This window comes from Felis catus, chromosome F2, assembly GCF_018350175.1.
Source record: "Felis catus isolate Fca126 chromosome F2, F.catus_Fca126_mat1.0, whole genome shotgun sequence".
In the NCBI taxonomy this organism is placed as follows: domain Eukaryota; kingdom Metazoa; phylum Chordata; class Mammalia; order Carnivora; family Felidae; genus Felis; species Felis catus.
This window is the reverse complement of record NC_058385.1, coordinates 78067530-78311322: the sequence shown is the minus strand read 5'-3', so window position 1 is coordinate 78311322 and position 243793 is coordinate 78067530. Positions and strand designations below refer to the sequence as shown.

The following is a 243793-nucleotide window of genomic DNA, read 5'->3' as shown; positions in this document are numbered from 1 at the left end:
TGTGTGTGTGTGTGTAGGAAGTTCTCACACACCTTCTGGGTATAAATTCAGCTTGAGGGAACTTTCCAAAGTGGACAAAACTGGCATTTGGGATCTAACCACCCAATAGATGCCAATCTAGAAACAGTATGATGTTTGGCAGACTCTTTAAATTTAACTGATGCAACCCCACTCGCATTTGGCCCCCAGAAGTAGGTATGACCCTACCATAAATATCAAATATGGGGACTCAGTGACCTGGACTGGGCCATCCCTTTGATTAACATGCAAGCCCTCCTTTGACTGGAGACCTGTTGAGCGCCACGGTGCATGTGCTTCCCATTATCCAAATCTTTCTTCTTTCCCCAGGCAGCAAACCCTTTCCCAGCACCCAGAAGGACAGGCGGTGGGTAGGACAGAACACGTTTCTTTTTTCCTGCAGTTCTCTATCAAAATGTACCCTTTCTCCAGTAAGGATGCAGAGAAAAGCCACGTGGTCATGTACAGTCTCCTTTGAAGCACCTTTTAATCCTAAAGAATAAGCCTGTTATAACAAACCAGCCTCTACCGTAGGAGACACAGTTTCTGTCTTCAAGCGCCTTGAGGGCTATCACATGGAAAAGGGCAAAGGGAAAAGGTGCATTCTGCATGGCCTCATGGGACAGAGATCGTATGGATGGATGGAGTGAGGTGTGTGTGTTTTCTAACTTCCTTACAGACAGCAGGATGCACGTGCGGATTGGGACTCTGGTGGGGACCGTGGCATGCTGGTGGCAGGGTGCCTGCCACAAGACGAAGGGGTTGCGGACCTCAGGCATCTGCAGACGGGGGACTCCTCTGTGGTCCCTGCAATTCTCCTTATTCTTTTTCAGAGAAGAGAGGGAGATGACCCAGGGGCAACTGGCGACAAAGATTTCCCGGGAGAAAAGAAATCTGAAAGACTAGCTGAGATTCTGTGCTTGCTTAGCTCAAATGAGCCGGTCAAAGTTGCAGGAAGGACAGATTTCAGATTGTCCGCAATCTAGGCAGCCCACGTAGACATACTGGCCCAGTAAAGTGAGGTTCACGCCCTGCGGGTGGTCTGACACTTGCTGCTACACCCAGTCTCCCACCTCCCCCTCCAGGTCTCCTCCTTAATGCTTCCCGGGGCCAGCAGCTCTCAGGTGGGACTCCTTACCCGGCTCTGCAGGTGTTGGCAAGCCTGGGGGGGGGGGGGTGTGACATATGGCTCACTTAATTGACAGGGATACAGGAGACAGCAAGCAGACCCGGGCCGGCTTCAGGGACAAGCGATCTGGAGAACGTGGTTCCCTGTCAGGGACCCCAGGGGCTCACCAACACTGTGAGCCACCACACCCCTGCACTGCTCCTCCCCACCCCTGCTGCTGAGGGAGGTCATGGGGAGGCGGTGACCTCAGGTTGACCCTTGAACTGGCCTCCAGTAATGGGCGGCTCCTCCCCCCTCCTTCCCGTTTGGAACATGCGCTCTCACCCCATGATGCTCCCGCAGTGGGAGCATTTCCAAGGCTGCAGCCCTGAGAGGCAGTGATCTCACGCGCTAAGGCCTCTCTGGAAACTCTGAAGATCCTTCCGGCAGGTGGGAGACTCCAGGTCCTGTGGCCAAGACAAGCCTGAGTAAGTCTCGCTGTTTCTCTAAACTTCCGCCGGCTTCTGGAATGCCTGCCGCCTGCCCTTCCTTCCTCTCTCCTTGTCCTCTCTGCACCTGCCAACAATGGGGCAGTCAGCCAGGCGGCCGGGGCCTGGGTCCTGGGTCCTGGGACAGGGGCATCCTGAAGACCAGCTCTTTGCGCAGAGTGGTGGCCAGTGGGTCTGGCACTTAGGGACTGGGAACAGGCCAGGGCCTAGCGGACGGCATAGCAGGGGTGCAGGTTGGGTGCTGCCTGTAGGGCGGGCACATGGGCCGCTGGTGCCCAAGCAGCAGCGGGGGCAGGGATGGGGGCCAGAGGGGGCGCTGGGGCTGGAGGGGGAGGAGGGGGGCCTGGGGTCAGGGGCAGGGGGCGGGGGCCGGGGGAGGGGGCCAGTGGGGGGCGCTGGAGCCAGGGGCGGAGGGGGGGGAACTGGGGCCAGGAGGAGGGGCCGGGGGCGTTGGGGCCCGGGCTGGGGCTGGGGGTTGGGGGCAGGGAGCAGGGGCCAGGGGAAGTGCTGGGGCCATGGGCGGGGGGGGGGGGGGCAGGGGCCGGGGGAGGGGTCATGTGCAGGAAGAGCCACCACTCTGCTGCCTCCGGGGCTGGCGGACCAGGAGGGAGACCAGGATAGGCCAGTGGGGACCTTGGCTGTCCTTGGGCGAAGCCAGGAGCTTGCAGGCTGCCGGAACTAAGTCGTGGCCCTGTAACAGAGCCTGATGGGGACACGAAGGAGTGGAATCCCTGGGAAAGCAAGAGAGGAGGAGGGTGTAGTGGTGACAGGGAGTGAAGGGGAGGAAGCCCCCTGCCTTCTGACCCCAGATTCATTTTACACCCTAATTAGCCTGGACTTCTGATAACAGCGAATGCACCCGAAAACCCCTCCTGGAAAACTTGCATTCTTTCCCAGTTTCTTGAAAATGCACAGCTTACCATGTCTTTGACGTGTGCACATCAGTGACACCAAACTCTGTCTTGATCGACCGACAGTGAAGAGGAAAGGGTAGGGCGTAGTTCATTCAAACCCAGACTGCCAGGGAAGCTTCCGTCCCAAATCTAGTCCACAGCCAGCCTGAGGCATGGGGTTGTACCTCTCTCAGGCACGCTTTACCTGAGGCCCCCGAGCAGCGTCACTAGGAAGGACAGTCCCCGAGGAGCGTGGAGACCCTCGTCCTGCCCCACAACTTGCAGGGTGGCCTTCTGTCTGTCGTGGGAGCACGTCGTGCTCGGTTGCCCATCTACGTGGAAAGCGCACTGACAGGATGAAGTGCATTGGCCTTTGGGGAAGTTTCTGGGGCTGAGCCAGCAGATGAGGAAGTGGGCGGTGACCAGGGTAATTCTCGGCGGCATTCACGGAGCCCCCCTCTATAGACGCGCAAAGCCCTTGCACCTGCGTGCTCCCATTTGCTCCCATAGCGGCCCCGTGAAGGAGCTGTCCTTACGTGCCACAAACAGGGGTGGAGGCTATGGTGCAGAGAGCTCGTTCATGGTGTCCAAGGCCACTGAGCCAGTGCTTGGTAAACCGCTGAACGGAACTGAGTTCTTGGAGGTCCCTCCCCGTGTGTGCTCCAGTGTCATTAGCATGTGTCACGTTGTAGTTCTCCCTGGCCACTCCAGGACTCTGTCCTGAAAGGAAAAACAGAGCGTGTTGGCTGATGGTCTACACTGCTTTCCCCAAACCGGACTCTGCAAAGCGCCGTGCACGCTTCTTCTCCTCCTGGCTGCCTGGGTTGTGAGGCATCATTGTGCCCATTTCACTGGTGAAGCAACTGTGACAAAGAGAATACAAAACCCCTGGATAGAGTAGTAGTAAGAATTGGTTCAGGAGAGATTTGATATCATTTCTTCCTCAAACGTTTGGTAGAACTGACCAGTGAACCATCTGGTCTGGGGTCTTTAATAAATGCACCCCTACTCAGATCGTTTCTCTCTTTTTGTGTGGGTTTAGAAGATTTTGTCTCACAAGGAATCGGTTTACTTCATCTAGGTTATCGAGTTTATGGGCATAAAGTTGTCCGTAGAATCCCTTCATTCTTGTTGTCCAGGGGACATGCAGTGATGTCCCCTCTGTCATTTCTGATATTAGTGATTTGTGTCCTCTGTCTCTCTCTTTTGTAATTAGCCTGTCTAGAGACTCATGAGTTTTGTTGATTTTTTTCAATGAACCGGCTTGGCGTTCATTGATTTTCTGTATCGATTTCATTCAGTATACATTTCATTGATTTCTGCTCTCATTTTGTTATTTCTTCTGCTTACTTTGGATTTCATCTGCCCCTTCTTTTTACTTTCCTATGTAAAGTTCTAGAGGGTTCATTTGAGAGTTTTCTTGATTTGTAATGTATACATTCAATGCTATACATTTCCCTCCAAGCACTGCTTTCGCTGCATCCCAGAAAGTTTGAAAAAATTGGGCTTCGGTTTTCATTTAGTTTAAAATATTTTAAAATTTCTCTTGGGATTTCTTCTGTGACACACGTGGTATTTAGAAGTGTGCTGGTTAGGGGCGCCTGGGTGGCTCACTGGGTTGAGTGTCTGACCTCAGCTCAGGTCATGATCTCACTCATTGTGAGTTGGAGCCCCAAGTCAGGCTCTGTGCTGACAGCTCAGAGCTTGGAGCCAGCTTCACATTCTGTGTCTCCCTCTCTCTCTCTGCCCCTCCCTGCTCAGAGGCTCTGTCTCTTTCTCTCTCTCAAAAATAAATAAACATTAGGAAAAAAAAAAAAAAAGAGAAGTGTGCTGTTTATTCTCCAGGAATTGGGGAATTTCCCAGTTATCTTTGTGTTGTTAATTTCTAGTTTCACGCCAGGGCTAAGAGCAGACATTGTGTGATTTCTAATCTTTTAAATGTGTGCTTACGGCCCAGAACGTGTCCTATTTTACTGAATGCTCCATGTGAGCTGGAGAAGATGTTGTTGTTAAATTAAGTAGCCCTCAGATGTCCATTACCTCCAGTTGATTCTTGCTGTTGTTGATTTCAAACATGTCCTCACTGCTTTCTGCTGCTGGATGTGTCAGTTTCTGACGGGGGGGGGGGGGGGGGGGGTGAGGAGCCTCAACCATAATAGTGGGTGCACCTTTCTCCTTGTGGCTCCATTAGCTTGGGCCTCCCAAACTTGACGCTCTGTTGTCAGGCACATACATGTTGAGGACTGGTACATCTTCTTGGAGAACATACATTGCTTTTTGTTGTTGCTGACAACTTTATTTGCTTTGAAGCCCGTGCTGTCTGAAATTAACGTAACTACTCTACTTTCTTTTTTTTTTGATTAGCCTAAACGTGTGTTTTCCTCCACTGACCTTTAATCGCAATGTCTTTACATTTTAAGTGGGTTTCTTACAGCCAACATATAGTTGGATCTTGTCTTTTAAATCTACTGAAAATATCTTTTAATTGTTGCATTTAGCCCACTGGTGTTCCAAGTGATTATGGATATAGCTGGGTTAATATCTACTATATTTGTAACTATTTTCTCTTCATTGCCCTTGTTCTTTGTTCCTGTTTTTGTCGTCCTCTCTTTTTCTTCCTTTTGTGGCTTTAACTGAACATTTAATGATTCAGTTTTCTCAACTTTCTTAGCATATCACTGATATTTATTTTTTAACCCTTTTTAGTTGTTGTCCTAGGGTTTGTAATATACATTTATGACTAATCCAAGTCGACTTTCAAATAACACTTCGTCATTTCACGAGTAGTGTGAGTGCCTTATAATAAGAAAATAATCCTAATTCCCCCTTCCCATTCCCAGTGGTCTTGCTCTATTTCATTGCACTTAGGGGTAAGCAAATGCAAGTAGGTGTGTGCGTGTGTGTGCACACTCACAAAATCAATACATTGTTGCTATTATTACTTGGAACAAGAACAAAGTTTTGTCTGTTAGCTCAATTAAAAATAAGAATTTACTTTACTTTTACCCTTTCTCCTTTGATGTAGATCTGAGTTTCTGATCTATGTTATGGTCCATCTCTGGGAAGAACTTCTTTTAATATTTCTTATAAGGCACGTCTACTGAAAATAGCTTCCCTCAATTTTTGGTTGTCAGAGAAAATCTTTATTCTTTACTTTTTGAAGGATGATTTTGCGGGGCACTGAATTCTAGGTTGGCATTTCCTTTCTTTTCCAACACTGAATATTTCACTCCCCTCCCTTCTTGCTTTCTGGTTTTTGAGGGGAAAATCAATGACTCTTTGCTCCTCTGCAGATAGGTGGCCCTCACCCCCAGCTTGCTTTTTGGTATGTATATGGCTTAATGTTCTGTGGGATTCCTGTATCCGTGGTATGCATCTGAAATTAATTCAGGGGAAGTCTCAGTCATTACTGTTTCAAATATTTGTTCTGTTCCTTTATTTCTCTTCTGAGACTCCCATTATGAGTGTGTTATACTTCTTGTTTATGTTTATTTTTGAGAGAGAGAGAGAAGGAGAGAGAGAGAGAAGACAGAGGATCTGAAGCACGCTCTGTGCTGACAGCAGAGAGCCTGTTGCAGGGCACGAACCCGTGAACCGTGAGATGATGACCTAAGCTGAAGCCAGATGCTCCACTGACTGAGCCACCCACGTGCCCTGTGGTGCCTCTTGTAGTTGTCCCACACGCCTCGGATACTCTGTTCTGTTTTGGTCATTGTTCTCTTTGCTTTCCAGTTTTAGAGGTTTCTGTGGGTATATCCTCAAGCTCGGCGATCCCTTCCAGCCTACTATTATGCTTATCGATGGCTTTCTTCGTGTCTGTTGCAGTGGCTTTAATCTCTAGCTTTTTTTGGTTGTTGTTGTTGGTTCTTTCTTAGAATTTCCATCTCTGCTTCCACTGCCCATCTCCTCTTGCATGCCGTCTGCTTCTTCCAGGAGAGCCCTTAGCCTGTGTACATCAGGGTTGTTTTAGATTCTTGGTCTGATGGTGGCAACATCCCTGCAGGTCTGGTTCTGATGATTGCTCTGTCTCTTCAAATAGTGGTGTGTGTTTGGTTTTCGTTTTTGTTTTTGTTTTTTTGCTTTTAGCACAGCTTGTAATTTTTTCTCGATAGCTGGACATACTGTACTGGGTAAAAGAAACTGCTATAAATAGGCCTTTAGTTCTGTGGTGGGGTGGGGTGGGGGGGGCAGAAGTGCTCTATATCCTACGATTAGGTGTCAGTCTTTTAGGGGAGTCCGTGCCTCTGGTCATGAACGTCTCCAGTGTTTCTTGTCATTTTTCTTCTGGAATGATCTGGAGTTGGGTATTTCCCTTCTGCCAGGTCAATCAGGCTCTACGGTACCCAAGGCAGCTAGGCTCTGTTTAGCTAGTTTCTTCTGAGGGCAGGCCTTGTGAAGAAGAGCGCCGTGCCCTGGTATGTTTGAAGATGGTTCTCCCCACCCCCGCCAGAAGCATTGGGGTAGTTTTTTCTGATTTGAACTGTGGGAACCTGGCCAAACTCCTGGAGGTAAGTCTCACAACACTGCCCCTCCTCCCACAAATGATGGGGTCCTCTTGGAGATTGTAACTCTCAGAGCTGTCCCCACTGAGTCTCCAGCAATTTGTAATTTTGTTAAAATTTATTTATTTGGAGAGAGAGAGAGAGAGAGAGGGGGAGAGGGAGCACGAGCAGGGGAGGGGCAGAGAGAAGGAGAGACAGAATCCCAAGCACGTTCCACACCGTGAGCACAGAGCCCAATGTGGGGCTCGAACTCACGAACTGTGAGATCATGACCTGAGCTGAAATCAAGAATCGGACACTTAACCCACTGAGCCACGCAGGCGCTCCCAGCAATTTGTCATTCATAATTCAGGTTCCCTGGCTCCAGCCCCGGTTCCCACTGTGGTTTCCAGTGACGAGTATCTGCTCTGTATTCTCCTGGTATCTGTCTGTTCTTGGAGGGAGCTGGTTGTCCAGAGTCCTCCCCTCGCTTCAGGATCCAAGAAGAGTTGTGGATTTTTCGATGTCTTCAGCTTTTTATGTGTTGTTAGGACAGAGTGGTGACCTCCAGGCTGTATATAAATGTATATACCTGTTTCGTTTTTGCCAGAACAATTGTAAATCTTATCATGTGTCTTAACTTTGCTTTCCATGTTTGCTTTACTAGCATAAAGATATTAAATTGATTTTTATATGTTGATATTGTGTCCTCCGACCTTGTTGAACTCATCTGTAAACGAGGACAGTTTTTATTTCGTCCTTTCCCATCTGTGTTTTTTCTTTCCTTTTTTTTAAAAATTTATTTATTTAGTTTTGAGAGAGAGAGAGAGAGAAAGAGAATCCCAAGCAGGCTCCTCACTGTCAGCGTGGAGCCTGACGCAGGGCTTGAAGTCATGAACCATGAGATGGTGACCTGAGCTGAAATCAAGAGTCAGACGCTTGACTGACTGAGCCACCCGGGCAACCCTGATTTTCTTTCCTTATTCGTCCTTTTCTCAGTGGCTAGAGCTTCCAGTCATGTTGCATATAAGTTGTGGGAATGGATGACCTTGCTTTGTTTGGAATATTAGTGGAACCGATTCAATCTTTTACTGTTAAGAATTACGCCAGATGTACATTTTTGCATATTCTCTGTATTGAGTTCAGGCGATCCACCTCTGTTCCTAACTTGCTGATGGATTTTATCATAAAGACGTGTTGGATCTTGTCCGATGCCTTTCTGTGTCAATTTGAATCATCATGACATTTTTTTCCTTTAGCCTGTTGATATGGTGGGTCATGCGGAGTTTTGCATGTGAGACCACTCTTACATATCTGGAGTAAATCCCACGGAGGCATCTTATAGGATTCTTTTTGTATATCGTTAGATTAATTAACACTCAATTGGTTTAATTGTGGTAGGACTATTAAGATTATATATTTCATCTCGGTTGAATTTTTGTTTGTGGTTTATGAGAAATTATCCCATTTCTTCTAAGTGTCAAAGGTGAAAGCGTAAACTTGTTCATAATTATATTCGTTTCCCAGATCTGATGTAAGAAATGACCACAAACGTGATGACTTAAAACAACAGAAATTGATTCTCTAATAGTTCTGGGGGCCAGAAACCCAAAGCCGGGGTGTCAGAAAGGTTGGTTCCTTTGGGGGCTTGAGGAAATGTGTGTTCCATCCTCTTTCCTAAAATCAGGGCCACAGGCAATGTTGGCGCTTATCGGCGTGTGGTTGTGTAACCGCAGTCCTTGCCTTTGTCAGCATGTGGCTTACCTCCTGCACTTCTCTGTGTCTCAGATCCCACCCCCTGTTCTCTTATGAGCACGCCAGTATTCGGCTTTAGGACCCACCCCAAATGCAGGGTGAACTCATTTGGAGATCCTTAACTTAATTACACCTGCAAAGATCCTATTTCCAATGAAGGTTGTACAGTAAAACCTTGGGTGGAGAGCAACTTGTTCTACAAATGTTCTGTAAGACGTGCAGACGTTTCTAATAAATTTTAACTTCATAAACGAGCGATGTCTTGCAATACGAGCAATACGTGATGCTGAATATCACATGATCACAAATGAGCCAATGGTTTTTCTCTCCCCACCCCTTCTCCCTGTGGGATCTTGGGTGATCATTTCCCATGCTTGAATGCTCAGTCCCAGGCCACAGCATTTGACAAAAGTCAGTGATTTTCTGGAACGTTGGAAGGTGCCCACAACTGGAACCAGTGTATTTTTTTTTTTTTTTGCCACTTCAGAGAACCTCTGGACAGTCCTTTGCTTTCCTGTACAAGAGTGAGCTTAGGAATGCTTTGCTTCCTTCTAGGTCAGGCTGCCTGCAGATGTAGACCCTTTCCTCTGCTGTCTTATTGCCAGTTACATTAAATACAGTATATGACCAGAGTTTATTAACATGGTACTGTAGTCAAGATCCATGCGAGTGGATACAACAGCCCCTGTGCAGAAAAAGGTTGAAAAGAAAGGTGGTAAGAAGGAGATGATTACGGTGGAAGTCAAGAAGGAAATCATCGAGAAGTACGAACAAGGTATGCGAGTAGCCGAAATCACAAGATTTTCTGAGAAGTCTGTGTCTGCATCTCGTCTGCAGAGGAGGAGGAGAAAAAGGCAGTGGAATCCCTCGCTTCAGATGAGGTTAGGGAGATGTGTCAAATGTGGGAAACGGTGCAAAATTTTGTAGTAAAACACCATCCGAATAAGGCTATAGCAGTGTGAGTGATGAATCCGGTTAACGACAATGCAGTGTCACGTTTCTGTGAAATCCTCAAAAGGAGGCAAAAGCATCATTGGATAGGTTTCTTGTTAAAGTTGCACAGGAAAAAAAAAAGAGTCCATTGAGCCAATAGATGGCAGTGATTCTCTTAGCGATGGTGAAAGTGGTCCTACACAGTAACCCTCCTCTCTCTTGTCTCCCTCACACCAGCCAAGGAAGTTTTCAAAGATAAGTGCAGGTTAATTTGTTAATTTTTCTTTCTATTTTGTATTGTCTTTATTATTTTGTATTATCTTCCAGCATTGTAATCTTTTTTACAGGAGTAATTTGGGGTTGTGGAACACATCCTCTGAGGTCCCTTATTTCTTACGAGGCAATTCATTTTGATATACAAGTGCTTTGGATTACAAGCATGTTTCCGGAAATGAATTATACTCACAAACCAATATTTTACCGTATTTATAAGAACGCGGGGTTAGGACTTGGACATATACCTCCTGGGGGACGCTATTCAACCCACTACCACGGTATTCCATTATCTCCTGCGAGCTGAGAATGGGACGTGCTGTGCCCTGTTTCATTGGCGATTTGTGTCTTTTCCCTTTATTTTTGTCAATCTTAACTGAGGTCTATCAACCGTGTGTGATTTTTGGAAGAGCTGGCTTTCTGTTTCATTGTCTTTTTGGAGTCTTACACTGGTTCGTCTCCCGCTTGCCACCTTCCATGATTGTCCCTTGGTTGCCTCTTACATGAAGTCCAGGGGCTGTAGTCGTGATAAGCAGGGGGACCAGGGAACATGGTGTCTATGCTACCCTTGTCGGCCTGGAGAGAAAGTAGTTCTCATTTTAAGGATGAAAAACTGGGTTCGGTGCGTTAATCCCCTTCTCCCCAGATGTTAAGTGGAGGACGAGACTTGGTCGGGTTCTTCTGTCTCTGAGACTTCTTTCTCTTCTCCGTTGCTGCACGCATTCTCCCCACGGCCACAAAGGAACACGCCCTCCTCACCCCAACCTGTAGTGTTCACACTCAGTGTTTCCAAAGCTTCCCAGGAAGGAGGCAGACCAGCTGGAGAGACAGCCAGCGTTATCACTGAGACCTGGATATGGGCGACCTCACATAAGACCCTGGTTTCCCAAGGGTGAGCACTGGCAGCTCCAATGGTATCTGAGAAGTGCCTTTCTTAAAGACTCGTAGGGGGAGGACCCACTGCCCTTGTTAGCAGTGAAAGTAGTGCCGTGATTAGCACCGCTTTTTAAGTTTATTTATTTTGAGAGAGACAGAGATGGTGCAAGTTGGGGAGGGGCAGAGAGAGAGGGAGAGAATCCCAAGCAGGCTCTGCACTGTCAGCGCAAAGCCCGACGTGGGGCCCGGACCCACAAAGCTGTGAGATCGTGACCTGAGCCAAAACCAAGAGTCGGATGTTTAGCTGACTGAGCCACCCAGGTGCCCCCATCAGCATCATTTCAGTGAAATGCAGTGGTTGTATAAGCGACCCGTGCTGCTTGGTCTCTGGCGTCCCAGTCCCTTCAGTGTAGACTTCCCCCTGGTGGTTCTGGAACTGTCTGCTGCTCTGTCCTCTCCTTCCGCCACATTAGCCATGACATAACACAGCTCTGTTTTTGCCACTGGAAATTTGCTTCGTTTGGTTGGTTATTATTTTTCCTATTCTCTATACAATAATTTGACCTCTGGAAATACATTCAAGGGAATGTACTGTTAATGAAACAGGAAGAAAGATGGCAAGATGTTCCTGAGCGTGGAGGCTGTGCAGATGGAGAGACCTGACTTCACCTCCTGTCCCTGCGTCCTCCTGCTGTGGGGTACCCTGAGAGGAACCACGCCTCTGAGCCCAGTTTCCCAGTTTCCCTCTGAGCCCACACCTGTTTCCCAGTTTCATGAAATGGGGATAATCAGCAGATTCTTCTTCTCATGGGTCGTCTTTTCTAAAAATGTTTTAAATGTTTTATTAATTTTTGGGAGAGAGAGAGAGACAGAGTGGACGTGGGGGGAGGGGCAGAGAGAGGGAGACGCAAAACCCGAAGCAGGCTCCAGGCTCCAGGCTCCGAGCTGTCCGCGCAGAGCCCGACATGGGCCCGAACCCACGAACCGCGAGATCATGACCTGAGCCGGAGTCAGACGCTTAACTGACTGAGCCACCCAGGCGCCCCTCTTTATGGGTCTTCTCCAAGTTTGTTTGAGAGTCCGTTACGGCCACAGTGGTGGTTTTACAGGAAACTGAGCCTCAGAGATAAGAAGTGGTTCTTTATAGTCTGTCTTCTGTCTTCTTGTGTCCTTTCCTGGATAGAATTCATTCCTCCTTCCCCTTTCTCGTCTCCCTTAGCTTCTGCCTTGCTGTCACTGCACATCTGGCTCAGGCTTCTTCCTGTTTGCTTTCTCTGCTACCCATTCCTCCTCCCTCCTCTCCCTCCATCCCCTTCTCTCTCCCTCCATCCCCTTCTCTCTCCCTCCATCCCCTTCTCTCTCCCTCCATCCCCTTCTCTCTCCCTCCATCCCCTTCTCTCTCCCTCCATCCCCTTCTCTCTCCCTCCATCCCCTTCTCTCTCCCTCCATCCCCTTCTCTCCTTCCTCCTCCCTCCTTCCTCCCTCCCTCCCTCCCTCCCTCCCTTCCTTCTTCTTTCTCCTCCTTCTCCTTTACTTCCTCCTCCTCCCTGCTTCTCTCCCTTTCCTCCTGCTTCTCCAACTCCTCTGACTCCCCAGCCTCTAACACCACTGAATGTTTACTGTGACCATGTCCATAACCTGAGCTGGAACAGAAGTCCCAGCGTGAACTCACTGCCAGGTGCCTTCTTTTGTGCTGAAGATAGCCTGGTGATCTAAAGTATCTCCGGGGAAGAAAGAAGGTACATCAACACCCTTCTTCCAGATTTATTTTCATCACTTTCTTAGGGCCATCAAACACGAATTTCCCTCAAGGTCCTTGGCAAGATTCTGTGCTTTACTGGGTGACAACATCGACTGAAAGGTGTGGTGTTAGTCGATGCGGGACAGATGAAGTCACAGGTCAGCCCCCCTGCAGAGCCCCCATCCTGCACTTCGGTCTGAAATACAGGCTGTGGACTTGGTAGGGGTAACCAAGGAGGGCCTCTGACAGCAGAGAGCTGCTCCTGGGGAACAGAACAAAACAAAACTTTCACATTTGTTGAGAAAATGCTATATTAAATCATCCGAATGCTCCTATTCACTCATCTTTCAGCACTTATCCACTGAATGCCAGTTGTCTGCTGGATATACCTGTAGGCGCAGAGATTGTGGCTGTTAGTAAAATTAAGATCCCTGCCCATGTGGGGCTCACATTCTAGTTGAGAAGACACGGCAAAGAAAAAGTGGACAGATACGCAAGAGATCAGGATATGAGGGAGTGCTAAGTGCCAGGAGAGGAAAAAGCCAACGAAAGGGGTGAAGAGTACGCCTAGATGCCCTTCAAGGCGGGGGGGGGGGGTGGGGTGCAGCTGGAGTATGGGCGAGCCCCGGGATGATGTCGGGAGGGAGGCACAAAAGCATCAGGAAGAAGAGTATTATGGGCTCAGGATAAAGCGGATGCAGACTCCAGTGGCCAGGAGGGACAGGAAAGGAGGAATGGCTGAGGGGGAAATTAGTAGGAAGTGAAGTGAGAAATTAAGTAGCAAGGGTCCAGATGATATTGGTCTTTGAGGTCCGTGGGAAGGATTTTGAATTTTAATCCAATTAGGAAAAGAAGTCAATGGCAGATTTCAATCAGAGAAGGAGGGGCGGAGGGGGGGACTGACCTACATTATTATTGGATCCACTCTGAGTCCCTAGTGGGGCTCAGACAGCCAGACAGCCAGATGTGTATCAAGGCAGTGTGTGGGGGGGGTGCTTTACAAGTTCCTATAATGCTGGCTGGGAACAATGGTGATTTGGACCGTTCATCTGGGGTGGATTTGGGATTTATTTTGAATGTACGAAATGGCAGGATTTGATGGTTGCTTTTGTTTAAAAAAATTTTTTTAATGTTTATTTATTTTTGAGAGAGAGCATGTGGGCATGTGCAAGCAAGGGAGGGGCAGACAGGAAACGGAATCCCAAGTAGGCTCTGTGCTGACAGCAGAGAGCCTGATGCGGGGCTTGAACTCACGAACTGTGAGATCGTGACCCGAGCTGAAGTTGGATGTTTAACCAACTGAGCCACCCAGGCACCCGGTTGCTTTAGTTCTATATCTCAGAAAGAAGTCAGTCAGAGATTAAACTAAATGTTTTGACCCGAGTCCTGGAAAATGGTGTTAGCACTCGTGAAGAATTCGAGGAGTGAATCACAAATATCAGGGAAGGAAGATTCAGAGATATGTTTAGTCCAGGTCGGAGCTGAGAGGCTCATGAAATATTCAGACAGACTTCCAATTAGATGTCGTATGAAGAATTTAAGGAAAAGATCATACCTATGAATTTATATGTAGCTATCGCAAGCGGTAAGAAATCCTTCAGTAAAACAAACCCCTTTATCCAGTTTTAGCCCAGCGTTTTCCAAAGCAATTTGACTAAGAAACCTTTTTTTTCTTCGGACGCTTATACGTGTTCTGGGAAGGGGGTGTCGCACAGAACACGTTTTGAGATAACGCTGGTGTGTGAAGCCCAGCCTGGAGACCTCATAATTATATGTCTTGAAAGTTCACTGCTGAATTAAAAAGAAGAAGAAGAAAATTGTCCTTGTTCATGCATGGAGGTAGCTTTGTAGAATCACTGCTTGTGCAGCGTGTCTCCTCATTGCGATCCTCACGCTGAAATGAGTGAAAAATCTTTGTTGGAGGGAAAAGATGCTTAAATCCATTGGAGGCTGGGTAGCAGTTTTCTCCTGCCACCTTATAAATATGTCAAAACTCTCAAGGTCTGAAGCAATTTATTCTGAAAGTAGGAGGGGAATATCAGGAGAACACTTGGCAGGTTGATTGCAATCTGTCACGGTGAAGGAGGTTCATAAAGCATGTGGGCATTGCGTTTAGGGCGAGTTTTCAAACTATGAATAAAAAGTCATTAGTGTTTAGTATATAGTGAAATGTATTTAGGTTTGAAACACTGTTTTTAATTCAACATACTAGAATGCTCTGATGTGGAAAGAAATGGAATGGAATGGATTAAAATATGAAGAAGCAATATCAGAGAGCATCCCAGGGAGAGGATGAAATATTATTTCCTCTATCTTTGTTTCAAATGTGTGTGTGCGTGTGTGTGCACATGTGTGTAAGCTCACATAGCGTGGACCGGATTGGGCTGGTGCACAATATATTCTTCAAGAGGGCGGTGATAAATCAGTTGGAAGGCTAAGACGATAGATGGATGACTTCATCCATGACTTAACAGATAGAGAAGAAGATTAAAGAAAGCCTAATTCGAGAGTCTGTCAGTAGTGTTTATATCAGGAGCTCACATTGGATAACTAGTCAATTTCTGCCCACTGTCCATTTGAGTGTCCTTTGAATCGTGTCCCTTGCCTGTCACCCTGCAGCCTCCTCTGGTCCCAGAGACCTCCTGTTCTGAGCCTCACACTTGCTTGAAACAAACTATCATGACAGTCACCTGGCTGGCCTTCCATTCTTGCATCCTCCAATTCGTTCTCCATGTAGCTCTGAAAATATAAATGCGATCAAGTCTCTCTCTCACCCCTGGACTGGCTTGTCATCCCCTTCATGATAGGATTCAAAATACATAATCTAATATAAAGATGCCTGGGTTCTGCCTCCTATTTGGGTTCGTTTAGGTTCAGTGTCAACTATGTCAATCCTGCACATCTCACAATCCATCTGGGTCTTCCTTGCCTCTAACTAAGCTTTATTGTTCCTTATATTTCTGTCAATCTGTGTCTTTTAATCTTCTGATCTTTGAATGCTAAGGTGATTATTGACATGGAGGGTTGGAATCTGCCATTTTATTATTTGTTTCAGTCTTCTGTCTCCCTCATTCCTCTGTTGTCCCTTCTTGCCTTTCCATGGGTTACCCAAACAACTTTTTTACATCTTGACTTCCTGGTAGTATTTTTTGGATGTATCACTTGGTATAGTTTCTTCGTGTGTACTCCTCACAGACTGCTGATATGTTGGTGTTTTACCACTTTGGGTGTAGAACCTCCTTCCTTCCTTCCTTCCTTCCTTCCTTCCTTCCTTCCTTCCTTCCTTCCTTCCTTCCTTCCTTCCTTTTCTGTCTTCTTTCTCTCTTTCTTTTTTTTAAGAACCCACTTTCATCTGGGACCTTTTACACTCCCAGTCATTACAGTATGACCATGTTAAGTATTTTCCCTCTATGTGTCATGCACCATATTGAACGATGGTGTAAGTTTAGCTTCAACCCCAGATATGATTTAAGAACCTCAGGAAGGCAATGATGGTCAATTATATTTATATGTATTTTTACTCATTCCGAAGTTCTTTCTTTAGTTCCAACCTTCTTCTCTGAACATGTCCTTTATGTTTAGGGAACTTGTCCTAGAATTAGAAGCTGTTGATGTTTGCACAACGCTGTGGATATACTAAAAACCATTGGGTTATAATCTTTAAACTGGTGAGCTATATGGCTAATGGATTGTACTCAGTAATCCTGTTTGAGAGTAATATGTGTGGCACCCCTTGAGGGCTATGCTGATTGTGGTTTTGTTCAGTCTTTCTATATCCTTGCCAGTTTCCTGTCTACTAAATTTTCGATTACTCAGATAAGAGGGATTAAATCTCCAACTATAATTTTATATATTTTTTGTTTCCCTTTCAGTTTGCGTGATTTGCTTAATGTATTTGAAGCCCTGTCCTTAAGTTTATACACCTTAGATTGTTGTGTCTTCATTGTGTCTTGACCAGGTAATCATTTGGTGATGTCCCTTACTGTCCCTAATAATCTGTTTTGCTATGCAGTCTCCTTTTACCTGAGGTTAATATAACCACTCCAGATTTGTTTTACTAGTGTCTTCATGGCATATCTTTTTCTATATTTTAAATTTTATTTATTTAAAAATATTTTTGTAATGTTTTTATTTTATTTTTGAGACAGAGAAACAGAGCATGAGCAGGGGAGAGGCAGAGAGAGAAGGAGACACAGAATCTGAAGTAGACTCCGGGCTCTGAGCTGTCAGCACAGAGCCTAATGCAGGGCTCAAACTCATGAACCATGAGATCATGACCTGAGCCAAAGTTGGACACTTAACCAAGTGAGCCACCCAGGCACCCCTTTCCTGCCGTTCTTTAGGGTACTTTACTTAAGAAAAAAAAAAGAATTCTGTTTTGGTTTCTCCAAAATGTTTTTGAGTATATATCTATATTTGTATCTATCGGTTGTTGCTCTAGGGATTACATACACATATTTACAGTTATTTACAATTAAATTACAATTTTATCACAGTCTGCTCATATCAACATTTTACCACTTTAAGTACGGTGTAGAGATCTTACCACAATTTAAGTCACTTTATCCACCCGCCCATGTGCTATATGACCTTACATATCACGTCTATTATTAATATGATATTAACATAGTATTTGTTAGTTGCTTATTGTGAGTCAGCTGTTGCTGAATGTTTTACCCAAATATTTTTATATCCATTCCATGATATACTTATCAATATTGTTATGCTCTTTTTATAGATAGTCAATAACACTTTTTTTCAGCATTATCCTGCAGAAACTCAGATTTAGAGACGTTAAGTTACTCCACTGAGGGGCTGGGTCAAGATGCCGCTCAGGTTCTACACGGGTGTGTCCTCTTCATTCTGGATTATCGCCTGTTTCAGGATGAAATTGCTCACGGATGCTACCAAGCTGGGAAGTGGGGTGAGAGGAAATCCTCGGGGGCTGGGAGGTCCAGCCTGGCTCCGCCACAAACAGCTCCGAATTTGGGCAGGTCCTTAAACCAGTCGGCCACTCGTTCCTTCTCCACAAAAGCAAATGTTTACATTCAACAGCCTCTCGCTTCTGTGCCGCTCAGGCCCTCTGAGCTAGAGATTGGCCAGTACATTTGGTTATGAGTGCTTTAGTTTTAATATTACATAGGGGCATTTGTGTTACGGATGAAACCTAGCCTTTTACCTTAGTTCAGGGCTAAGTGTGACTCCAGCTCGATCTAGAAAATATTAACCCAACAAGATGCTGTGAACAGGATCGGAGGTCTTGATGTCAGTGTGTTTGGGAGGGCAACTTCCTTTATCCCCCTTTGGGGATTCATAATGTGCTTTCACCCCCAGCATCCTGGAACTCATGATCCACTTCAATTTCTGTTAATCCAGCATTTTTCAAGCTGGACTCCATTTCACAACATACCCTTTTAACCGTCATTGAGAAAACTTGGATTTCTCTGGCTTGAGTGCAGGCTGAGACCTGACTTCTCAAACCACCCCTCTCGGAAGGTTCCTCAAGGTAGACCTAAATGGAAAGGCTGTTGGATGGCTATTTTATTTTTTCCCTATTCGTTTGACAGGCGTAGAGAGTCTGTGATTTGTATAACGGATGATCATCAATTAGGGACCCTTTCTGACTCTTCATCATTTTATTTTGACAACTGACAAATGAGAACCCACTCTGTACGCCTACTGTGTGTGGGGCTTATGTGTTAATGCAAGAGTGAGAGAGAAAACAGTAAATGCGTGAATTAATCAAATCGTCGCAGTCAGACTGGCCTTCTTTCCACCCTCAGAACCCAAGCTTTTGTCAGCCGGGTTCCAGGAACTAATTAGGAGCGGGCACACTTACACAAGTGTGACGCGTTCACTGAAACTAATAGCTGCCGTCTGCAGCTCTGAGTCACTGATGGGATTCGTAAGGATACAGCTATCTTGGCCTCGTACACATCTCTGCAAACCTCCACTCGTTTGTAAAAAATAATGTCTCATTTCCAATGACCTCAGTTTCATACTTTAAGATGCTTGGAAATGATATCTAAAGTGTAGACAAGCGGTTTTAGGAATTTCTTCAATTTTCTGTCAACAGGGCTGTGGGTAGGCTATGTGGCCAAGACAGAGAGACTCATCATTCTGTCCCCGGCAGTGGCGACATGACTGTGTGCCTGTGAGCTTGCTGGCCTGAGGCATCCTGGGAGAGACCTGCGGCAGGGGACTTGCTCAGTGTGTCCCACGTTCCATGGTTCCGTGTGTGCCACGCGACCAGCCTAGCACCCCTCCTTGCTACTGACAAAGACATCAACCCTGCCCTTTGTTCCAAACCTTGCTCGGCCACCTCCTCTTCTCCAGAGCATCCCAGATCGCTGCAGGCTATGTGACTCATCTTCCTCATTCTCCCAGAGCGCAGGATCTGAACCTCATTTATGTCGGCAGCACTTTCTTTCCAGGTTGCATTCTGCTCTTTAAGGAGCACGCCTCCTTTCCCCTCCTAGACCCTGAGGCCACCGCGACCTGGCCCCGCAGGGAGGACCCTCGAAGCTTCTCATCATGAACCCACATGCGGCTGCCAGTGACAGAGCTGTGTGCACCTGTAGGGCTGACGCCTTGGAGGGACCAGAGCAGGCAGCGGCGACGGCTCTTTGAGGGCTTTCCCAGGGGAGAGACCCTTGAGGCTGAGTCATGGCTAGGAATGTGGCAGGCCAGTGATGATGGAAAGGCATTGTAGGGTGACAAAGGGTGATATAGGAAGGGCCCCTTAGAAGTCAGGTGTGGAATAGGGTTGCAAAGGACAAGTGCTGGTAAGCGAAGGCGGAGGCAGATGCCAAACCACTCAGAACCGTCCTACAGCCCACGGCCACGTGCGTGGCAAACGCTTACTAAGCAGTTAATACCAGGCACACGTCACTCCAGGCTTTGTGGATATGCTGGGAAGAGTGAAGTGTCTGCTCTTGGGCTTATGTTCTTGTTGGTAAGATAGGCACTTAAAATCCACGATGCAAAGTCATTTTCAGAAATGAGTGCTCTCAAGTATGCAACACGGGGTGATGTGATAGTCAAGGAAGGAAGGGAGGTAAGGGCTGCTTTAGGTTAAGTAGTGAGGGACAGCCTTCCAGAATGGGAATCGGAACGCTAAGCCAAGCACTAAGGGGAAGATCCCCGGGGAGCACGTTCTGGAGATTGGGAAGAGCTAAGGCTCAGCAAAAGGCTCGGCAGATGAGCAATGACTCCAGCAGAATAAGGGCAGGGAGTGAGAAGGACGAGAGCAGGGACGTGGGCAGGAAGCGGCGTCAGACTCTAAGTAGGGGAGGGCCATTCTGCACTCCCCATGGCCCTGGAAGGAGAATGGGTTATAGTCAGGGGAGGTACAAGGGTTGAAGGACACATTAGTAGGAGGGAGAGGACAGTAGCTTGGAGCAGGTGATGAGGGAGGTGGGGAGAATGAACTTGACCACTCCTGACCACCGTCAGCCACATAACCGAGTCCCAGGCCCCGCTGAGCCTCACCGGGATGGCTGAGTTAGCCACTTCCCTGGCCCCTGTCTCATTTCTCTGCCATCTCCCTGTACAGGACCTCCAGGAATATTGCCTTTTTAAACTTTCATTAGCATAGAACCTATGCAGAAAAGAGCACATATATGAGCACATGGTTTGATGAACTTTTACAAACTGAATGCTCCGGATAACTGGCCATCCTCAAGCTGCCCCTGCTGCCCGCCAGTCACTGTCTACTCTCAAGCACCCTCAACCTCCGTCCTGACTGCATAGACGGGTATGACCCACATTTCCACTTAGTACGAATGGAATATAGTGTGTGTTCTTCTGTGCCACGCTTCTCCCCTCTACACTGTGGGACTTGTGTGTATGATTATACGTGAAATAATTTTTTAAAAGGTTTTATTTATTTTGAGAGCGAGAAAGAGAGCTAGAGATCTGGGGAGGGGCAGGGAGAGAGGGGGAGAATCCTGATGTGGGGCGCAAACTCACGAACTGAGAGATCATGACCTGAGCTGAGATCAAGAGTCGGGCACTTAACCAGCGGGGTGCCCCCATGTGAAATCCTTTTGAAAACCTAAGTCACAGCATGTCACTCCTCTGCCCGACCTCTGATGGCTTTCTGTCACATTCAGAATAAGGCCCTTACATTGGTGCACAAGTGGCTACCTATTCTGACTCCCCTGCCTCTCCCTGCTTCTTCTTCTGAACCCGCCCCCACTGCTGTTCCTGGAAGCCACCAAGATATTCCCTATGTCAGAAAGCCCCTGTGTGAGGCTGGCATTATGATGCCCAGTTTATAAGGGTGACTTACCCTATGTCACAGAACTCAGACAATGAAGAGCCTACATGCAACCTTGAATATCCTTTTCGGTGTCCAGGGCTCTCTCCTCCCTGATGGCCTGACCTTCGACACAATGAACACAGGCCTCCTGCTGTCCCCCGCACCCTCCTCTTGGGACACAGTGACACAACCACCCTTCCTCTCAGTTGCCCTTCACTTCGGAGCCATGCACTTTCCATATTCCTTCCTCCCCCTGGAATGTTCACTCACCCTGATCCCAGCCCCCCCCACCCCGCCCCGCCTCACCTGCTTGCTATTACAACTTGGTTTATAAATATCCTGTCCGTTGGCCGTGGCTTAGTTGAACAAAAGGCATTTTCTTGATATGGAAGCTGGGAATCTGGAGTCGGGGAATGTGGACTGCAGCCCGTCTCAGCCGCTGCCTCTCTCTGACTTAAACTGCAGGCGACTGACTGGTAGCTAGTAGTAACCAGCAGTCATCGCTGAGTAGTTAAGAACTTGCATTCAGACCTCCTGGGGTTGGAGAGCAGCTTTCCTGCGGTGCTCAGTGTTTGGGAAGGTTAAATGAGTTGGTACACGTAGAGCATCTACAAGAGCACGCAGCCCAGGTGTGTTCAATGGATGGCACCCGTGGCTCGTTCTTCTCCTCTGAGAAGGCTCTGCCTTCTCCTCCAGGAGTCCTCTCCAGGTACTCCCCGAGGCTCCTTCTCCCTGCTCCCCGGGGAACACAGCCTGGGATCTCGCCGGGCAGGCTAAATGGACTTCTCCTTTTCCTTTTCTTAGTTGTGGCCATGCACATGTCCTCAGCTAGGCATTTTGCTTATTTTTAAGTAAAATCAGGAAAGTGTTTTAGGTCTTTGTAGGCTGTGTGTCTGGCAGAGATGAGGTGTTTGCTGCATTTTCTAGTTGGGCAAAAGAAAAGGAAAGTCCACAGTTTCCCACGAGATGGCGCTGTGAGTCCACAATCACTGTGAACAGGGATTCGGGAAAGGGAGAGAAACAGACTAAGACCCTGTACAAACTGGCGTCAGGCCCATCCCTTTGGGGGCCAGGGCCACTGATCCTTGGAATTTGCACAGCACAAATACAAGCCTTTTCTTAGACAACACGTGTTTCATCAAGCTTTCTTTTCCGATGTTAGGGGAAAGTCTATAAAGGGCCAGGTGAGAAACCTTTTATGGAATATTGGCTGTAGGACATTCCGTGCATATGTATAATTTCATTTCATAGTTTACTGAGTGAATCAATCCTTAGAGTCACTTTGCAAAGCGTGCACTATTATCCCTGTTTCATAACGAGCAAACTGAGGTTTCCACAGGTCAAGTTCCTGGCCAAGGCTCGCTTCCAGCTCTCTCCTGTGGTGCCAGGTCAAGATCCAAATACTCCTTCCAAATTTCAAGCCTCTGTTCTTTTCCGTTCCAGTTCTCTGCCTTTGCAGAGAATGATGGCATGAGCTGCATGGATAACTCATCCGTACGTTGGGCATAGTTTTCCTCTCCACAGAAAGGGGCTCTGTCCCCACGGGGAGTGCAGGATGAAATCACACGATGGAGGGGCCATCTGTAAGTTCATCAACAGCTTCTGCACATGGTCATGCACCTTTTCTTGCATTAGGTTGCTGTGCTCAAAGTACTAGTTTATGCTCTAAGAGTCTGGGCTATGGGCCTCCCTTCTGCCTCTATAGTGGATTTTCCAGTTCTTACTGCAGGCTGATACAATGCAGATGGCAAAGGGTCAAGAATTGTGCCCCTGGTCTCTTTTTCTCCCTAGTTTACTAGATGACCCCAGGCAAATCATGCACCTTTTCAGAATTCTAATTTGTTGACTTCCGAGACCAGATAGGCTAGTGAGAAAACCTCCCTTTTTCTGCTCATCATATGATAAAGATCTAAGACTTTTATGCTCCCCTTATTGTAGGTCTCTTGTAGTGTCCAAATTGCTTTCATTCACGAAGATACATTTCTCTATGCCTATCGGCACTGAACAAGGCAGAGAGGTGGGTGAGATCCCTGCCCCATGTCCTTAATCGGATGGCCCCACCCCACGTTCAGTCTGCTGTCTGAAGAGAGAAGCATCTGGACACAGTGCAATAATTCTTAGCTTGGAATTGGTGGTCTGAGGCACACCAGGGGCTTGTCCTGAGCCTAATAGCCCAGAAAGTGCCTGCTCAAGCAGGTTATTCCATCCCTCCAGCACTGAGAAGGGCTTCCTTGACTCTTTATTACTGTCCTGTATCAGTTTTCTATTTTGTGCCATAGCAAATAATTTTAAAATGACACGGACATATTACCCGGCTGCTGTTTAGAAGTCTGACATGGGTCTCAGTGACCTGGTGTCAGGAAGACTGTATTCCTTTCTGAAGGCTCTAGGAGAGGATACATCTTTTTGCCTTTTGGGGTTTCTAGAGGCCGCCTGCATTCCTTCATGCACGTCCCCCTTTTCCATCTTCAGAGCCAGCCACATTGCTGTCTTCTGGTCACATCCAAGAAAGGTTATTTGCTTTGAAGGAGTGTTGTGACTACATCAAGCCCATCTGGATATTCCAGGATAGTCTCTCCATCTCAAGGTCCTTAACGTTAATCACATCCACAGAGTCCCTTTTGTGATGTAAGGTAACATATTCATGGGCTCTGCGGATTAGGATGTGGACATCTCTGGGGCACCATAATTCCACCTTCCCAGGGTGGGAATTGTGGGTTCATGGAGAAATCCTTCTTCTACTTACTTGTGCCTTATTTGGAATCAAAGAGCAAATTTCTTTATACAAAAAGATGTACTTCAAAGAAATTAAAAAAATAGAACAGTACTCCTTTTTCCTTCATTCAGATATGCAGACATTTTATGGGAAAGATCCTTGTGAATTTGGTCTGCCTTGCTTGAGATTAGTGATCTTTATTAATATCCTCTCTTCCCTTAAGAAGGAGGGAAAAACATCACATGACAGGAACCCAGGCCTTTGGGTACATTTGGAGAAAAGTCACCAAAATGGTGTTTTTCTCAGGTGGCTTCTGGCCTCCAAAGAGTATCTCTCTGTTCTTAGGACCTCAGGCACACTGTATATAGGTAATAATAGTAACAGTCCTAGTTAAATAGAAGGTTATAGCTGGAGATCTTTCGACAGTCCCTGGGATGCTCAAGCTTTTACACATTCTTCTGTGTGGGAATTTATAGGAAATTTGAGTCTTCTATTAGAAAAGGGAAAGAGAGAGAGAGACGATGAGCCTTATTTATTGTTTCTGCGTGCATCCAACAGATAGTCCTTGAATGTCTTCTCGAGACAGACAATGTGCTAGAAATGAAGGATACAGAGAAGAATACATACCATTTCTATTCTTGGAGAGCTTACAGTCTAGCATGGAAGAAGGAACACTGGAGGAGTAACCCACACTCTAGTAGAGGTTCGGTGAGGCTGTTGAGCAAGGAAGTGCAGGAAGCTATGGAGACATGACTCTTAGAGGATGAGGAAGTGGGCTGGTGCCGTGGGAAGGGCACTGGAGGGCATAGGGGGCTGAGATCTGGTTCAGAACCCACCACAGATATACTGAGCCAGCCAATCATCCTACATAACTTCAATTCTAATGAACTTTAGTGGGTCCTCTCCCCCTCCTTGGGCACCTTCTCTGTTCCTGAGAGGGTCAGACAATATAACCCTGAAGTCATCCGGCCTCGGAAGTGGGGGTTCTCAAGTATGGGGAAAAGAAGGCTCTGAGATGTGGCCTGGTGGCCTCAGTTGGGCGCAGCTCTCTTTTGTGACAGACATCTTTTCAGCCAGTGATGGCAAACTCTACTTCCATGGCCACTTGTTGGAAATGATGAAGTCACTTCCCGTGAAGCATACGTGATTCATTTTTCTCATCTGTACCTCGTGGAATCGTAATTCATTCTGAGTTTTATGGCTGAAAGAAAGAAAGAAAAAAGAAAGGAAGGAAGGAAGGAATAAAGAAAGAAAGAAAAATAAAGAGCAACTCTGTCTCTTTCCCTCACTCACCATCCTTAACCTGGAAATGGAACCTCTAAGGCAGGGGGAAAAATGAATTTGGGGGTAAATGGATATGTCAGAAAACTAGACTTGGGTAAATAAGATACTGTTAAAATAATCACTGACGATATATTTAGGGAAAAAAAAGACTACCATTCTCTCCATGAACACCTATAAAAATAACCAGAGCATCAGCATCTGAGAACATTCCACAGGAGGTATTGAGATTGTTACAGAAGGTGAGGGGAACAGAAATGGGTGGGGCGTGGTCTCCGCTGTCACAGAGCTTACAATGAGGCTAGAGAAGCAGACAAGCCTATGAAGAAGGTGCATAATCACTGTGGTGAGAAAAAACATGAGACTATGCCAAGTGTCATTTGAATGAAAGAAGCCAGTGAGTGCCTTGCTGCAGGCCGGTGGGGAGGTTTGGCTGATGTTGGGAATGAGTTTTGAAGGACAAGTGGGGAGACTACATGTGGGACGGAAAGAGAAGGGCAGCCCGGGCAGTGAGGACAGCGTGTGAGGACGGGAGGAGCATGAGGGAGCCAGGCGTGCTTGGGGTGGGCAGTGGTGAGCCGTGTGTGGCCGGGTTGTAGAAGCAGGTGGGGTTCAGGGACTATGTGATGTGCTCAGGGCTCACACGAGCACAAAGGACTGCCATAGCCCTAAAAGCTTGAGATCTCGCTGGGGAGAAGGAACTTGAGAGCCCCACCTGTTTAACTACTGATTCAGAGAGGCAGAGGGAGGGCTAAAGTGATGGACGATCACGCTCATGCCTTTCACCCAAAACCATTTGTGTGGTGCCATCGGAGTGATAGCCCCTTTCTAGAAGCTAGGGACCCATGGGCCAAGGCGGGAGACAGAGTCCCTGACATGATGGAGCTTACGTTCAGGGGAGAAATAAAAATATTAAAGAAGTTAAAATAAATAAATAAGGTATCAATTAATGAGTGTTGGGCAGGAAATTAAAATAGGATATCGAATAGGAAGTAACTGGTGGCTGTTTTAGATAAGAGGTCAGGGAGTGCTCCCAGAGGAGATAACATTTCAGCTCAGTTCTGGTTAACAAGTAGGAGCTGGGCACACAAAGATCAGAGGGGGAAATATTTCTGGAAGGAGGATGGCTAGAACAAATACACCAGCACATGCTGAGTAAGAGTTTTTAGCGTTTAAGCAGACAAATCACCTCTAATGTGTCTGGGTCATGGCGGAGGGTGAGCCGTTGGAGAGGAGGTCTTGGATGTATATTTGGGGAGCTCCCGTCAGTTAGGGCTGGTAGCTACAGAGCAAAGGCCCCCTGAAGGGCTGTGAGCCAGGAGATGATGTAATAAACCCATGTGTTTGTTGAAATCACTCTGGCTGCTCCATGGAGATTGCAGAAGTGGAAATGGTGAGGGGCTGTCGCAGTAGTCCAGAGAAGGGAATGATGGCTTGGACGAGGTTGTACAAGGGGCAACAAAGAGATACCGGACAGTACAGGATGAACTTCGGATGAGGAATGAGATGTCGTGGCGTTGCTGGTCGAACTAAGGTAAAGAAGATGGGCAGAGTTTGCCACGACGGGGAGACTGCAGAGAAGCATGTCTTCAGGAAGAAAGGAAGAGCTTCCTTTTGTCCGTATTTTGTGTCTGGGGTGCATTTCATGTAAAAATCTGTAAGTCTGGATGTTTCAGACTGTAGTTCTACAACTGAGAGCCTTTATCAATGACAAATCGCGATTGGCTATTAGTGACAAAGATGAACGTAACAATTTAAACAAAAGGGAGGCTTACACTGTTCGCCCACATTGAAAAATGCCCAAGGGTAGGAACTTAGAGCTGGTTTAGTGGCTCAGTTCATCAAGGCCCCAAACTCCTCCTTTCTTCTCCATAAATCTTATTAAGGAGTTTCAGCCACTAAGCTGGTGTTCTGTTCGGAGATGCTTTCCGGAGATCCAGCCGTCTTACTGTGTCCCAGATGGGAAGTGTGCTGGGGAAGAAGGACAAGAGGGATAACGGGGGTTTTCTGGAAGCTCATTCCCATCTCCAAAGGAGGCTCAGAAACAGGTTAAAATTCGAGTATATTGCCAATCTGAATAAAATCAGGATTCCGTTGTAAATAAGAGGATGGGCTGGGTACGCAGGAGACAGCCGGCTGTTTCTATCACCCAGAAGTTTGCAAATAGATGACATGGAAAGCCAGGGGAGTCCATGGAAGAATCTCCAGAGAGCGTGTGGGCTGAGAGGACGGGGACCTAGGCTGAGCCTCCTGCCACCAGCATGTGACGCAGAAAAGAGACCTGGCAGTGACAGTAGAATGAAGTTGACGAGGTCCTGATGGTCGGCATCACGACAGGGAAATGTGTGTTTAGGAGAGCACAGGAGGCTTCGGGGGAGTTGCACCAGCCTCACTGTAGACTTCTGTGCCAGGACTAGTTTCTACAGGTGAACACACAACCACAGAAAAAAGTTAATGATGCTTTATTTTTATTTATTTATTTGTTTTTGAGAGAGAGAGTGTATGTGTGTGCATGTATGCGTGGAGGAGGGGCAGAGGAGAGAGAGAGAGAGGGAGAGAAATGGCGAGTCCTGAGCAGTCTCCATGCCCAGCATGGATGCCAGGCTTGATCTCATGACCGTGAGATCATGAGCTGAGCCAAAATCAAGAGTCAAACACTTAACTGACTGAGCCACCCCAGTGCCCATGGTTTTTAAATATAAGGAAAAGAAAGGAGACATTTGATAAATACCTCTTTTGAGTCCAACAATTTTATGTGTGTAATTTCATGTAATATTTGTAACAGTGATGTTGTCTCTGATTTTCCTCCTATAGAAACTGAGGGTCATGGAAGAGAAATCCCATTTTCAAAGTCACGCATCAACTGAGTGGTAGATGTGAGATCTAATTCGGGGATGTCTTAGCCCAGGGTTGGCATTCATTCAGCTGTCTGATTTGTGTTGTAGCACGACGTTCCCCAGCCTCAGTACTGTGGACGTTTGGGCGGGACAAGTCTTTGTTGTGCAGCGTGGGATGTTTTGCAGCATCCTCGGCTCTACCTACTAGATGTAATAGCACTCCGTTCAGATGAAACATCTCTGGACATTGCCTGATGTCCCCTGAAGGGCAGAATTGCTCCTTGTTGAGAGTTGAGAACACTGTTCTGGAGGGAACATCGATCAATCAATCTCTATTTCTTGATACACGTACACGTGCGTGCATGTGCACACATGCAGACACACACACACACACACACACACACACACACACACACACACACGCTTTCCACCCATCTGCAGAACAAAATCTTTAGGTCTGAAAGTTCCCCAGGCACTCATACTCTTCCCCCTCTACACTGTCTCCTCGTGTGTAAGAGATTTTGCAAGATACCATTGTTCATCCATCACCAAAACAGAAACTTGGGAGTCATTCCAGACTCCTGCTTTATTTTTCTCTCCACAAGATGGGTCTGCTGCTTCTGAAACATCTCCCAGATTGGTCTTCCTCCCTGAAGTCCTAGTGTCCCCGCCCCCCGGTCCAGGCTTATTCGTATCTTCCCTGCCCCCTGACAGTGCTTCAGCCCCTAACGGTCCTGCTGTCCTATTCCCTCTTCCCTCCATGCTGCCAGCATTGCAAACTTTCTAAACTGAAAATAAAATGCCAGGGACTGACCCTTATATCATGATCCCTGCATGCCTTATTTTGTGCGGTGCCCCCGCCAGACAGTCCCTTTAACCACACCCCCAAAGCTCTGATTGAACTTGCTCATCTTTGTTCCTACTACTACTAATAAGCCTTTTGAGGACAGAGACGTCGGCTTCTTTGTTTTTCAACCTCAATACTTATTCCAGAACCCTGCAAATAGAAAATAGTTACTGAATGTTAACTGAGTGGGTTCCAGTGGATAGTGATTTAGAGGAAAAGGGAAGGACTAGCCGCATTTTAATGCTTGTGTAATGGAAAGCTTAGTGATATATTTGATATTCTTGATGAGATGTCTTGAGGGTAATCCCATACTCTGGCGGGGCAACTCGTTCCAGACAAATGGATTAGTTAAGATAGATTTGAGTCAATGGATATCACTGTCACTCTAAATAAAAGACGCAGGGCGCCTGGGTGGCTCAGTCGGTTAAGCGTCCGACTTTGGCTCAGGTCATGATCTCACGGTCCGTGAGTTCGAGCCCCGCGTCGGGCTCTGTGCTGACAGCTCGGAGCCTGGAGCCCGTTTCAGATTCTGTGTCTCCCTCTCTCTCTCTGCCCCTCCCCTGCTCATGGTCTGTTTCTCTCTGTCTCAAAAATAAATAAACGTTAAAAAAAATTAAAAAAAAAGATGCCAAGATGCCTTTCTGACATTGTTTCCTGAAGATAGACCGAAGTCAGTGTGTGTTAGTAGCCGTCTTGAATCTGCTGACTCTGAGGTTAAATATGGAGATAGGGTCTGCGATGGTAGCCTCATGTGGCTTTTGCTGCCTAAATTTCAGTTAGTTAAAATTTCAATTGAAGAGCTAGTGGTTTCTGTCCCGGGGCTGTGCGGTTAGAGCATTTCCACCATCCCAGTGTTCTACTGGACAGAGCTAGTCTAGAGCGTGGGGCGTGAAGGCCCCATGATGCCTTCTACGGCATCATAAGAAATAGGAAGCAGAATAGGAGAGAAAAAGAATGTCTTGTTCCTTCCAACTGTGCTTAGGGAAATTTTATTTATACTTCAGCCACCAGTTTCCATGGGGAAGCCTTCTCTGGCCCTAAACTGGTCTAGATTGGCTCTTTTATTATGATTTATTCTAAGATAGTATCTCTTTTACAGTTTGTGTGTGTGTGTGTGTGTGTGTGTGTGTGTGTGTGTGTGTGTGTTGATTTAATTAGCGTCTGTCTCTTCCTCACTTCTATGACCCAGTGAGGTCATGACCTGGGTCTGCATTTCTTTAATATTTCACATTTCCTGGCTCAAAGTATACACTTCATAAGTATTTGTTGAATAATTTAATAAAATGCTAAACATTTACAATCATAAGACACCATGGTAGATACCTTATTAAAGTTATTTTCTATTAATTAATTTTCTGTTTTCACTCCAATATTCTTTTTTATGCTTATTTATTTTTGAGAGAGAGAGAGAGAGAGAGAGAGAGAGCAAGCACAGGGTGGGGTCAGAGAGAGAGGGAGACAGAGGATCTGAAGTGGGCTGCACACTGACAGCAGAGAGCCTGATGCGGGGTTTGAGCTCACGAACTGTGAGATCATGACCTCAGCGGAAGTTGGACGCTTAACTGACTGAGCCACCCACGCACCCCTTCACTACAATATTGAGTGACATTTGTGAGTTCGTTTCAGAGATGAGGAAACTGGAATTCATGACTTGACTCCCTGTTGGTAGATGACAGAGAGCAAGATTAGGAACACACTGATTCCAAGTGAGGCATATAGGATCCAAACAACAGACACTTGATAGACTGAAAGCGGAAGAGAGAATATACAAGAATGAAACAAAAATGTCCTCAGAGAGCTTGCGGTGGGCTGAGGTGAAAAGGAAAGCAATAAACGCTCTGCCCGGGGAAAGTGTCAAGCCATGCAGCCAGCACAGTGACAGAGGAATCTAGATGGGACTGTGTGAGTAGAGTGCCTTTTTTGCCTGGGAAGTATGAGACGGGCATCTTCCCCAAGGTAATTCTTTTGTTGTTTTGAAGGATGAGCTGAGATTTGCCAGATAGATAATTGCCGTGTGAGCATCCCTGTCAAGGAATCAACTTAGACACGTGTCAAGGGGCCTGCTGCCCTGTAGGGATGTCCTGTGTTATGTGTGATGTGTATATAAGCAACAGGATGAAGGTGAGGCTGAGAAGGTAGGCCGACCCCTGCTTAGGGGGGATCTTTAGGCCATGATGCTGACTGTCTTGTTGGCACTGAGAAGCCACTGATATGTTTTTCAGCGCTGGGATTTGTGTATGAATGGAGGGAACAGAATGAGTGAGTAATAGGAAGATCCTGTGGTGAATATCAGCCCAAAGTGAACCAATGTAGGGGAAGGGGAAGGGATTTGGGTATTCAGATGTCAGGTTAAGTCTTGAACATACTAAGAATGATGTGGCCTTAGTGTATCTGCAGGGAGATGTCCAGATCTCAGTTGTATCCAAGCTTTAATGGAATCAAGTGACAGATGACAGGAAAGTGAGACCCCGACCGATCCAGTGCTCTGTGTTAGGACGAGCTCTCCTGTCTCACATTGCTCCCCTTACGCCATATTAGTACAGCTATTCAATTGCTGAACTCACAAGGGGTAAGATTCACTCTTCTCAAGCTGCCCTTGAGTCCCTGGAAATGCGCCCCCCCCTCCAGTTCACCACGTGGACAGTGTTTTTAATTCCGAAATTACACATGGAGAGAGGCTGTCCTTCAATTTCATTTGACTCAATCTATATTTACCAAAGGTCATCCACATTAATGCAGTCAAGATAGCAGTTTCCTCAGAGAAGAAAACCGAAATGGTTGAGGTTTCTGGCTTCCAATATTTTATCGTTAGTTGGAGCCCAAAACAGTGGAGACAATGCAGAGAATATAGTGTTTAGTAGAATGTATTGACAATCCATGAGACGTATTTAAACGAATACCATGTTTTATTTTATGAATTCAAAACATCCCAGCAAATCTCTATCAAGTAGATCATGTTTTACTATGGGTTTCCATTATAAAATGACAGACACGTACATTTGGGGAGAGGTTCTTGTTGGACTGAGTTAGAAACTTACAGAAATATGGAAATGGAGATATTATTGTTTGCTTTGTCCTCTTGGAGACAGTCATCTTTTTCAGAAGTTTTTCCCCAGCTTCCTCCAGGGACTCTCTGGGACTCTGATGGATTTTTGCCATGTGACCTGCTCCTCTGTGGGCTACAGAAGCTTGAGATGTAGTCACAGTGATTTTGGCATGAGCAGAGCTCTGAAGAATGGAGATTGTCCCATGGGCATGGGGCCAAATTAAGCATCCTTTGTCTTGGCCTGTCAGGGCATTCATGTCAAAACCAACTATTTACATATCCAAGGTCCTAGGATGATTTCTCTGTTTATGTTTTCCCTGGAGAGGGAAGGAGCTCTGATGTTTCCTTCTGAGGAATGTGCCTTGTCATCTAGAATACCAAAGGTCAATGTGTGAATGCCAAGTGAGACAGGCAGAACCTGGGTCAGGGGTTACCAGTGTCTGAGTTGGGGATGGGCAAAACTGACATTCCAGGGGCATCAGCAAGGAGGGCCCTATGCCCCAAAAGGCCAGATGCACTTCTCCCTCTGCTGATGAGGGATAATCTTCCACGGCAAGTAGAGTGTGGGACCATTGTAATTATTCCCGCTGTGAGTTGTTCTGCAGTGGAGCACAGCAGGGAATGGAAGGTGGTCCTCCACCCACTCCAAATGAATGAGATAGAACTGTCAGGGACAGCACAGCCTCACTGCAGAGGGTAGAATGCCTTCCCATCAAATGTCAGTACTGTATGTTTCCGATGATGACCTGTGGTTGATCACAGAGACCACAGATTGGGCAGTTGCATGGATTGACCAGGATGACTTTGTCTTATTTATTTAGTGAGTTGTGAATAGAGATGACTTCTTTGAATTGAGAAAGCACCCATTGAGTCCTTGGGCCTGAGGAGGAGACCTGCAGAGAACATGTTCCTTGTAACCATCTATGGGATTGAGACTCAGATCTTTTTTCAAAATAAAAATGAAAACATAGTGTTATTATAACTGCATCAGAAACTACTTATGGTAACTAAAATAGTTACACTTACAACTTTGCTTCAATCAAATCATGTTATTTGGGTCACATCCACTGATTCTGGGAATAAAATGAAAAGTGTATCTCTCCCAGGATCAACCTAACAGGATGGTTATCGCCTCGCCGATAAGGACCACGGACAGCGACAGATCCAGGCCTGCTTCTTCCCTCACTGTCAGATCTTATTTTCACTCTTAGGGGTTGTTCTTGTTGATTAGTTTAACATATCCTAGACTCTATCCGGCATTGCCTGCAAGCAATGCATACCTGTAGGAAGGACCAGGTATCAGCGGTAGTACACCTAATCCCTCTTTGTCTCTCTAACCTTGCCTTAGGAAAACCAGAGTCACATTGTACTTGGAAAATCCAGGTGAACTTTTCAGTTAGATCAGATGCTGGTACTCAGTAGAATGCTGGCTGAAAAGAGTATATCAACCACCACTCTACATTTGGGGAAGAAAACTCTCATGTCTAGAAGGGTAGATGCTTTTCCCCCAGCATGATCAATTAAGAATGAAAATAAAGCCCAAATTCCGTATGATGCTATGTGAAATAGTTGATAGAATGTTCTTTCAAAAATTGTATTAAATCCCAAGCATCTGAGAATCTTTTAAAAGTGTGTGTGTGTGTGTGTGTGTGTGTGTGTGTGTGTAAAAAGGAGCTTTTATTGGTGATACACTAAAATATTTGATATTTGCAAACACATTTGCTTGAATTCACCTGGGCAAATAGGTTCTGTTGCAACGGGGGATCTCCATGTCCCCATTTTTGCAGCACTCGTTTCTATCTCCTGATTATCTGGATCAAAATTATGTTAAGTCTTTGTCTCGTTTTTTAAAAATCAGGAACTCATTTAGATTTTGAAGGAAAAAAATAGATTTGGAGGCAGGGAATGGCAAGAAATGCAGACAAATAAAACTATCAGAGATAGTAACACAATTGTGTTAGTTGTGTCCTACGTACTCCATTGGTGAGGGAGGGATCCCCATCCCAGAGATACGGGACATCTGATACTGGACAGATGAGATCAAGGGCGGCTTATTAATCACACGTACTCGCAGCCTAGGGGGGAGAATATCACATGTATGCAAGACACATCACAAACCACGAAGATTACGTTTGATAAGGGAGCAAACGACCAGGGGCTGTGCGAAGCAGCCTTTGTAGTATCGAGAGGGTGAGGTGTCCCCTGGACTGTGTGGGAGAATGTCCTTGGCTTGTTTGAATCCTTTGGAAGGCTGGTAGGGAACTGGGACGTCCTACTCAGGTATAGGCAGGAGCTGCCTCTGGGCCCTTTGATAGGGAGGGTTATCCATGGAAGCAAGGCGGAAAGCAGCAGGCCATTTGAGGCTTTCTTGGTTTCACTGGGTGTCAGTGCAGTTCATAACATGGAGCCTTCATTTTAGATCATGCACGAAGAGAGAGATTCTGTGTACCCACACCTTGTCTATTGTTGATATCTTTCTCCCATAACAAACGGCAGCTACTTTTTTTAAAAATTCAAGGCTTTTTCTTTGTACCTATTTCTGACCCAAGTTTGATTTCTTACAGGGCCCTCCACATCAGTAGCTCTCATTAAATATTTTTAAGGGTCAGACATCTTATTTCCTATAAAATCAGTGAGCCTAGACCCAGGATCTCCTGTCTGGCTCTAGGCAGGTACATGCTGGTTAAACTGCATATGGATGGGTAACCCCATCTACCTTCTTTAGAAAGCTCTCAAATCCCACTCACTGGACAGTGGCATTGGTATTGACGTTATTAATAGATACCGTCTCTAACCATATCATGAAAGGAGAATAGTATATCAATCCATCAGGTGATGAAGGGGAATCCCAAAGAGGTCAATTAACTTGTCCAAGGCCACATTGCTGGTGATAGTGGGATGAAGGGCATGTCACATGATACTTGTAACTGTGAATGCAAAGTGTATCGTATTAATTGTTTACACCCTCTCTCCTTCACTTGTGGCATGCTTCCTGGTGACAGGGACCATATCAGATTCCTCTTTGTGTTTACTGCAGTAGCCTCATGGTGGTGGCAAATAAGTGTCCAACCTCCTGATCGTGGCAAAATAAATGTTCAAAAGAAATTGTTTTTTGTTGTAATAAGACTGGAAAGGGTTGCTTTTTAAGGAAGAGTGGGGAAAGAATGACTTACTGAATTATGGAATGGTGGCATGAAGGGGATTCTGAGGTTCTCTGTAGGGTCCCTTTGGGCTGGCTAGGTGGCTTACCTATCCTCTACCACCTGTATAGAAGTTGTACGTTGGGTGATGTTCAATGACTCAGTCTCCCTTCATCCCATGAGTCTTAAACCAGTTGCAGACTGACTGAAGGAATCAGATCAAAAGAGAAATAATTACATTTATTCAGTAATAAATTGATAATTTATGTCATTAGTAATAAATTAATAAATTGATCATTATATATAAATAATTATATGTACACACTTTAAATATAAGTAATTATACATGAACAAATTAATAAATTAACAATGTAATAAGCTACGTTTATTAACGATACGGCTGTGTTGGAGTTTGAAACAAGGCCTCCTATGACCTTCAGCGAGCCTAAACTTTGCAGAGACTTGGGTCCATAGTCAGACACTTAGCTCCTGTGGGGCAGGCTGCCCCCAGCTTCACATTTGGCCACCAGAAGAACTGAGAACAAGAGAAGCAAAATCCTGGGATGCAGTGTCTTCCCAGTGCAGGGAAATGTGGAGCCACGGACTCTCCAAGTGCCTGATGCAAACGATCCCACTAAATCCTCGTGACAGCTCCAGGAGAAAATGACTCTTCTTCTCTTCAGTTTACTTTCCACTGGTCACACGTGGATTTGGGGGCTGGAGCCCTTGCCTTACTGCAAAACCTTCAATAGGGAGCCTCTGAGAACCAAATGGATGTTCATGCATTGGAAGCCTGCACACTGATGATACTCCTCTTCCGGCTCTGGGATCTTCTGTCAAGGCTGAGGCCCTCCCACCTTCCCTCACTTCCGCTTCCCAAGTCCGTGAGCACGCGGAGATGCCAAATGCTGGGTTGTCAAAGGATTGCCCACTAGAAGACATTTGTCAGGTACATCTCTCCTTCTGACAATTTAATTGGGGCAAATTTGAGGAATTTCAGAAAGATTACCGAAGAGGTTTTAAATGTCTCACAAAAAAGCCCATAATAGCTTTCCCAAATGGCAGGGAAATGAGCAAGCAAGGTGGTCTTTCCAAAGATGACACATTTGGAGCTCCTTCCTCCCTGCCACTTACCACCCTTTGCATTTTAACAGAAATGACAGACGTCAGCTTCAAAGCTAGACATTTAAACACAGCCTTCTCTAGAAAGGATGGGCCCCAAGTTCTCCCAACTGGCAGGAACTTTCCATTCTGCTTTTTAACTGCTTATATTGTTTCCTGTTTGAGGTTCACAGTTTATTTCATTGTTGAAAGTTGCATTATGCCCACAGTAAGAGACTGCTTCAAGCTGACAGACGGTGGGGCACCTGGGTGGCTCAATTGGGTTAAGGGTCTGACTTTTGATCTCAGCTCAGGTCGTGATTTCATGGTTTGTGAGATCAAGCCCCTTGTTGGGCTCTACACTGACAGCACAGAGCCTGCTTGGGATTCTCTCTCTCCCTCTCTCTATGCTCCCCCTCCCCCACTGTTGCTCTCTCTCTCTCAAAATAAATAAGCATTTTTAAAAAAAGAATAGAGTAGTTCTATGGGGAAAAAAAAGAAATGGAGTTTCTCTTTAAGCCAAATAGCAGAGGAACAAAATATGAGCTGGAGTTGTGGACTACCTTCCTACATCTGGAATTTCCCCCAGGGAAAAGGCACATTAATTCTCCCTCCACCCATCCCCCGGTGTGGGGGGGGTGGTGGAAGCAAGAGTTGTTGTAAGTTTTCCCCAAATTAAGAATATCCCCTCTCTTGGAGGCTAAATCATGCTCTGATGATTTTAATTAAATGAGATGGAAGTTTCAGAACTTCCAGGGACAAAAACTGGTCAAAATGTTTTATTTTCTAGAAAACAAAATGTTCCATAGAGAAGCAAGCTACTCACACCCCACTTCCCACGTTACCCACACTCACCCTGGCTGATGGCTTTCTGCCCAAACTTGGGCTTCTCAGTCGTTCCAACAGCCCTGAGGTGCAGACACAGTGCTTCTTTGGGGATTGGGGGGGTGGATGAGGGACAGTTTCACCCCCAGGCTTAAGGTCAAGCTTCCACAGGTGCCTTCAGGTATACATTTCAGCAAACAGAGGGTGGTTTTGTCTCCTTTGATTCTTTCATAGGACAGAAACCATGGTCTGTGTTGATTTCCACTCAGAGCCCTCCTGTGTCATGTTTATGATCTATGTTTCTACCATATCAATGGGACACACATGTCTAAAAATACAGACAACTAGAATTTCATATTTAAAAAAAATTAGTGCCTGGTTGTTGGGATGGGAAGACTGACAGTTTTAGCAGAGCATTTGGAGGTGATGTGAGCTCTTCCTTTTGCAAGGGACACAGGGGCTGTGTCCACCTAACAGGGACAGTGGGTCCAGTCTGTAAGTCCCATCTATTCCTATGAAAAAAGGAAAATATCATTTTTTGGCTATACCATGTTGCACTTGGGGATTTTCCACTGGCACTCATAATAAGACGGGGGCTGTTTTTAAAATTAATATTTTCACATGATGGCTTCGTTTACCTCTCTTCTGAGAGATGGACAGATTATCTACAATGTCAGTGGATTCTCGTTTCTAAGACAGGGATTGCCTTCATTTGTGTCACACTTGGCTGGGGACCAGCACAAGGACAAAGGGAAATGTGGCTTGGCCACTGGATATAAAGACTCTGACAGTTGGCATCCTCATTTCTCAGTTTCTATTTTGGAATCTGCTTGGGAACCTCTGAGGACACCTATATATTAAAAATCTATTTTTTTTTAAACATTTTTTTCAACGTTTTTTATTTATTTTTTTGGGACAGAGAGAGACAGAGCATGAACGGGGGAGGGGCAGAGAGAGAGGGAGACACAGAATCAGAAACAGGCTCCAGGCTCCGAGCCATCAGCCCAGAGCCTGATGCGGGGCTCAAACTCACGGACCGCGAGATCGTGACCTGGCTGAAGTCGGACACTTAACCGACTGCGCCACCCAGGCGCCCCTTAAAAATCTATTTTTAAATAAAAAAAATCCTCAGTTCTCGTTCCCATTTTAAGCACAAAATTGGGATCGATCTGTACAGCTCAGGAGGTAGGCAGGGCCAAGAAACAAAACTATGGCAGTCGTAGTGGTTATGAAAGAGTCCGCTTTGGAAGGAATGAAATATTCCATCAAAAGCAGCTTGCTGTCAGTTTGAGCATCTGGTTCTTTTTTAAAAAAAATTCTTTAATGGTTATTCGTTTTTGAGAGACAGAGAAAGACACAGCTTGAGTGGGGGAGGGGCAGAGAAAGAGAGGGAGACACAGAATCCGAAACAGGCTCCAGGCTCCGAGCTGTCAGCACAGAGCCCGACGCGGGGCTCGAACTCAGGAACATCGAGATCATGACCTGAGCTGAAGTCGGATGCTTACCCAACTGAGCCCCCCCCAGGCACCGTGAGATTCTGGTTCTTTATTCTCATTTTTCCAGTATAGAACTTTAAATTATGATTTTGTAGGCTCTCGAGGGCAGTGGGACAAAGAAGAGAGAGGTGAGTACCAGATCTCCTCACTCCAATATAGACTCAATGGAGAAGTATGGTTTCTTAAGAGATTCACTCACAGGACCCTTGGTGGCAGGGCCTGGCTTATTTCCTAGATAGTAGAGGCTGGGCTGTGAAGGAGCTGCTACTAAGTCAACCGAAAAGTTACCGTGTCCAGGAGCCCTCCGGCGAGCTTATACTTTCCATTGCTGTCGAATCACTAATAGTTGGTGAATGAGCAAGCCACACTCCTTTCTCCAGGAGGGCTCCCGAGGCTGGGTCAGGGAGCTCTGCCTGTCCAGCTCGTCGCGCTGCCCCCCCAGAGCAGCCCCCTTGCTTTGTGGTGGCTTGAGTTGTAGAATTCCATCTTCTTTGCCGGTCAGTACATTTTGGCGGGGAAGGGCTGGTATCCGTATTTATAGCTTTTGCACCCTCGGTGACAGGCACCTGACCTGACCTACAGCAAGCACTTGATACATTTGTTGAGTAGATATATCATGCTTTCCATTTTATTGATGAAGAAACTGATTCCCAGACAAGTTGAGCCTCTTGATCCCAAGCCCGTGGCCGGTAATGGACAGAGCCAGGATAGAAGACCTTTGATACTCCAGTCAAGGCCTGTGCTGTCTACCCTACATCATAGTGTCCTGGTTCTGTTAAATGTACTCTGGCCTTTCTTTCTTTCTGAACATAGAACAAGCAATGGAGCAGATGCATGTACGTGAATGAGGGTAATGGATATGTGACCGTATCCACGTGTACAAATATGGGAAAGAAGCAAGGCTCTCAGGGGTGTGGACGTCTAGTTCTTAGCCTGCCAACTGGGAGGACACTTTTGCTGCAACAGGGACAGGGATTCTCTGGGAGTTTCACGGATGGCACAGCAGGCCTTTCTTCACAGAGGCGCCACACACAGCTTTGAACTCTGGGTAGTGTGGCTTTCTGTTTTTTCTAATGTCAGGTGGCATTCTGCCTGTGACAAAGGGAAAGAAGCGTGCAGATGACTGTGTCCCCCACAGGCTGCGTGTCAGCCGTGGGGTCTGGCAAGCAGGGAGCCGAGACACCAAATCCTTGTGTGATGTTTGGCAAAGTCACATAACCAGTCTCGCTGGGGTTTCGGATCTGTGAAGACGAACACACTGGCTTCTGTAATTTTACGTACATGCAGAACACAGCCCTCGGGGGAGAAGTGAATTGCCTCCTGGCCCCCCTCCGGAGTGATACGTGGAAACCAGCAGCATTAGCTGTCCTAAAAGACAGAAACGTGTATCGCTCGGTGGGAAAGGAATTGACTTTTCATGATATATCCTTTGAAATTGAGTTTGCTTGTAACGTTATCTGTTATGGATGAATAATATACATAAATACTAAATTCATGTAAATTGTCTCGAGAGAAGTTGGCAAATGTGTGTGAAAGTGGTGCTTGGCACTTGGGAAGTTCTCAGAATCTGTCAGCAGCCTTTGTCCAAGGTGGTGCCTGGATCCCCCAAGGACAAGGTCTCCTACGCACTTGGAGATCCGGACTCCACGGAGGAGCCTCACTGTGGGCTTTTGTTAATATGGCACTTGACACGGTACTCTGGCCATATTGATGTGACTCTTTGGCAGTCACTTTCATACCTCTCCCTATACTCCAGTTGGCTGGTGTCGACCTCTTCTATATAAATTATCTATTGCCTTAGAAATGCTATATAACAACCTCAGATCTTCAGGTCGTACAGCACTCAGCGTTTTCTGCTCATGAGTTTGGGTCAGTTGCGTATGGCTAGGAGGTGGTGTTGATTTTGATGGGACTTATGTGCATGTGCAGGGTCGGCTAGCCGTGTTCTGAGCTTGGCTGCCCTTGACTGAGCCAACTGGCCCGACTCAACCAATCTGCCCCTTTCATCACTTACCCTCCATCAGGCTACCTCCAACATGTCCTCATGGCAATGACCGTGACCTGACTCAAATCCCTTTGGCCAAAGCTCATCACACGGTTAAACCCAAGGGCCAGCAATTAAACTCTGCAGAGGTTTGCCTAGGTGTCAGATACCAGAAAGGATTCACCAGACTCCACAGAGCCATCTCACGTGAGGTTTTTATTTGAAGGCAGAGGGTATGATGTAGCAAAAGACAAAGAGCTTGCAGTCAAGTGGAGCGTGGGAGTCAGAGTCCAGCCCTGCACACTCAGTGGGTCTGGGGGGGGGGTGAGGTATCTCTGTTCTGCAAGCCCACAGGTTATTCCCGTGCTGCCAGTACATGGAGCTGTGGGCTGCAGGCTAACTGATCGATCACTGAACTAGGAAAGTCAGTTCCAAAGGTACCCGAGGTGCAGGATGAGGACCCAGGCTGGGGCAGAGTGAGAACACCACAAAGGTCCCTAGTGCCCGATTCCTAAGGATGACAGTGTTTCTTCACTCTTTGGGAACACGGGCTTCTTTAAGAAATTTATGAAATCTTTGAACTCCCCCCCCCCCCCATAAAAATGTAGGTATTCACGCAAACATAGAATTTTGAATACAGCTTTTAAATTTTCTGGCATCTTGATATGCCAATCCATAGACTCCCTGTGGAACCCCCACATCTCAGATTCGGGAAGGGGCTGCAGTTCGGAGAACGGGGGACGGGGGAGACATTGTCTTGGATAGGAAGTCTGGAAGTCGACTGGAGGCTGTTTTCTTTAGGTTAGAATCAAGACACATGCCTTTCTTCCTTCTCCAGATGCTGCAAGCCACACTGGAAAACCTTGGGTATAGCATCAGAGGGTTCCAACCATAGGTTTATTTATTTTTTTCTCACCCAGGCATCAGAATCACTTCTATTCATGCACAAATTTACCCCTGCTGTTCTCCCCTTCTATCTCTTACAAGAGGAAGAATGAGTTTTGTTTTCATTTTACATCTGATTTGTAAGAAAAAAAAATCCCTTTCTCACCTCACAGTGTGAGCTCCAAATTGGTTATGATTACCAGCCCAACCCTAGAGCATCTGTGCCAAATTACACAAGGCCCCATGTACCAGCCTGGCACATCTCCTGCCACGTTCCCATCTTACTAAAACTACTCATTTCCTTTTGTTCATCGTACCTACTGTCATACGGTACATTCCATACGGTACATTCCATACGGTACATTCCATCCTTGGTGGTCTGCAATGGTCTGCAATGGTCCACGGAAATAGAACAAAAACTGCTGTATGGCTGAGGCAGGAAGGGTATCTGTGGTGCCTCATTGTGGCCAAAAAGGCAGTTGTCTGTTTTCAGGAAAGAAATATGGCGGCAAACTCAATGGTGAGTCTCAGGAAATTAGTTAAGTTGCTCATAAAGTGGGTTTTGCTCCATAATGTCTGAAGATAAAAAATTAAAAAAAAAAAGGGGGTCTCCTGGGTGGCTCAGTCGATTAGGCATCCGAGTTTGGCTCAGATCATAATCTCACAGTCTCTGAGTTTGAGCCATGTTGGGCTCTGTGCTGACAGCTGAGAGCCTGGAGCCTGCTTTGGATCCTGTGTGTGTGTCTCTCTCTGCCCCTTCCTCGATCATGCTCTGTCTCTCAAAAATAAGTCAACGTTAAAAAGTTTTTAATTTTATAATGTCTGAGGATAAAGCTACTGATCTTTTATCCCCTAAAGCAGCATCACCCTGGTGATGTTCTTGAAAATTGTCCCAAAGATTCTTGTTCTTATGCCTTCCTTTTAAAGCCTGTTTTGGTTCCTGATTTTTGGCTTTTTGTCTCAGTCATGACCGTGTTCCAGCTTTTAGGTCTTACCCTTCACGCACATTATATACTTCCTCTGCTTGAACCCTGCTTTCCTCCTTGAGGAATTGGGCAAAACTGAGCCATACCCACCTCAGATGCACATAACATAAGGGAAGCTGAACCCAGGCCATGCCGAATTTTGTTGACTTCCCAAAGAGAATGGACATGTGATCCCATGCGGACAAGGGTTGAATCTCAGCTTAGCCAGCCCTTTGCCGTTTGCATATGGACAAATCACTCAGCCTCTCCAAACCCAGTTTTCTTGTCTGAAAAGTTGTTCTTACTAACTCTTTCTCCAACCTTGAGCAAACTGTTCAACCTCCCTGACCATCAGTGTCTTCATGTGTAAAATGGAGATGCTAACCATCTTGACTATGCCCATTTTGTAGATTTGATGTGACGATTAAATTAATTAATACATACAAAGTACTTAGGGGTCTGCCCCGGATAAGAAGTGCTTAGCTTGGGTTAGCCATTAGCTATAATCACCTTTAAGTGCTAGACCTGAGGCTCTTTCATTCACTTCTCAAAACTGGCCGGAGATCACGTGACACCTGACATTTAAACACTACTTTAAAAATGGCTCAGGGATTTTAAGAAGGGGAGAATTGTGTGTAGAGTGTCCCAAGGGCCTAGAAAATGTAGCCTATTTAGGGTAGTTTGATCTGTGATCAAGATGGCAGCTTGGGCTTGCGAGGACCCGGGAAGCAGAGGCCCCTGGGGTATATCTCCCCCTCCCGGCACTCATCTCTGTTCCCTGTCGTCTCCCTAACCCACTCGCAGGGAGAGGTCCATTCTAGATCCCCAGATATCTAGGTCTGAGAAGGGAGATTTCTGGATTCATTTGGTGGATTTAATAATAGATTGGATTTGGGGGTACAGAGAGTGGGGTGGATTCAAGAAGGGTCTGTCAGATCCTGGTTTATGCTACTTGGATATCTGGTAGTTCCAGTTAGTGGGATGAATGTACCAGAGGCATAGATTTGATGGGTAAGGCTGGTCCCGGGGCAGGGGCTCTCCATGGATGGCAGGGGATAACTTTTCCATCTCAAAAAGATAGGAGGAAGGAACAGATCAGATGTAAGCTGGTTTATTGGGTTTGTGTCAGGAAGTTGATGCATCTTACACAGATAAAGGTGAAGGGATGCGCTCATAGTGAAGAGTGTGTAGAAGGGGTAAGAAGGATGATAAAAGGCAGAAAACAGGGCCCCATCTGGCTGCTGAAAATACCCAAGATGACGGGTGAGTCAGAGCTAGAGATCTGATCTGGGTCTCGCACCGCTGGTGGATCAGAGGGAGAGTTCCTTTACTGGGCAGGCCACTACCTCAAAGTAGCAGCGTCTTTGGGGGTGTCTGCTGGGTGGGGCCACAACCACCCACAAGTTCCTGGGACAGGTATTCTCCACTGCTGCCTCTGCGGGGGCTGCCTGGCCAACACTAGCTCCGTGGTCCCTAGCTCCATGGTCCCAAGCTCTGTGGTCCTGTTTTAAGGGTCACTAAAGTATGTCCTTATAGTTTGTGTCTGGACCTCCCAACTTCAGGTCACCCCCCTTAAACTGACCCTCTCAAAAGAAGGTGGGGGCAGGAGTTCAGAGCAGTTGCTTTGGCAAGGCTTGGGTTCTGGGGATCCAAGACAGGGGCTGGTAGCCCAAGCACTAGCTGGGCTGAGAGAGAGAGCAGGTTGGCACCAAAGGAGAGACTGGCCTCCGCTATGAGGGCAGCGTCTGGGCAGGAACAGTCATCCTGAGGGAGGCTCCAGAAGGGGTTGGGGTTCTCATCCCAGCATTGCTGCTGTTTGTGACCCTGGGGTGAAAAGATTACCCTCCTGAGCCACATTGCTTCCAGGATCCCTCCAGTTGTAAAGTTCCTCCTTTCGAGGGGAGCACTGTCATGAGAAGAATTTCCACCTTTGAATCTGGATTCACACTTCATCATCACCATTCATAACTTTGAGATTTCCAGCAAGTTCCTCAACAGCTCTAGGTGGGTCGTCTCATCTGTACAACAAGAGTAATCAGTCTCTCACATTTATTCGGATGATTAAATGAGTTAAAATGGGGAGATCAAGTAACTGAAATTCACAGAAAGTGCTAGATTGGCCTTCTTTGCCTTCCCGTGTGTGGCTTATGGCTATAGGTGATGGACTAATTAGGATTAAGCATACTTTGTCCCAAGAGTCTTCTTTGCTATGCATGGTCCAACCACATGTGCACCTAGACAGGGTTATTAACAGGATTATAAATTAACATGAGTATCAGATAGCTCCAATCCCTCTGTCCCAAAATATTTCTACCAACTCCCTACACAGATGATTGAATTCCACCCTTAGGGACAGTTTTCAGGTCTGTAGCAGTCTTCTTTAATGCAAATATCCTAGTGTGGGGAACATGTTGAGCGAGACCACCATTCACCACATTTGGGATGAGTTTGTAAAGGAAGCAGCGATGGCAAGTGAGGGCCCCCTTCTTGGGGGTGATCTGGATGTCGGGGGGAAGGAGCCCTTGACTGAAGAGCCCCAGTGAAGCCATTGACTAGAGCTGGTGAGTTAGGTGGCCAGCTGCTCTGTAAACCCTGGTGTTGGATTAAAATACATGATGGAAACCATTTTAACTGGGACTTCTGTGCCATGATGGATTCTGGATAGCCTCAAGGAAATGGCAGGTCAGAACCAAGAGAGGAGGGAGGACGAAGTCTATCCAAGGGGAGGATATCAGAAAGCACAGGGCCACAAAGACCATCATGGAGTAGCTCAGAGACAGTAGTATGTGAGTTTCCTCTCTTAAACAAGAGAGACAGTCAGACTGTTGTCATGGAATAAAGCAGGGGGCTTTATAATAGAAAAGGAGGGAAGGTGCAGGGGCAGTGAGTTTGTTTTCTCTCTTGGAAAGCACCAACTCACTGGCAGTGAACCAGAGGCCACTCTCTGCCCCAGGACCTGTTGAGAAAGATGGCAGTAGGTCCTCTCAGTTCCTTGGGACTTTATCTGAGTAACATTACACAGGGCAGGCCAGCTCTGCGTGATGCCTAACACTGTTTGTCCACAGCACCTTAGTTAACTTAGGGCTTCACCTGCAGTCCTGCTTCAGTATTTCTCAACAGTAATGTGATCCACCAGAAGGAGTCACTAACATGCCACCAGGAACGTCAGTCATCATGCAGAGTGAGAAAGAAAGAGAAGAAGGGGCAGGGGTCCCCTATTCCTGACCTCCTGACTGTGACTAGTGACCTCCCTTTCCCTGGCCTCGGTGTTAGGTGCCCTTCATTCCTCCCGTGCAGCAAGAAGGCTGTTTGAGGTTGGTTCATATTTGAGATCATGGATATCTGAGCAATGGTGGATTTGCTGAAGGGGTTGGGAAGCTAAGAAATTGCAAATATACATGCTGTGGCTGGGTCCATTCCATGCAAAAGATATAGGGAACATCAGTGTCTAAAAGTTACCATAAGCAAATCAGCTGTGGCCAAAATGATCCTGGATTACCTAGACCTCTGGTTGATATAGCTAACAATGACAGCTGACCCAAAGGGACAATAGTAAAGACAAAAAAGCCAGACACAATGAACACATTTCTGGTCCATCCTGAGAATCAGGAATACCTGTCCCCAAATCCTTTCCCCAGTCTTTACCCCCTGTTGTCCATGAATATGTGTAAAAGAACCTTAATCTTTTGGTCCCTTGGGTAACCCATGTAGGATATGGAAATAATACCTAACTCAGAAGACTATCCGTAATCAATACGTGAAACAATCCATCAGAACAATTGGCAACACCATTTGCTTTGGGTTCTTCTTTGTTTATTTACCAGAAAGAGAAGGAAAGTGATAACTGTAAATATAACCATTGTTTACTTTAGTAATTAAGCATGTGCTGGCCAAGAGTTACCAACTACTCACTCAAGAAAGCTGGAAATTTTTTTTTATTCAAAGCTTACCTGAGTTGTAGTGTCTAGAGGCTGCTTCCTTAGAAAGGGATGAGGAAAATGACAGAGTCTCAGGGCCAATCATTGAGCCAGACAGCCAGCAGGCTCAGGGACCAGAGCTAAGATATTCTGAGTATTACATCTTGAAATCTCTGCACACCACCATCGTAGAGCCTCATACTGGGTCAGCTGCCTTAGACAACTGGTGGGAACAATTGCAAAACCAAACCACAGGGAAGAAAAGAACGCAGAGGGATGGAGGGAGAGAGGGAGAAAAGAAAAACAAAACTGAAAAAAAAAATCTGTTCAAAACAAGCTTGCAAAACAGGATTCCAGGACACAGAAAATCCAACGTTAAGTCAGGCTGAAATAATCAACACTCAGATCACAAATGTATTCTAGGCTGACAAAGTGTGTTTAAGATGTTCAGAAACCAATAAGGCATAGCTCCCATTAAAAAAAGAGAAAAGGCACAAAATCAGACAAAAGTGAAATATGAGAGCATAGACATAAAAACATAATTGTAGACTAAAAAAATGAAATAAAATATGTCACAGATAAACCGTGGACTTCCAAGACAAAGCTGAAAAGTAGTGAACTGGCAAAGAGCACTGATAAAGTAATTGAGAGACAATAAGATAGAAATTTAAAATACCAGCTAAATGAATGGAAAGATAGTTTCAGAGGCTGAAATAGGCATCAGATATTTTCCGAGGAGAACTGTAGAGAAGAGATAATGGCTGAAACATTGCCAGAAATTAACACGGAAAGGAAGTCATTGGACATGAGAAGTGAGGCCCACAGACATTGATAAATGATCAGGAAAACAAACCCAGTATTGAATTAAGGACACAAGACAACTACAAGTGTGTATGTCATGACCAAACAGGACGCATCCCAGCAAGGCCAGGAGAGATCAACATTATAGAAGGGCGTTAATGTAGCTCACCATATCAAATTTAAAATTATATATTATCTCAACAGATTTTAGAGAAATAATTTGAGAAAAGTTAGTTCCCATCCATCACTTAAATAATAGGTGTTGGAAATTTAAAACAATTTTATTTGTAGTAAGAAACAAGAATGGCCATTCTCACCATTTGTACTCCACAGTGTTGAGGAGTCCAAGCAATGAAATAAGAAACAATTAAAAAAAATTGAAAAGAGACTAAAATTTATCTTTAATGATTAATTTTTTAGCAAAAATTTTAAAAATCTAGAAATAATTACAATTCACAACAAAATTTAATAAGCCTTCTGAATACATAATTTATGTACCAAAAATCCAGCATGTTTGAACAAATTAGTTAGAAAATGCAAAGGGGTGAAATGGAGAGTGTCTGCTTACAATAGGATCAGGAATTGTAACATTGAAAGAAACCTAAGAAGAGATGTCAAGGGTGGGGGAGGGGATGACTGGGAGTAACTGCTTAACAGGGTAATGGGTATATATATTTTTTTAAGTAAATATTTTGGAACTTGTTAGAGGTGGTGTTTTGCGCAATATTGTGCATTTACTGAATATCGCTGAATTGTATGCTTTAAAATAGATAATTTTGTCATGTAAATTTCATCTTAGTTAAGATGAAATAAAACTACCAATTAGTTTACCAGCAAATATGGGTTTATTCGGGAAGAACAAAGAATTGCAAGCTCTGAACGCTTGAGCCACGGCAAACTGTGGCCAGTCTGCAGAACGAAGAAGAACGGTCATTTATAGAGGAAAGGGGGAGTTGTGAGGCCTGTTGTAAACTCAAAGTCCTTTGGAGTAAAGAGGGAGAATGAAGTGTAGTGGTTTTTCATTGGCTGGGTTGTGACAGTCTCTCATTGGCTGGGCTGTTAGGGCGGGAGAGACCTCCCCCTGCTGGGGTGGTAGATTACTGGCCTCTTCCCCTTGGCAGTGCAATTGACGGTGGGTGATAGGGTGTGAGAGCTCCCCCTGCTGGCTCCCAAGCTCCACCCTGGTGAGGTTTCCATATATGTATAAAGAGGGTGCTGGTGTGGAGATCAAGCAGGAGATGACATAGACATGTCAAGGAAGACCTCTCTTAGGAGATGGCATTTAAACAGAGATGGGGATGATTAGAAGGGTCCAATCACTTGAAGATCTGGGGAAAGAGCTATCAAAGCAGAGGAAGTGATCATTGGTCCTTAGGGAGGAGAAGTGAAAAGCCCAGTGTGTCTGGAGCCAACTTGGTTTGCATATCAAAGGCTCTCAGTGGAGTCCTTTGCTTTGTCTAGGATTTAGCTAGCTCTGGGAGGGGCTGTCTCTCCAGGATCCAGGCCCCAAATGCCAGAGCATTTTCTTATTTTCTGTATCTTGATGCTCTGGCATTTGGGGCCTCGACCATGTATTATAAGGAGAGAGTGGCCAAGTATTTTAGAAGGAAGTTGGAGACCTGGGGTTTGCAGAGACCAAGATCTCAATCCCACCGCTTTCGCTTATTTTCTGTGAGACTTGAGACACTGAATTGTGTACTCCCTCCCCTCTCCCCAATTCACATTTTAAAGCCCTAATCACCAAGATAACTGTTTTTGGATAAAGGGCCTTTTAACTGCAGTTAACTGAGGTCATAAAGGTCATACCAGGCCCTGACCTGGTAAGAGAAGAAGACACAGTGGAGAGAGTGCTCTCCCTCCGTCCACACACAGAGAAAAGTCTGGCTGAGGACATAGCAAGAAGGTGTCTGTTTGTAAGCTGGGAAGAGAGGCTTTACCATACACCAACTAGCTGGCACCGTGATCTCAGATGGCTAGCCCCAAGATCCGTGAGAAGGTAATGCTAGTTGTTTAAATCCCCCAGTCTGATACTTTGTTATGGAAGCTCCGGCCAACTGACATACATCTGTGGCCCCGTTTCCTACCCCAGACATGAAAAAGCAAGAGTCACCCAAAGGTTCCTTGAGTTACCCCTTCAGAGGCTAGGGAACACTTAATTCATACTCATTAAATCCATGAGTGTATTATCGCTTAAGCTAAGTCAATATGGTATTTTCAGTACCCTTTCCATTCTGCGTCCAAGCCAAAAGGAAAAATGGATTTACTGAACACTGAGACACGTCATGGTTCTTTTACATTTGTGGTTTTGATTCTCATCTTAACCCTGAATGTTTGGTAAAAATGATCTCCATTTTGCAAGTTTAGCTACTGAGGTTTAGAGAAGTTAAGTCACTTGCCTGGTGGTCCCTGACTCCAAGTCGAGACAGTATCTGCCCCACCCCTTCTGGAACATACTTTCTCCTGAGGGCTGGGATCACACTCAGTGTTTATCTCTCAGGCACATAATGAGGACAAATAAAGGGGGACCAATGTCCTCAATGGTTCCATGATGTCCTACTGCTCAGTGATATTCTTTATTTCTGTCCCACCTCGCCCCACTTCTGTTCTCCCAAAAATTAATGATCTGCTCATGGAAAATTTTCAAGTAGCATTAAATTCTTAATGCTGGACTTCTGAAACATTAAACAATTACTTTTCTCATTGTAAATCCAACAACGCATAGATATGGCTCTATTAAGGACAATTCCACCCTATTGTAGAATAAGAATAACAAAGACTAAGCAAACCTTGCACACTGGTCTATGATACTTAATTATTAATGCATTAATAGGTATATAGTATACATATTTATAAATATGTATAGGATACTGGTAGGATGCATGTTAAAAATGATTATAATCAGCATATTTAAGGTTTAATCCTGACTCTGCTACTAAAGAACTCTATTTGCATAAATTTATGGATGTGTCTTTCTATGTCTGTGTCTATAATTCCTGACATATATTTCACGTTAATAATGTCCGTTTGGAACCGAGTTTTTAATCTGCACCATGGGAATGGTGAGGGCTGCAAAGTTTTGAGGGATTAAAGTAAGACAACGTGTGCAACAGATAAACTGCTTCAACTCAAAGGGATGTTTATTATTGCTGTCCTGAAATAGGTTGTGTAATTAAAATTAAATAGGAAGAAGTAAAAATCTCATGGAAAATTTTCCCTACCGGGTATTGGAAGATGGGGCTCCAGAACTCAAAGTCATTGCTGCATAAGGGACAAGACCCATTGTGAAGGGAACCTCAATGAACATTGGACTAAAAGGTGCTAACATTAGCCATGTTACCACCCATTCATATTTAGCATTCACGATTTCTTTTTTGAGGGTAAACTTTGCAGGTGTCTTTTAGGGCCACTGCCAGTTGGTTTCTGGGTGGATTGTGGAACAGCAGGTTGGTGAGCTGGGCTGGGGTCAGGCAGTGGGAGACTTTAGGTACCATGCTAAAGAGTTCTGAGGGAGGCTGTTGGTAAAGGGGGACTAATGGGAACTTTCATGCGGAGGTGCAAGAACCTATTTAGGTGTCTAAAAGGAAGGAGACGACTTCTCAAAAAAGTCCAAGGGCACCTGGGGTGGCTCAGTCGGTAAAGCGTCCGGCTCTTGACTTCGGCACAGGTCATGATCTCATGGTTCCTGAGATTGAGCCCCGAATCGGGCTCTGTGCTGACAGCATGGAGCCTGCTTGGGATTCTCTCTCTCTCTTTCCCTCTTTCTCTCTGCCCCTCCCCCCATGCTCGCTCTCTCTCTCTCGAAAAATAAAAAATAAATAAAAAATGAAAATGTCCACATATCAGACTCCATTTCAAACAATGCAGAGAGTGTAAGAAGGGAGAATGTAAAATGTAAGGTGTTCTGATGAGAACCTCCTCAGTCTGATGGAGCAGACTGAGGCACCAAAGTCCTGGGGCAAGGAGAGTGGGCTCCAGAGTGAGGGGCCACCGGGAGAAGAGTGGGAAGACACTCTCTCTCCAGGAGGTGGCATCCTAAGAAGATGTGTCAACACAATATGGCTGCCTTCAATGGAATGGTTATCATGTGTCTTCTAAAGATGTTAGCTAGTACTTGAGTCATATTTGGATCAGGGCTTCTGTGGGCTCTTCAGAATCAAGTCGGGAGTCACTACAGCATTGCAAAATGTCCTTCAACGTGCAGAATGCACTTTCTTATTTTTGAGGCACTGTGAGCTGTTGCACATAATTTTGAGGCATTGCGGGATGTTGCCTGCTGGTGATGTGCAAACATTTTACTTCAAGGTCACTCTCAAAATCCATCCATCTTGCATGATCCCAGGTGGCTCTGGGCAGTAGGATGGATATGCCCAGCAGTACAGAGCTAGGCTGAATGATGGGATTAATGTGATGTGACCAGCGCCAGGAGAACCAATGGGATGCATCCAGATGGACGGCGGGGGCAGCTCCACCATGGCTCCGGCGACTGGTACAGTGTTAAGCTACAAATGGGCCAGGTGTACCCAGCTCACTGAGAACATCCCTTTCAACCATTAAAGGACACCAGACAGAGGAAGTCTTTGCTCCTGTCCAAATGAGCTCCACTGCCCGTAGGTGGGCATCAAATGATAGTTCTTCACCAATAATTGACTGGATTAAAAGAATATTTCACAACATGGCAGAATGCTCACATCAAGCATGAAAAAAGTAGTGTCCACCTCTTCCTGTTAATATAAAGCTTTTCGATGTCCGACGCTTTGAAAATGAACCAATGCTCTATAAAAGCCTCTGCTGAACTGCTCAGTCGTTTAAACACAAGATAGCACTGTGTCTATATACCATGAGTTGAGGTGAGTTCTGTGTAATCTATCAGTTTTAGCATATGGTTTCTGAGCATTTAGGATAAGCTTTTACTCATTTTTGTGTCTCAGACTGTTTTCCTCATGGTGAGACCTCAATTCACTGATAACCAACATCTTGGCAACCATTGTTTCCCATGTCTTATCTGAACTTCCCCGTTCACATGGAGGACGCAGCCTGTACCTGTCACCCCACCTGGGTTGGAAGCAGAAGTTTTCCCAAATTATTCTTGCTCCTTTTAGTTACAAGGTTGTGTTGTGCCTTTTCTAGTGCGGTGGTCCCCATCACCCTCCTGCCTTCTCAAGGTTAATAAAATACCGTTATTCCTTGTATTTCTTTCTCTTTGTTGTGTTTGTAACTTCTCTCTTAAGTCAGTCCTTACCTCCACACTTAAATGTGCTCGGGTGTCTGTTGCTCTTAAAGGGTGGTAGGGGCTCCTCACCCATTCCAAACGATAGCTACAGTGCTCCCCCGCGAACACGTATTTACACTTATCTCAATTTATTATTACCTCCCACTTTCTCTTGCGTGCACTCCCTGTGGGGCTTCCAGAGAACAGCACCTCTCCTGTAAAGTCAGCAATGACCTTTTCATTATTAAATCTAAACAGCCCTTTTGAATGTTCCTCTTCCTTAACCTGTCTCAGTTGATTGCTGTCTCCTATGTGAATACTTCCTCCCTTGGCTTTCATGACTCAGTCTTCTCATGCATGGTTTTCTTCCCACATCTGATCGTTCTGGTCTCCATTGTAGATTCATTCTCTTGAAGTCCAACCAAGGCTCACTGCCTCTTCCAAAGTCTCTGCTGAGGGATCCTGAGGCTGATCATGGCTTCTGCACTCTGTCTGTGCAGAGGACACTTTAACTTCTCTCTCTCTCGAAGTGCTATTCTCACCTAGAACCCCACATTCATCCGCCTTCCTACATCTCCACTGACCTGTTTTCAGAGACACCTGCAATTAACCATACGGAATTAGGAACACCCAGCTCTCCTATACCAACCCAGTCTGCTTTCGGGACTTCACGTGCGGTCACCAGAGATGTATTTACCAAAGTGACCACTTTACCAAGTCTACTAATACATGTTTCATTTAACTCTATAAAATTTACAGTAAATCTATTGGATGGGCTGTTTGTAGAATAGTAAGACTTCTGCAGGTTTTATTTCGGCATCTTTTAGTTTTTTTTCTTCATAACAGTATTTTAAAGATAGACAAGGACAAAGAGCTTTTTAAAGTAAACAGAGAAGTCAGAAGTTTGATAAAAGTATTCACAGATACGTACATTTCAACCAGGCAACTGGAGGAAATCTACAGGTGCCTTTTTGCTTGTTTGCCATTACCACCTGTAGTATTTTTTTTATTTCTTCTGAATAATTGGGGCAGTTACCCGAAGTCCAGCTGTGCCGGTACTGGACAAAGCTAGCTTTTTAATTATCTGCATCTCTGTTCCTAATAACGACACTGTGCAGAAAAGGCAACGAATGTAGTGAGTGGATTTAAAGCAAGAACTTAAAACCTGAGGATTTAGGACAACTTGAGCTTTTACGACAATAGTTGAGCAGTCAAAAGTCCAATGTGTCTCTGAAAAATCCTAAAGGAACCGTGAAGAATTTGAAATAATATTTCCGTATCGCATTCAAATTTAGTGGCGTTAGAATTTATTAATAGTGGTTAAAAATAGGCTTTCATAAACAACCTTAAGAGAACTAACCCATGTCTGATGCACAGTTACCATCTACACCCCTCCCAGGGCTGCTATCATGAATCACCACAAACTTAGGAGGCTTTAAAACTACAGATATTTATTATCTCACAGTTTGGAGGCCAGCAGTCTGAAATCAGTTTTATTGGGCCACCATCAAAGTGTTAAGTACTTAAAGTACTTATATTTGGGAAAAAATAGAAAATCATTTTTGAAAGCATGCCAAGAAATCAGAAGTATGTAAACAATTCAGTAGTGGATGAAACGCTTGAATCTGGTTCTCACAGGGATGTTGGGGTAGGACGGTTTTGTCACTGACTACAGAACAAACTATACATGTAGGGGAAAACTGTTCAAAGGGATAGGAAGGCAGTGAGCAGGCCCAGAAGGGGTTACTATAATGGGCCATGTGGTTATTGGTAATCTGATTTTAAATACATTAATCGTACATGAGCATTTGCAATAGTTCAAAAATAAGTTTAAATATAATTCATAAAAAAAGCAAAAGTGGGAAATTTAATATGCACAAGGCAGCCTAGCAACCATACAATATATTAAATGTAGAAACTAATAGACACAAATTAGTGTTGATAGGCTCTTTCAGAAATCCAAGAATCCTGGAGTGCCTGGGTGGCTCAGAGAATTAAGCATCTCACTCTAGATTTCGGCTCAGGTCAAGATCTCACAGTTAGTGGGATTGAGTCCCTCCATGGGTTCTGTGCTGCAGCGTGGAGCTTGCTTGGGATTCTCTCTCCCCTTCTCCCTCTCTCTCCTCCCCTCCCCTGCTCTCTCTTAAAATAAATACACAAACTTAAAAAAAACAGAAAGTGGCATAATATAGGATTACAATCATCAATATAAAGTAAAAGATTCCCATGTTAAAAATAGACTTACTAATTAAGTTGTAAGTTTTTGAATAATAAAAATATCTATAAACAGACCAAACCAGTCATTAATCTTAGGCTCTGGCAAAGAGAATGTTCCTAGGAGTGCCATGAAGACACGATGAAAATCAGTCCTTAAGATATTTGCAGAAATTTTCCAAAACTATTTAAACCACCCATTGGATACCATATTCTGTGAAATCGAGAAGAGTCTGCTAAAACGACCAGGTGTTTGGGAATTTAGCACATGTGGCCAACTGAGCCACTTACCTCTTGTAGGATTTCTCACTGTAGTAAATAACAGCACCCAGAAGTCACGATGGTCAGGCCATTTTCTGGTCTCCTGTCCCCAGAATCCCTCACCACGCCCTGTGTGCCTTACCCGCTAAACACAGCTCTTCGGTTCCTACCCTTGTCTTCCCCAGCAGTGCCCCATCTGAGTTACCACGTCCTCTTGCCTCCTGGACAGACAGGTGCACACTTCCCTGCTGCTCTTCAACACATTTTCCACCTTTGTGGGAGACATTAGGGAAGGGGGGGCATGTACAAGTAGCAAATTAAAAATATTATCCGTGATATCAGTCCTTCTCCTTCAAAGAACTTTTCTCTGGTTACCCAGTAGGTTAAACAGAGAAGTACTATAAGCCAGTAGAGACTGTGTGGCCAACACCTGGTCTGTCCCCTCCAGCTCTTTGCTTGGATTGTGCTTCTTTTCTTTCTGTTTTGCAGACTTCTACATATCTCCCAGACCTCACGTGAACGATTGAAGAAACCTTCCTTTTGTAGCTTTATCAAAAGTTAAAAAATAACGGATCATGCTTTAAACTCTCCTTTCCCCCCTTCCTTTCTTCTCATGAATGTGTCTGAGGATGGCTTTATTTCCATTGTAGCCTCCTTGGTCACATCTCCCAGGTTCTGATGTATACGGTGCCCGCTGGTCACTCGTTTCTCATGGTTTATGATTTGTTTGGATTTCTTCTTCATTCTAAGTTATATGAGCAGGTTTAAATTTGTCTGTGGATAGATATATGTTCTGAGCATTAATTTCTGGTTTTATTGCTCTGTGGTCTATCCTAGTTACTTTCTAAATGGCTTTTCCCAATTTCCATGCTATAGTAATACATGGCCGCGAGGGCCCTGTTTCTCCATCAGTGGGTAGGCAAAAGGGGGAATAAAGTGATGTCTTTGTAAAGTGGATAGACTTATGAATATATTTTGAAGCTTCCACTTCTAAGGTGTGAAAACCATTTCTCAATATACTGAGTATCCTGATTTGTGTTATTATTATTTTTTAATTTTTTAATGTTTATTTTTTGTTTTTGAGAGAGAGAGACACAGAGTGTAAGTGGGGGAGGGGCAGAGAGAGAGAATGAGACACAGAACCCGAAGCAGGCTCCAGGCTCTGAACTGTTAGCCCAGAGCCTGACGCGGGGCTGGAACCCATAAGCTGTGAGATCATGACCTGAGCCGAAGTCAGACGCTTAACTGACTGAGCCACCCAGGTGCCCCATGATTTATGTTATTATTAAAGTTGGCTAACATGTTTAATAAATATATATCTTCCACCTTTACAAAGTTGGTATTCATGCTTTTGTCCATTTGTCCGCTGGAGACTTGGTGTCATTTTATATATTAATGCTTGAGCTTTTGTATAATAAAGTTCATAACCCTTGGGAAATTATTTACTGCACATACTAGGACATGTTTGCCTTTTTAATTTAGGTTGCTTTTCTATTGAAAGCAGTTTAACTTTTATATATTCAGGTTTGTTTTTCTTTGTGATTTTTTTTTGTCTTCTAGAAATTAAACAGCCAACCTTTTTCCAACCTTTTCCCCAGAGATTAGGTAGAATTTAAGTTTTATTTTCTTTGTTTTCCTGTGAATACCATTTAAAATTTTACCTCCGATTGTTAAGGGATTGGCTGTGATGCATGTTGGGAGGTGAAACTCCAGAGTAATTATGCTTCCTCTAAATAGCTAATTATTTTTTCCAATCACTTCCTTGGAATTATTTCTTGCTTTGTCACATCAAATTCTTCTCTGTGGCAGAGTCATTGCCTAGTTTATTTCCTGATTCTACCTCTTATTTTAATGGGATTTCCTTTTCCTTTATAATTTCATTTTCTTTTTTGAAAAATGTTTATTTATTTGAAAGAAAGGGAGAGAGAGGGGGAGAGAGAGAGAGAGAGAGCAAGGGAGGGGCAGAGAAAGAGAGAGAGAGAGAATCCCAAGTAGGCTCCATGCTGTCAGCACAGAGCTCAATCTCATGACCTCGAGATCATGACCTAAGCTGATATCAAGAGTTGGATGCTTAACTGGCTGAGCCACCCAGGTGCACCTACAACTTAATTTGGTAAAAGATCTCAGAACTCACCAGAAAATGCAAAACTGTCATCAGTTTCCTGGGAGACCCTCCACAGCTTACGGTTTACAAAATGCACTCCTGTAATATGTCTAATCAGGCTGCAATTAGTAAGCCTTAAACACCGATGACCCAGATCGCCAATGCGTGATCTGTCCCTCCATAAGCAAAGCGATTTTACAATGAAGGCGAAATGTCAGTGTTTAAGGTGCTTAAAGATAGGTCTGGGCTGAACCAACTTGCCTTCTGGAGGAATCTCAGATCTTTCACTGGTTACTGTGTGACTTCGATAAATCACTTTAACTTCCTTGTGGTTTGGTTTTTGCCATCTGTAAAATGAGTATCACAAGAAGTAGTTATCTCACTGGATGGGGTTAAGGATTCCGTGAATGGCCAAATTAAAACAGGGAAAGGCTCTGAGCCCTCTGAGATAGCAACATTTAAACTCAAATGTAATTGTCAAGTTTTAAAATCAAACCAAATATTGTAGCTACAGGGGATCCAATGAAATCGGATTGGTTGAATGCAGACGGGTCAGAGGAGATGGTTCAAGACCACGATTTGGTCAAAATGAAAAACTATCAAGTATTCTCAAACACTGTTTACAAATGGGGGTGATTCTGACGTGCCATAGCTAGGGCCGAAACCTGTGAGGGACACTTACGTGTCTGCTCACCATTTAGAGTCCCTTCCTCCCCACCTTTCCAGGATTATCTCCACTTTCCACTTTCTATTTACGCAAATTTCGCTACCCGACTTCAGGTGAATTACCCACCTTTTCCACACACTAGCCCTAGTTACCTTTTGAAGGTAGGTGAAATCTGAGTACCCAAAGCTTTGGGGAAGGGGCGGGGGGCGGGGCTGGGCATCTGCTGGAATGTGACCAACTCGTTCTGGCTTAGCTCTACTGTCCCTGTTGTATCACTGACCCGTGGCTTGTCTGGTACCACCCCACTCAGTCCCAGGCAGTCCGCACAGCCGGCCATGCTGGCACCTGGGTTCTTCCCCTTCACCCACACGTATCCCGGCATAAACTTGGTAAAGATGGGACAACCAGAGCTCCGGAAATTTACACATCAGAACCAAGGTGCGCACACAGGCTCCTTTATGCGCCGTCCTGCATCTGTGCCTGCAAACTGAGAGCTTCCTGTAGGGAATCCCCACCAGCCTCCTCTATCCCATGCTAGAGTTTTCCACAGGCTCCAGTGTCATCTGTGCTCCTGCCCCAGGTGAGGGCCTGCACTGAAGACCCTCCCCACCTGCTCTCCTCCATCAGAGATGGCTGCCCTTACAGCCCAGGAACTGTAGGCACCCAGCTTCCCACCCGCCCCCCCAGAGAAGCTTCCTGGGGTCTGAGTCCCCAAACCAGATGTTCTGCCACCTTCTCTAAACTCAGGGAGCTCCCCAGAGAGACAGACCCTTTGGAGCATCAGCAGCTCCCCTAAGGAGCATATACCGTCCTAACCTTCCGGCCAGGAAATGTCTGCAAACCCACATCTCACTGGGTGAGGACAAAAGTCCCCTCCAACTGATGCCTCATTGGCTCAAGCCCAAGTTGCCCTGCCAGATTTTGTTTAAAGAAGCTTCACTGAGGTATAATTTATGTAGAAAAAAAAATCACCTATTTAAGGTGTATGGTTAGATGGATTTTAGTGAATGTAACCATCAACACAATCACATTTTAGGACATGTCCTTCACCCCGAAATGTTCTCTCATGTACACTTTGTACTCAGTTCCCATCCCGTGCTTAGCATTACACGGATCTGCTGGCTCTCATTCTGGTTGTGCCTTAGGCTCCGTTTGAACCCAGTTCCTAGAATAACTTTCTGGTTGGCTGATTTTCCTTCCCCTCCCCTCCCCTCTCCTTCCTTTTCCTTCTCTTCCTTCTCTTTCCATTTTTCCTTCTTTTGCTCCAAGCTGAGGAGAAACCTGACTGCCTCTGGCCCCTGGACTTGTTGAAGAGACTCAAGCCCGAAAGCTTCGGGAAGTTTTCTGGCTTGTAAATTTGATTGCAGTCTCTGGTGTCTTAGGTGTTATAGTTATGGGGGGATAGAGGCACTTAGCTATCCAACATCTGTCTCTCTGTCTGACTATGTACCTATTTGTGGGGAATTTTTGAAGCATAGGTATTGGTATTTCCAATCATGGGGAAGCCTATCATAGGGAAGATGGTACTTAGAAACCAGAAATTGGCGAGGGGGGGTGCCAGCTTTGTGTGTACCCCTGGTCTGTGCTCCAAATTCTAAAAAAAGCTTTCAGATTTTCCAAGCCTTTCATTACAACAATAAATTGCTTGGGTTATAGAGAGTGGGAAGTAGGCTGGGAGCTGAAAACGAATCATGGGAAAGTTCCTAAGAACTTTTCCCATTCCTTTGGAATTGGAAGACTGTTTCCTTAGGATGTGGGGTGCTAGAAGTACCTGCTCCCACAACTCATGTCAGCAGAGCAGTTATTTTGGTAAATGTACACCTATATTGGGTCAGGCCCAGTGCCAAATGTTGTCAGTAGTATGTGCTTAGTTATTCCCCATGTTAGCCTTTTCTGGGATTAGCTCAGTTTATGGCTCAGAATTGTCACCTATGAATAGACTTGCCCAAGTTCACATGCTATCAGGTCCTAGGGCTGAAATTGGAACCCAATTTCTGCGCTCAACCTGCTGTCACGTTCTCCTGCCTCTGACACAATAAATCTGGGGCCCCCACTCCAGAACCCCAAGAACTAGAGCTTTCCATGATGCCTGCCTATATGTGTTCCTTTGCCTAGTTCTCTTTTGGTTTTCAGGTGATGCTTGTTACTTTAAAAAAAAAAATCCACTGTCTCTTAGCCGTACCAAGGAGAGCCAAGGGAAGAGAATTTTTGTTCAGCCAAAGCCCCAAGGGCATTCTGTCACAAATACAAAATCCTGTAACTCTGCTTTGGGTGTGAAGCAAAGGCCAACTAATGTTACGGAATATGTGTAGGAAAACCAATCCTCTGCCAGAGAGATCAAAGGACTTTCATCTTTTATAACAGAACTGCCAGAAAGCTAGAGTTCCTGAAGCCCTGTTTTAACTGTCAGACACTACAGTAGTCAAGAAAAGTACCCAGGAAGTTCATGGTAGAAGGAATTAAATATTTCCTGGAGGCAGAGAAAGTACAAAATCAAGCAACATTCCTGCTGGATCGTAAAGGTGGAGTGGGGATTTTAGGACAGGGATAGGGAAAGATTTTTCATCTTTTAAAATTTCATTTCAGAGAGAGAGAGAGAGAGAGAGAGAGAGAACAAGCCAGGGAGAGGGGTACAGGGAGAGAGAGAGAGAGGATCTCAAGCAAGGTCCGTACTCAGGGCGGAGCCCAGTGTGGGGCTCGATCCTACAATCCTGGCATCATGACCTGACCTGAAATTAAGAGCCAGATGCTCAACCAACTGAGCCATCCAGGCGCCCCAGGACAGGGAAAGATTTTTGAGGTGCAGAAAAGTGAGTACAAAAACATCAGATGAGAATGGGGATGGCGGGTTTATAGAGTATGAAGAAATCCGTGTGGTTACGCTCGTGACACATGAGGTCTCAAGCCCGAGAGCCTGGAGTTTGCCACTTAGTTGTAGAAAACTAACCACGGCTTTTATATCAGGCTCTAGAGCCCGTTATATTTATTAAATGTTTTACTTTGCACCCGGGCGCTATTTTAAGCAATCTACATGTATTAATCCATTTGATTCTCAGGACAATCGTGTGGGATAGATGCCACTATTATCTGTGTTTCCTTATTGTTGAAGAAACTAATGCACAGAGCAATTCAATAACCCACCTCCTGTAAAGTTTCGCAGTGCGAAGTAGAAGATACAGGATTTGGACCCCAAGAATGGCTGAAGAGTCACTCACGCTTTGTGACTGTGTCCTTCTTCCTCACTGGCGTCAGTGGCCCTCATGCTTTAGCTGGTTTAGGGAACAGGAGGATGTGTGGTGGGGGCAGCACAAAGGATCACGTTGTAGCAGCCACAGTGGCTCCAAACTGGGCTGAGTTGCGGTGACGGAGAATGTAGCCTGCGTCCACTCAGGCTCCAGAGCACGTCAGTCAGGCGGCCCGGGACAGGTGCAGTTGGACAAAAGCTCATTTCTTCCAGATAGTTCGTTTTCCTTCCCCATCTTTCCTACAAGTCCTCCTGGTGTGCTTTGGGAAACTGCTCGTCCAATGGTAAATAGCGTTTGTCTAAGAGAGTTGGGTATGTCCTGTCTGTCACCTGAGATTGCTGTCACACCCAGGGTTACAGCGATCCATAAAGACAGGCCAAGTTTGGCAATGGTAACTCCGGCCTGCTGTTTTGGCCAATTTGTGGAAAATTGCCAGGCAGAGAGGCTCTGGAGGGCTGGGAAGAGTAATGCACAGTGCAACCCAGACAAGAACATCTGCTCTGCAGATGGAGTGTTGGTGGTGGTTTTCTGGTTTCCCGTCCGTGTCTATCTAGATCAGCACTTCACAGTCTCTCACGGTCTACTGCTTCTGCCGTTTGCTTAGGTTCTGGAAATCACAAAGAACTTTCTGTGTATCTTTGCAGAATCATATCCCTGTTTTCTGCCTCTCACTAGACGTTGTTGTGCCCATCGCTTGTTATCTGTGGGTTTTTATGTTCCGTGAAGACAGAGCCCGAGTTGAAACCCGGAGATGGCAAACCCTTGAGGAAAATCTTCTGGCTTCTATGGTCCATGGTGTACGAATGGTTTTCACACTTTCATTAATTTTATTTTATTTTTTAAAATGTTTATTCATCTATTTTGAGAGAGTGGGGGAGAGATGGCAGGAAGAGAGAGAGAGAGAGTGGAGGGGGGGCAAAGAGAGAGAGAGAGAGAGAAAGAGAGAGAGAGAATCCCAAGAAGCCTCTGCACCACCATCACAGAGCCTGACATGGGGCTCGAACTCACAAACCGTGAGATCGTGACCTGAGCCAAAATCATGAGTCAGATGCTCAACCGACTGAGCCACCCATGCGCCCCGACACTTTTTAAATGATCGGAAGAAAATCAAAGCATGCGATTTTAGGATATGGGAAAACTATGTAACATTCAAATTTCAGTGTCAACAAATAAAGTTTTATTGTGCGGCCACATGCTTTCGTTTATGTATTGTTTATGCCTGCCTTCCTGATGCAGGGGTGGAGCTGAGTAGTTGACAGAGACCATACAGCTCATGATGCCTCAGATATTTGCTATCTGATGCTTTATGGGAAAAAAGTATACCCACCTTGGCCCAAGTCACTATTTTGCCTTTTAAGATTCCCAGTGCCAAATGGCAGAAGAAGGTGTGGTGCCCGGTCTCTTTTTGTTGAGCCTTGGTTCACAGGCTTAGATGCCCCTTCTCCGTGCCCAGGACTTGCCCCTTAGTCCTTACGGAATAGCCCCGGGCTCACTGTCCTTATCTCACAGTGGGGTTCGCGTCCATGTAGATAGATGGCCCCTCTGACCCTGTGGCTCAGGCACTTGCTGTCTCTGGTCACCTGCCTCATGCCAGCCAGCCACTCTCGTCGCCCAGCTTCACAGAGACTGGAAGGAAGGTCCCAGAAGGGACGGGGCGCCCTGCTTCCTGTCTGTTTTCTGCTTGCTTTTGCTTCCCGTCCCAGCGACACACCCCTGGCTGTGCTCGTTCAGGCAGCGGTGGCTCCAGACCGCACACGCAGACCCAGCTGTTGGCTTGGTCGTGTCTCCTCAGAGACGCCGGCCCCAGCCGGTCACTGTCCCATCTTTGGAATCCAGAACCCAGCTCCATGGAGCCCCTCCTTTGAGGGTGGAGATACCTCCACCGGCCCCGTAGTGTCCCCTCCCAGCATGCCTGAGTTTCAGTGCCCTGGGTCTCCTCCAACAAACATCTACGTTGATTAATTCCTGGCTCTCTGGGCTGGCAGCAGCTTCCTGAGGTTCTGACTTTCCAGACACCTTAGTGTTTCCCTTTTTCGTCTTCAGTTCTGAAATCTCATTAATGATTCTCTTTTTAAAGTTTTCTTTGTTTGAGAGAGAGAGAGAGAGAGAGAGAGCGAGCGAGCAGGAGTGGGGAAGGGGCAGAGAGAGAGGGAGAGAGAGAATCCCAAGAAGTCTCCACACTGTCAGCACAGAGCCTGATGTGGGGCTCCAACTTGTGAACTGTGAGATCACGACCTGAGCCTAGACCAACAATTGGATGCTTAACCAACTGAGCCACCCAGGTGCCCTCATTAATGACTATTTCATATCAGATTTTCCCTGATTATTTTTTAAAAAATGTTTTAATGTTTATTTTTGAGAGAGACAGACAGAGAGAGAGAGAGAGGAGAGAGAGAGAGAGAGAGAGACAGAGACAGAGACAGACAGACAGACAGACAGACAGACAGACTGGCCATGGGCAGGGAAGGGGCAGAGAGGGAGACAGAGAATCCGAAGCAGGCTCCAGGCTCTGAGCTGTCAGCGCAGAGCCCGAACTCATGATCCATGAGATCATGACCTGAGGTGAAATTGGACACTTAACTGAATGAGCCACCCAGGCGCCCCTTCCCTGTTTAAATAATTAGTGGACTGTCTGTCTTGTCCCTGGATCATGAATGATACCATCATTGGGCAATATAATTAGTCCTTCTATGCCAGAGGCTATCAGCTTGGTGTCCACGGCACCACAGGGCTATTCCATGTCTATTTTATCTTAGTCGTTTTTTCTGGAACCTCCTTGTCCCCCTCAGCCACTAAGCCTTGGTGTGTCACAGAACTCACATCTCCATTTATTTCTCTTTTCCTTCTCCTTCACCCGTTGGTGACTTCATCCAATGTCATGGCTTTAAATACCAGCTAGAGGCTTATCAGCCAACACTGCTGTCTCAGACTGGACCTCACCTCCGAGTTCCAGACTCACATCTAACTGCCTACTTGGATGTATGGGTGTTTGATAGAAATATCCAACTTCACATGTCCAATTAGTCTCCTGAGAGTTCCTCCCAAACCCATCCCTCCTGTGCCCTCATATCAGTGCCCTCATCGCTGCAACATTCTCCTTGTGATGACCTGGTAGGGTGAGATCCACTGGGTACAGGGTGCGTGTGTCCTGGGAGACTTCCTTTGCTGCAGGTTACACTCGGGGCCATATCACTCTTGTCTTTCCTTTGCCCTCCTTGCTCTGTGCCTCTTTTGGGGGATGGTCAGGACTGAGAGGGGCCGCTATTTGAGTGAGGACCCTGGAGACAGAGGCCAAGCAGATTACCCTACATAAAGCCAGAGTCAGGGGGATCCTGCATAGTAGAAACGCGCATAGCAGTAAAGTGAGTGATGTCCGTTTTCCCCGGTCCTAGACAGGGCAGCTGGTTTGCACAGTTATTGCCACTGGTTACCGCAGGGTTTCCCTTTGCTTATCTGGTCTTTTTAAGATTGTGTTTATTTTTTATTTTTATTTGTTTGTTTTTTTAAGTGGGCTCCATGCCCAGTGTGGGGCTCAAACTCATGACCCCGAGACCGAGAATCACACACGTTACCAACTGAGCCAGCCAGGTACCCTGCTTCTCTGGTTTCTTTACACGTATTTAACAAATTTCCGATAGAAAATGACGTCTACTAAAATTGCTAATGTGATTTCAGTTTGCTTGCCTGGACGCTGATGATTCAGCTGGGTGTAGGACTCAGGTCTTCTGAACCTGATCGTTCAGGAATGTTCTTCCTGTGTGTCCTCCACCTGCTACAGTGTGATTTCCCTGAAGGCTGACACCAAATTTATGTTTTTGCCCTGTGTCTCACAGTGTCGCTCAAGTACTGTTTGACTGACTTAACGTGAAGGAAACGTGATACGGCTCAAAAAAATGTGTTCTGTTAATGAACTGCTGTAACCAAGTGCCAGGTCTCTTCAAGTGCTGGTGCGTGTGTGGTTGTGTGTGTGTGTGTGTGTATGTGTGTGAAGTGTGTGTCTTGTATGTGTGTGTGTGTGTATGTGCTGCCTGTTATGTGTGTATATGAGTTGTGTGTGCGTGTGTGTATGTGTGTGTACTTGTACATGTGTGCGTATGTGATGGCTGCGTGTGTGTGATGTGTGTGTGGGGGGTGTGACCATACCGGCACCGAGGTAGGCACCAAAGAGTAGAGGACAGAAGCCGCTTTGACGTGGCCCTGAAATTTCAGCTTTCGTTACTCCCTCTCTCCAGGTTTGCAGTAAAATATGGGCTGGGCTGGGCGGTAGGAATTGAGATACTATTTCTAAATGCGTAACTGAAGTGAAGCATATTGTTTACTGAGACTAATGGGGTACCGGGGTGGCTCAGAGCAGGGTGTGATTGTGGCGTGTGCAGGGGGAGGGGAGCCGGCAAGCGGAAAACGGAGGAGACCGGGGATGGTGGCAGGTGCAGCCAATGTAGGGTGAATAATGAAACAATAGACCATATAATTGGATGATGTGCTGCTCTCGCTGCTGTGGGTTATTGCTGCCGGCCCGACACTGCACCGAGCTGAGCCTGCCTGCTGAGTAAGGAGAACAGGCAGCCGGCAGCGTGGGGTGCTTTTAGGGATACTGAGAAGACCTTTCCCTTCTCTCCAAATGTATCTGATACCGTCTTACTGCTCTTGCCGGTAATGGGTTTCTTACAATCTTGCTGACATTTTTAAAAAAGATTGTGAAAGGGAGAGGCATTCTTGATCTGAAAGTACTCTAAGGGGTGGATGAGTCTATTGGTTACAACTTGTAGTTTTGAGTGTAGAACATAACATGAACCAACTAACACCAAAAAGAGACTCGTTAGAGTCTTCAGGGTCTGCGTGGGACCCTGGATGGGAATGCAAATAGGTTTCAAGAGTCAGCTGGAGCTGGGCCTCGAACCCCCACACACATTTGCTTTCCTCTCCTCTTCTCCTCTCCTTACATCTTCTTGGTAGTCTCTCCCCCGAACAGCTTCCTTCAAGTTTCATATCAGTGTTGGGTAAGCGTGGCCACACAATGTACCTGTGTTCTACACATTATAGGTCCGGGAGCCCAGTTCACGAGTCCTGCTCAGTTTTAGTTTCAGGGTTACAAAGAAAGGAGAACTAGAAGACGCTGTTGCATCACGTACACACCCCTGGGCAAATCAAGGGTGGCCCGATTGGGCCGTGTTGAAGGACAGGAGCTTACACAGCAGCCATGTGACCAGCGGTGTGGGAGCAGTTTCAAGGAAGGTCCTAGGAAGACAGACATTAGCTGTCCATCGAAGTGACGTATCGGAATCCTTTTGTACGTTATGCTGTGAATGGCGGTTGGTAGACATCTCAGTGGGTTATCATGCCCTTGATAGTTGGTAGCAGATAATTCACTCAGTGATCAATCGTGCAATGCCTTCCCCAGGCTGACATTGCTGGCTGCTGAGGGTCTGTGGAGACTTAAAAGGAGGATGCTCTCCCTCCAGGAAGCTTGTCATTGGGTAGGGAAACTGTGCCAAGCCTAACACTGCGAAACAAGAATCTCCTTCATAAGTCTGAGTTTTCTCATCTGTCGCATCGCGTGGTTCTAATGCCGTCCTCTGCCTATCTTGCAGAGTGTTTTCCCTTTAATCTGTTAATACTCCTGCTTTCAAACCATAACTTATCAGAAATCAATATACTAGACCTGCGTGTGTTGTAACAGGTATTGCTAAGACAGTAGCAGTAGACTTGACATTGTCCAAACCTGGGGCAGGTGGCTGATCACATACGGACATTTCCGGGAATGAAAATGAAGTGCAAATTGAGATTAGAAAGATGGGCTTCAGGGCTATACAGGGTCAGGGAGCAGGTGGTCAAAGGGTATCAGGCAGGAAAGAATAAATCATGGCTCAGGGCAATCCAGAAGTGTGCACCAGCTAGGAGGCATGGAATCAGTGGATAGTGGAGAGGGATGGAACCAAGAGGGCGTGCAAATGCAAGGGCCCAGAAGGTATCTGCGGGAAAGTCAAGTGCTCCTTCAACTGTGGTTTATCTCTGCCTATTTCACGTTTGAATAACTCCAAGCTCTCTGGCCTGAGGCAAAATCCTCTGTTTGGGGACCAGCTCGTGCTTTAAAGAAGAGGTCTACAGAAGTAAAGAAATGAGTTACTAGCATGGGATATAACGGTTGGTGTTTTATCCATTCCCAGGCCAACACTTAGAGAATGTGGAAGGAAAATATCCCATAAAGGATGTAAGGTCCACAGTCCACGGCTCACATCGAGGACGGAGCACACTCACGTACTCTGTCCGTTAATTAACGAATTCATTCATCTGAGACCTCCTGTTGTGCATCTAGCACAGTTAAGTCCTTGCTAGGTTTGTGGATATATTTTCAAACTGGTCCTGGGAGGACCTGTGGATTACAAGGCGGGCATTGAGTAAAGGATCTCGAATACCACAAAGCCATGGCTCGCAGCAGCACCAAGGTTTAGTAAGGCTGTGATCGGGGAGAACAGAGCAGTTCGTTTGGGTTAGAGATTTATAAAACCACTTGTCTGGCTGGGCAGATATGAAAGGGGCCCTCAGGATCCCACTTCCTGAGATTCATGCCTGTGTCTAATCCCTTCCCAGAAAGTGAGTCTGGTAACTTGCTTCTAACCAATAGGTTGTGTAAAGATGACATATGACACTGTCATGTTATGTGAAACTCTGACTTAGCAGACTCTCTCGTGTCTTCTCGCCAGCCAGTGGAAGACAGCTGTCGTGAGTCTGCCAGCTGCAGAGAAATGAATTCTGCCGATAAACTGAGCCAGCACGGAATCAGGTCGCTCCTTAGTTGAGTGTCTGGGGGACCCAGAGCAGAGGACCCGGCTAGCCCTGCCTGGACCCCGATCACGCGAGTTATTTTAAGCTGCAAAGTGGGTGGCAATCTGTAATGCCAGGATAGAAAACAGATGCATGTAACAATGCTGGATGTCTAACTCCGTGCTAGGCACTGCCCTAGGGCCCAGGAACCAGAAGGAAAGAATCCCTGCCCCCCATAGCCCAGTCCCGCCTGCTTTAAGCCTCCACGGCCAGCCAGTGGGGGCCATTTGCCTGTCAATGCGGTGGCAAAACCTTGGGAGAAGCCGCTGTGGTTTTAAGGTAACTCAGAGAAGGAAGCTTCAGGCCTGCTTTGGAGACTTTGGGTGGGTGCCTGCTGTGGAAAACATGGGAGCTAAACCTTCCAGAGTGCGGAAATGTGGATCCCCAGAGACACCAGGACAGGGAGGGCATCCGGCATACCGCACAGCATGTGCAAAGGCTCGGAGTTGTTAGGGACCGGACATGTCATCAGGCCTTCTCCACTTTTTTTTCTAAAAAAATTATTTATGTTTAGTTTTGAAGGAGAGAGAGGGCAAGCATGAGTGGGGGAGGGGCAGAGAGAGAGAGAGAGAGAGAGAGAGAGAGAGAGAGAGAGAGAGGCACAGAATCTGAAGCAGGCCTCAGGCTCTGAGCTGTCAGCACAGAGCCCGACGCGGGGCTCGAATTCAAAAGCCACAAGATCATGACCTGAGCCGAAGTTGGACACTTACCAGACTGAGCCACCCAGGCGCCCCCTTCTCCACCTTTTTCAAGTGAGAAGAACCCCTAGAGATGACTGAGAAGAAAGAGAAAACGCACAGCGTCTCTTGATTGAATGGCTGCGTGTATTAAAAACAAATAGACCTACTTGATTATTCGCCATTCCAGTCTCTCCCCTCCCTGAGTTACACACCTTTTGCCAATTTATGACGGCGTCGACAGAGTTATTATCTAGCTAAAATCACTACCACCTACAATGGGAATTTCTGCCGTTATAAAACAAAAGCAAATGCCAAAAGGGGGAAAAAGAGCTTGCGTGCGAGAAGGCCTTCGGAGTCTCTTTCCCCGCAATGTTCTTTTTATGCTAATATCTCCTAGTTTCCTACCTTAATGGCCCCATTAACTGCCATGAGAGTATTTGCAAGAGAAACGTGGTACCTGGAGATGAAGATCTAAAGTTACTAAGTGCGTTTTGAGGAGCAGAGACAATTTCTCAGTAAAGGAGTTAATGTTCCAAAGAAAGCTTTGTTTATCCGGCAGACTTTACGACCGTGCTGCTTTCTTCACTCAGCACCTTAATTCTCCACCGCCATAAGGCTGTCCAGATGTTTAAAATAAAAAGCCCATTTGGGTATTATCAGAGATTACTGGGAAGAGATCGACAGACATGATGTTTAGCTATGCAACATAAATTGCCTGAGCCTTGGGCCATCCACCACCCTCTATATTCTCGCCCTGCTGAAAGACCGAACTGGTAAATCATAAAAACGAGACACGGGGCCCGAGCACAACTTACCTCCAGCCAGCTGCCGTCGCTGGAAGGAAGGACGGAGGTGAGCGGTGCTGTCCCCCCTTCCCCGAAGGCCTGCTGAACGGGGCTCTCCCCTCTATCTCTTTGAGAACCTCCTTCCTTCCGCCTGACCTTCCTTCCGGCTTCGCACCATCCTCCTCGGACGCATATGCTGTTCCAGTCAACCTTGTCAGCTTGTCAGTACCTTGCCCGCTGCCTTTTCTTCTTCTTACGCCTTGATTGATTTCATTCCCGGCGCCCGCTGTGCCCGTGCCCGTTTACCTCTGCCGGCTACCATTCTACTTACCCTTCAGGGTCCTGCTGGAGGCCGCCCCCTTCCTGAAGCCCTCCCACACCGGTGGGAATCTCACCGGACTTCTCCGGCTCTGTGGTCTGAGTCACCTGCAAAGCGCTGCCGACACCCTGCTCCTTTGTGTGTGGGCATCACTGCTTGACTCCTCTGCGAGATTAAGTGTCTTGAGAACGAGACGCTCGTGTCTTACTCTGTGTGGTTTCCGTGAGGGTGGCACCCATCCTTTATACCTGTGCCTGGCACAGATTCTGCCCTGGAGTCCATTCACGTATTTGCCATGTGGGTGAATTTGCGGATGGTTTGTGGCACTGTCATTATGAGGTTGGTTTTGTTTTCCAGTTAGGGGCTGAAAGCAGCACACAGGTAAGTGTTTTCCTCGAGGTCACACAGCTAGGGGACGGCAGAGCAGAGACCAAATCCAAGGCACGGCTCTATAAACATTGCCTGGTGGCACCTTCCCGGACCTCGCTCAGTGCCTGGCACGCGGCAGGTGATAAAAGGCAGTTGTGGAAATGAATGAGAGCAGTGCAGGCATGAGTGAATATGTACATGGAAACTTCATTTCCATACTTCCGGGGTGGTGCAGCTCACTGTCAGTGGTCCTGCCATCCGCTGGCTTTATCACTGCCTGGGCTCCTTGTTCTTGCCGACGAGCGAGTGTCCCCACTGACCATACCCCTTGTTTGGATTCTGGTTCTATTCCCGCTTTGGGCAAGTCACCTGGACTCCTTTGGGTCTCCCTTTTGCCAATCGGTAAAATTGGGGCACCCGCCTGCTTATGTGATGATGAAAGCACGTCGATACCCATGATAATGGCAGTGGCATGGAACATGACTGAACACTGTCAAGAGGGGAAAATGAAAGAGAGAGATGCTCTTGATGTTCGTTTAAGAGAAGCGTTGTTTCTTGTCAGACAAGAACAGCAGGACCGATTGTCAGTTGCAGGCTGGTGTCCTCCAGAAACACACGGTGATGAGTCTAGTCTCCTTGGTCCTTGGTTGACGTGCTGGTGAAGTCGGCCGTTCACTCACCTGTAGTCGCTTCTCGAGTACGCCCGGTGGACAGAGATTGGTTTGGATACTGGGGAAGAATGGTTCTAGAAAGAAAAAGAAATTTCCAACAAAGTGGGTAGTAAAAGGGGGTTCCAACCCAAGTCTAGTTCTACTAGCTCTGTGACCTCTTAATCTCGAAGCCACCACCTCTTCAAGCGGTGAGGAGTTCTCCTTCCAGCACTAATATTCCGTGTGTGCAGACACTTGCTGCAGGCATTCGTGGGGACTCTTCTCTTGCTACTTCTTTATAAACAGATGGCCAATGATGAGAATGTTCCTGTCCCTTACCTGTAATTCCTAATTATACAGCATAAATACAAATTTAGCTTTAATTCAATTAAGTGGTAATGAGGTGAGGAAGTAATACTTGAACATATTACTGCAGTTCGGTTGGTAAGCAACGGGCGATAATATTTGTGTTCCGTTAGACGCTATGTGGTGTTTTCAAAATCTTTAAAAATGCCCTCAAAACACTCTGGCTGTAATAGCCCATCAGAAGTGGAGATAAGTATTCAGAGAAGAACAAATATGTGCATCTTAGAGGGACCTAAATTTAAGTCAGTCCAACAATTTTTTGAGCCCCTATTGAGAGCAAGGGACCAAAGAATATGTTTACATATATTATACATAGGTTGTATTATCTAAAATATAAGATATGCTATATAAATATACATTTATACCTTATATATAAAATATATTTGTTGTCATATATATATAATAAATGTTATAGTACATAAAAATATACATATAGTCCAAAATCTTCACAACACATGATTTCTGTGTGCGTGTATTTGCTTATTTATATTACAAGATATATTATTTAATATTAAGTCTCTCTCTCTCTAGATATATATATATATATATATATATATATATATATATACATCTATATATCTAGATAGATAGATAGATAGATAGATAGATATAGCCAATCAGTAAAATATGGTGATGCCCCTATTTTCACTTCTCCAAGGCTCATATTCTTTGTCTATAAAATAAATACAATAAAATCTACCTTTTGGGATATTTGTCTTTTTGTATCATGAACAAGTGTCTAACTTCATTTTCTGTGACAGGCTTTGTGTCCCGTATAAAATCCCAGGACACAGCTCTGATTGACCTAACCCTTGGTGAATGTCTACCTTTGGTCCAATGGCTGTTGTCTGAATGGAGCCATGTGGATGCTGCCCCCTCCAGGGTGTTTGTGTTGCCATCTGAGTTGAAATGAAAGTTGGATTTGTCTGGGAAACTTACCTGGCATAGTCATCACAACCTCCATTAAATACTTACTGTTTAGGTGAATGATGTGATCATGTGTAACTCACCTTTAAGTGACTGCCTGGCCAAACCCCATGCCCCATGCCTTGAACAAAGTTAAGAAAAGAGGAGGAGACAAGGAGGCTACATGTGCGTGGGCAAAAGCCAGATGAGGGCGCAGTGAGAAGGTCTCAGGAGGACCAAATCGCTGACACTTGATCTTGGACTGCTGGTCTCCATATGTATAAGAAAATAATTTCTTACTGTGGAAGCCACACAATCTGTGGTATCTTGTCACAGCAGCCCTAGCAAAGTAATATGCTGGGCAAAGGACAGGGCTAAATATGTTGTATTAACACAATCTGATCAGGTTAAATGAGAAGAAAAGAAAGAAGAAATATCAGCATAACATTCAAAAGCTTGCTTAATGATGGGACACTTGGGTGGCTCTGTTGGTCAAGCATCCAACTTCAGCTCAGGTCATGATCTCACAGTTCGTGGGTTTGAGCCCCTCGTTGGGCTCTGTGCTGACAGCTCAGAACCTGGAGCCTGCTTCCGATTCTGTGTCTCCCTCTCTCTCTCTGCTCCTCCCGCACTCACACTCTGTCTCTCAAAGGTAAATAAACGTTAAAAAAAATTAAAAAATAAATAAATAAATGAACGTTAAAAAAATTTTTTTAAAAGCTTGCTCAATGACTCAATTTAAATACAGAAGCAAAAATAGGTATCTAAAATATGATAAATATCTATATTAGTTTATCCAAGGAATCATCACTGAGCACCTATGCACAAAGTGCTGGGTAAGTAAGCCTCCCATGGAATGGTGTAGACCATAGATACAGCTGCCCAATTTTGCAACTATTCCCCACCCCCTAGTGCCTTCTAGAGGCCCCACCCTTGACTGACGGCTCTTTTTCACATCCACACCCCACGTGGCATCAGGGCCCATGTGGGCCACACAGCCTATGTCCCCTCTTCTGATATTCTCTATCTGAATCCCCTTTTGTCTTTTATTCCTGTACTCATTCTATATTATTTATCTCTTTACCTGTTTTAATCTCCTGACCTAGGAGAATGTAAACTTGTGAAATAATAGGAAAAATGTGGTAGAATTTTGGTGCATGTTTACTGAATGGATGAGAGAGTAAGAGAAGGGGGAGGGGAGAGGGAGCTAGAAGGAGGGAGGGAGGGAGAAAAGGAGGAAGCAACCCTCTCTCTTGTAGATGAGGATGCTTAGGGCCAGACAGATGGAATGACTTACTTCCAGGACAGAAAACAGATACATGGTTTTGTTGGTGCTTCCGCGTGACCTGGGTGTTTGAGAAAGGAGATCTTTAGACAACTTCTGTTGGCCCAATAGCTCAGGTGAGAGTATGGGAGCGTCTCTGCCAGATGTGGGTTATTTCTGCAGACCCTGCCCCTTGCCCACCGCCAGTCTGGGCCAGAGCACGCACCAAGGCAAGGAAGTCACTCCTGGCTCTACCAGTGTGGGGTGTGGCTGTCCTCTAGCTCCACCTTCCTCCCCACACCGTGCACGTTGTCTGCTTTTCTGCCATCATGCTGTGAAATGTCTCGCTTCTATTCTGCCACCCATCTTTCCCTGCGTGAATTACCTAAGGGCCGACTCTTTCCTTGGCAACACCATGAAAAGCCCAGGGTGGACATGTTCATGCATTTGGCACAGAAGCCCAGCCGTGTTCTAGATGCTGAGATACGGAGTCGTCCAGACAGCGGGATCTCCAACCTCATGTTGTCTCCAGTTTCTGTCTTCTCCACCCAGGTGGAATGCCTCAGGAATGTTCTCTTTTTCTATAGCATTGGGCTTAAAACAATGAATCTAAGTAGGCAGCTCACTGCCTTACAAAGTTAGCTCCAGGAGCTATTAGTGTCGCCATATGTCAAGACAGAGGGATTGTTTGTGCAGGGTTGCCATTGAGTTTGTTGTCACTGGAATAAATCACCATTGACCTTTCCACTTTTAAGAGTTTAATGAACTTAGGAATGGAAATTACCCCCAGAAGTAACAACTGTAACCATGGCTTCTATCATGAAAGCCCATTGTCATTAATGTTCACTCTTTGACATGCCAGGGGTCGCTGCTATTAATACTAATGGATCAGACCAAGGTAGAAAATCTGGTGACAGAAAATCCAACTGGCCCCAATTTGAAGTCAAACAATGGATTCTAAATGAAAATTCTTTGTAGATAGGAAATACAGAGAGACAGAATGGCATGGAATCGTATCAGACTTGTGGGTAGTGAACTAACATTTATTTACAACTGCGTTTTTTTAAGACACTGTATATACTGCATGTAAACTACCTTGATCAGTTATATGTCAGTGAATGAAGTCAATATCTCTATGTCAAAGATGAGGAGACTGGCATTCAGAAGGAAAAATTAATGTGCCTAGAAAAATTTATTTATGCAACAGTACTTTCTCCTGTACTAAAGGCCTATAATATTCTAGGAGCCAAAGACACTGTGATACCCAAGACAGATTTACTGCTTTGTCATTTTAGAGAAATAACACACAAACTGTTGATGTAAGGCTTAGACTTTGCCTAATGCATGTTCAGCTAACGAAGTCTTTATCCTTAAAACCGGAAAGCTGGGGTTTCCAAATTCTGCCACTTGGTATCTGTTACCTTGCAAGGACGTTGGTAGCTTGAGAGGTTCTGATGGAAGGAGTATTAATATGCAGTACGGTGGGCTCTTTTAGTTTCCAAAGATGCCTAAGTGGCTTACGACAGACTAGGACTACCCTCCGATCCAGCAATTGCCCTACTAGGTATTTACCCAAAGGATAAAAAAAATACTGATGCAAAGAGATACATGGCCCCAAGGTTTAGAGCAGCATTATCAAAGAGCCCAAGTGTCTATTGGCTGATGAATGGATAAAGAAGATGTGGCATATAGGCACAATGGAATATTACTCAACCATAAAAAAAGAATGAATCTTGCCATTTGTAACAACAGAAATGGAGCTCAAGAGTATTATGCTAATTGAAATAAGTCAGTCAGAGAAAGAAAAATGCCATATTATCTCACTTATATGTGGAATTTGAGAAACACAACAGATGAGCATAGGGGAAAAAGAGAGAGGCAAACCATAAAACAGACTCTTAACTATAGAGAACAAACAGGAGGGGAAGTGGGCAGGGGGATGGGTTAAATGGGTGATGGGGATTAAGGAAGGCACTTGTGGTGAGCACTGGCTGTTACATGTAAGTGATGAATCACTAAATTCTACTCCTGAAACCAATATTACACCATATGTTAACTAACTAAATTTAAATAAAAACTTGAAACTACAAAAAAAAAACCCACAACAGACTAGGCAGACTGCGGAATCATTGTAAGTTTGAATAAGTCATGAAATAATACAGTAAGCTAAAATAATAAAAGTGAAACGCGGGTCATATGTGTTTAGTGTATGGACTGTTTTCTGTTTCCTATTGGAAAAGACTAAAGATCCACATATCCCTGAGAGCTGCTACCTTCATGGTCCCAGAGAGCTGTTGGAATCTTTCACCTTACCAGAAAAAATCCCAAGAGCACCTCTTGGTGGATCAATTTGGTTACCCTAATTCAGTCTCTGTATCCAAGGTCGTTGAACACACCAATTGGTTAACCTATGTCATACGTTCTGCCCCTGGAAACAGAGATAGTAATTTTACCCAGAATTCTATGGATCCCCAAATGGAAGTCAGTGGCATTTGGGATTGAAGAAGTCAGAATTCATTCTGAAAAGACAACTAACTCGTGACTACTCAAATATGAATGTTTTTTTGTAATCTACAAGTATTAGCAATATGGTCCATTGCTGGCTTTATTTTTGCTATTATTATGAATATGATTCAGTTATAATTTTTCATCTTACAAGCTACTGAATAGATACCGAGGTAAGTTCAATGACTTACCTCTGTTTACATGGCCAGGTTTTTAAAAAATATTTGTATTATTTTCTCCACTTTAATACAAATTTTTGTGTGTGTGCATTAATCACATGCCAGGAATTGTGCTAGGCATTGATGTCACAGTTAACTGGACTCATTCTTTTTTCTTTTTGAATTAAAAACCACCAATGGTATTGTTTACTTTAAAGTTTGAAAGGCAGGGCTGGGTCTAGTTTCATGAAGTCCTCTGCCAAACCTGCAAGGGCAATTGTTGGATAGTATCCAGTTTTTCCTAAAAGTAAAGCACAAGGAAATAAGTAGGACCATTTAATTTGTAGGACTGTGACAGGTTGTATTTTCCTAATAATGGTTTTATTCTCTCCCATCTTGCTGGCTCTTTAGCACCATGGCCTCACTGTCTCCCTCAAAAGTGGGGGTCTCTTTACTATTGGGACAGTTGAGGTTGGAGATCTCACTGAGGTTGAGACATGAGGTTGGGACAGTTGACGTTGGAGATCTCACTGCGGTTGAGACATGAGGTCAACATGAGGTTGGAGATCTCACTGTCTCCCTCAAAAGTGGGGGTCTCTCTACTGCTAGCCTTGTAACTGCTCTGGCTGATAGAATGTTCTGGAAGGGATGCCGTGTCAGTTCTAGGGATAGTTCTTTTTTTTTTAATTTTTTAAATGTTTTATTTATTTTTGAGAGAGAGAGAGTACGAGGAGGGGAGAGGCAGAGAGAGCAGGAGACAGAATCCACAAAGCAGGCTCCAGGCTCCTAGCTGTCAACACAGAGCCCTACATGGGGCTCGAACCCGTGAACCATGGGATCATGACCTGAGCCGAAGTCGGATGCTTAACCGACTGAGCCACCCAGGCGCTAGTTCTAGGGACAGTTCTTGACTGAGCCTGGCAAATTCCACTTCTCACTTCTTGGAAGGCAGCCACGGTGGTGCCGATGTTACACGTGCTACGAATTTTCATGAATGAATGCGACCTGTACGCACCACTATCGTAGCCAATGAGGGTTTTACCACCCTGAGAACTTCTGTGTTCAACTTAGTCCTCCCTTCCTACCCATAACCCATGGTAAACACTGATCCTTTTACTCCATAGTTTTGCTTTCTCCAGAATGCCATCTGGTTGGAACTGTAGCCTTTTCAGACTGGCTTCGGTCACCCAGTGATGTGCATTTGAGGTTACACCGTGTCTTTTTACGGCTTGATAACTCATTCTTTTTTAGAGGTGAATGATATTACATTGTCGGGGTGGACCACAGCTTGTTTATCCTTTCACCTACTGAAGAAAATCTTGATTGCTTCCATGTTTTGGCAGTCACGAATGAAACCGCTGTCAACACCTGTGTGCAGGTTTTGGTGTGGATCTAAGTGTTCAGCTCCTTTGGGTAAATAAATACCAAGGAGCTCACACTCTGGATTATACGGTCAGACGATGTTTCATTTTGTAATAAATTGGCGGTCTGACTTCCAGAGCGTCTGCAGCGTTCTTCACCCCCACCAGCACTGAGAATTCCTGTTACTCTACATTCTCACCAGCGTTTGGTGTCATGGGTATTTGGGATTTTGGCCATTCTGGTAGGTGTCTAATGATATCTCCTTCGTGATTTAATAGTCCCCCATTCTTAAACTGGAGATAATGATTGTTTTTATCTCCATGTTTCGATAGGAGGATCTAGTGCGACAAATCACACACATCACTTAGGAGAGCACTCGACACTCTGTGACTGTTTCATGAATGTTAGTATAGATGATGTATCACATGGGAACTTCGTAACTCTCTCCGTGCCTGCAAGTCCAAATCCTTCGTGATCTGACTCTGTGCCCTTTCACCGTCACCTCCTGGCACTGTTTGCACCTGTTACCGTTATTAGCCCTCTGCTGCCTTTGCTGAAGCTCGCCCCTCTGCCTGCAATGTCCCTTCTTCTGTTTGTTTCGCTGTTTCCCTTCTTTAGGTCCCAACAGAGTATATCCTCCAGAAAGAAATCTTGACTGACTCCCACTCTCTGGGCTGTGGTAGGAGGCTGCCTCTCCCCACCACCGGCCATCTTCTTACTATTATTATCCCTATGAAATTGCACCACAGATGCCTACCCACCTGTCCTCATTTTCCCTTCATAGCGTGGGACCATCAGGAGAGGGCAGGAACTCTTGTCCTGTCTGCAGCATTTGCTAAAGATTTACAGGGTGGGTGCCCAGTACTACTTGAGATATTCAGGCTTGTGTTCAGGAAGGATGTGAGGAAAGGAGGAAAGAAACCGAGAAGAGTACGGATAAAGGAGAAAAGGAACATACACAGAAGGAATTTACAAATAAGGAGATGAGAAGACACCAAGGAGAACAAATATCTTGGAGGAAAGTGGATTGTCTCACATAGCCACAGAAGCTCCCTAAGTGGAGAAGTGTCATGTCAGGGTCTGTTAAAGGTTGACGAGAAAGAGGGGTAGCCGGCCGCATGCCTACGTGTGAACGTGAGGTGTTATTGAAGGTCTTGGGGTTGTGGAGACAAGCCACACTTTCTCCCCCTTTCCTAAGAGCCCACAGACTCTATGAGAAACAAAAAGAAAAGCCATGGGTTTCATTTCATTCGGTTCAGGCTTCTAGGACAGAATATCATGGAATGACTGACTCATAAACAATAGATTTTTTTTTCCCTCCGGAGGCTGAGAAGGTCAAGATCAGGGCATGGGCAGAACCAGTGTCTGGTGTCTGGGGACAGCCCACTCTCTGGCTGGCTATTGGCACTGTGTCCTCACAGGACAAGAGACAAGAGAGCTCTCTGGGGTCTCTTAATAGGGGTTCTAATCCCATTCGTGAAGGCTCCACTCCTGACCTCATCACTTCCAAAAGATTCCACCTCTGAATCCCATCCCCGGGGTTCAGTTTCAATCTATCAATCTGGGGGGACACAAACATCCAGTCTATAGCAGCTTTGATTCAGCATTATATGCCATATGGCCAAATATCAGCATTATTGATATGTGGAGAAGGCAGCACAAAAAGGGGGTATTTCGCTGAACCCAGAGCACTAGGGGGGAGGGGTGCCTTCAGATTAGGGTTAACAACTTGGAAAGGCTGAGGAGGAGTGAATTAAGTCAAGAACCGGGTATAGTGACCTGTCAGAGAAGCGAACAGTGCAGCAAGTATGACATCAAGTGACTTCTGGGGAAGTAGAAAAGCCTGCATGACTGAAGGGGGGGTTAGCCAGACCCCAAACATGTCTTGCCAAGGGGGGTCTTGTCCTGAAGGGAAGGGGGAGTCACTAAATTTGAGACAGAAGGTGTCATTGTTGTGTTTATGTTTTAGAACAACCACTCTGATAATATTTCGAGGGACAGAATCAGGAGGACAGAAAATGGGAACTTCTTAGGAGGCTTTAAATAATCAGATAAGGAATAGTGAGGGCCTAAGACAGTGAGGGGGGTGAATGAGACCAATGTCTGATACATAGAGAACTCAGTTTTACTTTAGTTTCTTTTTTTTTTTAATTTTATAATGTTTATTTATTTTTGGGAAAGAGCACAGGGGAGGGGCAGAGAGACAGAGAGAGACAGAGAGAGAGAGAGGGAGGGAGGGAGACAGTGGATCTGAAGCAGGCTTTGTGCAGATAGCACAGAGCCTGACGTGGGGCTTGAGCTCACAAACCGTGAGATCATGACCTGAGCTGAAGTCAGACGCTTAACCGACTGAGCCACCCAGGCGCCCCTCCTTTAGTTTCTTTTAAATGACAAGAAACACACATTCTGGAATTGCTACCACGATCAGAAAGCAGTGAGTCCTCATACAAGGTCGCTGATCAGAATATCTCACGTAAGACATCTCAGGTAGGGAGGGCTGCACACAGTAGATCCCATGAACTGTCATTGACTATTCCAGTGTTTCAGAGCATGGGCTCTCCAATCAGACGTACCTGCTTCCTCCTGCTTCCACATCCTAACACCACAACCTCAAGAAAGATCCTTGGCTTCCCTGGTGACAATTTTGTCACCATAGAGTGAAGATAAGAATAGCATCTACCTCATTGCACTCTGGTGGGGATTAAATAATTTACCATATGCAAGGTATTTAGCACAATGCCTAGCAGATGGTAAATATTCCATAAATTTTAGCTATTTTTATAATAAATGGATGAATTTATGAATTAATAATTCTGGCAGGAGCTGCAAACACATAGCGAAGTGTCTGTGTTACAGAGTATTTTGAGATAAATTTGAACAGTGGAGGCTAGTAGAATGAGGAAGGTCTGTATGTCCCTTGGGATAAATTGCCCAGAATGGACGAAGAGTATCTATCTGAGCAGTGATTGTTCAAGGGGTCTCAGTGATTTTGGAGACAGACATTAACACATACCCACCCCTAGACGATGGCTCCCTTCCAAATGCAGAGGGACGAATCACTGGTCTTTAAAGCTGAGACACTGCAGGTAAGTTGTCCATTCCTTTTGTCGATTTCTGGGATTAGATCTGTGTATCAGGTATGAAGAAACAGGCTGTGGGTGTCCAATGAGCTGATTAAGGTGAACAGAGTCCTGTTCTCCAGCAAGATTTTGGCTCAAAGTCTGGAGCTTGGAGCAGAGGAACTGGCATTATATCATTGCAAACACAGGTACACCACCTTGGTAATGAACAGGGGCTGAATTCTCCAGGGAATGTTTGCTGGTGACTCCCTTTCACTACTGGCAAAGCATGGTTTTACTCAACACACATTTCTGAGCATCTCCTGTGGGGCCCGTAGCGTGCTCCATGTTAAGTCATAATATAAATGAGCTATGTAATTTCTGCCCTTTGGGAACTCATAAGCTAGCAGTGGAGGCAAAATCAAATTCAGCTGGCTTCAAGGCTTGGGAGAAATGCCTAAAAGAAGTGTAAACATGTAATAGGGAAGACGAAAGGAAGAAGTCTGCTGTCTGTCTGACAAAAGTGGTTTACAGGTTTTAAAACTCTGTTGCTGAGGGTCTGGGCCGTGATACATCTCATATCCTGCTGGTGGGACGGGAAATGGGCAGATTTCAGAGTGCTTTGGTAGCAAGCATCATGATATTCAAATGTACATGCGGTTTGACCCTGGCAGTTCTAAGTATTGATCCAGAATGTGCATGTGTGTGCGTGCACACACACACACACACACACACACACACACACACACACACGTACACAGGGATATGCCAGCTATTTGTCTACAAAGAACTTCATTCCAGTAATTTTTATAATGAAAACTGCAAGGCATTATATGCTCAACATCAGGTGTTTATGATTGCATTGTAGTGCAGGTCAAGATGATAGGTCATGTAGCAATTAAAAATGCTGCCATAGAGTCATTGATGACCTCAGAAATGTTTCACTTTATGGTATTAAAGTGATAAAAGGGATATTACGAAGCAGTGGGTAACATGTGATGCCAACGTTGCAGACGTCTATATTTATATATCTATATCTGCATTTATATTTGTATGTGTATCTATATCTATCTGTCTGTCTGTATTCTGGAAGCAAAGATACCAAAATGTTCTTAAGGGCGGAAGGAAGGACACTGGGGACATTGTTATGCTTCACTAGGATTTTGACGAGTAGGCAGGAGCAGATAAGCTAAAGTATTGGCAGAGTGGGGACGAATGGCCCTGATTTCCAACACCACATCCCAGAGTGTTTAGTTGCATTAGGGGGATGGCTTGGGAATCAGGCAAAAGTAAGCTCAAGTCCTGGCCATGGTCTTTGATGGCTGCATCACTGGACACATGATATTCATCTTATATGCTTGGTGTGGGCATTAGATGTCAAGGGAATAGAGTACCTCGCACAATTCCTGCAGAAAAGCTGGTTAATGAACTGCGATAGTTACTACCACAGGGCGGCTGGGACTTGAATGCCTGGTTCGGTTTCTGACTTTTGCTATTTATTAACTCTGTGATCTTGGGCCAGTCACCTCGCCTGTTTCTTTGTCTGTAAAATGGGGGTAATAAACACTATCTACCTTATTTGGTTGTTCAAGGATAAAGTAAGATGATGTCTGTAAATGCCCAGAACCTACCACTAATGAATTCTCAGTCACTGTTAGCTATGGCTGTTCTCACAAGTTTCTTTTCACTGAGCTCTGACAAATAAATTGATGCATGGTTTTATGGGAATGACAAGACAGCAGAATTAGGAAAGCCCTGGACCTCTGATGCGGGCAAGCTACTGGAGAATGTATCATCCATGGGGTGCCCTCTCTGCTCTCTTGCCGGGCTTTTCCATTCATCAACCACATTCACTTAGCAAACACTCACGAAGCACCTATTAATTACTGTTATGCACGGTGGTGCTGGGTGGTCCTTGGGATGCTGTGTGTTCCCCAGCTTCCTGGAGATGTTGTAGCTTCCTGGAGACAAACCTGTATCAGTAAACTCACACGAGGGTTACGTGCAAATTCTCGGGAGCCTGGTGAGGGACGATCGTTGCACCTGTACGACTGTGGGTGATTAATCCAGGGAAGCCTATGCACAGTCTTCATCAGGGGACTGCAGGGTCCCTGAGTGTTGAAATGATTTGCAGGAGGACTTACAGTTCCTCTGTTCAACCTCTCTCTCGGCACGGAAGCCTTCTGCAGGATTACTGATAAAGCTTTCTTCCAGGATGGGGTGATGTCCCCAGCAGCATGACATCTACTCCTTAGTTGACTCCTTGATTGGACAGACAGTTCTGACTTTCAGAAAGTTTCCTTTAGTTTGGTCCAAAAGATGCATCCCGAGAATTATTTGTCTCTGTTTTATTTCTCTAAAGTTTATCAGAAAAAGACTTATGCCTTCTGTACAAAATCACCCTTCAACTGCAACTCCCTCTAGCCACACTCCTGCTAGCAAAATATTTTTCCTGTCGGCTAAAATTATGCATATGCCTTTATTCCGTGGAGAACGTGTTTCCTGAGCCCAGTCGAAATTGGTGGCGAAAAGAGTGGTCTCCAGAGCCCGACTGCCTGTTCTCCAATCCTGGCCCTGGTCCTTCTGAGTGGTACTTGTTCCCTATGTGTACTGTGGGGATTGTAGCATCACCCAATCTGGAGGGAGATGTGGAGGACATATTAAACGACCCACTGGAAGCCCCTGGAGTGGCTCCTGGCATACGGTGCTGGATGAATGTAGCTGTTCTTTTACTATGTGCCTACCTCTATCGCATGGAAGGTGTATTTAGGCAAGTCAGACTGAGTTTCTGTTCAAGCACTCAGTTCCATGGAGCAGAAAGTGAAATGTTGGATACGCACTGGATGGCTGAGTGTTTCAGAGCAGGGACAGGGCACCAGAATGGACAGGAAGAGGCTCATTTTCCCCACAGAGCATAAGATGGGTGGACCAATTATTGAGGATGGAACTTTCTCGTGATTGCCCAGTCGCTTTTTCAAAACATACTTTCCCCGTGTCATGCTAGAACTGGTAATTTCTGCTACCAAATTTCCCCTCTCATGCCACATACTTCAAATTAAGCGAGATAGTAAGGACAGGAGGGGAGAAAAGTGGGTTAGTGGCAGATAATGATAATAAATAAGATGATTGGATATATACATGGTGAAATGCTCAGAATGACACATTGTTACCTGACGTTTGCAAAAAATCTTTCCTTTCCAAGGAAAGATGTAAGATCCCAGTGGGAGGATGGTTGAGAGAGGAGAAAGGATGATGTTAGTCTCATTTTGTGCCTTAGGTACCTGTGTTCATTTCAAAGTAGGGTGATGTTGGGCAGTGATGGCTGGCTTTGAGCTGCCCTTTTCCCCACCTCCCATCGTGGTGGGGGGTGGGCATCGAAAGACACTGGGTCCTTCAGATGGAGGTGGCTCATTATAGTTGAGGCATGGCCAGCAAAGGTGGTGTTGGGGGCAGAAAAAGGACAGGGGTATCAGGCCAGGACACAGGTCATGCTAACGAGGTGTTAGTACCGCAAACAGGTACCTACTGCCAGGCTCGGCGGCTTTTTATGGAATTTTGGGTGACATCCAGCTGAAAGAGATGATGCTTGCCAGAAGGCCAATGAGTTAGGTGGCTTCCAGACGGTGTGTGGAGATGTTTTCTACTCGTGAGCCCTCGCTCGGATCCCGTACAGTCCACGGGCATATGATAGATAAGAGAGTCGACCTTTCCAGATGGCCAGCGTTTTTGCTCTAAGACACCGTCTGATCGGAAGTTAGTTTCTCAGTTGCTCATCTGTGCTGGGTCCTGATTTCGCCGCCTCCTGCAGTCAGGCTTCTGAGTGGTTTTGTTCCCCTGGTTCGGCGCATCCAAACAGTGGGTGGGGGGGTCACAGCGTAGCGATAAATTGGGCTGTCCCTGCCTAATGTTTGGACTGGGGACCCACCGTATCTCTCAGCCACTGCCATGGTCCCCAGGCCCTCCGTCTCTACCCCCCCGGCATCGGCCCTGGCTCTGTGCCTTCTGAAGGCTCCATACGCACTCAAGCCTTCGTGCCCTTCTCCAGGCTGTGTGCCCTGTGGCCTGTAACCCATTTTTCTGATTCTTTGCTAGCCATTCTGGAAAACCTAGTTAAAGATTATTTTTTTCAGAAGCCAAAGGAAAAGTATACAGTAAGTTCAAAGAGAGCTAGGCACACACACCTCCATTAAGACACTGATTACATTGAATTGTACTTTTGGCCTTTCTCTGGCATTGTGATTTTAACCCACTGCTGTGAGAGACGTATTTCTCATACCCACGGTGCTTTGCATTGTAGCTAACACACAGGACAGACTCGCCACCCTCCTTTCCTTTGATTTGATTTGACTGATAAAAAAGAGAGATGCTGTTGCTTGAATATGAATGAGAAAAGCAAACAAAAGAGGCATTCTACATTGCTAATAATTGTGCTTTTATTACAGCTGTGAGATAGGGGATTTTTTAGTTTTTGACTTTTTGGGTAATGTTTTGGTAACAAAAGAAATTTAAAATTTAATCAGCTATCTTGCTGATGGAACATTCTTTAACTTTTTCAAGAATCGCATTTCTATTTTGGATTATTTATCCACTTGTTCAGCAAACATTTGTTGAATGCCGTTTTACTCCCTGCTCTAGAGAATAGAGAAGACAGAATAAGGAAGTGAATACCGTCCCAGAACAACTGCCTGGCACACAGCAGGTGCTGGGGAATACTTACTGAGTGACTGATGGAGTAGAACGAAGTAATGTTGGATGCCTCCTCTTATAATGCCCAAGTTCAGCGGCATAAAGACATGTCCAACGTCTGATTAATGGTGGAGCTGGGTGAGACAACACGTCTCCTAAGAATAATCTCATTTTCCTTTCCACACCATAATTCTGTGTGCTCTTCATATATAAGCAAATGGAGACTCTATAAATATTATTTGCCCGAACTGTGAAACAATTGAGGGCTTCTGTAGCAGATGGGCATCTCGGTGAAGATATTTCAAGCAGAACTCTGGTGGGGCTAGAGTCAGTGATGGTGAGTGGAGCATGGAACATGTGACATTAATCAACGACGCAACTGTTAAACTTATTATCCAGATACCATACGCTGGCTGGCCTTGCAAAAAAAGAGGAGGTAAGTTTTCCAAAAGTCCCTGGTAGGAGTGGGTTCAAGTGAGTGTGGAAAGGTAGACTGGGCACCATCTGGGTAGAACGTGGACACGGGGCCTGATTTGCCTGGGTCCAAATCTTGGATCTGCAACTTACTAAATAATTAAAATTTGGTCAATGTTGTTACCTTGTAGGAACCCCCGAAGTTCTTTTGTACAGAAAATCTTGTGTGTGTGTGTGTGTGTGTGTGTGTGTGTGTGTGTGTGTGTGTGTGTGACAAATTTAGGGATACCTTTTCCTTGAACTGAAGAATCTTTTTGAGTACGATTCACTCAGGACACGATTATGGACTGGAAGGCCAGGTGTGAGGGTGCAGTGTGGACAACCCTAACCTCAGTGTGGTTATGGTCTAAAGATTCTTTGTCACTGGTGTGTCCTTTCTCATAACGGCCTTTCCTGAAGTTTCTGTAAGACTCTCTCCCACAGGTCTGCCATTTCCTTGAAAGTAAAGATGATGTCTGTTTTGCTCACCTCTGTATCTCTGGACTGAGCATACTGCTTATTTCAAAGCAGATGTTCAATAAATACCTGTTCAGTGAGACTTAGCCGTTTATCCCCACCTCCACTCCTACCTCTAAGATGATATGCAAGTGGAGAAAGAATGGAATTTGGAGCCAGATGTCTGTTCTTGTCTCACTTGCTGATGTGACCTTACAAATGCTTCTTAGGCCTTGAAGGTTATGAGGCCTCATCCGTGATGGGAGATTCTAACTCTGCTCAGCATGGAGTATAGCAATCCCATATAAACGGGCCCTTCTCCAGGCAAATGAGGGGCTCTCATCAGGGGGCTAATGACCTTTGTCATTAATTCTCTGTTGCCTCATTGGGTCATCCTCTGTCCTTTTCACTGTGACAGGGAAAGTCACGCTGGAGGTAGAACCATTCCAGGCAGGAGGGATAGCGTGGGGTAAAGGTCCAATGGACTGAACAGAGTGGTTCTATGACCATTGGTGCTGGCGTTTCTGGAGCCTGAAATAGAAGCAGGGAAGAGTTTAGCCAGGAGCTATAGCCTAGACTAGGTCATATCCTATGGGGCTTCTTAGGTAGAGGAACTTGAATTTGTCCTGCAGAAAATAGGGCCATGGAAGCTGTTACCCCTCAAGAAGCTGCCCCTGGAGGGCTCACATCCAGGCGCACGGACCGCCATCTGGTGGTCACAGTCGGCAGTGGCTTAGTTCTGGGCACTTGCCACTCCCACCTCTCCCAGCATCTGACATTTGCCACACCCTTTGCAGAATATAAAACAATCTCATGTTTGATGTTGGGGAAGTAAGCTTTTCCCATCTTGGACTTGTGGAAACTCAGGCTCGAAGAGGTGAAAGTATTGCCTAAGATTAATAGGTCCTGGGCTCAGCACTGCCATGCGAGACTTTTTTCTGTCGTTCTCCCGGGATCCTCGCTTTATGTGCCACTCGGTTGGACTTGCTCCGTCTTCACAGGGCCGGCTCTGTCGTGTTTCTGTGCGCGCAGTGACTCTTGCCTACGGCGTGGTGGCGTCCGTGACTGATGCTCCTGAGCATGGTCCCTTCCAGGCTGCCGTAGACGCATAAACAGTATGTTGGAAAGCATGGCTCACGGACGAACAAAAGGCACCTTCGTTTTGGTCTCCTGTTCTCCCGTTCAGCTTTCTTCATCGGGGAAATTCTTCCCCTGTCCCACATGAAAACTTGGGAGGGTCCCATGGCTTTTCGGCGACATCCTATGTTATAGTTTTATGGAGCTTTGAAACAATTAACACGGTTTTAGTTCAGTGACTGCCGTTACAGTTCAGTGATTACAGTGCCATAGCTAAAACCGCCAACTTGATTGGGCCTCAAGTTCTTTGCCCTTCAAGTCCTAGTGTTCATGCCCACCCAGCAACACTCAACTGATCCTGCTGCCAGAGCCCTTTTCTGGCCTCTAGATTCATCAGGCAGGAGTCAGACCCTTTCCACACTCAGCTTTAGACTTCTCAGGAAGGAGGCAAGCACTGCTTATCTCTGCTTTCCAGCTGCAGCGGTCATGCTCTGAGGATTCTGAGTGGTTTCCTTGAAGCATGGGTCTTTCCCTTGTCAAGGCGTGTGATCGGCACCATTTTGAAGGAAGGGGCAAGGTCATATCATCACTCAGGAGGCCCAAAAGTGGGTTAAATGGTGTCTCTAAAAGTTCATAGGTTGACGTCTTAACCACTACTCCCTCACGATGTAAACTTGTTTGAAGATGGGGTCTTTATAGAAGTGATCAAGTTAAAAAGAAGTCATCAGGGTGGACCCTCATCTGGTCTGACTGGTGTCCTTCTCGAAAGGGGGGATTTAGAGACCTACAGGAGCATGTGAGCATGCGGATGACCATCTACAAGCCCAGGGGAGTGGCCTGGGGCAGATCCACCTGTCACAGCCCCCAGAAGGGACCAACCCTGCGGACGCCTTGATCCTGGACTTTCAGACTCTCAGGCTGCAGGACAGTGCATTCTGCTGGTTAAACCACCCTGTCTAGTCTGTGACCTCTCATTACAGTGGGGCTGGGACACTAATCCAAGCCCTAGTTTCCTGATCAAATCCCATCCACATTCACATCCCATCTTATCGTCTGCAGATGATTAAGTGGGTTTAAGAATCACGAAACAGGCTCGCAACCATTTCCATTCACACTCAGGTTTTCTCACAGCCAAAACCTAACTCAGATAATTGCTTGTGAGGGTCCCACTCTAACCCCCGACACATGAACTTACCAAGAATCCATTCCGTTTGACCAGAAGCCCAGCGCAGCATCTAATTATGATGAGCAGGAATGGGAAATGAGTATGCAAACGAAGAGCGCTGACGTTCCTATGAAAAATTAGCTGAATGCTTTAGGAGGATTTGATGAAATAAATCCCACACACCCACAGCCCAATTTTATTGGACTAGATGTGGTTATAAAATATTGAGGGAAAATGATAAAAATCTAAAGAAGGATTCTACCCTGAAGCTAATCCCCCAGGACCTTCAGTGTCTATTTTCCTTTCATGAACACGGATGCATCAATTAAGATGGTTCGTTTCGTGCGCTGCGCACGTGGGAAGACAACTCTGAAGGAAATCGTCAAAGCTGTTCTCAAGAGAAAAGGCCTTGAATCTGTAAAAGATTGACAAATTTGCACTTACATTTTTTATGTTGAAATGGAATAAAAATGTATGATTTACCTATTTATTTGCGTATTTATGTATGTATGTATGTATGTGTGTATGCATGTATTTATTTTGATGAACAAATGTCAAATACGTGTTTCCGTTGAGGTGGTAAAGAGGACTTGTGCTGAATACTCAGCTCTCCTGGGAGATACTCAAGGGGTCTGTAGAATGGATTCCCAGAACCAAATCTCTGGGTCACAGGGTGCAGACTTCTTAGTTTGGTTACACACTGCCATAGATCATCATTTAAATATCATTCCCACAAGACAGAACTCTTCAGGGAAAGCGTCTCCCTTCTTCTCCCTCTTTTGGAGCCTGGCCACATGCCTTATTAAGAGTAATCAGTAAACGATGGAAGGAAGGCAGTGAAGGGTGTCATGGAAGGATGTAATGAAAGGACTCTGTCCAGTGGCCAAGAGCTTGGGTGCCCTGGAACCCATTCATTACATTGCCTTGCCTTGTACCTATAGTAGCACTGCCTCCTTGTCCTTGTTTATGGAACTCCCCAAATATCCCCTGTTGAATGATTAGACACTTTAAATGATGGCAGAGATGGAATCCGGCCCGTGGATGTCAGCAGATGCTAGTGGCTGTGTCCTCTCCTGCTTTGAGCCATGCCTTCCTCGGTGCAGCAGGGGCGATCCTTTTCACCTTTGCCTTTACTCATCCTAAATGGACTTAGGAAACTTGTCCACAAAATAGATCATTCCAAATGTCAGGAACTCAGCTCCACCCATCTGCTGGGAGTAGGATTTTAAGGATGTCCTTTTGAACCATTCAGAGGTACCTTTGTTGGGTCCTACGTGGGGCTTCAGCCACCAGCTGGAAACAGCACTCTTGCAACTCACAGCTCACAATTCTACCACCAGGAGGAGACTGAAGGTACTGTCTCAGCTCCATTTATAAGCTTCTGGGGAAGGACTCACAGTGATCTGCTTTGACTTACATGTGCCTCTAACTCCACACCCCCTATTTTCCCCTCCACTGCTGGCCTCTGGGCCAATCACTTGAGCCATGGGTGGTGGCGGGAGGCTCTTGAAGGACCATCCAAGGAAGCCCTAACCAGATTACTTGGTTTAAATGAGAAGCAGCACGACCTGCTGATAAGAGGAACATTGTTCACAGAACGAGGGAGCAGGGCAGAGCTGACAATCGGAGAGGTGTCTACAGCAGCATGTCTTTGTCTTATTAACTAGCTGTTAACACATTCCAGGACCAACAATCTGCCTTCTTTCAAACTTGGGTGATGGAAAGAGACGTGGATGTAAATTCTAGTTTCGTCATTTGTATGTGATTTTGGGCAAGTAATATGGCTTCTTTGGGTTCTATTAAATGAAAAGAGAAATGGCATCATAATAATTTTATTGTGACAATTCTGTTAGATAGTGTCTGTCAATGGTGAGCTTTAGGGTCAGATACAGGATCAGATGCTCGGTGCATATTAGTCTCCCTTCTTCTTTCTAGCTACCCCCTGCCCAAATGTATTATCATTTATTTCTTATAACCACCCTGTGAGGTAGGGAAAGAATTGTTGTCACCATTAAACAGATTAATGGCATGCAGGCATGGAAAGGGGCTCGTTGATTTATTCATTCCGTCATTTATGTTTTCATGAAATATTAATTAAATGCTGCTGGATATACCAAGATCAATAAGACAGGGTTCTTCCCACTGAGCGATTAGTAAAATCCAAGTCTGAACTTGAAGATAAGACAACTACTCTACCTCCCCATCCACTTGCCCTCCTAGATGCTAGAGTTGGTGGTATTACCAAAGTAATCTGTTCCCTCATGCAGATTTGGGCAAACAGTCCAAAGAAGTAAGTGAAAGTAATATTAAAAGTATAAACAGTGAATACAACACTGAAAAGTGTTCAGAACACGTACAGAATTGTATCTCCCTAATTAAGAGTAGTCTAGGTTTTTAAAGCTTTTTAAAAATGACAAAAACCTATCATGTAGCCCGATGGGACTTACTGATGCCGAGCAAAAGTTAACATAATTAAAGAATATCAAAGACCAGGAGTTTATTATACGTAGCTCCCAGTGATTTAATGTCTGCATACCTTAAATTGGTGGACATCATGGTCTGGTTCCATATCCGTTTGCACAAAGAGGGATACTTTTAGCTCAAAGTCAGTCAAATCCCGTTCATTCCATTATGCAAGAAGACATTTATGCCTCAGATTCTGAGAAAGAAGTGAAGTCTCTCTCTCTTCGCATCTGCTTCCTTCCCATAAATTATCCACCCTGTTTTTGGCCCCGTGCTCTTAGGTAACCAGCTGGAGTGCTCTGTAGGAACTCAGTACTGCAGCATGTTTCTGGAGACAGTGGGGTCTACATGCCCAGGAAGTTTCCTATAAGATGGAGAATGCACTTGACTGATGGAGCCATTCACTGGTTCTGGGGGCTGAGAACACAGAGAGCATCTAGCACGTGCCCCACGCTCCAGGGAGGACTAGTGAACAGCCCATCGTGAACGGCAGAACACTGGGAGCACCAGAGGTGGATGATGCTACCACCTTCGGAGGTCTCTGTACAAGACACATTTCACCTGGGAGTCTCATTTACTCCTCACTACGGCCTTATGGTTGGGTGAGAGCGTCACCATCGTCTCTTTAACCAGTGTTGATGGAGCAGATCTCCAAAGGCTGCAGGGGTTAACACAAGTCATGGTTCAGGATACAGATGGGAACAGTCAAACATCTGGACCCCACAGTGGACTGCTTGGGACCCTCTTCCACCGCATCGGTTCCCTTTAGTCACCGTCTGTGAGGATAGGGTGAAGACTTGGGCAGAGGTGATGCCTCTGGTCTCCTGGTCTCTCCTGTGTCATCATCTTGCAAAATCTCTCCTTGTCCAACGCCTGAGATGTTTTCCCTCAAACCTCTGTTTTCCTCTCATCTGAGAGAGATTAGTCTAAGTCTCAGCTTTTTTGCAAGGTGCCTGACTGGGAAGCATTGAGGGTCTTGGACACCTGGGTTCTCACCCGGCTCTGCTGCTGCTGACACTCTAGTCCGAATGGAGGTGGGCACACGGCCCCTCTGGACTTCCTGTCTTGAGTGGACCTGACACTCAGTTTTAGAATTTTATGATTATTTCCATCTCTGAATTATGCCTGTGGTCTCTTCAAGCATTGCCACACTTTTCTTCTATCTTTTCTAGCTTTCTGTGAGCAAGGGCAGTGACTTACACATTGGGTTGAAATCAGCCCCAAACACTTTCAGTGCCTATCACATGCCAGGCATTTGGAACTTGCCTCTTTCGGTGACTACCGTTTAGCTAGACAAAGAGAACGCATTCAGAAAGTGATGGTTCAATTTTAATCTCCATTGAACAAATGCACGGAGAGCCGTCTCTCTGGCAGACCCTCTCCTGGGCTTCTTATAGGCATTATCTTTGTGCTGAGAATGGCATCAATGTTCTTTTTGCCCCGAATGCGGCTCACAGTGTCTAAGCTCTGACACTTAATTAAGTGACTTAATTAAGGCAGGTAGCAGAGCTCAGGTCCAGATTCCACACAATTTCCCAAGTATCTCCACTTCCCTACACATTTTGTCACTTGCACAGATTCGCACGAGCACTGTATTACTCCTTCCTCACTGTATATTGTAGCTTGATATGCATGGACTTTACAGGATCTTTAAACTTAATAAATTATGTTCACAATTCTTACCAGAATAATGATAAAAAGGGATACGAGGACACTTTTGGAATTGATGGATGTCTATTACCTTGATCGTGGTGATGGTTTCATCAAATTGCACACATTAAATATACACAGTTATCGTATATAAGCCATACTTTGTAAAATGACAAAACTAAGCCAATTTAGTAATGAGCTTAATGTCCTTTTTTCAAGGGGAAACAACCAGTGGATTGGGGTGGCATAGTGCCTAACAACAGGGGATCACTGTTCCCAAGGGATGTGGGGCGAGAGGGACTTTGACCGAGTGCTGGAAGAGGCAACTTGGAGAACAGAGCATGATTGGCTAGGAGGTCAGGGATTTCCTTATAAGGTTGGCAAGTCCTATTTTCTAGGGTAAGACAAGCTCGCCAAGGCTGGGTTGGAAGATTCTGATCGGTGTATGTTAGTTTTCCTTGATGGGTGTTTCCTGTAAGTGTAGGCTGCCTTAGGTTTAGGTATTTGATGTAGGCCAGGCTACTGGGTGGCTCCATTTTGTAGGTCCTGAAACCCATGAACTTTATCAACCGCAAAAAAAACTGTTTCTTTATTTTTTAAGTTTATATATTAATTTTTTTGAGAGAGAGAGAAAGAACGAGTGGGGGAGGGGCAGAGAGAGAGAATCCCAAGCAGACTCTGCACTGTCAGCGCAGAGCCAGACACGGGGTTCAAACTCAAAGGACTGTGAGATCATGACCTGAGCTGAAACCAAGAGTTGGATGTTTAACCGACTGAGCCACTCTTCATTTACTTATTTTTCAAAAAATTACATGGGTGCGCATTTTCCTGGGAAAGGAATTGTACTTTTGTACTTTCTGTCAGTTTTTTAAAGGGGTCTGTGATCCCAAATCACAAACACTGCCAATGCTTCTCCATCCCAAGGGGGGGTGGGGGAGGGGAATAGAGTGATTTATAAATGGATGTGTTGGAAGCAATCAAGGTACACAGCCTAGCTGCCTCTTGGGAACAGATTCTTCTACTCCTGGCTTCTCTGAGCTTTCAGTGGCTCTCGAGTGCTCTGGTTATGCATCTTTATGTGGCAGTTAAGATTTTTCTTGTCTTTAGAAATTATACTCAATCACTTTCATAATGGACCCATGAAAACAAAGATGGTGTACACGTAAGTGAGGGGGGCTTGGCAGGTGAGAGGCGAATCCGGTTCCCGTTGTTCAGGCCACAGTCTCTGTTTTTCAGGCTATTTGTAAGTCATGGGTTTCTACCTCGGGGGCTTGTCCCCACTTTGTTTAGAGAGAGTCCTCACCAGAGAACGAGTATGAGTGAGGAAGGGAAAGTGTGGTGAACAGCTAACCCCGAAATTGAATGACTCTTGGACCCACTTTTAAGGACTCTTGGAGAATCCAGAGCTTCCTCATAAAACTCAAAATATCTGGTGTTATTTACAGCATCAATTGCCCATTGCACCATCTACAGCAAGATTAGGTAGTAGAGATCCCAATAAATCCATATAATTCTTTTTGGACAAAAAAATTTCTTTGACAGCACCTGTTATCTCTTCACACTCTTTCAATTTTTTTTTTTTTAGATTGTCTGTGGAGAAAAATCTCCATTGGCTGCTGCTATTTTTTAGACCCTTTTCCTGTTGATGCGTTTTCCCCCTTACTCATTCATTCAGTATTTATTGGTTTCTGTGTGAGGCGTTCCGTCTCTTAACTCTCCTGTATTGAAGAGGTTGAGGTCTGACCCTGGGCATCATCAGACATGAGTAAAACGCAGAAGACAGAGTGAGAGCAAGGACTAGTGCACATCTGAGGCCAGGAGCCAGAGTGGGCAGCTGGGCCACACAGTGTACATTCAGAGTTAAAGTCGCGATTCTTGGGATTTCTTAGTACCTCTTCCATATGGAGAAAGAATGTAGCCATTAGATGTTCATGGTGATTTTGATCCATAATGGATGAGAAATTATAATCATATCATTTTTTTTTCTGCAACTTGACTAGCTGTCATCTCTTTAAACATGTTGGGCCTAATTTGGGGGGAAAGGAAGAAATCCAGACAGATTTCTACTCAACAGATCAACAACATGACTTCTTTTCTACACAGTTTCTATCTATTTTGGTCAGTTAAACCCACCCAAGGAGTTATAAACCCCAAGGAATAACAGGTGGGCCCTCTGGCCCACTCCCTGCTTTGTCCAGGAGCCCCCAGATGAAGATTAAAAGTGCATCTTCTTTAGCCAATAAAGGTTTTTCTTTTCTCCTTTAGAAATTATACCCATGCACGTTCGTCTCATGGGCCCATGAAAATAAAGAGGGTGTGAGCTTGTTGAGGACAGAGGCCATCTCTGTTTTCTTCAACACAGAATTCCCAGAACCCCCAGAGCCGTCTGGCACTGGGTATGTGGTCGGTTCTTGTTGACGGACTGGCCAAATGATGGAGTCCTCTTCTTCCCCTGCTATGCTCATTTTATGCTCCCCATTCTCTTCCACTTACTGCTCTGCTTCAGACTTCACCCCTAGCTTCATCTCTAGCTCCCCACCAGTCCCAGCTGAGCCACACATAATTACCCAGGGTCAACTTCCCTGACTAACTCCCAGATCTACCCTTTAGATAATCACACACCCTCTTTGGTATTCAGATTTCTCATCCATCAGGAGCATTGCTCTAAATAGTTGATGAATAACATACCAGTATTTCACCTGAGAGATTTATGTTGTATCCATAACGGTCAAAACCCAAGCTGGAGACACAAAGTACTGGGCTGAATAAGGCACAAGTCTTATTGTTCAGAGTCTGGTTGACTGTTGTCATTATGAGAAAACAAAATGCTGTCCCAATGAGCCTGTGCTTTTAAAAGACCCCAGGTCATAGCTTCTGTGTATTTCCAATACTTCTGGTTAAGACGCAGAAGACTGAATCATAACCCAGTTCCAAGAAACAGCAGGGCTGGCTGCCATAAACGACTTCATGTGTGAAACAAGGAATGGATATTCCCTGATACTTCTCAAATGTCAAGATGTGAAAGGAAGATGGCAGCTAGGAATGTGGGGGCCGATTCTGACAAATAAGATTGAAGTGACAAGTAAGACCAAAACACCTTTTCTTCCCAAGATAGAATAGACTGTGTGCTGAGTTTGGCAGCAATGAGAAGTTATACTAATGCAGAAGGGAGGGCCCTTTCTTCTCAAACTTTCACTATACAACCCGCAAAAGGATAAGCTAGAACTTTCCCCAATTTTTTGGAATTTAAATTTTATAATAATTGCTACTATTTTGAGTGCCTACACTATGCACATATGTATGCACAAGTCTGCTATTTTCAGGGCATTTTTCCTTGCTTAATAATAATCATTTAAAACAAGGAACTGAAGCTCAGAGACTAAAAATGGAGAGAGATTGCCTTTCCTTAATTTAACATGCCTTACAATTTCTGAGCCGATTTGAATAATACACCAGAAGAGTTGCCCAAGAGCTAAGTGTGGATAATGAACCTGAGCCATGTCAAGGGAGGAAACAAGAACCACAACAGGTGCCATGTTTGTTAATTTGCATGGCGTGGGATCGGGGAGGTTGGAGAAGATGAGTGGATTCCAGAGCGAGAATAAAAATTCTTGTCTGTGGGTATTATAAGTCCACACTTTTTGTGTGCGAGGCAGTTGGTTTACTGAAGTAGATCAGAAGGAAAAATTGATGTCCTTGGCCTTTTCCCTCCTCATTTCTCCATCAGGAATGTGAGCTCCTTGAGAGCAAAGGATCTAAGAATTGAAGGGGAGCTGAAAGCAAGAATCTGAAATGTTATACAGTATTCCAGACTCCAGCTTATGCACTCAGCCTCCTTGCTTGACTGTCTATCTGCCTTGTGAATCTGCTGTCTTTCCCCTCATGCACACGCTGTTTCTTATCGCCATGGCTTTGCTCCTGCTGGGCCCTCTGCCTGGAAGGTCTTTTGGACCATGTTCATCTCACTTCAACCTAATCACCCTTTCAGACTCAGCCAGGGTCAGGTCACCCTCTTCACTATTATGGGCACATTATGGAGTTTTCACACTGCCTTAGAATTGTCTGCTAATGCCTCTGTCTCCCCTGGAAGACAAAAACTTTTGGAAGTGGGGATTTTGCCCTGTTCATCTCCTCATCCCCAGCAACTGGTGGAGAGCCTGTAGATGTCCTGAATGGTTGAGTGTTGGATAACCCTTTGTCCTGACGCTTTGATTCCTTTAATACAATCTCTGCTGATGGCTCTCCAGACCCTAAGAGATACCACACACTGATGGAGAACTTGCCATTGCTGGAGCCTGTCCATCCCTACTTCCCTTTTGCTATGGTTACTTTCTGTCCCTGTTCCTGGCAGCCTGAGGATGTAGGGCATGCTCGTGAAGAGTGCAGATGACTTCAAATGAGAAAATTGAAAGTCCCATTCTGTGGGCCTTCAACATAATCCTCTGTGCACAGGTATGGCTGATCTTCAGTTCTGTGACATTAAGGTCACGTCATCCACTCGTGAGTATTCTTAGGAAGACCAGATAAGAAAACAGATCTGAAAGAGCTACCTAGGCTTTAAAGTGATTTTACCGTTTCAGCTGTGTTGCTCATGACATAATTTTGTTCGCTGGGATCAGGCAGGATGAAGAAGCGCCATGTTGGGTCGATCCGTGTCTTTTCTTCCAGTCGTCTTCGGTATTGTGCCAGAAGAGTTGAAATGCACAACAGATGCTCCCAGTACTTTTTGACTTATGGTTGGAAAACCTAATGTCATGTAATTGGTCAATAGAATAATACCTCTAAGATGTAATGAATCTTGCTTATGCCTTGATAGTAATGATAATGAGGGCTGGCATCTGTGAGGGCCTGGTCAGGATGCAAGACAGTTCTGGATTAATTATGAAAACGGCCACCATTTTTGCGCACTTAGGAGTTTCATGCACTGCACTGGGCTGTTTATATACAGAATCTCACGCCTTCACATCTTCACAGCTACTCTCTGAAGTGTTTACCACATCTCTTCTTATGCATCAAGAGACTGAGGGTCAAAGAAGTCTGGTGCTGGACACAAACTTTGCAGGAAGTTGGTGGCAGGGGGAGAATTTGAAGCCTGTGCCTGGGTGCACTCCTTTGTGATCCGGGGTACTCGTACCCGTAATTAACATCATTTCGTCTAACCGTGATGATGACTCTTTGCGCGAGGCTTTATCCAGCCTCTCATATAAAAGATCTAGCAAGGTTAAGCAGCTTGTTTAAGAGCCCAGAGCTAGGCAGATGAAAAATTAAAAAAAAAAAGTGACATTAATCTCTATTCCCAAGAATCCTCAGTTGGAGCTGTTGGGAGGGCGGGGGGGCAAAATTCAGCTGGAATGATAACTGTGGAGAGACACTTATTCTCTGTAACAAGACCATGGACATGGGATGGTTGTATTATCGTGGCATATAAGGTGGCTCCTTTAATCCCTCATTATTTTAAACTATAGAATTCCCTAGCTTCTTGCCATGAACCGCAGGGCAAAAGCAGCTGCATGCTTTTCAGGCACCCCTCGTGGCCCGCTCTCCTCTCTGAAATCCCAGTCATGCTTCATTTTCCAAAGAGCATCATACCAGGGCCCTGGGATTTTTGTCTGGAAACAATCAACTCTTTGCAAGTGCTTGTACAACCGGTCGGTGATTTGATGTCCCCTCGGGCAATGGTGCCCAGCAGAGAGCTACATGACATTTTGCAAGATGCGATGGGTCAGGCAGATCCGGCTCTCAGGTCCGGTTTCTTTGATTCACAGCCGATGACCTGTCTAAACCCCAGGCCTAGGGGGTAGAAGGGCCTATTTTACTGTCCCGGGGCCGCCGGGAAGTAACATGTTAGAGAACACAACACCCTCACATGCACATGTGAGTCCTCCCTTCCTTTGGTTTTATCCAGACTCACTTTGTAGAATGTTTTGGGCTTGTTTTTTTGTTTTTAAGAGATCCCTAAAGGCTTTGAATTTAATTCACATAAGTGTGGGCAGCTATTTCTGGTCCGGCTGACTGAAAGGTGAAGGTCACCACTGAGAGCGTGTGAGAGAAAACTCAAATCCTTGAGTAGTGTTTGCCCCACTCCCGATCCAGCTCGCCCCTCCCCAAGTCTCTGGGCAGCCGCCGCCCTCAGAGTGCCCACTCGTGCCCCTGTGCTATGTCCCGCAGGTGGATTCTTCCATAACCACCTGCGTCAGATGAAGGGGAGTAGGGACCCCAGAATGATGCTCAGATTTCTGACTCAGCTCTGGCTGTGTACTTCTCTGAGTTAGGAACACAGAGGAGGAATGTATTTGGGGGAAAATTTTAGGGGCTTAAGGCACACATCTCCTTGCTAAACGGTACTGACTCTTTAAGACTCTTCAGGAGTCTCTGGGGACTCCTGGGTGGCTCAGTCCATTAAGTGTCCGACTTCGGCTCGCGTCATGATCTCACGGTTGGTGAGTTCGACGCCCTGGGCTCTGCGCTGGCAGAGCCTGGAGCCTGCTTCGGATTCTCTGCTTCAGATTCGCTGTCTCCCTCTCTTTCTGCCCCTCCCCTGCTTGTAGTCTCTCTCTCTCTCTCTCTGAAAAATAAATAAAGTTTAAAAAAAATCTTAAGAAAAAAAAAGACCAGCTCTCTGGGAAAAGCCACTCTTATTCTTTGCCCGCCCTCCTACCCTCGGGCTACACAATGTGCCCTCCATTCCTAAACTGTTGTACCTCCCACAAGACACTCAGGCAGTCTGTTTGAGAATGTGCTTCCCAAGTGATTCTGGATTTTTGATCATCTCGCGGACTCGTCATGTTAATTTCTACATCCCCCAGCGCCTGCCGTCCTGCCTGGCACAGAGTAGGGGCCCGATGAAGGGGTGTTGAGTGCATAATATAACTAATGGCTTCATGGTTCAATGGCCATTGCACTTTTAATTGTCTCACCGTCTCTAAATGTTCTCTTTCTGCCAGGCTCCTCCCCCCGTGATTAATTCCATAGTTAACAATCCTCTGCTCATCCCCAGAGGCGTGCATGTTTGGTGAATCAGAGGAGAGGGCATTAGCACAGCTGTGGGCTTCTCTGGCACCTTGCTTTACCAACAGCCCCCATTCATCATCTCCTCATCCACTCCCCCCGCCCCATCTTCTCAGGGTGGCCAAGACAGCCAGCATCCTTTCTCCACTTCATCTTTAAAGCCAAATGGACAGCCTGAGAATCCCTGAGCTCTTGGCTGTATTTTTCCAGTTGTGTTATTCTGTCTCTATCTTCATTTTGTGATTTCTCACCTTGAGGGAAAAACAGAACGAGCTATTTTTTTTCCTTCCTGCCCTGCAGGGGGTAGAGCGGATTCGGAACATGAAATGATCTTGCCAGGGGCTGAAGTCATTCTCAGGCTCCAACCATCTATCTGTGTATTCAAGGGAGTGGAGGGGTTAAGCATTTCTTTCCTGTCAACAATGTCTTCTTTAGGTTCAGTGGGAGAAAAAAAACCAAGAAACAAAAAGTGTCAGAAATAGGGAAGGTTTATGTCCCCGGATCACTTCTCCATCCGCTCACAACCACACGTACTTTCTTGACCCACCATGTGCGTTGTTGAGGAAGAATCCCCTTGACCTCAGGCTAGTGTTTCTCTCCAACAGCCCCTTACATTTGCATAATCCACAACAGTGCCACTGCGTCCATAATCTCATTTTATCTGTAGAGAATCAGTGGGATTTGGAGGCTAAAAATGATTTCCGGAGCTGACGTCTGAGGACACCGGAGCCAAGAGAGAGCGTACATTCAAGGATCGGCCATGAGCTCCTTGGAGGGGTGACTCTCCTTGTGCCCAGACCCTCTCCTCTGCCCCTTCTCCCCACACCACGGGACCTTTTGAAATGCACAAGTGACACACACTTCACATATTTGAGTCATTTATTTGACTATAATTACCAGAAAAAAAATTAAATAGCTAAATCATTTTTGTTTCCCGATTTTAACATTTACTGTTTTTCGACATTTTTCTTTCCTAAATGACCACAGGTGGGATGTTTCATTCCTGAGGGGAGGTCTGACGATTAATCTTCAAGATGAAGAACTTGAATTGTCCCTTGTTATCTCCAGTGGGACATGCATATTGCTGTCTCTGAAGCTTGATTTTTACTGAGTGCTTTCTCATACCTTTAAAATACATTTAAAGGGGTTGCCTGGGTGGCTCAGTTGGTTGAGCGACTGACTCTTGATTTCAGCTCAGGTCATGATCCCAGGGTCGTGAGACTGAGCCCTGCATCAGGCTCTGCACTGACCTGGAGCCTACTTAAGATTCTCTCTCTCTCTCTCTCTCTCTCTCTCTCTCTCTCTCTCTCTCTCTCTCTCAGGGCCCTTGGTGGCTCAGTCGGTTAAGCATCTGACTTTGACTCAGGTCATGATCTCACAGTTCATGAGTTCAAGCCCGCATCGGGCTCTGGGCTGATAGCTCGGAACCTAGAGCCTGCTGCAGATTCTGTGTCTCCCTCTCTCTCTGCCCCTCCACGGCTCGTGCTCTCTCAAAAATAAATAAATGTTAAAAAAAATTATCTCTTCTCTCACTCTGTTTCTCTCCTCTGCTTGTGCTCTCTCTCTCTCTCTCTCAAATAAATAAACAAATAAACAAACATTTATAGCATACCTACCGTATTTTAGGTTTACATGCATAAGTCTGCATGAAAATGATGCACTATTTTTGTTAGAGATACAAATAGTGGTGACACTTAGCACTTCATTTTTAAATTTTTTTTTCAACGTTTATTTATTTTTTTTGGGACAGAGAGAGACAGAGCATGAACGGGGGAGGGGCAGAGAGAGAGGGAGACACAGAATCGGAAACAGGCTCCAGGCTCTGAACCATCAGCCCAGAGCCCGACATGGGGCTCGAACTCACGGACCGCGAGATCGTGACCTGGCTGAAGTCGGACGCTCAACCGACTGCGCCACCCAGGCGCCCCACTTAGCACTTCATTTATGTGCTGCATTCATTACACTAATAGTCTCGTAATTGCCCTATGAAGTAGGCACTACTATTACTCCCATTTTGCAGATGGGAAGTCTGAGGCATAGAGAGACAAGATGACTTCCCCAGTGACCTGCAGGCAGTGGCAGATGGAGGTTTCACACCCGCGTGGTCTCCACTGAAATCTGGGCTTATGCCCTACAGGACACAGCCTGTCCTAAGAATACTGTGGATGCCCTAAACATGTGCAGACGTGAGGACTTGGGAAGAGTGGGTTTCTCGCAGTTAGGAAATACCTAAGTCCCGATCGTTGACTAGAAATGATGGAAACAAGTATGACGTGGGACCCTGGGGGCAGCGGGGAACCCAGCGGGGGGAGCATAGGGGTTCTGAGCCAGCCAGGGAACACAAGGTCGCAGTGTAGGGGCACACAGAGCACTAGGCGTGGGTCGTTGGCAGATGGGGCCAGGGAGTGCAGCAGGGCCAGAACACAAAGGCTGAACTGGCATGCTGTTTGGGGACTTTTCCTGAAAACATTAGACAATCAGGGAATGGTTTTAAATGAAGAAGAGAGAGGACCGGTTTTGGTTTTTCTCAGTTGGAGTAGGGAGTCCACCTGAAGGCTGCGAAACGTGTTGTCATTCAATACTAGACCTCCAGGTGAACATGGTAAACACGGGCACTTGGGTGAGGGGCTGTGGGGGTGGAGAGGGGGTGCACCTGGGAAGAAGTTGAGCAATAGTCTGGATTTCTATTTTTTTAAATTTTTTAAAATCTTTATTTTTCAGAGAGAGAGCATGAGTGGGAAGGGGCAGAGAGAGAGAGAGAGAGAGAGGGAGACAGAGTATCTGAAGCAGGCTCTGTGCGGGCAGCAGAGGGCCTGACGCGGGGCTCGAACCCACGAACCGTGAGATCATGACCTGAGCCCAAGTCGGACGCTTAACCCACTGAGCCACCCAGGCACCCCATGTTCTGTGGATTTCAGACATAGAATGGTTAGTAGTAGACAAGTTTTCCATTTTGATTCGTTTGGGAAAATATTGGTCAAAGAGGAAACTAGATGGGTGTGAGGAGGCAGCTTTGGCGATTCAGGAGAACAATGCTTAGACGAATCGGCGAGTCTAGGGGCCCGAGGGACGTAGGTTCAAGAAGAAAGAAATAGAATGGGTAAGGTATGTATCTGCTTGCATGTGGAGGTTGACTCCCAGTCCTGCTCCCTGACTGTCAGCTTGTGAGAAGCCAGGTGGATGGTGAGCTCATTTGGATGCGCTCTCTGTGGGCAGGAAGACAGGTTGCGACGGAGGTGGGGTAAATGCGGTGTTGTAGAGCCACGTGGAGGCAGGGCTTTTCTGTGGGATGGTGGGTGCCCCTGGATTCCCAAGCCATGTGCGTTGCAGGGTGAGCAAGATTTGTAAGTCGTGAGAAACCATCCAGCCCCATCCACAGGTCACGATCAATGCTTTGGGAGCTGAGTGGAAAGGCTGGTACTTTTGGGCAGAGAGTAGGTAGGTTACGGAATGGTGGTGGGTCAATAAATACAATGAGAGGAAGTTTCTTTTCCCTTTCTGTTTGGTGCACTCTGGAGCGAAGGATATGAGGCCGTTGGGTGGAGAGGCGAGCGGTGTTTAAATGAGGTGGGGCTGCCATCGATCACCCTGCTCCCATGCCACCGCCATCTTCATGAGGCCTCCTCTGCGGCCGTCCACATTCCTCTCACGTCTCCTTTCTGCAAATTTCCAAGGTAGTCACTTTGTGCTAAAATAATAGTCATTCGCTCATTTCTTCATTTACTCTGGTACACGAGGCATGGTTCTGGGGGGTAAGAAGGCAGCAATGAACCCAAATGGAAGATAGCTGTTCTCTTGGAGCTGCGGTGGCCATGGGGGCTGGGGGCCCCAAATACGTGAGCATGAGATACAGTTTGCAGGTGTGGACGGTAGCTGAGGCTAACAGACAGAGCAAGATGAGCAGGGGAGGGGGACGGTGAGCCACGGTGGCGCTGCCTCACCACCCAAAGACCCTCATGGAGAACAGAGTCCAGGGAATAAACGACGCTGTGATGGGTCCCAGGATTCCCGTGGGGACGGGGGTCAATGCGGTAAAGGGCGCTCACCTTGGTCACTTCGATGGTCTCCCGGCAGACCGTGGTGGTGAGGCCCTGGCTACTGGGTGAGGGGAGGGAGAGTGGGAGTCTTGCCCCATACACGGGGAGCAGGCAATCACAGTGGACCCCTGCTCAGGCGAGCATAAGAAGCTGTGTGAACTGGCGCACAAGGGGCCAATGGTTTCTCTGAACTGATTGGAAACAGTGGCATTTTTGCAGTTCTGAGTCATTGTGAGCATCACCCTCTGCGCCATCATTTTCATTAGCGCTGTTCATGAAAAATGCACAATGCACCCGGCCCGGTGCCCTCATGTTTCAGAGTTCTTTCTTGAGAAACGCGAATGTGAGGGCAGCAAGACAGGGGTGCTTTGATGCTCGCTGTTGAGATTTTGGAAGAGCAAAATCCTCAGATCGAAGAATGTCTTTCAAAATTAGAATTGGCATAAGCTGTAGAAAACCCACACTATGAAGGTAACTGTAATCAAGCTGCTGTTTAAGGAATGGTATTTTACGTGTGTGTGTGTGTGTGTGTGTGTGTGTGTGTGAGAGAGAGAGAGAGAGAGAGAGAGAGAGAGAGAGAGAGAGAGAGAGAGAGAGAGAGAAGAGGACATATATGAAGAAGATAAGGATTCTCATAGATTCGTGAGAAATGGGGAAAAGCCAAAGGGGGCAAAATGGTCACTGTGGCTTCAGCACCATCCAGGGGGGCTTGCCACTCCACCAAGCAACCTGGACAGTTTCCTGGCTCCATGAAGATAACTCTTGAAACGAGCAAACTCACCCTGCTTGCTCTGAACCCATGCTCCTCGCCCAGCAACCTTGAGAAGAATAAGAATGTAGCTTCTTGTGTAGACTATTTGACAGGGGAGGATGCACCGATCAGCCTGCATGAGCATTCCGGTGGGCCAGCTGCCATTCTTACTGTTCAGCTTAACCGTTGCATTGGCACCTGATTTCTCCATCTGCCCTGCAGGAGTTCGATCACTGTGAGTCAGTCCCCGTGAGACCGGCCCCCTCCGCGTGTTCTTAAAATTGAGATTCCGAACCCACAGAACCAAAGGGAAAACTGGAGAATCAGCAGGATCTAGGCGACGTGGTTTTGAAGGAGAGGCTTCTCGGGAGACATTTGTAAATGTCTGTGAACATTCTGGGTTGTCACAATGGTGAAGGGGTGGGTGTGCAACCGACATCTAGTGGAGGGAGGCCAGGAATGATGCTAAACATCCTGCAGTGCCCAGGGACGTCTCCCCCTCCCCAACCCCCACCAGAGAATCATCTGGTCTGAAATGTCAGTTGCCTCAGGTGGACAAATTCTTAACTAGAGCACTGCCTTGTTTGGGGCATGGTATGAGCCACACTGGGCCATTTTTCTCTGAATTCACTTTGAAACTTTTATAAAAGTAAGAGGTCTTCCATATTCCCATTCATCAGTTTATTTTATTCTCACTAGAATTTTTTGTCTAGAGAAACCCTGCTGGCTCCGTGTCTCAGATGTATCCACTATGGAAGCGACATCATGGGATTTACTTGTTAACACTTCCATAAATTAAAATCGTGTCATGGATTAGAACCCAATTTTTAGCTTCCCTAATCTGGTTTTGTGGTGTTTGTTTGTTTGTTTGTTGTTCTCCAGCCTGGGACCTTCAGACAGCAACCCTTGACATTTTGCTCCAGAGTTCCATCTAAATGAGCTCTCTGGTTTTGGTGCCTCTACCTGATTAAACAGATTCTTATTTGTAAAATGTGTCAAATGTTTACTGTCAACCCCATACATTGCAAAGAACAACAACAACAAAAGGAAACAATCCACTTTATGCCTGAGAATCTACTGCAGTTTATGTGCTCTGAAGTCCCATTTGCATATAATTTGATACGTCTCTTGTTGCGCAAAAACGTTAGTCTCCTACATCAGCAAGGATACAGCTGAGAAGTCAGAGCCATCTGCCGCAAAATTCCTTTATTTTCTTTGTTTTACCTCTGATTTATTTAATGTGAAAGAGGCAGTGCTGCCATTCGGATGGAGGATGAGGGAACATCACTGGAAATGTCAGATATATAAATCAGGGCGAAGGGTAGAATGTTCTTCTCTCATGTGAATTGCAGACAGCTTATCAGCCTGCGGGTCTGGGGTCCGCAGGTGGGATGCCTAGTCTCGGCCGTGATTCTTCCCGAATGTTGACCATTCATCGAGTTGAGCTTTTGGAATCAGTTCTACGACTAACAGTTGCCAGAGTCTACCAGATTCATCTAACTACAGAGCATCAGAGATGGGATTGTCTTTAAGGATTGTCTGATACAGGGAGGCCCCTGTGCACAAGATCCAAATTAATTTTGGCATGAGTGAATGAACGGGCACCTAGTAGAAGACATGTGAAACCAATGCCTGGATACAGGAAGGAATTATGATCCTAAAGCAATGCTCTGAGGGGGAGAAAGAAGGAAGAGTCACATCAGAGATACGGCTCAGAGCTTGTGTGAAGATGTCCTGGGCTATGGTGAGGCAGGAGAAGAAGAGCCCAGAGGGTCAAGGTCTAGTTAGGGAGAGTTTAGTGTGATAAATGTAAGGGATGTAGGAAGGGTGTAAAGAGACAAATATTTCGGAGTACCGGAAACTAGGAAAGTTGAGATGGGCTCAGACCTTGAATAATAGTGCATATTTACCCATACAAGTACTAGGTCTGAAGACAGGGGAGGCTTTCAGAATAGTAGTTCCAAAGATCTATAATGAGCCAAACAATTAGTAAAATCTGCCATTTAACTACTACGAGTATGCTTCAATTCCTTGACAGAGGCGATAAGAACACATATTTCGGTTAGTTTTTCTTTTTATAGTTTGTGTCTTTTGGGGAGATAATAATGAGGGAGACTTCTCACCTCCATATGATTTTAGTAATGGCATGTAAATGCAGGCATTGGCGGGCATTTAGGAGGGCACTTGTGATGAGCACTGGGTGTTGTATGTAAGTGATGAGTCACTAAATTCTACTCTTGAAACCAATACTACAGTACAGGTTGGGGTGCCTGGGTGGCTCAGTGGGTTGAGCGTCTGACTTCAGCTCAGGTCATGATCTCATGGTTCATGAGTTCCAGCCTCACCACGGGCTCTGTGGTGACAGCTCAGAGCCTGGAACCTGCTTCATGTTCTGTGTCTCCCTTTCTCCTGCCCCTTCCCCACTCATGCTCTTCCTCTCTCTCTCTCTCAAAAATAAATAAACATTAAAAAAAAATACTACACTTCAGGTCAACTGACTTGAATTTAATTAAAATCCTGGAAAGAAAAAAGAAAAGGAGAGGTTTGATTTTTTTTTAATTTAATGTTTATTTATTTTTCAGAGAGAGGGAGAGAGAGAGAAAGGCAGAGAGAGAGGGAGGCACAGAATCTGAAGCAGGCTTCAGGCTCTGAGCTGTCAGCACAGAGCCTGACTCAGGGCTCAAACTCACGAGCCATGAGATCACGACCTGAGCCAAAGTGAGATGCTTAACCGACTGACCCCCCCGAGATTTGATTTATAAGAGAATTATTGGATGTTATCAGAAAAATTGCAGTTAGACCCAGGCCTTCTGTGTGGCACACTGTTCCTATTAATGTCTCTAACCTCGTCGCCAGACTTTGTCCACACAGGTCTACCTGCCACACCCTTCCCACACTTTGTCCTATCGAATCTCTCCTGCCTGATTTGGGGGATTAAATATCAATATAATCTTTCTTGATAAAAAGTTAGGTGTCTGATTATAGTGCAGGTCACACTGTGCTTGACAAAACCTCAGCGTCTCATTCCTGGAAAATACAATACCCCTCCTGATTTATTTCACTTTTATAGTTCAGTGTGTTTTTAGATGACCTCTTCCTGTTAACTCCCTTGATAGTCATTCAAGTTCAGTGGGACAGAGTTTATTAAATTCATTTTACCAACAGGCAAGTGAGGTCACGGCACGATTCGGTGGCCTGTATGGGATTTCTCGAATGTAATTTCTTCTTGGAAAGGCAACTAAGTGGAGACCAGGGGTCCTCGTCTGCAGCCTGGAGTGTGAACCACAATCATCTGGACAGTTTGTTGTCACTCAGGTGTCTGCTTCTCCCCTTCAGAGCTTCTGAATTGGGAAGTCTGAGTTTGGGACTGAGAATTAGCTTTTGTAATAATTTCTCCGGTGGCACTGAGGCAGTAGCCTTTTAAACACACTGGGAACAGTACTGGTCCACCCTGTAATTGCCTGCGTTCCAGAAGTAGACCGCCCACGTTGAAAGCCAAGCATGACTAGTTATAGCTATGACTCTGCAAAATTTCTTAAGGAATCTTGGCCTCAATTTGCTCATCTGTAAAATTGAGAGGATAATCTGGTTGCTATAGAGATAAGTGAGGCTCTTTATAGAATGCTAAGAACGGTGGCTGGCCCCTAGTAAGCACTCTATGTGTTTTTTTGTTAAATACAAAACCACTAAAATGTTCTAATAAATATAAAGCATACATCGTTCTTGTCACCAAATATACTGTGCCCATGGGTCCAAGTGACCCCAGGCAATGTGGTGGCATAGCCACCGTGTCTTTACATGACCTTACTTTATCCTTTTCTTTATAAGGATACTCACCACTGGATTTAGATCTTACCCTAATACAGCATAATCTCATCTGGAGAACCTTAATTAGGTCATCAAAGATCTTTATTCCATATCAGGTCACATTCTGAGGTTCTGTGGGTTGTTTGGGGTACCACAAGTCAATGCTCTAGCACGTTCCAAACACGGAAAGAATATACCAAAAGTTGAAAGCAAAAGCAACCGAAAATCCAACCAAGCAGTTCCTTTGGTTTGTCTGAATACGTCTGGGGACCAGGAACCCAGGGTTTCAGTTGGGATTCAGGGGCAGGATTGAACTGTTTATGAAGGGTTTCAGGAGAGTATGTCTGGGCCACAGTCCGAGGTTATGTACAAGGATTCAAGTGCAAAGAGTTGATTGAGCATGTGACCCTACAAAATACCTACACGTGAGTCAGAAGTAAGGCAGAGATATAAAAGAAGTGACTGAGGGTGAGTTATTGGACTACTGCCCTTGTGTGTAGCTGGAACTTAACTCCAATGGGTGAAATTTGGATCCATGGTACAGGACATGTCTCAAGGGTCGCCCTGCTCGGAGGTGAGAGAGATGGGGTATTTATACACCACCTCCTATCATCCTACTGGATGAGATCTGTTGGTTGAGAAAGCAGTGCATTAATTCTATGGCACCATTGGCTTGTCCCCCATGTGAACAAACTAGGTTCTGACAACTCGAGAAATCCCTTAGGCAAATAGATGCAGATGTTGTCAATTGGAAGTTGGGGTCATGGTGCGATGAAGTGGTCACGACGAGAGCATATGGGTAGGCCACCAGTGGCACCTGCCATACGGCTCCATGATACATTCACAATAGCAATTTGTTATCATTTTTATGTGTTGTTAAGAAAGTACAAGGGGTAAGGGTGGGCAGGAAATATTAGGAAGAAAATATATTTGCAGATTGCATTCAACTTGGTAGGAGCTCAGTAAATGTTTGTTTTTATCCTTCCATGTTCCCCTTTGCAATTTACATTATAATTATTTCCATACATGCCAGTATTTCCCACTGGCTGATTCCTGAGGAATTCCTGGGGGATGATATGTGGAAGTCCTCAGAGCATGTCCATCATATAGCAGGTGCCCCATGTACTTAGTGTCTTTCCTTCCACCCTTTCTCCCTGCTGAAAGCAAAATGACATGTGAAAATGGGTGCCAAAGAAGCCCAAGGAACTAAGACTATGGCATGGTAATCAAATGGCTTTCTTGTTAAATGGTCGTTATTCAAGCCCATGGGCATCTTCTTGGGAGGCTCTGGATACAGCTTAATTTCTGTTTGAGACGGTCCTAGATGAAGGCTCCCAGAGTGAAGTCCAGCCAGCAGCTGCCTCATTAGCATATCTAGCACCACATGCAAATGTCTATAGTCTCAGTGTGTTGAACTCCAAAGGGGATTTCTGTTACTCGGAAGAACTGTATCGAGGGCGACAATCTTTTTAGTGTCATTAGGGTAAATGAGGTGGTAATGGAAGTGGAGATTATAGCAACTTCAGTAATTTATTTCACACTCCCCCATCAGGGTAGCTTTTACAAACAGCCAGTGTCCTTAATTGAAATGTAAATGAATGGTAAATTATGAAATATGTATTATGAAAAGTAAAACCTGGCCCAAATAAAAGATCCCAAATGAAAGCTTTTATGAAATTGAGACAATGAGTCTGAAAGGTTCATTGCTTGGCAGGGAGCAGCTCACACCACCAGGGCACTGGGTGGGATGAAGGGAGGAAGGTCATTTCCCCCCACAGTCCCTGGGATTCTCTCCTCGGAGGGAGTGGCCTCTGCAGACTGAGCCCCGCCCACTTGCCCTCCAGGAGGTGGAAGTCAATGAAAGGAAAAGCAGGGAGGGTTCAGTAGGAGCAGTGTGTTGGAGAAGCTGGCGAGGACACAGTAGAGGCTACCAGGACAAAGTGTCCTGTTTTTAAAATCAGTCCTTTGGATGAACTGAAATAATTCAAAACTACGCAGAGAACAGGAGCCAGCAGCATACTTGAAAATATTACTGACTCACGTTGTTCCCTGCTTGGTAGAAAAAAGGCACCTTTGCCAGACTTGAGATAGAGAAGAAAGCACGATATTTAAAAGACGAGATATGGGACAGTTACCCTCAGTCCATCCCAATCCTCTGCACCCGAGGGTCCACATAAGGGACGGGGCCGGGTTGGGTTCCGTGTTGCCTAAGGAGTTGCACCTTCTCTTTGGTATCTGTGATTGACAACTCTATCATTAGGGACAGCAGCAGGCTTTGGAGAGGCAATAGATTCGTTTCTTATTGCTGCTATAAGGGATGAGTACAGACTCAGTGGCTGAAAACAACAGAAATATACTATCCTAAACTTCTGGAGGCCATTTACCCCAAGTCAGGCTGAGCGGGCTAAAGTCAAGTTGTTGGCAGGACCGGTTCCTCTGGAGGCTCTCGGGGAGAACCTGTATCCTCACCTTGGTCACCTCCACATGGCTCCCTGCTGTGTGGCCCACTTCTGAGAATCCAACCTGCTTCCATCGTCAGATCTCCAGCCCTCTGACTCCAGCTCTCCTGCTTCTGTCTTGTAAGCACCCTTCTGACTACCTCCTGGCCACCAGGGTAATCCAGGCTAGTCTCCCATCTCAGGATCCTTAACTTAATCACATCTGCAAAGTCCCTTTTGCCATATAAAGTACATATCTACAGTTTCCACGGTGAGGGCATGACCATCACTGGGTACCTTTATTCAGCCCAACACAGGACACTATTTAAATATTATTCTTCGGCGGGACTAATTCTGGGGAGATACTGAAGCATCTGTGTTTGTCTCATCAGTTAGCCAAGGCTGAGTAAAGGGAAAGGGAATCGACTTAGGCAAATGTGTAGCCGTTCCTGGCTTCTCTACCTTGGGGGGCTTGCAGAGTGACCCTGGACGAGGAGAAGATTCTGAAGTTTTTCCTTGTCTGAGTCGCTGTATCAGACATCTGCAAATGTCCTTGAGAATAGACACTAATAAATACAAAGTTGAGTCAGAATGACCCCTACCTTCAAGAAGTTCCATGTCAGGTGAAGTTAGAGATTGAATAAATGCCTTCAGGGCTGACAAGAGAAAGTTCTATGGAGAGGAATTTGGGGCCAGTAAAAGGTGGACGATCTGTGCCTTCAGGTGGGGGTCGGTGGGGACACAGGGAAGGACTCACAGAGAAATGGGCATTTCATCTTCATGGAAATGTAACCAGTTTCCAGTCAGCAATGAATGGAACGAATGTCAAAAACTCCAGACTGTCTACCTCACAAATGTCTTCGCAAACATTTCAAAAGGTACACGTTGCTTTCGGTCTCAGTTGTACGTCCCGTCTGAGTAAGAAGCTGTTTGATATTCATTAGACAGTGTCCAAGAAGTGATCATGGTCTAAGTCTGGGGGGAGTTTATTTTTCATCCCACAGGGGCAGCACAGAGATGCCCACTCTTGCTTCACATCTCTCTGTTGCTAACTGCGGAAAGGGATGCACACGTCTTGCAGAAAGGGATAGGGTACATTCTGGTCAACACGTTTTGAGGCCCCATCACTTGCTTTCTCTTGAAGTTGTTGCCGGCAGACAGGATTCTCTGGGATACAAAAAAAATATAAGTTGGGAACCATATGACTTTCGTCAGAGTGTGGATTTTGTTACTTACTGACCATGTGATACAGTATAAATCGCCCGTGTGTGTGTGTGTGTGTGTGTGTGTGTGTGTGTGTGTGATTTCCCAGTTGTGAAATGGAATTATTTTGAGGAGAACACAATACTGTCAGTGGAAACACTGATTTTCACAGACAGTAAACCGCAAGACGCTCAGCTAATGTTGGTTTATTGTTGTGGTGTTTGTTCTAGTAAGTGTGTGCTTCTGGGAACAAAGGAAAACGCATACAGTGGTGGCAGTGAGGGACACTGGAGGCTGCAAGACTCCGCCAGGACTGTGGTGTGGCCTTCTCACCAGCGAGCCTGGAGACTTCCGCTCCTGTGGAGGTGGAGGCAGGGCAGAGCACCAGAAGCCAAAATCAAACGGCGTTTCTAGAGCCTGTGGGCCTTTCCAGCACTGGAGAGTCCTAGGAAAGAGAATTGTTCTTGAGGGAATGGATTGTGGTTATTGTGCGTGTCTGTGCGTGTGTGTGTGTGTGTGTGTGTGTGTGTGTGTGTGTGTAGGGTGAAGGTACAAGTGGGTTAGGCAGTAAGCCCTTATTCCCACAAAACATGGGAAGACCTTAGGACCTGTGGGCTGGGGCTAGTTTTTTAGCATGTGCTGACCTGCTGTGGCCACCAGACCATTGACTGTTGAGCAAGTACGTCAAGAATCTTAAAGAGAATCCTCTGACACTGGACAAAGGTGGGGATAGGTCAGAAACCAAGTGGGCTGCCCAACCCTGGAAGTTGGGCATTGCAGACAGGCACGGGTGAAGGTGCCCATTCTCCACTCCTGTCCATCCCATCAGGCTGGGGCCACGGCCACAGGAAAGGAACCATTTGGAGAGGATGTCAGGCACCTTTCTGGCTGAGGTGCACTGTCAGGGATCAGCTCTCCCCAGCAGTCAGCCACAAATGTCCATCCTATTCTGCTTAGGTGCAGAAGTCATAGCTGGCATCTAGTCGGGCCTCAAGAATTCTTCCCCATACCTACGACATTTTTAGCACAGTCAATTTCCAATCTCGGGTAATCTGCAGATCAGAGATCCTTGGCATTCCTTGACCTGGTGAGAAATCTAGCCTCCGGTGTGACCAGGCTAGTATTTTGTCATTTCCTAAAGTCCTCTTTGAGGTGCTTTACCTTGGATATTGTCATGCGTATTATTTATTTTCTGTCACTAAACCTTTATGGTCGCCACACCTAGTCAGCAACCCAGGGCCCCTGACCATCTACAGTGTGCCAGGTACTGTGCTCAACGCTGGGACTGTAGAGACGAAGAAATGGTCCCTTTCACTCATTCATTTCTGTGATATGGATGATGAACAGTACATCCAGCAAGAGAAGAGAGTGATTCCTTCACAGTAAGGACACTGACACAGTCACAGATTTTCATTTGTTGTAGTTCAGTGCTTATTTATCCCAGTGAATTTGGAGTATCTATCACCTATTTCTCCAACAGTTAATCCACGATGCAGAGTTTCCTTAAGAAGCTGAAAGGAAATAGGCCTGCATCAGATTGACTTGGGGATGCCCCACCCTCCAGCCCCCTGTCTTACTGAGTTTCCAAGCCATGGATGGAGGAAGGCAGCTGTCAATGTCAGGACAGACTGGCTTACTGGCCTCAGTCCATGCTGAAGAAATACCTCTTTCTTTATCCAACAGGTTACCTGATGGTCCAAAGAAGATCTCCAGCTAGAAAGAAAGGAGAGTGGGTCTTGTGTCTGCTTCTCTAGCTAAGACCTAGAAAGACTGTCTTACCTAAGTCACCTGCCATTTCTTGACTGTGCAGGACAGTGATGTCAGCTTCTGAGTTCCATCTTTTTGGAGGTGAGAATTTAAGGTATCTTCCTGCAGTTGGGTTCTTACAAGCGACTCTGAGTCCACACAATTACCAACTAGTCCAACAGCTTTGGTCAAGTCAGTTACATGGCATGACCACAATCAGGATTCTTTTAAGACAAGTTGGATCACTTGTTTGAATTTCCCAATAGAAACAGGCTGTTGAGGCTATCTGAACCATGCAGATGAGAAAGAGGAAAACACCTTTCTTGGGTAACTGTTAAGTGGGATTGCAAATGATTCCACCAGTTACATACATTTTTTGAGGTGTTTTTCCTTGCTTGGGTTGGCTGCAAGACTTCCTTTTTCATTTTCACCTCATTGAGCTTTTCTGTTCCCCACCTGTACCCCAGGTCTCAGTATATGTCCTTTGCTTTGTCTTTCATTTTGGTGGATCATAAAAAGGAGGTACTCATGACGTGCTAGATAAATCTCAGGGAAAAAAAAATCGAGGATAATTAATAAACTATTAAGTGTCTTAGAAGCATTATGATAATTGCTCATTGTTCCTGTTTGTATGGCCTCCTCCCACCTGGAGTTTCCGACAATTGGACCCAACTCATTCCCATGGCATAAATGGAGCTTCGTGATCTGCTTTATATGCAGCTCTTTCCTACATACAACCTGCCATCTAGTCATGCTGATTCTTCCACACCAGGTCTGGATGGTCCATAAACACTTGGCCTGGGAAATTTCTGCTCATTGTTTGGAATACTAATAAGAGCCCCAGTAGAAGCCGCTTAAAAATACATTGTGTTTATTAAGATTTAAATCACACACCATAAAATTCAACACTTTAAAGTGTACAATTCAATGGGTTTTAGTATAGTTAAAGGTGTGCCACCATCACCACTATTTAATTCTGGAATATTTTTATCACTCCTTATTCTTTAGCAGGCACTCCCATTCTCCCTCCTCCTAACCTTTGGCAATTACTAATCCGCTGTGTATCTCTATGGATTTTCCTATTCTGTACATTTCCTAGAAACGGAATCATACAAATGTGTTTTTTTTGTGTCTGACTTTTTTCACATGACAAAATGTTTCATTCATGCTGTAGCATGCCTCCACACCTCATTCATATTTATGGCTAAATAATATTCCATTATATGGATATACCATATTTGTGATTGATTTTATTAATTGATGGATATTTGGGTTTCCAATTTTTTACTCTTATGAGTATTATTGCTATGAATGTTCATGTATATGAAAAGATACATCTACATATGTTTTAAATTATTTTGCATATCTAGCTAGAAGCAGAATTTCTGGGTCATGTGATAATTTTATATTAACTTTTTGAGGAATAGAGGTCTTTGTGAATGGCCACTTGGGGCAAGCAAGGCTTATAAATCAGGTTGATAAAAATGTCTGTGGAGGCTTCAGTTTGAGGTTCTAGAATCTCAATACAACCCATCAATAAGAGAATTTGTCTCTGGTTCTCTTTTGTTGCCGTTATCCTCGGCCATAGGGATAAGATTCTTTGCGTGTGTTCATAGCAATTAGGACAGCAAATCCAGTGGAATAACTGCTGGTGTCTTTTCCAAAGATGAAACAGAGCAATGTTCCTCATTGTTAGGTCATCAAACCCTTGGAGTTTTTAGAAGTATCCTCACGGATCCCTGAGTGCTACATAAAGATTTTTAATGTTTTATTTTAATTGATAATCTTAAAAATCTTCTGGACCATCAAGATAACCACTTTTATCCAAGGACTACCTTGTGATTACAGAATCCAATGTGTTTAGGAGAATGATGTAGCACAGGAGAATTGCCTTTGGGTCCAATTGCCATTGGATAATGAGATTGCCTACATAGTTCAGTGCTGTTATGACATAATGCATGAGTACAGGTTTGGAAAACGGCGGGGAAACTCCTTTGCCCTGCAGAATATAGGCAGCACAGACTCAAAATAGCTTCTGCCCCAAACATCTAGACTAGAGTCACACAGTATAGAGTAGTTTTGCTTCAATAAATCATGATCTGTTCCATTGCTTTTGTGTTGTTTCTTTGAGTTGTATTAGTTTATACCTTTGTTTATATATAATTAGCAAGTTTGCTTTGGCTGTAGGGATGCAAAATAGCTTTGTACAAGTATAAAGAATTTGCTTAAATATTTTTTTGAAAACAATTAACATTTAAACATAATGCAGGAGGCCTTTAAAAAGGTCTAATTTATTAAATTTGAGAAATAATTATGAAGATTGTTACTGACCTATAATATCTGTTTCTATTAAAACTCATAAGTTAAGGAAAAAAGAAGTTGGGATTGTTATTTTCATATTCATCAATTTTTATGGGGGAATAAACTCCTAAGGTCTGGAAAATTATCCTTTATCTATTGAATACATCAGGGATTTCCCATGTGTGTCCTGAAGGGGCCTGGTAGGTCCTATAAGTGATGAAGTTAGGTGGATATATTTCTTTGGTATTAAAAAAAAACCTCAACAGTGTTAAGTTGATGGTAAATGTACCTGCTGTCCACTTTCAGCGGTACAGAGACAGTGAAGGGTACACGGTGCTGTGGTGAGCAGGGCATATATAGCCCATCAAAAGGAGGAAGCTACTAGCAAACATTTTCAATGGAAAAGTTGGTTCAGTGTTCCCAGATCTTAGGCAATGTTTTAAATGGAAGCTAGACAAATTGAGATTCTTTTCTGTAAAGTATATATTTTTAAATTTTATTTAAATTTTAGTTAGCTAACATCCAGTGCAATATTGGTTTCATGAGTAGAATTCAGTGATTCATCACTTACATACAACACCCAGTGCTCATCACGATGCCCTCCTTAATGCCCATCACCGGTCTAGCCCATTCCCCACCCACCTCTCTCCATCAACCCTCAGTTTGTTCTCTATTGTAAAGAATCTCTTGTGGTTTCCCTCTCTTCTCTTTGCCCCACCCTTTCCATATGTTCATCTGCTTTGTTTCTTAAATTCCACAAATGAGTGCAACATACAGTATTTGTCTTTCTCTGATTGACTTGTTTCGCTTAGCATAATACACTCTAGCTCCATCCATGTTGTTGCAAATGGCAAGATTTATTTTTCTGATGGCTAATATTCCATTGTGTATATATACCACATCTTCTTTATCCATTCATCAGTCTATGGACATTTGGGCTCTCTCCATTGTTTGGCCATTGTTGATAATGCTTTTATAAATACTGAGGTGTGTGTACCCCTTCAAATCTGTATTTTTGTAACCTTTGTATAAATACCTAATAGTTCAATTGCTGAATCATAGGGCAGTCCTATTTTTACTTTTTTGAGGAAGCTCCATACTGTTCTCCAGAGTGGCTGCACCAGTGTGCATTCCCAATAGTGCAAGAGGGTTCCCTTTTCTCTGTATCCTCACCAGCACCTATTTCTTGTGTTGTTAATTTTAGTCATTCTGGGGCGCTTGGGTGGTTCCGTTGGTTAAGTGTCTGACTTCAGCTGTGGTCATGATCTCATGGCCCGTGAGTTCCAGCCCAACATCGGGCTCTGTACTGACAGCTCAGAGCCTGGAGCCTGCTTCGGATTCTGTCTCCGTGTCTCTCTGCCCTTCCCCTGCTCACACTCTGTCTCTGTCTCTCTCAAAAATAAATAAAAGTTAAAGAATTAATGTTAGCCATTCTGACAGGTGTGAGGTGGTATCTCATTGTAGTTTTGATTTGTATTTCCCTGATGATGAGTGATTCCACCAAACTCTTAAAGAACTCTTAATAACTATTCTTCTCAAACTGTTCCAAAAAATAGAAATGGAAGGAAAACTTCCAAACTCATTCTATGAAGCCATCAGTATCTTGATTCTAAAACCAGACAAAAACCCCACTAACAAGGAGAATTACAGGCCACTATCCTGATGATAGTGGATGCACAAATTCTCAGCCAGACCCTAGCAAATTGAATCCAATAGTACATTAGAAGAATTATTCACCATGATCAAGTGGGATTTATTCTGGGGCTGCAGGGCTGGTTCAATATTCACAAATCAATCAACCTGATACACCACATTAATAAAAGAAAGGATAAGAACCATATGACCCTGTCAATAGATGCAGAAAAAGCATCTGACAAAATACAGCAACTGTTCTTGATAAAAACCTTCAACAAAGTGGGGATAGATGGAACATACCTCAACATCATAAAAGCCATATATGAAAGACCCACAGCTAATATCATGTTTAATGGGGAAAAAACTGAGAGCTTTCCCCTAGAGTCAGGAACAAGACAAGGATGTCCACTCTCGTGGTTACTGTTTAACATAGCGCTGGAAGTCTTAGCTTCAGCAATTGGACAACAAAAAAGAAATACGTGTGTTTATTTGCCAAGCATTTTGGTTTAAGAAAATATGTATTTTTAACATTGTGGGTCCTGTGCAGAAGAGATTCACCTGGGGCTGCAACCTCCAAGTAAATGTTCATCTTCTCACGAAATTTGGGCTGTCCACAACATCACCATTTGAATGTACCCAAACTGATTTGTTAAAAAACAAAAGTGACAGAGGGAGTCAGAGGTACGAGTCAGCCCTCAGATTGCCTTCCTGAATTCCCTCAGACTAGGGCAGATGTTTTCAAATGCTTTGTAAATTATCTGTTCTACCTTTAGTACCTGTTAATACCACGTGTTGGAGTTCAAGTTTCTTTACGTGGCGCTGAATGGTACTTCGATTGTATGATTTTTTAAATTAGCAAATGTGACAGTGTGTTCAAAGGGCTCAGTCCAGTGCATACCATTGCATGCCATATTGCAGAGGCCCAGTCTATCCGTTACCTATTCCAAAAGTTAGTAGCTTTAAACAGCAACTGCTTTCTTTGCACATGACCGTGTGAGTCCGCAATTTGGGCTGGAATCTGCTGGATGATTCTTCTGCTCGTTATCCTGAGATCACGTCTGTGGATTCAGTCTCCTGTATCGTTTCAAATGGCCACATTTTTGATGCTGGGTATTCACTGACCTTTCTCAGATAATTAAGTTGACCAGCCCAAACTAAATGATTGAATAAAGGAAGCAAGAATGTTTGAGTGGAGTCTGGAAGGCTTATGCTTAGGGAGTCCTGTTATGCCACTTCTCCCACTTTGGCCAACAGACCTTTTTTTAATATTGTCTGGAGAAGCCAAGGGCAGTGTTCCCTAGGAGGTGATGCTGGAATTAACTGGTGTAGATGAAGAAGAAATTAAAAGTGGTTTACCGGTGTTGAGCACTCAATATGAGACACAATGACTCTGCGATTTGTGTGGATCATCTCAGTTCATTCTCAGAATAATCCTAGAAAGAAGGTATTAATTATCATTTTTTTCTAATGTAAGATCAAGAAACTGAGGCGCAAAGACTCCCAAAGTCACATGACCTGTAAATGAAAAAGCTAAGGTTTGATCCCAAGTAATCTGACTTGAGTCATCCCTTAATCATTTTATATTGATTCAGCGGATGGTTGGGAGATGGCAGAAGGTCACATGTGCCAGTAAGTGGGGAAAGCCTTTGCAGACTCTTGGATGTTAAGAGGCAAGGCCAGGAGAGGGGGCACTTAAGGGAGTTGGAGGTAACAGGAAATGGATGGAGAGAGGTTTGGAACACGGATGGATCCTGGTTAGAACTGGAAGTACTATACACACCACTCGGAGGACTTTGGCTTTCATCAAAAGTTTCTTTAAGCAGAGAAAGGGGAAGGGTTCATGCTTGGCCACAGGAATAGGGGGTTTTCCAGGGTCTGGATGTTTGCTGTTTGGTCTCGTGCTCTGGATACTGTGGTTACAGCATCTTTGGCATCAGAGGTCAACTGCACTAGATGATGTTACATAATCCACTGGTCTTGTTTCTTTGCCTTTCAGTGCTGAGTTCCACGCTGATCAAGTCAGATTACTTAACGTGCTGTTCTGTAGCAGTAAAAATCTTCTGACTGAAAGACTATTCATGCCTTGGTTGCTTTATCCCATTCACAAATAGCTTGTTTTTGAGTACGTTTTTCAAAGAAGGAATTGAACATTTGGAAACTTTAACATTTAGAAAATGTCATGGGTCATGAGTCGCAAATAGTATTTAAACGGCTGTTAGGAATCTGAACACATTGCTTTCTCAGGTTAAAAAGGATAAGTGAAGAAACAACCCCAAAACTAGGGATGACTGAGGAGGCAGGGGCCCAGCAAAGACCTGAAATATTTTAAGCATTTGTGAGTCAACAGAAGAATAGCCTCTTTAAGGGAAAGCACTCAATTTCCCAGGGAGAGGAAACAACACACAAGTATCCACCAATTAGTGCCAGACTGTCCTACTTTGAAAATACTGAATCCTGATGTAATTGTAAATACATTCGCAGTCACGCTTTTCTTGGACCAGCAGCCTGATTGTTGGAATGCCCCCCTTCTGGAATTTCCAAGCTATGGGAGCCCTGCTTCAGTTTCTGTCTGTTTTCCTACCATGTGGCTAAATTCAAAGAAGACTATGTAAAGAATTAGAGGAAGTTCTGTACCCAGTAGTGCTAAAAGTTGGCACTGTACGATGATGCGGGTCCAGGTCAGAACAACTATTCTGGACAAACTTTAGATGGTATACAAAATCCTCCTTCGAGTAAGAAAGTCATAAACCAACAATCGTCCCTGGCAACGGACGGACAGAGGACAGAGGGAGAAAGAGACAGCATCTGCTAAGCCAGGGGGTTATTTAGCAACCCAGCAGACAAGCTGTGTCACCAGGGGCGCCTCAGGCTTTGGAGCTAGCAGAGGTCTAGAAAATAAAGCTCTGTCCAGCGTGCCACCTGGGTGTGTGATTTGGACATGTTGTCAAGATTATACTCCGTGGTTGGAGAAGATTCGGCCCCATCTGCTCAGCTCCAGGTAGGAGGCCGAGCCAAGCGCTGAATAACGAGTCAAGTGAGGGTGAGGCTGGGCGGTTGAGTAATGGGAGCGGATGGCATCTGCAAGGCAGAGTCAGTGCTGGAGGAGGGGGAAGGGAACACGTGTGCCAGCTGGGTGAAACCATATTCGTAGGGGGAAGGGAATTGGAATTTAAATTCCCACGTGTGGAGCTGGAAGAAACCACATTCATAGGGGGGAAGGGGACACGTGTGTCAGCTGGACCAAACCATATTCGTAGGGGGAAGGGGATACATGTGGAGCTGGAAGAAACCATATTTGTAGGAGGGAGGGGACATGTGTGGAACTGGAAGAAACCATATTCGTAGGGGGAAGGGGACATGTTTGCCAGCTGAGTGAAACCATATTTGTAGGGGGAAGGAGACACCTGTGGAGCTGGGAGAAACCATATTCATAGGGGGAAGGGGACACATGTGGAGCTGAAGGAAACCATATTCATAGGGGGAAGGGGACACGTGTGCCAGTGAGACGAAACCATATTTGTGGGCTCGGACCGCCATAAGAGCTTCAGCTGCAAACATTTTCCGGCCATTGTCTCTTTCAGTAATTTTTCCCATATCTTCACCATTCTCCCCTGTGTCGTGCCATGTGCGTTAGACATATATTGAACAACCCCACAGCTCTCCTGGTGTTTTTACTTGTCTTTCATATTTTCTATCTTATATATCTCTATAGCTCCCTGTTATGTATATAGATACATCTATATATAGTCTATGAGACATTTATAGGTATATTGATATAGATATTTCTCATTTCTACTGTATATATACAATATTATATGTACTAATACTATAATAACATACTAATAACATACTATAACATATTATAGGATAATACTATATATACTAATAATACTATATATACTAATATATATGCAATACTATCATACTATATATATATAATGCTTTCTCTTGCTATTATATACAATATTATAGGTACTAATACTATAATAATGTACTAATAACATAGGTTACTACTATATATATAATATGTATGCAATACTATAATACTATGTTTATACTATATATAGACTATATGTATATATTATATAGTCTATTATGTATAATAAATATATAGAAAATATATACAATAAAAATATATATGTATATGGTATTTTATGTATATTTTATCGTCTATTATATAATAAATATAGCACTATGTATATATCTTATAGTCTATTATATATATACATATTTTTAAATGACCTTTTAAAATACATTTTTTAATGTTTATTGTTTTTGAGAGGAGAGAGACAGAGGGAACATGAGTGGGGGAGCGGCAGAGACAGAAGGAGACACAGAATGTGAAGCAGGCTCCAGGTTCTGAGCTGTCAGCACTGAGCCCAATGTGGGGCCCAAACTCATGAGCCAGGAGATCATGACCTGAAGTTGGAAACTTAACTGACTGAGCCACCCAGGTGCCCCTGTATATATTGAAAATATATGAATAATATATTCATGTATATAAATAATAATATATTCATATATATACTATATATTATATACATATATAATATATTCTATTATATTTATATATTATATAAAATATATATACAAATATATACAAACATATATATATATATATATATATATATATAAAGTATTTGGAGGATTTTTCCAATTTTAAATTCCAATTCACTGATTCTCTCTTGAACTAAGTCTAATATGGTATTTGCTCTTACTACATATATTATTTTGCTGCCTTATTTCAGTGGCCTTACCTTTATTTTTTTTAAGTTTATTGTATTTCTTTTGAGAGAGACAGAGAGAGGGCAGTGAAGGGGCAGAGAGAGAGAGAGAGAGAGAGAGAAAGAGAAATTCCAGGCAGGCTCCTCACTGTCAGTGCAGAGCCTGATGCGGGGCTCAAACTCACGAACCAGCATAAGATCATGACCTGAACCGCAGTCGAGAGTCAGGCACTTAACCCACTGAGCCACCCTGGCTTTATCTTTCAATTCCAGCATTTTCATTTGGTTTTATTTACTTACTTACATTTATGCCATGTTTGAAATTTACTTAACACCGTTTTCTTTGCAAAATTGCTCATCCCTTCTATTTCCGAATTCTAGGTGTACTTACCTTCAAGTCCTTTCATTTTGCTTCGTAAGTTCTCCTGGCGGCACCTGACTTGTTTCCGAGTGCGCTTTCATGGCAGTTCCTGTGCGTTGACCCTTTGTCCTTGGCGGCCTGAGTGGCGGGTGTTTTCTCTGCTTCCGGTGACTCTGCAGTTTCCCAGCTTCTTCTGCTGCCTTACTTAGTCCTGCGTTTCACAGCAGAGGGTTTGTGTCTTCGGTGCGCCCTGCCGGCTTCTGTTCTGTGCTGGCACGATTCAAACGAAGTTCTTGTTTATAGGGCTGCTTCTCTTTCCTCCCTAAGACACAAAAAAGTGGCATTCGAGCCATCGGGTGAAGTTAACTCAGGTCCAGTTCTGTAACAGGAACCTAGTCCAAGAGCCTCAGGGCAGGCAGGGTTGACCCGGCTTTCTTTGCCACTTGGGTCGAATTTGGCTTCTTTTCCTTCATGGCCTCTTAAGGCTTTATTGCATAGTTGTTTCCAGTCTCTTCCGTGGGATTGCAGGGCCTCACTGGCCACCTCCACCAGCACTCGCCCCCTGCCCCCCGCCCCCGGGGTTACTCCCTACTGCTCATCTACACCGATTTCCTTCTGGCTGTGAGAAGGGCTCCGTGTCTTTGATTCATTAGGGAGAAAACAATGGCACAATTTTGCACTGACACATGGAGACGCGGGTTAGGAATTCTGTCTGTCTTCTTTGACCAGAAGTCTTCACTCTGCTTTTATGGCTCCACAGTGAGATCTCTCACCTCCACCAGACCTCTCCAGCTTGGCCTTCCCTCTGGGTTTCAAGGTGAATTGCAGCAACTTTTCTACTTCCCAGCTTTGTGGCCGGGTGCCAGTTACTTTCTCTCTGAGATACTCTGCGCTTTTGGAGACTAGGGACCGATAATACTTTGCGTTGGTGTCAGGATTTGGAAAAATAAAAGTATGTGAAGTGCTGATTAATATTAAGTGTTGAGTAGATGATGTTTATAATCATGATATAAATGTGTGCTGTGAGCCTGAAAGAGTTAAATGAGACCCATTGTTCATGGCTGTGGATAAATGATAAGAAGATTCTGTAAGGTAGGAAAGAGCTTTGCAAGCTGGGAAGTCCCACTCCCATTTGGGGGAAGCTTTTATGGATTGAAATGTGTCCCCAAAAGATATATTGAAGTCGTAACTCCCAGCACCTCAGATTGCAACCTTATTTGGGAACGGGGTCTACACAGGGATAATTAAGTCAAATGAGGTCACGAGGGTGGACCCTAATCCAACATGACTGGTATCCTTATGAGAAGGGGAACTTTGGACACAGAGACAGACATACAGAGGCAGGACGACACGCAGACACGTGGGGAGAATGACAGTGGAGTCAGGACTGGGTGACACATCCACAAGCCAAGAAACACCTGAGGCACTAGAAGTGAGGACAGAGATGGGGCCAGATCCTTCCCTGGTGCCTTAGGGGGAGCCCAGCTCTGCCAGCAGACTTCCAGAACTGTGAGATAGAAATGTCTGTTGTTCCAAGTCACCCTGTCGGTGCCACTTTGTTAGGGCGGTCACAGGAAATGAACACAGGGGGTTATGATGATAGTTGTCCTTGTTGGAACTGGATAGCCCCTGCCATTTTTGCCACATTCCCACATGCCACACACTCCAGTCATGACCCACTCCCAGGATGCTTGCTCGGGCTCCTTTCTGTGGTCCTCAAATGCCCCCCCCCCCCCAATCTTGTAGACTTGGCGGGATGTTCCCCCCATTGATTCCAGAATGTTCTTCCTGGACTAATCCCTTCCCACAGGGGAAGTTAGGTGCTTTTGTCCCCACCCTGTTTCTTAGCTCTGACCACACCACACTCTGGATTTTGACATTTGTCGTCCCTCTGACGCGCTGTACTGTGAGCTCATAGAAGGCAGAGCTGTCTCATCGATCTGTTTTCCCTCATGGATGAGTAAGGAGGAAGTAAAGGTTTCTTGGATTTAAATTAATGTTACAACCTATATCCCCAGAGTGTGCCAAAGGAAAGCTTGCCTTTCTCAGAATGCAAGCGCAGAATAATCTGTGTGTTAAATGCCATAGCTCACCTGGAACCAGAGAAAAAGACAAATTTTGGAACACTTTTTATTGGGAGGAGATAAGTATTTGGACTGCAGCCTGATATGTAGGGCAGGCATCCAGACAGTATTCGCTGGTGCCTCACCGTTAAAATATGGGGTAAAATATGTATATTGCTTTGGAAATAATCACTGTCTCCAGACCCTCCAAGTGACCCCTATTCCATGGTCCTATGCTGGGCCTCCCTGACTCCTCTCAGGACCATCATCCAAGGATGAACCCAGCCCAGGGGAGGGCCTTCTGCTGGCCTAAGGCCTCTGTGGTTTTGTTTGGTCTCCTGCTTAAGCAATGATGACCTATGTTGAATAGAAGTCCTGTCTTTATGTCTCTCAGTTTGGTTTCCCTGATAACCTCAAGGAGTATCGCTCTCTGGGAGGGGGCTGGCTGTCTTTTTCTGTGACCGTGTAGCCCACTGGAATGGTTGGATGTGACCTGCATTGGCTGCTGGTTTATCACAGGCCAGGCTCTCTTTGCTCAGAGGCGGAAGCCCATTTGATTGTGACCTGTCCCACGTCAGGTTCTCACTGACCTCCCCAGACCTGACAGGTGCCCTTTGCCTTTGAGCAGGATGTCTCCCCTGACAGACGGACAGACAGACAGAGGCAGCTGTTTGTGTAAGAGAGCTTTATCAACCTTGCCCTTGGATCAGTGGTTGCCATCGGTCTGATCTCAGCTGCGTTCTCTCTCTCTCTCCACCTTTGCTCACGTCCCAAAGCCTCGCCTTTCAGACACAGGCCAGAGCCCAGAACACCCGTTTCAGTGGAGGGGGACCTGTTGGAAAAGTGAGCGCCAGCCTTCAGCAGCTGTGATCACCACTACTTAGGCTCATGCTTTGTTCTCACTTCTCGAAACAGAAAAGTCAATAAAGGTTCTGTGGCACCTTTAATAGAGATTAAATGACTACAAACAGCCTTTGCCTGATCTGGAGGCGGAGACTGTTGTGGATGTCCGTTGCACACGCAGCTCCACGGGGCCGCACGCTCACAGTTTAGGTGTGATGGTTTTAGGTGTCCCTCTTCCCCGGAATCCTCTCTTCTGATGGGATCGTCCATGCACTGGACATTCTCCTCCATGCACTGTCATGCCTGTGCTCAGCCGCGTCCCCGTGTCATGCGGTTTGTCCCCACCTCGCGGGCCCGAATGCACTGTCCCCTCTGCCCGGATTGCTCTTCAGTTTGTTCACTGTGCTCGCTCACTTTCTGCTCAAGGTTACCACGTTGGAAAAGCCTTTCTTCGTTATAGATCCTTCTCCCCAGTGTGCACCACTGTGCGTCCCCTTGATGGGGAAGCAGTTTGCTTCCTGTGCACCCCCCCAGCTTCACACTCACTGATGCCCCCCCCCCCCCCCCACACACACACACTTGGAAGATGCCAGATCTTAGGGGGTTCTCAGAGATGTTTAGTAAATGAATGGTGCTGCTTTAGTACATGATGTTTAGTAAACGAATGGTGCTGCACCTCCCAGGAGGTGACTCTTGCAAGCATAGAAAGGGAGCTAACATGGTCAGGGGTGAGAAGAGGGTCGGCAGAGGAGAAGCTGGAGTCTGACGCCAGGATTTCTAGGGGTTGGCGAGGGGAGAGCCATCACCACCAAGACTGAGTGTTTTCCCCATCAGGGGTCTCCAGCTGAAAGACCATAAATAACAGGGAGAGGGGCTACTCCGAGTCACCCACAGTGGCCCACAGCGAGAGAGAGAGTGAGAGTGAGTGTGAGAGACAAAGCCATGGCAAGACGTGCCAGACCCAGGCAGTGAGAAGCCAGCTGATGGTGATGCCAGTCTGGTAAGCAATGCCCCACTCTCCTTGGTTCTTCTCCTGGCCTCTGCTCCCGCCCACAGAGGGATTTGGCAACAGTAGGAGGGGCGCCCAGGTGGCTCAGTTGGTTAAGCATCCCACTCTTGGTTTCCGCTCAGGTCATGATCTCACGGTTGGTAGGTTCGAGCCCCACATTGGGCTTTGCGACTTTGGTGTGGAACCTGCTTAGGAGTCTCCCTCTCCCTCTCCCTCTCTGCTCCTCCCCTGCACTCTTAAAAAAAAAAAAAAAGAAAGAAACAGTGGAAGGAGGTGATGGTAAGCACTAGAGAAAGAGAATTCCAACTGTGCCCTCAATCCTAGAGGGCACAGCGTCCCTGGCACAGAACCTCCCTGGGGGAGGGAAACCACCAGTCCTGCATATTTAATTATCTAGCTACACTGTTCATAAACTCTCCACTTTTGCCTTTTTTTTTTTTTTGTGCCCCATGGTGGTTTCTTTCCCTGTAACCATACGGTTTTGACTAATGTTTCCTGTGTGCCCTCCTAAAAAATTTGTGGCTGTGTTAAAAGTGCTTGACATAATCTTTTCCATATTACAACCCTAGATGCCAGGAATGATGATTTACTCCTAGACATTAGAACTATGAAATATCTGCTCACAGGACTAGTCTCAGGGCCAGTGCGAGCTACAGGGGGAGAAATATTGCTTACCATCCTTCTCCTTTGATGAGTCGCAGCACTAATGATGCCTGACTCTTCCTGAATGCCTGCTACCCACCAAATAGTATGACGAGCACTTTACAAGGCTCTGTTTATACATCGTGACAGCATAAAAGGTGCGTGTTAGCATTATATTTTATTCACTATTGAAACGAGGATGGATAAGTAATTGACTAATCTATACTAATCTATACTTTGTTTTAATTTTAGTTACTATTATTATTTTTGACTGGTCTAAGATAGCAAAGCTAGCAAGTGACAGAGATCTAATTCAAACTGAGCTAGTTTGATTCTAGAGCCCATTAAAAATATCCCAACTCCTTGGGGCGCCTGCGTGGCTCAGTCAGTTAAGCGGCTGACATAGGCTCAGGTCATGATCTCGTGATTCGTGGGTTTGAGCTCTGAGTTGGGCTCCGTGCTGACAGCTCGGAGCCTGGAACCTGCTTCGGATTCTGTGTCTCCCTCTCTCTGCCCCTCCCTGTTCACACTCTCTCTCTCTCTCTCTCTCTGTCAAAAATAAGTAAACATAAAAAAAAATTTTTTTTAAATGTACAACACTCTTAAAAGAAGACATAAGTGAGGGGCACCTGGACGGCTCAGTCGGTTGAGCGTCCAACTTCGGCTCAGATCATGATCTCCTGGTTTGTGGGTTCGAGCCCTGCATCGGGCTCTGTGCTGACAGCTCGGAGCCTGGAGCCTGCTTCAGATTCTGTGTCTCCCTCTCTCTCTGCCCCTCCCCTACTTTTGTTCTGTCTCTCTCTCTCTCAAAAATAAATAAACATTACGGGGCGCCTGGATGGCGCAGTCGGTTAAGCGTCCGACTTCAGCCAGGTCACGATCTCGCGGTCCGTGAGTTCGAGCCCCGCGTCAGGCTCTGGGCTGATGGCTCGGAGCCTGGAGCCTGTTTCCGATTCTGTGTCTCCCTCTCTGCCCCTCCCCCGTTCATACTCTGTCTCTCTCTGTCCCAAAAATAAATAAACGTTGAAAAAAAAATTAAAAATAAATAAATAAATAAACATTAAAAAAAAAAAGTAAGTGCTTGGTAATTCAAGGATTCCTCCCAACTATTCCTGCCTCCGAACTCTGCACTCTTACCACTGTTCAGAGGAGATCCCGAGTCAACCTGCCACCAAGGGACGCGGGCTGCAAGGAGAAGGGGGAGGAGCATGGAAATTACATTTGACCACCTCCTATTTGTCCTTCAGGTGATGCTTCCGGGGAGACCAAACTAAAGCAATCGAATTTTTTTAGCTCCCTTTTCACTTAGCCAACCATCAGTTTCTGGGTCAATTCTGACTTCTTGCATGTGTATCTTTTATCTTTGTCATTTTCCCCAGAGAAATTATTATGATTTGTCTTTTCAGAAAGAGCTATTAATGTCAGTCTGCAGCAAAAACATAATTAAATAGAAACATTTCAAGAAATGTCACAACTGATTATAGTTCTAATTGTGCTTGTTCCCAAGTTTAGCACGACACAGCACAGTCCTGGGGAGAAACAAACCGTACATTATTGTATTTACGACATGCATTACAGCACAGAATGGCATAGCGAATTCTTATGACAGGCATAAAAGAATTCTTCAGAAATACCGCTCTGTTTCGTGCCAAATTTAGTGATAATTTACAGCTGTCTGAACATCCCCACCTGCTGGGAATCCGCTCAGGTCCTCGAGGTTTTATGGATTCTGGGTGGAGGGATGGGAAGGACAGCTTTTACCTGTAGGGAGACTGTGACTCTTTCACCGCATCCTTCATTACAGCAATGCAGAAATCTAGAAACAGCCCCCGCCAAGACTTGCCTGAGGTCACACAAAAGCCTACCCCTTTTCCCCATGTGCTGGGAGGTGGCTGAGACATCTGGTCTGACGCCCAGCTTCCTCCATCTCTCATGGAAAGGGGCAGTTCTGAGGATACCAATGTGCGGTGGGTGCGCAGGGTTCCCATCTGTGCCTGGGTTGCCTTAAGATTAACATTATCGTAACCATAGGTTTAGTTACAAATAATAAAGCCAAGAAAATAATAACAATACTATAGCCACTGTCCCACGAGTTCAGGGATTGGGGTCTTTGCTTCCTCATTTAAAATGTGACAATAGTGATGGTGATTAATAGCTCATTTTTTTCTGTGATTCCCTAAACTACCCTATCACACCTTGGTTTTCTTCTAGTACGTCCAATCCCCTCGTTACAGTTCTGTAGAGATAACAGCACCAGTTACATTTGGAGGCTCAGGAAGAGCATGAGATTTTTCCAAGGGCCCACGGCTGCTGAGAAAAGCTAAGTGTTTGATTGTGTACGACGTGTCAGGCCTACTCTGAGCACCGTGCGTCTTGGGCTCCTCTTACAGACCTCTATGGCCATTACCGTAGTCCCCCTCCTTTACAAAGGAGAATCCCGGGGCACAGGGGAGTGACGTGGTTTCTCACGAATCTCACAGAGTTGTCTCCTAAAACTGAATGTTAATTCTCAGTATTTTTGCATGAATTGGATGAGACAAATTTTGGGAGCGCCATTTTGGGCCACCCAGCATTCAGGCGCACGGTGCTCGATGCTGGCTCTTAGTGGTGCTTTGAGAAGCCACCTCCGTCCCCCTGCCATGCGCTACCCATAGGACTGCCCCTTCCTGTTGTGCCAGCAGATGGGACTGTGGTCCACACTGGGACACTCAGACCGTCCTTGGAATTTGGGTGGCTTTTGTGCCACCCAAGGATGATTACGACGAATGCACCCCAATGGTGGTGATGTGAATAAAGATTTCACAACTTCTGTTGCACCACACCCCAGAAATGCCCTGGGTCCAGTCCTTTCTTCTATTCTCTTATTTCCCAATGCATCACGGTGCTTACCGTAGGCCAGGGACTATTTGGAATGCCTCCCATATGCAACTCATTTGGCCCTAGCTCCACCTTTTCCTTTTTGAAGCCTACCTTCATTTTTGAATGCATTTTTTAAATTAAATATATTTTCAGAGAGAGAGAGTGCACAAGTGGGGGAGAGAGGCAGAGGGGGACAGAGAGAGAGAGAGAGAGAGAGAGAGAGAGAGAGAGAGAGAGAGAGAGAATCTTAAGCAGGCTCCACGCTCAGCATGGAACCTGATGCGGGCTTGATTCCACCACCCTGGGATCATGACCTGAGCTGCAATCAAGAGTAGGACCCTCAACCATCTGAGCCATCCAGGTGCCTGCCTTCATCTGAGACCTGCCTTCATCTCTGAACAAACTCTTATCTTCCCAGTGGTCCCCACGTAACTTTTTCCTTTACATTTGCCAGAGTGGATTTTTATTGCTGGCACCCAACACTTCGGCTTTAAAGCTAAATACACCACTGGCACATAGAAACTGACAAATAAATGGTAGTGCCCTTGTCCTTACCCCCGCCATATAAGCAACCATGAGACAGAGTCACAGAATGGGAAGGAAACGAGATCCCCCGATAGGAGAGTCGTAGATTCGTAGAGCTGACTAAGGATGTAAACACCATCTAAGCACACTCTACCTTTATGTTGGGGTCCAGGGAGGGGAAGTGAGCTCCCCGTGGCCGCTGCTTATTCCAGTGGTCCCTGTATGGGATGTGGAGTGTAGACGAGAATTTGTTTTAGTTTGCTGCTTCATCAACTCGGTTAGGCTTGAATCGGTTTGGCTAATTCTGCTTATGTGAGGTTGGGAGAAGGAACCCCGCTCAATGAAAGAAATTAATCACATGAAATTGTCATTTAAAGTTGCGCTATATAGTCGGGAGACGACTGGGCTCAGTTTGCGTCTTGGTGCCCCCCACCCCCGGCCAGGACTAACTTACCAGTTGATTTGGGGTAACTAACATCCTCTCCCTGCATGGCAGTCCCTTCATCTGCAAAATGAAAGCATTTGCTGCGACCATCTCAAAGGTCTCACCTTCTAATCTCTAATATCATGATCTTATTATTTCAATTTCAAGAAATAGCAGGTACATTAGAGTAGCAGGGATCAATGTGATTTACTACGGATCTGGCAGTCTTCAGCATCTTGCATTTCACAAATCCCTCCTACATAAACCTCATCATTAGTTCCGTATTACCCTTGTGAGAATTATCCTTTCCCTTTTAAAGGGACACGGAGTGAATTTAATCAGAGCCTACCGCGTGCTGAGTGCAGCGCTCTTAGATCAATGCAGTGAGTCAGACACACTTAGGTTTCCATCGTAGCTCGACCAGGTAACAGCCTTGCTGTCACTGTCCCCTTGAGAGCTGCAACAAGCAGGTGATCACACACGTGCCCGAGAGCCGTTGAGAGGACACACAGGATACGTGAATCCGTCTAGCACACAATATGGCTCATTTGTTCCCTCCGTCAATAATATTTATTATCCTCGTGCCTGAACAACTGACGATGTGATTGCAGTCTACGAAATAATAGAAACTTGTGAATCTTTAGGGCTTGTATGTTTTCTTTTAAACATACAGCATCTAAGAGAAGAGAAATCAGGAGGCCTGGGGAAGAGGAGTGTGAGCGTGTGGCTCTGTGTTTCACACCGACACACACCACGGAGCATCTGCCACAGAAGAGGCACTAAAAAACCTAGTGGGTGGGGGGCGCCTGGGTGGCTCGGTCGGTTAAGCGTCCGACTTCAGCTCAGGTCATGATCTCACGGTCCGTGAGTTCGAGCCCCGCGTCGGGCTCTGTGCTGACGGCTCAGAGCCTGGGGCCTGTTTCACGTTCTGTGTCTCCCTCTCTCTCTGCCCCTCCCCTGTTCATGCTCTGTCTCTCTCTGCCTCAAAAATAAAAATAAAACGTTAAAAAAAAAATTAAAAAAAAAAAAAAACCTAGTGGGTGGGATATGCTGGCCATGGTTGCCCTTAGCGGCCCCAGTACTTCCGTAGTGGGTCAGAAACAGAGTAGCCGTGCTGTCAGGAATGAATGCAAGGAGCATTTTACCACACCAGCAGGAGTGTCCCCTTGTAAGGGCGGATCGGGCTACACCTGCTGCTAAATTCTTTTTTTTTTTTAATTTTTAATGTTTACTTAATTTTGGGGGAGAGAGAGAGGGAGAAAGAGACAGCGCGCAAGCAAGGGAGGGGCAGAGAGAGAGGGAGACATAGAATCCAAAGCAGGCTCCAGGTTCTGAGCTGTCAGCACAGAGCCAGATACGGGGTTCGAACCCACAAACCGTGAGATTATGACCTGAGCTGAAGTCGGACACTTAACTGACTCAGCCACCCGGGTGCCCCACCTGCTGCTAAATTCTTAATCTGTCAGGATGAGAAACCAATACGGAGCCTAAGATATGGTACAATCACCACGGGAGCCCAATGAGCCACTCAGTAGCAAGCCGATTATATTTGTCTTATGGACAATTGTAAAGTTTTACTTAAAAAAAAAAGTATACAGATTATGAAAAAAAAAATAAGTCTTATCTCTGAGAAAAAAGAAACAATTGATAAATTGGATTACACTAAAAGTAAACATTTCTGTTCTTTGAAGGATGTAAATAATTAAATAAAATGCCACATCAGGGGCCCCTGGGTGGCTCAATCAGTTAAGTGTCTGACTTCAACTCAGGTCCTGATCTCATGGTTCATGGGTTTGAGCCCCACAATGGGCTATGTGCTGATGGCTCGGAGCCTGGAGCCTGCTTTGGATTCTGTGTCTCCCTTTCTGTCTGCCCCTCCCCCATTCATTCATTCTCTCTCTCTGTCTCTCTCTCTCTCTCTCTCTCTCTCTCTCTCTCTCAAAAATAAAACATTTAAAAAAATTTAAAAATGGCAAATCAGGGACTATGATTATATATAAAAATGTATGGATTTAACAAAAGTTTTTCATTGAAATATGTATGAAGGACAATTAGAACTTAATGGTAAGAAAGCAAATAAACCGTTTATTTAAAAAATAAAAAAAAAAGGAGAACAGTTTTTCTTTACATTGGGGGAGCTAGAAAGCCTGGGCAGGGTTTGAGCAGAGAAGTCTAATAATCTGACATACATTTTACAAAGATGACTTATTGATTTGTTGAATATAGATTATTGGCAATACGTTTGAATAAAGAAAAAACAGTAAAGAGGCTATCGAAACAATTTTGGTAGAGATTCAGACTAGGATAGTAGCAGAGGAAAGATGAGGAAGTGCTTATATTCTAGATATATTTTTAAGGTAAGAGAAAGGGGATTTGTTGATGGGTTAGGTCTGGTGGTTTGAGAGTAAGAGATAAATTCAGGATGATAGGGTATTTTTTGATTCGATATTCTAGAAGAGAATTTCTATCCGCTGAGGTAGGGATCTACAGAGGTAGCTCTGGGGAATAAATATAGGAGTTCAATTGTGTGTCTATTAGGTTTGTGATGACTTTTGGACATCATTGGCGATGGTGAGTGGTCAGTTGGGTATATAGTCTGGGGTTCAGGCCAAGGTCCAAGCTGAGAATATAATCTTGGGGGACATCAACATATAGAAGATATTCAAATCCATGATATTGGATGATGTCATTGGGAGCTAGAATATAATTTTTAAAATACAGAAGGGACAAGACCAAACATCGAGACTCATGGTACTCCAGTATTTGCAGGTTATGGAATAGAGAAAACTAAGGTAGGAAAATTAGAATTGCCAGTGGGGTGGAAGTTGAGCTGTGTGACTTTGATGGTGGGGAAGCTAAATAAAAAAAGTGTTTGACAGAAGCGAAGTCAACTCTGTCAGATGTTGCTACATGAGGATTGCATTTAGCAAAGGGAGAGGTTGGTGATATTGACGAGAGGGTTTGTAGCAAGGGGTCAACAGCTGATCAGAGTAGGATTAAAAAAGATGGAACAGAGATGGAGCTTGATATAAGGAGCAGAGATGGGAGTTAGTTGAAGGTTGATATGGACTTGAACGTTTTTACCCTAAGATAGGGAAGATGAGAGCAAGCTTTTAGGTGACATAAGTGAATTGTCCGAAATGGCAAAATAAGAATGACAGAAGACAATCCCTTCCGCCAAGTCCCTGACTCGGGGAGATAATGCAAAACGTTCACGTTTCCTTTTTTTATGCCTAAATTTTGAGCACAGCGCCCCTATGTCATATTAGATTTTGCAACGTGATCTTCTAACAACCCAACACGAGATAAAGCCCATCACCGGGGACCCAGCAGACGTGACACTGTGCGAGGTGCAGGCATAGCCCTTACCTCGACTGATAACATCCACGTCCTGCCTCTTGGGGCACTTGTTCTTGGAAAGTTCCAGCCCAGCACCCAGACCCCATGTTATGAGAAGGCCAAGCACTCCCAAGTACACTGTTCTGTTCAGCAGCCGTAGCTTAGGCACCAGCTGACGGCCAGTGTCACCTGCCAGTGTGTGGGCAAACCATCGTAGAGGCAGAGGACATCAGCTTTCAGAAGGCTCCCGCCACAAACTTAGCGACGCAGCACGGAGTTCCCCATTGAACAAATCTCACCAGAGCCCAGGCAGCTCATAGACTCACAAGAAAAAGAAAAAATAAATTATGATTTTAAGCCACAAGGGCTTGCAGTGTTTTGTCACACAGCAATAGATGGCCAGGACAGAAATGGGCAGCAGACTGAAGATACGTGTCGCAACAAAATCCAAAACCAGTGTGTCACGGGGTCTAGGACGGGGCCGAAGACCCCAAAGAGAAGGTAGTGGAATCAGGAAGGACAATGAGCAGATCATCATAGGGGCCTAGAAAAACATGAGACAGGTTCACGGAAAACCGAGAAAAAACTGGCGCTAACGGTAGTGTGGAAAATAAAATGTACAAATAGTAATATTACGTGTTTGCCTGAAAAGATTACTGGGCATCCTGCTGGAAGTACTAGATTCTTTCTTTTATTAAAAAAACCACACATTTATTTATTTTTGAGAGACAGAGAGAGACAGAGTGCGAGCAGGGGAGGGGCAGAGAGGGAGACACAGAATCGGAAGCAGGCTCCAGGCTCCAGGCTGTCAGCAGATGTGGGGCTCAAACCCACCAACTGCAAGATCATGACCTGAGCCGAAGTCAGACGCTTAACCAACTGACCCACCCAGGTGCCCCATAAATTTCTTTTTTTTTTTTTTAAGCCACATATGGGAAATAGAAGGAGACGAGCTTTAAAAAAATAAAAAGAATAACTGTTAACTTTTCCCACAGAATTTCGAAGAAATAGAAAGAATCCAGGACATTCTGGGTTCACAAATAAAATCATTTCTCACAACCAGCCATGTTAGGCAGAGAAAAGCTACCAAAAAAGAAAAAGAAAAAAAGAAGAAAAAGAAATGTCCACAGGGTAGAGATCATCTCAAGTGTGCGGTGGTGAAATTCTTTGTTAAGATTTGAGAAAAAGAAATAGAGAAAATGTTCGCAGTCCCCCTCAGCTATACAAAAAAGACTTCTTAAGAAAGTAAAGGGTAATACTCCAGAGCGCTATGATTCTGAGCTCAAGCCAAAGGGGTATCTCAAAATGAGTTGTGTGTGACTTTTTTCTACTCAACTGAAACCTCAGTAAAACTAATTATAAGCCCATAGTGTTGATAAGATAGCAATTTAGTTATATCATCAGAAACACTGTCTGCTTAGACAAACCTCATCAGAAACAGTCCACAATGGGAAGGGTCTTCTTAAAAATGGACTTCGGGCAGGGCGCCTGGGTGGCTCAGTCGGTTGAGCGTCCTACTTCGGATCAGGTCATGATCTCACGGCTCGTGAGTTCGAGGCCCGTGTCAGGCTCTGTGCTGACGGCTCGGAGCCTGGAGCCTGCTTCAGATTCTGTGCCTCCCTCTCTCTCTGCCTCAACCCACTCGCATTCTGTCTCTGTCTCTCTCAAAAATAAACATTAAAAAAAAATGGACTTCAGGCATCGTAGGGGAGGGGGCAGGCTGAGGTCCATACTCAACTTCAAACACAGGCTACTACTTCTTGTAGAAAGTGGATGGATGACTTCGGGGAGCCAAGAGCACCAAGCCAACTGGGGAGGGAACAGGCCTGGTCTCAGATCGAAACACTGGCAACAGGTGCCCAGCTGAATTTCGGAATCACTGTGGACCAGTAATTACTATGCACCTCCTGAATTTTGTCCCTGTGGAAGGAACATCGATTGAAGGGATTCTTCCCCCTTGTACTTTAGACGAGAGTACAGTGGATGGTTTGTGCCTCTAGGACACAGTTCCTCAGACTGTGGTAAATTGTACTCAGAAGGCTAAGTCAAAGGAGGATTACCATATCTGGGTCTGCTTTAGCTGATGCGACCCTGGGCTCTGGGGTGATGCTGTAAGGGGATGATATGAGAGTCTGGAGTTCTTGGGGGGCAGTAAGCACAATTTGCGTGTGGAAAGATATGTGAATTGTAGAAGATTGTATTTTCTAAATATGGCCCAGCAGTATCTCTCACCCTTGTACTTCTCTGCCCATCCCCTTTCAAGAGGTGGGGGTTTATTGCTCTACTCTTTTGAATCTGGACTGGCAATATGGCTTCTTTGGCCAATAGAATTCATTGGAAATGATCATTCCCCAGTTTAGACATTGCTGTTAATTGGCCCGGAGCTCCTACTTCCTTTCTCATGAACACTTATTCTTGGGACACCTTCTGTCAAAACCCAGACATCATACTGTAAGAAGAGGCCATGTGTAGGCACCCTGTTGGATGGTTCCACAATAACGACATCACTTACCAGTCTAGTGAATGAGCCATGTTGGACATCAGCCTATTTTGCACCTTCCGGGGACTCTATCCGTAGTTACTATCTAGCTGCAATCCCATGACAGAATCCAAGCGAGAATTACCAGCTGAGCCCAGTCAACTCATGAAAATGGACCAAAAAAAAAAAAAAGTTATTTAAGCCATTGAGAGTTGAGGCCATTGTCACACAATGATAGATAAATGAACAGCCTCTGCCGATCCATCACAGTAATGGTTAATGAGCTAATGGATGCAAAAACGCCTATCTTAATGCTTGATACAAAGTTGGCAATTAATTAATGCTCTTTCTTCCCTTTTTTCAGTTCAGATAAAGTTGAAATAAAGCTGAGTGATATTAGGAGAACCTGAAAGTATTCACATCCTCAGTTTTTAGCTGCTGTTTGTGGCCAAGTGAAGGAAATTCTATTCAAGAAACAAAACAAAAATGAGAATATAGTTCTCCACCTTTCTTCCGCATGCAATGCCACATGATTCTGTGATTCAGCTGTGGGATCACCATCGCCTGCGATGGGTTCCTTAATGAGGTTTTCAGATAAGCATGCTCGCAGGCACTTTCAGATCCATGGCAAATGTCATATTCAAGGGCAAAAGACACACTGAAACAAAAAGAAAAGTACTTTATAACACAAAGGAAGCATTCAGCCCTGCGATGCATTGAAATCAATTTAGAAGTTTGGATTGAGTTTTCATTTTCTTGTTATAAGTAGGGCTTATTTATAGAATGTAAAGGACTACTTCACCCTGTGTGACAATTCAACATGAATTTCAAATGGGACCTTCTGTCTCCATGTGGGCAGGTCTCATCTCACCAACATAGCAGCGGCACGTTTTTTGAGATCACAGCACTCAGTACCTAATCAATTCACCGTCCATAAAATTTTCAGAGTAGGAAGATTCAAGCTCTGAAAAACATTATTCCGAAGAAGAAGAGTCCTTTCAATTTGTAGTTCTTCCTCGGGCAAGGTCAGGAAAAGGTACCCTCATTGTTGGTAACTTCTGCCTGCTAAATAAAGCCTAAGCGTATTTGGAACAGGTTCTGTGTGTGAGAGACTCCCCAACGTTTTCCCAGCCCCAATCAGGCTCCCCCACTTTCCCAGCAGTGACGTCCGCAGTTGCTCTGTTGCTAAAACCTGAGCGAAAAGACAGAAGGATCGCCTTTGGTGGAAATGCGGGCTGCTGGAGGTGCGGCAGGGACGTGAGAATATTCGCGCGCTCCCCGGCAGGCCGAGCCACGAGGGGGCAGCAGAGGGCCACGCTTCGGAGCCAGGGCGGCCTGGCCAGGGGTGAATCTCCACCCTCCCCTCGCTGAGCTCCTCTTGACGTCCAGCTGGAGGAATTAATTACCGACTGGTCAGATCCAGCCTGGAAAGCCCGGAAATCCTGGTTCCTATCTCTGGCTTTGTCCACTTTCACTTGATCTTGACTCATTCGTAGGTTCCAGGCCGTCCTGGGCACCGAGTCTGCCAAACACATTTCACGGAGTCCTTTCTTAGAGTCCCTGCCAGCCTAGTGCTGGGGGTAGAGTGACCCGGCGGACGGGACGCGTGCAGAGGACCAAGGCCACCTGGGTCCCGCCTTGCCTTACTGGGCTATTAGCTGCACAACCTTGTGGAAACCACCCCTGAATTCTCGATGCTCCTGGAGGCGTCCCGGTTCCTGCCACCCGCCTGCCAACCCACCTGCGTTTCCTCCGATCGGAGGCGGCAAGGATGGCCACCACCAAGTTTCTGACGACTTCATGAAGAAAAGGTGGTGAGGGGCTTACCACGCCTCTACACTCAGGGCAGAAACCCAATTCATGCCTGTACCCAGCGGGCATTTAGTAGGCACCTTCTCTGTGCCTGATGCAGGCCCTGGTAATGTGTTGGTGACCAGGCAGACAGAGGACCTGCCCAGACGGTAATTTTGTTCCAGAGGGAAGGGGGAACGCACACTTTGTCGGGTGGGGATACAGGTTTACGCCGCCCGTACTTTCTTCGAAAGTAGGGTGTTCCCAGACCCAAAGATATCCTCTCTCAGGCTTTTTAAGTACCTTAGGCCACAGCTTGCTAGCGGACAAAGTAAATGGAGATGGGGCACAGATGCGCACACAGGGCAAAGTGCCGGCGGTTTGATGGGGAGAATCTGAGATGCTGAGATGCCGAGAGGCCGAGTGTAGTTCCAGGGAAAGACGCTGGGTGGCGCCACTCTCCCCGTTCCGGAGCTGCCTCTGCAACAGCTTTGTTGCAAAACCGACGCTGAACCCTTTTCACTTTTTGCCTTTTTTTTGTACAGGCAAAAAAAAAAAAAAAAAAAAAAAAAAAATCCTCTTTGGATTCCTTTTAATTAGTGGAAACAGGGACTAATGTAGGTGTTCTGGAAAGGTAAAGTGGCATAACGCAGTTTTTTCAAAAGCGAGGGATACCCGTCGGTGCTGTGGAGAGCAAGAAAAGGTGAGCCAGAGAGAGGGGAGGGAGATCATTCCTGCCATTGTTATCCCCCTAATTGTGACTTGAGAAAGTTGTCTACGTCATCAACCGTGATCAACACGAGGGGCATAGCAGTGGATGCGGGCTTCCCTGTTAACCCTAAACTCGCAGAGTTGACGTGGAATCGTCCCCCAACGGGAGGGCAGCGTGCAGGCGGGTGGGTGATGCAGAGGGAATCTGAGCTCAATCTGGAAGCAGTGAGTGGGGATCAGCTGGGTTTGGGGGTGTGGTGACGGAGCAGACAGAGCAGCAGGGGGCTGACAGGGGGTGTGGGCAAGCTTGCGTGGGGGAGGGGCTGCGAGCAGAGGCCGGGGCCAGGTGAAAGGGGCTGGCAGCTGGCGCGTGGGAGAGAGCAGGGCGGGTGCCACCGTCACTGGGCTCCCAGGCAGGGCCTGCAGCCCCTGTGCTGAGGGGTTTACCCGCATTACCTGACTGAGGGTGCATCCTGGGGGAGGAGGTCGGCCTCTGTTCCGTTCGCTTTCAAGCAGGTTGACTTTCAGCCTGCACATGATACGTGGAAAAGGAAGCATCATTCACAACGCCTGCTTAACAGGAAGATGTATCCGTGTGCGCAGGTGTGTGTGCAGGTGTCCCCAGTCTGTCCGAGCAACTCACAGTGTCCGGGTCATGCCCCCTCCCGCCCCCAAGTGGCCTGAATGAGAGCCCTGGCCGTTGTTTTAAAAAAGGGCTGCTTGCGGTCCAGCGCCGATGGCCTTAGATCAGGCCGCAGTGCGTTTTTACGAACTCCCAGGCCAGCTTGGTGCCAGTGCAGAGGCCTCTCTGATATCCCTCCCCTCGCTCCCTCCTTGTTGTGCCTGATCTTCAAAGCGGCCTCTGATGCCCTGACTGCAAAGAGAATTTTAAGCAAGGAACACACTCTTGTGGGGGGGGGGGGCGTGGAAGATGCTTCTGTGGGAGCAGCCAGAAGCCCCCCGGCGGGGGTCGGGGGGAGAGGCGACCGAGGAGAGCATCGCGCAGCCTGACTGCAAACAGGAAATCGTTCGGGAGAAGTCGCATTGTCTATCGATTCCTGACCCATTTGTTTACTTGTTCATTTGTGCGCTCATTTATTAGTGTCATTTCTCATGGGCCCCAGGGACACTGAGACAAAGGGACACATTTTCTGTCCGCAGGAGCTCAGAGTCTACCCGCAGGAACAGATGGGTGAACAGACCACTGTGATGTCTGCTTGATAACAAGCTTGCAAGATTTAACCTTTCTGCGAAATGTAATCATGGAATCTTGGTAAGTTTATTTAACATGTTAGTGCCTCAGTTTGCTTAAATATAAAATGGGGGGGGGATCACAGTGGTATCTCAAAAGTCTGTTATGAATATTAAACAAGACAATACAAGGAAACACTGGGCTGACTTTGTGACATAGAAGTCCTCAGGGAATATTAGCTACAATAATTTTCATTAATATTATTTGTTGACACAAATATATGTGGCAAAGTATAGAGTCATAGAAGAAATTAAATATCGCGGCTTCGTAATAACCATTTTCTCTAAGGCCAGGGGGAAGGAAGATTACAAAGCAAAGCATAGCTGTCATTCTTATTTATAAAAAATTCTGGGGGCACCTGGGTGGCTTGGTCTGAGCATCTGACTGCGGCTCAGGTCGTGATCTCACAGTTGGGCTCGTGAGTTCCAGTCCTGCATCAGGCTCTCTGCTGTCAGCACGGAGCCACTTCACATCTTCTGTCTCCCTCTCTCTCTCTCCCCTTCCCCTACTCATGCTCTAAATTCTCTCTCTCTCTCTCTCTCAAAAATAAATAAACGTTTTAAAAAAAAACCTACAGGGGCACCTCGCTGGCTCATTCAGGTCAGCCTCTGACTTTGGCTCAGGTCATGATCTCAGGGTTCATGGGTTTGAGCCCTGAGTTGGGCCCTGTGCTAACAGCTCAGGGCCTGGAGCCTGCTTCGGATTCTGTGTCTCCCCCTCTCACTGCCCCTTCCCCACTTGTGCTCTGTCTATCAAATATAAATAAACTTTTTTTAAAAAGTCACAAAACAGTGAGGGATGTTACAAGCTGGGTGATATATAACTAAGTCGGGCTGGATAAAAGCAGGGCTTGGGTTTCTGGAGGAAATGCCCTAGGAGGCCTGCCAGGCACGCACAGAAATAGCGGATGTTGGATCTGGAAGAGGGAACGGAAAGGAGACCACAGTTTGAACACTTACTGCATCCCACGCTCCGTGCTGGATTCTTTTTTGTGTGAACCTACTTTAATGGGAAATTAGCAACCGTGCAGAAACGTGCACAGCATGAACGCGTACCTAAGCAAGGTTTGGACGGCGAACATCGTACGAGACTCCTGGTTCTCAACCGGTGGAGATCTTGCGCCTTAGGATTTGGCAAAGTCTACAGACATTTCTGCATCCGCAGTTGTCTGAACTGAATTCGGTCGTTCCCACTGACCCACTGTGTGACCTTGGACACGTCCCTTCAGCTCTCGGTGCCTCGTTGCTGCATCTGTAAAGCGGGATCCTGACGCTATTCCAGTCACAGACTGCTGTCACAGCAGCTGGTGTAGGGACAGCAGTTGGAACCCTGGCAGGCACACCGGAGGCGTCCTGTGTGCTCACTGTTTCACTCTGTCTGGTGTTTAGAGCAACAACAGAGGACTGTAAGTCTCCCGGGGACGGGCGGGCTGGCGGTTGGCTGGTCAAGGTCATCAAGTGAGTCCTGAGGGTTCAGCAAGCCAAGTGGGCGTCCTCGGTGCGTGAGGCGGGCCTGGCCTCTGCAGGGCCCGCTGCACAGAGCTCTCCCTCGGCCTGCCTGTCCTTAGGGGGGAGCGCTTGGTCTCCCTGACCGGCATCATTGCTCTCTCCGGGGCTGTGACAGATGGGGCCATTTTGACTCGTTGGGATTTTTGGCAGAAAAAGAGCAGATAACAAATTGGGTTCTGTCCGCAAATGACTCCCCGTTGTGTGAGAGATTCCGACTCCCCAGTGCCGCTTCTGTGGCACCAGCCAGCTCCTCTTTGCCCATAGCAGCATGACATTTTATTATTTGACTGTCTCTCCAAGGCTTCAAAGACACCTGGAGCCTAGTAGACCCTCACTACTTGGATTCCTCGGTCCCTCTCATGTTACTTTTCCCCTGTGTCGGCCACTGGCGAGACACAAGCCTTCCCTCAAGCCTCCCAGGCCCCCAACTCCACATGGGTGAAAAATTCGCTTCGTTAGAAGGGAATGGGGGTGACGGGGCCACAACACGTGGAGCGACACCCCATCATGAAGCTCAGGGTGAATGAATGAGGGGACCTGCCTTCTCACCCTGGCTCCGCCCGCCTGAGACGGTTAACCTCATCTGCCCCCACCCGCCGCCCCCTCACCCAGCTAAGGGTCACTGACTATCCGAGTGTCGGTGACCTGTCCAGGCAGTGGACAAAGAACGTGAGGGACCCCTGGGTCACACTCAGCTCTGCCACTGATTATCCACAAGATGCTCAACATCCAGATGTCTCCTTCTCTGCATTCGCTCCCAGGAGATGCTGACACCTTATCGCTCCAGGTTACGCGAACATTAAATGAAACAGAAGGGAAGAGGTTGGGACGCTGGCTGCTCCATGGCAAGCGCCGCGGAGGTGATTGCTGCCATTAGTGTCCTTGCCGTGCTGGTGCTGGTTGTGACCCCGAGGCCTGGAGCGCTGCCCTCAGGCTGGCTGTGCCCACAGGCTCTGCTGCCCAGGAGCTTCTTGGCCTCGACCACTCGTCCCATGTAGCCCGGAGCCACCTCTACCGTGAAATGGGAATAAGAATAGTGCTCCCAGAATAGAGTTGTTATGGTGACAGTTCATGGATCTGTTTCTGGTAGAAAAAACAAAAAATGACTTAGCTAGTTGCCCAGCCTATCCTAAGCCCTCAGTGATACTGGTTAGGATTAGGAAAATAACAAAAACCACCATACGGGAGTGGTGAGTGCGCGCGGGTCAGCGTGGAGCCCAGGTAATTCTCATAACAGCCGTGTTTAACGGTTTGTCCCAAACCTTATTTTAATGTTTGTTTATTTTTTGAGATCGAGAGAGAGAGAGAGATGGTGTGAATGGGGGAGGAGCAGAGAGAGACAGACACACACAGAGAGAATCTGAAGCAGGCTCCAGGCTCTGAGCTGTCAGCACAGAGCTCGTCGAGGGGCTCGAACCTGTGAACCGTGAGATCATGACCTGAGCTGAGGTCCGGACGCTTAACCGACTGAGCCAGCCAGGTGCCCCCCAAACTTTTTAAGTTGCACAGATGAGATAAAACCCTAGACAGGCTTGCAGCAGCTCTATTACCTGTGCTGTAATACCCACTTCTGCGAAGTTTCTTTCATCCCTCCCCGCCCCCCTCCCTCAGCACCACCGGGTAGGGTTCCCCATCCTTCTGACGCTTCTGTAACCCCTGGGCCGCCCGCATCACAAGCCTCGTCACTCTTCATTTTCACTGGGCTTTTTACACAGTTGGGCAGGGCTCTGTCTTGTTTCCTGTTGGATCCCCAGTTCAGGGTCCAGCGCCTGGCACAGAGTAAACATTCTGCAAAATTTGTTGACTTCCTATAAATTCAATGACATTACATTTTATCACCCAAATAGAAGCGTAATTCATATCTTGTGTGCACCCCGGGGTTCTCTCTCGAGCGCGGTATTGAGCCGTCTTCCTTGTGAAAGTGTCAATCTTGGCACCCACCCCCTACCAGGGTTATTAGTTATGAAGGCTTCTCATACAGATGTTAAGAGGCTGGGATCGCTGTCAAGCCCCTCCCCCAAATGACACCTTTCACAGAAGTTTGTCCTTTGAACTCAGGAGACAGACTTTCTCCAGCGCTCCATCCAAAAGGGTTTCCATAGCAACCACCACCACTTCAAAGGTGCCAGAATGTCTCCCTCCTACATCTGACTTCCTCCCTCCCTGGGTGCCATTCAGGTGACACGAGGCAGTTGGAATGAGCCCCGGGTCACCTCACCAAATGTTTCACAGCTGGCAGGAGCAGGTGCACCTATTAAATAAATTACTCAAGCTACAGAGGGGCTGGTGCATCATCTTCCTGTGACTCCAGAGAGAGGCTTGCTTTCATCAGTCTACCGTCCATGAAGAAATCCCTGAGCTTAATCAAAGGCTCATTGTCCTGGGACATTGTACATAAGAGGTACTTCTTAAATGTGGGCTGATGGGGTGAGAATACATGCAGCCATAACACATATACATACGTATATGTATATACGTACATACAATTAATGTCATTTTCTTTACTAGTTGTTTAGCTCCTGATATTCTATGCCTGATTCAATGGGGGTATTTTAAATTTTTTATGTTTATTTATTATTTTTGAGAGAGAGAGAGACAGAGTGCGAGCGGGGGAGGGGCAGAAAGAGCGGGAGACTCCGAATCCGAAGCAGGCTCCGGGCTCTGAGCTGTCAGCACAGAGCCTGACGAGGGGCTCAAACTCACGAACTGTGAGGTCATGACCTGAGCAGCAGTCGGACACTTAACCAGCTGAGCCACCAAGGCTCCCCCAATGGGGTTATTTTAAATGCAACATGAGGTATCACTTTCCTGTATTCAAAAGACTGAGATTGTAAGGTAAAGGTCCCTCTCATTACCATTTGGAATTAATTAGTTAATATCTTTGTTAAATATATTTATCCTCAATTTCTACATCTAGGAATATAGTATTCCCTACGCTATTTATAATATACAACACTGAAGACGCCAAAAATAGCTGGCTTAATTACATAACTGTTTATTATTGTTTATTTATGCTCCTGTGAACGGCCAGGGCAGTTCATCTGGTATTGGCTGGTCTCACTTATGCATCTGTGCCTTTTGTGGGTTAAACATGCTAACCTTGACTGGGTGGTATCATATAATTGGACATGGGCTGGGCAGTGGTCGGGGGCCAAAAGAAAGGAAGTTGATGTGTGCAGACACTTTCTTAAGCTTCTGCTTAGTTTAGTTATGCCTCAGGTCACATGACCAAGCTCAGATTCATGTGAGAGGCAGTATTCAAGGGCATGAGCACAAAGAGACCAGAGAGTTTGAGGTTACTGGTGTGGTCGTTCTGCCAGCAACGTGCTGCACTGTGGTTGGAGAACTTTGTATGATACCAGTTACTTGAAACTTGTTGAATCTTGCTTTATGGTCCAGAATGTGATGGGCTTTTGTGTTGTTTTATTTTTCATTCCACGCATACTTGAGAAGAATTTGTGATCTCAGATGGTTGGGGCAGCCTTCTAAACGTCCCTTAAATCAAGCTTTTTTGGTGTATGACTCACTCAAATCTTATCCATCGTCCTTGACTTTTTATATGCTTGACATAGTAAATAATTGGGAAATCGCATTGAAATTTCCCAGTATGATGGAGATTTCTTAGTTCTACCAATTTCTGTTCCTTGTATTACACACACACACACACACACACACACACACACACACACGTAAAAGTTTTTTTATTTTGAGAAAGAGAGAATGAGTGGGGGAGGGCAGAGTGGCAGAGTGAAGGGAGAGACAGTGCAGAGCCCAATGCGGGGCTCAAACCCGTGAACTGTGAGATCATGACCAGAGCCAAAATCAAGAGTCAGACACTTAAATGACTGAGCCACCCAGGCGCCCCTGACACATATACTTTTGATAAGAGAATTTTCATGTATATTTTCCAGCTTTACTGAGGCACAGTTGACATTAGAATTATAAGATATTTAAAGTGTGCATTGTGGAGATTTGATGATATATGCATACATTGTCACAAAATGATACCCATGTAAATTAGCACATCTGTCAGTATTTTGAGGCTACTTTATCAGGAGTTTATAGCTATAGGATTGTATTCAACCATCCATATTCGTAAAAATCCTTTTGGTCTTAAAGTCAATTTTGTATGACGTTGTAGAGCTAAGGCGGCCTTATTTTGGTTGTTATTTGTGTGGTATATCTTTTTCCATATTTTTTGGTCAGTGTTTCTGAGTTGTGTCTCTTACAGATGGGACACAGTTGTGATTACATTTTAATCCTTTGCTAAAATATTTTAAATAAAGAGCTTGTTGTATTTGTATCATTTACAGCATTTGCACTTAGGTTTTCACTTTCAATTTAGAATTTTTTCGCCTTTTTGTTAAACTTCCTCTGCCTCCTCACCTTTACTCGTCTTCTTTTCAACCAATTACTTTTGGTTTGTTTTCTCATTTCATTTATTTTATTTTATTCCAATTTTATTTTTGGTTGTTCTACTGACTTTTAAGTTAAACATTTCTTTTATGTTCTTTTGAATATCGCCACTGGATTTTTACACTGAATAATTCATCTTATTTACTCAGTTTTCCCAACAAGAGATTTTGTTATTCACATCATGATTTACACTCGACAACTTCAAAATTTTGGTTTGGGGTATTTTATAAACCGCAGATTTAGTAATATTACCATGATCATCATCATCCAATGTTTACATTTGCTCATGTTTATGAACTTGTTTTTATTATTTATCTATTCTTTTTGCTTCTCAGATTTTCTTTTGTACTTATTTTTACTTTTCCAAAATAAATACTTTAGAAATGCTTTAGTAACAGACTCTCTGATTTTTGTTTACTTCCTTGAAATGCCTTCGTTCTTGAGATAAGAGTTTTATTTTTTTATGTTTTAATTTTTTTTATAACATTTATTCGTTTTTGAGAGAGAGATACAGAGCATGAACGATGGAGGGGCAGAGAAAGAGGGAGACAGAATCCGAAGCAGGCTCCAGGCTCTGAGCTATCAGCACAGAGCCCGATGCAGGACTCGAACCCATAGACTTCTAGATCGTGACCTGAGCCAAAGTTAGACGCTCAACTGACTGAGGCACCCAGGCGCCCCAGAGATAGAGTTTTATTGAATAACCAATTCCAAGTTGATAATTAATTTATTTTCGTTCTTAGAAGGTGTAATTCTCATGTTTCCTGGCTTTTTTTTTTAATTGAGAACTTGCTATTAGTCTAATTATCGTCCTTTAATATGTGATCTTTCTCTCTGGCTGCTTGTAAGATTGTCATTTTGTATGTGATGTTCTGTTATTCCATGACAGTGTGTACAGGATTGGATTTCTTGTTATTTATCTCCCTCGGCATGCCTTGTGTTTCTTATGTGTGTGGATTCATGTTTTTCAAAGGTCCAAAAAATTGTCAGGCATGAAAACTTTAAATATGACGCATTTCCTGTTCTCTCTATTGTCTGCTTCTAGGATGCTCCTTAGAGATAAGCTTACATTAGGCATTCAGTCTCTCCTCAGTGTCTCTTGACTCTATTTCCCACCCCCCATATTGTTATTGTAGATTCTTGAGAATGTCTGGAGGTCCGTGTTCTGACGTGAATTCTAGCCTCTACTGCATACAATCTGCTCGTGAGCCTCCCTCTGCTGGAGTCTCATCGTTGGCTCATTCACCCTACATGCTGATCACCTTCTGGCTGGAAACGCTAACATAGTAAAAGACTCTATCTTAAAGAGTCAATTGAAGGGGCATCTGGGTGGCTCAGTCGATTGCACATTTGACTTCGTCTCAGGTCATGATCTCGCAGTTTGTGGGTTCGAGCCCCGCGTCGGGCTCTGTGCTAACAAACAGCTCAGAGCCTAGAGCCTGCTTCAGATTCTGTGTCTCCCTTTCTCTCTGCCCCTCTCCTGCTCATGCTCTGTCTCTCTCTCTCTCTCTCTGTGAAAAAATAAACAAACATTAAAAAAAAAATTAAAAGCCTTAAAAAAAGTAAAAAAGAAAAAAGAAGAGTCAATTGAAGGTAAGGTCCCACGTGTTTCTGTGTGCGCTGAGAAATGACAGGAAGTGGGGCTCTGGTTGTAGCCGCTGGCTGGCAGGAACATGGAATGGGGAAAAACTGGTGACACTCCCCATCCTTCCCCAGCGTCCTGGGTGCTCAGTCTGTGGCAATGGTGGTAACGGCGGAAGCTGCTTCTTGGTTATCCTCGCATAGGACTTGGCTTATCCTTCCTTTGGCTTCCTGAAGATGAGACACATCCATGGGGAGGACAGCGGAGTAAGGTCTTGCTCCTGCAATGGCTATCGTGGCCATATTGGCGGATCACTTCTGGTGGTTTAGGGAGTCATTTCAGGAAACAGACTATCTGGGGAAAAAAACGCTGATGTCCTGGATTCAGTCCTTTCAGTGCATATGAATGATTCGGCTTCTCTTCACGTGCAGAACCCTGGCTGATACACAATTAGCTGCGTTTTTCATTTGGACAATTCTATCCCTATTTCTAAAAGCTCTATTCATTTATTTAAAAATAAACCTTCCTGGTTTGCTTTGGATTGCGTGGTAGTTTGCTAGGGCTGCTTGTAACAAAGTACCATGGATGCGGTGGCTTAAACACAGATTTATTGCCTCAGAGCTCTGGGGGCTAGGAGTCTGAGATCAAGGTGTGGGCAGGATTTTTCCCTCCAGAAGCTATGAGGGTGAATCTATTCCATGTCCCTTTCCCTGGCTTCTAGCAGCCTGTGGGAAATCTTTGGCATTCCTGGCCTTGTAGGTGCACCAGCCCCCTCTCTGTCTTCATGTTCACGTGGCATTCTCCTGTGAGTGTGTCTGTGTACCAGTTTCTCCTTTTATAAGGACACCAGTCACATTGCAATAGGGGCCCACACACTCTATTGTGACCTCATCTTTACTTCTTGCGTCTGAAATGACCCTATTTCCAAATAAGGCCACATTCTGAGGTACAGGGAGTTAGAACCTCATTGTATGAATTCAACCCAGAACAGATAGTAATTTGTCACTTGCTAGTTATTATACCATTTTTCATATCTGCTAACATCTTATAACAAGTTACTTTTAAATATTTATCTGTCACTTACAATATCTGAGTCATTGGATGGGTGGGGGATCTTAAGTGGTTTTTATTTCTGTTGACCCTTTGCTTGCGTATTTGGCGATTTTTGTTTCTAAAATCATGCTTTGTTGATATGTGGGAATCTGAGGTCTTCTATGCAGAATACTGTCCTCCAGAGAGGATTTGAATTTGCTTCTGCCTGGAACTGCTTCCTGAGACCTTCCTAGGACCTCATTCATCTCACTCAGGCTTCCCTATGCGATGCCACAGTTGGGTGGCATAAACTTTCCTCTCTTGTTGCAGGGTCCGGGCAGGATTCCTCCTAAATTTGTGTTGGTCCCAGATTCCCAGAGATTAGGGTAGTGTCCTTGGTAAATTACTGGTTTCTTTCTCTCCCGGACTTGGTATTTCTTTAAAGCTTCAGAAATGATGCTTCACAGAGTGTTTTCTTTGTTTTCCTTCCCAGGGTCCACATTCACCTTACAATGTTTTGCATCCTTGTTTTGGAAGCTAAGTTAGGGGAAGGCCCTGATAATAACTTCTTTTGAGGGAACTGGCTTTCAAGTTGGGTTATCTCTTTTTTTTTTCCCAGGAAACCTCTTGGGCCTCCAGTTCTCACTCTTCAGATACAGAGGATGTGAGTTGCACCCTGAGCCCTCTCGCTCTCAGCTGAGTGAAGCGTGCTTCGGTAAGGCAGTTTTCTGTACATTTACTTACTCCTCACTTGATTCAACAAATATTGGTCGAGCCACATGTTGACCCAAATCCTCTTTCAATGTCAAGCAAATTGTATTTATTTGGAAATCATGCCTGACTTTTAACATTTATAATTAGACATTTATATTATGATACATGATGCCTTCTCATCTAGTTTTGTTTCCTTTTTATTTCACTGAGTCAGAGAGGGTTGGAGATGTGATTGTGTTGTGCTTGTAATATGCTGACAGAAAGCTGACAGCTGCTGAAATCACCCCAGACAGAAGCCTGTATTTTAAGAGGAATAATACCAGGGAGAGAGGGATGAAGAGGAAAATAGAAACTGGGGGGGGGTGTTAGAGGCACTTGGGTGGCTCAGTCGGTTAAGTATCTGACTTCAGCCCAGGTCATGATCTTACAGTTCATGAGTTCGAGCCCCACGTCGGGCTCTGTGCTGACAGCTCAGAGTCTGGAGTCTGCTTCAGATTCTGTGTCTCCCTCTCTTCTGCACCTCCCCAGCTCATGCTCTATTTCTCTCTCTCACTCAAAAATAAGTAAACATTAAAAAAAAAAAAAAGGAAACTGGGAGGTAATGAGAAAGGTTTGCTGATCCTTCTGAGAAGTATAAACAGACAATTCCATGTTTCACAAAATGCATTTGGGTGAATTTAGGGGAATAGACATGTATAAATAAAAAGGGCACATACCTTCTGCATGCATAACAAGGTATGTGCACTTTTTTTTTTTAAATTTTTTTTTTAACGTTTTTTTATTTTTGGGACAGAGAGAGACAGAGCATGAACGGGGGAGGGGCAGAGAGAGGGGGAGACACAGAATCGGAAACAGGCTCCAGGCTCTGAGCCATCAGCCCAGAGCCTGACGCGGGGCTCGAACTCACGGACCGCAAGATCGTGACCTGGCTGAAGTCGGACGCTTAACCGACTGCACCACCCAGGCGCCCTGGTATGTGCACTTTTTTAAAAAATTTTTATTTAATGCCAATGTATGTAGAGCTAATGAATACAATATATGATGTTTATATCACCTTAGAAGTTCTGCATTCCCAGGTGAGATTTGATCATTTGACATTGACTCCTAGTAGAATTGTAAAAATCAAATCATTGATGTCATTGGTGTCAAACTGGGTGCCTGGTTTTGAGGAGCCAGGGGTCCCATTAAAAATGCCATTAAAAATGGCATTGCCATATTTGCATAGGTGGATTCCATTAAAATAGAAATATTTATCAAGATAATAATGTATCTCGTTTGTTACAAGTCCCAGTTTCAACTCAGATATTATATATAATGCAGAGAAAGGATAAACCACACAAATACATAGATACTTCTCTCTTTAAAACTTCTAAGTCACCATCTACTCAACTTCCAGTTTCCTCCAAGTTAGCTCTACCCTGAATATCTTAACTTGGAGGTAGAGCATTCCAGCCCATGCAGCCTTATAAGTCAGGAGCTTGAGAAATTAGAGCTACTTTACCAGACTACTTCTCATGTGTCAAGGACAAGTCTAGATCTAGGATATACAGCAGTGTGTCCCAGGATCGACTGTATAGGAAGGTGCTTCCTCTTCCTTTCAATAAACTTGTTTCTTCCAGTGGAAATGTGGTAGAAAGATTTGTGAGTTGGATGCTGAGAGCTTGGGTACAAAACAGCTCTGTTTTATTTGACAACCTTCCAAGCGTCTGCCCTAAATGCAGATCCCCACCCCCCCTAACTTCACTTTCCAGCCCTGATAGACCATTATAATTTCTCTATTCGTATAATTTTCATTTGTTAGAACAAGGTACAGCTGTTTCAGGGGAAAATGTTTTTGAGAAAGTAGCTTGCCTATAAATCCATTTGTTTCACAATAATTAATTTGAACAAACTCCAAAAATATGCTTTAATAACTTCTCAGATCCCAATTAGGGCCAAATAAATGGCTTTCATTTATGGCAGAACCGATCTGATTAGGTTTCTTGTTTGGTGCACTACAAGCATGCAAACTATCCACCCTGAGGGACATCAAGCGAAATCCAAATCTTTAGATTTATTTAACCACAAATGCATATTTATAAATTGCAACAGACTTTTCTAATTAATTTTGCATCATGCTAATGATTTTTCTTTGTAACAACTGATTATATCAGGAAGGATCACAGCCAGATCTAGAGCCATTTGCAGTCACTGCTAGTTTGGAGAGAAATGGAAGGAAGCGATAAAGAAAAACAAATTTCAGGGAGGTGGCTCCTCAGAAGTAATTACTGATTTCACCAAATGTCCACTGAAGCAATCCAATCCCTAGCCCTCATTTAGTAAGCTCCACTATCTTGTCCATTTTACAGCTAGGTTTACTTGCAACTGACATGTTTTCTGGTGAAGAAAATCGTGATGGCAAAGTCTGTGCAGAGGCACGACACTGAAGAGTCTGAAATGACACCCGATTTTGAGAAGGAAAGGTATGAGGACAGAAGGTCAGGCAAATAGAAAGGGTCATGGATAGGGCACTGGAGACCCGAGTCTGAGCACTTCTGCCTCTTCGGAAGAGGAATTCCAAATGGGCCAACTGGAGGCATTGAAATAAGTCCCAGAAAAAATGGGGTGGGGTTGGCTTGAGAAAATAGAGTTCCTTGAATGGAAGAAGGGATGTTCTGCTTTAGCAAAACTAGAAGTGAGTAAAGAAAGTGGAGTGAAATTGTAATGGTGTTGGAGCACCTGGTTGGCTGAGTTGGCTAAACGTCCGACTGTTGGTTTCAGCTCGGGTCATGATCTTGCGGTTTGTGAGTTCAAGTCCTCCATCAGGCTCTGCACTGACAGCACAGAGCCTGCTTGGGATTCTCTCTCTCCCTCTCTCGCTGCCCCCCTCCCCCACCGCCGCTCATGCTGTCTCTCTCAAAATAAATAAATAAATAGACATTAAAAAATAATGGTATTAACCTAAAGTCCTGCTGGAGATAAGGAGTGGGGATGTGAGTGGGGAAGTTAGAGGCATTTCACAGTGTCCTACCAGAGTCTACTGAAACAGTCATACTTTTGTATTAGAAAAGGGGCTTTAAGGAACTCCCAGAAGGCTTTGTGGAGGTTAATAAGAGGTACTCAAGGCACTTCCGACTAAAAAATCTCCACACGTCTTCAGGTGTCCATCACTAAGGCAATGTAAGAGTTAGGTGCTAACAGAGAGGAAGTTAAATTTTTTTAGATCACCAGTCCTCACAACTGATGGAGGGTGTTGTATTAATAAGACTTTTGCTGTTCTGTTGCTCTACAGGATGATATAGGATAGATCTCCAAATAGGAAAAAGCATCCTGGCTGGTCAGTGAAAATTAAACATTGTAGGCTCAAATTATATTTTCAAAAGCTCTTCTGACCAAATGGGAAGCAGCTGGGAAATGAGAAAGTTCATGACTGTTTCTGGAGAGGGTGTTGCACAGCAGAATTTGACTGAGAATTTAGATTCAATAAATCAGGCTGGAAAATGGATAGAAGTGGAACATATTCCCCAAACCATCTGTTTATCTGGACACGGTCTGATCAGGAGGGCTTTACATTGAGGCTGAAGGGGAAGCAGAGAACAGGAAAAGACATACAAATTTTAAGTTGGTTGACTACCTGGGTGCATGCTTTATAGTGATCTTCAGTTGAAGAAAAAAAGGGGATTAATTCCATGGTGAAGGGGAATGCCTCACAGAATGGTGCGGGCAGGCCTTGGACATGGACTGAGGTAAAGGACTCATGCACTTTAGGTCCTCAGGAGTCTTTTTATTTCAGATCAGCACATCCACTGCCACTGTTTTCCAGTCAACATGGCAGACGGTAGCTGCCAGTCAGTCATCAACTGTCATATCCACCCAACAAAGCATCCCAGTTGGTTCAAGTCTTTTGGTCCCCATCTCTGGCTGGCTGGATCAGGAGTCCATTCCTGGGTCATCGACTGTGGGGCATGGGGAGGAGGCCGGGCCATGATATGTTTTTCCTGTGGCTCTTTTCACCGCAATCGGTTGGACCAGGGGCCTGCGGAAGAGTGAGCATTTATGAGGAGGTCAGGACCACTGGTATTACAATTGGTAATTCACTGTCCATTGAGTCAACAACACTGGAAGAGGTGCTGAGTAACCAGAAAAATAGGCAGCCAGACAGTCATAACCAACACTGTTGGGAGAGAGGAGCAATCCCACAGGTAAACTTGAGCCCCCTGCAGTGGTGAGCAGAGGGCTCTGAGCTTTAGTACCCAGGCGTTGCTGACTCTCCAGCATTTAACAAAATCCCAGTTGGGACTCTTAACTGAAAATATGTGGAATGAATACATGAATTATTAGAAAGTGGAGATACCTTGAGATGGCTTTTAAAAGAAAGAACTTTATAGAGGGGGATGGTTAGTTTATCTGAGAAGTGTTTCACTGGGGCTGAATGTGGGCGGGGCCACCGTTTGTAACACTCTTGACCTTGACAGGAAATAGGCCAGTTGTTCTAGTTGAGCAGCGGAGGATGCCTAAAGCTTGAATCAGCACCCAAACCCGCTCCAGGTGAAAAGGTGGGGTCTTTGATTGTCAAATTAGCAGACCCATGTGGTAAGGAGGTTCATTTCCTTCTCTGAGATGCATCCTCACTATTCAGTTTCTTCTTTGGCTAAATGTATTCTCCCTGAATCCAGTTTGGCTTGGTCAGATTGATGTATTTTATGTCACATCAATTGTTTGCAGTTAGAATCTGGTGATTCCTAGAATTTCTGTGGGTAAACTTGCTTGCTTTATCTATTGAAATTACTATTTACTGCTTCAGATGGCGTTGCCTTGGTGAGCATTCATGGGTATTGCGTCCTTAGGGAGGTTTTAGATTGTAACTAGGGACCATTCTGATTGCAAAATATACCACCAGATATCAAGGGCGTAGAACTAGCAGAAGGAAGACAGGGATAAGATTGTTTATGTGATACTCCCTGAGATTCCATTTTTTCCACTCACAGCTATGCTTTGATACATGGTAGAAATGGCATTTCTCTCTTGCAAACCCTTTTAAATTCTAGTTTGAGTTTTCACGCATTTAAGAAATGTACCTAGTAGATACCAACCATCATCTATTATCCTGTGATATTCACCATGGGGGGTTGGGAAGGATTGAGAATATTATTGTCTTCTCTTGGTAGATGAGCAAGTGAAGGCTTGGGGAGATTAAGTAACCTGTTCAAGACCACCAAGCTAATACAAGGAAATGGTGTTTTCTTGGTGACTACTTTCTCTATGGTCTCTGGACTACCGTTGTCACTGAGTAGGCACCTTCTACCAGCCAAATCCCAGAACCAGTCTCCTCCTAGATCTTTCTCTTTGCTGAATGGCCCCTTCCCTTTCTTCCTTAACTGTAACCTGGCTCTCCCCAGAGTTAATTTCTCTGGCATGGCTATGTCCACATGACTTCTCTTTCTCCCTAAAACAATACAGAAGCAACTAGTCAAACAAACAAAAGACACTCTTTAGAACAGATAACATCGATACATACCCATCTCATGAATTAAATTATTAAATTAGTGTGAGTTACGTGCTTACCAGCGATTACCACAACAGAGCTATCATCAGTAGTGTTAGAATTATTATTGACCATATATCTTAAAAGTGATGTAACCTACAAGTCTGGTCATATCAAAAGAGCTGCAATCCTCTTTGGAAAATAAACAAAGCAGTTGCTTAAATGCGCATTGTACATTTGGAGTATTTCTTATTCAGGCAAGCTGGTTTTATATTCATGACAAGCATTTTCAATTTTAATATGTTTGCTTACATGAGATGCAGATTGTAATTTAATGGCAGACTGTTTAATTATGCCTTCATTTGTATAAATTGTAATGTTGCTGCTGAATAAATGAAATAAAAATCTCTTTAATTTCCTTCTCAATATTTAATTTAAATCAACGATAAACAGTGCCCGTCTCTTTGAAACAATGTTAATTAATATTCAGAAGACTAAATTTGTTTTTGGATGTATGGTATGTGTGGCCTGTTGGTTTCATAATTGAACTGGAAATAAGATTGATAGAGTTAAATAATCTCTAAAGAGAAAGAAAAAAAAAGTACTGTACAATTCTATTCAATGCATCTCTGCCAGTAGGAAAAGGCATAAGACAGGCTTTACCTTTCAAACTGTTCACATAATTGTCATCCAATGTATAACTTAGAGTTTAGCTTTTGAAATATTTTATAAATATACCACATAATTATTCAAATTGCTGAAGCATTATTTTTTTTCTAACAAGTTGGTCTCGCCCATTTGTACATCCTATTAAAAAATTAATAAGGTCAGGAGGGGAGTGAGGACAATAATTGTGCTAAGGCTCCATATCCCAGGCGCTACTTAAAGAGACATAAAGATGAATGAAACAAGATGGTGGCCTTCAAGGAATTTATCATTTAATGCAAAGGTCCAGAAAGACGGACACTTTTACTACTTACAAAGTGGAGTAGTGCCTTCATGGAGAATAATGCAGTATTCATGAGGGGGGAAGCGTGGGGCACGGTCACCTTTGCCAAAGTTAATATCATCACCTTCATTACCGATAATCATTGAGTGTTGAGTCTTTGCTGCGTGACAATGCTCTAGGTGATTTATGTTAGTTCATTTAGCCCTTATAATGCTCCTACATGAAAACTAAGGCCCAGAGATGCTCAATAATTTGTCTAAGAAGACAAAGCTAGTAAACAGCAGATACAGGAATTGGACCTAGGTAGCCTTGCCTTAAGGTCCATATGATTCATTTTCCCATTATATGGTACACTTCACAAAATATGTGCGTGGGAATGTTCAGATATCCAGGAAACGGGAAGCTAAAGGGATGGGCATAGATATAGGACCCTATCACTGAGTTTCATGCTGATAAAGGCAACTGGACAGGTTAAAATATAATCCAAAGGCAGTACCTATCAGCATAGTTTAGAAATTACCTGTGCTGTGAAATTTAATTCCACAGGTAACCAAAGCGGTGAGGGAATTGAGGAAAGAGTCCACTACGAAGTGATAAAATTTGGAGACTCCAAGGGTCACTAAAGCACTGGAAGAGTCTGCAGTTTTAAGAGTAATACTCACTGGTACATCAAGAACAGAGGAATCAGAGCCCCACGTAGGGAGGCGAGATGCACGTTGGAGTCACTGAGGCGATTTGAGCCAGCAGGGACTTAGTTAGGGAATTGGGTCAGGCCCCAATGGGGGGTCCAGGCGAATCCAGTGGGAGAGGCAGACTATGCCGGGGGGCGGGGTGGGGGCAGGTGGTAGACGCATTGGAAGTGCATTCAGACATCACCCCCATGCGTGAATCAGGGCCATGTCAGCCGAGGAGACCCAAGCCTGTGGCTGTGTTTTCCAGCCATTCTAAGCATCAGAGACTGTGGCTGGGAGGTTAGGTGTGAGAAGTCTCCATTCAGACTCTGTTAGAGGAGAGGCCAGGCTCTTGCCTGTCACTGAGTGCCAGGGCGTGCCTCTCCGGGGAGCGGCTGCCAGAGAAGAGCGTCTCCAGGGGAATGGTCCTGCCGTGGCGCCGTGGCAGCCTTGCACGCAGCCACATAGGCCCTTGCAGGGGAGGGCTTGACCTGCAGCTCACCTGAGTCTTAGGTGGACACTTTATGGTCCTCCTGGGACCGGAGGGGATGAGGGCCTTGGAAGGGGCTGCCATCCAGCCGTCTCCTGCTCCCCTCCCCCTCCCCCTTGCTCCCGGGGTCTCATGGAGTATGGGGCTTTTTGTGCCATGTGCTCAAAATAGAGTTTCAGGGTATAGAACTGCTCAGCCACAGCCTGGGATTGGCTCCTTAGAAATGGGGTGTGTTATTAGGGCTGCGGTAACAAATAGCAAAAACGTGGAGGTTTGAGACAGCAGGAATTTATTCATGGCTCTGGAGGGCAGAAGTCTGAAATTAAGGTGTTGGGGGAGGGGCACCTGGGTGGCTCAGTCGCTTGAGCATCCGACTCTTGATTTGGGCTTGGGTCATGATCTCATGGTCCTGGGATCAAGCCCCTTGGTGTGAAGCCTGCTTGGGATTCTCTTTCTCCCTCTCTCCCTCTCTCTCAAAATAAATAAACATTAAAAAAATGAAATCAAGATGTTGGCATGGCCACACCCCCTCCAAAGTCCTGTTTCCCTGACTCTCCCAGCTTCTGGTGACTCCTGGTGTCTCTTGGCTTGTGGCCACATCACTCCAGTCTCTGCCTCCACCTTCACATGTCCTTCTGTGTGCCCGTGCCCTCTCCTCTTCTTATATGGACACTGGCCGTTGGAATTAGGGCCCACCTTAAATCCACAATGATTTCATCTGGAGGTGATTAATTACATCTGCAAAGACTATTTCCAAAAAGGTTCAAATTCTCAGGTTCTTTTGGGAACACTATCCAGCACTGTCCAGGGTGTCCCCAGCTCACGTTGAAGCAATCTACACCCTTTTGTTGCAACGTTGTCTTTTTTGGCGTATAAAGCAAGGACCTCAGGGAGCTGGTGCCTTTGGTTGAACTTCCTTTCACTATGTAAGTGGTAAACTGTCTGAATCTGTGTTTTCATCGGGGAATCCAGTCAGGTGATGGACTTGGCCTTTGTTTTGTGCGTGTGCTTCACAGTCACCCATCCAGAAATTCAAGCGCAAACTCAAAGCCAACCGACTCTCTTCGGTCTCCCTCCCGCCCTCTGCTGGCAACAGTTGCCCCTTCCTGCTAGTTCTGTGGCTTCTCCATCTACTATATTCCTGACCCCTTCTCTTTCCTTGTCCCCCATTATTTCTTGCCTAGATTACTGCCATAGCTTCCTCGCCCTCTTGTTTTACCCCGTCTTACTACATTCAGCCCACTACTACTAGATTGATCACTCAGAATTTCACAACTATTTTTTACTATATTTATTTATTTATTTTGAAAGAGAAAGAGAGCATGTTAGACTGGGGGAGAAGCAGAGAGAGGAAGAGAGAGAGAATCCCAAACAGTCTCCACACGGTCAGTGCAGAGCCTGACGCCATGCGGGGCTCAAACTCATGAACCTCAAGATCACGATCTGAGACAAAATCAAGAGTTGGACACTTATCCGAGTCACCCAGGTGGCCTGAGCACTCAGAATTTTAAAAAGCACCAGGGAACTCCCGGGTTCAAACCCTTTAATGAGTTCCCATCACCTACCGATTAAGGCCAGATTTCTTATGGCCCAATTCATAGACCCCCATATGAGCTAGCACCTCCCTACAGACATGACAGCGTCTCCCCCTGCCCGCACCACATACCTTCTGTCTTGAGGGTCACCTGATCCACAGAAGTGGTCCTTTGGTCTATGGAGAGTCATCTTCCATAGCCCTTTATTTTGTTGCAATCATATTCTCTTGCCCATTTTCATATCCCCACTGAGTGCTGACAGTTACGTCCCTTACAAAATTTTCTGGGGATTAAAAGTGTTAACATGCTTGGCACACAGAAGGCACTCAACAAATTCCATTTTCTTTCATTGTATCTGACCCAGCCACGTATCTTGCTCATAGCTGACGTTCATTATATTTGTAGATCAGTTGTTGAAACAATCAAGACCTCCATATCCTTTTGGAAGCAATCACCATAAATTAGCTTTATAATTCTCAAAATAGCTAAATGTCAACAGCAAGTTTATTCTATTTTTTTCTCCTCTAATTACCCCTTAACTTCCTCCTATTTTGAGAGCATCTTTCCCCATTTTTTCTTCTCCTTGGGATACTAGATAGCCTGTTGCCTTTCCCAAAGCTGCCGCCTTGTTCTCCTGTCCCTCCTTCCTCGTTCCTCCTTCCAAATTTGAAGAGTGAGTCGCTCATGACCTTGTAGGCTGTCAGATACCACTTTGTACCCAGAGCAGAGTCTCCTCTCTTGGGCGTGATTTTGCATCCTTCTGAACACACCATTGTTTGGGTGTGGGGGGGAGGCCCTGGGCTGGGGGCTCTGCATAAAAAGATGAGTAGTAGGATTTTCTAAACCTGGATGGAAGTGCCTGCTGTCTTAAAGACGCCATGGAAGAAGCTGGGGGTATAAGGAAGAGTAAATCACAAACCAGCTTGAGTTCTCCAGGGGGCCAGCCATCACCGACACATGGGGTTAGGTTCGTAAGACAGCGAGGCCTTTCCTCTTGCCGTTTACTCCTTCATGCACGCCTTCGTGAACTACCTTCATAATTCTGGAGTCTCTCCTTGTCTCCATTCAGAATGAGCTAATCCCCTAAGGTGCAACTTAAAATGCCAGTTGTGGAATAAACCGCACCTCCCTTGTTTCCCACTGCGTGGGTTGGACACCTGCTTTTGAGGGAGTACCCAGCAAGCTGTAGTCATGCTCACTGGGGATTCATACGCCCAGAGGCCTGTGAGCTCCTAGTGACACAGGCTCCACGTTCAAGGGTGATCTGTGGTTTCCGTCTCTCATCAGAGCAGCTTACAGAGTGTCCCCTTGGACTTTGAGGGGCACCCCATTCATCTCTCTGCTGGCCTGATGATGGAAATGAGCAGGAGCCGCCAAAGTTGCTGTAAGAGCCTCAGGAGCTATGCACATGAGAGATGTTTGCCCCCGAAGGGGAACATCGTCTGCTTCGGAACACATTGCTCCGTCCTGAGACTTGTAATAAAACGCCGTGGTCTGTGCTAGAGGCATGGTGTGATGTCAGTGTCAGGAAGAAGAAAGCAGACGTTGGCGGCACTTGGGCTCCCAGGCTGGAGGAAGCACGGTGCCCCTCCTGCAGGCTTTTGGAAGGCACACTGGGGATCTCTGGAGGATTTAGGCTGGTAGTATATTGGCATTTCTTTCCGTATATTCTGCACTGGGTGAATCGAATGAAATGATGTGAAAACTATAACCAGATTCTGGTCTGCTTGGTGGGCAGGAACGGCAGCTGCCTATGGGTAATTTCTGTGCTCGTATTCTTGATCAGGAAATTAATGATGGCACAGTTCAAGGACTATCCATTCATCTCGAACAGGACCCCTGCCAAAAAGTGGGAGAACAGAGAAGAAAGTCGAAATCCTGGAGGAAGGGGGAGGCAGGATCCCCCTAAGTTAGGGCTGCCTGGGTTCGCAATGCTAACTGAAAGTGCACAGCAGGACCCAGGTCTGATTAAGGGGGTCACACGTGGGGCTGCTTCTCTGAGAGCCACAGACTCCCAGGGCTACCCACCCGTCTGGGGAGGAGGCTCAGGAGAGAAGAATCCCATGCTCCAGATTCTGGTGAGAACAGAGTTCCTAATACACAGTGGCTGGAGAGGGCTTCCTTCCTCCAGTTTGTTGTAGAAGGACCTTAGTTACAATCAGACTCCTGCTCATCTTCTCTTGCTCCTGGGGAGGAGGGACTTTCCAGATTGTTGAGCTCCAGCAGATGAGCTCAGCCACTCCCTTTCTTCTCCACTAAGCTCCCTCATTGCAGGGAGCACGTATTCTCTGAAGCTGTGCACATTGAGTTGTTCGGTAGCAGAACCCACAGGGAGACGTGGGGGTCCCCAGAGCTCTGGAGGTAAACTCAGTTCCGGGGGCACTATTAACATGTGCCCTTGGCTGTAGTCCTGAGCCCCATCCTCCGATAATGCTATTCATAGTAATAAAGGTGATGTTTGACCCCTTCCTGTTTGATGTTCGTCATCTTTCAGCTGGTTCTGAGAAACAAAGGCATCCATTGCTTTTTAGGTTCCCCAAATCACATACCTAACACACTTTCCCCATGCAGTTACCAATGTCAACAGTGTTCTTCCTTTGATTGATTGTTTGATTTTAATATTCTGCTCCTTAAAAAGCAGGGCTGTCTCTGAGAACAAATAGTGCTTCGGTGGGGCACCTGGTGGTTCAGTCAGTTGAGCATCTGACTTCAGTTCAGGTCATGATCTCACAGTTTGTGGGTTCGAGCCCCGTGTCGGGCTCTGTGCTGACAGCTCAGAGCCTGGAGCCTGCTTCAGATTCTGTGTGTGTGTGTGTGTGTGTGTGTGTGTGTGTGTGTGTGTGTGTGTCTGACCCTCCCCCGCTCACACTCTGTCTCAGTCTCTCTCTCAAAAATAAGTAAGCATTAAAAAACTAAAAAAATAGTGCTTCGGAGTTAGAAAGTCTTGAGATAAAATATCAGCTTGTCATTAACTGAATGACAATATGAAATTCACAGTTTCTCTGAGCCTCACTTTCTTAATATATTAATGGGGGGTCATGACTACCTTCTAGACAAATGTGAGGATGTGACGCAGAATTCAGAGTCTAGCACAGAGCCTGGCAGATGGTAGACACGTGGAGAATGTGAAGTTCCTTTCCTCTTTCAATTTTCCCTTTGTTCCTTGACATAGCCATGCCTGAAACAAGTATGCGTGCTTAATAATGTAAACCCCAGCACTGACTCCAATGTGAGTAGACTCAAAAGAAAGGATTGGTAATCTTTTTTTAAAAGGCCATCCAGGGGGCGCCTGGGTAAGCATCCAACTTTGACTCAGGTCATGATCTCAGGGTTCATGAGTTTGAGCCCTGTGTCGGGCTCTGTGCTGATGGCCTGGAGCCTGCTTTACATTCTGTGTCTCCCTCTCTCTCTCTGCCCCTCCCCCCCTCACCATCTGTCTCTCCCTCTCTCTTAAAAATAAAATAAAACATAAAAAAAAATTTTAAGGCCATTCAGTAATACTTTAGCCTCTGTGGGCCTCTCATCCCCTATCACGACTACTCAACTTTGCTACTTAGCACACAAGCAGCTGTGGACAATATGTAAAGGAATGCATATGGTTGTGTTCCAGTAAAACTTTATTTATAAAAACAGATGGCAGGCCATAGTTTGCTGACTCCCATTCTAAAGCACTGTTGAAATGTTAGTGATGGTTTCTCAAAAACCATGTCTGCCATGGTTCTCGATGTGGCCAATTACATGGCAGAAGGCTAAGAATCAAGGAAGAATCAAGGACATAAATAAGTGTCCAAATAAAATTGACCCTTCCCTTGCTGGGGCTCCCACAATGCAAATTTCTCTCCCCCTTGTCTATAATGTCTGAGCTGCTTCCCATGATAACACTTAGACCAGGTTGTGATTATCTGTTTACTTTCTCTTCTGTGATCGAGCTCTTTGTAGGCAAGTACTGTCTGATTAATTTTATAACTCTAGTACCCAGTGCCTGCAATATAGCAAGCATGCCATAAATGCTCTTGAGGGAAATCACTTAATGAAAATTTGGGGGCATACTTTTCGCTGTTAAAAGGTTGGCTTCTCCATTCAATTTCCATGAGTGTGATTCTTAGCCAATATCGGTTACTGCAGAATGGTTGTAATTCCTGGTATCTTTTCTCTGCGTATGGCTAGTATCATACACTTTTCCTCCCCACCCCACCCCCTTTTTTAAAGATTCTTAAATGCTGATTTCTTGACAGACTTCCATTTCTAGGCATTATTTCATCATGCCTCTCTTTCCACAGTCACATTCTCTGAAAATACATCAACACGTTAGGGTTCTATCTTAGGAGCCTAATACCATGTGACTATTACGTCTGTCAATGATTGCTGCCCCCTTGGAGAACTCAGGCTAGTTTGTGATTTGTTCTTCCTTGTATCCCCAGATTCTTCCATGGGGTCTATAAGACAGCAGGCACTGGATAAGGGTTCGTTGTAATGACATTGAGCTAACTGTGGATGAATGCAGTCCTAGAGCCTAACTTCCAGGAGATTACAGTTCAGTAGGGGAGATGAACCATGGCCATTAACACTCTGAGGCTTGGTAAAAAGCAGCACTGTAGGAAAATGTAGCTGAGTGCCCCAAATGATAAGACAATAAATAGTTCTAGACAGTCTCTCTGCTGAGACAGTGCAGGGAGGACACATGGAACTGGAGACATATGCGTTGGGACTTAATGGATAGGATGTGGACTGACAGAGCCGGTGTGTGTTCTAAGCAACAGAAGCACAAAGAATGGAATCGTGCCTGGAAGGACAGAGGCGCTTGGGAAGTGAGCTGTCAGTATCATTTATTGAGAGCCTTTGACATGCCAGGAATTTTAAGTTCATTGTCTCGTTTAACATCTACAGTCAAATCCCACAAATTAAGCTTTATCGTCTCTATTTTACAGGTGATAAAACCAACGCTCAAAAGAGATTCAATGACTTGCCCAAGGTCACACAGCACACTAGGGTCTGTCCAACTCCAGAATCCAAGCAATATGTACTCCAGCTGGAGGAACCAGACCTCCCAGTTAAAAGGTAGCCTTATTTTGGGAAATTTTGGGTTTTTAATACCTACTGACTTAATCTTGATTCTAAGTGTGAGGGCCAGGTCTTGCCTGAATTATGGCCTTGGGATAGAGGAATAATCTCCACATACTTCCAGCACCTTTCTTCTTCCCAGTTACCCCAGAGGCCCCAGTACAATGCCATGGCCCAGGATCAACATGTACACACAGAAACCCAACATATTTTCTGAATCTCTACCTTTGTTCTCATCAAACTGTCATTGTCTAGGACACCTGCTCTCTGAAGCCCTTCTATATCTTCCCAAACTAATGGGTTTACTTTCTTTTCTGACACCATTTGGTACCTTGTCTAATCCTGGTGTACTTTCTCGTTTGGCTCCCACAGGAGTTTCTGTAGCACAATTGTGTAAACCTTGACCATCCACCAGGGCAACCAGCCTCCTGACTCCCCCAATGCAAGGCCATTTCTCTAGATTAGGCCCTGAATTTCCCTCACTTACATCCTTGTGCTGCTCGATATTTCCTCCTCCAATAGCTTGGACCATTGGACTCACCTCCCAAAGCTTCTGCTGGTGAACAGATGTAATGGGTATTCCTTATGGAAGGAACCACACCATTGATTCCACCCCCCCCCCCCCAACCTGGCCATTGTGCCCAGGAAAGCTTTGTTCTTCTGACTGAAGATGAATAACTTATTTTAAATTTACACCTTATCCACATCCAAAACAAGTATTAGAGACACCTAAACTCGAAAAGATATGAGATCCTTACGACAGGAATATAAAATCTAAAGCGATATCAAGAGACTGGGTAGAAGCCAAATCCCCTGGTTACGCAGTTTTATGTAGTTTCTGTCTTCCAAAGCTTTAAATTTAATTCTGAATTTTCTAAACACCAAGACAGAAAATGAGAAAATGGCAGTTCATGTAATTCACAGTGTTGGGGGTTATTGTGCTAGCATCTCATCTTGCCTTTTCTTATCTTCCCTCCTAGCATTAGAGCACTGTTATGACAGTGACATCACATGCCTTTTCTTCCCTGTGGCCCCCAAAGGGCCAGGCCATGTCTGTCCTCTAGATCATTTCAGGATTGCAGACATGGCCTTGGCAGATTCAGAATCAATTCTGGCTACTTTTGCAGTGCATAGACCAAAGTCAACTAAAACCAGCCCTGTTCCACAAAATTCCTCCTGTTCCCTGGACATTTGACTACTAACCTCAAAACCAGTTGTAATTCCACAGGAGTAATTTTGATAGTTACCCCACCCTGGCTTTTTAGCTGTAAATAACAAAAATCCACTTGGCTAACCTAAAGAGAAAAGAAATTCCTGGAAGTATATTATAGAGAAGCAATGGTAACGCTGGAGACTAAAGCTTGTACAACGGACCAAAACTAAGTGCTGAGGAAACAGAATATAGCCGAGGGATAGTTTCAAAGTCTCTGGTTTGAACAGTCTGGTTAGAACCCAGTCATTGGACTTTGCCACTCTGCTGTGAGTGATCTCCTATCTCTGTCCCATATGGCTTATTTTTTTCCAAATTAAACATGGAGGGCGGGAGCCATTTATTGACAGAAGCTTGCCAATCTACCTGGGCTTGAACTTCCAACAGACGGGGAAAAGGAAGTTGTGGTCTTCCCTGGTGGGATTCCTGTGACCCACTAGAGCTCAAACCTCTAAATAGAAAGGAGTTTCCATGGTGGGCAGAAATTGCCCAGTAGGTGATGTTTTACTTGGTTCTACTTGGTACACTTAGTCCCCCTTAGCTTCCAGCCCAACTTTGGAGGACGCAGCATGCCTCTCAGATAGATTTAAATGGGTCGGTACACACTTATCTCAGACATGTGAAGGGTTGACAGTGTTAGGGAAATTAGGCTTATTTTTCATGACCCCGAGTGTTTGAACTAAAAATCAGGTATATACATTATTGTCCATGTTTTCTCCATGAAGCAGGACTGTTAACTAGTAAGAGTTGTCCAAAGACACAGTGGGAGACTGGCATTGAATCATTCAAGCTAAGGTCCCATGATCACTCAGCAGGGAGCATCTAGACCTTCAGTGTCCAATGTGGGAGCTCAGATTTAAATTTGAATTAACCCAAATTCCAAAATCTAACTCCTCAGTTGCACTAGCCACATTTCAGTGACTCGGTAGCCACATACAGTCACAGCACAGAGAGGGAACATTCATATCATTGCAACAAATTCTGTCGGGCAGGACTGTTATAGAGAGTTTCAAAGCATCAATCATGGTTAGACTAGCTGAAATAAAAGCCTTTCAGTCCTGATGGTGTAAGATAAATCATATACCTTGGGTTAGATATTATTGGCACTTTTCATATTCAAGAGGGAGCAAAGAAAGCAAGCCTCCATGTAGGAGATAACAATGAGACTGTACCCCAAAATAAATGAAAGGGACAGATAGCAAATTGTCTAGACTTTGCTATCCCTGTGATCTGTGTTGTAACTGCTCAGTTCTGCCGTGGTAATGCAAAAGCGGCCACGGACAACACAAAAATAAATTGGTGTTGCCGTGTTCCAACATGAATTTGTTTATAGTGAAATTTGAATTTCAGATAATTTTCATCTACCGTGAAGTATTTTCTTGGGATGTTTTTCTCAACCATTCATTCATATAGGTGATAAACATAGTTTGCAGCCCCTTCCCTAGAGGGACTCTTAGATTTGGAATGGCTAAGAGAGGTTCATCTGACCGATCCTCCCCAATTCCTGAAATTGTCAGAACATCCAGCCTAAAGCAGTGGCTTACTGCAGTAATGTTAGTAGTGATGTGATGACAGTCCAGTGTCCTGCTCCATTGTTCCATTTTCGAGTGGCCTCAAAATCAATATTGCTAAGTGATTGTGAGAACAGAGTAAGGAACTAGACCTACTTATTTAAAAAAAATTTTTTTAAGTTTATTTATTTATTTACTTAGAGAGCAAGAGAGCGTGAATGGGGTAGAGGCAGTGAGATAGGGGAGAGAGAGAGAATCTCAAGCAGGCTCCATGCAGACCCTGATGGGGCGCTCAAACTCTTGAACTGTGAGATCATGACCTGAGCTGAAATCAAGTCAGACGCTTCACCGAGTGAGCCACCTACGCACCCCAAACTAGACCTATTTATACGTGCTACACTACTTCCTTACTATGCAATTATGAATAATTTACTGAATCATTTTATCCTTCTGTTTTGATGCTATGTTATTGTTATCTTTAATTATAAAATATGGCAACTTCCCATGCCCCCTGTGGTTATTTTCAGGATTAAATGAGATAATGTGGGTAAAGCCTACTGGCAAAGGCATGTGAATTCAGTATTATAAATGGAAGGCATTGTCATTCACACTCAGATAATAAAATAATTACATGGAAAATGATTGAATTGACACCAAAGTTTGCAAATGTAATGATGTAAGATTGGGAGAGGCTGAGCAGAAAAACATAAGTTCTATCAAAGCCAAATTAAAATTTTATTCATAATGCAAGGATCCCTTCCCAAAAGGAATAATTTTGAGGGTTATGCCAACTGGTAAATGTCACATAACACCAGGAAGCCTGACTCATAAGGGAAGAGGAATTATGTATTTGATTGGAACAGCATTTCCTCCAATTTGCAGGAAACTATGATTAGTTTCCTGTAAATGAGGCTTTAATTGGATCCACTTTGAACTGATGAGCAGATCGTGGGAATGTATCCGATGTCTTGCAGGTGGATTTGGTCACACTTGGGTAAAGAGTTTATGGCCTGGGTCCACCCAGACATCTTCCTTAAATACTGAATACTGTTGCAGAGTAGAGGGTTGGAGAGAAGGGTGTTTATCGTTTCCTAATTTAAAGGCAGAACCCCCTCGAACCATCCAAATTATAAAAGGCATGTCATTAGTTGTTCTTCACTTACTCATCCCTTTAAGGATAATATGGACTAAAAGTGTCAGTTCCCGCTTTCGATAAACTAGTTTCTTTTAAGCACAGAAATAATAAGACTGAGTGACACAACAGGATTTGTCAGAATGATGTAATATGAAATTAACAAGAAACATGTTACTCTGAAGAAAATTGTTCAGTTCAACAAACATTCAATAAGGCTAAATGCCAGGCATTGTGATATATCTTAACCCTTGAATAATACGGGTATGAACCTCTCGGGGCCACCTACACGTGGATTTTTCCGATAATGACAGCACAGCGCTATACATGTGTCTTCTCTTCCTTATGATTTTCTTAAGAACATTTTCCTTTATCTTATTTTATTCTAAGAGTACAGTATATGGTACATAGAACACACAAAATATGTGTTAGTTGACTGTATTATTGGTGTGGCTTCATTTCAACACTAGGCTATTAATAGTTAAGTTTTTAGGGAGTCCGACATTATACACAGATTTGTGACTAGGTGGAGGGGTGGCACCCCGGTGCCAAGGGTCAATGGTAGATACATAATCTTAAGAACCAATAAGATAGCCCTACTCTGAAGAAGTTCAGTCTAGTTTAAAAGAATGATATGAACAAACTGTCTTTTTTACAGAAAACTCACTTTACTTTTTCTGTTCAAGTATAATTAACCTACAGGGTTATATTAATTTCGGTTGTACAATATAATGATTTGACAATTCTGTACATAATTCAGTCCTCCTCACAGTAAATGGACTCTCTTTTTTAAAATTTTTTTTTAACATTTGTTTATTTTTGAGAGACAGAGAGAGACAGAGCATGAGGGAGGGAGGGGCAGAGAGAGAATGAGACACAGAATCGGAAGCAGGCTGCAGGCTCCAGGCTCTGAGCTGTTGGCACAGAGCCCGACGCGGGGCTCGAACTCACAAACCGCGAGATCATGACCTGAGCCGTAGTCGGACACTTAACCGACTGATCCACCCAGGCGCCCCACAGTAAGTGTACTCTTAATCCCCATCACCCATTTCAGTCATACACGCCCCCCCCCCCCCACCTCACCTCTGGTAAGCACCAATTTGTTCTCTATAGTTAAGTCTGCTCTTTTGTCTCTTTTTCTCTTTTGAACAAAATAAGTTTTTAGTGTTTATTTAGTTTTGAGAGAGAGAGAGAGAGAGAGAGAGCGAGCACACGCACAAGAGGGAGAGGGGCAGAGAGAGGGGGACAGAGGATCCTAAGCAGGCACTGATGAAATTCACAAACTGCTAGATCATGATCCGAGCTGAAGTCAGACACTCAATTGACTGAGCCACCCAGGTGCCCCAAAATGATTTTTAAAAGTAGAGAAAGGGGCGCCTGGGTGGCTCAGTCGGTTGTCTGACTTTGGCTCAGGTCATGATCTCACGGTTCCTGGGTTCGAGCCCTGCGTCCGGCTCTGTGCTGACAGCTCCGAGCCTGGAGCCTGCTTCCGATTCTGTGTCTCCCTCTCTCTCTGCCCCTCCCATGCTCGCACTCTGTCTCTCTCTAAAAAGTAAATAAACATTAAAAACAAATTTTAAAGTAGAGAAAATATGGTGCCAAGTACAAAGCCTCAGTAGTGTCTAAGAAATGTCTGGCCACTCAGAGCCATGTACGGGTTGTTTCCTGATTAAGGAGACCCAGGGCGTGGCTGACGGTAGGGTACCATCCAGTCCCAGCTACAGAGGTCGAAGCCGTGGGTCCTGGCAACAGTTCCAGTTACATCCACCAGCAAGGAGGGGCACATATTTCTATTCTCACAAAGGCTCCGTATGTTTATCTGGCCTTTATCTCATTGTGGAGAAAAGGAGGAGGAGCAGGAGGAAGAAGGGAGAAAGGAGGAAGGCAACGAAAAAGGGAGGCGCTCAGTGGGCAGGAGGTAGAAGTGGGTGATAAAGACAGGAAGAAAGAAAGAAGAGAAAGAGAATTCTCTCCCAAGTTGGAGCTGGAGGGGGCATTAGCAATCACTGAGGCCACGATTGGCAGGCTTTTTCTGCAAAGGACTAGATAGTAAATATTTCTGATGTTGAGGCACTCCCCCTCCCAGTCTCTAAAGCAAGCACACAATGCTGCCGTTGCAATAGACATTAGGTAAACCAGTGGGCGTAACTGCGTCCCAATTAAATTTTATTTACAAAAGCAGGCAGCTGGTGTGCAGGCTGGAGTTTGTTGACCCCTAAGTTCTAACCCATAGTTATCAGCCATGCAGCTGTTGTCAGCCAGGTTCTTGGTAATTTCACATGCCCTGTCTCATTTAATTCCCCGGCCAGCCCTGTGAAGGAGGGCCTGTTTTTCTAATTTTACCAATGAAGAACTTGAGATTGAGACAAGTGCCCACTGTGAGGGTGCCTGAGTCTTAGGGATGCGTTTTTCCATTTTCAGCCCCCGCAATGTTTCTCAGCTCTGGAGTACGTACCAGGCGCTCAATTCTGCACGTAGGGAACGGGATACCTGGGGAAGTAACGTGGCTCACTCGGGGGCTGTCAGTAAATGGTGCCAGGTGGGGACCAGAACCCGCGGGTCTCCAATCCTATCCCCTTTGTCCACAGCACAGACAGGCCCATGTCGCTCAGGCTGTGACACGTGCCTGGGTGTGTCCACGTGAGGCACCTTTCCCAGACTTCCTGGCTTATTGAATTTCGCTGGTCCTGGTGTTATTTCAAATGTGAAGTTTTAATTCAATCTTTTTGAAACTAAGAAAAACATATTTTCTCTAAGCTATTTCTCTGAGCCTTGGATAGTGTGAGAAGCTGGCTGAGTGCCAGAGAGAACAATGTAATTCTAATTTGGTGGGTTGTCAAGGTTTTTTTTTTTTTTTTTTTTTTTGTATAGATCACTGGAGGTGGGCTGGGGGTGGAATGCTATATTTTTCTTTTCTTCAAGTATGAATGGCATATTGGCAACACGAGATGACAGTTTTAGCAATTTGAGGTGAGTCCATCTTGAAATAAACCTAATTTTCAGCACCATCCAGAAGTCACAATCCATTCTTTGTGACCATTAAAACAAATGCCAAGGAACATGGAACCCTCGGTATGATCAGTACGGGGCGCTCTGCCCAGCAACTGGTCCCCTTCCTTCCCTCTGTGAGGTTCTGGAGGCGCAGCAGAGGGATCAGACAGGAAACAAGGACCCACCACAGGACTCTCAGATCCTGCTGAGAAACAGAGGTGGTCTTCAGAGCAGTCTTATTTTCCACCCCACCCCATCCTTCAGTTCCGTTCAGCCTCGTTTGGGGGTAGATATGGTGAAGAGAAGTGGAAAACAAACAAACAAACAAACAAACAAAAAACAGCAGGAGGAGACATTTGCTCTCATGTCAGACCTGGATCTGTTCCCAGCTTTGCAACATATAGTGTGCAACCCTAAGACCTTTATTTAATCCTCTGAACATTTCATCTGTGAAATGGGAAAAAAATGGTCCCTGAAGCCATGAAGCAGAGTTCAGAGCAGGTGATAGATGTATAAAATGGCTGACTCATTGCCAATGTTACAAAATGTTACTTCACCCCTCCACTCAGCTCTTGAAGAAATAGACTATGGGTGAGACACCCTCGCAGATTTAAATAATGGGGAAAAAAGAGACTAGATTAGTGTTCAATCCAAGGAAAGCTGTGGGAGTGGCTTTCACGCAGAGAAAAGCATCCCAACTGGGAAAAGCAAGGCAGGGGAAGGACCCGAATGGTTAAGGAAAATGGAGGGACATTTGAGGAGGCAGAAGATTCCACGGCAGTGACTGCAGGAGCATAAGAGAGATTTGCTCTTTAAAATCCATCCAGTATAGGGATGCCTGGGTGGCTCAGTGAGTTGAGTATTCGGCTCTTGATTTTGGCTCAGGTCATGATTTCTCAGTTCATGAGATCAAGCCCTGTATTGGGCTCTGTGACCACAGCGCGGAGCCTGCTTGGGATTCTCTGTCTCCCTTTCTCTCTGCTCCTCCCCTGTTTGTGCTCTCTCTCTCTCTCTCTCAAAATAAATAAACATGGAAAAATAAAATAAAATCCATCCAGCATATATAAATTGTATCCTATGCCCTGGTCTGGGTGCTAGGGGTGAGTAAGACAGGCAAGGCCCCTCCTTCACGGAGTCAAAGTCTTGTCAGGGCAATCGACAGTAAGAAGGTGAATAAATGAAGAAGACTATTTCAGGTAGCAATAAATGGCCTGGAGACGGCAGGTAGCATGGGTATGGGTGAAATGGGCTGCTTGTTTAGATCAGGGAGACGGGGGGACTCAGGGGGAGGAGTCTTTTGAACTGAGACCCAAGTGTTATGAAGGAAGCAGATGAGGACCTGGGGTGAGTGATCCTGGTAGAGTGTAAAGGCGTTTATGCCCAGACAAGCTGTGAGTGATGGAAGATAGGAAAGACACCCAATGCGCTTGGGAGGCTGGGGACTAGGACCCAAGACAGAGTTGTGGTGCCTAAGAGCTGGGTCTCGTGGGGCCATTTAAGGCCACAGCAGGGGTTTGGGTTTCACTTTTAGCATAATGGAGACTTTTAAGGAGGCCAGTTCTAGGGCAAATGGACCCTAGAGGGGCAAAAGTGACAACAGGGCAGGGTGTCATCAAGGCCAGTGAGACATCCAGTTGTAGGAGAGGGTGGCTTGGACTCAGGTGGTAGTGGCCACCACAGAAGGCCTTTGGAATGTATTTTTAAATAGAGCTCGCATGATTTGCTGAAGTAGTGAACGGTCGTCGGGTTGAGGTTTAGAAAAGAAGAATTGAGGATTGTGTTACAGAGGGTGACAAAGGTGTGGAGGGCCCAGGATGTGATGCTGCCTGAGTATATCTGATAAGTGGGATGATCCTAAATTTACTGATACTACATGACTTACTCCCTGCATTCGCCAGGGTCTTTATGATACATGAAACATTCCCATATTCATTTTCATACATAGGTCAGTCAACCGCGTGCGACTAGAGATGAATTGCACCCATTCTATAGATAAGAAAACTGAATCCCAAAGAGGACAGATAGACTGGCCCGCGGTCATTGTTAGGAAGTGGAAGGGCCCAGGGCTTTACTTAAGGCAAGTCTGATGTTGGCTCCTACGGCACATCGCGCTACCACACCATGCCGATTCATTTCCTGGAAACTCGGAGAACCTGAAATCGACTCCCTAAAATGTATCAATGCCAAAAATAGGGTAGAGTAATGCAAAGAACCAGGACTTTAAGTTAGTGAAACCTGTGTTCAAAGTCCAGATCTATCACATACTGATCCTGCGATCTTAAGGAAAATTTTAGCTGCTGTTTCAATTTTCTGTGTAGAGTGCAGTTTATGTACTCAAATTGGAAGTCCGCTATGATGCAATGGGTTTATATAAACTACCTGGTGTAGTATCTGATACTTACTATATCACCTTCCCTTCATTTTCTAGGAACCAATAAAACAAGAAGATTTGCAGCTTAATAGTATTATGCCTTTCTATGGCTGATGTCAGCATAGTCAACCTTCTTACCTCTATTAATATGACTAATGACCTACTATAACAGCAATAATGATAATGTTAATGATAAGGCTGATAAAAAGCACAGTGAAAAAATTTAATCAAAGAAGGCATATTTCCCTATGGAATTACAAATATTTCCATTGGCTATGATTCAACATTTCTTTGAAAGTCAATCTATAGAAAACAATTGTCGCTAATAGTTATCAGGATTATGTATTTGCCTACAAAATAACATGAACAGAAGTCTGTGAATTAGGCTCCATGATTTTCCTCATTTTACGGATGATGAAGTAGAGACACAGAGAAGGTAGACGGCTTGTCCAAAGCCACAGACACTTCAGCTGTCAGAGCCAGTGTCAAAGTCTACTCTCAGGCATCCACAGTACTTTGTAAAGGGAAGGATGGACGAGCCTTTGTTTTGTGTCCTATGTGTGCATACAGTCAGTCTTCAGTTAAAAGGTCTGCTTGAAGATAAAGCTGAGAGCCCTTGTTGCAATATAAATATTATTTAATTTATTTAACAGATGTTTGGTAAGTAGGTAGGAAATGCAGACAGTAGGGTCCAACTCAACCATCAGTTTGGGGGACCTTCTATCTGTCAAAGGGTGCTGGGTACGAATGATCTGGAGATTGTATTCAAACTTGTAGTGATTTGTCAATGGGATGTTTACAATGACTAAAATACTTTCTGCTGTGATTTTTTTGCCATGAGCCTCACCCAGATCAAAGTATCAGAGATCATTACCTACCGGATGTCTCTATTACAAAATTGGTCCCCCTGTGTCCAAATGCTGGTGCTTAGACCCTATTAACCCAATCCTTACGTTTTATATGATGGAGTGTTCCAACACAGTTCTTTTTCCAGTCACCAGTTGCATTTCTCATTTTCCCCAATGGCTATATCCTCATCTTAGAATGTTACTCTTTTTGGGGTTCACGGACTCATCTCCTCTGTGTGTGCGGATGTGTGTGTAGACCTCCCATACTGACAAGCAGTTCTCAGGCTCTAGCAGGCTGTCCGAGAATTCAGCTCAATTCTGAAACTACCTACCTGGAGATACCATCAGATGCCACAAGTTAAGGATTTAGTCCTAGAAGACTGCCGCCGTCCCCCTGCCAGCACACGCACACTTCAGATGCTAGTTGCAAGTCCTGATTGTTACCTGTGCTTCTGACCATCTGGCTGGAAGCTAGAGGTTTCCATGACCTTGTCTGGGGGGGGGGGTTGATTAATTTGCTAGGGTGGCTCATAGAACTTGGAGAAACCTTTTAATCACTAGATCACCAGTTTAGTCAGGAATAGCCAGATGGGAGAGACGGCCAGGGGAGGGTGTGGGGAAGGGGCGTGGAGCTTCCACACCTCTCCAGGTGAGCCACTCTCCCAGTGCCCCCAGCAGTTCACCAGCGTGGGAACTCCCATTACCCTGTCCTCTTGGGATTTTATGAAAGCTTCCTTACCTAGGGATGATTGATTGGATCATTGACCAATAGGGATTGATTCCAACTCCAGCCCCTCTCCCTTCCCTGAGGTCAGGGGGGTGGGTCTGAAAGTTCCAACCTTCTAATCACATGGTTGTCCTCCTGGCCACCAGTCCCCATCCTTAAGTGAGTCACTAAGTCACCTCATTAACATAACAAAAGACACCTTTACCTCTCAGACCTTTCAAAGGTTTTAGGGCATGTGCCAGAAAAAGCAAAGGAAACCAAATATGCATTTCTTATTGTAAATCACACTATCCCAGTTTCCTTTCCCTAATAGCCTCTGTTTGACTTGGTAATAACAACAATACTCACCATTTTGTGATGATCTTGTTTAATCTCTGAAGCTACCCTTAGCTGATTTTATTAGTTTCAATAGATCAAAACGAGTGCACCAACAAGTAAGTATAGGTGGCCCCCAAATATTAGAGAACTTCCCAGTGGTCACAAGTCCTTAAGACTCACAGCTGAAGTTCTGGGGACGCATGTTGGCCTGACTTTCTTACCAGCAAGCCAGTCTGTGCTGCTTATGGTTCAAATGGTCTTAGAAAGCATATCCTCAGTGTAGATAATAATAGTGTTAGTATTCTTTATGGACAGAAACTAAGGAGACTGTTGTAAATCAACTGTCTTCTCTAAAGCTGAAAGAGTGAGGAGTTCATGGGTTTCAGAGTCAGAGTTGTGTACAAACGCTCACTCGAGGGGCGCCTGAGTGGCTCAGTCGGTTGAGCATCCAACTTCAGCTCAGGTCATGATTTCGTCGTGAGTTCAAGCATCGGCCTTGATACTATGGGCACAGAGCCCACTTCAGATCCTCTGGCCCCCTCTTCTTCTGCCCCTCCTCCACTCATGGTCTCTCTCTCTCAAAGAATAAATACATAAACATTCAAATGCTCACTCTATCTTTTAGCTATAGGATCCTACGCAAGATTCTTAGCTTTTTGGACTCAGTTTTTAATCTGTAAAATAAAGTTAATAGTGCCTATTTGGGGGACTTTAAAGGAAGGAATAAGCCAACCTATGTAAAGTTCTCACTCAGGTGCCAGGGACAGATTCTCAGTTCCCTGAACCTGGCTGTTCAAGGACCCATTCAAGTTCTCTTTCTTAATGATGAGGGAGCCAAAGGCAAGCTGAGGGCAAAGTACAAGAGGATACCAGCACCCACCCCCCACCAGGTGGGATACCTGTGACATTGTCAGGCACTCCTGGCTGCCCAAGAACAAAGGAGAAAAACCAAAAGTTAACTGATAGAGATCACAGTCACGCAGGACATGAGTCTCCCTCAGTTTGCAACTGTCTTAATGATTTCTAAGGAAAAAAAGCAATTTTATCAATAGCCATACTTCTAGAAACCTGTAGACTCAATTTCCTGGAGCCCTAATATCACCCTCCCCTCCATAGTGATAAGGTTTTGGGGTGATGGTGGGGTTCGGAGCTGACAGACAAGAAAGAATTCTTGAAGATGTTTTTGGTGCAAGATGGTGATTTTATTAAAGCATGGGGAGAAGACCCATGGACAGAAAGAGCTGCCCTGGGGTTCTGAGGAGGGACTTGTTAGTGATATACTGTGGGGTGGGCTGGGGGAGGTAAAGTCAAGAGGAAGTTTCTTAAAGGGATTTTCCATATGCTCAAGACACAAATTCCTGGAGGCCTAGCGGTTGTCAGGCTAAGGTTGTTTTTCCCTCTAGTAGAGCATTAACATAAGACAGGAGGGAGTTCCTGGGGAAATGTTTTACTCTGCCTGCCTCCCGTAGTTGTCCACGGGCTGCAGATTGTAAGCAAATTGAATTCTATCTGCCATTTCTTTCTTGCCTTTGTTCCCCATGGCACTATGGAGGGGAGGGTGATGTTGGGGATCAGGAAACTGAGTCTATAGGTTTCTGCAGATGAGGCTATTGATAAGATTGCCTTTTTCTTGTAATTTACTAAGATATTTGTAAACTGACGGAGACTCAGGTCCTGCAGGACTGTGACCTGTATCGCAGTTAACCATTTGCTTTCTTTCCTTTCCTTTGTTCTTGGGCAACCAAGAGTGCCTGAGGAATGTCACACATATCCCATCTGGTGGATAGGATGGGGGAAGGGGTGGAAATGCTAGCTTGTGCTTGCAAACTCTCAGCCTGCCTTCTCATCAATAGGATAGAAACTCTTATTTAATCAGTCCCTCCTCAACCCAGTGCAGCTCTTTCTGCCCACAGGTCCTGTCCCTGTGCTTTACCAAAACCACCTTTTCTGCACCAAAGACATCTCAAGAACTCTTTCTCGGCCATCACCTCCAAACCTCAACATTTCCACATCATCTCTCCACAGAAAAAGTCTCCAATGTGAATGAGATTTGGTTTTCTTTCTGCCCTCTAACCGTGTAAGCCCAATGGTTTGAACTAAGCCTTTGTAACACATCTTAAAATTATTTTGAATTTAACTGTTCATGCAGCAAGGAGCGAAGCAGCCAGACTAGAAGATATGCCAGCCTGAGCCACAGTATCTGGAGCTAAGTACTAGTTTGGGGGTGGGGGGGGGCTGTTTGTTACGTGGTGAAAGTTCACCCATCAAGCCGGACGCCGCATGTTAACGAGGAGAACAGCGTGCCTATTGCAACCTTGAGGGGTGTTCCAGAAAGCCGTCAAGGACCAAAAGCTCATCAAGAAGCTGCATGTTGAACGATATTTAAACAGAGAGCTCCACGGCCACATTTTCTCTTTGTAGTAAGCTCACTCCTTCGCCCATATTAATGCCAGAATGCGAGGAGCCAAGTTCCTTGTGAGGGAGCACAGCCCTGGCAGAGGTCCAGGGCAAACACGAGAACTCGAAGTAGTTCAATGCAGTGGGGAGAAAGAAGGCACGTCTCTGAGGTGCTGGGGATACAAATTATCTCTCCTGAGAAATTTCTCCTGTTTTTGTCGCCTGCTTCAAGCTCAAACCATTTCCTCTAATATTTCTAGAGCACTTTATTCTCTTACGGCAGGAACTGTTGGTACCTCTGGGCAGGCCAGGCCCCCTGATGAGAGAGCATAGGGCTGGCTGAGGGCAAAGTGCAGGCTACCAGCATCCCACCCCCAGCTGGGACACGTATGATATTCCTTGGACACTCCCAGCTCCCCCCAAAACGGGAAATGGTCAGACTGATAAGAATCTCCGCCAGTTTACCAGAAATCAATAGGCCAAAGTCCAGGAACTCCCTACTGTCTTAGTGTTGAAGCCTTTGCTGGAGGAACAAACAACTAGAGATTCACAATAGCTAGGCCTCCGGGTAAGTCTTTATTTATTTGTTTTATTATTATTTTTTTATTTAGTATTTTTTATTCTTGAGAGAGAGAGAGACAGAGTGTGAGTGGGAGAGGGGCAGAGAGAGAGGGAGACACAGAATCTGAAGCAGGCTCCAGGCTCCGAGCTGTGGGGCTCGAACTCACCGACCTTGAGATCATGACATGAGCCGAAGTCGACGCTGAACTGACTGAGCCACCCAGGTGCCCCTAGGCCTCCAGTAAGTCTTCAGCATGTGAAAGCCTCCTTGGAAATTCCCTCTTGACTTCATCTCCCCCTGACTTCATGAAAGGGTCACCCCCCACACTCACCGTGCAGGTCTTTCTGCCGTTGGTCCCTGTCCCCATGCTTTCATAAAATCACCCTTTCACAACAAAGACTTTACTTCTTCAAGAATTCCTTCTTGGCTGTCAGTTCCAGACCCCACGAACCACCCCCTGCACTGATGAGGCTTTGGGTGGTGGGGGGTTTTCGTGGGGTGGAGCTGACGGCCAAGAAAGAATTCTTGATGACTTCTTTGGTGCGAAAGAGGTAATTTTAGGAAGGCACGGGGCCATGACCCATGGGCAGGAAGAGCTGCCCTGGGACCATGAGGAGAGACGGGTTTTATACCATGGACTTGGGGGAGGTAGAGTCCGGGGGAAGTTTCCAGTGAGATTTTCACATGCTAGAGAAGATTCCCAGGATACTGGAGGCCTAGCTATTGTCAAGCTAAGGTGTTTTTCCCTCTAGCAAAACATTAGCAGTGAGACAGTAGGGAGTTCCTGGAGAAACGTTTTATTTACTCTGCCAGGCCTCAAGTGTTTGTCGCTGGGCTGCGGGTTATAAGCAGATTTAGTTTTATCTGCCATTTCCTCCTGCCTTTGTTTCCCACACCACCCATCACCCCAAAACTTCATCACCCCCACTGCAGGGACAGTGGGAGATGTAGCTCCTTTCAGATCCTGCCACCCCTGACTAGACTCTTCCGCCAAGGGGCTTCCTGAATTTCATACAGGTGAGTCAAAATGACTTTAAAATAAGTTACTCCATCTTCGATTAATTTTTCGTCTTTTGTCTCTTCTGGGAAATAAAGCATCTCCTAACCTAAGCTCTGAACGTGGGTGCTCCCCGCATGGTCTTTGATTTTGGTGCTTAAGCATCTCAGTTTTGTGGAAAAGATGCCACACAGCCGTTTCCCCCTCTTTTTTTTTTTTTTTTTTTCCTTCTCATCTTCAAATTTAAGTGTCAGCATCTGTGGTATTTGAAGTCACGCAATTCAGGTTCTGAAGGCAGCCGGCTCTGATCTATTTGGTCAGGGAGACATAAGCACTTTCAATCCCGAGACTCACCACTCCAGAAAATTAGACATAACTCAATACACAGAAATAACTCTGCAAGGAAAAGGGTTCTATGACTCCATCTCTGGACAGAGTGGGGCCCCCAGCCCCCGTGAAGGGTTTTTGTTTTTGATTTTCCTTTGACAGATTGAATCATGGTAAAGATGGCCACATCTCTCACTCGCCCAAACTGCCATTTTCAATCAAGGGCGAGAGCTAGTCATGAAATCGAGAAATGCTAAGGACGGCCGAGAGCTGGAACGAAGCAGGGGGTAATCCCAGCATTAACTGGCTGGGATGAACTCTGTTGAAGCTAATTGTTTATTGGAATCATTGCCTAAAAATGGGCAAGGCAGCCTGCCTTTAATCGCTCATGAGATGTGTCTGTGCATCCTGTGTCTACATGTCTGTGGCAGGAAAAAGAGGACAAGGAAGAGGAAAGGCAGGAAGAGGAGGAGAGGAGAGAGAGAATATGGAATGAGGTGTTGGCGGGGAGGTTTTCCTCTTAGGCAAAGAAGTTTTTCTATCCATTGCGAACTCTTCCACCTCATGGCATTTCCCAGCTAGGTGACCATATGCCATGTTGACCTTTGAGGTTCTCAGTGAAAGGTGTGCTAAGTGGGATAATTTCTGCAAGTTCTCTTTGCCCTACTGAGTGATTAATGCCCCTGCCCCAAGCGAATAGCTTGCCCTCTGTTTATGTCAGGGATATTTCAGGTTCTCGATGCATTTCTGTTGAGTGAATGATTGAAACAATGCGAAATTCAAAGGGATTGAGCTAGGTGGAAATCCTTGGACTTTAGTTAAAATCACATGCTCAAATGTTGAGGTGTTGTTTGATTTTTTGCACCATTCATTGGGGGCCGGGGTGGGGCATTGGGCTGTGACTCCATTGTTCGCTGGATGAAAATGTATACACACCATTAATATGCCCTGGCAAGACAGACAGCACTCTTTAGAAATAGGTTCCAGATGGTTACCCTGCATAGCCTGGGTATTGTTCAGCCAAGAAAGCAGGTGACAATCAACAGTTACTCAAGCACTGTTTATTTTATGAAATCATACTATACTGTATTGGATGTATTACATACAAGATCATTTTATGTGGTAGTTAATATAAGTGAACATTTATGCCCTTTAATTATTCTGTGCATGGCGTAGGTTTTACCCTGTGGTATAAAGAATTCCCAGGTCACATTTGATAAGTTCACTATATTGAGAAAGTTAATCCTCTTTTTTTTTCAATTAAAATTTAGTTTTTTACTCTATTGCACATCTGAAACTAAGTAGTGAAATTAAAATAAAAACTTAAAAAATTTTTTTTAATGTTTATTTAGTTTTGAGACAGACAGAGACAGAATGCGAGTAGGTTAGGGGCAGAGAGAGAGGGAGACACAGAGTCCAAAGCAGGCTCCAGGCTCTGAGCTGTCAGCACAGAGCCTGACGTGGGGCTCGAACCCATGAGCCATGAGATCATGACCTGAGCTGAAGTCAGACGCTCAACCAACTGAGCCACCCAGACGCCCCTAAAATAAAAACTTTTAAAAAATTTACTTTTTAATTTACTTTTACAGGTAACAGGTAATATATTTACCTGGTTTAAAAGATCAAGATATCCACAAAGATATGAACACAGAAGTCTAGTTTACACACTGCCCCCAACACCTGGCCCATTCTGTTTTTTGAAGCTTTATGGAGTTATAATTGATGTATTAGAACTGAACGTATTTAATGTATACATGTTGATGAGTTTGGACATATGCGAACACCCACGACACCATCACCACAATCAAGGTCCTACACATATCCATCACCTCCCCGAATTCCCTTTTGTTCTTTTGTGTACCTGTGTTTGTGTGTGTGCTTATGGTAAGAATGTTTAACATGGGGTTTATCCACTTCGCATAAATATTTTATAAGATTTTATTTTGGGGCGTCTGGGTGGCTCAGTTGGTTGAGTGTCTGACTCTTGATTTTGGCTCAGGCCATGGTCTCAGGGTTCATGAGTTCGAGCCCCACATCAGACTCTGTGCTGACAGGGCAGAGTCTGCTTGGGATTCTCTCTCTCCTTCTCCCTCCCTTCATCTCTCTCTCTCTCTCTCTCTCTCTCTCTCTCTCTCTCTCTCTCTCCAAAAATAAACGTTAAAAATTAAAAAAAAAAACAGATTTTGTTTTTTAAAAAATAACCTCTACAACCAACATGGGGCTCGAATTCACAACACAAGATCAAGAATCACATGCTCCACTGACTGAACCAGTTAGGCACCCCTCTGCTAAACACATTTTATTTTATTTTTTATTTATTTATATTTAATGTTTTATGTATTTATTTTAAGAGAGAGAGAGCCCCACACAGGCTGCATGCTGTCAGCACAGAGTCCGACGTGAGGCTGGATCTCATGAACTGTGAGATCATGACCTGAGCCGAAATCAAGAGTCAGATGCTTAAATGACTGAGCCCCCCGGGCGCCCCAACTTAACATATTTTAAAGTGAACGATGCCATGTTGTTAAGGACAGGCACCATGTTGTATGGTGGATCTCTACAACGGTTTTATTTTGCTTAACTGAAACTTTATGCCTGCTGATTTGGAACTCCCCATTTTGCCCTCCTCGTGGCCCCGGGCAACCTTCTATTCTCTGCTTCTATGAGCTTGGCTAATGTAGATTCGTCCTGTAAGTGGAATCACGTGACGTTCGTCCTGTGTGACCGACTTCTTCCACTGTAGCGTGACGTCTGGCTAGGATCATCCATATTGTCACACACTGGAGGATGGAGGTTGTTTCAAGCCTATGTATTGTGAACAGTGTTGCCGTGAACATGGGGGTGCAGGTGTCTCTTAGAAAGTCAGTCTTCTGTGGGCCTCTTAGACTCTTCCAAGTGCTCTGGGTGTGCCACGGCCGGGGGCTCGAATGCTTTTGACTCAGGCCATTACTCGATGTTGTTTTCACAGCTGGTAACCTTGAGAGATAAGGTAACATTTCCTCCCGGACAAATAGCAGGCTAGTTTACACCCTGCTATAAAGGTAATAGAATTCCAAACTAAGTACTCCTTAGATGTGAAACAAACCCGCTGCATGTGTAGCATTAATCTGGGCCATATTATGCTCATCTCCCCATGGGACTTGGGGCAAGAGGAACCAAGTCTAATGTACTGATGATACGCTGCCTGCTTTCCCATGGGTAATAAAGTCCTTCACCTCCAACTCAGGTGTCTCGTGTCATCTGCCAACATTCATCAGATAGTAACAGGCACAGGCCTGGGTGGCCCAGTCGGTTGAGTGGCCGACTTCGGCTCAGGTCATGATCTCGCGGTCTGTGAGTTCGAGCCCCGCGTCGGGCTCTGTGCTGACAGCTCAGAGCCTGGAGCCTGCTTCGGATTGTGTGTCTCCCTCTCTCTCTGCCCCTCCCCCGCTCCTGCTCTGTCTCTCTCTCTCTGTCAAAAATAAATAAATATAAAAAAAAAAAGTAACAGGCCAACTCTTTGCTTGTAAAGAGGGTAAAATATAATCTCAAGACCAGTATTCGGCTGGTATGAAGTGATACAAGGGAACTCTCTGCAGTCTGGTTCTGAAGGGTGTAGTTCACCTTGCCCAGGGCCTTGGTGTGACCCAGGACAAAATTAGCATGCAAATTGTCAGACATGGCTGAACTAAAATGCCGGCTACACCATTGTGAAGAGCTAAAGAGAGAGCTTGAGACTAATTGATGTCAAGTGCCTAGTAGTTCTGGCCACGTAGACCATGATCTTTAAATATTTTTATGACTCTATTCTAATTTATTCTATCATTGTCAACCAAAGGTAGCGACTGTAAGAACTAGGTATACTAGGAGCAGCAGTTTAATCTTTATCATGCAGGAGGCCTGGATGTTTTGGGAGGGGGCCGACCAGATGAGCAGAGAAGGAAGGAAAGATGTCTATAGAGACACGCGTTCTACTTCCTCTTCTGTCTTGGGGTGATTGATTTGACCTGGGGACAGTTCAGATTAGCCCCTTGCCCCTCAACAGGACAAACTCACTGGATGCAGTAGTCTGGAGTGGGGGCTTTAGCTTCGTCTATTATTTTCTCTGCAGGTCAAACATTTTTATGGTAAAAGACGTTAAGGGATGTAGTGACAGAAATCTTGATTTTGACTTCATATTGTCACTTGCTAGGTATTGACACTAAGAAGCCACCTCACTAGATAAGCCTCTATTTTCTTAACTGTAGATAAGGAAAACCATACTCACCCATAGAATGGTTAGGATGCATGAGAAATCCTAACGCTGACACTTTCCCAGCAGACGATACATTTGTGTGGTTGTTTTCATGAGCTCTTGTCCCGCATGCCATCCTTGCCCTTCCCTCACCTCCCAAGTCCTACCACACCAGGTGCTCTCGTGGACTTCCAAATATCAGTAACCGAATGTCTTGGTTGAGGGATTTCTCCAGAAGGGATCAAGCCAGTTGCGTGACAGACCCCTAGCTGCCCTCAAGTGAGGGTGAGGAGAGTCAGTGTGTATAACATCCAGTTGCTTGGCCCTGAGGTAGGATAACCCCCAGGCATTTCATAGGGTTTCCTTGTGGGATTCCCCATGTCCATCCAGTCGCCCACATCGACTTGAGAAATCATCTTTACTAGCTGACTCTTCTTGTCCTAACTGTCCTGTGTCCTTGTTTGCCACTTCTTCCAAATAAGCTACTTGCCCTTGAGTCCTTGCTTTGAGGTTTACTCCCGGTAGAGCTCAAACCCTTTGGAATCATGCCTGTTATAAACATCCGTTATATTAAAGAGCAAAGGGTAGCTTCTAAACATGGGAACTGAGAGGGGCCACTGGGTGGCTCAGTCGGTGAAGCATCCAACTCCTACGTCGGCCCAGGTCATGATCTTGCGTTTCGTGAGTTCGAGCCCCGCATCCGGCTCTGTGCTGACAGTTCCGGGCCTGGATCCTGTTTCGGATTCTGTGTCTCCCTCTCTCTCTCTCTTTCCCTCCCCAACTCATGCACTCTCTCTGTCTCTCAAAAATGAATAAATGTTAAATATTAAAAAAATAATAACAAACACGGGAAGTAAGATCCGGGAAGAGAATGTATGGCTCAGAATTCAAGTCTTTAATCTACTTTCCATGGTGTTTCTTAAGTCAAGATGTTTCCTTGATGCAAGAAGCCAATGTCATTACTAAAAAGTTTCAATCAGCTGTCTCTCCTGTTTTTATCATCCCTTTCCTTTTTGGTTTCGGCATCAGAAAATGGAAAAAGTGTGTTCCAAACGAAAGATAGGGTTCAAGTAATCATGCAGAGGTGGAGGATCCTGGTGATTTGGGAGTCTCTAAGGCTTGGAGTAGTGGAAACCAAAAAGAATTGTTGGTGAATGTGAGATTGGAGAATTATATTGTAAAGATTTAAAACCATCAAGAAAGCCTGTTTCCAATTAGAAATATATTAAATTGGGATGTTGTTAATGGAGCCCAAATTGTATTTCCAGTCTGCTGAATAATTCTCAAGTTAGTTATATTATTCAAGTCCATTCCTTTGTTTATTATTTTTTTTTAGAGGGGAGGAGGGTGTTGTAAATGAAAGTCTGATTCAGTTCTATCATACTTTTCCAGAGTTTTTTTTTTTTTTTTTTTTTTTTTTTTTACAGATACTTCACACCTTGAACAAGACCTGGGAAACAGCAGCTTTTGAGTGACTCCATATGTTCTCTCTTCCCTGGCATGCTATCAACTTCTCACAAACTACAGCAAAGATGTTTCAAAGAAATAACCAGACTTCCAGTACAATTTATGATTTTTTCTTTTTCTTCCTTCCTCCATTCCCTTCTTTCTTTTTCTTTCTTTCTTTCTTTCTTTCTTTCTTTCTTTCTTTCTTTCTTTCTTTCTTTCTTTTTCTTTTGTTCTTTCTTTTTCTTTTCTTTTCTTTTCTTTTCTTTTCTTTTCTTTTCTTTTCTTTTCTTTTCTTTCTTTTTCTTTGTCTTGTTTCAATTTTACTTTCTGGTCTTTGGTATAATCTTTCCTCTTCCTTCCACCCTGCCTCCCTACCTCCCTGCTTTCCTTCTTCCTTCTGCATAAATTCAATCATTTTTAGGGCTTTTGTATTTTAAGTATTTTGTTTTATTATCTTTCCTTTTCCATAATTCATGTTGCTAGGTTTCTGTTTATGATTCTGAAATTAGGGTTCTTTATCCTTCCTCTGTCATCACCTTCCTCCACAGGGAGTCCCTATATCTCTGGTCTTGTGCAAAGTGTGAAGCACCTGTCAGTTTGGGCTTAAACAACATTATGTCACCCATGAGAAAGTTCACCTGCAAGAAGGACTCCAGACAAATTATGTTCAGGCACCAAAAACATATTCCATCTGTGAGCTCAAGAACTTCAGCACGAGGTGAGTCTCCCTGTGGTCACCATGAAAGGGGCACACCTCCTTGTTCATGGCCAGAGGAAGAGACCAAGTCCACACCTCCATTTCCTTGTTCATGAACTTCTTGGCTTTCTTTATCTCATTTTCTACTCTCCATGTGATTTTGACTTTCCTCGCTGTCTTTATTTTATTTACATCCTATTTCACTTTTCCTATTTCCATTATGTTCCTATGGCTTTTTTCTTTTATGTTGTTTATTTTACTTTTGCTTTTATGACTTTTGATCACTGTGCTTTTGTTTCTTTGCTCATTTTTTAAAATATTTTTCCCTTTCCTTCCTTCCTTCATTATTTTCTATTGTATTGTTTTGTTTTTTGAAGTTTGTTTTCTCAATGCATTTTCTTTCCTTTTGATTTTGGGGACTGCCTTTCTCATCCTCTGTCCCTCATATCCACCGTCTCCGTCTTCCCTCATTTTTGCCTTTACTCACCAACCCTGATCCCTACTTTCTTTTCTTTTTTCCCTCTTCCTATTATTTGTTAGTTCAAATTGTCTAGTCTCAACTTTCTTCCTACCCTACTTTTCCTTTATCTCCTATTTTGGATTAGTTTCTGTAGGTTCCTCTTTTCCTTTAATCATCATTGATTAGTTTACCATTTTTAATTTTTCTGTATTGATATTTTTTAACATTACTTTTCTAACTTAAAAACAATCTATTTCCTACCTTTGTACATTCTTTTTTACTCTATATAATATAGTTATTTATCTTCTGTTATCTTATTCTTTATTCTCGTTCTCTGTTTTTACCAATTTTGCATTTTAATGTACTCATTGTAGAGAACAAGGGGTCATCTGCAGACACCCAGACCACAGACTGCACGGGCTAGAACAGGAGGTCTGCATCTCTTGGGCACAAAGGTGCCCCAGGGGAAGAAGAGGAACAGGTACCCACTGGCCATCCTCTCTCCTTAGTCAAGATGGGGCCAGGGCAGGACAGTTCCTTGGGCCCCCGGACTCGGGTTCTTCCCACTTAGCACACTGACCTCTATGTGAATGTTTATAGGAAAGAAGGCATTTCACCTGTGCTAAATAAACATATCCAATTTACTGCTGCTGCTAGAAACAGACAGAAAACAAAAGGAAGAAAGTCCTATATCAGAAGACAGAGTGTTTTACTTCGCACTGAACCTGAGTTGCCTCAGGCATTTATCCCTGGGATAGGCCTACGTGCACACCAAGTGTGCATGAATGATTCTCATACCCATTTGCGAGAGCTGGCCGTCTAGGGTGAAGGACAGAAAACTTAAAAGTCTGACACTGAAAAACAGAGAAAACCTCCGGAGAAGCCAAAGACAGAACACAGGAGCTGAAGACCATCCCCTGCCCTGTCTCAAGGGTGTGAGATGCAGGCTGGTTCCTTTTTAGTCATGGCTGCTTTCATGTAGGATGGCTTAAGAGTTTACATAAAACATCAAACACTTTATATTCCATTTATGAACGTAGCTTAGCACCCCTGTCTACTTTAACAAATATTTCTCGAGGTCAGACTATGCAGAATACAGTAGCGATAAAGGGGAACAAAGACAATCAAACAAACAGACACACAGAAAAGTCCCTGTCTTCATAGAGTTCTATTCTAGTTTGGGGATGACAGAACTTAAACAAATAATTGTATACTATATATAGTCACAGGGTAAACTTACATAAAATTGTAATTTTGTAATTGTAAGTGTAATTTCATAATTACTTACTTGATACTTCTTTTTGGGAGAGAGAGGAGGAGAGGGGCAAAGAGAGAGGGAAAGGAGACAATCCCAAGCAGGCTCTGCACTGTCAGCACAGACCCTGATGCGGGGCTTGAACTCACAAACCGTGGGATCATGACCTGCGGGGACATCAAGAGTCAAACACTCAACTGACTGAGCCGCCCAGGCTCCCTGTAATTTTGTAACTGAGCACTGTGCTGTCACGATGACAATGAGGTGGAGGGAGAGAGCAGACAGTAGCGTGCACTGGTAAGGTGCAGTTTTATAGGCTGGGCAGGTGTCCATCTTGCAGGATGGCTGGAGAAGCCTTCTGATAAGGTGACATTTGAGCACAGACTTGAAGGGACAGAGAGAATGATCCATGCATATGTCCGAGGGTGGAGGGGGAGGGGGGGTGTGGAGCTCTCCAAGGACTGAGGATCAAAGGGGGGCCGTGCTTCTGGAGTGAGGACACGGGATGTAGAACAAGAGGCGGGAGCGGGTGTGGCGCTGAGAGGGAGGTGGGCACACTGGACAGCTGCAAACCGCTTGTGTCTGAAGCATCTGGAACAGAAAGGTGTCCGTCAGAGGTCAGGTACGGAGGGGTGAGTCTAAAGCTGACGAAGCAGTGAAAGGGTAGCGCCCAGCACACAGGCGCAGGTGGCCCAGGCAGGCGTGAGGGGCAGGACGGTCAGCGGGAGGGAACGGAGGGCTGTGTGCAGAGGAGCAGACACAGACCAGACCTGGCTGAGGAGCGCGCTTTATATTGGACGAAGCTTTTGAAGTCCATCCGAGTATTTCTTCCGCCCACAAGCATGCCTCCTTGGGGCCAGGTGGTCGATGTGAGCCTTTGGCCTCCTCCCTAGGGATTGGCCGAAATTGAGACGGTAAGGTGACCTCTGCTGTCATGGGCTCCAGACCAGAACTAACGGTTTTAACAAGATGCAGAGCAGGTGGCCTCTGGGGATTCAGCCCCAGTCCTGCCTTTTAGTTGGGAACTTGGAAATTCCAGTCATATTTCCTGCAGCTTTCTGATCTTGTTTTGGTCTGACTTGAATTATAAGTTTGGAAACAGCCATGCCCCCACGATCTGAAGGAGGATCTATAGGATCTATTTCAGTCCTACACCCGGACGGACGCATTGGAAATATTGCATTGCTTTTAGCCATTTCATGTTGTCCTTTGAGCAAGGGGCAGGGAAAGGGACAGTGACAAGGACTGAAAACTTAACACGAGGCAGGAAGAGGCTGTTACCCGGAGGATGACGGCTGTGGTTCTGGCTGGGACTCTGCTGTGCCGTGTGGTCTCGGGCGTACCTTCAAGTCCTGGCTGGATCCAAGCTTCCGGAACATGAAATGTGGTTCTGGAACAGATGCTCCCCGAGCTCCTTTCCGGCTCAGATATTCTAGGATTCCGAGTAGAAATGCCCAGATGCTCCTGGAAAATGTGAACATATGGATGCATTTCTGACCCGCTGGCACGTGAGCCACCCCCTTAGTTACCAGGCGGGCTGAGCTTGTTACCCAGGATTGCAGATGTCTCAGGTCTTCAGGAGGCAAAATGTTTGGATCACAATTTCCTAAAAGCATTTCAAAATATTTTGTTTTGTCTGTCCTTTGATTCCTGTGCCTTTCAATTTTCAGTGGTGAAAGGGGGAAATGGAGAGGAAAGAAAGAAAGAAAAAGAAAGAAAGAAAGAAAGAAAGAAAGAAAGAAAGAAAGAAAGAAAGAAAGAAAGAGAAAGAAACCACCACCACTATTTTTTGTTATTTTTTTAAATGTTTGCTTATTTTTGAGAGAGAGAGAGAGAGAGAGAGAGAGAGAGAGAGAGAGAGAGAGAGAGAGAACGAGCAGGGAAGGGGCAGAGAGAGAGGGAGACACAGAATCCAAAGCAGGCTCCAGGCTCTGAGTTGTCAGCACAGAGCCCGATGCGGGGCTTGGACTCACAGACCACAAAATTATGACTTGAGTCGAAGTCGGACCCTTAACCGACTGAGCCACCCAGGTGGCCCAGATCACCACCGCTTTTTAAGAAAACCATACTGCCTTACAAATTATGCTCCAGAAAGTCTTGTGAAGGTGTTAACTTCAGGCAAAGAAACATTTAGAGTTATCTATTAAGTGATCTGCTCCATGCCAGGAGCTGGGGTGACTAAGGTTACTAACACGTAAGTTCGATCCTCCAGGAGCTTGGGATTTGCTATGGAAGAGGGGGCCCTGACAGCTGTTAAAAGAAAGGAAAATAAGGGGCGCCTGGGTGGCTCAGTCGGTTGAGCATCCAACCTCGGCACAGGTCATGATCTCACGGTCTGTGAGTTCGAGCCCCACATTGGTCTCTGTGCTGACACTTCAGAGCCTGGAACCTGCTTCAGATTCTGTGTCTCCCTCTCTCTGACCCACCCCCATTTATGCTCTGTCTCTCTCTGTCTCAAAAATAAACATTTTTTTAAAAACCTTTTTTTTTTAAAAGAAAGGAAAACAAAATTCTGTGGGAACTCCAAATGACCCTTAACCTGATTGGGGGGTTAAAATGTCACCCCCAAGAATCTCCCTCGTTTGCTTTGTGGATGTAATGAGGTCATAGGCAAAGAAGTGCAATTCAAATGTGTGATGACGAACACGTCTTAATTGTTACAATAGTTTTCCAAATTTTCTCAAAACATGAGCCATGTGTACACGTTGTTAAGATTCTTCCAAAGCCTTACATAAAGTTGAACTTTTATTGACTTCCCAATAACTTACCCAAGACTGGCTACATAATTTACAGGACCTGGTGCAGAATGAAAGTGTGGTGGTAGGCGACAGCCTGTTGGAATGTACAACAGCCAAAGGGTACAAAGTCACCCGTAGGAGGCGCCTGGGTGGCTCAGTCAGTTAAGCGTTCGAGTTCAGCTCAGCTCATGATCTCGTGGTCTGTGAGTTCAAGCCCGGCGTCGGGCTCTGTGCTGAAAGCTCAGAGCCTGGAGCCTGCTTTCTATTCTGTGTCTCCTCCTCTCTCTGCCCCTCTCCCACTCATGCTCGCTCTCTCTCTCTCTCTCTCTCTCTCAAAATAATACGTAAACATTAAAAATTTTAGAAAAAGAAAACCGAAACAAGAACAACAACAAAAGCAACAAACGAAAAAACAAAAACAAAGTCACCTGGTCTCATTCTTTACACAAACCATTTGATGTGTTGAGTACCAAAGAGTAATTTTAAGATTGACAGTTCTTTTTTAAATTTTATTTATTTTATTTTTAAAAATTGAAATCCCAGTTAGTTAACTTGTAGTAGTATAATAATGATTTCAGGAGTACAACTTAGTGATTTATAACACCTACATGTATTACCCAGCGCTCCCTCTAGCAAGTGCCCTCCTTAATGCCCATCACCCATTTAGTCCACCCCCCACCCACCTGCTCTCCAGTGGCCCTCAGTTCGTCCTTTGTATTCAAGAGTCTCTTATGGTTTGTCTCCTTTCTGTTTTTATATTATTTTGGCTTCCCTTATCCTATGTTCATCTGTTTTTTTTTTAATGTTTATTTTCAGAGAGAGAGGGAGAGACAGAGTGCAAGTGAGGGAGGGGCAGAGAGCAAGGGAAACGCAGAATCTGAAGCAGGCTCCAGGCTCCGAGTTGTTAGCACAGAGCTGACAGGGGGCTTAAACTCGTGAACCGAGAGATTTGTCTGAGCCAAAGTCAGACATTTAACCAACCGAGTCTCCCAGGCACCCTATCTGTTTTGTTTCTTAAATTCCACATGTTAGTGAAATCATGATATTTGTCTTTCTCTGACTGACTTATTTTGCTTAGCATAATACACTCTAGTTCCATCCATGTTGTTGCAAATGGGAAGATTTCATTCTTTTTAATTGCAAAGTAATATTCTATTTTATATATATATGTGTGTGTGTGTGTGTGTGTGTGTGTGTGTGTGTATATTCTCACATCTTCTTTATCCATTCATCCATTCATTAGTTGATGGACATTTGGGCTCTTTCCATATTTAGATATTGTTAATGCACTTCTATATATATTGGGGTACATGTGCCACATTGAATCAGCATTTTTTGTATCTTTTGGATAAATACCTAGTAGTACAATTGGGTCATAGGGAAGTTCTATTTTTAATTTTTTGAGGAAACTCCGTACTGTTTTCCAGAGTGGCTGTACCAGTTTGCATTCCCACCAGCAGTGCAAAAGTGTTTCCTTTTCTCTGCATCCTCGCCAACATCTGTTGTTGCCTGAGTTGTTAATGTGAGCCATTCTGACAGGTGTCAGGTGGTATCTCATTGTGGTTTTGATTTGTATTTCCCTGATGATGAGTGATGTTGAGCATTTTTTCACGTGTCTGCCAGCCATCTGGATGTCTTCTTTGGAAAAATGTCTATTCATGTCTTTTGTCCATTTCCTTACTGGATTATTTGTATTTTGGGTGTTGAGTTTGATAAGTTCTTTATAGATTTTGGATACTAACCCTTTATCGGGTAGGTCATCTGCAAATATCTTCTCCCATCCCATCGGTGGCCTTTTATTTTAGTTTTGCTGATTGTTTCCTTTGCTGTCAAGAAGCTTTTTATCTTGATAAGGTTCCAATACTTCGTCTTTGTTTTTGTTTCCCTTGCCTCCGGAGACAGGTCGAGTAAGAAATTGCTGCATCTGAGGTCAAAGAGGTTGTTGCCTGTTTTCTCCTCTAGGATTTTGATGGCTTCCTGTGTATGTCTTTCATCCATTTTGAACTTATTTATTTTTTTGTATGGTGTAAGAAAGTGGTCCAGTTTCATTCTTCTGCATGTTGCTGTCCAGTTTTCCCAACATCATTTGTTGAAGAGATGGTCTTTTTTCCATTGGGTATTCTTTCCTGCTTTGTCAAAGATTGGTTGGCCATATGTTTGTGGGTCCATTTCTGGGTTCTCTATTCTGTTCATTGATCTATGTGTCTGTTTTTGTGCCAGTACCATATTGTCTTAATGATTACAGCTTTGTAATACAGCTTGAAGTCCAGAATTGTGGTGCCTTCAGCTTTGGTTTTCTTTTTCAACATTACTTTGGCTATTTGAGATCTTCTGTGGTTCCATACAAATTTTAGAATTGTTTGTTCTAGCTCTGTGAAGAATGCTATTCTTACTTTGGTAGGGATTGAACTGAATATGTAGATTGCTTTGGGTAGTATCGATGTTTTAACAGTATTTCTCCTTCCAATCCATGAGCATGGAATGTTTCTCCATATCTTTGTGTCTTCTTCAATTTCTTTCATAAGCTTTCTATAGTTTTCAGTGTATGGATCTTTTACTTCTTTGGTGAGGTTCATGCCTAAGTATTTTATGTTTTTTGGTGCAGTTGTAAATGGGATCGATTCCTTGATTACTCTTTCTGCTGCTTCATCATTGGTGTGTAGAAATGCAACCAATTTCTGTGCATTGATTTTATATCCTGTGACTTTGCTGAATTCATGTATCAGTTCTAGCAGTTTTTGGTGGAATCTTTTGGGTTTTCCACGTAGAGTGTCATGTCATCTGCTGAAATACCTCCTGATTCTCTCCTGATTAGAGTATAACTTTGGTCAGATAGATGGATGTCAGTCAATCCAGTTTTGGAAAGCTGATAAAAGCAAAACCTGGGGCAATGCAGCAGCACCAAGGATCAGGTCAGAGATCACATATGTCCCTGTGGATGAGCAAAGAGTCCTGCTGACTGACTGCCACTTATGAGGTATGTGGTAATACAGACTTTGATTTGAATGCAAGTTCAATGAAGTTTGTGCTGTGAAATATTTTCTAAATACTCTATGTATAAGTTTCAAATTCTTTATCTGTAAATCTAAAACAACCATATTGGCTTAGCCTGGGTTTTCCAGAAATAGAACCTGAAAAAAAAAGGCTGAAGTATACTTTATTTTGAAAGCAGGGTAAGTACAGGAGCAAAGCTCTGAAATAGAAAAAGCCAAAGAAGAGGTGCATTATGGGGTTGAATGACTGGTCTGTTGTAACCACTTTAAGAACTTTTTTAATACTTTTTAAAAAACATTTATTTATTTTTGAGAGACAGAGAGAGGCAGAGCATGAGCAGGGGAGGGGGAGAGAGAGGGAGACACAGAATCCGAAGCAGGCTCCAGGCTCTGGGCTGTTAGCACAGAGCCTGATGCGGGGCTCGAACTCATGAACTGCGAGACCATGACCTAAGCCGAAGTCGGACGCGCAACAGACTGAGCCACCCAGGCGCCCCCACTTTAAGAGCTTTAAGGAAAGCATCTCAGGACCTCCATTCAAGAGAAGAAATGGGAAAACGTGTATCTATTAATTACTGTATTAGTCTATTCAGGCTGCTATAATAAGATACCATCCACTGGGTGGCTTAAAGAGCAGGTATTTATTTCTCAGAGTTCTGGAGGCTGGGGAATTCAAGATCAAGGTGCTAGCTGAATTTGGTTCCTGGCAAGGGCCCTTGTCCCGCAGATGGCCTTCTTGCCAAGTTTTCACGTGGCAGAGAGAGGTATCTAGATCTCTTGCTTCTTTTTTTTAAGGGCACTAATATAATCATAAGGACCTCACACTCATGAGTTCATACAAAGTTAACTACATCCAAAGGCCTGACTCTTAAAAATCATCACTTTGGGGGTTAGGGCTTCAACCAATGAATTTTGAAGGATGCCAACATTTAGCTTATAACCGCTCCCATTCATCCTTCCTCAAAGTCTCACTCCTTGGGATATTAACTATCCTGCATTTCCAATTTGCATGCAATAATCTCTCAGTGGATCCTTGAGATGTTTCTTGCAGTGATAGCAACAGAGAAGCCCCCCGGGATAAGTAAGACTGACAATGATCTGAGGGGGGCACTGGCAGGGTGCACCTTGCAATACAGGTCACTGCGGTGGTGGTTCGAATAGTGAGTAGACAATGTTGGGGGGATATGAAATGTTAAATTCAATGCAATACATTCAATATACTGCAGATATGTTCTGAGTTTTAATGTTCAAAAACAAAGCTATAAAAGAATCACCCAGGGCTGAATAATTGTGAACTCCCCTGTCTCCTCTTTTCTGTACAGACATTTCTTATTTCTTATAAGTAAGTAAGGTCAAATGCCATTAAAAGAGCAGCACTTAGAATCAATCTTGAACTATTTACAGATTAGGGAGCCAAAGAGTTCAGTGTAATGACAAGAACTATGCAGTCCATCTTTCTGTAAAATGAGTTCTTAATAATTGAAACATTTGTTGAGTCTTCATAATTTTCCAATAATTGTCACCCCAGGAGCCTTATGAAAGCCATATCACAGTGGCCTCATCCCATGAATGCTCTCTATCAGTGAAAATGCCTTCAGTCCAATTAGTCTCTGCAACTTAATTTGTTCAATGCAAATCACTGGGGCTTAATTGAATTCAATTAGAAACAAATCAATAGAAATCAATTCCAAATGGCTAGCATCCACATTCATCAATACAATTAAATTTAAATGAATCTAGAGATGGGGCACCTGGGTGGCTCAGTTGGTTGAGCGTCCAACTTCAGCTCAGGTCATGATCTCACAGTCCGTGAGTTCGAGCCCCACATCGGGCTCTGTGCTGACAGCTTGGAGCCTGGAGCCTGCTTCTGATTCTGTGTCTCCCTCTCTCTCTGCCCCTCCCCTGCTCATGCTCTGTCTCTCTCTGTCTCAAAAAAAAAAAGAAAATTAAAAAAATGAATCTAGAGAAGACTTACCTAAATGGCTGACATGTTTCTAAAATTTACTGCAAATAACTATGGTATCTGGTTGTTGGTGGGAGTTTGGAGGTTACATACTGACTCCTAATGCACTGATGCCACTGTTTTAGCTGGGCGAGTACATATTAAAACACAAATATGTTTTAACATATTAAAACATAAATATGTATTTTTGTATTTTAGATAGCTTCCCAAACAGAAGGTTCATCTTCCCAACACCCAAAAAAAGTAGACCAGACTCAGTTTATCTTCAACGATAAACCTAACTGTTCCATTGGGTGTGAATTGCCTATAGACCCTCAGAAGGCCAGGGTGTAGATGCCAATCTGATGATGTAGGGATGTCTCTACTTCCTGTGAACCCTCCTCTCCCACATGCAGCAATGGAAACATTTGCATCCAGTCTCCCTGATTCTGCTTTTGCTCTGCAGCTATCTGTTCATGATAGACTGTCCAGAGTGGTCTTTTTTTTTTTTTTATGACATGATCACAACAGCTAATTGTACGAATTATACACAGTGTGCCAGTGTGATTCTGATGGCCATCAGATCTCATGTCAAGAAATGCTGCTTGGACCAATCTCCTACCCACTGTGGAAATTCCCTCTACATAACTTTTGTTGGAGTGTATAGTAACTCGGCTTCTTCCAGTCCTGTCAAGTTCACTGTTATGCCATTGGCATTTTCAGTTTTACATTTTGGGTGAACTCTAAAATTCTCCATCGTGTACTTTGAGTCAAGAATCCTGCTAACTTGCAGCTGAAAGCATTCCTAACCAAGTTATTTCTGAGGTCCACTGGGGACATAATGGGGGGTTAAAATAGAAAATGGGCAATCATGGGTACAGAGCAATGGATTGATATGTGGGTCGTGAAAAACTGTTTCATGTAAGGGTTTGAGAGTTAGGTGTTAGGATCATGCTTATAAAGCCATAAATTTGCAGGTTGGAAAGTTGTGACTTTGAACATATCTTCCTCATTAATTCATAAGTTCATTCATCAGAAGGACTCAGGATACGATGAAATATTAGACTTAACCTTGGCAAGGTAGAGTAGACTGAAATTACTTTCTCTCTAACAAGCATCTGCTATCCTAATTTAGCTTCTGGAGCTATACAAAATACATAGAATTTTCAGAAATTTTTCAACACTTGAAGGCAAATGCCATTCCCTCTCTTACAGATAAAATACTTAATGACATTGTATTATTCCTTATATGACAGTTTTTCTACTCCTTAACAAATCATCACTCTCCTCAGATTTGCACTTAGCCCCAGACTAAACCCCAAACCTAAGTAGAACATGAGCAAAGGGGAATCACAGTGCATTGCTGGGGACACTATTTACATTTATGAGATTACCTCCAAACATTAACCAAGGGATTATGGTTTAGAACGGAGAAGACAGTTGGGATGCTAATAATTTTAAAATAACAATTTTTAAAATAATTTTTAAATATTGGCAGGACTGCCATAGTGAGATAGATAAAATATGTAACCAGAAATTAGAAATAAAAATTGTTCAAGTGACAGCTTTGGCTTTATTCTAAAATGTGTCCTTGGGAAAGACGCATAATCATCTAGGTCTCTGTACATTGGAGATGCTAATAATATATGTTTCCCAGTTTCAGGTGAGAATTGAGATAGACATTTTGTGATTTGTAAACAGAAGTGGGCTGGATGCATGTGAACTGGTTTTTAAAATTATTATTTTCTTGTTTTTGAGGCTCCAGAGTACTACAAAGGAAGATACTATTGGGGAGTAGTTGTGAGGTCAATGTAACATCGAATTTTCTACCATCGGCCCCTGTCCACTAAGTGGCTAGACTATTCTAATAAGAAGTGAACCTGTCCCCATAGTAAATGTAGAAACAGAGCCGAGACAAATTTGTCCAGTACCACATATTGTAGTTGTCATTTTATATTGGTCAAAGTTTTACAAGATATTCTGTCATGTTGGTTTCATACTATGTGATGCACTTTAAAAAAAGTGGACAATAATTGGGGTACCCGGGTGGCTCAGTCAGTTAAGTGCCTGCCTCTTGATTTCAGCTCAGGTCATGATCTTACGGTTTGTGAGTTTGAGCCCCACGTTGGACTCTGCGCTGACACTGGAGAGCCTGCTTGAGATTCCCTCTCACTCCCTCTCCCTCTTCCCCTTCCCTGTGTATGTGCTTTCTCTCTCTCTCAAAATAAATAGGCTTTTTTTTTTAATGGACAATAATTAAGTAAAGTAGAGGACTTGGTTTTCAAAACATCTTAAGCTTAATATGTTGGGGCGGTAAGGTAGGGATTTTTAAGATGTGTTAAACTCAAAATGTTGATATCAATAAAATGAGGATTTCTGGTCAAGGACTGCTTAATAGGATCGGTATTCTGTATTTGAAGGGAAGGTGGGGGGAGTGCTGGGCAGGATTGGCAAGGATGGCTTTAGTTCAGAGAGATAGACATCTTGGTTGATTAGACTAGGACGACAGCAGCTGGAATATTCCAGAAATTATCCGCACAGTTCAGAATGGGGGGGGGGGCATCGATAGCAAACATATGCGTGTCCAGGCTCCTGCTCTCCACTCCTAGATGCAGCATAGATGGACAGCACATGAGCATAGGCAATATGCTGGGTAAATGGATATCATAGAATGTGCTTACTGCTGTGGTTACAGGGGAATGGCTGGAAAAGGGGTAAGTCAGCAAAGAGGGCAGAGGATGGTTTGTGGGACCTATTAAGTGTGTATGGATCCTAAGAATTTGGGGCATCCTATGTTGTACATTATAGCCTCTCTTAGTGATGCAAGGTCAAAGCAACTGTAGTAGATCCAGGACACCTACGCTGAGAGAGGGAGGCAGTTCTGGCTCATTGCAATTGACTTGCCAAGTTAACCCTTGTTACTTTTCATGACATGTGGTGTCCAAGGGCATGGATTCATCTTCTAGGGCGTTATTTATCACACGCTTATTGCAGTGGGAAAGTTGAGTGGTCTGAAAACTTCAGTTTCTTCGATGAAATTAGAATCCATTAGCACTTACTTGACTAATATTTGATGTGGTTTAAAGAGATTATAAAGGGGGCGCCTGGGTGGCGCAGTCGGTTAAGCGTCCGACTTCAGCTCAGGTCACGATCTCATGGTCTGTGAGTTCGAGCCCCGTGTCGGGCTCTGGGCTGATGGCTCAGAGCCTGGAGCTTGCTTCCGATTCTGTGTCTCCCTCTCTCTCTGCCCCTCCCCCGTTCATGCTCTGTCTCTCTCTGTCTCAAAAATAAATAAAAACGTTAAAAAAAAAAAAGAGATTATAAAGTATGTAGCTCAGTGTTTGGCACATGGTAAGCACTCAAACAATGTTAGCTAAATAACAACAACAACAACAATATCAACAACAAAAGCACAAACACTAATAAAACTGGATAATAGGCAGTGTAATCAACCCTCTGGGTTTTATCGGAACAACCATGTTTCCCCTCTATTTCTATAAATATGTATAACAGCAAACAACGATCACTTACAGATGGTTTTAGAATCTATAGAGACTTTTGGATATGGTTTGTGTGTAAGAGCAACTGTGTTGGATGTTATTAATTCCCTCATTTTAGGAATGAAATAACTAAGGCCGAGAGAAAGGAAATGACTTTTCGAGAATACATAGATAACACATTACACTAAACTAAGAATTCTTTTTTTTTTCAAAAAATTTTTTTAATGTTTATTTATTTTTGAGAGAAAGACTGAGTGTGAATCGGGGTGGGAAGAGAGACAGAGAGACACAGAATCCGAAGCAGGCTCCAGGCTCTGAGCTGTCAGCACAGAGCTTGATGCGGGGCTCAAACTCACAAACTGTGAGATCGTGACCTGAGCTGAAGTCGGATGCTTAACCAACTGAGCCACCCAGGTGCTCCTAAACTAAGAATTCTTAGTATGAAATGGTATTTAATACACCATTTTCTGATATCAATAAGGGTATTGATATAGATGATAGACATGGAATATAGATACATGTACAGATAGAGTACTGGCTATCCCTGTTTTCCAACGTGGATATCTTCCCACATTCAGATGTCCAGTGCCCACATGCTTTCTCCCTGGATTTCTGCCTGAACCTAATCATAGAGCATGGAAAGTGAGTTCTACAAGAGACTTTAAATAATATTTAATACAATCCATTTGTAGGTAAAAAAAAAAATTAAAGACTTTCTCAAGGTCACTTACAAAATACTGGCTTCTTTCTAAGAGGCAACCGTTTTAACTCATATTTTTGTCACTATCACATGCTTCTTCCATCAGAAATGATGTGTCCTGGCTTTAACTGTATCCTATCCCAGCTCTTAGAGAGTAACCTAATATGTATTTCTGTCTGCCCACTAAGCAAGCCTGGACATCACCATGCTGTCCCTGTAACTGAGCCACCCTAATATCCTATATTTCACAGGATTGAACTCATAAATATTAACCACTATAATGCCATCTCCTATCTCTGTTCATAAGCTAATGGGAACAGAAGGCAATTTGAAGGTAGCATAGCGTAATATTTCATTGTACTCCCATTTGTTTATTCATTTTATAAACATTTATTGAGTGCCTACTCTGTACTCAGGGTCCTTCTTAGCAATGTGAGTACAGTAGTAAACAAGTCAGCCAGGAATGCTGTTCTCATCAATCTTACATATGTGGGAGGAGCAGACATTAAATAAACAGTAATTTTAAGCCACACTAAATTTTAAGAGGGAAATAGATGTGAGTGTGCGTGTGTGTGTGTGTGTGTGTGTGTGTGTGTGACTCTACACAAAGAAAGAAACTGTCTAAGGGTAAAATTTGGGTTGATATTTGAAAAATGAGGAAGAGTGCCATCTGAAGAGCTGGAACAAAAGGAAGTAACCATCACAGTGTCTCTAATACAGGAATTACCTTGGTGTGTTCAAGGAGTAAAAAGGAAGTGAGGGTGTTGGGATCACGGTGGGAAAGTGGGAGAAAACTTAAGAGCTGAGGTCGGGAGCATAGGCAGGGCTAGATCGTGTGGGGCTTTGTAGGCAAGGCAAGGAGTTTGGATTTTACTGGAAGCATGAAAGATGGCCATGGAAGAGTGTCAAACGAAAAAAAAAGTACCAAAATACAAAGTTTGTTTATGGACTGTCACTCTGGGGGGTAAGACATTGGGGGTGTTAGGATAGGAAGAGGAAATGTTGGCTAGGAGATCATTGTGTCTTCCATGTGCAGATGATGATCATTTGGACCACAGTAGCAGAGTGGTAGAAGGAGGGAACACAATCAGTGTGTAGTTATGTCTATAGCCTTTAGGACATCCCAATGGAATGGATACTGGGGGAGAGAGAAAGATGGGAGTAGAGGGTGAGTCTTAGGTTTCCTGTTTACACAACTGGCAGAAAAATGGGGCCGTTTATTATGATCAGAAAGACATGGGGGTAGAGTAGGTAGCAAGAGTAGGATGGATAGAGCACTGGGAGGGAGTCTAGTGGAGCAGAGGGAATTACAGCAGAGTGGCTGCATTGTGCACAGGTATGTAAGATTGACCATAGACACCCTTCTAACAAACATTGCTGTGTTACTGATGCTATTCCAGCATGAGTTAGAAGTTGATAGAGCTGGAGAAAGAGGATGGTTACTAGAGGGAAGCTCTTGAGTAAGTAATTGGGGATAGAATACAAGGTGCTCAAACTCAAGTTGGCTGAGTAGCCTTGGGTAAAATTCAACACCTTTTTCATTTTCCATTTTAATAGTGGAGAAGATGGGTCCAAATGCAAAAAAAAAAAAAAGGTTGTTGATTTACTAGAGGGAGGATGAGTGAGCTCTTCTTGGTGACTGTTCTTTTTCAGATAATGAGTTGGGGAAAGTTATTGGCTGGCTGGATTGGAGTAGGACAGAATGCCAGAGGTTTGAGTAGAGACCGCAATATATATAATGTCCTCAGGCTGAAAAATAAACTTCCAGGAAATATTTGGTAGATGATAATAAATAGGTATTGGAGTTATGGAGACATCGATTTAAAGTACAACCAGTTGGGGCGCCTGGGTGGCTCAGTTGGTTGAGCGTCCGACTTCGGCTCAGGTCATGATTTCGCGGTTTGTGAGTTCAAGCCCTACGTTTGGCTCTGTGCTGACAGCTTGGAGCCTGGAGCCTGCTTCAGATTCTGTGTCTTCCTCTCTCTCTGCCCTTCCCCTGCTCATGCTCTGTCTCCCTCTGTCTCAAAAATAAATCAAACACTTAAAAAATTAAAAAAAAAAGTACAACCAGTTAATAGAGCTCTGCACATTCTCCAACAGACACAAGGCAAAAAATTGGTCTGGAGTTTCAGACTGGGAGAAGGGCAAGCGAATGGACAATTTGGGAAGGGATTGCTGAAAATAATGGATTTCCATATATGTAGATGGAGGGAGTAGGGACAGCATGAATTGAGAGACAGTGGAAAAGTGATGGTGTTGGCAAATGGAAAGTCTCATGTGATCCAAATATTGTTGTCTTTGGTTTCCAAGATATAGTCATCTTGAGAATTGGGAGATAGTGGTCAGAAAATGGGATATTAAAGATAAGATGGTCTAGGAGTTGTCAATGCTATGATGGTGTGATGTAGGGTTGGCTCACAGGGTGAACTGTTCAAGTTGGGTGGAACATAGGGTCATTCCAATGGAGGGTGTCTAGGACTGGAGAATTCAGTTCCTGGGAGCACCCTGATCTATTTAGGGGATGATGGCAAATTATGGCTTTCAAAATATACATTCAAATATTGTTTCCCATTCTCTTTTCCTCCCTTTCTGGGATTCTAAATCCACATATTCTGGGATTCTAAATCTATCTATCTATCTATCTATCTATCTATCTATCTATCTATCTAAACTTCAGTTATTATATTATTACTTGCATTAATTTGCTTCATTTAATTTATATTTATTTTGAGATTTTTCATTTGTTTATTCATCATAACTATATTTGACATTATGTCCTTAAACATGTTTCTTACCAAGGTTTTACTATCCTTGTCTGATTATCCCAATATCTGTGGGTTTTTACTGACCAATGTCCAGACTATGTAAATAGTTTCTACGTTACCAGGAAAAGCAACTTAACAAAATAATTGCAAATGAGAGGAACAGGTAATTTATAGGAGTATAAATGGTAGACACTGGACATAATGAAAAATGCACTAGAAACCAAGGATATACAATTTAAAGGACTTTCAGATGTAATTTTCAACTTTAGATAGGGGATTTAACAATACATGAAAAAATTAAAGCGATCACTTTTGGTCGGAACTATGTTCACTAATGCATGAAGATAGGAATATAAATTTTAAAAGTGCTTTTGGAAAACAACACAGCATCATCTTGTGAATTCAAAAATGCTTACCTTTTGATCTAGAAATTACCTTTCATAATAGATACGCTTCTCAAACATGCAGACATTTCTCTCCCACCCTCTACTTCCTCTGCCCTTACTCTCACTGGGAGAAGAGAGAGAAGAAAAAGAAGTTCAAAAGTGTTGCTAGTTTTCTTTGAAGGGAAAAAATCATCCCTGTGAAAACGATCGTTACGATGCACAAATTGTAATCTACGCTCAAAACGAAAAGGCCATGAATCAAGGTCTCTCCCAGCCTTTCATGTTCATTTCCATTTGTCTTAGGTGTGCTGAGTAGCTGGTAATAGATGGTTCCGGTTGTTCCCCTAAAGAATTTTATATGGCCCACTGCCTTCCTCCGATCTGTCGCTGGCATACATAATGCTGCCTATTAAACTCATTAGTTGTGCTCCTTTGGTATAATTAATAAGCAATAACCATACTGTTGTTTGAGGATGCTAAAATTTTAATGTCCTCTTGTTATCTGCCTCACTTGGATACTGAGGAAAGTAATGGTTTCGCAGAGCCATAAAGTAGCCAGGACCCTCTTTAGCTTTATTGTTATTGCCAACTCTACCCTATTTTTGACTGTGGTATTAAACCATTCCAGATAATTGAGATAGTTACAGACACCGGGTAAGAAATAGTTATTATGTGAATGTGAATACAAGGTAATTACATTTATTGCCTGTGTCTTCACAGTGAGGATGGGAAATTTAGGGTAAGGAATTGGTCTCAGTTCAAACTTTTCTGGCTGTTGAAAGCTAATTCACTACCCAGAAGCCTCCTCAAGTTTTGTTTTGGTATTTGTTAGTCAACAGATAAGTTTTAGGCACCTTCCAGATAGCTGGTTTCCTGTGGTGTGGGATGAAACAGTGTAATTCATGCTTTTAGTCTGTACTTTTTGGGTATCCGCTGGGCACCAGGTCTCAACACAAGAAGGCTCTACCTTCTTGTGGCTTTCAGACAGAATCGTAGCTTCTCGAAGTTGGAGCAAATAGTGAAGGTGTGTAGTTCGACCAGTCATCTGACACTTGTGTAGCAGGGCCAAGAACCTCTTTTCATGACTTTTCAGCCTGGGATCAGACATCTCAAGTGAATCACTCCTTACTGCTATGTCATTCCATGCCATTCTTTGTACAACGTGGATCATTAAAAAAATATTTTATGAACTATGTCATGGCTTATTTCAGCACACAGTTTGCTTTGGGACATTATGAGAAGTCTGCCCACTCTTCCGCAGGGAAGCGTTCAGTCACTACTCCAACATCATTTTCCACTTGTCTGTCCCTTATTCCCTTGCTGATACAATATGGTCTTGACTACTTTCAAGACTATTACTCTTTAGGTCTGTATGTTCTCCTGTGGGACTGTATGACTTCTAGTGTCCGGTGACCGACATGGAATTCAATTGCCCTGGCAGGGCCTTATCAATAAAGAGAGGAACTATCACCTCCCTTAGACTTTTTAAAATTAAATTAATGTTAACCAAGTTCTCGTTAGAACTAAAAGAAAGGCATCACATACATACATGACGCAGAAGCTAGTCTTGCAGGGAAACTGCCTCAGCAATGCCATGAGGAGATTCACATATGGTGCCACTGAGGCTGGACAAGAAGAGGGAACTTCCTGGAGATGTCAGGAACGGCTTCTCTGAAGAAGTTGGTTTTGTTGGGCCTTGACAATGGGGATAGAGGGATTATAAAGAGATATTTTAGTGAGTAGGAAACTTTTGAAAATATCCGGTACTAGAGATAATGGTGGAAAAACCCTTTGAGTTATCCAAAAATGCCAAGTAGTCAAAATCGATATATACGATCCACCTGGGATATTGTTGGTTCAAAAATTGGCCCCGTGCATGGATGGCAGGGAGAGATGGAAGGAAGAGTCAGGCCTCTTCAGATGGATAGGTGGTAGGTTTAAGAGCAAGGAAATATCACAGGAGGCTTGTCTTGAGCACTAGGTAAGGAGATCTCTCCATCTCCCGCCAGAATCTGATGAGTTTATAAGGAGGCGTGAATGGGTTTCAGTCACATACACCATCCAGATGGTCTCAGTAACACATTGCTCTCTCAGGGCTGCGTCCATGGAAATGGCTGTGGGAATTGGGGTGGGGCAGAATGCATGCTCCAAGGACAGGGGAGGGGTTGAGGAGCCTCTGATTGTCCAAGTACAGCTGGCGTGTCAACCAGCAGCCATGCCTTCTCGATGACCTCCTCCAACAGAAATATAAGCCATGCTTGTCCCCCAGCAAGCTTGTAGTCCACTGGGGTGAGGACGTGTAGATACCTACTTGAAAACAGGATCCAGAACAGATGATTATCAGCCATTGCTCTCTTGGCAACACTGACTTAAGAATAAGTACCTCTCACTAGAGAGAATTGGGAATGGCTTCCCAGAAAAGGAAAACTGCCAATAAAAGAACCAGATAAAATATATTGTGCACTTGTATTTTGCTGGCACTGTGCTAAGAGCAGTGTGCTGAGTCTCATCCCCTGCACAGGCTCCAGTGGATAGGTATTTTTTACAATGCCTACCTTACGGATAAAGAGATCAGAGGTTTGGAGGGGGCACACAGTTTGCCAGGGTCCCATAACTAGCAAATGGCAAGTCCAGGTAGTTTGACTCAAAAGCCTCCATCACCATAAGGTAACACTAATCCCGTGGTATGCATGGCTAATCAATAAGCAGTGGTTTATGTGATTGCCGTTAATGTACAGTTTGTCTGAAGTTAGTTTTGACACTGAATTGTGGCTCTAGGCTTACTGGGGGGTTTCTGTCAACAGACAAGAAAATTCCTCCAGAGGTTGCTGAAGTGATTTTATGTTGACTGCATTCAAATGTGTTCTAGAGCCTTGCTGCTTAGTGTGGTCTGCATGCTAGAATTGGGAGACATGCAGGGTCTTGGACCACTGTAGATGTACTGAATCAGAATTTGCACTCTGACGAGATCCCCATGTGTTCTGTCTGTACAACAAACTTAAGAAGAGCTGCTATAAAACACTTGTGGGAGACATAGCCTCTACTGATGCTGCTGATGGAAAGGGGCCAGAAGCACAGCAAAAGCATCTGCCTGAGGCTCATGTCCTGAGTAATAAGCCCGGCCACCAACAGGCGTGGATTTTTGTAGAGGACAAAGTTGAACTTAGTTTGCAAAAAAAGTACACAGTTTATTTATGATACTACCACTGAAGCCACTATTAGCAACAACCACAGTTAATTTTCTTGTCTGAATATTACGTACCAGCTCCACATGGTGTGCTAGGATTCTCTCTGTGATCTGGGTGTTCATGGTGGGGTGGCATCATATAGGATTACAACTCTTGTATTGCTTACTCCTGCCAATGATACAGAATGCATGTGATGGGAACATAGAGAAGGGAGCACCCATTTCTACCCATGGGCACCAGGGATGGCTGCATAGAGGTGCCATTGGAACTTGATGTTGGAAGTTGAATGAATCGGTGATGGTTCTTCCTACATGCCAGTGAATTCATAGCTTTTCCTGACATCACGAGCTTCTCCATTTCCTGCTCCTTTCCCTCCTTTCCTCCTTCCTTCATCCCACCCTCCTTCTCTTCCTTCCTTCCTCCCTCCTTCCATCCCTTCCTTAGGCTTTCCCTTCCCTCCCACTCCTCCCTCCCTTCCTTCCTCCCTCCCTTCCTTCCTCCCTCCCTCCCTCCCTCCCTCCCTCCCTCCCTCCCTCCCTTCCTCCCTTCCTTCCTTCCTTCCTTCCTTCCTTCCTTCCTTCCTTCCTTCCCCCCTCCCTTCCTTCCTTCCTTCCTTCCTTCCTTCCTTCCTTCCTTCCTTCCTTCCGAGCTCCCACCCATCCTTCTACAAATTTTATTAAGACCTACAACATGCATTCAATAATTATTTAGGCAAGATTCAATTGTAGACACTTGTATCCAGAGGAAGATGAAACCACATGGTCATTGCTTTTAAGCTTCCAGCCTAGTAAGGATGACAGTAATAAAATAGGAACAAAGCAATGAATAGATAATAATGCACTGCTGTCAGCGATAGGAAGAAAACAAACAGTATTCCTAATAGAGAACAGTGTAGGGCACCTATTTCAACAGGGTGGTGGGAGTGAATGATACTTGACATGAGAAAAGAAGATGAATGGGGTGCAGGCGCACATAGCAGAGGGAAAGGAATACTCCAAGCAGAGAATGTTACATGCCAACACATCCTGTGGGAAGAGTTCTGCAAATGGAAATAAAGACTTGGGGGCTGTTAAAGGGTATGAGAGAGGTAGCACTGAGAAGTGAAGCGGTGAGTGCCAGATTATGAATTATCTCCTAGAGTCTAAAACACGAAAGCACTTTATATTTCACTCTATTTGCAAGGAGAAGCCACTGAAGAACTTTAAGAAATGAACGAGCAATGCATTCAATCGTTTTATGTCTTGAAATGACTCCAGGGGTTGCAGTGTGGTGAATGGAGAAGAGTGAGTCAGGAAGGACATCCGGAATAAGTTCAGTGTGGAGACGCTTAGGTCAGGGTGTCTGCCTTTTCTCTGCCACCAAGAACCTGCCCACTTGGCTCTGTGAAGGCGTCATCATTGCTCTAGAACTGTGCTTTTACTTAGAAATATCTGTCATCAACTCGGGGTCTTGACACATGAACTCAATAGCAGTGTTCCTTGAGTCAGGAGGCTGGACCTGGCTCTTCACCTCCAGCGTGGAAGGAGCCTTCCGGTGTGCCCACTGATAGGGCAGAGGATGGCGGAGAGCTGCGCAATGGGTGCTCTCATTGCCGCACGGCACCCGCCTGCACCTACACTGTGGGGAAGTAGAATCTTTTTGCCGATGACAGCACAGCCTATGGTCCTGGGACAGCTGCTTACCTACGGGGCTGATGCCAGAGGGGCTATGTACAAAATCTTTCCCACCAGCCTACAGTGGGCCGGACTCCGTGAGCCCAAGGGACACTGCCGAGCACACATCAGAGAAGACTCCTGTGTTTAGGGAGATATCGTGTTTATTATAAGCAGAGATATGACACCACCAGGCCGAGTTCCGGAAGATATGTTCATAGGCACAGATGGGTACTAGACAGTGTCAGGAATTTCTGCCATGACAGGGAGTCCGGATCCTGGGGAAGGGAAATTGGAGTCACAGTACACTTATTTGATTTCCAAGAGAGTATTTACTCTAACTTTGCGCTAACTTTCCTGAGGCTTTGTGATGCAATAAAATTGTAAGGTTTGATAAGCCATTCTATGATCTGTGAAAGATTACCTAATGCAAAAATTATCATTCATCCTGATGTTTTTCAACCACTTACCTTGCTAAGGATTTTCACAGGCATTAGCTCAGCTGAAGCTCCTGTCATCCTGGGATGCACATATGGTCGACCTGACTATGCCTATTAGACTGACCAGGCCACTCATGCCAAGGGTGGAGTGTGGGAAGTCAGAGTGACTGCCCTTTATAGGGATGACAAATAAGTAAATCTGAGGCAGCCACCTGCCCTTTATCATACCTCCTCCCCGTGACCCTGGCAGACATCACTAATCAATTCATCATAGGGTTTCTCTTCAGAGCCCAGATGCAGCTTCCAAATTTTATATAGAACCTTGCAGGCAAGACTGTGACCAATAAACAAATGGAGTCAGGCGTACAAGTCAATGTATCTGCTGTCTAACCTTCATCTCTGATTGACCTTGTGCTGGATCCTTTGTAAATACCATGCTCTTTAAGCCTTTTAACAGTCAAGCAAGTGGCAAAGCCACTACTCATGTGCATCGCTCTCTGATTCTAACATTCTTTTCTGAGGAGAAGCAAGTATGGAGGACAGAATACAGGTGTCTGCTCCCCCAGAATCTTGTGTTGTCAACTATTTAATGGAATACACACTTCCGCTCTTGTGAAAAGGCATACTCACTTTTACTTTTTAATTCTCACCTGGAATTCAAGAAAAATAATCAAATAGGAAGAAAATAAACATATTGAGGATCAGATGTGCCTCGTTCCTGCTTAAATTAATGCACTCTCTCAATTCAAATGATCTTTAGTAATCACATAGGACACCACAGCAGGACTTAGGTTGTCTGGTTTTGGGGCCCCATGATTCTCCAAGCCAAGGTCTAGCAGGGTTTAGATGGTGATTAGGGATCCCCCATCGTGTCAGCACAGCCCAGAGAGATGTGTTGTCCTGAAATATTCAGATGTGTCATCAAGGGACACACGACATCTAGCTTCTCAGCGACATATTGGAGATGTCTGCATCCAGTTGATGGAGCCTAGGCTGCACGGAGATGGGGCACTACATGTGTCCTAGTCTCTAGGGCTGCAGAGCAAGGGCAGGAACTAACGCGTGTTGAGCACTGACTATATACTGGCCACGGTACCACTGTTTTGGTGGAAAAAAAAAAACGAGGTTTGACACAGGAGCAAAGGACGGACTAGTTGAAAAGAACACATAAGTAAAAATTAGAGATTTCTTCAGCTTGAGTCTGCACCCCAGTGTGAGATGTCCTGTAGTAACTTACAGAGAGGAACAACAGGATATCTTACATGATCATCAATGCTAACACAGGAGTCATTTATTAAAGCAGTGTTTATTGGCTTTCTGGGAAGAGAGACTTTTGTTTCCGTTTTTGTGTGTGTTTGGCAGGTGGGTTGTGCACTGGTATCTTTTCTTTGCACACGGTATTAGAGAAACCACTCATAACTTCTACTGGCTTCGTTGCATCTATTTGCATAAGGAAAACAGAGATTCACCTCTGCCAGTCCACTATATCTCTGATCTCATGTAATGCCTTTGAAAAGAGCCCCCACTTTCCTTTCCAGCCCACCCATTTTCCATTGCCTGTTCCTTCAGAGCTCACAGCAATCATGATCACGTCAGAAAAATTCTTCCCTAATTTCTCCTGAAAAATGTCCCATTATACTTTCTAGTGACATCATGCACGCATGCTGATTAACATTCACAACTAATACAACTTCTCATTTATTTTTATGATTATTGATTATCTTATTACTGTCTGCCTTCTCTGCTACTATATAACTTTCATGAGATCAGGGGATATCTATTTTCCTTCATCTTTTTGTTTTCCCTAAGCACCTAGGAATCTTGGTTTTAAGAACAAATAACTGATAAAAAACAATGTACCGTTTTATAGTTAGGGAAATAAGACATGATACAATTGTACAATGTGCTAGCGGTCACAGACTTCACAAATAGCAGAGAAGGAATTCGAATCCATGGTTTGCGTGACTCCAAAAGCCCATGTTTAAACCCCCCCCCCCCATATATTGTGTGTTCACTCATTGTTAAGAGAACACAACCTCCGTCAGAACCTGTGTGCTTGATTAGGAAAGAAAAAGACACGCCTGGTGTTTCTAATGATATAGACATTAGGGTCCTTTTTTCTTAGTTTGTCATCTGCAGAGAATGTTTCGTTCTCGCAGTGAGGCTGACGCCATGAGACTGAGTTGGCCCCATTGGAATAGAGGTGGAAATAGGTCCTCCTCCTCCAGGCCAGACCTTTGCAGCATCCTTGCTAATCTCACGTTCTCCCTCCCCTGTCTATGGTGCTGAAAACACATCCCTCTTAAGACAGCAACATTCCTGGATGCAAGGAGATCAGATTCCTTTGTCACCATCCAGAGCACAGCTTCCTCAGACAGCGTCTGACTGCAAGAGCCCATGAGAATTGGATGGTTGAATCAGTGCAGAGTCTAGCACATAGTATTTACTAAGCACTAGCAAATATTAATAAAGCCTTTGTCAGGTCTTCGTGTCCTTATTTGCAAACTGGAGATGCACAGAACTACCTCATCTAGCTGTGATGTTTGATACAATGAGGGCAAATAGGGCAAATTGTGTGGAGCCCCAAACAGAGTCTGTCATAAGCCAGTGGACCAAAGACTGATGGCTGTCACTTGGGTCTTCTTGAAGACCAAGTAACAGAGCCTGGTGTGGAGGTACAGCTTTCGCTTTCTCCTCTAATTCTCTGATTGTGAATACTTAAACCATTAAATTATTTTCCCCTGAGGCCATGCCGATGGGTTGAAATTCAAGCCTGGCATGACGTTTGAAACACCCAACACTGGAAATAGTGGAACGTGTAGTGGGTGTGAAAGACAGCAGGTGTGGAAAGATCAACAATTAGCCTTCAGTGCTGTGTTGGTTATTTCCCAGAAGACACAGTAGTAAGCAGGCTGGATGGTGTTCTGTTTTTAGAAAGTTTCGTACTTGGTCCCCATTCCATTTGCCCAGAGTTACTAATTTGATGAAATGCCAATTAAGTACTTAACATTTCTGGCCATAAAAATGAAAGCAGGAACCCTAGTTTGAAAAGTTCTTTGCGTGTCTCAGGGAGCTCTAATAACATTTGTGAAAGCCCCAATCTTTCTATCATAAACTTTCCATGGTCTTTAGGAAAGGAATGTAATTAAGTATTCCTCATTGACACTGAGACACCCAAAGAAATGCTTGCAAGCAGCCAACCATGTCTTCTCAGATTTCAGAACCTTTTCCCTCAACTCACCCAAGGTTTCTTTACACTTGTTCATCTGTCTGCAGTTCAACCCAACAGATATTAATTAGGTCTCATGACTTAACAGCTTGTAGTGGAGAGAGCATGTAGTTTGAGGCCCAACAGACCTGCCATCAAACCCTTCTGTTCTCTGACTCTGTGTCCCTCTGACTCTATGACACACTGTGTTCTGACTCTGTGACCCCTTGTGCTCTGACCTTGTGACCCCCTGTGATCTGGCTCTGGGGTCCCCTGTGATCTAGCTCTGGGACCCCCCAGTGGGACTAGGCTCAAAGCCCATGAGGTGTGAAGGACTCCAACAGATGGGATCCAACAGAGGAGTTGAAAACAGAGGGCCCCAACTCTATGTGTGAGTACAGCATGGGGAGTGCAGGGACGAAGGGGCATGGGCATAGCCTGGAGGTGTAGAGAGGGCAAGTCTGGGGTTTCTAGCAGATGTTAGATATTCAGATGTGTTCTAAGAGTAATGGAACCCATTGACAGATGTTTGCAGGCTTTGGCCATGGTGGGCTAATGTGTGGTTGCTGGAACAGAGGAGGGTGGGGTGTGGGGCGTAGAGGGAGGTAGGAGGTGGACTTTCAGGGGATGAGGGAAGGCCTTATCAAAACAGACTCCTTGGAAATATATACAAGTTAGAATATGTAAGAATTAACAGCACTTGGTGACTGATGTGACGTAAGGGTGAAGGGAATGCACAGAGCAAATAAAGGAGAAGCTCTGGGTGTCAGGTGTGAGGAATTCGCCAAACAGAGGTCCCAGGTCACGTCTGCTAAGATAAGAAACGTGGGAGGGGCACCACGGTGGCTCAGTGGGTTGAGTGTGCAACTCTTGGTTTCGGCTCAGGTCATGATCTCACGGTTCATGGCTTCGAGCCCTGCATCAGGCTCCGTGCTGACGGCGCAGAGCCTGCTTGGGATTCTCTCTCTCTCTTCCTCTCCCTGTGCCCCTCCCCTGCTCACACTGTCTCTGTCTCTCTCAAAATGAACAAACAAACAAACAAACAAAAGAAACATGGGACAGGTAAGCATTTGGGGAGAAGCAGGCAGATGGATTTTATTGTGTGGAGTTCATGGCATTGAGGTCCTGAAGCCTCCAAACGATGGGTGCGGTTACACAGAACTGTCATAATTCGGAAGAAAGTGCTGAATCTTAAGGGACAGAAATGTGTGGCTGAAAAACTGAGAAAAGAATGGGAGATCCTACTAAGAGTCTAAGGTAGACATGCTTAGTGCCTCTGCTGTTTCCTGCATGCATGGACGACTCCTTTTTCTCATCCCGCCTCCTTAAGGTGGCATCCATGTAAACCACCCTTAGCCCCTGGCATTTGCTTGTATCTGGAAATGGTGTGCACCACCTCGAGGCTGAGGCGTCCAAGGGCTGGTGCCCTATGCTCCGTGCTCCTTTCTCTTACTGCAGCCATCAGGACAGGATGGTGGGGACAGAAGAGCAAATTCTGCAGGAAACTTGGCTGCACCTGCAACAGACATTTTGAGCCCGAGAAATCAGTTCTTGTGGTGTTAGACCATTAGGGTTTGGGGCCGTGCATTATTGTGTCACAGCCTAGCCTCGCCTGACTGTATAGCTCCTTTGCGACAATTGGCGTCGGCCCTGCAGACCCCAGGGACTTCAGACATAAACACTGAGCCTCCTTGCGCTGTTAAGCGAAGGCAGTGGCCTTGGCGTGAGGTTTTTGGTGGAAACCGGTGGAATAACAGGTGCTTCCGATGTGAGCAGGCGGGACAAGTGCATGTCGCTAGTTTAAGGTGACTGCAATACACTGAGCACAGAGAAAGACCCCTGGGGGGTTCCCAGAGCCTGTTGCTTTCCACAGAGGGGGCTGTTGTCAAGCAGGATTATGTCTAGAAACTGTTCTTAGGCAGCCAAATATTTGATGCGGCAGGATCCTGGAGGAATTGAATCTATCCACCAGCAGGAGGAAGAGTGACTTTTGAGTAAGAGAATGTCTTCAAAGGAGGGGATACTCCCATGAGAACATCTGAGTAGATAATTAGTATGTGCTATATATAGCTTTGAATACTGTGATTTGAATTATGTTTTTAGAGCACATGTTAGCATTTAAAACATCTCTTTTTAAAGTTTCGTTTGCCTCAAGTGTACTTCATCATCAGATCTCATCCTGGTGATTTTGCCCTTGATTTCTTTTTGTATTCCTAAATTGATGAACTCCTTTATGCAGAAACTATGGTGACCTCTGAAGCCTTTCTTTTAAAAGCTAAGAAAAACTAAGCTCTAAGCAAATGGCTTTGCCTTTCTTTCCCTTAGACCCTATTCTATTCTCCTTCTTACAGGGGCACATCTGGCTGGAGCCCTGTCTGGCAGTGAGTTTTGTCTCTGGGTTCTCAGGTAAATTACGGGTGGATTCCAAGGGCCCCACAGAACCATTTCAAGTATCTACATTGTATTATGGGGATTAAGACTTCTTTAAAGTTCCTGTTTCTTTTCTGGCATCTGGGGCCAATTCCATTAGCCATCAATCTAGGAGCTTAGATAAGAACCAGCCTTTGGAGATTGTTCCCCTGTCCCGCCCGGGCACATTTTCAGCTCCAGATCAGATGCCTCCTTAGTCTAGGTCATTCCCCTGAAATGTGTCCATTGAAGTGTTCCTTCCTTTCTCCTTTCTTCTTTCCCTCCCTCCTTCCTTCCACAAATATGTTTCCGAGTGGCTGTCACATACCTGTCACTATTATACACAGGAGAAGTTTGGCGGTGAGGAAATTGGATTAACTGCCATCATAGTTCATATATTCTAGTGAGGGAACCCAGGATAAGCCCATGAAGACGTTAAAGCAGAGTAAAGTCAGTTGGTCATGGAAGGTTACTTGTGAGGAGGTGACGTTGAGCCAGAACCTGGATGCTGTGAAGGACAGAACCATGCAAAGATGTGAGGAAAATAAGATTTATCTTCCTATACAAGAGCAAAGAAACTAGGAAGGTAGAAGGAAGAGCACCTTGCTGATTCATTTTAGTCTTCTAGAAAAGATTCTATCCCCTCTAACCATGGCAGGGTTTAGAATCAAAGGAACAAGGAGTAAAAATAAGGATGTGTCCTTGATGCTTCTGTTTCTGAGGTTGTCATAGCAAAGGAAGATGTGGAATGGGAAGTCAGTGACCACCATCCATTATCCATTTGTGGGAAGGAACCTAATGATCTAGCCACACACTTACCCAGGGGCAATGGAGCCCATTTTATTTATTTGTTTATTTTGAGAGAGAGAGAGAGAGAGAGAGAGAGAGAGAGAGAGCGAGCGAGCGAGCAGGGGAAGGGCAGAGAGAGGGGGAGAGAGACCATCCCAAGGAGTCGCCTTGATGTTAGCCCAGAGCCCGAGATCAGGACCTGAGCCGAAATTGAGAGTCAGATGCTTAGCCCACTAAGCCACCCAGGCACTTCTGGAGCCAATTTTAAGTGTAGTATTTACCTTCAAACTAGCTGATAAGGGCAAGACCTGGTTAATTTGATATGATTTCAGTGATAAGTAATGTAATTTGCCCCAGAATTTATTTATTTGTTTATTTTTAATGTTCATTTATTTTTGAGACAAGGAGACAGAGTGCGAGCAGGGGAGGGACAGAGAGAGAAGGAGACACAATCCGAAGCAGGCTCCAGGCTCTGAGCTGTCAGCACAGAACCCATCATGGGGCTCGAACTCATGAACCATGAGATCATGACCTGAGCCGAAGTGAGACGCTTAACTGACTGAGCCACCCAGGCGCCCCTGCCCCCAAATTTATTATTTATTTTATTTTATTTTTACATATATATATATATATATATATATATATATTTAATTTTTTAAAAAATTTACATCCAAATTAATTAGCATATAGTGCAACAATGATTTCAGGAGCAGATTCCTTAATGCCCCTTCCCCATTTAGCCCACCCCCCCTCCCACAACCCCTCCAGTAACCCTCTGTTTGTCTTCCATATTTAAGAGTCTCCTATGTTTTGTCCCCCTCCCTGTTTTTATATTATTTTTGCTTTCCCTTCCCTTATGTTCATCTGTTTTGTCTCTTAAAGTCCTCATATGAGTGAAGTCATCATATTTGTCTTTCTCTGACTAATTTTGCTACCTGTCCCCAAATTTATTAAATAAAATAATAATCTTTAGAAAAGCGTAAAATTGGTGATTGGGTATTCTCTCTATTCTAGAAAATTCTAGTTAATTTTCAAATTTTGTCCCTTTATGAAAAATGTTTCAGAGCAGCAGGTGTGCATTTACATAACATACGCATTTACATAACATATGCAAACAAGGTTGGCCAACAACCACAACAAAACACCTTAACAGAAATGCAATAAGGTTAAAACGTATTATAGGAAAGGGTTAAGTTATAAGTTGTACAAACAGGTTAGACCAAAAAGGAATAAATCCATCCAGGTGTCAGTGAGTACAGGAAAATGATACCTTAATTCGGAGCTTAGAATATTTTATGGAGAACTTTGGATACAGGGAGTTTAGGTAAAAATAAGACATAATCAAAAGGAAGAAAGTCTATTTTTTAGAATCTAGTGTTGAAAGTATGCCATAGAGCTAAGAATGAAGACCTACCAATAATAATAATAATAATAATAATAATAATAGCGAGTGACTCATGGGCATAGGGGTATATTCACATTTTAATATAATTCAACAAATATTTGATAGGTGAATACTAAGTTCTGAAGTCTTTTCTCCCTCCATCAGTATATGTGTATTTTTATATAGGGCATATATATTTAATTTATAACTCATTTAATCTTTACAGTGATCCAAGAGGGTTAGCACATTATCGCTACCATTTGAAGATGAAGAAGCTGAGTTAGAAGGAAGCTAATTGATCGAAAAGAAATTAGCTTTATCCTGAGAGCAAGGGTCAATAACTGTGAAAGGGAAGAGACATTAAATCAGAAGTCTCTTATGCAAGCATTACTAGAAGGAAATAAAAGATTACATATATAATGTGTGTGGTCCTAAGAGTCCAAAGAAATGAGATACTCACTGTGGTCTAGGAAAATCAGAAAAGCTTCATGGGAGAGGTGGAAGGCAGGCTTGCTCTCCAAGGTAGAGTGGGATTTATCAGATCGGGGGAGGGGCTGTCCCAGCTGCAGTGTTCCTGGGTACAGGTGCTCCCAGAGCACTCCAAGGATCACGGTTGTAACTCAGGCCCAATGGATGGTGTATCTGGAATGAGAAGACGCACGCTAGATCTCAAGCAAACTAGCATCATGAGTTTGAGTATTTTGAGTATAGTGGGGGTTGGAGGGTAAGCATAACTGCCACCATACCCAGTGCAAATTGTGTGTGTTTGCATATAATGATATTTGTTAATATAATTGTTATTTATAACAGTTGTTCTGTGAGTGTACCACAAGACGAGCAAACATTTCTAATAAATTTTAACTCGGTAAACGCGGGATGTCTTGTAATACCAGCAGTGTGTGATGCCCAATGTCACGTGATCACAGCTGAGCCAATGGTTCTTGAAATTGGCTTTGATATTCAAGTGCTCTGGATGACAAGCATGTTTCCGGGACAAATTATGCTCACAAACCGAGGTTTTACTGTATTTTCTATAGGGAAACATTCACACTAAAATGAAATGTGCATGTGTATGTATATTTCTCCATATGTTGATTTAGGTATAGTCAGAAGGCATGATTCATCCTGATGTAATCAAGAGAAGGGAAGTTTCAGGAGAAGAAAGAATTTTGGAGAGACACATAAGCTTCCCTGAAACTTGGTATCTAGGAAAGATTCCCCCTCGACACACAAGAGGCTGCGTTTGCTTCTTGAGCCAATGATAGTTTTGTTTTCATTTTTTGCTTGTTTCTATCTTCGGTCTTTTTACAGTGAGCTTCGTGATGGGTGAAATAATAGGGAAAGAGGTTTTCGTAAGTAGTACGTTGCACGATGCCACATGGCATCGTGGTTGAGCTCCGGTGGCCGCGGAGGAGGGGGCGCATGTCAGCCTGATAGGGCGGCCGCCCCTGGGCTTGCAAAGGAGTCTGACCCAGCCCTTGTGGGTCCCTTTCAGCGAGGAGAGGATCAGTTCTGCCAGCCAGGCTGGGGTGCGTTTTCCTCCCCAGGTGATGGCACAGCTGCCCTTGCTGTGACGATCTGATAACCTCCCTTCTCTTCAAGTGCAGAGGAGCGGGGGGCATGTGCAGGATCAGATAGGAGAAAATGGATTCTGACGAGGCATTTGCAGGTTTTCAAAAGGCAGGTCTTCCTTCTGGCCTGATGTTTCATCGGGATTTATAATCTTCCCATTATGAGAAAATCAAAAGAGGTCATTTGGTGAGGTTTTATCTTCGTCTTCCTGTGGGTAGCCCTTATGAAACATTTATGAGTTTTCCGACAATATCAGACCGGGCTTTCTTTGCAGTTCTTTCTTTCCAAGCTGGGCCCTTCAGAGGTGCCGGCTTATCCCAGTCGATGGTGAGTGTGCCCGGTGCTGCCTCTTGAGGTTAACTCCTTAATGGTGATGGCTCCTCTTTTTGCAACTCTCCAGACAACTGCCACTGGAAGCTTCTGGAACAGCTAGTGTTAAATTAGCAGAACAGCATGGCTCAATTTGGGATGGGGATCCTATGGCAATTGCCTATTTTGAAATTATTCTAAATCTGAAATAGTAAGCAAGCACGGCGATCTGAACTGAGTTCTGAATTAAATTCTGTTTCTTCCTAGTGGCAGGCCATGGGTCGGGGGGCAGAGGGGGGGGGGTGGTCAGTTCTCCTAGTCTCAGTTTCTGCATTTGTACACTCAGAGTAAAGTGAATGCTCTCTAGCCCGTGCCACAATATGGAAATAAAATGTTAGCAAGGATTTTATCCGTACTTAACAGCTACTGAAATGTGAAAAAAAGGTATTGATATTAGTAACTTAATTTTCCGAACATCAATTATTTATTGCACATCCGACCTCTTGCATCTGAAGTGCTCTGATTACAAAGACGGATATTGTCACAAACAGCTGAGATCTCAGATGGGAAATAAAAGTGTCGGGAGTTAACGCTGAACATGAGTCCGGGGTATAAATGTCAATAGAAAACTATCACCAAATTAGTGACACCAGGAAGAAAACAATTCAGAAACTAATTGAACATCTACTATGTGCCAAGAAATGAAAACTTTAGTTCATGTATTTCATACAATGCCTCAGTCCAGCGGATCTTGTTATTTCCACCTCATAGGTGAAAAAAAGGCTCATGCTTAGAAAGATTGAACAACGGGCCTGAAATACCACAACTTGTAGGAGTAGGAACAATTTAAATAAGGTGCATCCAACTCCAAACCTACTCTTTCCCCCCACCCCCCCAACCATGCTTTCTCTGTACCACTTGTTTGCATCTCCTCGGATGCTCGTCTTTTAGGTATGTTTTCCTCTATGTATTATACGCTTTTTGTTAAAAAGAGAGAGAGATGTCTTTCTTTTTCTCCTTTTCATCTCATCTCTGTCACAGAGAAGGCACACAATTAATATTTGCTTAAAAACAAAACCAAACAGGGGTGCCTGGGTGGCTCAGGCTCTTGATGTCCGTGCAGGTCGCGATCTCGTGGTTGATCTGCACTGAGCATGGGGACAGGTTAGGATCCTGTCTCCTCTTTCTCTGTCCCCCTCGCCCGCTCGCACTCTCTCTCTCAAAATAAATAAATAAACATTTTTTTAAATTAAAAAAACCAAAAACAAACAAAAAGTGGTATCTTTAACAGCATTTTCCCATACTTACTCAAAGAGGAAAAGACATATAAAATTGTCCAATATTTCATACAAAATGTTTATATAGTTCTGAGAGAGTTTTCACAAAGTCAACTCAGCACAGTGCTGTCTTCAGCCTGTTATGTACAAGGCTGGCATTATATACTGCATTTCCTGTACAAGAAACAGCAATGACGTGCCTTTCAAGGATACAGAACTTACTGAGGGAAATATATTTATTAAATAATGTATGTATGTTTAGCCTTTAATTCGTGCCAAGAACTGTTAGAAGCAACACGCACATATTCACATCTTCATCATTACAACAACCATATGGGGTGATGCTATTGTTTTAGTATTTTACTGATGAGAAAACTGAGGACCAGTGTCTTAGACAGCTAATCCCCTAGGTTTTAATGTTAGAAGCCAAGCAACCTGCCTTCAGACTGGAACAGGAGAAGGACATTAGGGAAAACTAAGGAAATCCTAGTAAAATATAGACTTTAGTTAATAACAGTGTACTGATGAGGGCTCATTAGTTTGACACATGTACCCGTATGATGTTAACTGCAGAGGAAACTGATTATGAAGTGAAAGAGGACTTTCTGTTATCTTTGAAATGTGTTCTGTAAATCTAACACTCTTGTTAAATAAAAAAGTTTGCTTAAATAAAAAGGGGGAACAGAATAATGAGAAGAATAACTTACGTAATATAACTTATGTGGTAAATGCTATTTGTACCTCTAATATTTTAGTATACAGATGCATAGAAAACAGCCCCCAAGTATACATACCTCAGAGACTTTAAGTCTTAAGGAAGGAATGCATGGATTCCTATAGCGTTTACATTTTTTTTTACAATAAGAATATTTTCTTGCATGTCACATTTTTTTCAGCTATTGAAAGTAAAGTAATATAAAAAGGTCATATTCAGAGATGTGCAGGGAGGAGTAAGGGAATGTTCCAAACAGTGAGAACATTGTAAGCAAGAAGGTCAAAGCTTGTAATGTAACTTCTCTCCTGTCTCCTCTCGGGAAGCAGAGAGGTACAATGGAAAATACATAAATGTACAAATTACTCATATTCTACCAATGGATTCCCATCCAGCTTCTACCCCCATCAGCTGTTACCATAAGTCCAGGTGGCCTCACATCACGTCTACTTATATCAGGGATGCACCTGTTCTGCTGAAATGCTGGCGGGTGGGGGGGCGGGGAATGAAATCAGGAAACGTCGGTTACCTTGGCCAATGGCAAGCAAGCAGTCTTGGATATGGAGCAAACGGAAAAGCCTGTTCTGACAGTTGCCTTTTCCAGAGTCTTCAATTATATCTGAGATGCTGCTGTAAAAAAATAAAAAAAAAAAAACAACAACAAAAAAACTAGCATTCGAGCAATAACAAGTCATTGCGATTCTCTCTTTGGGATTGGGGATTCATGAATTATGCATGTCTATGCAGATTTTTCACCTGTGACAGGTGTAGTATGGGCAATTTCCCTAACATATTAAGAAAACCAGCCATAATACCAGTAATGGATATAAATGAGATGTTCTCATCAGGTTATTTAACTATTTCACGCCACTGTGTGGCAGGCAGACAGAGGGCGTGGAACTCTGTCCTTAGCGGGACCCCTAGAGGAAGCAGCACTTCCTGCTGGGTTCTTGGTGGAAAGATGGACAGGTTGTGGCTTGTTTCCTGCCTTACTTATTCATTCTTTTCCGCTGAACGGTACCACCTGAGTCGTGGAACATCCCATCTGAAAAACCAGCTGGTAAGCTCTGCAGAGCATTTCCCTGAGAGATGAGACAGATGTCAAAAAGGGGAGAAAAAATTATGTGTACCTGGTACTCCCTCTGGATGCAGCTGCAAGGTGTTATAGCTTGAAATGTTTGGCTTTCAGGCATCTGGGTATCATAATTCTCCGCTCCAAGGCCCCTCATTCTCTGTAATCACTTTGACCTGGCAAAGTCCCAAGTGCATTAGAACTAAGGAAATTACATACTGCGTTTGGTACCCCAGGTGAACCACGCATGCTAAAGAGTAAGAAGACACTTTCGTAGTGAATCACGTCCAGCTCAGTGGGAGCCCTGGACGGGGAGACTCGGGTCTTGCCGTGATTCTGGAATGGACTAGCAGCCCTGGTTCTCAGGAAGCAGCTTGAATTTTTCGGGTCCTTCTTGTCTTTTCTAAATGTCAAGCAATAGGACTTCATGATGCTAAGATACATTCCAGGAATACAATACCCTACCTTGAGTCTTTGCTTTGACCCTCTAGTCTGGAAAGGTAGACTTTCCAGGGATACACATGCATCCCTGAGACTGGGAAGGAATTTGAGATGGAATGTGTTTAAGCATTGGGTCTATTTCACTCAGTTGTTTCACTTCCTTTCAAATACCAACGTTCTGTAATCTACAGGGGTACTAACAAGGCTTCATTGCCGTGGTCTGCATTGTTTCTTCCCACTCAGGATTATTCGCCTAGCATTTTGTGTGCAAACCTGGGGGAGTGGCCAGTGTCCTCGCCATTTCCACAAATAATCCACACGCAGGAGGGACCACAGCACATGCTGCCATGCAGCCTCTCTCCTATGCAGTCTCCCCCTCTCTCCTTACTCTGTTTTCATTGTGCATTGCTTTCACACTCCCCAAACCCCAAGGGTGTGCCATTTGACCACCTAGCTGCACAGTGTGGTTTGTGCCTCCCACCCCAGCTCAGGCTCAGATAAGCCTTCCTTCTGCCTTCCTGGCCCTCTGTAATTGTGACCCAAAACAGCAAGGACAAAACAGACAACAGCAACAGAGGTCCTCTGTCTTGGTGTAGTAGGGACGTACAGATGGTCAGATAAGGTGGCCAGTTATTTCCCCTGCTTACATTAAAAAGCAAAGTGAGAGGTGCCTGTGTGGCTCAATCGGTTAAGTGTCCGACTTTGGCTCAGGTCATGATCTCACAGTTTGTGGGTTCGAGCACCACATCATGCTCTGTGCTGACAGCTCAGAGCCTGGTGCCTGCTTTGGCTTCTGTGTCTCCCTCTCTTCTCTCTCCCTCCCCCACTTGCCCTCTGTCTCTCCCTCTCTCTCTGCCCCTCCCCTGTTTGCAGTCTGTCTCTCTATGTCTCAAAAATAAGTAAACATGAAAATATTAAAAAGCAAAGTGAGTTGGAGAGACTTTTAAACAAATCACAATGGGGGCACCTGGGTGGCTCAGTTGGTTGGGCATCCGACTTCGGCTCAGGTCATGATCTCACAGTCTGTGAGTTCAAGCCCCACGTCGGGCTCCGTGCTGACAGCTCAGAGCCTGGAGCCTGCTTCGGATTCTGTGTCTCCCTCTCTCTCTGCTTCTCCCCTGCTCATGCTCTGTCTCTCTCTGTCTCAAAAATAAACAAAAACATTAAAAATTTTTTAAACAAATCACAATGTGAAGGGTACCAGAATTGCCTCCAGCATTCAGGGTTTAGGAAAAAAGCAAAAACAAAACAAAAGCCTTATTTTTCTTGAAAGGCTCGTGAAGGTGAACTGCAGATGATGGTGATAGTTGGGTTGAACCTTTGAGGGACAAAACAGACCAAGGTTCTTAGCTACTATATCAGTGCACATTTCACACTGATTTTTCATTGTTAACGTCTCTGTCAGAATCCCCAACTGGTTTTTGTACATCTTAAGGGCAAGGATCGTGTTAAGTGTCTACCAAAACATATTTGTTGAATGAGTGAAAATCTTTGCCTGAGATCCATCAATTTTTTTCAACAATTTTTACAGGTGATCGGAGCCCCCGAGGCCTCTGGTTAGGGTAACAGGCAGACACCTCACTTTCCTAGGTGAGAAAACAAATGGTGAGAGGGACTGTGTAACTTGCTCAGGGTCGTGCAGCTGACACGTGGCAGACATATGTTTCATCATCGCTTCCTGCTCGACAGCCATCCCTTCTTTCACAGACAAGCATCACAGCTGCCTGTGTACGACTCTGAGACATATACTAACGTGGCCGTGGGGAAGGATTCAAACTGAAAATTAACAAACTGCATTAAGCAACGTGGCCAGTGAGCACGCATGAAATGCTATTTAATAAGACACACACCAGCCATCCTGCTTGTGATGAACTGCAGTTTTTCTAAATCCCCTTGAGACAGTATTTTCAGGAGGTCCAGGAGACTGCCCAGCACAGCTGAAAGGATACCAGAGATTGTCCTCAGAAACCTGCCTGAATTCCTGGCATGGCCCTTAACTACTCCTGTTACCTGGGCAAGTCACATGACCTCTCCCTTGACAAACTCCTCACCTTTGATTGAAGGAAAGAGATAATTGGCATTTGATGAGTCAGGTACAGAGAAGACGAGTTTACAGGTCAGCCTCAGGTGAGATAATGAAATAAAACGTGTATAGTGTTTTTATGCGTCAGGTGCCATTCCCAGGGCTTTATGCATGTTAACACATGTAATCCTCTTAACTCCATAAACGGATAACAGAATCCCCATCTTTCTCCTGCGGAACTTTGAGGATCATAGAGAAGTGATTGGCTCTACTTTAAAAGGCTGGTAAGTGGCAAAGCCCAGATCTGATCGCACAGCAGATAGAGCTGACTCTGAAACACACAAACAGGAAAACATCCTGAGGCTTTCAACTGTATTCCTACTCTCTGAAATTGGATGAAAGGGATAGACAAGGTCATTGCTGGAGTCTGCCATGTCCTGTGAGAGAGCTCCTTTGGATGGAGGTAAATCTCTGAGCTCTGTTGTAACTCATGGGGAGAGGGTAAGGCACGGCGCGCCTTGGGACATCTCGATGTCTCTCCTGTAGGAATTTCATTAAGCCTTGTGTCTTTTAAAAAAATTTTTTTTTCCAACGTTTATTTATTTTTGGGACAGAGAGAGACAGAGCATGAACGGGGGAGGGGCAGAAAGAGAGGGAGACACAGAATCGGAAACAGGCTCACGGACCGCGAGATCGTGACCTGGCTGAAGTCGGACGCTTAACCGACTGCGCCACCCAGGCGCCCCAAGCCTTGTGTCTTTAATTGCCCCAGTAGAACATGCCCCGCACCCGGTAGGTGCTGAGGCAGGGAGAGCAGGTGTAGATGGCAGCTAAGAACATGGACTCTGGCTGCATCCAGTCCCATCCTCTCTTGCTACGTATACGATCACGCAAGGCAACTAACTTCCCTCCAGCTCAGCTTCCTCATCTTCAAATGGTGGTGATAATGTACCGACCCTTTTAAATCATTGTAAAGATTCATTTTTTTAAAAAGAGAAAAAAATAAATATATACACGCACAGCAGTCCTGCAGGTATCCGAGTACATCTCCTGTGTCTCCCCTGTGTCTTCTCTTTTCCAAGTTGAATATCCCCAGATCCATCAGGTGGCGCTTTTTCTAGATTGTTCAGCATACTGGTGGATCTCCTCTGGAGTGGTCCCGATAGCCAATGGCTCTCTTAACGTTTAGCCAGAGTTGAGAAATTTTTTTTTTTTTAATGTTTATTTTTGAGGGAGAGAGACACACAGAGTAAGAGTGGGGGAGGGGCAGAGAGAGGGAGACAGAGAATCTGAAGCAGGCTCCAGGCTCTGAGCTGTCAGCACAGAGCCCGACACAGGGCTCAAACCCATGAGCAGTGAGATCATGACCTGAGCCGAAGTTGGAGGATTAACTGGCCACACAGGTGCTCAGTGGTCACTTTGCATTTTCTCAGAGTGTAGGTACCGCCGGTGGACTTTGACCCTGCGGATTGAAAAGAAGCAATATTGGTCTTATTCCTTACACAGAAGGTAGGGTGAATCTAGGAAAAGGAGGCATGGAAAATGGGATTTGAGACTTTCCACTCACCAGACCAGCTAACGGGTGATCTAGTCTAGCTCCGGGGGTGGGTGGGCTTATTGAGGGTGGGACCAAAACCCTAGTGAGTAATCCTGGGTTGTGCTGAGTTTACCCTCTCCGTGCAAAATTCTAGGCCCTGGGTTGGGTAAATAGCTGGTAGGGAAGGATTCCCTGACCTGGGAGTGGGGACCAAACGAGGCGGATGACCTCAGTTTCCAGACTGGGAAACGGAGCAGATGGTAAAATAATCAATCAGTCTAAAGGAGTAGAAAGACTATTTTGAGTAATAAGAAAGAATTTTTGAGACTATTGAGACTGAGGTTTCTAATAACCATCCCAGTTAGGACTGTCAGGTAAAATACAGGGCGTCTCATAAAATTTGAATTTGAGATGAATTTGATGAATGTATTTGGGTAAGTACTTCCCAAATATTGAATGGGAAATAGATACACAGAAAGAAAGAAAGAAAGAAAGAAAGAAAGAAAGAAAGAAAGAAAGAAAGAAAGAAAGAAAGAAAGAAAGAAAAGAAAAGAAAAAAGGCATTGTTTACATGAAATTCAAATGTAACTGGGTAGCATATATTTTTATTTGCCACATGTGGCAACCTTAATTTCAGTGGAAAGACACAATGTATTAGACATCATGGATCTGGGCTCACAAGAATGGTTAAACATCAAGTAACTGTCTTTTCTATAAAATTGAGAGTTAAAGGGATGGAATCAGATGGACAGGAATGCGGATAATATACCTTAAGGCATGTTAACATTTAAAGCTTTGGCTACTCTACAAGTAACCTAGAAATGAGACAGATGGACAGATATACCTAAGTGGGTTTTCTGGCTTCGAATTCTCAAAAGAAATTCCTGAGATGAGGATTTGTGACAAGTGATTTATTTGGAAGGTGATCCTGGAAACATCAGTAGGAGAGTAGGGAAGTGATAGCAGGTAGACAGAAAGCCAATGCAGGTGCTAATCAGCAGGGTCTCCTTATGGAGTGTTGGATCCCTGTGGAGGAGATGGAAAAATGTCTCCAAACCCTAGTGTCCATCCATACATGCGTGGATAAGGAAGGTACATAGTACACACACACACACACACACACACACACACACACACACACACACACCCCACACTGGAATATTACTTAGCCATAAAAAAAGTATGAAATCTTGCCATTTGCAACAACACGGATGGATCTTGTGGTATAATGCTGAGTGAAAGAAGCGAGACAAAGACAAATACCATATGATTTCACTCATCGGTGGAATTTAAGAAACAAAACAAATGAACAAACAAAAAGAGACAAACAAGCCAAACCAAAAAACCGAACCAAACAAAAATCAAATAAAACCTCAAAACCAGGCTCTTAATACAGAGAAGGAACTGGTGACTGCCAGAGGGGAGGTGGAGGGGGGGTGGGTGAAATAGGTACAGGGGATTAAGAGTACACTTATCCTGATGAGCACTGGGAAAGGTATGGAAGTGCTGAAGAATTATATTGTACACCTGCAACTAATATAGCACTGTATGTTAATTATTCTTCATTAAAAATAATTTAAGCCTCCAACGCATCACAGCTTGTTAGGACTGGCTGAGGGCTGTCCCAGAAGCTGCCCCTCTGGCACTTTCAGGTCACTGGTACCCAGTGAGAGAAAGCCCTAGGTGGAAGGTGATAGGTGCTTACATTAGGATGCCCTCAGAGGTCCAGACTTCTATCTGCTGAAGAGACATCAGTTGGGCATTCTCAGAAGCTGCCGCAATATGTCTGTCAATCAATATATAGAAATAGAGCTAGAACCTACTCTGAACCTACATATTCAGACGGTGTCTGAACGGATTCCAGTTGGTTGCCATCTTGGTTCATGTTTGTACTATTTTCCATCTGACTGCACTGACCACATGGGACACCCTGCACTTGTAAGCCTCCATATGTCCCTTTGTACTCACGATCTCCAAATTCTTTCCACGGTTAGTCTCGGGACCAGCAGCCACCATGCATGGTGTTGCCCACGGCACGTCTGCATGCCAAGGCCAGTTCATTCTCTCCCCGCTTTCCAGTGCTGCTGTTGCATATCTGATCAGACACCCAGGAGTCCGATGGCCTCAGTCCAATGGCTTCAGTTGTTAGTGGGTCTTACACAACAACTGTACCATAGGGAAGTCACACTCGGGGTGAAGTGGTCACCATGAGCTCACGTGAGAGACCAAAAAGGAGACTATTTTAAAATTCCAATAAGAAGTTCAAAAAATAGAAATATTAGTGATCCATCAAGAAATGGATATAATGTGAACCCTTGGGTTAATTTCTGCCACTGCACTTTTTGCGACTTCAGTAGTAATCACATCCCTGTAACTCAGTTCTCAGAGAAAGTCTGTAATAGACTATTTATGAACGGAGCCGAGTCGTACCCAAAGGCAGCTGTGAAACCCCACAGTGTCTGTGAAGAGTTACCTTTCACAGATGTATGTGGGGCTTCAGTGGGTCACCCAGTCTATCATTAGCGTGACCAAGATAGTTTTATAGAGGTGATATTTTTAATTTGAAAGGGAAATTTTACTCCCTGTAAGAAAGAGCTAACTGTTCAGCTAAATAAAATTAAATAAAATTGATTCCTTTTTTTTTAAACTTCTCTGCCTTTTATTCTGTGGCTACTACTACTACCAACAAGGAGGGGATTTTGTGCTGGTTTCTGGTGGCAAAGGGCTTTGACCTTGCACAATAACTGTTGGTAAACAACATGTTCCTAGAGCAAGGCCCGAACGGGGAGAATACTCTATTACAGAGCGGTGCCTGTGACCCAAACACCCCAGTATAAGTCAGCAAATGCCACCTGGGTCTCAGTTCTAAGAGCCTTGTGAGGAAATGTGTGTTGCTAGTGCGTCTGGCTTTTCTAACCTGAAGCAGTCCTCTCTAAGGACCCAGTCCAATTCTTGTCCCCTATATCTTCTAGTCTACGGTTATCAGATCCGGCAAATATAAATACAGGACACGTCCCAAATCGGGATTCCAGATTAACAATATACACACACTGATATCATAATACAGTAACAAGAATACACGCACTCATACACAGACTTATGTAGTAGCCTACATAATAATATGTGTATATGTATATGCATATTACATATATGTATGCATACACACATAGTTTTTTGCTTGTTTTAGTATAGTATGCTCCATGAGGCATTGGGGATGCTAAAAAAGAAACTGTTGTTTATTTGGAATTCAAATTTTCCTGGTGTTTTATATTTTACCTCACAATCGTATTCTCGCTCCTGCTTGCCTTGGCTGGGATCGCCTGCTCAGGCCAGGTGCCCTCACCACAGTCTTGGCCTGAACACCACCACACTGGGTGAACACAGAATACCGCTTCAGTGTTATGCTAAGTGGCCGTTGTTGAGGACGTTGGTCCTTTTTTCTTCCCGTATTCAGGGGTCGGACCCCAATCCCACCACCGTGTTGACCTCAATCCAGAATATTCTGAAATATTGGAAGACTCTGAAGGAATGGACAGGTCCAGTGAGCCTCACAGATCCCTCCTTCGTGCCCTAGCTCACACATACAATCAGAGTGGGGGGACTAGGCCCCAGCATAGTATTAATTCTATTACCTTTTACTCTGTTTCCAGGTATTATTGATACACCGCTCCCATACTTCTTCTGCTGAGGGTGCTCTCTGAGCTCTGTGTAGGGCTTTCTTTATCCTCCCTTCTTGTGTGTCCTTTTATTATTGCCATTTGCCTTGAACATAAGGGGGAGTCTTAGTTATCACCATGGTGCTCAGAGTCATTGCCCTTGCCAGAAAGAATGAAAAGAATCTCTGGTCCATTGCCCTTTGGATGTTAAGACTTTTTACTGGGGGATGTTATCTCCAATTATTACCTGAAATCTTCGTGTGTAGGAGACTTTGCATTTCTGCAAATGACTGCAAAGGACTTACATAACTGACAGTCAGCAAATGCCCCAGATCAAAGTTAGGAACGGAGGAATGGTGGGATTCTCCTTGTTTACTATGTGTTTTGTAGAAAAAAGTGTAAAATGTAAGTAGAATTTTTTTTTTCTGTTATCCAGGTGTTTTGAGGCCTGGAGGACCACTTGCCCACTGCCCCCTTTCTTTAGTTGAATGATTGGAAATATCCAAAGGATTGGCTGACAGTTTTACCTCATATTATGAATTCACATGATATTGGTTAAGTGTAACTTGGAAATTGTAGCAAAATTCAAGGTGCAGTATCAGGCTTCATACACCTGAGATTAAGATTCTGTGTCAAAGATGGACAGGTTGCTCACCAAGTCATTTCCCTAAATCCCAGGCACAGAGCTCAACTACATTTCCCAGCATCCTTTGCAGTCAGGAAAGGGCATGTGATGGGGCATGTGATAGGCATGTCCAGAGGCAGTAGGGACGCATTTCCAGGTCTGTCCAATATTGCCCTCCTACATTGACCTCTGCTGTCTTTCCCCATCCACAAGATGTACGGATAGGACTCTGAGAATCAGAGGAGCCACAAGACAGAGAAGACTGAGTCTCTGCTGAAGGAGAGTTCCAGGACAATCTCTTGACCTGGAATACCCACATTGGACTACACTATGAGCACGAAATAAACTTTTATTGAATAAAGGCTTTAATTTTTTCAGAGCAGCTAGCTTTTCAAACAGATGGAAGACATTTATTCATTCATTCAGTAAGCCAGTAAGTAGTTCCTTAGATATATTCTGAGTGCCCACCAAGTGTCAGAGACTCTGTAAGTCATCTGCATTGGTAAATGAAACACACATAATTATTGCCATGATGGAGCTTGCCAGGTTCATCAAGGAAAAATTAAGAAGGCATGTACCTTGTGATAAATGCTATGAAGGAAACAAGTGGGGAGATTGTTCCTTTTGCTAAAAACCTGCCTGTATATGGTGGTCATGGCTGAATTCTTGGAGGAAGTGATGTGTTGGCTGAGATATGGTGGATGAGAAGGGCTAGTCATACAGAGAGTCAGCAAGGAGGATCTGAGGTGTCTGGAACGCCAGCATGCATTGAAATGGTGAAGACATCAGTGGTGAAGGAAGCTGAATCATAGTGAGAGAGCCAGAGAATGAGTGATTGGAAAAGTGGGCAGTGCATGGGATACGTGGACCATATGGGTCACCTAAGGATTTGGAATTTAAGTGCAAACGTGTTTGTTTATTCCCTGAAGGAATTTAAACAGAAGATTTGCATAAAAGGAGTGATATTTAAAATATCATTTAGGCTGCCGTGCCTAGAATTGATACAAGGGAATGAAGTGAAAGCAGGGGTGTGGAGGGAAGGAGTGGAGTATTTCAGTACTGATGGTAAGAAGTGATGGTGGCTTAGACTGAGGGAGATGGCAGGAAAGGCAGAGGTAATTGGGAAAATCCAAGACATGTTTGGGAGGAAGAATCAGCAGACTGAAGTCAAGTTTATACATAGGGGTAGAAAATGGGGGGGGAGGGTAAAAAATGCTTTCCAGTTTTACACCTTGATCACATGGGCCAACATGGATATAAGAGAGAAAGGACAGGGATCAAGTGAAGAGTAGGCTTGAAGATAAGATTGTCTTAAAATTTTTTTATACGTTTATTTATTTTTGATAGAGACAGAGCACAAGTGGGGGAGGGGAAGAGACAGAAGGAGACACAGAATCCGAAGCAGGCTCCAGGCTCCGAGCTATCAGCACAGAGCCCGACGCAGGGCTCAAACTCACAAACCACGAGATCATGACCTGAGCCGAAGTCAGATGCTTAACTGACTGAGCCACCCAGGTGCCCCAAAGATAAGATTGTTTTCAGAGAACAGTTTTGGACTTGTTAAGTGTAAGATGCTAGGGAGACATATGTAAATACCATAAATGTCCATCAAAGACTGAATGGATAAAGAAAATGTGGTATGTACATACAATGGAATATTAGTCAACCTTAAAAAATAAAGAAATCCTGCCATTTGTGGCAACATGGATGAACCTGAAGGACATTATGCTAAGCAAAATAAGCCACACACAGAAGGACAAATACTATGCGACATCACTTATATGAGGGATTTAAAATAGCCAAATTCATAGAAGCAGAGAGTAGAATGATAGTTGCCAGGGACTGGGGGTGGGCAGGTAGGGGAAACAGGCAGATAGTAGTCAGAGGGTACAAAGTTTCAGTTATACGAGATGAATAAGTGCTTGAGATCTATTGAAAACACAGTGCCTGTGATTAAGTATACCTTGTATACTTAAAACTGTACAGGGGCACCTGGGTGGCTCAGTCGGTTAAGCATCCGACTTCAGCTCAGGTCATGATCTCATGGTCCCTGAGTTCGAGCCCCAGGTCAGGCTCTGTGCTGACAGCTTAGAGCCTGGAGTCTGCTTTAGATTCGGTGTCTCCCTCTCTCTCTGCCCCTCCCCCACTCTCATCTCTGTCTCTCTCTCAAAAGCAAATGAATATTAAAAAAAATTTTTTTAATGTACTAAGAGGGTAGATCTCGCATTAAATGGCCTTATCACACACAAACAAAATAATTGTAATCAATAAAGTGGGAAGAAACTTCTAGAAGAGGTGGATATGTTTACGGCATAGATGGTGGTGATGGCTTCGTGGATCTGTAGTTATTTCCAAAGTTATCATATATATTAAATATGTATAGAATAGTTTCTTGTATGTCAATCATGCCTCGATAAAATCTTTTTTAAAATTAACAAAAATACGTCTTTATATATCCTGATAAACAAATGTACCCAAGAAGGTTTGCGGCACGTTAGCGCATTCCAAATTGCTCACTTCTGTTCTCCAGTTCTAGTACATTAAAAATGTTAGTAGCATCCAGGGGAATACACTTCCTGGGCACTAATTGTGCTGTTAAGGGAAAAGTGAGTAGATCTGCTTTAAGGTTGAATTATTGGAATTAAAGAATTCATTAAAATCTCTACATAAGCCCTACTGGGAGAAAACACACACTCTCTCTGCAGTTAGCTCTGTTCAAATCATTCGCTGGAGATACCGAAGAGCATTACCTAGTTTATGATTTCTGTTGTAAACATCACCCTCGAGTGAAATAAATGGCTTCTTTAGCTCCCTTCCCTCTTTTTCTTTTTTTCCCTCCTGAATGTATCTCTATTTATCTGTCTTTCCCTCTTTGGAAGCTAGCAACAAACCATAATTTATTTCCTTTGTGGTTAACCTACGGGTACTTTCCTTACCAAGCTATGAAAACCATAGGTTCGTTTATTTAACAAATATCTGATGCACATACCCTGTGCCACCCAACTTCATGTGTCAGAAGTGGGAGGTACCTGGAAGCCACCAGAAAGAACACACTCAAAGCAGGGGTGTGAGTTCAAACGCCATTTTAGGGGGAAGGGGATTGAGGAAGGAACTCGGTGGACCTCAGGCATTTTGCTGGAGTGTCTGAGTAAATAACGCCCCCAGGGACAGAGTGGGAAACATTGAGGCAGAGGACGCTTTGGCTGTTGGGGACACACTGAATTTGAGTTTGCTAGGAAACGGCGAGAGGAATATATCTGTTAGGTGGTTGTGTCCTTGGGTCTGGAGTCTGATGGAGATAGTCTTCCACTGTGTATATCCAGTTAGCAGCCCTGAGGCAACATCCTTTTGTTCACCGTTACTTAGACACAGAATAGAAAGTGGGGGCAGAGAGGACCCAATGTGTGCTAAGCACCTAACTTTGTACAGTATCTCATGGTAACCTTTCCAGGAGCTTGGGACAATGCATGCTATGAACTATATTCAACAGAAGGAGACTGGGTGGCTCAGTTGGTTAAGTGTCTGACTCTTAATTTCGGCTCAAGTTGTGATCTCATGGTTCTTGAGATCGAGCCCACGTCGGGTTCTGTGCTGACAGCACGTAGCCTGCTAACGATTCTTTCTCTCCTTCTCCCTTTGCCCCTCCCCTGCTCATGCTTGCTCTCTCTCTCTCTCTGTCTCTCAAAATAAATAAATAAAAACTTACAAAAAAATAGAAGGAAACTGAAGTTCAGGAAATAAAGGGTTGGCTTCTTCCAGGACTCACCCCAAAGCTCGTGTTTTTAACTGCACTAAGCAGGGACCTTGGTGTCTTTCCACTGACAGCTGGTGCCTGAGGCTCTGGTAACACTTTCCTCTTCAGTTGCATTGTGAATATCTGAGAGGTGGTTGACTTTGTCTTGCATATAAAAGAGGCTCCAGTGCTTGCTAAATGGATAGATGAATGAGAAATTAGTGTAAAAAGATAGTGCGATGTAAAATCACCCTGTCTAGTTACGGAGACCTATAAAGTGTGGATTTGAGTATTTCACACTCTCCCAACCACTGAAAGCCTCCTGCAGACCAATATCAAGGATAGGGCACAAATATTTGAAATGGCCTTCTAGACGCTTCTCAGTCTGGCCTAGTGTCTCTTTCCAGATTGTCTTCTGACAGTTCTTGTTTATTCCCTAAGAGTCAGCTACTCCCACTCTTGCCCTCACTGAGTGGCTTTTGTTAATTATCTTCCCTGGAATATTCTTCCCCTGATCACTTAAGATCTAATTCATTCCCATTCCACTTTGTATGCCTAGTATGTGACTTCTCCATCCTCAGTACTTCCCAAACCCAGCAACCTTCAAAAAAAAAAAAAAATTGCATCACTCCATATAGAAGCATCTGAAAGAAAAATCCAACTAACAGTCACTTTTCCTATATTTTTACTCATGTTAACCAGAGTTAACTCTGGTACACCAAAGCATGTTTCCTCTCTCGGAGAGCATCTGTAAAGTGCTTTTCAATATGGAAAAAAAATGGCATGCTTAGGAGAACTACAAGGATTTGCTCTAGTGTAAAGTGTGTGTGTGTGTGTGTGTGTGTGTGTGTGTGTGTGTGTGTGTGTGTGTGTGTGTGTTTGAGTATTCTTTGGGGCCTGAATCTGGGATGGACAGTGGAAATAAATAAGAATGAATTATGAGTGTCCAAATCTTTAATGGATTTAGGTAATACCCTAAGGTGATTAGATTCTGAAGGAACAAATAAATCAAAGAATGTTAATGCCTCGGACTATCTTGTGATCTCTTTGGAAAGGCAGTGTTCCATTTGGGTTATATTGATCTGGGTTTGAATCCGTCCTTCTCAGTTATAGCCGTGTGACTCTGGATATTTTATTTAATCCATCAGTCTCTATAAAATAAAATAAAAATGACCCTCTGCTGGTGGTGCTTTGAGGATTCATAATATAGGAACATAGTAGGTTCTTGATTCATTTTGATTTTACGTTTAGCACAATATTTTAGCCACTGTGATGTTTGATTTTATGTATCCACTTGAGGAAGGCACAGACTATCCAGACTTTGATCAAAGTTTATTCTGAGTGTGTCTTGAGGGTGTTTCTAGGCAAAATTAACATTTGAATCAAGAGACTGAGTGAGCAGAAGGTCCTTCCTAATGTGGTGGGCCTCGTCCAATCAGTTGGAGACCTGATTTTGACAAAAGGCTAAGCAAGAGAGAACTCTCCCTCTCTGAGCAAGGGGCAGTGGTCTTTTTCTCCTTTGGACTCAGATTCAGACTTGAAGTCATACCATTGGCTTTTTCTGCTTCTCAGGCCTTTAGACTCTTGCTGGAACTATAGTGTGGGCTCTCTTGGGTCTCCACTTGTAGACTGCAGATATTGGGACTTCTCAGACTCCTTAATCACATGAGGCAATCCCTTATTATATATCTCTTGAGAAAGAGTGAGATGGAGGGAGATGAGAGAGGTAAGGCTTTAAGGAAGAATTTTCTTGGGGTGCCTGGATGGCGCAGTCGGTTAAGCGTCCGACTTCAGCCAGGTCACGATCTCGCGGTCCAGGAGTTCGAGCCCTGCATCAGGCTCTGGGCTGATGGCTCAGAGCCTGGAGCCTGTTTCCGATTCTGTGTCTCCCTCTCTCTCTGCCCCTCCCCCATTCATGCTCTGTCTCTCTCTGTCCCAAAAATAAATAAACGTTGAAAAAAAATTTTAAAAAAAAGTAAGAATTTTCTTACATAAATATGTCATGAAACAAAATAGTGAGGAGACTTTAGCAACTATAGGATTTCTCTGGAACTTGTGGAAAATGGAGCAGGTGTAGCAAGTCCCTCATAGGTCTGGCTGTTGCCTGAGCCAAAGCACTAAATGCCAGAGATGAGGACACAGCCTTGCAAGTAAATTAGAAATTAAACTAAATCTCGAATAATACAGTATCTGTGGACATATAGGTCTATATGAATAATGTATATACATACTTATAACTATCGATTTTTAAGTTTATTTACTTATTTTGAGAGAAAGAGAGAGAGAGCGTGCCTGTGGGAGAGGAACAGAGACAGAGGGAGAGAAAAAGAATCCCACGCAGGCTCCACATTGTCAGCACAGAGCCCGATGCAAGGCTTGACCTTAGGAACCATGAGATCATGACCTGAGCTGCAATCAAGAGTCAGACGCTTAACCAACTGAGCCGCCCAGGTGCCTCTCTATCTATACCTATCTAATCTGTATCTATCTTTCTATGAATATATTTATCGATGTATCTATGCATCTATCTATAGAGAGATAACCTGCATCTATATGCATGTCTGTCTGTCTGTCTGTCTGTCTATCTATCTATCTATCTATCTATCTTGTATTGATTCTGTTTCTCTGGGGAACCCTGACTAATACATCCATTAATGATACAAGAAATAGCCCTGTGTCTTAGCTTGGGTTCTCCTGGGACAGTGTGTATGCAAACACACACAATATGGGTAGTTTATTTTAGGAAACAATTCCATGAAATAAAAGTGGGTGGTCTGGAAAAAATGAAGCAAGACTGCAAGAAAAGCCAAGCCAAGGGTGAAGAATTCACCTGGTTACCGGTTACAGCTGCCCATACTCAATTTTGCTTGGACCCTGTAAGGAACGACTTAGAACACGCTTCCAAAAGACCTACGTGAAGGATGGTGGAAGAGGCCGTTGAATCCCATCCCCCCGTTGGTCAATGACAGACCAGGGCAGACGGCCCTTCAGATTTCCTCACGCTGCACACGGTTGTGGCAGAGAGGCTGCTGATCAGAGCGAGATGGTCACAGCATACCCCGCACCAGGATGATTGGACTCCACTTATGCCCTTCTAGTTCGCACCATGGTGACTGGGTCAGGAAAGAGGGCCAGGAGGCAGAGAGACAGGATGTAAGAGGTTCCCACCACACTTCATTAGGGTCATGCAAGTTCTGTCCGAAGCAGTATGATTTAATGGAATAAGCACCACCGTTAGAATGAAAAGACTTACAGAAGGATCACAATTTGGGAAAATGGAAGAGAAAGCATGAAAAATGGGAAGGTTTTTGTTTTTGTTTTTGTTTTTTTTTTTAATTAGGACACAGAGTGACCTGATTTGATACTATTTTCTGGCCATAGGCTTTGTTGTAATTTCCCCTTTCTGCTGGAGGATCCTGTTTTTTCCTTTTGTCTTTGGTCTAGAGGGTGGCTTTTCTATCATGACACGTAGTTCTCCATGTGTGAGAGGCTGCGAGGTGTATGAGTGAACTGCCTTGTCCTTGCACCAGGGAGAAGCGTCAGGAGTAAGGACACACAAGATTTTGGTTCGCTCTGCTGCTTGCTAGCTCTGTGATCTTGGTCTACACTTGACCTCTCTGAGCCTCTTTTGCGAAAGGGATGACTTTTATGGACTCTGCCCTACTGGAGTAAAAAATAAATCTTGTCCTATGGTCACGAAAGTGAAGAGAAACCGAACACTCTACCCATGCCCCCCTTCATGCTTGACGTGACATTCTATCCTCTTATCCAGATCCTAATCCTTTGCACAAATGAGTCTGGCAAAACACCTCCGAACTCCTTAATGCAGCCCCTTTCAAGAGGAAAAACATTTTCACACATTAAAACAGGAGACACAAATGAGTCATTCTCTCCCTGGTGACCAGACTATTTATTCAGTAAACATTTTCTCCCTAGAAGCCCTTTCCAGAGTCCCTGCTGTGCATTGTCATTCAACATCTTATTACGTGAAGTCTGCATAGCCATGACTTTGGACTAATGGGGTTGCAGCCAATCTATTCTGAGGATGGATTCATTAGATGCTAATTGCACAGAGTGTCCAAGTTAATTCCCACCTCTTCCATTTGTATATTCCTGGGCCCTAGACAGTAATAGCTAAAAACCCATTTATCTCCATGGCAACAGAAGAAGCCATAAAGAACCAATAGAGCTTGACCATGCTAGGGAGAGAGAATCCGAAGGTAAGAAGTAATTGCATTTTAAATAGGGTGAGTGCTGGGGTGCCTGGCTGGTTCAATGGGAGGAACAGTACAAATCTTGATCTCAGGGTAGTGAGTTCGAGCCCCGTGTTGGGTGTAGAGATAATAAATAAGTAAATAAAGAAATAGATATTTAAAAAAATAAACAGGGTGAGTGCCAGGTTTCAGAATAGGGCGTCGTGCTCAGATGAGATCTGCAAGGACACCGACGTTCCCTGTAGGATTTGGTAGCCACTCCAAGGAGACCCAGGTAGAGGGCTTGGCAGATAATAGGCCAGGCAGGCAGAGCAAATGGCAGGGTAGTAATTTACATCAGAACCAGTTGCTGAAATGCAGGAGGCTTGAGAAAAGGGAGTAAGTAGTGGTCGGGGTAGCTACGCACTCATTCAGTCGGGACATCCTAGATATTTCTGGTCTTCACCGAGTGTAACAATCCGCATCCTAGTAAGACACACATGTACACGGGGCTCCAGTTCCCAGGAAGCGTGGATGCTTTCGGAGCATAAAAGCCATGAACAAGCTGTCAAGAAGATACACAAAATAATTACAAACCTCAGGAAGTGTTGACAAGCCTTGGGAACAAGTTGGACGCTCAACAGAAAAGAGCAGAAGAAGGCATCTGAATTTCAGTGGTTGGAGAAAAGCTCTCAGAGGGAGGATGGTCCAGTGTTCAAGAGCTAAGAGCCAGGAAGCATTGCAGCCCACAATTTGAGAACGTGTCCTCAGAGGCAAGAACACCCGTGCTGGCTTGGGAAGCACTGTTCTCAGCGTCTCCCAGAGTTATGTCCACCTCCGCCCTGTCTCCCTTTGTCTGAGGATGCGTATTCCTGAGCTTGAGGACAAAATCAAATCATCTGTAAATGAGAAATGATTTTTGTTTACTGCTCCTTGACAGGGGAGGTCAGGAAATTTGTTTTCACAACTTTCCTGGCGAAAGAGGGCAATACCCCATCGCACAGTCTCCTCAAATGGTCAGTCCTGACAAAGTCTGCTCACGCCCAGGTTTCCCTGCCTATAGCACAAAGCAGGAGGGTGACAGGATCCCCGATGAATCTCTTTGGAAAGTCATAGCTGCTACAGGTGTCCTGGGGCACTGGTGCCTGGCAGAGGCCACTGCTGGCCTTGCCTCTGCCAGCTGAGATGCCAGGGCCGTCTCCTGAAGGTGGAACCCTGGGTTGTCACCCTAGCGAGGGGTTAATATTTATTCACTGAGAGAGAGAGAGTGTAAGTGGGGGGGGGGGGGGTAGGTAGGCAGAGAGGGGCAGGCACAGAATCCCAAGCAGGCTCCAGGCTCCAAGCTGTCAGCACAGAGCCCCCTGCAGGGTTGGAACCCAGGAACTGCTGGATCCTGACCCGAGCTGAAGTCCAGGCTCAACTTGCTTCACCGACTGAGCCACCCAGACGCCACTCAGCCTTCCCCAAATAAGAAACCAGTCCTCACTCCAGCTGCAATTATTGTCACTATCTTCTTAACAAACAAACAAACAAACAAACAAACCAGGGTGCCTTGGGTGGCTCAGTTCCTTAAGCGTCTGACATCAGCTCAGATCATGATCTCCGGGTTTGTGGGTTCAAGCCCCTCCTCGGGCTCTGTGCTGACAGTTCAGAGCCTGGAGCCTGCTTGGGATTCTGTGTCTCCCTCTCTCACTGCCCGTCCCCTACTCATGCTCTGTTGGTGTCTCTGTCTCTCTCTCTCTCTCTGTCAAAAAAAATGTGTATATATATATATATATATACATACACACACACATATATATACACACACATATATAGATAGATGTATATATAGATTTTAAATATTTATTTTTAAATATAAATATATCTATATATATTTAAAAAGATATATATAATCTATCTAAAATCTGGGGCGCCTGGGTGGCGCAGTCGGTTAAGCGTCCGACTTCAGCCAGGTCACGATCTCGCGGTCCGTGAGTTCGAGCCCCGCGTCGGGCTCTGGGCTGATGGCTCAGAGCCTGGAGCCTGTTTCCGATTCTGTGTCTCCCTCTCTCTCTGTCCCTCCCCCGTTCATGCTCTGTCTCTCTCTGTCCCAAAAATAAATAAATGTTGAAAAAAAAATAAAAAAAAATAAAATCTATCTATATGTATCTATCTATCTATATATATATATATATATATATATATATATATATATATATAAAGAAAGAAAGAAAGACAGACCTCTGCATTGTTTACCTTTACCTTCTTGGAAGATTCTGCGAGTGGGCAATAGTGAAATGAGTGGTTTTCCAGGGTTTGCAAGGAAGCTGGTTCCAAGTTCCTAGCTGCCTACACTGCCACCTGAGCGACTAAATCCAGGAACGGCGGCTCCCCTCCCTCCACCTTCCAGACCACACAGGTGTCTCATGTGCAGACCCTCACGGTGGCCACAGCGCACAGAGGGTTCGCGAAAACCACATGTGATTCAGAGGAGACCCTGCAGGTAGCCGTGGGGACGCCGAGCTCACACAAGAGAGCACGGTGTTCACACAGACGTTTTGTAAGATGGAAAACTGAAAACCATCTCAAGTTTTCACAGATGTGGATCGAACAAATCATTTTGGGTGTAAATGTAAAGAATATGGTCATTAAAACGATAGTAGAGATGTAGGGTGTGTGTGTGTATGAGTGTGCGTGTGAGGATGTGTGTGTGTGTGTGTGTGTGTGTGTGTGTGTCCCAGTTACATTGTTATCCTAGCTAAGAAGCAGGGCCTTTGACAAGAATGTGTGTGCCGATTCTAAAGAATTTAGAGGAGCTTCAGTAGGGAGGCTGAGAAATGAGACAGGAAAGGGAGAGGAAGGTAATTAAAAGATGCTACTGAGTAGGTTACGGCTCCTCTCAAAGCTCCGGAATCTCAGGAAGACAGTGCAGAATGTGCATCAGAACCGAGCTACCCATGGACCCCTTTTATTCACCGTCAGCTGTGGGCACTCGGGTGGCGAGAGTCACCCCCCAGCATTCTGTCCCACCTTGCATAGGTTCACTGCAAACCTGTGATCAGTCAGTAAATATTTGGTGTTTGAGGCCACTGAGATGTATGTAAAGGGAATGTCACAGCAGAAACCCGACTGACTCATACAGCAGGCAGTGGATTAGTTTGATTCTTCAGACTTCCAAAAACAAAGCTCCTTCTTTGGCATAAATAGACAGGGCCAGAACTTGAAATAATTAGGTGAAGATGATGATGATGATGATGATGATGATGATGCTTATTATTTTGAGAGAGAGAGAGAACGTGCATGCAAGCAGGGTCGGGCAGAGGTGGGGGGGGGGAGAGAGAGAGAAGGGGAGGGAATCTTAAGCCGGCTCCATGTCCAGTGAGGAGGCTGATGTGGGGCTCGAACTCATGACAATGAGATCATGACCTGAGCCAGATGCTCAGCTGACGGACCCACACAGGTGCCCCTAATTAAGTGAAGATTATTAACTTGATAAAATATTGGCTTATAAAGTAATGTGATAACTCTTCCAAGAATTTGGCCATTTTCATTTTAGATGTTAATTTCCCTTGACTTCTGTGTCATTTTAGTAAAAAAGAAAAACAACAACAACAGATGTTTATCTCTTTTGTTCAAATTATTTTCTAATTAGAGCTATACTTGCTGGTAGAGTTTAAGTATATCTGCAATCCATTTCTGTGGCCAAAGGGTGGTTGGGCTTCCCACCATTCATTGAAAGGGCAGGGGCTGGCAAGTTCAAGGAGAATATTGAGAAGGTAGGAAACCTCCTGAGAGCCTTAAACAATAGGCAATACAATGGGATATTCTCTGTACAGCAATCTGGGAAACCTATCTAATTGTCCAGGATTTTCCACTAATTAGGTTTGCGATTTGGGGGAATTCATACTCATTTTCTGGTTTTAATATTTTCCAATTGCGTAACTGAATGAGTAGAATAGTGTTGGATTCACCGCCAAGGTTACTGGTGACAGGGGCACAGCCAACTGAAGAGATAGGAGAGAGGAATGAAGGACAGAAGTGCCGAAACCTTCCCTCTTGATTCAACCAGATTGAAACCCATTTTTTATATATTTTTTTTCCTGCGGAGACTACAGATCATTTGTCAGTGAGATTTCCATGTGAAAAACGTACTTAAAATCCATTAGCCTAAACAATTTTATTTTATTTTATTTTATTTTATTTAAAAAAATTTTTTTTTAACATTTATTTATTTTTGAGACAGAGAGAGACACAGCATGAACGGGGGAGGGGCAGAGAGAGAGGGAGACACAGAACTGGAAGCAGGCTCCAGGCTCTGAGCCATCAGCCCAGAGCCTGACGCGGGGCTCGAACTCACGGACTGTGAGATCGTGACCTGAGCTGAAGTCGGACGCTTAACCGACTGAGCCACCCAGGCGCCCCTAGCCTAAACAATTTTAAACATCCTTTCTTCCTTAATATAGTCACAGAGTCCACAAAAGACATGGTAAAGATGATGAGTACGAAGGTAAAAATTACTTGTTTGCTCCTTCGTTTTAATTTAAGTTTAAATTTCATTTTGAACAAATGGGAGATCTTCATCCTTAAAACAGCCCTTGTCTTTCGTTCCATCTTTTGCTTTAGGTTTGTGACAACCCTTCCTCCAGTTATGTCAATGGCATGCTCTGGATATGATGGAGATGTATTCTTGTTTTAGAAAAGTCTGTAAGCAATTACACTCTACAATTTATGCCATACCTTAAATGCTAATAACCGTGATTCATTGTAGAAACAGCTGTTATAATCGAACCATTAAAATTCCATAACAAACTATTCACAACCATTAAACTGAAACAGTGCATGTTTTGAAGATTTTTTTTTAATAGGGAGAATTGTTCTGTTAGCTCTTGGCTTTGTCGAAAGAGATCAAGTCTCTTGGCCACAGGTTCCAACAGAGACCAGTTTCTGCAAGGTTGTAGCTTAATCAAACATTTGTTAATGAAAATTATGACAGGGGTATAGCTCTGTTAATGCAAAGTTTCTTATTGAAGACATAGAAAGTGTATACAAACACATACTATTATTTAAAATACATTGACAATAGATGATTAAGCCAAGAAGTTTAATCAACAGATAGAAGGGTCCAGACTCTCCAACAGAAAAAGAAATTACGTGTGCATGGAGCAAATGTGGGTCAACCAGTAGACCAGATGTATCTCCCCTCCATTACCGATTTTCCCCTATATTACCGATTTTCTGTTTAACCTTGGAAGAACCTTTAATGTTTCTGGGTCATAGGTTTCTCATCTATATACTGAAGTGGTTACACTACATGTTCTATGAGATGTTTCTATATCTAAAAGCATTAGCATGCAATGAGATAGCCATGATACTAATTTAAAAATGGTATTTACTTCAAACTCAACATTGAATCACATCTCACCATGTCCATGTTGTGTCACAAATCCCTTTAACATCTCCTTAACTTTCAGCATCAAGACCTAAATCCCTTACTTGACACGTGTACCTTCCCGTACAGCAGAGGGGTTTTGAGAAAGGGGATATTTGTGTTTGGATATAGATCTTTTTAAGAGCCACAAGTCCAATGAATATGTTCCATATATTCCGTAATCTTCCGTCCTATCATCTGAATACTGGCGAAAATCATGCCCTGTCTGAAGACTTTTTGTGAGGAATAAGGTAGATAATATAAAAGAATTCTCATGCTGTAGGTGCTCAATAAATAATAGCTGCTTATTATATAATTACAAGGTTGATAGTATAAGAAACCTTAGTTAATAGTGTAAAAATAGTATAAAAATCTCACATATAATAATCATTGTCATCATTGAAGTTATTATTTAGCAAAACTATTTAACAGACACTTTAGCATTGTCTGAAGTTGATAAAAAACCAGACTCAAATGTCTTAGATATGATGAAAAGTTTGGTAGCACTGGTGATGGCAAAGGGCAGGAACAGAGCTAGGGACAAGTTGATCAAGGGACTCGCTGCCACTTGTAATAATTGATCCATGTCTCATCCTTGTATCATCCTCTCATTGGCTTTGTCTTCTCCTACTGCTTTTGCCATTTGGTAGGGCCTTGGCCACTGCTAGTGTCCAGGCTCAAGCCTTTAAGCTTTATAGCCACAAAGAAATGAAACTTCTTGTGCCTAGGTACAATTGGGATCATTCTGGAGAAGAACTCAGGTGATCCATGTGGAGGTCATATATCCATCACAATCACTATGGTCAAGGAGTAGAAACACTGATAAGCCACACTGGAGGCCCCTGCTCACCTTCCCCCTTCAACCTAGTGCTGTGGCCAGAGAAGCAGAGAATCCCTTATATTTTAGGGATTGAGGATGCTAGTTTGTGTTTTTATCCTCAGAAACGAAGTGACTGTAGATGCTGGAGAGGATGTGGAGAAACGGGAACCCTCTTGCACTGTTGGCGGGAATGTAAACTGATGCAGATGCTCTGGAAAACAGTGTGGACGTTCCTCAAAAAATTAAAAATAGATCTTCCCTATGACCCAGCAATAGCACTGCTGGGAATTTACCCAAGGGACACAGGAGTGCTGATGCATAGGGGCACTTGTATCCCCAATGTTTATAGCAGCACGTTTTCAACAATAGTCAAATTATGGAAAGAACCTAAATGTCCATCAACTGATGAATGGGTAAAGAAATTGTGGTTTATACACACACTGGAATACTACTTGGCAATGAGAAAGAGTGAAATATGGCCTTTTGTAGCAACGTGGATACAGAAAGACAGATACCATATGTTTTCACTCATATGTGGATCCTGAGAAACTTAACAGAAGACCAGGGGGGAGGCGAAGGGGAAAAAAAAAGTTACAGAGAGGGAAGGAGGCAAACCATAAGAGACTTTGAAAAACTGAGAACAAACTGAGGGTTGATGGGGGGTGGAAGGGAGGGGAAAATGGGTGATGGTCATTGAGGAGGGCACCTGTTGGGATGAGCACTGGGCGTTGTATGGAAACCAATCTGACGATAAATTTCATATTAAAAAAAAAGAAATGAAGTTGTCATGTGTCAAGCCATTGAGTGAGTGGCCATGAGCCCACAAGTGTTTCCCTGTGTCTACCAAGCCAACACTGAGCAACCTATATCAAAGTAGCTCGAAACCTGCTCCACCCAGGTGTATTTTGCTGCATCACCCCATCCCTAAGACCCTCTGTGACTCAGCAAGACTAGATTGTGATTTCCTTTAGCCCTTGGCAGATAGCGCTGATGGATTGGGAAGAGAGGCTGAACATCTCAGTGGGGAGCATGGCACTCTGGGCTCAATGATTGCAGTCCGAGGCTGGTTCCTCTCTCATCACAGGACCTCGGGGTCATTTCATCTGACTGTTAAGTTTACACATCTACAGAAAGGGAAGTCTCCAACGTGGGGTCACTCCAATTCTATTTTCTCTAAATTTACCTACATATCTGTGGTCTGAATCAAACGTACATATTAGAGCTTTTCACTAGCATGGATTTTTCTGACATCATCCTTTTTCTAACCGAGATATCTATTTTCTCTCTTTTAAAAAATTAAGTGCATGTCCTCTTTTAAAAAGATAAGCCCAGGGGCGCCTGGGTGGCGCAGTCGGTTAAGCGTCCGACTTCAGCCAGGTCACGATCTTGCGGTCCGTGAGTTCGAGCCCCGCATCAGGCTCTGGGCTGATGGCTCGGAGCCTGGAGCCTGTTTCCGATTCTGTGTCTCCCTCTCTCTCTGCCCCTCCCCCGTTCATGCTCTGTCTCTCTCTGTCCCAAAAATAAATAAAAAACATTGAAAAAAAATTTTTAAAAATAAATAAAAAAATAAAAAGATGAGCCCAATATCTGAGCTACCATGAAGCCATAACCAATTACTATTATTTCCTGGGAAAGACTTTGACTTTTCTCTCTTAAACTCCTGGATTTTATATGGAATAAATGCACATGCTTCTTTTTCCGATTTTATTAATTCATTCTTTGTGGTCTTGATGCTTTTCCTCTTTCTGTCCTACCATCTCTTAAAATGGTCTTTCAAATGTTCAGTTTTCCAGCGATTATCCTGCTTTTCACTACCCTCATTGAATTCAGAATTCACAAACCTATGTACACAGCATTGTTAGATGTCTCGTCTTTCTACTCTAAATGGATACCTA

At 44.6% G+C, this 243793-nt stretch overlaps 2 long non-coding RNA genes across 4 annotated transcripts; one reads left to right on the top strand and one right to left on the bottom strand.

Moving 5' to 3' along the window:
* Window positions 1-1081: 1081 nt before the first annotated feature.
* Window positions 1082-154662, top strand: LOC123383085. 2 transcript variants are annotated; one of them, XR_006592434.1, is made up of 6 exons: window positions 1082-1614; window positions 112517-112681; window positions 139447-139558; window positions 148695-148790; window positions 151138-151251; window positions 152562-154662. It is a non-coding gene; the product is annotated as an uncharacterized LOC123383085 (long non-coding RNA). The 2 variants fall into 2 exon arrangements; XR_006592435.1 differs by lacking the exon at window positions 151138-151251.
* On the bottom strand, window positions 21138-26305 carry LOC109496255. Of its 2 annotated transcripts, XR_006592433.1 has the most exons (3): window positions 26037-26283; window positions 24194-24767; window positions 21138-24056 (listed from the first exon to the last, which is right to left on the bottom strand). It is a non-coding gene; the product is annotated as an uncharacterized LOC109496255 (long non-coding RNA). The 2 variants fall into 2 exon arrangements; XR_002152261.2 differs by lacking the exon at window positions 21138-24056 and having other exon boundaries at window positions 24084-24767; window positions 26037-26305.
* Window positions 154663-243793: the final 89131 nt, after the last annotated feature.